Here is a 241,101-nt window from a genome sequence, read left to right as displayed (position 1 = left end):
TCCAGTTGACTATCAGTAAAGGGTAAAGAGTGGTATTGCAATGGATTTGCTAAAAACAAAAAAGCATTCAATCTGCATTAATCTACCCTGAGACCTTCATGCTATGTATAGGTGATGCCTTCCAACCACTGACCCACCTCCAAACCATCCTGCATCCCAATGACTTTAACAGAAGTAGAAGGCAAACAGTAGCTTCCAGAATCAGGCCCTACAAGCCTGTAAGGGTGCTTTTAGCAAATCCATTACTGACACATCCATAATTCTGGCTTAGGCCCCATTCCTGCAAAAGACATACTGATGGGCATATATTTGTTCACGAGTCGTCTCATTGACTTCATTTGAACTGCTTACATAGGTCACACACATGCACAAATCTTTGCAGGATTGAGCTCCTAATGAAGTTCTTTGCCATATCAAAACAGCAAAGTTAACATCACTATATACAATAATAAAAAATGCTACCTAGCTGCAAGAATGTTGAGTTACACTTGCTGTCAGCACCTGTCTTTTTGCCTTTAAAACTTTTATATTGCGTAAACATAGTTTCAAGTATTTGATTTAAGTTTATGGTAAATTCAAGATTTCCTACATGGAAATATTAAAAAAAAAAAAAAAAAAAAAAAAAAGAACCTGTTGAGGAGTAAGAGTTTAAAAATTATCTTCAAAGTTTAGTATTTCTGTTTTACCTAAAGCATAACTAGAGAAACAGCAAATTTAGGCCTGGATCATACTACATCTGCATGGACAGAACCCCAGGTCCTTGCAAAGACCCATTGACTTCAGTGGGACTTCAGTGAAGGGATCGTGCTGCATGAATGCAATTACAGGATCCGGGCCTGACATTATGCAAAATTTACAAGTATATTTTTACCCAGACATATTGATAAGAGATTTCTTAATTTACACCATTGTGAGTGCTTCATCCTTTTATGCCCTAATGCCTACACAGATTTACAGGTTCTACAGAGCTGGCACAGATTCTAGTGCTTGAAGTTGAGTGTTTGTCTGCAGCCAAAGTCTTCGTCAGGATAGGACCTAAGTCCTTAGAGAAAGGGCCCGAGTGTTCTTTTCTATGTAGAAAGCACCTAACACATTCTTGGTGCTATTGGAAAATAAAATAAAATAAAGTTACTAAGGAGTTTGCACATTAAGCCTAAACATACCATTTCACCGTGTTAGTCCAGTTAGACTTTGTCATTGTAGCACCTGCATGGATTCTTGAAGATTACATTTTATCCCGGAGGGGGACGGGGGAGAGAATTGCGTGTTTGACCACTCTGTTCAGTGCTAGGATATTAGTCAAACAAGGCAAAAGTGCAAATAAGACACTGTACCTGGCATTTTACAAAAGTCAGTGTTTTGTCTGAGTGTTTGTAAACCCCCACAAGTCCCGGAAGACCTCCCAGAAAGAGCCCAGCATGAATCATCCCTCTCACTCATGCCCACTAGCCAGCCCTTCTTCTCACACAAAGGGGTAGTTGAAAGGAGAGGGAGGAGTGTTGCTTGCCTTCCAAACCCCCCACCTGTGCACACCTCTCTGACCCCCACCAAAACTATGTGCTGGACACAGCAGGTTTTTCATATAGAAAATCTAATCCTGCAGGTGAAAATTGAAGGCCAAACCCTACACTCTTAAAATAAAAAGCATTCAGAAGAGGACTGGCAACTCAGGAAACTCCTCAAGGTTCCTTGGAATGCTTCCCTCAGATATATGGGAATTCCTGGATAAGACAAGAGGCACAGCCTCTGGGCACCACACCTGGTGGTTTTCAGGGAAAGAAAAGCTTCAACTAACTGGATCTCATCTCTTGGGCAGCGATCACTAACCTTGATCTTCTAATGACTGATGGAGTCCAAATGTCACAGATTGGAGAGTTTCCGTAGGTGCAGAGGGGAGAGAAGAGAATGTTGCAGATTCAGTGTCCTCTCTGTGTCCTCCAGACCTAGGTCTACCAGCTTCTGCTCCCCTCTGACCATATTAACAGGGGGGAATATGTAGCTCCATGCCTAAATGTCACTGTCAAATTGTTTAGGCCCAGTATGTATGGTTTATGAATGAGAGCTCGTTGTTGTTGGTTTTTTTAAAAGACTGATATGAATAGAAATGTTTTAATTAATTACTCTTTACATTTAATTAAAACCATTTTTTAAGTCAAAATTTCTCCTGCAGTGATGGAAACCCAAACACAATAGCATTGTGCTGGGGAATGAGAAGGAGAGAATGAAACTGACTATACACAGAATATGAAATTGACCAGGCTGGTTCCACTGTAAGCAGATTGAAATACAAAAGGTAAGAAAAATCAGAAAAGCATGAAGAGTGCTTTTGATTTTTAAATTCTAATAACTGAGGATGTTATTAGTAAAACAGGTAAGCACCTTTAAAAAAAAAAAAAAAAAAACCCAGGGCCAGAACCTCAGGTACCTTGCAGGCACTTTGCACTTTGTTGGTGATAAAATTTGGCCTTAAACATGGTTTGAACAGCCCAGAAAGGATCATCCCGGTGCATGGATGATTCTGCAGTGAAAGCCAGGCAGTGTACTTGTGGCCATGTCGGTCCCAGGATATTACAGAGACAAGGTGGGGGAGGTCATCTCTTTTACTGTGGCTTTCACCAACATAAGTTGGTCCAACAAAAGATATTACCTCATCCACTTTGTCTCTCTAATGCTAGAGTACGACATATATCCTCCTGCTATTGCCATAGCAGAGAAGGGTGATGTAATTGCAGAAAAGGAGGCACAGGTAGGACACATCATCGCTACACCATGTTGAGCCTAGGCTGCATTTTTGGACCCCTGTGTTTGTTAAAGGTCAGTATAAGTTAGAGAAGTCTAAGAGCTTTTCAAACACACTGAAATGGGAAAGGTCTGAAAACAGTATAAATGGTGACTTGGGTGTGTTTCAGCCATACCCAAAGATCTGCCCCAGGATTTTTATAATTACCATGCTCTTTTGACACTATGATATCACTATATTAGAATATAAAGTAAACGCCACTAATAAAATTTACAGATAGACTAACCTGCTCTTTTAAATAATAAAGAAACAAATTTCTCACTCTCTCCCAACCTAAACTGCATTGGGCCTGATCGCATTCCTAATGAATTAAATGCTATTTACTTCATTCAGAGCAGGATTGGGCCCTCTCAATGGATCAGATCCTCTGGTCTGGCCAAGTTGCTCTCAACATAGGACCCAGAGGGAGGAAAAGGTGACCTTAAGCTACCTATGCTGCCTCTGAATTCTTGAACCGATCTTTGTCCCAGACCCCATGAGCAAATTACAGCAGCCAGAGGGCTAATGTAAGCTGACTGCCCATAGCCAGATGCTGAAGGCTTAGGTTGCTAAAAAGGTCACACAAGTATCCCACCTTTCCCCCCAACCCCTTTGAGATGCTGCCTGCCCCTTCTCTCTGTCCTCCTGGCTGACCAAAATGCCAGACTCCTGCCTACAAGTAGCAAATGTAGAGTTGCCAATGGTGAGGAATGGCAACTCAGTAACCTCACACCTTCTTGTCAGCTGTCTGAAATGGACCACTCTCATTACCACTTCAAAAGTTATCTTTCCTCCCTTGGTATCCTGCTGTTAAGTGAATTGTCTCGTTAGACTGACCTCACACTTGGTAAGGCAACTCCAAACCTTTCATGTATTTATACCTGCTCCTGTATTTTCCACTTCATGCATCTGATGAAGTGGGTTCTAGCCCATGAAAGCTTATGCCCAAATAAATTTGTTAGTCTCTAAGGTGCCACAAGGACTCCTCGTTGTTTTAGTCTGTGAAAGAAGCTTATTGGAACATCTCTAGGGGTGATATATTAGTTGTAATTAGTTTCTTAATGTATTAGGCTTAGACTTGCGTGTTTTTGCTTTATTTTGCTTGGTGACTTAATTTGTTCTGTCTGTTATTACTTTAAACGACTTAAATCCTACTTTTTATACTTAATAAAATCACTTTTGTTTATTAATAAACCCAGAGTAAGTGATTAATACCTGGGGGCGCAAACAGCTGTGCATCTCTCTCTATCAGTGTTATAGAGGGTGGACAATTTATGAGTTTACCCTGTATAAACTTTATACAGAGTAAAACGGATTTATTTGGGGTTCAGGCTCCCAGAAAGGCTGAACACTGGGCGCTGGGAAAGTCCCTGTTAACTGAGAAGCCCCTGGGCTGACTGAATCTCAGTTTCAGTGAACTGCAGATAGGTGTGGCCCAACCTCTGGGTCTGTGCTGGAGCTGACTGGAGTGTCTAACTCAGCAAGGCAGGAGTGGAGGGGCTCCTCTTTTGGCAGGAGGGTTGTTCTCAGTGGTATTCCTGCTCATCAAGTGACAGTCTCAAGGGAAGTCTCTGTGACCGAATCCATCACAACTGTAAATGGCCTCTAGGAGGTGTCCCACAATGCCCATCCTGACCACTCTGGTCAGTAGTTCAAACTCCACTGCCCTGCACCCAAGTACACTCCCCCTTTAAAGGCCCAGGAATTTTTGAAATTCCACTTTCTGTTTGCTTGATGTGGACAGTTCACATCGCATCTTCCCAGCTGACCATGGAGGCTCCACACAGCAAACGCTGTCCCGCTTGGAGCACACCAGAGTTGCTGGATCTGCTGGCACAGTGGGGAGAGGAGGCTGGGCAGTCCCAGCTCCACTCCAGCTGTAGGAACTTCGATACCTATGGTCAGATTTCTCATAGCTTGTTGGATAAGGGCTATGAATGGAACAGGCAGCCGTGCCATGCAAAGATAAAGGAGCTGAGGCAGGCATACCAGAAGGGAGGTGTGATGGGACAGCCCTGCCCCGCACTAGCCCCAGCGGCATCAGATCAGTAGCTCAGAGGAAGTCCCGCCCCGTTCGTACTGGGCATGCTCCAAGTGCTTTGGGAGTATAAAAGGAGGGAATTCAGTTCAGTCTGGGCTGGTGGCCACAGAGGAAAGACCTAACTGGGAAGCGCATGCGGAGGACCAGCCAACACTCTGAAGCTGCTGGAAACGGAGGCTTCTACAGGCCGGAATGAACTCCTACTGCAGGAGGAACCAGGGGAGGCAACGGACCCGGAGACCCACGGAGAACCTTGGGATTTGTGGGAGACCCCAACTCCCAAGCCGGTAGGAAGCGACCTGGGGGGAGTGATGGACTGGTACCTTGCCCCAGTGAACCTCAGTGTGTTTTGGTAGGACACTCCTGCTGAGCCAGTGGTAAGGTCCTACTGCCCTGCAATGAGGGCTACTTCTATGGACTCTGGCCATTAGGCAGTGCTGCCCTGTAACCAGGGGCAGTTCTATGAACTCTGGCCACTAGGCTGTCCTGCCTTGCAATGAGGGCTACTTCTATGAATTTTGGCCACTAGGCTGTGCTGCCCTGTAACGAGGGGTGTAAACGCTCACAGGAGGCAAACCATCACTCTGATGCTGTGCTGAAGACCTGCTGCTTCTATAAGGACCTGGACACCATCCTTGGTAGCAACCCTACCTCCACCACCAAGAGCCCCATGGATACTTTGGCGGGGCTGGACCCCGAGGACAAAGTCGTGGACAAGGAGGTTGAGTTGGAGGACGATGTGGAGCACACAGCAGGGTCATCTGGTGGCACAGCAAGTCAGGACCTCTTCTCCTCTCCGGAGGGGTCTAGCCAGTCTCAGTAGTCCTTCTCCGGCGCTCATGATGCAGGAGAGGAGAGCCCTGATAAGTGATCTTTTTGAGTTGCTGCTGCTCAGTTATATGAGGTAGAGCTGTCCCTTTGCTCTGTATAGTCTAGAAGTGAGTAAAGGGATAGAAATATACAATACTAGCTGTGTTTGAGTGTGTTCCACATTCCCCTGTGCAGCTTAGCAGTGTGGCAAAACAGCGTGTTAATGCACACCAAGATTTCACGGAAATCCTCTAGGGAGATCTCTAAGAAACTTTCTGGAGGTACTTGCCAATCCTCTACTGAAGGTTCCTTGGCAGAGCTGCTTTGTTCCTTCCCCCATTGTAGGAAACTTTCCCACGCCATTTGGCAATCACTTGTGCAGGGACCAAAGCGGCACACAGACGAGCAGCATAGGACCAGGTCTGAAGCCGCATGCATGCAGTAGATGCACCCTTGCATCCTTGCTTACTCTCATGAGTGAGATACCCGCTTCAATGAATCCCCCTTTGGAAAATGATGGCAGAATTTATAATATTGTCCCTAGTCGCTTGCACCAATCCCTTTAAAAAAACCATCTACACTCTTTGCCCCATCTTAAATGCCCAACCCCCACCTGGGTCAAACTGACCATGTTTAGAGCGGTCACCGAGGTGTGTGCTTGCCAAGGGACAGTGAGAAAGTGGTTGCTATGTTAAAAGGTATATTTTACTGTAATGATTCAATGCTGTGCATGAACTAACAATCATGCTTCTGTGTATGGTTTCTTGTGCTTCTGTTGATGTGGCCTTCAGGGCCCCTACACATAGGTGGAGTGCCTCTGTCAGATAAGGAAGAGACCAAAGTGTAGCAAGGAGGTCATTTTCTGAGAGGTGCTGCAATTCTCAGAGGCTAAAAAAAGAAACCCTGAAGGAAAAATTTAAAATAGAAAGGCAGGACAGAAAGGTAAATGAGTAGTGCATTGTAAAGGGCCAGGAGAGGACGATTAAAGTGATGGAAGAGCAAACAAAGGCATTGAAGTCCCTAATCATGCTCCAGGCAGAACACATGCATGCTTACCCCCACCCCACTCCCTGCAGCTGATACAGAACTGCTTTCCATGCCCTCCCCAAACTCCTCCCACACATTCCCTGCAACTTCCTAGAACCATCTCGGTACCCCGTTCACTGCCCCCCTTCAGACAGCTTGCAAAATGATAGCTGGACTTACACACAGCTATGAGAGCCTACAGTGCCCTGGACTCTTATCTCCCTTCCCACCAAGCCTCTTGTGTGTGTTAATTGGTATTTAATAAAAACAAATGCTCTGAAAGATAACCAATCTTTGTCTCCTATACATGGTGGTTGCTGCTGGTAGTAATACATAGTGACAGTTTGATCATTTGCTGATTACAAATCCTGGTCAGGTATCATCACAATTTTTATGCAAGGTGGCAAGTTAACAAAGCATGGCAGAGTGCTATATAGAAGACACACATTACTGGTGCTCTTTATCAAAATGTTGCCTCAAAGCCTCCCTGATTTGAATACCCCGCCATTGTGCCCCTCTAATAGCCCTGGTATCTGGCTGTTCAAATCAAGCGCCAGGCTGCACTCTACCCCAGGAGAAACTTTTCATCCTTAGCCTGACAAATATTATGGAGTGGACACCAGGCTGCTATGACCACAGGAATATTTCCCTCATTTAGGTCTAACCTGCCATAAAGGCATCACTAGTGCACTTCTAATCTGCTAAAGTCACATTCCATGGTCATTCTGCACCTGCTCAGCCTGTTGTAAAGCAGCTCCTTGCTGCTGTGTAAGGCTTCATGAGCCATGGGAGTAAGGGGTACACTGGGTCTCCCAGGATCACTCTGAGCATTTAAGCATCCCCCACTGGAATCTTCTGGTCTGGTAAGAAAGTCCCTGCTTGCAGCTTTCTGTACAGGCCAGTTTTCCGAAGATGCATGCGTCATGCACTTTCCTGGACCACCCTGTGTTGATGTCAGTGAAATGCCCATGGTGATTCATAAGGGCCTGCATAACATAGAGAAGTACCCCTTTCTATTGATACACTCCGTTGCAAGATGGTCTGGGGCCAACATTGGAATATGTGTGCCATCTATTGACCCGCCGCAGTTAAGGAATCCCATTGCCACAAAGCCATCCACTATTCACACTCATTGCCAAGAGTCAGTCTTTCATAGCAGGATGTGATTAATGGTCTGGCACATTTGCGTTAATGCAGCCCAAACAGTTGACTTCCCAACTCAAAACTGATTCGCAACCAGCCAGTAGCAATCTGGAGTCACCAGTTTCCACACAGCAATCGCCACACTCTTTTCCACTGAGAAGGCTGCTCTCATTTTGGTGTCCTTACGCTGCAGTCCTGAGGTAAGCTCCGCACACAATTTCCGCATCCAAAAGTTCTGCAGCCACTTCTCGTCATCCCAGACCTGCATAATGATGCAATCCCACCACTCAGTGCTTGTTTCCCAAACCCAAAAGTGGCGGTCCATCATATGCAGCTGCTCCGTGAGTGCCAAAAGTAATCTGGTGGTGTTTCTTTTCACCACACACCGCAAGTCAGGCAGCTCTGATTCCTGTTCAGATTGGGAGCTTATGATATACTGCATGACCATCCGTGATGTGTTCATAACAGTGACCACAACAGTAGAGAGCAGTCTCATCAGACAGAGATGGCAGGTGCACAGTAAACACAGGCGTTGAAAAATGCCGCAAAATGCAGTTGGAAGCCCATGGAATGCTGGGATGGAAAGAACTGCATCATGGGATGTTGAGCCCACACCTATGATGTGGGGCGGTGGAATGGGTCGCAGCACAACACCTAGCTGCAGAAAGCGGCGAGCAACACAGTGGGATAACTACCCACAGTGCACTGCTCTCACTGTCGATGCTAGAGCACCAAATGGGGACGTGCTCTGCCTATAGAAGGAGCGTAGCGTGAACATGCACAAGCGATGTAATTATACTGGTTTTTGATTGTCAGCTTAATTTATATTGACAAAACTCTGTAGTGTAGACAAAGCCAAGACCTCTGCATTCATTGTGAAGGCACAGTACTGTTCCATATGAAATTCACTTTCCGTTTTCAGCCTAATATCAGAACACACACCGCTTTCTCAAAACAAATCCTTGCCACTTGAGGACCCCCCCCCCCCACAAGCCCTGGAGAAGGGGGCATACTAGGGTTGGGGCTGGGGACAGGAGGGTATGTTGGGGTGGGGCTACAGCATACAGCACTTTGGAAATTCTGAGCAGTGCTGCAACCTGTAGACTAGCCTGGGAAGACTGTCCTAACTTAAACAGGCCCCACACGCCTCTCTGAATCACAGCTGAGGTTGTTCCAACCCAGGATCAAGAGGACACAAAAGTGACTTAAAGCTACCTTAGCACTCACTCTTACCCCCTCCCTGGGCTGTGAATTCTATGCTGTGCCTCTTGGAGGCACAACACGGAATCTCACCTTTGTCATGGGTGATGATGCAAGAGCTAGAAAGAGCCCAGCTTTCTTTTGAGCCCTGTCTACACTATAACTTTTAACCAGTTGGTGACATAGGTGGCTCTAACCATGTTTTGTGCCTACACATAATATGGCAAATGTGCAATTAATAAATGTGGCAGTTACCCCACAGCTACCCTTGCTAGTAGCCTAAGCTGGCAGATGGTTGTCTTCCTATAACCAGGGTGCAATGCTGTTATACTGTAGTGCACTTGCAGTGCATCATGTCCATGAATGGCTTGGCCAGTCTTCCTTCCTGCCAGACTCCCCGGAGTGTGCTGTCCCCATGCTGCTGGTCTCGTGCTGCACACACATCCTCTATCTCATGCAAAGGCACTATGGGATACCCACCCAGAGTGTCCCAGATCATGTTTAGGCACCATGGTAGATGTGGAGGCACAGACTGGCTGGGACACAGTTGTGCCACTGAAAAAAGCTGCTCCAGACACATAACTCAACCATGATGGTTGTCATTGGTTCACATATGGATTGTGAACTGGTTACAAGAATATAGTTGTAAATACAGTACAACCAGCGGGCCGAAGGGCAGGTCTTAGAGCCCAAGATTGGCAATTTAAAAAATTACAGCTCAGTTGAGTTTATTTGATATAGAAGTCATTGAGAGACAATAAGGACCCAATCCAATTCCAAACAACACCAATGGTATTGTTTCCATTGACTTCAATGGGAGTGATACAGTGAGCTAAACATGTAACCCCACAATGTCATTTTTACAGTCACAAGTCAGAGTAAAGTTGCACTTTAAATCCTCAGTTCTACAAAGATTTATACATGTGCTTAACTTTATGCACTATCAGTAGTCTTAGTGAGTTCAGAAGTCTTTGCAGACTAAGTGAGAAATTATAAAGAGTGAAATTAAAACTACCGGTACAGTAAATGTTAGAGACAAATTAACGCTAGTACATTGAGCTAAAAGAAATGTAAACAGTTAAGAGCTAACTTTAATTTTTAGAACGCTTCCATGGTACTGTTTCCATCCTTGGGTTTCAAGTAACATTTGTTTATTTCAGGGGGAGCTGAGGGAGAGGGTTGTTTCTGGAGCAGAGTACTGTATTTTAGAAGTAACTGTAAAAATGAGGAGGTAGTTATCAGTACAACCCATTTAAAAAAAAAGCTGTAATTAACAATCCTTTTGAACAAAAAAGCTATTGCTGCTGAAGGAAACCAAGAGTGAAAGCAATGCTAGGTAAGGATTTTAAAAATTAATACTCAGCCTTACTGTTTTAAATTCTCTTTAAATTTGTATAGTCTTTGGGTGCACTAAGTGTCAGCAAGAATGTCTGCAGCCATCAGTGTGCAATGTATAAGGTAACAGCAATACACCCGGCAATAGTAATATATCCTTAAATGAAACAGCATTAATCACCCTTGGACAGATGTTTGACACAATGTAATGCCCCAGATATTCAGGTTTTGTTAGGGATTTTTTGTCATCAAAATACTGCAGAAGAGTCCAGGACATTTTCATTTTGTGATGCAAGGCAGATTATTTTAGCTGTAACTGAGCTGGGAGGGACTGACATTTGCCCTTCCTTCACCTTTTTTTTTTTTTTTTTTTTTTTGGGCCTTGTTATTATTTACCAAATGGTCTTTTGGTATGGTTTATCTATCCTGGGCAATTTGCTTTGTCAAAGCCAAATATTAGGGACAGCTTGCCATTCCACTTTGGTAAGATTTTTCAGTATAACCTTCAGTAATTAACTTTGGAACCAATGCATTATTTTACTTTCTAAAACATGGCGTATCCTGCTCATCGTTTAAACATTTTGAACAAAGAAATTGGATCTACAGACAATCACTGCTGGTACAAGACACAGATAGTCACAATTTCAAGAACTGATTTTATCTTTTTGGTATTGTTAGTTGCTTGACTCTTAAATAGTGATATAGGATTCACTGTACAATCCTTATTCCTCTTGGTGAGTATTTCTGCCCATGGATAGTCCAACTGAAGTCAATGGTCCACATGCTTATCTGGTGTAAACTGGCATAGCTCCTTTTACTTCAGCTGAGAATCTGGAGCAATGGGTTTGCTCGACAAGTGCTCACCACCAACAGTAAGGATTTCACATCAGGCCTGTAATAATTTTTAATATTCCTGTAACACGAATATGTAGCTTACTCTGCACTGAGTTTGATTAACTTGAAGATTAAAGAAACAGAAAAATGCCAAAGGGACAGAAGAGTAGAAGGACAGTGCAGATGACTTTCAAACTGCATTTGAAAAATTCCCCACTTATTGGATCCACCGCTATGTTGTTTCTCCTCTCCTGAGCCCAAACAGACATCTTTGTTTGGACTATGTGAAAAAAAAATTGATAAGATTGATAAGATGCAGCTGCATACATGGGGAGAAAGCTCAATACTAATTAAGGCCCATTCAGAAAAGTACTGAAGTTAATGGGGCTTAAACATTTGTTTTCAAGCTTTTCTGAGTAGGAATGTTTTCCTGAATCAGGTCCTAAATTTGTAGCTAGGGTGCTATGCAGTTTTTTCCACAAAACTCTGCCAAATGCAGTGAAGTCCTGCCCTTCAACCATCCTGTTATTCTAATCCTTGTTTTCTCCAGGAAAATAACTTTGATTTGTGCTAAAGTATGGTTTGGCAATATCAATATATATCCACTAAGGATGAAGGTGATGCCACCAAACTAATTTTCCCTTGTGACTTGAACCAAGATTTGTGGCCAGATTCTCTGCTGGCATGATACCACTGAAGTCAATAAACGTTGACGTTTAAATGGACCTACATCTGCTGAGGTGAAAAACTTGTGAAAAAGTAAAATGAAATAAAATAAGTGCTGCCTTGGTTTTCTTCCATCTCTCTTAAAAAGTAGCATGAAAACATGTTTTTATTCTATTGCTAATTTAATGGAGGCCTTGCTAGCTGAAATCATGGCCCCTTTAATAAAGACCAGTTACCTTTTTAGACAAGAGTTCCAACACTTTGTAACAGTTAGTCACTTTCTGTTCTCTCACCGCCAATATAACCTAGGACGGAAATGCCCTTTCCCCAGTATAATTTTTTTCAGAGGATGAAATTTTAAACTGGCAAGATAACCAAGATGGTATTTACATAATAATAAACCTTTTTCTGCATCAAACTGTCATTTTAACACGTTCAAGAGGATAAGGTTGCAGCTTGATAGATACAGTCTGCATAATTGTAATATTATTTAGATAGTATATAGCTCTTTTCATCTGAGGATCTCAAAGGGATTTAGGCTTTGTCTACACTGGCACTTTGTCGGCAAAACTTTGGTTGTTCAGGGGTGTTGCCCCTCTCGTCCCCCCGCTCCCCCCAAACGACAAAAGTTTTGCCGACGAAAAGCACTGGTGTGAACAGCGCTTTGTCGGCAGGAGCAGCTTGTGGGCATGGGAAGTTTTTTGTCAGCAGGAGAGCTCTCTCCTGCTGACAAACAGCAGCTACACTGAATCCCTTTTAGCGACACAGCTGTAGCGGCACAGCCATGTCGCTAAAAGCCTTAGAGAAAAAGATCAGTATCCTTATCCCAGTTTTATAGACAGTGGAAACTGATATGCAGATAGGCTGGAGGCAACATCTTTAAGAATGGTCACTGATTTTGGGTGCCTAACTTGGGACCCATAGGGCCTGATTTTTTTCAGAGGAGCTTAGCACCTGCAGGCCAATTGACTTCAATTACATTTTTTTCAATGCTCACCACTGTGAAAAACCAGGCCAATAGTACCTCACTTTGAACACCCAAAACCAGTGGCTACCATTGAAAATTTGGGGTTAAGTGATTCTGTAGCACCCCAGTCTTCTGAAACCCACTCTAGTGCCCTACCAAATGGATCATCTGCTGTGTTTTAGCTAAAGCACAGAATTATCTAGGCAAATATAAAGTAAAAATGGATCTTTTTATACTTTCGTGAAACATGTCAAGTATTCCTGTGCGCATGGTGATTTTTATGGTCAGAGGAGAGAAGAGAGTGTGGTGGCTAGAGCAGGAAGCCATGTCTACTGGCTTTTGTTTCCAGCTCCCCCATTGAGTTGCTGTGTGATGTTGAGCAAATCACTTAACTTTGCCCCACTTAATTGAACACATTAGTTCTTACCTGCTTCAGAGGGGTGTTGTGGTAATGAATGAATGTTTAGAGAGTGCACTGAGATCTTTGGGAGAAAGGTGCTATGACAGTTATAATATTAATTTCTAGACACAAGGTTAAAAAGACAAAGGTGTGAAACTGGTGAAAGGAAAAAGATGATGTGTAGGGACAGAGGTTTAATCCTGCTGCACACAACTTATTTGGAAATGTTATTTAAGTGACCCTGGGTCATTCACAATCCATTTGAAAATGAGCCAAAGAAGAATGTTGGTTTTTTTCTGATTTGCCCAATTTGTTGAGGTGAGTCAGCCACTAATGGACATAACAAAAAGTGTCCATTAAAAAAATACCAACATTCAGTAGAACAGCAACTCCATTCATAAGCTTACTTGTCGTCATGGAATATGATAAGGTAGGCCTGTCACCTCGCTCATGTTATTCTTGTTTGGAATCCTGCAAAAAGCTCTGTCCAGCTGGGGTTCAGCAGAGCCACAGATAAAGGCTCTGAAGCCTTCTACCTGTGGGAGGGAGGGGGAAGAAAACACTTTATCTGTAATAGAGAACATGGATGAAAATGGCTTAGTGAACAAAGCAGCACTACCCTGTCACATCTGGGAACCCTGGTTAAAAAAAATCCAATTAGTTCTAACTGTAGTTACTACAGTGGTCCTAAATCAGCCCCTTGAGGACAATTGCATCAGATAAGCACATCACGCAATTACTCCGAACATTCTCTCTGAGGTCTGCCACAGATGACAGTCTTCTTCCAAGAGAGATAGGTGCCCATTAGCAGAGAGTCAGAACTCAACTAAGTGCCTCTCTTGTTCCCAGAGAAGGGGTGCTGGCAAGGAATGGAGTCGCATGCTAATGGTGATGTATTGAACTTTCCCTTCTGTGCAAAAGAGACCACTGTTTCCACTGCTCTACAATCTAACATCTAAAAACTCCTGGCAGATATTCTTTCACTGTAAAGACACTTGGGTAGGGCCCTCAGCATTAAGCCCTGCAAGTGCTGTAGTTCACGAAGTGCAAATCACACCATATCAGGCTAGCAGGATTCTCCTGCTGCTTCACCTTATGAGATGTTGGAACCCAGTAGGGATCTGCAGGTTAATTAAGACCAATTTACTAGGGCTGGAGTAGTTCCTTAGACTCCATCCTGGAATTAAGGAAGGCAGAAGTAGCCCTCTGGGGAGAGGAAGGCAGTGTCTGTGGAAAAGGAATCTTAGGTACCGTGAAATCTAGGGAGTAGGCTGAGGGTTTATGCAACTTTGTTGAACTATGCCGTTCATTAACAAAACCAAACCTCAGAAGGGGGGGTTCTTTTTTACTCTGTACAACAAGCGTGTGATTTGTTGAAGGTCAGTGGTGACTCTGGTAACTAACATACAAAACCAATTTAAAAAACGCTACACCATCCTGCTGGACATCTATGTAAGTGACTTCATGGTGCTGTGCATTTAGGACTTGATCCACAAAGGGGACTTAGACTCAGTGTTGCAACACTTAATATTGAGGCACTCTGCTGCCTGGTGTAGGGTTACCATATTTCAACAATCAAAAAAGAGGATGGGAGAAACCCAGCCCTAGCCCCACCCCCATCCTGCCCTAGCCCCGCCCCTGCCCCTTCCACTCCCTCCCACTTCCCGCCCCCCTCAGAACCTCCAACCCTCCCCCCGCTCCTTGTCCCCTGACTGCCCCATCCTGGGACCCCTGTCCCTAACTGCCCCCCAGGACTCCACCCCCTACCTAAGCCTCCCTGCTCCTTGTCCCCTGACTGCCCCAACCTTTATCCACACCCCCACCCCCAGACAGACCCCCGGGACTCCCACTCCCCACCCCCGACAGCCCCCTCCCCCCCAGAACTCCTGACCCATCTAAACCCCTCTGCTCCATGTCCCCTGACTGCTCCGATCCCTCTCCCCATCACTGCCCCCTCCTGGGACCCCTGCTCCTAACTACCCTTCAGAATCCCACCCCCTACCTATGCCTCCCTATTCCTTGTCCTCTAACTGCCTGAGACCCTACCCCCTACCTGTACCCTGACTGCCCAAAACCTTATCCACACCCCCACACAGACCCCCCCGTGAACTCCCGACCCATCCAACCCTGCTCCCTGTCTCTTGACTGCCCCCTCCAGAACCTCCTTGCCCCTTCTCCGACCTCCTGACCCCCTTACTGTGCCGCTCAGAACAGCATGTCAGGCTCCACCACAGAGCACACAGCCCGGTCCCCGCCCTCGCAGAGTGCTGCTGAGTGGTGCACTGGGCAGCGGGGAGCAGGGGGTGGAGCTCCAGACTGCCGGAGTCCCGCTGCAAACGTCCGGCGATCTGCGAATGCAGGGAGGGGGAGGGAGAGAGCGAGAGGAGGGGAGTGATCTCAAGTTGCAGGGGAGAGGAGGGGGAAGCGGAGGAGGGGCTCTGGCTGCTGGAGCCCCGTGTGAGTGGCACGATCCGGCCGGCTGCCCTGTCAGCCGCGCGTGTCTGCATGGGGGGAAATCTGGACATTTACAAATTCCCCCCAGACACTATTTTTAACTCAGAAAAGCCGGACATGTCCGGGGGAATCCGGACGAATGGTAACCCTAGCCTGGTGAAACCCACAGCTCCGAGTTAGCACACAGGCTCCCTACAGGATGCACAGGGAGAGTTAGACACCTAAGAATTAGATCCACAGAAGCCAGCATGCTGAGCAGGGAGACGCCTAAGGAAGCCAATAGAAACAACCCAAGTGAGGCATGTGGCCTAAGCTCCACCCCTTTCCTGGAGTTGGGTGCCTAAGCCAGGTCAGCCCTTTCTCATACAATATAGCAGTGGGGGTACACTCCCTTCTACTGTACAGCCTGGTGGTGAAAGTACTCACCACCAAGGAGGTGGCAGACCTGGGTTCAACACCTCACTATACCTGATTCAGAGTTGGGAGTTGAACACTAGTCTCCTAGTTCCTAAGAGAGTGCCCTAACCATTGGTCTGTAGGGGGAGCACTAACAACACTCCTTCCTCTTTCTCCATTTTGTACAGAGCCTGATCTGGCTGGCAGGCTCTGAGCACACCTACCAGACAGGCCCCACAGGTCAGATAGGTGATGAAAGCCCAGCCTGAGGATCCCCTAGGGCTTAGGTGTGAGTTAGGTGCTGAGCTGCTTGGTAGGGCCAGGACTTAGGTGTCTGTGTGCACACCAACTGGCAGAAAATAGAGGCCTAGAGAGCTTTACCCTAAACTTAGATGCCTTGGGAATTTAGGCACCTACGGGGTTAGGCGGTGGTTTTAAGGATATGAATTTTGGGTTTAGGCACCAAAAGTGGCAGTTAGGCACCTAAATCCCTTTGTGGACCTAGCCTTCAGTTGTGTCTAGGTTTGTCATTTTAGGCTCTGAATGGGATTGGGCAAGTCACAACACTTTTAGAAAAATATGCTATTAGATGTAGAAGTTTGATTTAGACCTGCCACCCTTTATGAAATCTCAAGTCACACACAAATCAGAATTGCTTGTAAGCTCCTGTAACAATGAAAACCCCAGCACTGTTGTCCTTGCTAGAATTAAAAACCACTTTTTTTTTCTTTTAGCATTCCTGATAGAAGTGATGGGCAGCAAAAGGAGTGTTGTCCAATTTCACCAGAGACAACATATAGGTACTTACAATATTTCATATCAAATGCATAGTGACAAGCAGCTGATTACCGTTTTAGATTATTTCCTGGGGACCCACAGAGCTCTCATCTCAGTTTGCTGTCTGTAGTGGATTCAGTACAGTCACCTACTGGGCATTTGGTATAGTTGTAACACAAGGTTAAGAAAATCACAATGAGGCTAGAGATTGGGTATTTTGGGAAATAATCTCATGGCAGCTTCAGAGTTCTGATTATGTGCATCCACCTCCATCCATGATGTTTTCTTGTGCTGAAAGCTCCTTTGTTAACTACAAATTAGACTTGATTCTTAAAGAATCCTACAGGACAGAGATTAAGGGCCAGATGCGGGCGTTCAGCTAATAGGATGTAGCATAGGGTCAAGCAAATTTAGCATAATACTCACTGTGCACTATTCCTCTCCTGGAGCCACTGAGCCTAGTCCATGCTGGTTGCTTCCGTAAGCCAAAATCAATCATGTATCAGAAAAAAGCAACAGAGGGTCCTGTGGCACCTTTGAGACTAACAGAAGTATTGGGAGCATAAGCTTTCGTGGGTAAGAACCTCACTTCTTCAGATAAGAAGTGAGGTTCTTACCCACGAAAGCTTATGCTCCCAATACTTCTGTTAGTCTCAAAGGTGCCACAGGACCCTCTGTTGCTTTTTACAGATTCAGACTAACACGGCTACCCCTCTGATACATGTATCAGAAATGACTCAGAGGAATAGAAATCCCATATTCTCCATTCATGGAACAAGGTGACAGGACAGTGTACAAGGGAACAGGAAAGTGACTTATTCTCCAGGTTCAGGTAAAGAGGCAGCTCTCTCTGGTACCATTGCCCTCCGGGTACTGCTGTAGACAGAAACCCAGTGTACAAGTCAAGAAAAGCCAGCCACTAGTATATTTCCTACAGGGATAAACATCAGAGACTGGAAAATAGTCATCCTATATTAATAGGCTTTTGAGCTATGCACATGAAATGAACATCCTGGTCATGTCTGGGAATGGTTTCAGCTGGGCCTGGAATCAGCTATTTTTTTGCTTGCTTTCTCAAAAGAGAATCATCAGTATTGCCAACCCCAAGTATTCACAAATCATGATCCAAGCCCCCCCAAAATCATAAGGTGAAAAATATTGCAGTTCTTATTTCTTTTGTGGGTTCTGAGCCTGTGCAGAGTCACGTTATCAAGGTTTTCTCCACCACAACCACAAAGGCTAGAAACTTTTTTATAAAATGAGATGGAGATTCTAATAAAGCCCTAGTTGCCAGAGTCATTGGCTTAGTAAATGTCACCAAATGTCACCGGACAACTAAAATCATGAGAGTTAGCAATGTTAATATATGTAGCTATCTTTTGGATTAATTTCAGCCTTTGGAGAGACATCAGTTCCCTTTCCGTTTCTCTCCAACCCATAATCAGAAAGATCAGAGCTGCAGAATATGAATCTAGTTTGGAGTCTATGAAAATACAAACTAATGGTGAGACTGCGGTACTTGGGCACATCAATCATTTCTATGGCAACAGACTATGATACAACAATAACATATAGAACCAAGCAGCAGAAGCTGGATTGTATGAGGGAGCCCATTTATACAGTACAAGTATTTTGCTTTTACTACCACAAGCAGCCAATGAAAAGGAATAAAGACAATTATAGGCAAAAATACATGGATTTTCGTTTAAATGATCACAGGTTTTAGTTTACCCTAATAGAAAAATCTTTTAAATACAACAGTGAACAAACACCTTGCTATGTTCTTCTCTGGGTATTTGTAGATTCTTATTTCTACTACACAAAAGACTGTATATCTATCTATCTATACATACATACATAATCAAAGTTTATTCCTTGCAGATAGCACAGATGGTGGTAAGCACATGGGAGTACAATATCAGTGTCGCTGGGTCTAGTGCGGGTCGGGACTGCCTCATCACACCATGATATCAATCATTAATACCAAATTGTGGTAGTAGCAATTTCAAAACTAAATATTATGATGTAATTAATATTATAAACCTATAACTGAGCGCTTAACAGTTCCGATCCTGTACCTTCTACCCATACAGCAATCCTAATGCCTTTGAAGGCAGGCAAGATCATGCCCAGAAAGGATTGATTTATTTTGGATATTTTGTTTTGGGGGTTTTTTGGGCGTGGTGGGGAGGAGGAACTTTTCCAGAAACAATTTAAAAATAAAGGATGCTATTGGAAAGGGAAGTCTATGCTACAACCTTCCTTAAATGCTACTTTTCTGTGGTGTTCCGAAGAAATTGAGCCGTCTGTACCTACCCTTCTATCAGGAGACCATACTGAAATACTGTTACAAGTATTTTATACATTTTGCCTTTTGTTTGGTTTTGTTGTTTGTTTTGTGTTTTCACTTTTAAAGTAAATTTAGCATTGATAAGCAGTGGATGACAGCCATGTAGACTGAAGTCCTCTCTTCACAAAGCAGCGTGGGCAGCGGTAATGCAAGCAGACAGGAAGTGGTAATTGCTCTGTAAAGATTCTGCAAACCTGACCCAGAGGAAGAATAATTCGTTCTTATGCCCATTTAAACTGTCTGTCTACTTAGGGGCCAAATAGTACTGACCGTGATTTTTATGATTTGGACACCTCCGAGAAACTGGATGAAACCAACTCACATAGAAGTCACCATACAGTTGTCAGATATACACATGTTTAACTTTTATTGGGAAAAAATGTATAGCTAACAGTGGCAGCAGGTTTGTATAATTTTTGGTGGTGCCCAGAACAGGTCCAAGTCTTCCCCTCCTCCCCACCTGCCTTGTAAGCGGATACATATCTTTTTAAATAATGTAAAAATGGACTGGAAATAGCGTCGAACAGTTTCCCTATATTGCACAATATCACGATTGTAAGAAACAAATATTTAACTAAGAATATCAACTTTATTAATACTCTTTTGAATACGGAAACAACCAAGCACTCTTGGATCAATAACCCTCAAAAGCAAATACTTCATAAAATTAAAACAAAATTTTGTTTTTTTGCGATATTCTTCAGGAGGCAGCAAACAGTATTTTCAATGGAATTTAAAAGAATAACAGGGGGAACATTTTTCTGTTGTGTCTTAAGGGTTTGTTTTTATAAAACTAATTTTTAGATAAAGTGAAGTTGTCACCTTACTAAGGGCTTGTCCACACTGGGTTTCACACTGAGATAAACTGTGCCAGCACAAGTTAACTGGGCATGGATTGTCTGTGCTAGGGGCTTGCACAAATGAAGCTATGTTGGTGTAAAATAACCCAATGCAGACAAGGCCTACAAGTCAGACAGTCTAGCACCCACAGCCATAGGTGCCAACTTCTCCTGGTGCCGGTGGGTGTTCGACTCCATCCCTGCCCCCATTCCAACCCTTCCACAAAGTCCCTCACCCCAAACTCTGCCCCTCCATGCCCTATTGGACTCCTTCCCCAAATCGCCGGCCCAGCCCCGCCTCTTCCCTGCTTCCTCCCCTGAGCACACTGTATTCCCGCTCTTCCCCCTCCTCCCTCCCACAACTTGTTACACCGTGAAACAGCTGTTTCGCGCCAGCAAGCACTGGGAGGAGAAGCGGGGACTGGGTGCTCACAGGAAAATAGGCGGAGGTGAGGTGAGTTAGGGGGGCAGGGAGCTTGGCTGCTGGTGGGTGCAGAGCACCCACCAATTTTTCCCTGTAGGTGCTCCAGCCCCAGAGCACCCATGGAGTCAGTGCCTATGCCCACAGCAATGCACCCCTAAGAACCACTTATAAAGAACAAAGGAAAGAAATGCCAACTCCTAAGCAAAGAATGGGGCCAGGGATGAGGGGTTCACGGTGCAGGAGGGGGCTCAGGGCTGGGACAGAGGGTTGGGGTGCAGGGGGTGAGGGCTCTGGCTGGGGGTGCAGGCTCTGGGTGGGGCTGTGGATGAGGGGTTTGGGTGTGGGAGGGGCTCAGAGCTAGGGCAGAAGGTGGGGTGTGGGGTGAGGGAGGTGGGGTGGGGGTGAGGGCTGCGGGGTGGGGCCAGGAATTAGGGGCTCATGGTACAGGAGGGAGCTCATGGCTGGGGCAGAGATTTGGGGTCGGGGGCGGTAAGGCCTCTTGCTGGGGGTGCGGGCTCTGGGGTGGGGCTGGGCCGGGGATGAGGAGTTCAAACTTTGGGGTGCAGCAGGCAGGCTGACCCGGGGCTGGGGCCAGAGAGGAGGACCTCCCTCCAGTCCTCTCCCCACTGGCAGCACTGAGCTCTGGGGGAGGGCCCCCTTCCCCTCCCCTCCCCTCCCCTCCGGCACGACACTTACCTAAGCCCCAGGTTGCTAATCAGGAGGTCTCAGAGTCGCCTGCCGGGGTGGGGCTGCCATGCCGCTGCACCTCCTCCCCTCCTTCCTCTGCAGGCACAGCAGTTGGAGACACTTGGGGGAGGCGCATGGAGGCAGCAGGTGGGGTTAGGGGACATTCTGGGGGGCGCATGCAGAGGTGGCAGGTGGGGCCAGAAGGGAGACCCAGCCCTGAACATTGGTGGAGCTGGGCCCCTGGGGCCCTGAATTTGCTGGAGCACGGGCACCACGGGCCCATACAACTCACCATCCCTGACAGCTAGATATGAATATTCTTAATTTTGATACAAAATGGTCTACTGCAAGAGGACCTACATAGTCACACACTGAAGTATGAAGTTTTGCTTTACATTTATATACACAAATACTATTAGACTAGATCTTCAGGGATGGTATTATGTCATGTACATTTCTACTACTGTAAAACACTATGTATGTTTACAGTGCTATATAATCATCCAGTGCCAGGCAATGCAATGTAATAGCTGTATATGTTTTCCAGGAAGTCTCTCTCATTTCAGTCTCCATACCTCTGGCCAGGAGGACTCAGGTAATGAAAATGAACATGCGTCAGTCCATACTGCTTTGGATAGTTATCGAGCAGAACCCGTCATCAGTATGGACGCATGTCCCCTATATGACTCTTTAGTGCATCTGGCATGTAAATATCTTGTGACGCTGGCTATAACAGTGCCATGAGAATGCCTGTTCTCACTTTCAGGTGACGTAAACAAGATGCGGGCAGCATTATCTCCTGCAAATGTAAACAAATGTGTTTGTTTGAGCAATTTGCTGAACAAGAAGTAGGACTGAATGGGCTTGTAGGTTCTAAAGTTTTACATTGTTTTATTCTTGAGTGCAGTTTTTTTGTACATAATTCTACATTTGTAAATTCAACTTTCATGATAAAGAGTACTACAGTACTTGTATTAAGTGAATTGAAAAATACTATTTCTTGTTTTTTTAAGTGCAAATACTTGTAATAAAAATAAATATAAAGTGAGCACTGTACACTTTGTATTTATGTTGTAATTGAAATCAATATATTTGAAAATGTAGAAAATGTCCAAAAATATTTAAATAAATGGCATTCTATTATTGTTTAACAGTGCGATTAATCACGATTAATTTTTTTAATCACATGATTAATCACGATTATTTTATTAATCACTTGACAGCCCTATTAGTTACTTACCCAAAGTTATTCATTGCGCCTATCTCTGGCTCCAGTTTAGTTACAAGGTTATATATATAAATGAAATAAAACCAGTTCCGCTATAATATTAACAGGCAGGCCCGTAAATCACATGAGCCTCTTACAATATCTTCCAGTCTCAGCTGGCCCCTCCAATTAACGTCCCAGTCCCCAGAAACAAGTTGGGAGAACAGATGAATCTTGCAATGTGGTTCTGGTGAATCCAGGAAGGAAACAAATTGTAGAGCCAAGGATCCTCTATTGAGAGCATCTTTCCACCAGCCCCTTCCAGTTATACCAAGGGTTGGCTGAGCTTGAGAGCCTCAGATGATCTCAGCTGTTGTGATAATGCGAAAGGGAGAAAGATGATCTCTCAGATATTACTAACATGGGAGCTGATATGTAAATGTGATAATGTGTTGCTTGTATGCTAATAACTATGCTAATCCCCATATTAAAAATCTGAGCATGCCCACTGTGAACTAGCTCTTTGCTGCCTTGCACCTTGCATACCTGTACAAAGTGGGGGTAAAACTCATTCACAGAAGTGGTAATATTTTACACCCACTTTGTACACATATAAACAACTACACAAAGTTGCAAGGCAGGGGCGAGTCAGGCCCCTTGTTCAGAATGGGCATGTTCAGAAGTTTAACACAGGGATTAGCACAACTACTCCCTTCCAAGCATTACACTTTTACATAGCTACTCCCATATTGGTAACAAGGTCATAGGAAATGGTGAATCATGTTTCCGGGAACCTGAGCAGACTGTCTGAACAAGGTGCTTATGCAATTAATAGAAGTACTGTATCTGCCACTTATTCGGTAAAGAAACTTTTCTAACTTATTTAGAGATCAAAACTAACTTTAACTGGCCCACTCTTGCTTGGTACTGGTATTTTCAAGCCAGGCATTGTGGTTTTTTATTTTCTAGAAAACTTGTTTTAGACAGAAAGCTAACTTTAGTAGAAACAATGGTGTTTTGTCAATTAAGAAACAAAAAAATTATAACTAATCAATGCCAGTCTTTGCAGAGTTTTCCTAACAAAAAAACTGTCCATATATGAGATGCTGGGAAAAGGCCCTTGGATAGACAAATTACCCCCAAAAGAATGGAGTTTGATCTAGAAAAGAAGACTAGCAACCTCATACTGTAGATACTGTTTCAATGGTATCTCATACCAGTCAGTTTAAAAAATAGAGAGATTGAATGGGCATAAATGTTGGAGAAATCATGGTGAAAGAGGAGACTTTATGCATACATGGTGGACATGTCCAGACATGTCTTGGGATGCAATCTGTAACCAAATATCACAAATCATTAGATATTTATTACCAGATGAGCCTTTAGGAATCCTCCGGGGCCTTCCTAGTAGAAATTGTCACACAAAAGGCAATGAAGAATTAATCTCGCTTCTGCTAGGAGCTGCTTGGCTATTGGTAGCCTCCCACTGGAAAAAAGAAAAATAGCCCAACCACAGAGGAATAGTTCAAAAAATATGGGCAGTTGTGGTTATGGAAAAATTACCACATTAATTACATATCCAGAAAAATAGACAGCGGACAGATAAATACTTAGAGCCCTGCAAATCTGCGGATATCCGCTTTATAGCCATGGACCATGTTTGTAGATTGCGGGTCAGATGCGAATACAACCGCAGGGTTGAATAGATGCTTAGATATTTGGTTACCTTTATTAACTAGTCAGATAAAGTACATTCACCTGCAAAAAACCCAGTGTACCTGTCCATTTTTTTTTTTAACATTTGATAGATATGGCTGGCTGTTAAATATGTAGATATTTCACTCAATTTAATACAATCACTAGACATGACAAAGGGGTTGTAATGATGCTCTCTCTGTAACATAACACTGTTAAATAGAAAGATCTGATGACTATATTCTTCTTTAAACAAAAGCTAATTGTTGTAATGATTGTTTTGGTTCTGATAGTTACATGGCAAGGATTTGTAAACTTATTAAAACTTCCTAAATAAATACATAGAAAAAAAGTAGCAGTAGGAGTTGTTCTGTGCCTTTTCTCCAGCCAAAGTGACTCCGGTGTGGTTTGCTGAACATTACATGAAGTGTCTCTAAAAGTTTCATCACTAGGACTTTAACTATTCCCACTAGTGGCTTGCAGCTGAAAACAAACTCTATTATGTATGCATAATACAACTGAAGATACAAGTCTGCTTTGAGACATAGCAAAAACAACTTAGTGATTAATGTGAATGTTGTGTTCCTGGTGACAAGCTAAGAATTTTCTCCACTCCAAATTAGTTACAGGCCAAATCCTGTCCTCTAGCAAGGCTCCCACTAGACGCAAAGAGCATTTTGGCAGACCAGGAATTGGGTAAAGACTGCAGGATCTCGACATATGAAGACTACAGCTTTACTAAAACACATCCATAGAGTTACAGTGTATTCTGCATATGAAAGGGTTTACACTACATTACTAAGTACCTTGAGGTGAATAAAAATTCCAACAAATTGTAATGTTTACAAAGGCATCATATGTTGAAAGAATAAAAAAATCAGAGTGGAAGATGGACATGTGTAAAGATTTCATTGCTTGGAACTAGTTATTTCAAAGATGCTGCTTGTGGCACTTTATGGCTATTTACTAGATTACTATAAGAGGGCCAAGTTCTCTACTTCATTATTCTACTGAAGTCAGTGGAGTTAGAAAATTTGCCCCCAAGTTTTTAGTTTGCATGTGTGACCTGGTGTGTCTCGGGCCGCCTGCCCTGCAAATCCCAAGGGCAGGGCAGGCTGCAAAAGGGATAGCAGATACTCCCAACACTGACGGGTAACACTGAAGTTAATCTCCCCAACCAGTCACAAACTACTTCTGATCCATCAAGAAGCAAAAAAGAAAGAAATCACATAGCCCCTTCCTGGCTCCCAGTCAGCACCTAGGTCCAGTACAGTGAAAAGTATGTAAAAAACTCTGCTCACATATACAAAATGTTCTTCTGACCCCAAAGGGCCAGCCACGTTACGTTACCGGGTCAGTATAGGTTTGGATCTTACCAAAATACCACGCTGCCAGCCAATCCTTTAGTGCCTAAAACTAAAGGTTTATGATAAAGAAAAAAGAATGAACAAGAAGAGAGATATTAAATGGTAAAGCGGTCACATACATACAAAGACTTCAAAGTCCATATATCAGGCTCTTCGCAGTATTGGTGAGTTTGCTGGCTTGAAAGTCCCTCTGGAACACATCCACAGCTTGGATGGGTCATTTAGTCCTTTGTTCAGAAGGAATTTTTAGAAGTTACTCCAGATCTAAGAAGCAGGATTGAAGACAAGAAGCAGGACTGAAGACAAAATGGTCCTTTTGTTATGTGTCTGGTACTTCCTTTGTTTCAAACACAAACTCATAGCACATGGCATTGGAAGTCCTTAGAGTTCTCTCCATAGGCATGCCCCTGCATGCCTTGCTGAGTCATAAGATGTATTACCGGTCCTTTCAATGGGTTCATTGTAGAGTTGGTGTCCCTTGATGGGTCATCAAGCAGGCCTACTGTTGATGCCAACCTGTCTGGAGGTGTCAACCAGAAACACAGCACAAGTTTGGAAATACAGATCTACCATACATATTGATAACTCACAATACGAAGGTGATACAAACATATGAACAAGATCATCATATTTGGCAAATTATGACTTTTTGCAGATACCTCACATGGCATATCTGGCACAATTCATTGCAATTTTATAATAATGGTATCAACAATATCATAAAGTGTCTCCCATGTTCCATACAGCGTCACAGCATGTTTATTCTCAAGTGAATGAAAAGAAAAAAGACTCAACATCTCCTCTCCTCCCACCAAAAATCAAACCAAACACAAATAAAAAGCAATTGTGATCTGCACTTCTGAGGTGTGACACATTTCCTCTAGAATTACAAAATAATCCTATATTTTCATTACAAGATACATTGATATGTGAAGCTAACACACCTAATGACAGAGGAACGGCTGCCAGCAAGCAGGTGTGAGCTAGCTTTCCTAAGACCAGGCCCTTATCCAACTGGGTGGAGACAAAGAAAAGGAAAGATCTTTTCACTCAGCTATATCATTGTAGGGTGAGTCAAGGGAGTCACACTCCTACTTTGTGCATTGAACTCATGGAGTAGGTAGGTACAGTCATGCTCCCACTAACTTCAGCTCCAATCTTTCAGGCTGCTAGCTGTCCCCTTCCCCTTCATCTCCCCAGTGCAGGAAAGCAATTTATGCCTGTCCCTTACATAGCTATTCCCTCTCCCTGCATCCTCTTCCTTTCACACACAGCAGGGTGTTGCAGTTCAGCTCTATCATCCCATTTTTTTCCTTTGGACACTTGGCCGCCAGTGCCATTGGCACCAATGGAACAAATTCTGCCCTCAAACGTGCACACACAGCTCCCACTGGCTTCAGAGGAATTTGCAAAGGAATAACCAAGAAGAGTTTTGCTAAAAGGAATCTAAGGGTACGTCTATACTTACCTCCGGGTTCGGCGGTAAGCAGTCGATCTTCTGGGATCAATTTATCGCATCTTATCTAGACGCGATAAATCGATCCCGGAAGTGCTTGCCGTCGACGCCGGTACTACTGCTCCATGAGAGGAGTAAGCGGAGTCAACGGGGGAGCCTGCCTGCCGCATGTGGACCCACAGTAAGGACCTTGTAGTTCGAACTAAGGTACTTCGACTTCAGCTACATTATTCACGTAGCTGAAGTTGCATATCTTAGTTCGAACTGGGGGGTTAGTGTGGACCAGCCCTAAGAACCACATCTTAATAGAGTAAAGGTAATGAAAATGCAACACCAGCTCTGTGAACGGTAGTAGTGAATATTTTTACAAAAAAGAATTCTACCTCATAAATAGAGCTGATTGAAGAGTAAACAAAAACCTGGTTCATTAACATTTTTGTGATGAAAGTATTGAATTCAGCTCATGATTATTTGTGTGAGACTATATTATTGATTATTTGTGAATAGTCAAATAACTGCTACATATTTCTGTAAATGTTCACAAATCCTGAGTTATGAATTCAGCGTGAATTATGTGCCTGAAAAGGCATACAAGAAGCAAATTTATCATTCCTTATCTTTCTAGTATAAGTTGTAGTCCTCCGATGAGGGAGCAGAAGCCATGCCATACTTAGGTGATCAAGTACTCAGTGTGAATAGCTAGTAGTGAAATTAAACATTTCACACACAACCCATAATCTGAGTATTTGAAACATTGAAAGAAAATTAGGATTGTTTGTGAACATTTCACTAACTCAGAAATGGGCTAAATTAATAATGAATATTTTTAACTATTACTTTCGCCAGGTCTACCCAGAAAGTAAAACAACAAAATATTTAACATGTTTGGAAAATTACTGTTGCTGATAGATGCAACACAAAGGAAAAAAGTCATTTGTTGTATAGTCCAGAGGTTGAAATTAGCAAATTCTCATTTTCCTACCCAATCATAGAACTTAAAGAGGGGAAGCACCTTTTATATCAACCATCTCCTTCTGTCAAGGAAGGTTTGTTCCTATAGAACATTTAGTGGATTGATCTTTAAAAGTACAAGCAATGGGACTTTCACCACTTCTCTGGGAGACTATTCCATGGCCTAACAGATCTCCCTGTCAGGAAACTTCATCAGGGGAGCAATATGTTTCACTTTTATCCCTAAACTAAAATCTGAGTAATTGGCCATCAGGAACAGTTCAAAACTTTCTTAGCTGGCTGTGGTATGTTTCAGGACTGGCTGAGCCACGATACACAAAGATTTCCAATCACCTCTTAATGCCGAGCTTTAGTGTGATACAATGCATGTGTGAAACATGAAGCTTCTAGTACCCACTGTCAGAAGGTTCTAAAGTACCACAGTCCAATCCACAATGATACAACATAAGGACCCACTTAGCTTACTCAGGTGGGTCAATGACTATCTGTAGCTCTTAAGAATGGAGGTGGGTCCAAATCAACACCCTGAATCCAAGCATCCAAGAAGTTTTGGGGACATTTGGATCAAGATTCAGCAATGAACTTTTTGACTGATCCTAAGGGCCCCATCTAACTTCACTGATTTCAGTGGGAGTCTTTCCCTTTACTTTAAGAGTAGTTGTATCAGGCCCTGTATGTGGAATGGACTGGACCCAAACTCCAGATCTGAACACCTGCAAGCTTATGGAATACTTAGCTTCTGATCTGAACTTTGCAGCTTGGACTTATCTCTAAGCGAGAATCTTCCCCTACCTACAGTGTATTTAAGAGAAATTCTCTGTAATGAGATTAGTGCATCTGAAGCCAAAAGCTGACCTTCCACTAACACCTAGGAATGATTTTCAATAATCTAGAATACAGGGTGCATTCTGATTATATAAATATTGTATGCAGTGATGTGATTAATGATAATGATGCATGAGGAAATGTTTGCCATGGGCTTTGGCCAAAAAGGTCTGAGTAAGATCATGCATATTTTTAGCTAAACTGAAGAAGCTGATGTGAAATGGAAATCATATAAAAATCATAGAATCATAGAATATCAGGGTTGGAAGGGACCTCAGGAGGTCATCTAGTCCAACCCCCTGCTCAAAGCAGGACCAATTCCCAATTAAATCATCCTAGCCAGGGCTTTGTCAAGCCTGACCTTAAAAACCTCTAAGGAAGGAGATTCCACCACCTCCCTAGGTAACCCGTTCCAGTGCTTCACCACCCTCCTAGTGAAAAAGTTTTTCCTAATATCCAACCTAAACCTCCCCCACTGCAACTTGAGACCATTACTCCTTGTTCTGTGGAAATGAGCTAAAAGAAAACAAATCTTATCAAGAAGAGAGACAAGTTCTGCTTCCTGAAGAACAATTATTAATGATGTAAGCCTGAAGATTTTGGTCCAGATCCTGCACTGCAACTGGTGACTGCAGAAGGCAGCTCAGAGAGTGTGTGTGTGTGTGGGGGGGAGGATCAGTACAAAAATGGATTTAAGCCTGATTCTGGGTCTCTCCACGCACCAGGCAAGTCCCCAGCAGCCAACAAACATAAGGGAAGTTCCAGAGAAAGAGAATTCAAGCCATGCCTCCATTTCTCCAGCCACGTACCCTGCACTGATGGCCAAGGATGGGGATGCAGGAGCTGCTATAGCAGCTCCACCTGGCACAAGGATCCCCTGACAAAGGGAGACTGCTCTAGTGGCCAGGTTACATAGTTTAAGGCAGTGTTTTTCAAAGTGTGGGTCACAACCCAGTACTGGGTCGTGGCATGTAAGGCACTGGGTCGCTCTGGTCAGCACCGCCGACCGGGACGTTAAAAGTCCCATCAGCGGTGCTGCCCAGCTACCTGTTCCGACACCGTGCTGTGTCCCGGAAGCGGCCAGCAGCTGGTCCGGCTTCTAGGCAAGGGGGCCACAGGTCTCCACGCACTTCCCCTGCCCAAGCACTGGCTTCGCACTCCTATTGGCCAGGAACTTGCCAATGGGAGCTGGGGGGTGGTGCCTGAGGGCCTCCGCCTAGGAGCCTGCCTCTGCACCCCAGCTGCGCTGCTGACCGGGAGCTGCTAGAGGTAAATCTGCCCCCCAACCCCGCCCCCCAATCCCCTGCCTCATCCCTGAGCCCCCCCAAACCCAGAACCCCTTCCTGCACCCCAAACCCGTCATTCCCAGCCCCACCCCAGAGCCTGCACCCCCAGCCCAGAGACCTGACCCCCTCCTGCACCCCAACCCCCTGCCCCAGCCCAGAGCCCCCTCCCACACCCAGAAGCCCTCATTCCCAGCCCAACCCTGCAGCCCTCACCCCCACACCCCCAATCCTCTGGCTCAGCCCTGAGCCCCTCCCACACCCCAAACTCATCATCTCCAGCTCTGTTGGGTCGCAGGCATCAATAATTTTCTTCAACTGGGTCCCCAGAAAAAAAGTTTGAAAACCACTGGTTTAAGGTAGCTTCACACTGAAAGTGGCTTCCTAATACAGGGCAGGATCTGGACCTTTCTGTTCCTGTTGCAAAGTAAATAGTAGTGGGGTGTCACAGCTGTGTGCCTTACCCAGTATCAAGACACAGCCACTGATTCACATTCCCCTCAAAGATGGTCTTTCGTAGGCTGGTAAAGTGATTTGACCTTCTAGCCAAGTCAGTAAGAAGCCTCCAGAGCAAGAGAGAAGAATGCAACAGCCCTCAGGCCCTCACCAAGCACAACAGTCCTTCTTCCAGAGTTTACCTGGGCTTCTCCACTTGGTCGGAATCCTTCCTCCCACCCTTTGTGGAAGTCCCAGACTGGGGCCTCTAAACATGTGCTACTACTGAATCTGCCACCACCACACCAATACTTTGTTAGGCCTTTTCTTTCTTTAGCGTCATCCCTCTCTAGTGTCCTTCTACATCCTGCCCGCATACAGTCCTCTTCCACAGTCTCTCTTGAGCCAAGAGTTTCTCCAGTTCTCTTTGTGTAGAGCTCCTAACCAGGTCTGGTCTCTTCTTGTGCTACAGCAGAGACACTTACAAACACATCCTGCTCGCCTCAGTCTACTGTTTGTATAAGCCACAAACAGTTTATTTAAATCTTGCTATCACATGACACCACCCTCATCCCTGATCCTTTTAGAGACTACAGCTCCTGTCTTTTAAAGGCCAGACTTCAAATTAGGATGGGCTAGGCCCAAGCGTGCCCTTAAAGGGACAGCTCATCCTGTGACATGGGGGAGACCAAATCATTTTATGATGAAATCTATTTAAAACACCCTCCAAAACAGTGGTTCTCAAACTTTTGTACCCCTTTCACATAGCAAGCCTCTGAGTGTGACCTCCCTTATAAATTAAAAACACTTTTAAATATATTTAACGCCATTATAAATGCTGGAGGCAAAATGGGATTTGGGGTGGAGGCTGACAGCTCGCGACCCCCAGTAATAACCTCGTGACCCCCTGGGGGGTCCCAACCGCCAGATTGAGAACCCCTGCTCCAAAGAGACTTCTGTTTATCTTCCTTGTTTATGCATCTGCACAAGGCCAGGTCACACAGTCTGGCTCTAAGTGACTAGTCCAAAGTTGTACAGTGAGTCAGCAGCAGAGCCGGTAATAGAACTCAAGAGTCCTGACTTTCAGATCTTACCGTAATCACGAGAAGACAACAGACTTTGCTTTCCCCACGCTTTCTCCAGCAACATCTTAATGAGTAATAAGGGTACAAAAATATCTACCATAATTATGATTTTTCCATTGAAATTCTTGATAGAGTAGCATTGCTGCAGATTTATGAGCCTCTGTCTGGATTTTTTCCAATTTCTCGTCTGAAATGCCATCTGTAATTCCTTTCCCCTTTATCCCCCATTTTTACTTCAATAACATTTCACCAGTTGAATTCTGTAGCTTTTATTATTCATAGTGTGAGCAAACTGAATGCAACTTTTGCAGGTGAAAAACTAATTTTGCTGCAAAAGAAATAAATAATAATAATAATAATATTTTTGCTGTGAAACCAAAGAATTTCTCGATTCTGCCCAAAGGAAAGTGAAAGTTTATTGCAAAGACTAGTGCTGAGTGACAGAAAAGTCAGCATTTCATAGGAATTCAGAAACAATGCTCAGGAAAATCCTTTCCAACCCCAAATTGGTCATTTGCACAATTCAATGTCCAGTATTTTTATTCATTCTTTAGTAACGATGGGTCAAATTCATCCTCTTGCAGAGGGGTGGTATAAGACTGTTTACAACGAGACCAATAGGGGAGCTGAGGTCAGAGGCGTCATGCAGTAAGGCTGCCACACCCGCTGCTTGTCTCCATGCCAGCTCCAAATAGGCCAATGTGCTCACTACGCACAGTGTGCAGAGGGCAGCAATTGATACGCTAGCCTTTAGAAATACTTGAGAGAGAGAGATTAGGTAGCATAGATAGAATGGTATTTAGCATTGATAGAAGTATAGCCCCACAGCGTACCCATTGGTTCAGGGATTGGATTCTGTTCCCCATTCCTGCTTGTTCTCTGCACAAAGCCAAATTATACAGGTTCTGTAATGTAAGAGGTGAATTTCACTTTATATGTCAAGCCATGCAGTCCTTGTTCATTCCTTACTCTAAGTTCCCATTAATTTTGGACTTGCAGGATTTGGCCCATTCGACCAGCAAGCCATACATTTGTTTATTCATAGATTCATAGATTCTAGGACTGGAAGGGACCTCGAGAGGTCATCGAGTCCAGTCCCCTGCCCGCATGGCAGGACCAAATACTGCCTAGACCATCCCTAGTAGACATTTATCTAACCTACCCTTAAATATCTCCAGAGACGGAGATTCCACAACCTCCCTAGGCAATTTATGTATAACAGAAACTGATGTCTAGGTAGAGATATGAGGTGATCACTTTTGAATTAATTTTCCTTGATACCAAAATCTTTTCTAAGTTCTGTTGTCGTAAGGCATTACAGTTAAAGACATTCTCAAATGTTTTATATTACATGGCAGTTTTATCTTTTAATTATGGCAACCTTAAACAGCCCCACAAAGATACAATCTTTTCAATTTGCAGCAGAAGATCTGATTGCATGAATGACAGTATCTCTTTTGGAATCTTTTTATTCATTTGACTAGAGAGCATGAATTATATAAATGCATTTCTTTTAAATAATGCAATGGTGATAGAAGTAATACAGATCTTGTAATGAACTCATCTAGAAAATCTTATTTATAATAACTATCAGACCAACTATGCTGTTTTACGGTCACAGGAGAAGATATTCCAGCATCCTGCAGGGATATTTCTTCTAGTGAACCTCTTGGGAAGAACTAACAAGTGAGACTGAGGTCATAACTCCCAGACTCCGGAAACACTGTCTTTGAAGATGATATTATAGTAGTATAATCATAATACCACTTGGTTACAACCTTAGGGTAACATTTTTACGCTAGTATTTGCATAGAAGCAAACCCTTAATATAATTGTTTTAAAGAGTATGCTCTCTGATCCACTATGTTTAAGTCACAAAAGTATGTTGGGTGAGCTATGATTCATTGCCCACTTCACATTGCATTTTGGAAGAGTTATGCTTCTGTTGGTGCTCTACTTTATTTTATTGGTACAGTTGAAATCTGGCCTGAAAGTGTCTAATATGATGTGCTAGTTAGTACATTTTCTCCAGTATGACTCATTGTCATAATGAGCTTACTAAATTCAATGTGATCATTGTTTGCCGTTGCTCCACGTCAGCAGGCATTGCACAGACCTTAGCATTATCTCTTCCTAGCTTTTAGACCACTGACTGGGGCAAGTAATTCTCTCTTCTCTCCTGCCTCATCTGTGGGGCACAGTAGCAAGGGGAGCTAATTCCAGCCAGGCTGCACTCCACCAGCCCCACCAGAAGCAGTAGGGAAACCTGAATACCCTTAAAGGGCTGGCTCCCAGCTCCTCCAGCCATTCACCCCTCCTCCCGCTGCTGGATTCATGGCACCAGCTCTGCTGCTCTACAGGGAAGCTGCCGTAAGCCTAAGCCCTGCTCTTCCAGCCTTCACCACCATCTTCTGGCCAGGAGGACATTTTACAGCTGTAACTCTCACATACTACTCAATAGTAAGTGTGATCTCCCTTTCCCTTTCCCCTCCCCTAAAAGAGGTAAGGGCAGCAGTGGCATCATGACAACAGACATTTTAGTTCAAGGGAATGGATGTCTGATGCCATTGAGACCCCCATTTTCTGGGTTTTGACCCTACTTAATATTATTGTTGCTATTATTATTTCCATTGTTGTTTTGCCACCATGCTTCCAACACGATCATCACTCCTAGGGCAGACTATGCAAGCTCCACCCATTCTTGAGAATCAGCCAGGTCAAAGTGCCAAAAGGTTATCCATCAGACCTGCCTTTCCCATGGTATTTGATAAACTGAACAACCTTTCCTCCACTCAGAGCGTCTCAAGACACAACTCACTATTTCACTTATCACAGTTCAAATTGGGAAGAACAGTCCAAGGAGACAGCAGAGCAGACAAAGAAATTGGACACTAGACATTTAGAAAGTGAATAAGGAAGTGTTATTTACTCCTTCACATAACACAAGAACTAAAGGTCACTCAATAAAATTAATGGGCAGCATTACAAACGAACGAAAGGAAGTATTTTTTCACACAGCGCACAGTCAACCTGTGGAACTCTTTGCCAGAGAATGTTGTTAAGTCCAAAGTATAACAAGGTTAAAAAAAGAACTACATAAGTTCATGGAGGATAGGTCCATCAATGACTATTAACCAGGATGGGCAGGGATGGTGTCCCTAGCCTCTGTTTGCCAGAAGCTGGGAGTGGACAACAGGGGATGGATCACTTGGTGATTACCTGTTCTGTTCATTCCCTCTGAAGCATCTGGCATTGGCCACTGTCAGAAGACAGGTTACTGGGCTGGAAGGACCATTGGTCTGACTCTGTATGGCCATTCTTTTGTTCTTATATTCTTATGACTAAGCCATTGCAAAGGACCATTTCCGAGACGTGAGCCCAAAGGAGGTAGCAAAATGCTAGTTGAACTAAAACTGATGCTGATCAATGGAAGATCTATCACCAACCAACAATACACAACCTCATAAGCAACAAAGCACCCAATAAAGCTTGCATCACCAGGATCTGTCTGGATGACCCCAGGAGCCCAGTGCTAGCACATCTTGTCCCCCACTCTCCAGGATACTTGGCCCATCACATACCAGACAGACAAGAAGGCAGGCAGCACTGCATTCATCTTCTCTTCACACAGGCATGACAAGTTCATTTGAATTCATTCACCTGACAATAGAAACCAGAACCAATGCTAACATAGATTTAATGCATATTTACAGATCACATGAAACTAAAGGATTCATAAAGGAGCTCTATGATACCTTGCTGGTGATGGTAGTGAAGTACCTCAGACTTGTCCTGAGAAAGTTCAACATTTATATTGACAAGACCACAGATGCAAAAGCCCCAAAACTCATCTCCTCACTTGCCTCCTTAGGACTTCCGTTGGTCATCTCTGGTCCAACACACACAGCCAGTCACATCCTGGACCTGATCTTCTGTTTAGGTGACAATATTAAGGACAAAACAAAACAGCCATTGTCTTGAAGAGCTATCACCTAATTAAGGCAGTGGTCAGAGATGTCCCAGCTCCCAGACAACAAGAAAGACCCCGACTCTGATTCAGCTATGACAGTTAAACTCTCTCAAATCCAAAGCATGTTGTAAGACAACAGACTCCACCCACAGGACAAGAAGTTGAGAATCATTGTATGCTAACCTTGACCACTGACACACTGACCCCCAAGAGGCTTCTTCCTCCCAATTGCTTGAATAGATCTTCTTGGTTTGATGCCTTTCAGATGAAGAAAGAGTCAGAGAGTCAAAAATTCAAGCACAGATGGTAAAAAATGAAGGCTGAAACAGAGCAATTGAAACAAAGAATTATCCCAAGCTTACGCTGAGGCTGTATTATAAGCCAAGAGAACCTTCCTATCAGCCTCCATTGAAGCTGCCAAATCTGTGCCCTAAGGAGCCACCCAGGACAGTAAACCATTTCATCATTTCTGAGTGCCTACTGCCCACAGCAGAACCCAGCACCAAGTACAGTAAAGAATTATCATTCTACTTCATGTAAAAGATTGTGCATGTTTGGGAAGGCCCTCAAACAGATTCGATCTGTTCCTCCTATCCTGGCCATAAAACAGATTACCTGCATTCCCAGACTTCAGCACATTCATTCTTCAAGAAGTATTGGACACCCTAAAGAAGTCTTGACCCATGGCCTGTGAATCTGACTCAGGCTTTTCATGGCTGGTAAAAAAGAGTCATGAGTAGAGCTGGGCAAATTTTTTTTGAAGACTAGTAAATTTGCCAAAAACTGCATTTTTGGGAGGGGGGCACCAAAACTATTTGTGAATTTCAGTTGAATTGGGTCAATACTTTCAGCTGAAAAGAAAACTGGAAAAAATGTCAAAAATGTCAAAATAAATTTTTTTCAGGTTTTTTAAATTTTTGAAACGAACTGTTCTGACATTTCAAATTGCAATGAAATGTCATTTCAAGATCATATTTGAAATGTTTTGTTTAACCGAACACATTTTTTAAGATTTTTGTTTTGGTGACAAATCCAAAAAAAGTCATTTTGAAATTAATCAATTTTTTAATTTCTTTTTCAGTTTGGCCACTATGACTCTAAAAGCATCCCAATACAAGAGGGCAAGGATCCGGTAGTGAATTTCAACTGGCCTGACCAGTTCAGTGTACCCCAGGGGCCACCGCTTCCCGCAGCTCCCATTGGCCAGGAACAGTGAACCGCAGCCACTGGGAGCTGCGAGCGGCCGTACCTGCAGACGCTCAGCTAAACAAAGCATCTCGCAGCCCGCCAGGGGCTTACCCTGAACAAGCTGCGAACCAAATTTGGGAACCCCTGGTGTACCCCAATTTTTAATGTCATAAATTGTATCTGATATGTGTCCTGTAAGGTATCACTGGAAAACTAAAAACCCACTGCTCACTAATATTCTTGCTTGGTGTCTGTACAGTAAATGTCCAAGGGACCATACAAATGTGAAGGAAATGTGGAACTAAAAATGTGTTTTTCAGACATGTCTGGGGAATGGGTAAACAGGATTCTCCCAGGCAAAGGACAAGCTGATGCTTCCTACCAAGTGTCATCAGAGTCGATTGGCAATCTCATATCAAATGGCCATTCATTTGCATCAGACTAGGCAGGAAAAAATCTATTTGCATTACAGCAAACAGCAGCAGGGGAAGAAACCAGCATGGGACTTCCTTCCCCACCAGACTCCATGTATCCTTCCTCACAGCTAAAATGAACTTTATTTTGAGGGATAACCTTTAAAAGGGTCACGGAACTACAAAAGAGAGGGGCAAAGAACCACAACTTATCTTTCACCTAAGAAGACAAAGGAACTGAGCACTTTGGACTTTGTGGGAGATCCTGACCAAAGGGGTGGTCAGCCATCTTGCCGGAAGAAAGTTTGATCAGAATCTTACTTGAACCAAGACTGCAGATTCATTAAATCTTAGCCCCTAGAAAGCATTTCTTACTTTTATTTGCTTGTAACCACTTCTAACTTTATCCCTTAAACTTGAACTCACTTAAAATCCTATCTCCTTTTTTTATTGAACTTGTTTTACTTTTAATCTAAACCAACCCAGTGCTGTGTCTGAATTGAAGTGATTGTTAACGCCAGTTAATGGGGAAAGCTTTTGGGTATTGACTCTTTAAAGGAGCAAACAAGTCTTATTATTCCTCTGAATGGTCCAGGAAAGGACTGCACATTTCAGAGTCCAGGGTTTTGGGAAAATTCAGGCCTGAGAGTGTGTTGGGATCACTTGGCTAATAATAACCAGCACTAGTGGTTGGGGTGTAACAAGCAGGCTGCAGGAATCAGTTGCTGAACCAGAGCTGTCTAACACACAGACATTCAGTGCATGCTTGTCTGCAAGCTGTTGGCATCCAGGCTGTGAGCCAAGCAGCAGAGCATTTAAGGCACTCAAGGTTACAAGGGAGGTGATGACACAATGCCTTACTTGTCCGTACTGCACCCCAGAACATAGCAGTCACTGAACCAAAAAATCAATTATTCACTCAGTTCTAGTCATGAGCAATTGGTGCTATTTGTGACCAAAACAGCAAAAGCCTCATTTGGGAAATGAATGTTCCCTTCCCTCCTTCAAATATGCAACACTCCAATCAACCCTGAAGAAACACCCCCTGGATATATCCGTTCTAGCTACTGCCCAGTATCACACCTTCCATTCCTGAGCAAACTCACAGAAAAGCTAACCAAAGGCCAACTACAAGTTCATCTAATTCAAGATGGTTCCTTGGCCCAGCACAATCCTGATTTAGGCTAGGACATGGGACAGAAACAGCTTTAATGCCACTGGTGGATAATCTCCAGCTGTCAGTGGAGAGAGGGACAAGATCTATTCTCATCCTCCTGGAACCCTGTGGAGCATTCAGTATTGTTGAGAGGTGGCAGGGGTTCAAGGGCATGCACAAGTTACTCCTGGGGGAATTCTGCACCAAAAAAAAATAAAAGTTCCACGTACAATATTTTAAAATTCTGCAAAATTCTGCAAATTCTATTTGTCAAAAATAACACTACAGAATCACGCCAGTTATAGTTATTTTTGTAATTTATTTCAAAATGCCCATCAGCAAGTATGTCTGTAACAATACAGTCACAAAAATTCCCCCAGGAGTAGAGAGTTAAAAAAATCCCTATGACATCCCAGTTCCTGTTTCTCTGCTCCCTCCTCCCCCCAGCCCAGCCAGGGGGCCAGACATCCATACCCCACCCCAGAGCCCAGCCATGTGCCCCCCCAGCCAATACACCCAAATCCCTTACCCCCCATAGACCAGCTGCACACACCCCCACCCCAAGCTCAGACCCCCACCACCCTTCAGAGCCCAAGGATCCAGAAGGAGAAACAGCCTGATGCTCAGTCCCACACTTGTGTGGAATTTCCTGCACATTGTCGCCTCCTTTCCTCAGAATATGCTGGGAACTGCAGTTGCCGGGATCCCTGTAGCTCCCTCCCCATCCCTCTGGCAGGGGCTTCTATGTGCAAGGTGGGCTCTGCCGTGTCCAGTGTCCCCTAGTGGTGGCCAGTAGCACTGCAGTCCATCTCTGCGGGGGAAAGCAAATTCTGCACAAAAGGCATTAATTTCTGCAAAATTCTGCATTGCGCAGTGGTGCAGAATTCCCCCAGGAGTAAGAAGTAGTGATTGGAAACTGTACCTTTGCCACTAGACCCCTCTTTTGTGGATTCCCACAACAATCAATTCTCTCACTGGTCCTGTTCAACACTTCCCTGCAGCCATTAGGTGAACGGGTCAGAAGACACAGACTCAAGTGACAGCACTACGCAGCTGACAAACAGCCCTGCTTAACCTTCACCACATACGACCACAGCCCTACTACCAAGATGTCCTTGTGCTTGGATGAGATCAACTCATGAATGTAGAACAGCTGAACCAAGCAAGACAGAGGTGATGCTGGTGGGCAGAGGAAAGTACTTTGAAAAGTTTGCAGCCATGGGGAAGTCTCCTTTGGTTGATACACCCACCCACCATTGGTCAATTCAGTCTGTAGTTTAAAAGTGGTCCTGGGCTCCTTGCTGATGTTAAGCTCTCACGTAGCAGCATCTGCAAGTAACACTTTCTATCATACCCAGATGGTGAGGGGACTCCATCCCATCCTGGCAGATCAGAACCTTGCCTCAGTTATTCATGCCCTCAGCACTTCCCATCTGGACTACAACAATGCAATATATCTCGGCCTGAATCCATCAGCCCTTAGGAAACTTCAGTTAGTATAGAACACTACAGCAGGTCTCCTCAGCAACACCGGTTACTTCAAGCACATTAAACCTGCCCTCTGCTTCCTGCACTAGCTTCTCATAGAATACCGAATATGTTTAAGGTCTAGATCTTTATCTTCCCTTAATGGGCCCAGGGTATCTAAAAGATTGCCTATATCTCTAGAATGAAGAGCATGATTGACAACTTCCCTCCGCAGGCACAATGGAACTTTCTACAATAAGGGTAAAGCTCATCTGTGAGGAAGATAGAACTTTCTCAGGGGCCCATCTGAGGCTGTGGAATGAACTCCCCCAGGGACTAAGGACCATCCCAAACCTCACTACCTTCTGCTCCAAGTGCAAGGCACACCTCTTCAACCTGCCTTCTGTAACATAAATACACAGCAGTGTGTAAATTTAAAACAAACAAAAAAATAAAGCTCTATCAAAACAAACCACTGCACTGCATACACAATTGTTCCCCTGGGGAGAGAATGAGAGAACAAACCACACATGACAGATGCTAGTCACATCACTTAATGCACTTCTGGAAGATGCTCAAATGTAAAGATGGTGAGTGTGGCATAAGAATCTATATAGAATAGAATAGAGTGCACAGATGGTGTGTTGGCAGGCTGTGTTACCTGCAGACTTTTATGGTTGTGCTTGTCATTGTATTATTTCCCATGAGCTTGACTTAAAACAGGGTGCTTGAAATTATATTACCACAGGACATACATTGTGATAACCCACGTAGTTTAATTTTCTCCTGGAGGCCCTTGCATCTCTTCTAGAAACACTATTATTTATTTGTTCTTTTACATCCCCTGCACTGGTCCTGCACTGGTCGAGCCTTCCTTCTAGCTCAGGAGAGCTGGACATGACTACTATGGTGTTCAGTAATCGCTCTGGGCTCAACATGCATGAAAAAAATCCTGTTTATTCAGTGATGCAGTTCCAATTGCCTCTGCCCTCTGCAGATATGTCTATTCTGCAGCTAAGCTCCTGTAGCTGGCCTGTGCCAGCCAACTCAGGCTCATGGGGCTCTGGCTGCAGGGTGGGAGGATCCAGAGCTTGGGCTCCAGTCCAAGCCCGGAAGTCTACACTGCAATGAAACAGCCCTGCAGCCAAGCCCCATGAGCCAGAGTTGGCTGGCACAGGTCTGCCGCAGATGCCTCGTTGCAGTATAGACATAGTTTGTATGACAGATCATGGACTTCTGCAGGGCCCTTCCCACAGACATCCTGTCTGGGAACTAAACCTCTTAATTGTATACTTCACAATACCACATCTACCTTTTCAGTCAAAACATCATAACCATAACAAATAATATTTATTTAACACACAATTCCAAAAATTAATAACCAACCCACTAACAATGTTCAATTAATTTGTCAGGTGCATGGCACTGTAGCTTGGACTTGTGGGTCTCCCTTTAACTCTCAGTTCCGCTATTGCCAGAAGGTGGTTAGTCCATTTGTTCTGACAATGTTATGCCCTGGGGTTTGGCTGTCTGTTGTGATCAGGGTGGATTAATTTAAATCAAAGTGGTTTAAATCACCAATTTTTAATCATGATTTAAATCAGCAAGTAAGAAATCTTGATTTTAATAATTGATTTTAATCATGTTTTGCATTTGTACTTCAGTTATTTTTCTAAAGCAAGGTTTAATGGTAGCCCTTAAAAAATAGATGATGTTTTGCAATTAAACAGAGCCTTTGTACTAAATTTGGTACTTCTTTTTGCTAACGAGGAGGATACATTATATGTACACAAATTTATTTAAGCAATTATGTATCTTAATTTACATTTATTCAGATTCTTAATTTGTACTTTTATGTTAGAAAATGGTGACTAATGCATTTCTTATTTACAAGCTGATTAATTTTTTTATTTGTGATCTGTGTCAAGCTCTGTTTGGATAGAAATACAAGTTCAATTAAAATGCACAAAAGCAGCCCTTAAATTTTGTTTGAATTAAATAAAACTACCTCTAATGTGCTGGATACATAGGGGAAAACAAGGTTATCTAAAACTATTTTGCATTTAAAATTAACTTATGTATTAAACAAAGGAAGTATTATTTGTAATTAGAGAATTGAACAGATTTGTTTCTAATCACCGTGTCCTTCAAGATTTTAGAACTAGTAGATTCCATCCTCTTGCACTAATTTTTATTCATAGATTAAGAGGAAAACAAGTTTTCCTGCTTTTTCAGCTCTCAGCCGGTTTTTTATCTTGGATGAATTAGCCACTGAACCAAACTAGTTCAATAAACTGAAATGAAGAAAATCTTCTTTCTGCACCTGCAGAAGAGGCTATGGCTGTCAAAGGCTGGTTTAGCACGTCAACTAACTCTGATTCCAAGGGCTTAGCCAGTGACTTCCTCAAGTTCAGTGGTCTGACCTTCTTCAAAACTTGGCAGCAAACATGTACTGCTTAATATTTTTTTTTAATTTAATGTTTTAATAGATTATAATAAGTTTAGGCTTTGACATAGGTTGCGAATTTCCAACTTAGTTTTAAATAGGTGTATTTTTAAAAAACAAACTGTATTTAAATTTAAAAACGATGATTTACATAAAAAATGCAATTTAAATTAAAACAATCTGATTGATTGATTGATTGATTGATTTAAATAATCAGCTTTGAACAACCCTGGTTGTGGTTGTTGCCTAACTGAGTCCTTCTGAGGCAAAATGGCAAATTCATCTCCCCTTATCTCCCTCACTTCTGGAAACTGGAGATTCTGTCACCTATTCTTCCTCACTACATGTCCTTCTGGGCTGACAAGATTGTAAGAATAATGAAGTAAATAAATAACAATGTCTATTTCTTCTATAGCATTTTTCATCAGTAGATCTCTAAGTGCTTCATAATTTTTGAATATATTTATCCTCACAATATCCCTATGAGGTAGGGAAGCATTGTTTCCCCCATTTTACATATGGGGAATTAAAGCACATAGAGGCTCTGTGACTTGCTCAAGGTCACACAAGAAGTTTATGGCAGACCAGGGAATTGAGCCTAGGGGTCTTTCACCTCCTCAGCAAGTGCCTTAACTACTAGACCTTTCCTCCCCTCAGCTGATACCAGTGCTGTTTGCAGCCATTGATTTATATCTACACTGGAGCAGGAGGTGTAATTTCCACCTTGGGCAGGCATACCTGCAGTAGCTTTGATTTAGCTAGCACATTAAAAATAGCAGTATAGCAGTGGTGGAACTAGCTAGCTGCCCCGTGTATGCTCCCTCTGAAACCTTAGGTATGTACTTGAGCAGCAAGCCCAGCCCCGCTGCTCATGCTGCCACGGCTACACCTCTATTTTTAGTATGCTTGATCAAAGTGGGCAGGGTAGGTCTACCAGAGTTGGAAATTACACCTCCAGCTCTGCTGTAGACATACCCAGAGATGCATACTGTGTCATGTTCATGAAGTGGTGACACCTCCCAGGGTCCCAAATCATATTGCTTTTTTTGTTTAGCTTTATCTGTCTTTTTATATTTCTGTGAATCCCCAGTTCCTCTGACCTCAACTTCTCCCATGACAGTTCTTCTAGTTCTCTCTTTTCTGTTAAACAAAATGTCTGTATGTGACAAACCATGTTTTATTGGTGTGGTTCTGTAATTTAACAGTGCTAAGTACAGATCAATGTTTTACTCTGTAGCCTTTTTCAGTAGTCACCTTATTATTTTAACACCATTTTCCAACCACCGGTTGTGTTATCTCAAAGGGGAGCCGAGATAACTCTCAATGTGTGAAGTGGTGTAGGTATCAGATAGAAACAAGCCCCTTTTTCTCAAAATAGCAGATTCGCCCTCTGCCGTATCTATCACCAGTGGACTGGTGCAGCTCTCCTCCCCTCTCCCCTCGTATGGTGCAAAATAAATATAACTGACAAGAGATAAGGTTCAAAACAAACAGGTAAATTATTAGGGGATAGAATTACACAGGTAGGGAAGGGGTAAATGTAAATGACTCATAGCTATATAACAAACAAACCCAGTGACGCAGCAGCTCTTCCCTGCGAGCGTGATGCTCAGGCCCAAGAACAAAACTAAACCCACCCTGGCATTCAAGAAATATGACCCCCAACTTAGAAACCCTAATTGCTTTCTCAGTCAATTCCCAGCACTTCAGTGGCGGCGGTGAAGTCCAGGACCTCTACTCCATAGGTAATTGAAACCCTTGGAGGAAGAACACTGGAGAGTCCCTCGATAGATGTCAGGACAGAAGAGCGGACCAGGAACCCTCTGGATGGTGACGTTCTCCAGGTGCAGGACAGGTAGGATGATTACGTGTCGTCTTCTTTTCTTTTCACTCCGGGAACGAAGGGTGTTCTTTGCTGATGCACAAGTGCCACGAAGACCCAAAACCGCGCACACAGTCGCTATGATGGACTGCCCCATGATCCTGTGATCACAGTTCTTCTAGAGAATCTATGGCGGGAAAACATGGTACGATCCATAGAAAGGCGGGAAACAGTCTGAGGTGATGGAACCTTGGGGATCGTCCAGTGGCGGGAAAAACCCGTTCAAACCAGTTTTATTCAGACCATGCTGACAGTGTACAGAAGATGGAATCACAAGATCACAGTTTTCAGACTCCATCTTGGATTGCCACAGTGTCCTTAAAATCACTGATCATTGGGTCTGATACCCACACATAATTTAATAAACCATGTGTAATGAACCAGAGAATAATACAACAGTCCATACCCAACAGTTGGATTGGAGATAATCTGGGTGTGATGTTGGCGGACCTAGTGCCAGTTCATGCCAAGACCTCTAGGCCTCACTGAACACTGGCAAATGCATAGTGGGAAACCAGCTGGCTCACCTGTGTGTTAGTACTGGTAAAATAGATGTTAACATTATAAAAATGTGTTTAGACATTATGAAATCCTTGGAGAGGTTGGGATCTTGTTTGAAGGCCAGAAGAGGGGGTTTGGGAAAGATTTCTTTTACACCCCGCTCCCCAATCTCTCCAACCTCTTCATCAGAAGGAAGCTTCCCACAGACCAGGACACACCAACTCAAAGTGGCACCAGACCCTGCCAGAACAACAGATGAGAAAACCTGAAGCCATATGTCCACTGCTATAATGATCAACACCCCTTGCAACACACCTTTCAAGATCCAAGGGTCCTACACATGCCTATCACAACCTGTGGTGTACCTCATCCAGTGCAGGAAATGCCCCAATAGCAACTATGTGGGTGAAACCAGACAATCACTATGCTCTTGAATGAACTCACACAGGAAAATGATAAAAGACAAAAACACCCTATCACCTGTGGGTGAACACTTTTCACAAAGCGATCACTCTATGGCTGACCTAGCAGTCCTCTTCCTCAAAGGAAACCTGCACAACACTGTCAAAAGACGGAAATGTATTAAGGTGGGTTGAAAACAGGGCTTTCGGTACCCTCTGATGGACTACAATAAATATCTAAAGTAAGTACATGGCTTGTGTCTTGTGGTTTCTTCTTAGCTGAATAAGAAAGGTGTTCTCTACAGTCTACCAAGCCCATAATTCACAGTCACTGGAAGAGTGATGAGGTAAGATGAATCTTCCAAATCTTTTATGAAGCTCTCTTTCTACAGTAGCCGCTGCATTGGACGAATTATATTCATGAGTAAGGTATGTTATCTAAAGTATGGGAGGGAAAATGAAGAACTATGGAGGTGCCCTGACACCCCATGCCCCCATTCCAAAACATACAATATATATTTACATAAACCAAGATATCTTGGTTTATTCTAATACTTTGGATTTCAGTTGAGTTCAGTTGCATGAGATGGGTTCATATCAGCTACAGAAATTCAGCCATAACTTGTGTGACTTTGGCAGACATGAGTCCAATGAATGGTGACACTTCCTGCCACCACCTTTTCACTGGAACTAAAGCTTTATTGCACAGTCATTGTGATGTAATGACCTTTACTTTCTGCTGCTGAGGGCTCTTCTTGATGTGCTATATTGATGGGACCTCAACTAAATTTAACCCCATGTTTAATCAGGAGGTATCATTATCTCACTGGTCATAGGCAGTGCATGTAGCAACATATTAATCTTGCATTAGATTGATGGGTATTATAATTTTTAGAAAAGCCATTGCTGCCTAACTCTTGTGTACAACACTGTCTGCCTCTGCTGTCTCCGTGTATCATTTATGATATAAAATATTTCTTTCTAAGCTGTGGTCTTTGTTCAAAACAGAGCTGCGAGAAGTAGGATCACTACATTTTGCTCTTTTAGACTTCTGAATCAGTGAAGCACAAGGATATTTGATTTGAGTATTTTTACAATGCCTTTGCTCACCCCTCATGTAAATATCCAAATAACTTGTGAAATTTACAGATATGGAGAAACGTGGGAACTAATAATAGGATGTGCATTCATGGCTTTAGTGGACCTGCCTCCTGTTACCATGGAGGAAAATCTTTACCAATATAAACAAAAAATGCAGGCGCAGGAACTACTTCTTGCTGTGGCCCGAAATAGTGCTTGTTTTTTTTAATCCGCTTATTACACAGTGAGTCCCCTCTTTTAGAGAATCAACCAAAACTTTTGGAAAGAAGTTAATCCAACCAAGCAAAGCTGTTCCTACCTCACTTTGGCTTTATGACCAATTCTCAGAGCCCCTCTCAAAGGAAGCAGGGGTAAAAGTGAGTTTTCGTGATTGCATGGAGGGTACAAGGGCACTCATTTGTATATTGCAAAGGATGTCCTATGACTTTGGACCAGACTTGTGGCTAAGAGCTATAGCAATGGCAAATGGCATACCCTCTTTCAGGGGCACCAGAACAGAGGGGTCAGGAGGCCATGGCCCCATCACTTTTAAAAATGGGAGGACTATGTCCTCCCACTTTTTACCAGCCATACGGATGAGTGACGGGGGGAGGGAGGAAGAGGGCGGAGCAGGTGGGGGACTGGGTCTTGGGGGGGGGAAGAGGCAGCGTGGGGGCAGGGCCTTGGGGGAAGAGGCGGTGTGAGGGTGGGGCCTTGGAGGAAGAGGAACAAAGGACTAAAGAAACAATGTAATAAATCAGTACAAAAGTTGAAATACAATGAATAACTGCTTATGCTTAATAAAGATTTTTTACATGTATACATCTGAGTCAAGTCGCTGGTGCTTTTTTATTTGAATGTCCAAGTGAACCTGGGAACAAATTATATTGTTACATGGAGTGAAAATATGCATTTTCTTTATTCATTATACATGACTCTTGCAGTAAATTCTTTTCTTAAGACTTCTTCCCCCTTAGTTCTGTACTTTCTTCACCAGTGATGTCCCAGGAAAGGTCCTATTCACATGAAAAGATGTAGTCAGCACTTTGATAGTGGTGCCTAAATTAAGTGGCTAGATTTTGTAGCAGCTCCCATTGAACACACTGAGAACAATCAAAACTGCTGGGTGCTGGGTACTTCCAAAAATGGTCATAAGGAACTGATCTAAAGTCTACTGAAGTCAATGGAAAAACACTCATTAATTTCATTGTGCTTTGGATCAGACCTCCTAAGTGATGAGTTCTATAAGACAGCCCTAAGCTAATAGATATCTTCGCTATCACAGAGCATTAGAAAGCATTATAGATAGTTATATTGGGCAGCTGTATTTTCTTTGCAGTATGAACAATAGTTTCTTTGATAAGGCCAAAAGTAAAGGTGACAATGGGAACTCACACCTATTGTGCCAAGCAAATACCATTAAGCTATATCATCTGACTCATAAATGCTGCTGTGATAGAGATACATACACAAAGTGTTTTTTCTCCAGACTATAAAGTTAGGACCTAAACCACACAGAGCTTAAAATTTAAAATCCCTTGAGACCTCCAAATGCTTTTTTCATTGTCAAATGATAAAACAAACGTTGGAACTTGTGAAGGCTGTGCAGACTAGTTCTGATTTAGTGCTTGCATTACATTGCCAAATGAATTCTGCCCCTGAACAAAACTTCCCTGGTCTTTTATGCCATACTGTTCCAAGTGTACGTGTTAGAGACTTGACCAGGGCCTTAACATTTGTGTTAAGGTGCAGAAAATGCCTATGTGGCCCCCATATCCTAAGTAAGTCTACCTGTTTTTAACAAAATAAAGGTAGTTGCATCACACAGACTAAAAAGAAGAACAGGAGTACTTGTGGCACCTTAGAGACTAACAAATTTATTAGAGCATAAGCTTTCGTGGACTACAGCCCACTTCTTCGGATGCATCCGAAGAAGTGGGCTGTAGTCCACGAAAGCTTATGCTCTAATAAATTTGTTAGTCTCTAAGGTGCCACAAGTACTCCTGTTCTTCTTTTTGCGGATACAGACTAACACGGCTGTTACTCTGAAACAGACTAAAAAAGTCTTCATTTATTTATGTATTTGTTGATGTATTAGAAGCACTTATCTATGGCTTTAGGTGCTTTTACATCATTACAATATACAAAAGAAAAGGATTAAAAACCACAAAATGCATAGCAAACCACCCAACAAAAAAACATCCAGACTAGAGCATTACTTATAATCATTGTAATAATAATTTTTAAAAATCCTTTGGGTTAAAAATATAAAGCCTGTTGGATATTATGGAAGCACTACATTCTGGAAAGCTGTAATATAGTTTATTCTTTTTCTAAGTAAATGTATTGCTTATTATGCAACACTAGTAAAAATGAATTGAAGTCTAAAAATAACAGGTACAAAATATTTAATTTAGTAAAATAATTAGACTCCAGCAATAATTTTCTAAAGAAAGAGTTTGCTGAAAAACTTCAACATACTAGAAGTACCACGTAATAAAGTGCTTGTGCAATTAGTAATTAATCACTTTTACCAGTGACCTTTATTACTTATGAGAACAAATAAAAAAACTGCTTTAGTTTCTCTATGCCTACACTCCAAGTCAGGGGTATGATTCCCCTATTCATGTATACATACTTGTGCTAACTTGCATCGCGCTAGCGCAAGTATAAATATCAATGGAGCCACAGTAGCATGTGTAGCAGCTGAGTTGTGCCAAGTACATACTCAGCCATTTCCGGTGGATTCGTACTCTGCATGGCTCAGCTGTGCCTCCGCTGCCGCTATCAGTGCTACTGCGGCTACCCTGCCTTTTATACTTACACTAGCTTGATGAGAGCTAGCGCAAGTATGAGTACATGAATAGGGGAATCAGACCCCTGGCTTGGAGTGTAGACAATAATGGTAACACCCATTGTTTCATGTTCTCTGTGTATATATATATATCTTCCTACTGTATTTTTCCGCTGCATGCATCTGATGAAGTGGGTTTTAGCCCACGAAAGCTTATGCTCAAATAAATTTGTTAGTCTCTAAGGTGCCACAAGTACTCCTGTTCTTTTTGCCAGTTTTTTGAATCTTCCCTCATAGGTCATGTTTTCTAGACCTTTAATCATTTTTGTTGCTCTTCTCTGGACTTTCTCCAATTTCTCTACATCTTTCCTGAAATATGGCACCCAGAACTGGACACAATACTCCAGTTGAGGCCTAGTCAGCATGGAGCATGTAAATAAATAAATATATAAATACACTAAATCCTCAATAAGTAGTAGATACAGAGAAAACACCATAATGGATTTAAAAGCAATGCCACTTTTACCTCTGTGAGATTGATGAAATAACACTTGAAGGCCCAATTCTCAGGTACATCTGAGCTGCTCAGACCTGTCAGAATCAGTGCAGGACCTGAGGGGATGGGATCAAAGGTGGTTTTATACCAGCTTTACATCCCCTTCCCTAATGCTGTGTTTAGTTGGGGTCTCCAGCACAATTTAGAGTGGCTTGAGAGCTGCTCTAATTTGAGGCTGTTGGCAGCTGAGCACAAGTGGCTATTCTGGCATCCAGGGATATACAGAACACAGTGGCCCTGCAGCCATACTCTCTACATGCCCCCCTGGGCTGGGAGCAGCAAGCAAGGGGGGGCATAGAGACAACTGTGTCAGCTGTATGCCACGTAGGGATTCCCTCAGATTAGGGGACTCTTTCGCTGGCCAAAGAAATAAGCTATATATCCCCTTTCCACTGACAAGGCAGCACAAAGGGTCAGAGAGAAAAGTCTAGCCAGAAATATTGAGATATATAGCTTCAATTCTTATTCAAAGCAGCAGTGAGGTTTGGAACTGGGTATCTCCTTTGTTCAAGGGGCTAAGGCATTAGTTAATATTCTGTGCATTGCTAAATCCTCCTTGTTGGTCACACTGGTTTTTCATGTATATCTTTTGAACACTAGGGTGAGCATTTTGCCCCAGTTAAGTACAAGCAAGTCTCGCTCACTTGGGTGGCAGAGGCATAGCATGGTGACTCAAAGTTCTGGGTACACTTGGACCATCACTGTCACTGACATGAGAATATACCCCACATATACTACATTTGTGTATACTCTACAGCAGTGTTTCCCAAACTTGGGATGCCGCTTTTGTAGGGAAAGCCCCTGGTGGGCCGGGCCGGTTTGTTTACCTGCCCCGTCCGCAGGTCCAGCTGATCGCAGCTCCCACTGGCCGCGATTTGCCGCTGCGGGCCAATGGGATCTGCTGGAAGCGGCGGCCAGTATGTCCCTCAGCCAGTGCCGCTTCCTGAAGCTCCCATTGGCCTGGAGCAGCGAACCGCGGACAGTGGGAGCCACGATTGGCCGGACCTGTGGATGCGGCAGGTAAACAAACCGGCCTGGCCCGCCAGGGGCTGGCTTTCCCTACACAAGCGGCGTCCCACGTTTAGGAAATACTGCTCTACAGTTCTGTTGGAATTACTTACAACATCAACCACCACAAAATATTCAATATGAAGTTTCTATATTATCAGGTTGCATATTCAGGCCCTGAGCCTGCAAGTTATTCTGACTTGCTCCATTGACTTCTGGGAGTTCCACATGGATGCAGGGGTCCAGGCAGGTTCTCACTGCAGGGTCTTAGCTCCGATTTTTTTTGTTCTGTTTACAAATTGTTCTTGAACCAATCCTGATTTTCAAAAAAGTGTTCTTTATTTGTAAACATTCGCCAAATAGCTTATGTAAAAGAATTCAACCTCTGGGCTGTTTTCAAACTATTCATTTAAACTATTTGCTATTTATAATATGTGATTAGACACTTAGCTAGCACAATTGGCTTCAATGAGACTACTTGCATGAGTAAAGGCTGGAGTTGAGTGAATAGTGGAAAAATATGTCCCATAAATAATTATATGAATATGAAAGTGAACTCTTGATTTAACTGTGGTTGTAATCCTTTCATATTTATTTTCTATGAATATTCAAGTACTTGATCCTGATACTGGTCTGAGAGCATTCCCATGTGGCACACTCCTGAAAAACAAAGATTTAATTCAGATGCTCAGATATTCACCAAAAGGGAATTCTGAATTGTATATTTCATTATAAAATTTGTAATGGGTGGCATAGTGGTTATACATAAGTCAAATGTATGATTCCCCAAATGGATAAAGCACAGCACAATTTGTCAATATTACAATCAACTGTACTGTTCAAAATTCACACTATTCCTTAGTTACATAGGCTGCAGTTACGTATAAGTTACAGTTATATATGTGATGTAAATTACAATTACCTAAGTTATTATGTAAGTTACAGCCCAAGTTGTAAATTGTAGATTGGACTTCAAAATTCACAATTCAAATGGTCTACAAGAACTATTCACTGGAGAAATTTATTCATAATTTTGAATAACCAATATACTTGAAAGTTTCACAGTCTTTTGACAGATAATTCCAGGTGAAATCTGTCATATAAATAAATTCTAGTAAGATCAGTTCATGTGAGTACAGGTTGCAGGATTGAGCATCAAGTGGAATCTTGGACATTTTGCAGAATACAGTTGCTTATTTATTAAGCAGCAATTCACTCAGAAAGCACAGTATATTGGTACTTTATAATATTCCCGGACTGTGGCCCTTAACTTCTGGATTTAATCTAAAGTATTGTATTTGAGCAGTAACGCCCAAAACAATTTGGGACCAGGTTGCTTAAAAGACAGCTTCTCTCCCTAGGCAATAGTCTTGTAACTGCAATCAGTGGGGTATTTGAACTAGCCATACAGTAGTTTAAAACTGAGAGAGAGAGCTCGTAGCAAAGCACTTTCTGCTTTCCAAAGCCCGGTGGTTATTAGGTCATGCTACACAGACCTCTCCCTTTCATGAAGTGATGGGTAAAGGGCTGTGGGTAGTTAAAAACAGGCCAGATATAGGCTATTTATCATATAGATGAGAGGCTAGCAGTGGATATGCTGTTGAGAGGAGGCTGGTTGAGGTCTGGATGTAGGGGATCAGAAATCTGCACTGTGGAAGCAATATGCTTGTGGTGACTTGTGCAAGAAGCATAGCAACCTTGTCTGTGGCTAGCCAGAGTGTCTCTACCTTACGCAGTGATTTTCAAACTTTTTGAGCTGAGACCCCCACTTTGAGTTACAATTTTTGGACATGACCCCCCCTGAAACCAGACAAAAATATTCACATGCAAATGTATGCTTGATAGCCTAAACCTAACAGAGACTTTAACATAGTTTCAAATACACAGATACTTAATGCGAAGGGTGTGCCTGTTTCTCTGTGGACAGTTTATCAATTTGCGGGGAGATTTTTGAAACCGACACTCTGAGCTTGTCCTCCACTTCCAGTCTCAAACGGTACTTTGTCTTTAGCACAGCCAGCACAGAGAATCCAGTCCCACATAAATAAGATGAACCAACTGGTAAAAGAGCTTTGATTGCAATCTAATTGCCTTCTTTCAGGTGCTGCGTGGCCCAATGGCCAGATTCAGTATAATGGCCCTCTTCATTATGGCTGTTTGGCCTGGTGGCCGGTCAGGGAAGTGGGCTGCTACCTAAGGGCGGGGGGCAGGTGGGGCAGCTGGATAGGGGGATCCAGGCCCTCCCTGCTCCACTGGGTCCCAGCTCAGCGCCCTGACAGTGGCAAGTATGCACGCCACAGGGTCAGTGGGGAATCCACTCGAAACACACTGACCCCGCTCGGTACAATGCCTAGTCCCCCTGAGCTACTTCCTACCCTGTCCATGGTGTAGTGGTCCTGGTATCTCCAAAGTCTGTAAGCTCCTTAGCCTGTGCGCCTCTCAGCAGCTCCATCACAACTTGGGAGCCTGCAGGAGCTTGGTCGTTCACCAGGGTCTTGGTGTCTCTGGCTTCTGCCATCTGGGGCCTCAGCAGTTCCCGCTCTGGAGCCTGCAGCAGGTGTCCTCCCTCCTCATCAGTCAGCCCCGATTGAGTTGGGCTGCTTCCTTTTATACCTGGTCTCCAGCTGAAGCGTGCCCAGCAAGGCAGAGGGGCCATGGCCTCATCAGCCCAAAGAGTAGAGTTAACCCTTGCAGTACCAGTGCTGGGCGAGCTTCTCCTGAATGTTATTTGAGAGATGGGACAAGGTCACTGCCTCAGCTACAAAAGGTTGGATAATCCAGACATTCAGGATGCATTTCCTTTGGGAAAATATTTATCCAAACTGGCTCTGAGAGAAGTCAAGTGATTCTTGATTGGCTTCACAACACTCAATAGTTCAGATTCTGTTTCATCAATATCATCAGTTAAGAACAGGAATGGAATGCTTAAACCAGCTTTATTCTTTGTTTTCCAGAGCTCTAGCTTTCTCTTGAATGCCGATAGCTTGTTGTGAAGGTCAAAAATAGTACATTCCGCTCCTTGCAATGAGACACTTAGAGAATTCAATTTGTCAAAAATATCAGCAAGGTAAGCCAAAAGCACAACACAGCAGGGATCACAGTGTGTCTGCGTTGCTGAAATTCAAATCCAATAGGAAAAGTCAAACTTAATTTCTCAGTTCATAAATGTGTTGCAATACTTTCCCCGGGATAGCCACCTGATTTCCGTGCGAAACAACAAAGCATCGTGCTCCGATCCCATTTCTGCGCAAACGATTGCAAAGAGATGTGCCTTTGTGGGCTGCATCTTGATAAAATTCATGATTTTAATAGCAGAACTCAGAACATCAGTAAGTTCTCGATCCATGTTTCGAGTTGCAAGGGCTTTATTGTGTATCATACAATGAGTCCACGATATATGTGGAGTAATTTCAAACACTTTGGCTTTCTAGCCTGCCCTACCTCTAGATATAGAAGGGGCTCCATCTGTGCAGATTCCGATGCAGGCTTTCCACTTCAAGTTGTGAGAAGTTAGGAAGTCATTTAAAATGTTAGAGAGTTCGAATCCAGTTGCCTACATCTTAATTGGCTTGCAGAACAAAAAATCTTCCAATATTGATGTTTTGTGAGAGTACTGAACACAAGCAATTAAATGAGCTGCTTTTGATATATCTGTCACTTCATCCAACTGGATTACAAATAAACTGGACTGCAATCGAGAGATCAGCTGTGCCTTGATATTTTCTGACATGTCAGAGATTTGGTGGCTGACTGTGTTGTCTGACAGTGGGATCATTTTTAACTTCTCTGACGCACTGTCACCAAGCATCGTCCCGCAAATGTCAGTTGCAGCTGGGAGAATCAGTTTTTCCCCAGTTGTGTAAGACTTCATTCTTGGCAATGTGTTATGGAACTTGCTATGATGTGCTTATCATACCGCATTTTTCATTGTGTTTTTTTATTAGTTTCTTGTAGCTTTTGTTAAAAAAAAAATCTCTGTTCTCTCCTACCAGATCACCATGTTTTGTTTCTAAATGGCATCTTAATTTTGTTGGCTTCAGGCTATTGTTTGCTTAAGTTACTGATTGAAGCCTAATTTCTTCATTAACTGCAATGGAAGTGAAACCAAAAATCCAAATATGCTTCATAATATTTTTTTGTTGTTGAAGATTTTTTCTCTGTATTAGCTTTAGCCATTTGAGATTCTGGCTTCCATTTTGGAACACTACCATCTTTTGGCAATATGTAACAACCCATTTTTCACCATACAATGATATGAAAAAATATCAAACTCACCAGCAGAATAACCACTGCACAACTGCTTGTTGTAAGGACAGCATATGATACTGAACTGGAAGGTGGGAAAGGTAGTTGTTGCTATAGAAACGAAGGGCTGGTGGTGGGGCTCCCACTGTCAGCCCTGGCAGCTAAATGTGAGGCTCTGGCTTTCAGCCCCAGTGCAGCTGGAACTGCAACTGTCAGCCCGGGGTGGGGGTGGGGCTCCTGCTGTCAGCCCCGGGTGACTGGCAGCCCCCCAGAATGTTTCCCAATGCCCATCCGGGGGTGGGGGACGCTCCCCACACTTTGAAAATCTCTGATCTAAAGGAACATACTTAACTCCAGAAAATCTGTGCTCAGGGAAACTTCAGAGCTGTATTTCCTTTGGGGCAGTTGTTTTCTGCTTTTATAAAATTCTCTTAGATGGACTTTACATTAAACATTTTTCTAGCCAGTCCCTGACCTCATTCCTTCCCCCACAATTAATAGCTTCACTCCACAAACAACCCTGACGCATAAGGGACAGTCAAAGATGGTTTGCAGGTGGTCGCCTACTCAGGCACAGAAACTAATGTCAGGGCTGCTGTTTTATTCACCAGCCTCTGAGATCAAACAGAGAACCTCAGAGTGACTCATCACCGCTTTTTTATAGAGTTTACTCAGTTATTATTTAATAAGTGTAGCATACAAAAGTATTGCACAGTTATAGCCTAAGTAACACATTTATTCAGCTTATAGCACAGTCACCAATGACAGATGATCATCTGTTCCTATTTAACGTAAAGATAACCCAACTACGCATTCAGCATCATAAGCAGCACAAAAAGAAAGAATGAGTTTAAGCACAATAAATAGCATTTAGATTTGGAGAAACAAATTTGGCATCCTGTGCCAAGAACAAGTGAACAGGTTGTGTCATCCATCCTATAAGCATTATATCAGTCTCTGCTGGACAGATAGGCAGCTAAGCCCAGATCCTCAAAAGGTTCCTGGTATGGGCACAGAGGTGTTACCTCAACGGGGAGCCAAGGTAACTCTAAATGTATAATGATGTAGATATCGAGATGTAAAACAAACCCCTTTTACTCAGAAGAGCAGACCCGCCTCTGCCGTGTCTGTCACTGGTGGACTGGTGTACAGGTCTCCCTCCCTCTTCCCTATGTGTAGTGCAAATAATAAAAACTGGCAATAGGTAAAGGTAAAAACAACAGGTAAGTGTATTGGGGGGATAAATTTACAAATCAGGGAAGGGGTAATTGTGAATAAACAGTAACTAGATAAACAATACAAAACAGTGAAACAGCAGCTTTAAAACAGCAGCATGAAGCTCAGGCCCAAAATACAAATCACCCTGGCAATAACACATATAAACCCCCAACTGAGAAAACTCTATTTATCTCACTATATTGTCAGCACGTCTGTGGCGGCGGTGAAGTCCAGGACCTACACTCATTGGGTAATTGGAACCCACAGAGGAGGAGCACTGGAGAGTCCCTCGATGTCTCAGGGTGGAAGAAGCGGACCGAAACCCTCTTGTGATGTTGTATCCAGGAATAGGAGCAGATAAGATGGAATGTTTCTTCCCTTTCTCTTCACCTCAGGAATGGTGGTGCCCTTCAACGATGCACTGGTGCTGTGAAGACCTGAACCGTGCACGCACAGTCACTGGGATGGACTGTGCCACTTGTCAGTGAGTTCAGACCCTTTATGCCTTTAATGGCAGGAAAATATGGTACAGTCCCAGCAAAGGCGGGAAACAGTCTGAGGTAAAATTGTCCTTGGAGTTGCCAGTGGCGGGAAAAAACAGTTGGATCCAGTTATGACTGGGCCATGATAACAGTAAACAACAAGATGGCGGTCACAAGATGGCAGCTCAAAATCCATCTCGGATTGCTGCTATACATTTACAAACTACTTATTGGATTTAATAAATACATATTTTAACAGACTATAACACTATAACAAAAGATACCCAACAGAGGTCCCAGGACCATATATAATCCTTGATGTAAGTTCATAGGTCTCGCCACCAGAAGCTCCTCAAGATCAAATTCTGGGTCTTGAATTGGCCAAAATGGCACGCAAGTGGTGAATCATGGAATAGTTTCAATAACTGAAGACTAGGTTGACTCTCTGGAACATAAAGACAATTCTTGAGACAGAGGAGGCCATTCTGTAGTCAGTACTCATTGAAGGTCTGGTGGATCTGGGTTGCAAATGTGTCATCAGGGAGCAGGGTGTGCATGGAGGACATCAGATTGCTGATGATTTTCCCATTGACAAAGTTGGATGCCTTGAGCATGAAAGCAGAGGGCGCTTTGCCAGTTTTGAGATATTCATCTTTACGGGATAGGGCATCTGCCTTCCCATTTCTTGGTCCTGGGCAATAGGTTACAATAAAAGTCAAAGCAAGTGAAGAGGGACCAGTGGATCTTATCTTGGTTAAGGTGTCTAACAGTCAATAGGTATTCCAGGTTCTTACAGTCTGTTAGGACTTAGGGAATTTGGCTCCATCTGGAAGGTGGCATTGCACCTGGAAAGCTGCATTGATAGCCAATAGCTACTTATCACAAATATCATAATGTTTCTCCAGTGGTGTTAGCTTCTGAGAATATAAAGCACAGGAGTGGAGTAGGCTGTGAGAGCCTGCATATTGAGATAATACTGCAAAGTGCAGTACTGAAAATATGGCAAAGTTCAAGGCATTGGCCTCAATCATCAATGTTGTACTGGCATCTTGGTGAATCAGTTTAGGTGCCAAGGTAAATGTCCTTTTCAGTTGATCAAAGGCTGACTGAGCCTCTATGGACTGGGCCCCCTTTTGCAGGAGCGTCATTATAGGTGCAGCCAGTCTAGAGAATCCTTTAATAAATCGCCTGTAGAAACTGGGGAATCCCAGGAATCTCTGCACTCTGCATACATCCTTGGGTGCAGCCCAGTCAGATATTGTTGCCACCTTATGTAGGTTCATGGTGAGTCCCTCAGGCAAGCCAATATATCTCAAGAATTTCATGGTATCTTTCTTGAACTTGCACTTCTTAAGCTTTGTGTGGAGGTAGTTTTGGCAGAATGTCTCCAAGACAGTGCATACATGATGATTGTGGAGGCCCTGACTTTCAGCAAAAATGAGGATGTTGTCCAGGTAAATGACAAATTGTCATTTATGTAATGACACTTATGGAATTCTGGAAGGTCACAGGGTTGTTTCACAACCCAAGCGGAATGACCAAACACTTGAGGGGACCATACCTGGGAGGCAGTCTTTCATTCATCTACTTCCCAGATCCTCACCAGGTTATAAGCTCTGTGGAGGTCCAACTTTGTTAAGACCTTGGCAGAGTGGAATCTTTCGAACAGCTCATTAATAAGCAGTAAGAGATACTGGTTTCAGATTGCAATCTTGTTCATCATTTGGTAGTCACACAAGGCTGAAGGAAGCCATCTTTTTCTGCCACAAAGAAGATTGTGGCCCCCACTCAGGACGTGGAGGAGTGCATGAATCCTTTTGGCAGGTTTTCATCTAGATAGTTCCAGAGTGCCTGTAGTTCAGGTTCAGAGAAAGAGTAAATGTGTCCAAGGGAATCTCTGTTACTGGCTGGAGGTCAATGGAGCATACATAGCTGCAATGGGGCGATAAGAAGTCAGCTTTCTTTTTGTTGAACATGTTGACATAAAGTTGCTATTTAACAGGAATCCCTGCAGCTGCTGGGGATGTTGTGGGGGCTGCAAATGTCACATCTGAATCCTCTCTTTATATCTCTGAATTCTTTGGAGGACCAAGTAAGCCACAAAGTTGCTGGTCCTGGATTGGTTCTCAGAAAACAGGATTGTGGGCAAGACAGGGAGTCAAAGTGTATCAGCACTTGTCGGAGAGAAGGCTTTGGATTCTTTGACCATGGGATGGTGTTCCAAGAAGGAGGAGTGCTAGGCAGAGACAGGCTCCACCTAACGAAGAGAGGGAAGAGCATCTCGCAAGCAGGCTGGCTAACCTAGTGAGGAGGGCTTTAAACTAAGTTCACTGGGGGAAGGAGACCAAAGCCCTGAGGTAAGTGGGGAAGTGGGATACCAGGAGAAAGCACAAGCAGGAGAGCACAAGAGGGGAGGACTCCTGCTTCATACTGAGAAAGCAGGACGATCAGCGAGTTATCTTAAGTACCTCTACACAAATGCAAGACGCTCAGAGCTCCGGTATGAAACTGCAGAAAAACCTGAGAGTCTCTGGATTAACTTTAGAAGTGTGAGCAACAAGGGTGATGTCATGGTGGGAGTCTGCTATAGACCACCAGACCAGGGGGATGAAGTGGACGAGGCTTTCTTCCGGCAACTAGCAGAAGTTACTAGATCACAAGCCCTGGTTCTCATGGGAGACTTCAATCACCCTGATATCTGCTGGGAGAGCAATACAGTGGTGCACAGACAACCCAGGAAGTTTTTGGAAAGTGTAGGGGACAATTTCCTAGTGCAAATGCTGGAGGAACCAACTAGGGGCAGAGCTTTTCTTGACCTGCCGCTCACAAACAGGGAAGAATCAGTAGGGGAATCAAAAGTGGATGGGAACCTGTGAGGCAGTGACCATGAGATAGTCGAGTTCAGGATCCTGACACAAGGAAGAAAGGAGAGCAGCAGAATACGGACCCTAGACTTCAGAAAAGCAGACTTTGACTCCCTCAGGGAACTGATGGGCAGGATCCCCTGGAAGAATAACATGAGGGGAAAAGGAGTCCAGAAGAGCTGGCTGTATTTTAAAGAATCCTTATTGAGGTTGCAGGAACAAACCATCCCGATGTGTAGAAAGAATAGTAAATATGGCAGGCAACCAGCTTGGCTTAACAGTGAAATCCTTGCTGATCTTAAACACAAAAAAGAAGTAGAAGATTGGACAAATGACCAGGGAGGAGTATAAAAATATTGCTCAGGCATGCAAGAATGAAATCAGGAAGGCCGAATCACACTTGGAGTTGCAGCTAGCAAGAGATGTTAAGAGTAACAAGAAGGATTTCTTCAGGTATGTTAGCAATAAGAAGAAGGTCAAGGAAAGTATGGGCCCCTTACTGAATGAGGGAGGCAACCTAGTGACAGAGGATGTGGAAAAAGCTAATGTACTCAATGCTTTTTTTGCCTCTGTCTTCACGAACAAGGTCAGCTCCCAGGCTACTGCACAGGGCAGCAAAGCATGGGGAGGAGGTGACCAGCCCTCTGTGGAGAAAAAGGTGGTTCAGGACTATTTAGAAAAGCTGGACGAGCACAAGATATGATCATGTATATCATTAATATTGCCACTGTTAGACAATTGCAACAAATCTTCTCAAGCCAAGATCTGTAAAATAATGGTGGACACTTTCCTTCAATCACATACAAGGGTAAAACAATTGATTGTCCATCTAGTTGAACTTTCACCTGGAGTATTCATTTTGGAACCAACTTTTCTCTTGTATAAGTCTTCAAAACTGTAGAGTTTTCTTCCAGGGGAACTTGTGACGAAGTCTGGTGATAAGGAGATGCAGAAATCAGTGAGATGGCAGCTCCAGTATCAAGCTCCATTCTTGCAGGAACTCCTTCAATCAAGGGTGTGACCCAGAAGCCATCTCTGATTCCAGCTTCCAATAACACATGTAGTGCTAGGTCTTGATCATTGTCACTAAAGCTTCTGTCTTTTTCCCCAGTATGAATTCCCAACTTCTGTCTTTTCTTAGGTTCAGTCTTCATAGATGTCTTCTTGAATGGATAATTACTCTGTGTTGCCGATTGTTGAACTGTGCAACAGGTCATGGTGATGTGTCCTTTTTTTCTGGCACTTTCTGCAAATGATCTAGTGTGCCCAGCAATCCTTCTCAGCATGTGTCATTTGAGCACAACAGTGACATGGAAATTACTTACATTCCTGTGGTCCTTTGTCTCACCAATTCAGGAGGTGAACTTCTCGGTTGACATTAAAGTCCGGAGAATCCTTCTCTGTGGTCTCCATGGCAATTGTTATTTCCATATCCTTCTTGAATGGATGTGCTGATACAGTTAGTAACTTTTTCTGGATCCAGTCATTTCCTAATGCAGAGATAAATTGGTCACAGAGTGCATCACTTAATCTTTGTCTGAACTGATAATGCTTTGACAACTTCCTTAGAGCAGCAACAAACTATGCTATTGATTCTCCATTTCCCTGATGTCACCATAGAACTGATATCATTTTGCTATCATCGATGGAGTAGGAGAAAAATGTTCCTGCATTGCTACAGTAATTGCAGCATACAGTAACTCCCCACTTAAAATCCTCTTGCTTAACGTTGTTTTGATTTTATGTCCCTGCTCCATTACAGAACATGCTCCGTTTAAAGTTGTGCAATGCTCCGCTGTAACATCGTTTGGCTGCCTGCTTTGTCCACAGCTGGCAGCCCCCCTATCAGCTCCCCTACACCCATCCCCAGCACCTCCCGCCTGCCAGCAGACCACACAGATCAGCGCCTTTCCCCTGCTCCCCCCGCCTCCTGCCCACGGCAATCAGCTGGTTTGCGGCATTCAGAAGGGAGTGGGGAAAAGTGAGGACTTTGCGTGCGGGCTCTCCCCCCCTCCCCTGCCTCCTGAACACCGCAAACCAGCTGATTGCCTCAGGCAGGAGGCATGGGAGGGAGGGGGAGGAGTGAGGATGCAGTGTGCGGAGTAAAGGGGAGAATGTCAGGGGGGAGGGAGAAGAGGCGGGTTAAGGCTGGCTTGCAAATCCTGAGGGATGACGATCCTGACAGGGAACACAGCTCCAAAGTGATTAGGGGAGTTGGTCATCTAATGACTTGCTATAAAGAAATTTACCAAGAAAAAAAAAGGAAAGCAAAACAACAATCTCTAGATGTGTTTTTTCAAGTTCACAAAGTTCCGCAAGAACAGCAAGAGGAGCAGCCGGACAATCCACCCTCTTCCACTCTCTGACTCCACCACCTCCACCAAGTTTCATACTCAGCAGTGATAACTGTAGTATTAAACTGTTCCTTTAAAATTGTTTAAAACTTATACCTCTATTAAATTGCTTGTTTAAAATGTATATAATGCCTTTTGTCTGGTAAAAAAAAATTCCCTGTAACCTAACCCTCCTCCCCCCCCCCCCCATTTACATTAATTCTTATGGGGAAATTGGATTCGCTTAACATCATTTTGCTTAAAGTCGCATTTTTCAGGAAAATAACTACAACTTTAAGTGAGGAGTTACTGTACGTGGCAGTTCCAGGCACTGTTGGAGACAATAGGTCACACAGCAGACCGTATGCCTTTGAATCCATCCCAGTCAGCAAGTTTGAAACTCTTTGTCCATCTGGAATGGAATTGCAACCTTCAAATTGCTTAATGTTTGAAGTACACCACCCATGGTTTGCAGCTTTCACCAACCTCACCAAAAGTCCACAAAAGTTGCCATTTCTCTGCTCTTTTGTGGGATTTCACACCTCTTGGACATCTTCTCAGCCACAAGGAAATTTTTTTTCTTTTTTTTTTTTTAGACTGTGCGCTATCTGCACCGGATTTCCCTCTGCTGGCTGTCTGTGTCTACACTGCAGAATGCTTCCTTTGGCTGCACTTGGGCTCCCTCTGCTGGCTATAAACCCTCAGTGTAGACTACAGGCTGTTTGCCTGCTTGTACATGGTTGCTTGCTTCCCCCCTCGCTGTTTTGTTTGGACAGCTGTGGCAGTTACTGCAGAACTATTATCCTTTGTTCTATCTTTATTTGTCTACTTCCCCCTCTTTAGCTAGCTGGATCACTGTCATAGCAGCAGTTTGTCACCTTGTGCCTCTAGATGATTCCCCCCACTCTTTTTTATTATTATTATTATTATATATATACTTTTTCTTCCCCTTGTCTAGGCAAATAGTAACAGTGGACATCGTGGGACAGCACATTATTGCCAATATGTTATATCTGGACACAGCAGAGAAGGAGATAGACACAGACACACAGAGAGCTGATAGAAATGCAGCTGTCAGAAAATGGAGACTTTACTGTTCTGGCAGCAAAACTGAAACCAGTACAAAAGTGAGGCTTTGCACTGAGGAGGGGAAGTGCTCAAACATTTAAAGGGACAGGACATCACCCTAGGGACCCTACTAACAGCAGCTCCATACCACTTACTTCAATTTGTTACAGCTTATTCTCTTGGCCTCTTCCTACCTGGCCTCTTTACCCATTATCTCAGGGTTAAAGTTCTCAGGTCCTCTCTCTCCCAGCTTAAGCCAATGTAGCCAGCAACAAACTCTGGCTATCCCTCAAGCTCCTTTGGCCAGAGATATCCTTTCCCCTCAAGTCCCAGCCAAAACTGACTTGCTAATACTAAAGCCCTGAAACACCTTTTATCTGAGCCTGCTGGACTCTGATGGGATGCTTCTGTGAAGCTTCTCTAAAGAGGCCTGGAGGACCTATCTTTGCTGCTCCTTTCCTAGGGTGGGGTGTAATAGTGTGATAAATGAATGGGGGGGGGGGATAGCTCCCTTTTATGGACACACAGCCAGCCAGTAGCTATGAACTCCCTCTTAGTAGCTGTTCTCTAATGGCTTTACCTGTAAAGGGTTAAAAAGTCTCACTGCTATGCATAGGTAAAAGGAAGTAAGTGGGCACCTGGCCAAAAGAGCCAGTGGGAAGACTAGAATTTTTAAAAATTGAAATAAGACTCCCCTTTTGTCTCTCTGTTGTTCTGGGGAGAGGCAGACAGGGAGCAGTTATGCTGTGAAAAGCTTGGGCCAGGTATGAAAAATCATTAGTATCATACCTAGAAACTACTCATCTAAAACCTCAGATATGTAAGTAGATCAGGAAATGTCTAGGAAGACACAATCCCTTTTATTTCTTTATGGCTTGTTGATTCCTCTGTGCTCACCCCAGGTGCTTTTGTTTTGCTTGTAACCTTTAAGCTGGACCTCAAGAGAGCTATTCTTGATGCTTAATCCTTGTAGTTTTTTTTTAAATCTAGCAAAAGCCTAAATTCCCAGATGTATTTTCTTCTTTTTTTATTAATAAAATTTACCTTTTGTAAGAACAGAATTGGATTTTTGTGTCTTAAGAGGTTTGTACACATGTTGTTTAATTAGCTGGTGGCAACAGCTGATTTCCTTTTTTTTTCTTTCTCAGCTCTTTCCCCGGGAGGAAGAGGGGGGTGAAAGGGCTTGAGGGTACCCCACAGGAAGGAATTCCCAAGTGTGCCTTCCTGGGTTCTCAAAGGGGTTTTGCACTTGGGTGGTGGCAGCATCTACCAATCCAAGGTCAGAGAAAAGCTGTAACCTTGGGAGTTTAATACAAGCCTGGAGTGGCAAGTATTAATTTTTAGTCCTTGTGGGCCCCCACCTTCTGCACTCAAAGTGCCAGAGTGCGGAACCAGCCTTGACAAATAGGAATATGGGTCCCCGCACAGGAAGCCGCAAAGGTCTGATACACCCTGTTACAGGCTCCCACTATCTCCATCAGGGATATTGGCCTTTGGGGAATACATGATCACTGCATCAGCTCTAGTTCTCTTATTTTTGTGTTGGGGCTGCTTAAACTGTCTGAGCTCGGGACATGTGCAATCATGCCAAGTGACTGGAGCAGGAGTCATGTCTAGTGGTTAGAACAGGAGTCAGTAGCTAGGAATAGGAGCTCAGGGTCAGATGCCAGAGCAGAGGGTCAGAGCCAGAGTCAGGAATTGGAGCCAAGGGTCAGAGCTGGGTTACCTGGAGTGAGGCAAGGCAAGGGCAAGGCTGAGTGCAAGGCAGGACCAGGGTTATTGCAGCCAAGGGTGAATGCTTTGAGCAGCCACTGAACTGCTGCTGCTGCTGTGATTAAGAGCTAATCTCCTGACACTTCCAACAGTCTGGCAGTGTAGCCATTTAGGTAGCCTACCACAGGCCAGCTAAACTTCTTATATTGCCCAGAGACTAGCTCTGCTGCAGGCTCTGCTTCCAGACAAATTTGAGAGGGGCAATAGTTGGAGAGACTAGCATGAGATATTAGATGCTTGCTCAAGACACAATCACTTATTTAAGAGAAGTTGGTACTTTGCACCCCCCTGGAGGAGATAGTCATTTCTAGTATAGCCCCTACAACTCCCTATGGCTTCATATCTGTAGGAGCCCTGCTTCATTAACACTGATTCAGCAATCTATCCCTATTCAGCAAAGCACTTAAGCTAAACACATAAAAAAGTTAAATGCATACTTAAGTGCTTTGCTGAACTGAGATGGACTTAAGCATATGCTAAAATGTATTGCTGTACTTGGCCTTGATGCACAAAAGTGTGCATTAGTCCCTCATCATTTGCCATAAAAGCCCTTGCCTGACCGAATAAGTTGCATACAACACTCGGTGTGCCTCTTGTGTACAACAGTGTTCTACTCCTATCTACCAGACAGAGGCCCTAAAGAGCTTTGAACATGTCAAAACACTATGTTCATGGTGAAGGTGATTGCAGTTCTGTTTTGTTTTTGCTGCTGCTTCAGGTGTTGTGACACAAAGAAATATAATCTTGTATTTTCTCAGAACTATCAGGTTGATTTATTTCAAACTGAGTATTGCAATCTAGCTAGTATCTTCAAGATCTCTGTTCACAGTAAACTGATCAGATTGAGATAACAGCTGATCACTTGGCACCATTAAAATATCAAAGGGAAAAAACAGTCATTTATACATATGCTACTGCACCACCCCGCTACACCCTGGTAGGTCATATAGTGGAAATATGGAAAACAACAAAAAATTAGTGAATGAATTATTTCTTGAAGCAGCATCTTTACCTTTCTCAAACAAGACTTTTGCTCAAACACTGCCTAAACCCTGTAGTTTGTCATTTTAAAGACCTAATTGTATACTGTTCCAGACTAAGTTTCTTACCTCTTACCCATCATTAGGGCCCTACCAAATTCAAGGCCATGAAAAACGCGTCACGGACTGTGAAATCTGGTCTCCCACCATGAAATCTGGTCTTGTGTGATTTTACCCTATACTATACAGATTTCACGGGGGAGACCAGCGTTTCTCAAATTGGGGGTCCTGACCCAAAAGGAAGTTGCAGGGGAGTCGCAATGTTATTTTAGGGGGGGTCACAGTATTGCCACCCTTACTTCTGCACTGCCTTCAGCTGAGGCCGGAGAGCAGCAGCTGGTGGCCAGAGAGCGGCAGCTGGTGCCGGCGCCCAGCTCTGAAGGTGGAGCCCTGCCAGCAGCAGTGCAGAAGTAAGGGTAGCAATACCATACCATGCCACCCTTACTTCTGTGCTGCTGCCTTCAGAGCTGGTGGCCAGAGAGTGGCAGCTGCTGACTGAGGGCCCAGCTCTGCAGGCAACAGCAGAGAAGTAAGGGTAGCAATACCATACCATGTCATCCTTACTTCTGCGCTGCTTCTGGTGGCAGCTCTGCCTTCAGAACTGGGCTCCCGGCCAGCAGCCGCTGCTCTCCAGCTGTCCAGCTCTGAAGGCAGCACCAATGACAGCAGCAGCGCAGAAGTAAGGGTAGCAGTACCGTAACCCCACCTACAATACCTTGTGACACCCCCCCCACACACAACTCCTTTTTGGGTCAGGACCCCTACAATTACAGCACTGTGAAATTTCAGCTTTAACTAGCTGAAATAATGAAATTCATTATTTTTAAAATCCTATGACTGTGAAATTGACCAAAATGGACTGAATTTGGTAGGGCTCTGCCCATCATCACCAATTTCCCTCCACAGGAAAATAGATCAAGCAACTATCTCATAGAAAAAATTGTATTTTACTGCATTAAGTCAGTTCCACTACTGCTACCAATGGTGGAAACAGCAATGGAGACAAGATGCAAGTGCTTTGAGGACCATATAATCTTGCACTCTTCAGAATCTGTGCCTTGTCCATACTACCACTTCTGCTGTTGGTAACACTGGTGCAGAAAAATGTTTCCCCAATTGTAGATATACCCATAAGGGTGCCAATACAGTCCTGCTTGACAGTTAGGGGGATGGTAACTGAAGAAGCACCTGGCTGAAACTAGGAAGCAATTATGTGCAAAATAAACTATTTAAGGTAATTTTTGACCCTTTTATGACCTCAAGGTTTGATTCAAATTTGTTCTAGCTACAGGTGAAGGTTGGAGGAAAGGAGTTTGTTTGGGGTTTTTTAATCAATTCAACCATACCTAATTTTAGGTCATAAATTAGTCTTGATTCAAGGGCAGATATTTTCCCTTAAAATGTGTCCAGAGGAGTTTCATTTAACATAAAGAGGATATCCACAACAGCAATAAAGTAGCCTGATGTCTTTCAAATTATGGCAGAATATGGAGCTATGGTACTGTCTTTATAATCATTATGGCCGCAGTCCTGCCATTGGAACTGTAGGGACAGACCCTGGAATCCATGGCGCCACAAAGCTCTGTTTGATTAAGCTGAAGGATCAGATCTTAAGTTTACAATCAAACTCCTTTAACCATTTGGATACTGAAATTGGTTTTGTCTGAAAATTGCCAGGATTATTCTGAAGGATAAGGAGAAATTTTCTGAAAAGTGGAAGAAAATTGATAAAAGAATTTGAGTTTCAAACTTGTAACAAGGCACTAAGCCTTAGGGCACATGTACACATCCTCCTGTCAGGAAGCTGGACATCTCTGTGACAGTGGGTACTATTTCTTACACCTGTTAAATCATGTATCCAGGCCGAGTGCTTTTGGGTGGGGTCCACTGACTCCCTGAACAACTTTTCACAGTAGTGGATTCTTTTGGGGAATTCTCTGCTCAATTTTCCCTTTCTGGTTCCCTTGTTTTTAACCTTTGATGCAAGCTTGTTCCTGTTTGATTTTTGTTGCTCCAAGGAGGTCAATTAGTCTCCACGTTTTTGTGACCCCTTCCCTTTGAAGGGGGAGGTTGTTGTTTTCCCAGTGGAATTAGTTCATCTTGGGGACTCCACCTACTTCATGGCATTTTAGATAGGCCGAGTGTGCCTGTCACAGGCCTTGGTCCCTTCAAAACTGCAAGCTGTAGTCACAATAGATGTAAGCATAGGACCCACAGGATATAGGCTGCCTGTTTCTTAAGGGGCAGTCAACAGGAGAGATCCAGGGTCAGGAAAAGACTTTTCTATAGTAGCCAAGATTCAAGAAAGGCTACAAGCGGGGGGAAAGATGTGTCCTTTCCACTACCAGCTTGCAGAATGCAGGGAAGTCTATTTATTAACAATTTTATATTACTTTGAGCCTTTTGCATTTTTTATTTAATAAAATCTGCCCTGAGAAGAGCAAGGTGGAACTGACTGCAGCATTTAGGCTTATTTTGGACCATCGCAGCTAGTGAATCTGCCCACTAACTTACAAGACCACTAAATAACTGGCCTGATTTGAAATATTGACTTGTCTAACCTTTTTGGTGTTGCTGTAGCCCTTCATACTTCTCACATAGCTAAATCTCCTTGGAGACTCATATGCAGTCTACACTGGGAAAAACAGTTGTCAGGGCTAAGCTGTGGGTGGCCTGTGTGCATGGGTTAATTATCAAGTTACGGTCAGGAGATGAGTAGCAGAGTTGGGGTTGAGCTGGGTCAGGAAGTCAGGGTCAACCACTGACTTGCAGACAAAAGCCAAGTAATGACGTCGGGGTCAAGATGCCAGGAAGTCTGAGTCAAGCACTGAGTTCCAGATAGGAGGCAAGTAGCGGAGTCAGGGTCAAACTGAGCACTGGAGCCGGAGTTTGTGGTTCACAGCAAGGCAAGGTCTGGAGTATAAGCAAGCAGGAAGTCTGCGTTGTAACTCAGACATCTCCTTGTGGTGGCTTCTTGGTTTATATCCCGGTATGGGCAATCAGTGCGATGTGTAGGACTCTCGACTCAAGCCCTGATGGGCGGAACTTCCTGTAGTGTCTAGCATCACAGAATCCCCCAGCAGAAACCTGGCTTGGGCTTCTTGTGGCAACACTGAAGCGGTGGCCTGGAACTTCCTGGTTCTAGTCTTGCAGGTTGTTACATAAGGCTGTTATTAAACAGAGTTATTAATGACTGTTGTACCTAATTGCACTGGTTACTGTGTGTGTACATGAGCCTGTGTTTTAAGAGACAGTTTTCAAGGATGGGCCTGAATCCCACATTGAGAACTGTGTGGATGAAGGGGCCTGCGGATGAGGTTCTCAATACAGTACTAGGGTTCTACAGATTAAAAGCAATGTATATTATACATTATGGCTTGTGTGCTGTCCCCTTAAGTGCAGGCTGGAATGTAGGAATATAAAATGGAATAAAAAACCACGTCTACCTTCAAGCTGTCTTTTTTGACTTTTCCCCCCTTTTTAATTTATTTGTCTAAAGCAATGTTTTTCAACCTTTTTTCATTTGCGGACCCCTAAAAAATTTCAAATGGAGATGCGGCCCCCTTCAGACCTCTGAGACATAATCTGTGGACCCTCAGGGGTCCGCAGACCACAGGTTGTAAACCACTGGTCTAAAGACAAGTTTGTTTTGATCCTCTTGTCATGATAAATAAAACAAATCTGTCTGTGTCAAACCTTTCTGCTAGGGTATCAACAGTTAATTAACATTAAGAAGCCATGGCAGTTTCTGAGAGGCAGAATTCTGATGTAATTTAGTTCTGTCCACTAGGAAGCTTTTAGATGCTCCGACCATATATAATTTATTATTGTCAGTCATGTGGTAATAAAACTCATTTTGCATAATGAATGCTTGCAATGGAAAAGTGCTTAAAGGGTTTCAGTGGAGCAGACAGTCTTTTCATCTGTCTATATCAAAGAGAAATTAAAAAATTATGGGAGTTTAAGGCATCCTTATATAAAACCCTGTAAGTAATGCTTTAAAATGCCCACAAAAATGTATTCAAAGAGTGCTTACGTTATCCAAATGTACTGCTGCATAATAGCTGCTTTATGCCTTTACCCAACATCTTTGCATGTAATTATTTACATGTAATTAGTTTTCCTACATGCAATTCATACAGAAGTCAGATCTGGGAATGTTTTGTTGAGTTCCAGGAAAGACCCTATTAAGGGTCAGAAATTTCACCCGGTTTATGTTGCTGGGTACCTTAGACTTTGATCCTGCCAGACACTTATGTACATGCTTAACTTTAAGCATGAGTAGTGCCACTGAAATCAAAGAATCTTTCTGCACAGTTCCAGTTGCAGGATTGGGGCCAGGATTATGATGATGAAAAAGAAACTATTGTTAGCCATACTGTTGACAATATTGTAGATGTCAGGATGTCATTTTATTGCTGTTATGAGCATTTTGTTTATTAGAAGTGAAAAATAACTAGGACTGCTTGTGAACTAAGGTACTACTCAGTGTAAGTAAAGATGTCCTTTATATTTTCAAAAGTTCTTTAAGAGGCTCTGGGCAATCTTTTGTGCATCTCATTGTTTTGGTACTAAGTGTCTCCAATTATAGACTTAATCTGTTTCACTGAAAATCAACCTCAAACATCCAATCCTGACTTTATTTGTGCAGGATTGGGCCCCGTTTGTACCCAATGAAGGCAAAGATGGAAGTCACAAGCAAAACTTTCTTTGTCAGTGAGCCCAGGATTGGGCATAAAGGAGAAATAGCAAACTTTTTTTATTTTTTAAAGTAAAGGCACAGAACCTGCTCCCTGCTGGTGCCTGTTTGAGCAGTGATGGAAATCAGGGGATGCAGGGAGTCAGGTTTGCGGATTAAGGGGAAGTGAAGCCAGGAGCCATGATTTCAAGAAAGCGAGGCTGGCTGGCGGACTTTGCTGTTTCTCTCTCAGGCTGGAGACAGGAAAGCTGCGAGGCTTTCCCCGGGAGAGGAGAGGAGAGGAGGCGGGAGGGACAGCGGGCTGGGTGTGCAGCAAGTGGCGCTGGTTTGCTGGGCGTTACACTCCGCCCCCGGAGAGGGGGTAAGGCTGGGGTGCTGCTGCGCGAGACAATCTCTACTGCGGGGAAGGGGCTGCGATCCCGCTCCGTGCGTGTCTCTTCCCGCCTGGCAGCATTTTCATGGGCCCCCTGTCGCCCCCGGGCTCCTTAGCAGCAGGCACCAAGCCCAGCCCGCCCCGGCCCCGCCTCCCTCCTCCCTCCTCCCTCCTCCGCGGGCTTCGCGCGTTGAGCCGCCTTCGCCCGCCCCGCGCTCTGGAACCGGCTTCTAAAGTAAACAGCGCCCCGGCGGTAGCGGCCCCTGCCCGGCTCCGCAGCGCCCCCCGGCGGCCCCGGGCTTGCAGAGGATGGCGGAGGGCGCGGAAGCTGCCCCGAACAGCAGCAGCAGCCGCTTGTACCAATCCATCACCCAGTGGTGGGTGCCGGCGCCGGCCTCCGCCCTGGCGGGGAGGGAGCCTCCCTTTCCCCGCTGCATGGACTGACCCTCGGGGTGGTTTGCAAAAGGAGCCATACCTGGGCTTTAGCAGCCCCAGAGCCAGGGCGGCAGATGCCAAGAACTGCTCTGGCACCTCCAGGCATGGGGCAGAAAGGGCATTATACTGGCCACTGCTCTGGGACCTCCATGGCATGGAGATGAGGTGCTGCTTTGGTACCCTGGTACCTGCTTTGGTACACAGCTGCTGGGCTATTTGTGATGAGATGTGGCCACCACTTTGCACAAGGTAGTAGGTGACAGGCCATCATGCTGTTTTGACGCTTGCAGAATGTAGGGGTGAGCACACCATGTGCCACTTGGGTACCCAGAGTAGGCGCTGCGTTGCAGGGGGGGGAGGATATTATGTAGTTTAGTTTAATTCTTGCTCCTTGGTATAACTTCATAAGATACAAATCTTGACCGTTATGGGGGTCCTATATGCACAAGTTATGGAAACTGTTCCAGTAGGGCATACATTGTATAGTGCCAAACAATAGCTCTGATACAGAAACTGCCGATATCGCTGACCACCCAGTCTCCCCGCTTAATACTGCCACGTGTGGCCACAGAGCTGTGCCTCAGTGTCATCTATTTTAAATGATGATGCATGGAAGGTGTAATGATGGTTAAAGAGGACAATCCTCTGGTTCTTAGTTGCAAGCTTTTAAAATGCTGTATGAATGGTAACAGGACTATACAGCCAATGCATGTTGGCATGTAGAGTGCAGTAACAAATTGTGAGTCAGCACCAGTATTTTCTTGAGGTTACATTGGCTAAAATGATGGTTGTGGCAAATGTGGGCTGTTGGTGTGAGTTCTTGTGTGATGGGATAAAGTGTCATAATCATTTTTCACATGCGTCTGACGAAGTGGGTATTCACCCACAAAAGCTTATGCTCCAATACTTCTGTTGGTCTATAAGGTGCCACAGGACTCTTTGTCGCTTTTTACAAATCCAGACTAACACGGCTACCCCTCTGATATTTTTCACTGGGCTGTCCTGATTTCCATGCATTCATCTGTCCTGTGTTATTCAACACCCACTTGGCAGAATGCTTTGTGTGTGATAGTGGTAGTTTGTTTAAAAACTGGGAAGGGACGGTGATGTAATACAGCCGTGAGACACATTGCACGACATGTTAATATTGTAACAGCTACTTGTCAAGAAAATAAATTTAGAAAAAGTTAAAATCCCCAATGGTCTGGGGTATCCTCTCCTAGAAAAATTAGTTTCCTTTTTATTTTCCTTCTTCACCATTTTTTGGCATTTGGTACCTATTATGTAGAGCTGTCTTTCATTTTTGGCAGAACAGTATTATCCAGTGTATGACACTGTATAGAGCAGAAAACCTTCTGGCATTGCCTTTCTGACTTTCCAAGACACATCGCATCCACCATCTTTGATTCTAGGCTGTGGACTGTAATATCTTTGATAACTTTGTTTAAAACAACAATAGAGCACATTCAAGGATTTTAAATTGACACCATCTACTGATCTTAATTCTGTATATGCCCCCTTTATGATAATATATGAACACCTCACAATCTTTTAATATTTTTATTCTCACAATATACCTGTGAGGTAGAGAAATACTATTATTTCTATTTGACAGATGGGGAACTGAGACACAGAGAGGCTACGTGACTTGTCTAAGGTCACACAGGAAGTCTGTGGCAGAGCAGGGAATTGACTACAGGTCACATGAGTCCTAAGCTAGCTCCTAACCACTCACTGACTGTCCTTTCTCCTCAGTGAGCTTGTAGATCACCATCTTTATGTGATAAGTTTATAAAAGTTTGAGTTTTATTTTCTGTTTGGGATGTTGACAATAAAAAAACACAAGATTTTAGTCCAAAAGTAGTCTAATACTGGGCATGAAGGCTGGTATAATGGACTGGTGGACCTAGCTGCGAAGGAAAGGATCACCAGGGCCGACTTTTGGGGTGGGCTGTCTGGGCCCCTGCCCAGGGCGGCCCGCCAAAGAGGGCAACATGCGCAGGGTTTGGATTCCCACCTGACCTGCTGAGGGCCAGCTGGGCTGATGGAGGCGGCAGTCAGGTGAGCGGCAGAGCTGGAGGGTGGGGAGAGACCTGAGCTGCAAGGGGTAGTTGACTGACCAGCTGTGGGAGCCAGGTGACCAGGTGACTCCTCTGGAGCAGGGGTTCCCCTCCTTCCCCCTGCTCATGTGCAGCCACTGCTGTTCCTGCCCCCCTTCCACCCAGCCACCTCTGGCCACTCCGGACTGGGAGCGTCTTTCTGTCTGCTGGGGTGGGGAGACTGATGCTGGGGTGTCCCCCTCACCCATGCACCCGATTTCCATTGAGCTGGGGTGACGGGACAGGGGGAATCTGTGTATGTGCTGCTGCCTCTCTGGATCTGGAGCTGCTGGCGGCTGCTTGTGTCTGAACACAAGCCTTCAGGCTCCTGACCCTGTGTGCTTTCTTAAAGAGCCAGCACACTCATACACTCAGGCACACACACATTCACCTCAACCCAACACACACTGTCTCTCTCTCTCACACACACACACACTCTCTCTCTCTCTCCTTCCCCTTCCTCCCGCCCCCCCCCCCAACACACACAACACCAGGGCTCCCTGCATTCAGGTCACTTCCCCACCTGGGCTATGCTGAGGCATCAGTAGCTGCTGCTCTCCTGCCCTCTCCTTATGCAGCCCAGGGGGTGCATGGGGCAGAGGAGCAGCAGTCCAGTGGGGGAACGAGCAGCAATGCCAGCTGCTTTGTGTATCCAGGTGGGTCAGTTTCCCCACGTGGGTGCAGGAGGGGGATGCAGGGGTTAGGGGCTCCGGAGGGAGGTGCAGGGGGTAGGAGTGAAGGGGGCACAGTGAAAGGGTTGGGGCACAGGAAAGGGGTGTAGGGGTTGGGGTGCAGGGGGCATAGTGCAGGGATTAAGGGTGCAGGAGGGGAGTGCAGGGGTTGGGGCACAGGAGGGGGCAGGTATTGGGGCACCGGAGGGGAATGCAAGGGTTGGAATGAGGGGGCACACACAGTGCAGGGGTTAGGGGCACAGGAGGGGAGGGCAGGGGTTGGGGTGAAGGTGGCACAGTGCAGGGGTTGGGGGGAAGGGAGGGTGGAAAGACCATGGGGGACCATGGGCAATGGGGGGGCAGGGGCACCAAAACACAAGTTTGTCCAGGGTGCCATTTTCCCTAAGGCCGGCCCTGAGGATCACATACAATGGGCAGCAAACCCTGGAAAAATATGAGTCCATTGGGGACAGTTTCCTAAAACTGGTCATCTAAACAGCTCTGCAGGAGACCTGGTTGAAAGATGGGAGATAAATCGACACCCTCCCCCCTCTCATCTTTGTCTCTTTTCTCCCCCGCCACCCTTTTCTTGCTTGATTTTGATTTCCTTAGTTTTTGTTTGTTTGTTTAGATATGTGCCACAAAAATCCATGTGCTAGAAATATTGTGGTTAATACATGGAAATCCAAGCATTGCATTTTTTCTTAGTCTTTTCTCTTTTCTGATGCATAGTACTTCTGTACTTCTTTTATATGTTGGCATCTAGAATATGTTTGATATGTTTGAAGAAAAAAGATTTAAAAAAATAACTAAAAACAAAAGTAGTCTAATACTATGTCAATAAATAGTTAAATGCACAGGCAAAGCTATTGGATAAAAACATTATTGAAGTACAAAACTTGCATTCTCGTCTCCTAGAAAACTGACTAAAACCCTAAAGAAATTGATCTCTGTTGTAATTCAATGGATTCCAGCAGTGTTATACCTGGGATGAATTTGGATCCAGATTTAATACCTCAGGGAAGAATGATCAATTCTTAAGCGTTTTCTGATGGTTCTTTACCCAGGAGAAGGGAGGATTTCTGGCTGCTGGAGGCAAGGTTTAGTCAGGACTCTTCACTAGACCGAATACTATTTCCTCACCCCCATGATGGGAACACCCCATTATCTCAGCTTGCCCTCTGCCTGTGTTCACTACCTTGATGCTGGTTTCTCATCCCTGCCTCTAGCTGTGAAGCAATTCATTCACAACAGGCAGTCAAGCTGGAGATGGTGAGAAACTGGCAGGAAGCCCAGAGCAGTTGTGTGCAGGGAGGTGAGGCCAAGCAGTACTCTCAGGTGGTGGGCTGACAATCTGAGGTTGTAGGATTGTTTGGTGGATGGGTTCGTAGGCTGCAAACAGGTGAGACGTAGGGAGGTAGGCCTGGGGGGGGTCTCTTTAAAAGGGAAAGAGCAGAAGTGGGGACACATTCTGGGGAGGAAACGAGAGGAGGCACAAGTAAGAAGCTGAGTTGAAACAGATCCAGTCCCTCACATTAGAATACTCAGAAGTAATGTTCTTTCTCAGTTATATCAAATTGTTGGAATCCTAACCCATTAGGATAAAAGATAAAGCAGAAAGATAAATGTTAGCCAGCCTGAAATCAGGTTGTTAATAAAAACAGCCAATGCTATTTTAAAACCTGTACTTCACAGATAAGCTAGTGCTTATAAGTCTGTTTTCTAAAGCAGTTTGAATGTCAGTAAAGGTACTATGAGTAACTGACACTCTGCTAAAATAATTAAATCGACATAAATTATTTGGCATAACAGAAATAAAGTCGCTGTAATAGAACATTTTCATATGATCCATGAGTCATGCTTTGAAAATTAATCTTCTCCCTGTCTCAACATTTATTTCCCACAAATGCGTCAGTTTTGCTTCAGTATTTGTGCTATTGGAAGTATTATTCTTAGACAGCCTGGATGCCATTGGCATTATTTCTTAATTAAACTGTATTTTTCTGGTGGTGATAATAACTTAGGCTAACAAGAAAAGAAGAACAGGAGTACTTGTGGCACCTTAGAGACTAACACGGCTGCTAACAAGAAACTACATTCAAAATCTTCCTCATCTTACTCACACAAGTAGTTTACTTTAATGTGACCACTCAGGCGAGTAAGGTGAGTGGGATTTGGCCCAAGAACGAGCATTTAAGCCAGGGTTCGGCAACCTTTGCCACGCGGCCCGTCAGGGAAATCCGCTGGCGGGCCAGGACAGTTTGTTTACCTGCAGGTTCGGCCAATCGCAGCTCCCGCTGGCTGTGGTTCGCCGTTCCAGGCCAATGGGGGCTGCGGGAAGCGGCATTGTCCGAGGGATGTGCTGGCCGCCGAACCTGCGGACGCTGCAGGTAAACAAACCGTCCCGGCCCACCAGCAGATTTCCCTGATGGGCCGCGTGCAAAAGGTTGCCGATCCCTGATTTAAGCACATCAAGAGCAGTCTGGATATCAGCAGTGATACTGAGTAGTAATATCAGACTAATTTCTGCTCTCTTCTATACTTGTGCTAAAATCAGTGGGATTTCACAGGTGTGAATGAGAGTAGAATTTGGCCCTTTGTATTCTGGTAAGGTCTAACTTTTGTAACACCCTGTTATACAGCATCTTTTAAAAATGAAAACAAATGCTTAATTAATATATTACATTTGGTTGTGGAGCCTTTTATATTTGCATTATACATTAGAAGATCACAGTAGTTTCCCATTTTAGAGATACTAATATTTTTCCATGTCAGCTTTAACTTTGATGTCAGTTTTAACTATGATGCTATTAAACTATAGTATAAAACAAAAACCGGATCGTATCTGATAGGTTTGTTGCTCTGTGGAGTATATTCTCACAACCTCTTGATACATAGGAACTGACAGGTCTTCCAATGGGAATTCAAAGGAACCTGAGAACAGTCTCTAATGCACATATGTGAGGATGTACCATTTTCTTTATATGTTCCATTCTATATGCATCCGAAGAAGTGGGCTGTAGTCCACGAAAGCTTATGCTCTAATAAATTTGTTAGTCTCTAAGGTGCCACAAGTACTCCTGTTCTTCTTTTCACTTAGAAGTAGTAGATGTGATTCTGATCTCACTCTGTTGTAGATTAGGAGTAACTATGGAAGTCAGCAGAGTTGTACCAGTGTAAACCTGGAGTGATATCAGAATCAGGCCAATAACTTTTAACATTCTAATCTTGACATAAATTGATATACATTTTGTACCATTTTGTTTTAAAGGATAGCGGATAATTTCTATGTTTGTGAAGGATACAGCATACCTCGTTGTCTACTTTATGAAATGTATATAGAGAATTGCACTCAGAATGCTCAGACTCAAGTAAATCCAGCTACATTTGGAAAGGTACAAAGCACATTGCTTTTATAGCATATATGGGGCTTAAGATAATGGGCTGAGACCTTGTGTAAATTCATAAAGAGACACTTACTTGTACAAGGTTTGATCATGTTGCAAACTAAGGGAACTTAATTTACAGACAAGGATAAGTAGTTATGCAATACGATACCTTCAATGTAGAATGCTGGGAGAGATTTTGTTTGAAAGCTGCTATCCTATCTCTTGGTATAATATTCTCTTTGGCTCGCTTGGGGAATTTTATCTGCATTATTTTCTCTCTGAGGTCAGGTCTACATTCAAAACTTTTGCTGGTATTGTAATGTTGATTAGAGATGTGATTTTTTTAAAATGACATTTCTATACCTGCAAAAGCTCTAGACACATCATAGATGAAATTATACCAGCAAAAAAGTCCTTTTGCTAGGACATCTTATTTTATTCTTCAAACTGGCATAAGAGTTAAATTGTGTATACAACAGGAAGGTTTGCCAGTATAGGTATAGCTATACTAACAAACCTCTCAGGTGTAGACTGAAAACTTTGTATTTCATGTAAACAATTAGCACTATATTTTTTTATCCAAGTTTTGATGCTGGAAAGCATCCTGGTCTTCATGTTGTTTATCAGAATTTTTTTTTTTTAATTTACTTATGAAGATTTTGCTCAACACACAGAATGTGTGTGTGTTTATAGAATCATCCAAGCAAAGCAAGATGCAGGAGTAAAAAAAGTCCTTTAGACAGTGTCACTCTTCTAATAGTCTGGAGTTTTCATAGCCAACAGGGGAATTATCTTTTAAGACCCTAATCATTCGTCCTAACAAACAGATGCATTCCTGCTTAACTTTATTCATGTGATTAAAGAAAAAATAACATTTTTGACTATCGTTACTCTACACATTTTTTGCTCAAAATTTCCCACTATTGCTACCACTGGTGCAACTCCACTGGTATTCAAGCTGTTAGGCCTTGTCTGCACATTAACTTGTCGCTGTTTAATTAGAAGTATTTTTTTTAAATCGGTTTAGTTTAGTTGTATACATTGTATGTAGCTATTCTTATTTCAGTTTCAGAGTAGTTTATTGTTGTTTCACAGGATTAAGCTAAATCAAAATAAGCAATTCTTAAACTAAAATATGGCACACAAACTTGCACTGGTTTAATTAAATGGGTTTTAAAAGACACATTTTGTTAAACTGGTGCAAATTGGTGTGTAGACAAATCAAGGGATGAAATCCTTGTCTTATTGAAGTGAATGGGAATTTTATCATTGACATCATTGCAAGGATTTCACCCCAAGACCTTTAGGGTAGGTCTATGGTGGAATAAAAGACCTGTGGCATGGCTGCTGAGCTGGCCCAGGTCAGCTGACTTGAGCTCATAGGACTCAGACTGTGGGGCTAAAAATTGCTGTGTAGACATTTGGGCTTCGGACGAAGCCTGGGTTCTGGGACCCTCCCCACTTATGGGGTCCCAGAACTCCGGCTCCAGCCCATGCCTGAATGTGTACACAGCAGTTTTACAGCCCCACAGCCCAAGCCCCATGATTCCGAGTCAGATGACCTGGGCCAGCTGTGGGTGTTTAATTGCTGTATAGATAAAGCTCCTTTATTTTTACTACTGTGTCATCTAACTCAGTTTAGATCAAATAGAGGTTACACAGTGGTAAAAATGCTGGCAGACACTGCCAACCTGGTTGCATTAGAACTACCATCATTACTACCAATGTGGGAGCTGCATCTTAGGGCAACTGAGCAAAAAAGGCTAGTGTAGACAAGGCCTTTGACACCAAACAACTTCATACCTGATTCATTTTGTTCCTATCCTGCATAACAAAGACTCCCAAGGTTTATCTAGAGTAGATGCATTGTGTATTTGATAATCTGTTCCTGTTCTAAAGAGGAAAAGTAGCATGAGCTCTCTTGTTTTGTCTGTAGCTTTATAAGATTGCTCATACTCATGTTGTGTGTGTAATAATAACAATTTGGATTATTACACTTACAGTATTATTACTTGGTGCTAATCTTGAGAGGTGCTGAATGATTTCAATTCACATTTCCTTCAATATGAACAAAGAGGATACTCAGCAACTTGATGAACTTGATAAAAAAATTGATAAGTCAAACCCGATCCTGCAAACATTAGTTACGTGAGAAGGCTAACTGAAGTAATTGGGGCTCCTTGTGTGAGTAAGAACTACTTGACTGAGTAAGGCTTGCCAGACTGGGCTTCATATTGGCAACATATTGGTGATGCACACCAGCTAATTCAGCAATTACTATTTGAGTGTTATTGGGAGAACAGGTATCACAGCAGTTTGTGTGTGTGTGGGGGGGGTGATGCAGTAGTGGAAACAATTAGAGGAAACCAAATCAGATAAATCTTTATATGTTAGTATGACTTGCCCAGATAACTCTTATCTTTTGTGTTTTTTAGCTTGTTCGCTTAGTTTTCCCAGATCTGGGGACCAGAAGGCTGGGCACAAGGGGAAGTGCCAGGTATTATTTATTTATTTTATTTATTGCTTTATTTAAAAATGTTAATTACACTCTTTTGGGGGGGAAGGAACAGAAATAACTGTATCCTCAGCTCTGTTAACTTGAGACACTGCTCTACCCCAGCTGAAGTTCTTGTTGAATGTCTGTAATAAATCACAAGAACAGCTCTATTGTGATTGATGGTGTTACCAGTAAACTAAAATAGGATTAATTTAATGAAAGTCACCATATCCAAGCTGGTTTATAGCGTATGAATTCAAGATAATTTTAATTTTCAAAACTTAAAAAACACTATTTAAAATACTCTGGTGCTTTTGAAGCACCGGCTTGTGTTGGGGGGATGCAGAAGCTCACTACCCTAGTAAGGTGATCCAGAGGCATTGTGTCTGAGGGATTCATGTGATCAGGTTAAGCCCAAGGACTCTTATTTTGACCAGCCCTATGCAAGAGGCCCTAAAGGTAGGGAGTCTTTTCTGTCCCTGCACACCCATTGAGTGGCCCTTCACAATCTGGCTCATAATGGAATTGCTATAAACTGTTACTGCAGTGGTCCCCAACGCGGTGCCCATGGTGCCATGGCGCCCACCGGGGCATCTATGTGTGCCCGCATACTGGCTGGCGGACGAGCATCCGCTGAAATGCCGCTGACAAGCAATGCCATCCAGAGGTGTTGCTGCTGAAATGCCGCTGATTTTGGCGGCGACACCTATTGACGTTGCTGCTTCTTGGCGGCATTTCGGCGGATGCTCGTCCACTGCCACGGTACTCGGTGGCTCGTCGTCTGGCGCCTGCCAGACGAAAAAGGTTGGGGACCACTGTGTTACTGGCTCCCTGATGGATTTCCCCCTGCCACACACCCATACAGAGCATGAAGAGAATTGAGTCCCATTGATTTTTAATCCATTGATTTAATGTCCAAATTCATAACCACTGAACAGAAGAAAAAAAAGATTTTTAAGGCCTTCACGTATGCCAATTGCATGAGCGTTTTGCTTAATGAAGATGAAAGGACTGCAATTAAAATACTGATTCTGAGAGTGGCATATGTTTACTTTGATCTTCTCACAAATCTTCTGCATCAGCCTGGCCCCATCACTTTCAATTACTGCGGTGCCATTCTCACATTAGATTTTTGACTGATACACATGGCTGATGCTAGAGAAAACTAGGTCCTTTACACCAGCATAGGATCAGCTCAGTGAAGCTCTGAAATACACCTACACACCCAGTCTGACACATCCCCTAACCTGGGATTAGGGGTGGCTGGTACACAAACTGCTACACTGGGTTTATGCCATGCACTCAAATCGGGGGGACCGGATAATTTCTGCCACAGAATATTGAAGGAACTGGCACAGAGGATTACTATTATTGCACCAAGGATTTTTAAGAAATCTATCTATTTGGGGGTAGTACCATATGATTAGAGAATAGCTAACATCATACCTATTTTTAATAAAGGAGAAAAAATGTGATCTGGGCAATTTTAGTCTGACCTCATTGGTATGCAAGATTTTAGAACAAATTGTGAAGGGAAGAATAATGAAATTCGTAGAGGTAAATGGTAAAGGGAGTGCAATGCAACATGGATTTACCAAAGAAAGATCATGCCAGAGTAACCTGATTTCCTTCTTTGAGAAAATAATGTATTTTTTTTAAGGGGGGGGGGAGGAAAATGCAGCAGGTTAATTATTAGTTAAATTAGGCATGATGTGGCTCAGTACAAACATAGTAAGGTGGATAAGGAATTGGCTAAACTGGAGATGGCATTGCGTTGTGCTGAAAAGTGAATTATTGGACTGGAGGGAAGTTACCCATGGAGTTCCTCAAGGATCAGTCTTGGAACCAATCTTATCCAATATTTTTATTAAATACGAAAAGTAGGAGTGTGCTAGTGAAATTTGCTGATTATACTAAGTTGGGAGGCAGCATCAATTCACAGGAGGATTGGAACATACAGGAAAATCTAGATGATCTTGAAGACTCAAATAACAGAAATGGGATGAAATTCAATAGTACCAAGTGCGTACACTTAAGGTTTAATAATAAGAATTTCTGCTATAAGCTGGGAGCTTTTAGTTGGAATCAGCAGAGGAAGAGAAAGACCTGGGTCTGTGGGTTGATCACAGGATGACAATGAGCCACCAATGTCATGCAGCTGTAAAAAAGGCAAATGGAAAATGTGATCCTAGGATGAATTAGGCAAGGCCTTTCCAGTAGAGATAGAGAAGTATTAATGCCATTGCACAAGGTGCTGGTAAGACCTCACTTGGAATATTGTGTACAATTCTGGTCACTCATGTTCAAGAAAGATTAATTTAATCTGGAACAGGTGCAGAGAAGAGCTACTAGGATGATAGGGGAATGGAGGATCTATTTTATGAGAGTAGACTGGATGAGCTCAGCTTGTTTAGCAAAAAGAAGGCTGAGGGAGGATATGATTGCTCTCTATAAATACATCTGGAGATTAAATACTAGGGAGGGTGAAAAGCTATTTAAGCTAAAGGACAATGTTGGCATTAGAACAAACTGGCCATGAACAAACACTAACAATGCCTGCATCTGTAATTTTCACTCCATGCATCTGAAGAAGAGGGTTTTTTACCCACGAAAGCTTATGCCCAAATAAACCTGTTAGTCTTTAAGGTGTCACCAGACATCCTCGTTTTTTTTATGCTCAGAATTGGGCCCACTAAGTATTGTTTACTGACCAATATGTATAAGGCAAAAAGCCAGTGAGGAAATAGCACTTCAGAAGCTGTACAGTGGCATGACAGCAGTGGGAACAGTGGTTCCACACCACCCCAGTATCAACAAGAAGTGCCAGGGCTCAGTGGAGGATTTAAAAAAACAAGAGATTGAATTCCTCAGGTAGCAACTGGACAAGAGGTATCCTTAACTGGAAGTGGTTTTAATCTGCCATGGCTGGAGAACGAAGGCCAGATCCTCAGTTGGTATAAATTAGTGTAACTCCACTGAAGTAGCTTCTTTGACTTCAATGAGGATCCTGCCCTAGACTCTGTGCATCTGCTGCATTGGTTGACTGCACTCCCACACTGCTCTAGGGTTGATAGTTTTTTAAAAACTAACAAACATTTTATTATTAAATTACCACGCTATTTTAAAAAGTGATTGTAAAGTTATTTTTAAAAAAAAGTTTATCAAAATTATGTGCTTATCAAATATTAGATTTAAATAAGATTTAAACAATTTTTAAAATAAATAGTTTTCCATCTATTGTTTTCTTATTTCAAAAGAATTACGAGCTGCTTGAAGAATATAGATGTGAGTTCAGTGATGATTTGGTCCTGCAAACTGTATACTTGTCAGTCCATCACATTTTGTATTTTTTTAGGTATCACTACGATGGAATACATATCAAGAAGAGCTCTTCCTTCTATGCTCATTATTGCTATCTTCTGGCTGAAAAAAAAAATCACAGGTTTGGTTTTAAATGTTCTTAATGATAAAAGGTGCATTAATACAATTTTCTTTAAAAGCTACTTCATTGCCTACTGAAAATTGATAACAGAATTGCATTTTCCTATAATAATGCAATCTAATTAAATGTTGTCATTAATACCAAGGCTCCCTTTTAAAAAAGTGGCAGTTGCACACCTAATTGAACACAAAATCACACTTCCATGCACTTGACATTTTCAACAGATGGCTCTTAAGTGCAGGAAATCTATGACAAAACTAAAATAAGAGCTTAAAAATGCTGAGAAACTAAATAAGAGAAAAATATAAGTGGTCAGCACCAGTGGTGTGAACACTTATTTAATCATGCTAGTGCATCTTGATTGCTAAGCCTCACAATTTAAGCAATGTATTTGCACTTATAGTAATGGGGATTTATTTAAATGTATTCTATTTGCAGTTCTTTGTTTTCTGTTTCTTACCATTCAAATTAATGAAGGATAGTCTTTACTTTGAAAAGGCCTACTTTGTTTTGGTTTCCTTTATATTACAGTTTTAGAGAGTTAAAAAGACAGCCACAAAAAGGGTGCAACTGTGAGAAAATACATACAACAAAAGAGAAATTAAACGTGAAAAATAAAACAGTCTAAAAATATGGTACCATGTAAGTCACTTCTGCAGAGTCTTGTCTATGGGCAAAGGGCTTGATCCTGCCCCACTGAAGTCAATGGAAGTTTTGCCATCGACTGCAGTAGGAGCACGATCCGATCCACAGTTCTCTACCATAAGTAGTCCTGAGTACTCATGGCAGTAAGCACTATGGCCTAGTCTTCACTTACCGGCTGGTCCGGCGGCACGCCATCGATGTTCTGGGATCGATTTATCGCGTCTGGTTAAGACGCGATAAATCGATCCCGGATCGATCCCGGAAGTGCTCACAGTCAGCGCCGGTACTCCAGCTCGCCGAGAGGAGTACGCAGCATCGACGGGGGGAGACTTCCTGCCACGTCTGGACCGCGGTAAGTTCGGACTAAGGTACTTCGAATTCAGCTACGTTATTAACGTAGCTGAATTTGCGTACCTTAGTCCGATTTGGGGACTTAGTGGGGACCAGGCCTTAGCCTGCTATTATTTCCAGGATCAGGCCAATAGTTTAAATAAGCAACTGTCGGGCTGATTCTCCACTGACTTGCACTTTCATGCCTGTGCAAAGTGGATGTAAAAGGCTACGAAATCAAAGTTCACTCTTTAACAGTATTTGCACCCATTTCTCATTCACTTGCTACAGGAGGGGTAGGATGTCCCAGCAGATAGGGTGCTAGGCTGTGACTAAAGAGACTAAGGTCTGGTCTATACTACCCGCCTGAATCGGCAGGTAGAAATCGACCTCTCGGGGATCGATTTATCGCGTCCCATCGGGACGCGACAATCGATCCCCGAATCGGCGCTCTAACTCCACCAGCGGAGGTGGTAGTAAGCGCCGCCGACAAAAAGCGGCAGAAGTCGATTTTTCCGCCGTCCTCACAACGGGGTAAGTCGGCTGCAATACGTCGAATTCAGCTACGCTATTCACGTAGCTGAATTTGCGTATCTTAAATCGACTCCCCGCTGTAGTGTAGATGTACCCTAATTCTCTGCTCCTCCACTGTCTTCCTGGATAACCTCGGGCAAATGGCTATTTAGGGTATGTTTACACTGCAAAAAAAACAACAACCCTGCGGTGTGAGTCCAGGTCAACTGACTGGGCCTTGTGCTCCGGGGCTAAAAATAGCCATGTAGATATTTGGGCTCAGGCCAGAGCCTGGGCTCTGAAATCCGCGGAAGGGATGGTCTCAGAGCATAGACTCCAGCCCGAGCCTAAATGTCTACATGGCTATATATCCCTGCAGCACAGTTTACCCAAGCTCTGAGACTCACTGCCGTGGGTTTCTTTTCTTTTTCTTTGGTTGCTGTTTGCAGTACAGATGTACCTATAGTCTCTCTGTGCCTTCACCCCTCATCTGTAAAATGGGGATAATATCACTTCCCTACCTCACAGGGGTTGTGAGGATAAATACATTAATGACTGTGAGGCGCTCAGATACTATGGTAATGGGAGCCATATACATCCTTATGATACTATAAATGACTATATGAGATGCAAGGGAATGGAAAATTAGACCCCATCACTTTGACCGTGCACCCTGTTACACAAGTTTTACAGCAGTGTAACCGTACTGAAGTGAATGGAGTGATGCTGGCATAAAACTGGTGAAATGGGGTGGAGGATCAGGCTCTGTAGCTGATCAACTAACAAATACTTATTCGGAGAATAAACAAATTGTTCTTAGAGAGTCCCAAATTCAAATAGTATCCATAGCTACCTATAGACATGGGTTTAGAACAGCCATCATGGGGAGCTCGCCTCCTGGTTCCTGTCTAGGAATGTGGCAAATAAGTGCCTCAGTCTGCAGCTCCCTTGTGCTCCAGGAAAAGAAGTAACAGTTCTAGTCACTGTACTCCTTAGCTCTTTCCTGCTGAAGAAACCACATCCAACTGGCACTGCCTCCGTTGCTGGGCTTGGCTTAGCCACAGGGGGCGCTGCTGTGTAACAGCGCCAGAAGCACCTGCTCCAGCAACGTTTGTCTCTGGCTTCCCTGCAGTTTGTCCCTCGCCCCTAAAACAAACAGCTGAGATTGGACCTCAAGACCTGCAGATCTAGGTGTTCTGCTGGAGGCTACCTGTTGGAAACTTTGTGTGACTACAGTGACTGTGGGGCCCCCTCTTCCCTTTTTCATCTCCCTGCCAAGGATATGCTTAGCCCCTGAAAAACAGTCTCTCCTTTGGTCACCCTGATGATCAAGAGACATGCCCCAGAAAGAGAGCTGCTATCAAAATGACAATGTAGCAACCTCTTTCCAGTTTCAAGAGAGATATTTTGAGATTTTATAAATCTAAATAAATAAAATAAACTCCTCTTCCTGGTTATAACAAAGAGAAATACAACAGTGTGATCATGTTTGTTCTAATAGTATTAACACACTTTCACAGGCCTCCCCATTGAGTCCATTACTTTCTGAAAATCACCGTCATCTTACATATGGGGTCTAATTAAAGCTGATAAAAAAATGGTAAAATATTTCACTGTAAAAAAAAAAAAATTACATCAACATTTTCAAAAAATCCAAAAATTCCAACAATTTTTATAGCTATTTGTAACCCCCAAACCCTCCAAAAACCATCATGAACATTTCATCATTTTTAAATAATTTTAAATATTTTGGGCAAAATATATAATAAAAATATCAAAATATGAAAGACTGGAGTTGGAGATTTCCAAAATCTGGTGTGATTAATTAATACATTAATGTAGAAGAAGATCTTAACATTTTCTTCTAAATACTGGAAATTAATCTTGTATCTGCTACGGAATCTAATCTTAATGCTCTTTATAGAAAACTGTTTATATTGCTCCTCCAACTGGAAGGAGTCTAAGGGTATGTCTACACTACGAGAGTACTTCGATTGTACTTAAATCGAATATGTGGAATCGATATTACAAAGTCAAATGTGTGTATCCACACTAAGGACAGTAATTCGACTTTATGAGTCCACACTAACGGGGCAAGCGTCGACATTGGAAGTGGTGCACTGTGGGCAGCTATCCCACAGTTCCCGCAGTCCCCGCTGCCCATTGGAATTCTGGGTCGAGCCCCCAATGCCTGCTGGGGAAAAAAATGTGTCGAGGGTGGTTTTGGGTAACTGTCGTCATCCAACCGTCACTCCCGCCCTCCCTCCCTGAAAACGCCAGCGGGCAATCAGTTCGCGCACTTTTCTGGTGAGTGACAGAGCGGATGCCACAGCACTGCAAGCATGGAGCCCGCTGCGACCATCGCTGCAGTTATGGCCATTGTCAACACCTCGCACCTTATCATCCACCTTTTCCAGAGGCAGATGCTGAGAAATCGGGCGAGGAGGCTACGGCAGCGCGGTGAGGACATGAAGTCTGAGAGTGGCACAGACCTCTCACAAAGCACGGGACCCCGCGCCGTGAACATCATGGTGGCAATGGGTCATGTTGATGCTGTGGAACGGCGATTCTGGGCCGGGGAAACAAGCACGGAGTGGTGGGACCGCATAGTGCTGCAGGTCTGGGATGAATCACAGTGGCTGCGAAACTTTCGTATGCGGAAGGGAACTTTCCTGGAATTTTGTGAGTTGCTGTCCCCTGCCCTGAAGCGCAAGGACACCCGGATGCGAGCAGCCCTGACTGTCCAGAAGCGAGTGGCCATAGCCCTCTGGAAGCTTGCAACGCCAGACAGCTACCGGTCAGTCGCGAATCACTTTGGCGTCGGCAAATCTACCGTGGGGGTTGCTGTGATGCAAGTAGCCAACGCAATCGTTGAGCTACTGCTGTCAAAGGTAGTGACCCTTGGAAACGTCCAGGTCATCATAGATGTCTTCGCCGCGATGGGATTCCCAAACTGCGGTGGGGCTATAGATGGAACTCACATCCCTATCCTGGGACCGGACCACCAGGCCAGCCAGTACATTAACCGAAAGGGCTACTTTTCAATGGTGCTGCAAGCACTGGTGGACCATAGGGGACGTTTTACAAACATCAACGTAGGATGGCCAGGCAAGGTTCATGACGCTCGTGTTTTCAGGAACTCTGGTCTGTTTAGACGGCTGCAGGAAGGTATTTACTTCCTGGACCAGAAAATAACTGTTGGGGATGTGGAGATGCCTGTAGTGATCCTCGGGGACCCAGCCTACCCGCTAATGCCCTGGCTCATGAAGCCCCATACAGGCGCCCTGGACACTGAAAAAGAACTCTTCAACTACTGTCTGAGCAAGTGCAGAATAGTGGTGGAGTGTGCTTTTGGACATCTCAAGGGGAGATGGAGAAGCTTACTGACTCGCTCTGATCTCAGCGAAATCAATATCCCCATTGTTATTGCAGCTTGCTGTGTGCTCCACAATTTCTGTGAGAGCAAGGGGGAGACCTTTATGGCGGGGTGGGAGGTTGAGGCAAATAGCCTGGCTGCTGATTACGCCCAGCCAGACAGCTGTGTGATTAGAAGAGCCCAGCGGGATGCGCTGTGCATCCGGGAGGCTTTGAAAGCTAGGTTCCTCAGTGAGCAGGGTAACCTGTGACTATTAAGTTTGTTTAAAGAGAAGCTGAACCTGCCCCCATTTCTTTACCCACTTACTGTTAACTATACTCTCCAGCTACATACCCCGTTCACCCCGTGTCCCCCCTTCCAACACACGTTTAAAAATAAAATAAATGGAACTTTGATAATGAACACCGTTTTCTTTATAACGGATTTCGCAGTAAAGTGTTGAAACTGGGATGCAGACTGTGGTGGGGAGTGGGCGTAGTGATGGACAGAACGCTTCTAAACTCGAGGAATGACAGGCTCCTGCTCCTAGAGTGGTCCGCAGTGGTGGACTGGTTGTTTCAACGGAGCCTGCCACCCCTCCTTTTCGGGACTCTGTGTGTGGGGGCTATGTGACTTTGTGGCGGGGGAGGACAGTTACAGAACCCCTGCTGCGTGGCTCTGTGATCCAGGATAAGGACCGCTGCATAAGATCTCTATCCGCCCTCCCCCGCCACAAAGTCACATGCCCCCCCCCGAACATGAAAACCACCTCCCAGACTGACCAGGGTGCCTAGTGACTGCAATGTGTGTGTGACCTTCTGCTGAACCTGCCCCCGTGTCTGCACCCTGGTAAAGATGACTGTCCTCTCCAATTACCAACCCCCTTCAAACACACTCTCCCCTAAAAGAACATGATGGAAACAGTAATTAACAGAAACGTATCTTTTATTAGCAACTACACTGTTAGGGGATGAAACTGGGACGGGGGCTTGGGTGAGGCAGGAAGGAAAGAACTTATCAAATTTTTGGGAATGAGAGCCTTCTGGTACTTGAGCGGTCTTCAGGGGTGGAGTGACAGTTTTCACGGCCCCTGCCGCCCCTCCTTCTTGGGACTTTGGGTGAGGGGGGGTATGGGAGTTTGTGGCGGGGGAGGGCAGTTAGAGATAGACTGCAGCGGGGCTCTGTCCTCCTGCCTACAGTCCTGCAGAACATCCACAAGGCGCCGGAGCGTGTCTGTTTGCTCCCTTATTAGTCCAAGCAGCGTTTGAGTCGCCTGCTGGTCTTCCTGCCGCCACCTCTCCTCCCGTTCGCTGTGTGCTCGCTGGTATTGCGACATGTTCTCCCTCCACTGGGTCTGCTGGGCCGCATCGGCTTGGGAGCAGCCCATAAGTTCTGAAAACATGTCGTCCCGTGTCCTTTTCTTTCTCCGCCTAATCTGCGCCAGCCTCTGCGAGGGGGATGCCAGGGTAGGTCGGGAGACAGTCGCAGCTGTGGGATGGGAAAAAGGGAGTGAATTCCTCACAAAGATAATTTTTTGTGAACAATGAACATAGTCTTTCTCTGTGAAGAAGACCATGCACAGCACCTATCACATGCGCACTCAGGACAAGGTTGAATCTTCGGCCTTCGCATTCAGTGCCTGGGGTCTTGCAGTGGAGATCAGACAAGCGGGGCAGGACAGCGGAATTCGGGTAGCAGGCTGACATGGTAAGCCGTAGACTTTTGGCTGCTTTAAATTTAAATTATAGCAGTGCCCTCCTTTCACGTTCAAAACAATGCTCCTAGCGTTGGCCAGTTCTTGTTGCCGGCAATCCGGCAAGCATGAACTCTGCCCCTATCCAACCCCCTCGCGGCTGTCCCCGGGAAAGATCCCTGTATGCTGCCCTTCTCCCGCCTCCACCGCGTGGCTGTAAACCGCCGGTGACAGTTCTGTAAAGGAACAGGCAAGCAGTCCCAATAGTAACATTCCCCTAATTCTAAGCAGGTCACCATGAGCGACATCACTCTGCTGAGAATTTCTGAGACCGAGAAAGAACGCATGCTGCGTGAAAGCCAGCAAAAACCAGGGCCGTATGCCGCCATGCTCTGCAAGGCAATGATCCCAGAGTATTTGATGATAGCCTGGCGAGGAAAAGTTTCCTACCACAGAGGACACAATAAGGCCGCTCTCCCCAGGAACCTCATGCAAAGACTTTCCAATTACCTCCAGGAGAGCTTCATGGAGATGTCCCATGAGGATTTCAGCTCTATCCCCGGACATATAGACTTTCTTTTCCAGTAGCTGCACTGGCAAGGACTAAAAAGTAGAGCGCCTAGGGCAAAGTAATCATGATAAACTGGACATTGTTAGATTCTTTTGCAGTAGTTGCACTGCCAAGGACTAAAACGTTAAGCGCCTAGGGCAAACAAATCATGAAAAACCCATTGTTAATATTCCTGTTCTGTTCAAAATAAATGTTTACATGTTTAAAACACTTACCGACTGATCCTTCCCCTGATTCAGGGTCCGGGTTAACACCTGGGGACAGTCGGTAGGGGATCTGTGAGGGTGATGAAGAGATCCTGGCTGTCTGGGAAATCAGCGTTGTAAGCGCTGTCGACTGCCTCCTCCTCCTCCTCACCTTCCTCATCTTCCCCGTCAGCTAACATCTCCGAGGAAGCGGCCATCGACAATATCCCATCCTCAGAGTCCATGGTCAGTGGTGGGGTAGTGGTGGCGGCCGCACCTAGAATGGAATGCAGTGCCTCGTAGAAACGGCATGTCTGGGGCTGGGATCTGGAGCGTCCGTTTGACTCTTTGGTCTTCTGGTACGCTTGTCTCAGCTCCTTGATTTTCACGTGGCACTGCGTTGCATCCTGGCTGTATCCTCTCTCTGTCATGGCTTTTGAGATCTTCTCGTAGATCTTTGCATTCCGTCTTTTCGATCGCAGCTCCAAAAGCACGGACTCATCGCCCCACACAGCGATCAGATCCAAGACTTCCCGATCAGTCCATGCTGGGGCCCTCTTTCTATTCTTTCTATACACCTCTGCTGGAGAACTCTGCATCGTTGCCAGTGCTGCTGAGCTCGCCACGATGTCCAAACAGGAAATGAGATTCAAACTGCCCAGACAGGAAAAGGAATTCAAATTTTCCCGGGGCTTTTCCTGTGTGGCTGGTCAGAGCATCTGAGCTCGGACTGCTGTCCAGAGCGTCAACAGAGTGGTGCACTGTGGGATAGTTCCCGGAGCCATTAGCATCGATTTCCATCCACACCTACCCTAATTTGACATGGCCATGTCGAATTTAGTGCTACTCCCCTCGTTGGGGAGGAGTACAGAAATCAAATTTAAGAGACCTCTATGTCGAACTAAATAGCTTCGTTGTGTGGACGGGTGCAGGGTTAATTCGATTTAACGCTGCTAAATTTGACATAACCTCCTAGTGTAGACCAGGCCCAAGAGAGGCCTCTGAAAAGGCTCTATTTCACCTGCCTCCCTCCTCTTCCTCCTTTCCCCTCAGTCTTCCTCTGTCACTTTTCTTCCCCTCTTTCAGGCCTATGGTATTGTCCCTTCCCCACAATTTCTTTCCCATTTCAACTGCAGTTTCCCCCCAATTCCCTCCAAAAACACATTAACAAGAATGAATAAATATCAGATAATCTTGTTGTTACTCATCCTCCCCTTCCTCTACCCACTTCCTTTTCTTTCTTTCCTTTTCACTTGCATCTTGACCTTATTTAGATGGTAAGTGCATTAGGACAGGAACTTGTCTCATTCTCTGTCCTGTGTGATGCCTATCACACTTTTGGGTACTGGGTAAATAAAAATAATGTTTGCTAACAGTAGAGGCACATATATGTTAATTTTTCCATGGCAGAGATCAGACGGTGTTTACACTTAATTATCTTTGAGCTTTCATCTGGCTGTTGAGCAGAGGGAGAGTGCTGCCACTTGTCTGTTTCTAGGCAGCAGCAGCTCTCACACTCGCATGTTGCCTGACTGGCCCTAATGAAGGGGGGCAGCACAAGAACAAGTACGCTATGCCAGCCAGCCTATTGAGCGAGAGCACGGCTGATATGTGTTGCCATAGTAGCAGCAGCACAAGATACAGCTGGCCACCTTCTCAGAGCAGGAACTGAAAATACTCTTCTTTTTTTTACATATTTTAGAAATCTGCAAAATTAACAAAATAAATGACAGGAAATACTTCTAGTTCTAAGTTTCTTCATTTCTTCACTCACCAACTTAAAAAGCTCTGGATTCTGGGATGGTGTTGGCGTGAAGACATTAAGCATATTATTGAACATACATAGTGTTAAGGTCGTGGCCCATAATGGTCATTGATCAACAATTTCATTTTTCCAGCGGAACGGAGCTTTCATGGCAGATCATAGTGGCAGAGGGAGCAGTGATCTCTCAAGTGGCTAGATCCAGTCCCATGGATGGTTTTAAATATCAGGACAGAGACCTTGAATTGGCCTCTGTTCTTAATGAGAAGCCAATGCAGACAGCAGGGCAATGGGATAATGTGTTTTCAGTGAGTTGTGTTTTTAAGGCCTGTTCTACACTGAAAAGTTGATTCAACATTCTTATATCAGGCAGGATTTTGAAAAAAGAGTGCTTCTGTCAACTTAGGGTCTGTCTATACTTAAACCACTACAGTAGTGGGGGTATGCACATGTCTTCCAGGGGGTACATCAGCTCATCTAGATATTTGCCTAGTTTTACAATAGGCTACATAAAAAGCACTAGCGCAGTCAGTACAAACTAAAATTTCGTACAATGACTTTATACTGCTCTATGAACTATGCACTGAAATGTAAGTACAATATTTATATCCCAATTGATTTATTTTGTAATTATATGGTGAGCATGAGAAAGTAAGCAATTTAGCACTAATAGTGTGCTGTGACACTTTTGTATTTTTATGTCTGATTTTGTAAGCAAGTCGTTTTTTAACTGAGGTATAACTTGGGGGTACGCAAGACAAATTAGACTCCTGGAAGTGGTCTGGAAAGATTGAGCTCCACCCACTGCACTACAGTGGCACAGCTGCAGCTGCTGCTCTACCGCTTCAGTGTACACTACCTAGGCCGATGGGAGGGGTCTCCTCTTGGCGTAGGTAATCCACTTCCTCAAGAGATGGTAGCTAGGTCAATGGAAGAATTCCTCTGTTGATCTAATGCTGTCTACTCCAGGGGTTATGGTGGCATAGCTATGTCTCTCAAGTAGAGTTGCCAATCCAGGATTGTCCTGGAGGTTCCAGGAATTAAAGATTAATCTTTAATTAAAGATTGCCATGTGATGAAATCTCCAGGAATATGTCCAACCAAAATTGGCAACCCTACTTTAGGGGTGTGGATTTTTCATATGCCTAAGAGACTTAGATATTCTGATGTAAGTTCCCAGTGTAGACCATCCCTCAGATAACTTTGTTCGGGGAGGAGTTTTCCTAACCTGACAGAAAAACTCTTCCATTAAAGTAGGCTGCAGCTACACTACGGGGCTATGCTGGCACAACTGTGATGACATACTAAATTGGTATAGTCTCTGTAGAGACTAACATGCCCTAAGTAGATATGCTACTGCATTTTCCGTGGTTGAGTTATTTCAGGGTGGGTGGCTTTCTCCCTACACACAATGAGTTGCAGTACGCAAGTCTTGAGGTCACAAATGCATGGATCACCATCATGAGGTCTGTGTCTGGTTGGACAGTCCTAACGCAGCTTCTGGCCAGCCGTAAGTGGAAGTGTACTTTTTACACAACCATGGCTATGCTCCAAAAACACTGAGGAGTCCAAAAGGACCCAAAGCTATGAAAGTTCTTGAAAATGCTTCCCTCTTCCTGTCAGTATTACATCTCTCTTGCCTGTGAGCAGCTTCAGCCAGCCAACCACAGAGAGAGCTGGGATATGGTGTTGTTTACAGCGGATGTAAAACAGGTAGAGCTGCATATTTTCTGCACATTCCTGGAATTTCAATCTATGTTGTCAAACAAGCTTCCTCAATTTATTCATATAAATGTTGAGTAGGATGGACTAGGGCTGAGCCTTGTGGGACACCTCAGATGCATTACAAAGCTGAAGATCTAGTTCCCACTCTGAACAATTTACAATCTAAATTGACCATAAAGGGGGGAGGAAGGGATGGGATGTACAATCAAAGGGCTGGTCTACACTGGAAGGGGGGGCTCGATGTAAGATACGCAACTTCAGCTATGGGAATAGCGTAGCTGAAGTCGACTTATCTTATTTCGACTTACCTCCCGTCCTCACAGCGTGGCATCGACAGCCGCGGCTCCCCCGTCGACTCCGCTACCGCCGCTCGCCCTGGTGGAGTTCCGGAGTTGACGGGATGCGTTTGGGGATCGATATATCGCGTCTAGATCAATTATTACCCGCCAATTCGGCGGGTAGTCCGGACGTACCCAAAGTGCTCAAGGTGATAAAATGGGCCCCTTTCATTATTTACATGTTTGTAGTTCTTTTGTGTGTTTGTTTCAATGGAGTTGCATCCACTAATGTGAAATAATGAATTTGGCACAAGAAGTTGAAAAAATCTAATCACCCACCTTTGCATTTTAAAATGGACTTTTTGTTGATTTTATTTGCATAATGATTTTTTAATTAAGATCTGAGAGATCAACCCATTTAGAAAATCAATGAATAAACTAAAAGTCATGGGATAGAGTGGCAAGAGGGAGAGTTTTTTTTTTTTTTTATTACACAAACGGTTGTGTCAGTCCCAGTCTGATAACCTAGCTAGTTAGAGATCATTTTCATACTAAAGACCTAAGAAGCCAACAGTTTTTAAAATTGGCTTTATATGTTATGTGTATTCCACCACAGTGGGGATGGTTCCAGTTCTGAGGATGCAGCAAATTATGAGAGCAGTGGCTACAGAAAAGGAACGGTGAGTATCAAATAAAGTGGATTTACTATAAAACAGAGAGATCAGTAACGGTTTAATGACCTAAAACTGTCACACGTTATATCTTAGTGAAATGCAGCCTGCCCAGAATACCCTTTAAAGTAGTATGTCTCTGTACATAGGCACATTAGCTGGTTACTTTTTTTTTTTTTTTTTTTTGCTTACTTACTGGTTAAATATTTTTTGTCACCTCACTGTCTGCCCAAATCATTAGCTAGGCTTAGTGTGGAAGCTGTGGCTAACAGAGCCCAGGTTTGTGTCTATCGGTGTCAGTAGGACATGGCCTTCGCGGTGCAGGCCCACACTTACAGACTCATTTTCACGAAACGTCGGGCTGCTGAGCCAGTCAGTACGGTTCAATGAGGCTGTATTGGCATGACAAGAATTCAAGTATTGCCAAAGGATTAAAAAAAAAAAAAAAAAAAGACCCTTTCCACCATTAGGGTCTGATGTGAAGCTCACCTGCTAGTGCAGATGTTTTTGAAATAACACTGCTGGGAGTTGTCTTGACATTGGAATTCTTGGTAGCCTGCCAACAGGATGTGACCAATAGGAGAACCCTGATTAAACTGAGGGAAAGGAGGAGTGTGGATGTCTCTCTTATTTTTGTAGAGCACTCGGATATGGCAATGAGTGTATTACAAGTGTATGCAATGATAATAGATGAAAAACGTGCAGACACAGGACAATATTATATCCAGTGACCTCAGTAGCAGAGCCAGCTATACTTAAGATTATTTAGAATGTCATGATTATGAAATTTTGTGTTAGTATGTCTATACTATAGTGTAAGCCCTGTGCAAGGCTAACCCCACTTGTGTTGACACTGCAATTGAGCTAACCCAGGCTAGGGCCCTGGACCCTATAGGGCTGGAAGGCCCAAGCTCAAGTCAAGCCGGGACCCAGGGTCCAAACCCTATTGCTTTGCAGTGTAGCTACAGCCCCGCTTGACTCAGGTCCAAAAGTATCCTACAGTTCCATGTGACAGCTTCCTTAGTCCTCTGTATCCCAACAATCTGCAACCCACTCTACTGAAAACGGAAGCCCTCACCCTAACTCCCTTGGCAAATGGCAGCAGCTCAGGTCGGCATTAACCCATTCTGTTCTGATCACCGAGCTGTAAGCCCGCTATCACAGAACCTCCTGGGTTTGCAATTGAGAGTGAACCTATCAAGCCTTTTGCAAAGCGAGCTGCTTCCTGGTAATGTGCAGGGTGGGCAGTAAAGTTTTCTCACAGTGCGCTATAGTCCTAGGGTAGAGCAGACACATTTGGGTGAGGTGGGAGCGGTAGGGACTCTGGGATATGGTTACTTTTACTTGGGTATGCACATTACAACGTGAACCCCAGAGTCCTAGGTTTCAGCATGGGTTAGAAAAGTCTTAACTAAGGGCTGGTCCACACTAACCCCCCACTTCGAACTAAGATACGCAACTTCAACTACGTGAATAACGTAGCTGAAGTCGAAGTATCTTAGTTCGAACTTACCTTGGGTCCACACGTGGCAGGCAGGCTCCCCCGTCAACTCCGCGTACTCCTCTCGCGGAGCAGGAGTACCGGCGTCAACGGCGAGAACTTCCAGGATCAATCCGGGATCGATTGCTTACCGCCAGACCTGGAGGTAAGTATAAACGTACCCATAGAATTTAAATACAGTGTAGATGCTCAAGCCCAGGGTTCCTAACACAGGTCAGCTGACTCGAGTCCCACTAACCCTGGATTTACATCGCAGTGTAGACATACCCATAGAAAAGGTACTTAGGATATACATATCACTAAATACATTCTGTGAAAATAAATGTATATTCTTTAGGCTCTGGATTTCTAGCCAGCCCATTGCTGTTCCTTTTACACACCCCTACCTTCCAGTGAATAGGTGAGGTGTCACAGTTCCAGGTTTAGCTGCCTCTAGTCATCATCTATCTATGGGTGGCAACCTGCATTCCTTGCCCCCCAGACCAGAGTTTTAGGGTTGCAATTCCCTTACAATCCACTGTACTTACCCCAGCAGTCTGAGATTAGTGCAGTGCCTGCTCTGCTCTCTCCCAGGGCTCTGATAGAGTACCAGCGATCAGCCAACTTTCACAGAGCACAGTATATTTATTTAGGAGAAAAGCATTACAGAGAAAATGTATCATAAATGAATAAACAGTCTACATACATGCCAAGCTTACCAGGCATCACCCATCTTCTACATGTAGACCCTTCCAGCAGGGTTTTGCCCTCTTGGTTAAAATGTCATGTCTGTTCATGGATTGAGTGAGGAATCATGTCCTGTCCTCCCCCGCCCCCCGTTCTCCCCCCTCCCCTTGTCCCGTCCCTGGCCACCCCAGTCTGCTCAGGGCTCAGGCTGCTTCCTCATCCAATTCTCCATTCTTTGCCTGCTGGGTCTCTTGAAGCTGGTCAAAACTTGCATATGCAATTCCCCCCAGGGGGTGTTACTTCTGCATAGTTGTTTATGTATGCATTAATTACCCCCTCAGCTTCTCCCCAGCTCCAAAACATGCACTGCCATGCTCAGTCATTAGCAAGGAAGTTTATTTCCTTAACAGAGATAGCAAACAAACAGAAAACAGTCTTTTAACTCAATCCTTGGCCCCAGGCTTCAGGGTCACCCTTCCCAGGGGTCTCTGGCACTCTACTCCTGGCAGCTTCCCAGGTTCAACCAGCTCTGCTCTCCTTTTGGAGCAACAGCCCCAGAGATGCTTCCCACAGCCCCTGGCCCCTTGCACCAGGGACCCACCTCAGGAGCTAACTCCACTTCAGTGTGGGCCTCCCCTCCCTAGGGCACAACCTGTCTCAATCAATCTCCCCTAGTTCCCCCCCAGCAACCCTTTATACACTCAGGGATAGCCCAGCCCTCTTTAACTGGCTGGACTGGGTTTACCTGTTCTGGTCCAGGGGAGCTGGGCTTAGTCTATCTACAGGAGCCAGCTATCCTGTGATACCCTCCAGTGATTCAGATTCCTGCAGGAAGGTCTGTGATCCTCCCCCATGGAGCCAGAATTGAATCCCCTTGCTCACAGAGCTATATATAGAATTTATAGATATAATAATCTATGAAGAACCCATGTGCATATAATAACCGGAATATCTCAATAAAATATTCTTTGAAGCTTCTGCACTATGACACTCCTTGGGGATATCCAAGGTTGTGAGGCACCTCACTGCCACCAGGCCTTAGCATGAAGCAGTTTTGTGTTTGCCTGCTGTGGATCAGCTCCCTGAAACCAATAGCCTCTGGCATCACAAGCACTTCCTACCTTCCAGGCCTCCAAGGGCCTTGCTCACTCTCTGCAGGGAGTGACAGCCACCACCAACATGCTTCCTCCAAGCGTTCCCTGCAGTGTCCAGTCCTTTGCCCACTGAACACGCACACAATTACCAGGCCAGCTGTTTCCAAAGGAACAGTACGCACCAGCTTTAAAGATTCAACATAGAATCATCACTTTGCCTAACACCAGCATTTAGATGTATTTATAGTGAAAACAAGAATAAGTTTATTATTAAAGAATAAAGATTCTATACACTTATAGACTGTAAGATCAGAAAGGACCATCATGATCATCTAGTCTGACCTCCTGCACATTGCAGGCTGCAGAACCTCACCCACCCACTCTTGTAATACTCTGGCTGAGTTACTTAAGTCCTCAAATCATGATTTAAAGACTTCAAGTTACAGAGAATCCACCATTGACTCTAATTTAAGTCTGCAAGTGACCCAGGCCCCATGCTGCAGAGGAAGGTAAAAAAACCACAAGGTCTCTGCCAATCTGATCTGGGGAAAAATTCCTTCACAACCCGGAATATGGTGAACAATTAGATCCTGAGCATATAGGCAGACCCACTAGCCAGACTCCTGGCAAAGAATTCTCCTTAGTAACTCAGAGTCCTCCCTGTCTTGTGTCCCCTCTCTGGCCAGTGGGAATGTTTGCTACTAGCAGTCGCAGATGGGCCATATGCCACTGTAGGCAACCTCATCATACCATCCCCTTCATAAACTTATCAAGCTCAGTCTTGAAACAAGTTAGATTTTTTGCCCCAACTGCTCCCCTTAGAAGGCTGTTCTAGAACTTCACTCCTCTGATGTTTAGAAACTTTCATCTAATTTCAAGCCTAAACTTGTTGATGGCCAGTTTATATCCATTTGTTCTTGTGTCAGTTTTGGTGCTCAACTTTAACTCCTCTCCCTCCCTGGTATTTATCCCTCCACTGTATTTTAGAGAGTAATCATATATCCCCTCAGCTTTCATTTGGTTCGGCTAAACAAGCCAAGCTCCTTGAGTCTCCACTCATAAGGCAGGTTTTCCATTCCTCTGAGCTTCCGAGTAGCCCTTCTCTGCACTAGTTTGAATTAGTCTTTCTTAAACATGGGAGACCAGAATTGCATGCAGTATTCCAGATTAGGTCTCACTAGTGTCTTGTATAATGGTACATCTCTAACCCAATATAATGTGACCCGATATAACATGAATTCAGATATATCGCGGTAAAGCAGCACTCCGAGGGAGCGGGGCTGCGCACTCCGTTGGATCAAAGCAAGTTCGATATAACCCGGTTTCACCTATAACGCTGTAAGATTTTTTGGCTCCCGAGGACAGCGTTATATCGGGGTAGAGGTGTATTAACACTTCCTTGTCTCTTCCGGAAATACCTCACCTGATGCATCCTAGGACTCATTAGCCTTTTTCACAGCTGCATCACATTGGCAGATCATAGTCATCCTGAGATCAACCAATATGCACAGGTCTTTCTCCTGCTGTCACTTCCAACTGATACATCCCCAGCCTATAGCAAACATTTTTGTTGATAGGCCCTATTACTCATGGGGGAATTCTGCATCACTGCACACAGGACCATCCCTAGCCATTTTGGTGCGCTACGCAGCTCCCCCACAGGGGGGCTGTTTGGGGCCCCAGGCCTCCAAGGGCGGGGGGCTGGCCCCAGGCCTCCGCCGTGAGGGACTGGGGGGTGGGAGGGAAACCGCCCCTCAGCACGAGCCAGCGGAGCGGGCTGGGGCCGGGTCACTCCTCTTCCTGCCGCCCGGTGAGTGCAGGGCAGCCAGGCCTGACCCCGCACTCATGGGGCGGCGGGAAGTGGAGTGACCCGGCCCAGCCCGCTCTGCTCCTGGGGAATCTCTGGTAGCTTTCTTCCCTAAAGTGATTTTGACACAAACAGTCACTGTCTTATCCATTCCAACACTTCTAATTTCTTCACAGTCTACCTCATTGTTAATATACAATGCTACTCCACCACCTTTACCTTTATTTCTGTCTTTCCTGTACAGCCCATACCCTTCAGTACACGTACTCCAATCTTTACTATTCCATCATGTTTCTGTTATCCCTATAATATCTGGTTTCACTTTCTGCACCAGTAGTTCTAGTTCATCCATTTTGTTACCCAGGCTCCTTGCTTTGGTGTACAGACATCTTAGTAGTTTCTGTATTGCTTTGCCTAGATTCCTCACCTGTTTAGGTACAGTCATTATACTGTCAGTATCACCTACCTGACCTATCATTGGTATCGGCACTATCTTTCCTCTTGATGTCCATTACCCTACTTCTGTTGTTCCTTTCTCCATTGCTATATCCTTTCTTACTTGAGTTTCCTCCCATTCAGTATTACAATCAGTTGTGGAGCATACATGAACATCTCCCAACTGTCTCCCCCAGATACCTAGTTTGAAAGTTCTTTTGATCAGTTGTGCCAACCTCCATCCCAGAAGTCTGTTTCCCTCCCTACTCAGGTGGAGTCCATCCCATGAGAATAGTCCTCTGTTCACGAATGCTTTCCAGTGATCAAATATCCCAAAGCCCTCCTTATAGCAACACTGCCTGGCTATCATTGTAATGGTTGATCATCATATTGTTGTCTCACCTTCATTCTCCTCCTCTAGGGACAGGTAGAATCCCACTCAAGATCACCCGAGACTCCATTTCTTAAAGTGTCTTACCCAGCCTGGCATAATCTCTCTTGATGTGTTCCAGCAAGAATCTAGTGGTATCAGTTGTTTCCATGTGAAGGACAGTAGATTCTTCCCTGCTCTCATTAGGATTCTCTTCAGCCTGAGGTCCACATCCCATATTTTAGCTCCCAGCTGACAGCACACCCTTCCGTTTTCCAGATCATCTCCGGTGACAGACCTGTCTGTTCTTCTTAATAGGGAGTCCCCTATTGTTGTTGTGATTCTCTGGTATTCCTCGTTCTGCTCTTTCTGGCTTCAAGTCCTCTTATTTTTTGCTCTTCCTTGCAATCTTCTGCGAGTTGTCCCCTATCCTTCTGGGGCTCCAAAACCTGGCAATCTGCATTTACTGTTCCCTCTTCTTGTAGGACTAGCCACTCTTCTCTTCTTCCTTGCCCTCCCACCTTCTGTTGCAGCCTGCTGTGCTCTTCATTGTACAACTCAGCAAACCTGTTTCTGAGCTCAATTTCTGCTTCACTAGCTGATCTTTTCCTCTGCCTGGTTCTCATAGTCCCATGCTTTCACTGCCACTTTCCTCATCCAGCAGTCTACCCTCACAGTTCTCCAATTCAGCTTGCAACTGTGAATCTTGAATTTTCCCTTCAACCTCCTCTTGCCTTCCCTTCATTCTCTGCTCGAATTCCAGTTAAAACTCAACCATTGTTTTTGTCTGTGTCTCCAAACCTTAGCTCTTCTCTTCCATCAGCTTTATCGGGTGGTCCTTCATACAAGCAAAGCACTTTTTGGGTACCCTCTCCAGGATAATGTACATCACACAGCTTACACATTCCAGTCATCTTCATTGTCTCTTCCATTTCTTGGGTCACTACCACTGCTGCCTCTGTCACTATCATAGCCTTTCTTCCTAAGCTTCTATCAAGGAAAACAAAAAAAACAAACCCAACCAAAAAAACACCACAAACCCCCCTCCCCCCCCCAAAAAAAAACCACACCACACAAAATAAAAAGAACAGCACTTACTACCTTGCCCAAACTTCTACTCCCCTGTTTTCAGCTCTGTTTGCTGGCTTCTGTGCGTTTGCTTCTATGCTCGTGGCTGGCTGCTTGGCTGCCTTTATAGGCCCCCTAATCAGGGCTCTGCTGTGGTCAAATGCTCTGCTTCTTTCACAGCACACTGCCATCTACAAGCCTCTTTAAACTGAGAACAAAAAACAAAACAGCAAGCAAAAAGCAAACAAGCAAACAAACTCTCAAGAACTGGATTTAGGGGCAGGCGACCAGGGCAAACTCCTGAGGTGCTGGGCTCAGGGGCCAGGACAGGTATTCAAAGATTTAACAAATGGGGGGAGGATGGGGGGTACTGAAGACGATCCTCACCTGAGGTGCCATTTGGTCTCAGGCCGGCCCTGGGGCCTGGCTCTCTTCTCCTCTAACAGATTGCCACTCAAAATCCCTTATTTTCAGCTATTTGCTGACTCCTATGCTGCTGCTCAAGTAGTAATGAGTAAGAATATTGGAAATAAATGGTTACATATCCAACAAAATCATAAACTTTCTAGAGACTAAACTTTAATAGGTTACTCTCTTGTCCAAAGAAGCTTATTTCACCCAAAGTTCTCCTCAGTGTTTTCAACCAAGCCTGCTTGAGACCCCTTTTTCATAAAGCAAAATCATTGTCCTTTTATTTCCTCAGTGAAGGGTGTCCCCCTGTAATGATCTTCAGTCGTGGGGAGCGTTGCCTAGTAGTCAGGGACTTAGGCCCTTCGACCTGCAAAGAGGGTTTTGTTAGGGGAGTCCAGGCCCTGCCACTCCAGCACAGGGCCCTCTGAGGGCAATAAAAGGGTCTGACACCCATGAGCGCTTTAAGACTGCCCTCCCTGGACCACTCCCTGCCACCCCACTATTGTCCAATGTTTGGTGTCTCTACAGGAAAGCATGAAGGGGGTCAGCTCACCACTTGGCACCCCTTCGCAGCCAGGCGTGGCATGGTGACTCTCTTCCTCTCTTCTCATGCCTGGGCCTCTGGCCAGGTCAGTTCCAAGTCTCACCCCTTCAGGGATAGTCTATAAACCAAATACAGGGAATCAACACAAACCAATGGGGTTAGTAATAGGTGAGGGGGGAAATGCCTCCCTCTCAGGGTCTATCAGAAGCCGGTCCTCTCTTGTCTCAGGGAGGGACCTTCAGGCAGCTGTGGATGGGAGAGATCCTGCCTTCCCTCAGTCCTTTCTTCAGATGCTGCAAGGTGATGAAGGTCCTTTTTCTTCCCTGGCCTGCCTCCAAGTGAGCTGTTCTGCTCCCTTTTAATTTCTCCTCCAGTCTGTGAATCTCTTGCAGGTGTGGCAGGGCAGGGCTGGTTGATTCCAGAGCAGCTCCTTAACCCCTTGTTGTCCAGTGCAAGACTTGTGTATCCCATCACACTCCCCATATATACTCCAGAAAACCTGTGATCTGTACCACCAGACTCTCTCTCCCCACTGCTGTTTTTCTCTTCTTGTCAATTTCTTTCTCACGTCCCCACAATCCTTCATTTGCATTTAGTTCAGACTGGTGATGGGAGACCCATTGTGAATGAGACAATATTCAATTTACATGTAAACAGATGGGTATACATCTCTTGTCTGAAAGAAAACCTGTTTTTTCACCTTTGCTGGTGACCACTATTTTTATCTAGACTTTAAGAACATATTTTCAGCTCCTTACGTGATTTGTACGTATACAATTCACAAAATTATTGATGACCAGTGTGACACTGGCTTTTATTTGAGACCTTACATGACACTCTTTTGTGAGCTAGAATGTACATGTCAGGTCCCAGTGATCTCTGTAACCCTTCTGCACCTCCTTGCTGGTTGGCATTAAGAGGTTCCTGAGTTCCATGCACTTCTAAGGTCTCACATCTGTCACAATAGGTATTGGGACAAGCATTCCCATGAAGAAATAAATGAGTTGCTTTGACAATACTGTTTATCTAACATATAAACACACTGAGGCCCAGATTTTTAAAGGTACGTAGATGTTACTTTGCTCAATGTCACAATGCCTAACTGGTTTAGGAGCCCAAGTCTCATTTTCAAAAGGAATTTAGGCACTGGGAAATCTAAATCCTATTGACTGTTGAAGGGATTCAGGCTCTTAAATCAGTTAGGTGTTGTGATGCTGAGCACAGCAATGCCTAAATACCTTTATAAATCTGGGCCTGAGTGCCTTTAATATAATGTGAAATGTTAGTAAGATAAGTGTGTTCTTCTTTTCTTAACATTTTATTGTTTAAATTTAAAAATCTAACAGAGTGATTGTTTAAAAAAGTAAGCCTTTAAATTATTTCCAGTCCGGTATCAATTTGCAGACAGAGAAAGACAAATTTGGATCCCCTTTGCCTGAATTCAAGAGATTTTCTTCTTGGGAGCAAGAGTTAGGAAAGACACACTCATATAAAATAGTAAGTTTAGCCATTCAGTAATCAAGAAAATTAGCGCTTGGCCTGTGTGATTGTTTTGCAGACTCTTTTTTGTTTGCATTCTCTAGGTTGCATTGCTTGCTGATGAGTATTGTAACTATTGTCAAGATGTTTTACAGAACTTGAGGAACAATGAACTTGACAGGGTATGCCATTGTTTTAACAACATATCTGTAAATATGAGTATTAGTGATTTATTTAGATGACAAAAACTGATTGCAATGACAAAATTATTTCCATTAAGTTCACTTTCTTTATGTCAGGTGATGATTATTTATATGCAAAATGAGCACTCAGTTAAATCATTCTGGAATACTTTATTAACATAACATACTTACGTGTTCCAAAGGCCAAATTAGAGACCCAACTATTTAGGTGCCTAACTCCCATTGAATTTAAAATGAGTTTGAATTTAAATACTTTGCAAAGGGCAGATGTTGACTTCTGAAAGAGGAAAAAATGCTTGGTGGATCTCAGAACACTATAAGGAGAACAAGACTTCTACCAAACTTTGCCTTAGTTTTTGGCTGATTTGTGTTTAAACATGGGTTGGTTGTGGGGGTGATTTACAGAACTGTTCTTGAGAAAGGCATAGTTCATATTCAGCCAGTTATCCCCATATCTGGGGCCATATTTACGTTACTGCTTCTTTTCTTCTTTTTTCTTCAATTTCCTTTTAAGGTTTAACTGGCTCCCCAGGCTGCTCTAACCTGGGCCTGAACTAGACTAGGATGGAGCCAGGAAGAGAACCAAGGAACCACTATTGGCTCCATCAGAGCTCCTCTCTCTGCTGCAGTGAGGAGTGTTGTGTTGTTTGCATTCAATTTAGCGTTCCACAAGTGCAAATGTAATGAAAATTAACCAAGGAATTTGTGCAATAGGTGGAAGACCTTATCATGTCATTCTGGAAGTCTTTGCAGCCTGAAACAATAATGCTTATGTCACTGCCAGATATATGCCAACTCTTTAAATGCTATGATAGACAGCTGTTCAAGGTACTGTAGACACAGATTTGTTTATTGCAATTATTTTGCTATCCATTCACATCTTTTCAATAATTCTATTTGAGACAGAATCACAGTTGTTTATTATGTATCTGTACCCAGAAATACCACCTGAATCTTAAGTCTGTTCTTTGTACTCTATGTTGAAACTCTATGCCTGAGATTTTTGGATGAGCCCATTGGAGTTTGACACCCAATTCTCACTGAATTTTCATAGGCTCCTTTAAAAGATCCAGCCTACATCAGTGGAATTTGCTTTTATGACCTTGGGCTATTTTAACATGAGGTTGGATGTGACTGATGAAGAATGAACATTGGATTGCTGACATTTTTAAAAAACACCAAACCTATGTTGTTCCTTTGACAGCAGTATATACTTTTAGTGAAACTTTCATATTGAAACATATAGTTCTTCATTCATAAGAATTTACCTTTTACCTGAAACTGGCCATCATAATAATGTTTGATAACTAATTAAAGAAATGATATTTAGGCTTCTATAGTTAGCATCTGTTCCTACTGCCATTAAAATCAATGGGAGTTTTGCCATTGACTTTAGTGGAAGTAGGAACAGGCCCCTAGTATTATGCAGATTTAGACCATAAATACAATTTTGTTTTATGATTCTAGAAGCATCTGTAGCAAGCCAAAAATAATGTAGTTTCCCTATGAACCTCTGTTTTAGGAAATGGAGAGCATTCTGCTTGATGACTTCCTGAAAGATGTCTCTATACAATATTTGAAGTCAGTCAGATTGTTCAGTAAAAAAGTTAAACTCTGGCTGCTTACTGTTTTAGAAGATTTTCCATTCTTACTACGAATGTCCAAAATCAAAGGTATACATCAATAATAGAGAAATTATAAGTGGATGGATAGATGGATGGATAGAAATTGTTCAAAACTTTATAACAAATCTATTTTTAAGCTCCACCTACAGTGCAAAGAAGACTGTTACTAAACCATTTTTAAAATATGATTTTAAAAACTTTCAGGTGGCATGATTTTGATACCTGTGAGGACTGGGATTAATTTGGTTACAACCAAAAATAAGTAGTCTCAAACAATTTGTAAAAACAGTTTTAACCAAATTATGTCCAGTCAATGCTAAACCATGCTAAGTAAGAGTGTTTATAAAACTTTTTGTAAAACCTGTGCCTGGGCATGGTCTCTTTGGCAGTGTCGATGATTATGAATAATGTGCAGAGACGGTAGATCATAGTTAGAAATAGCTGAAACTGACAGCAAGGTCTATCTTAAAGTTATAGTACATCACCAGCATTTTGGTAAACAAACTAAATTACTGAGTGCAACTTTACAAACAACAGATAAATAGTGATACCATTTTGTAAGCTGTAACAAACTTCCAAGTTCTTATTCATTTATGAAATTATTATATGCAGGGTTGGTAGCATCATCTATTATTAAGGTTGCACAACACTTCCCATTATGAGATCCTGTTTTCAGTTTCTTATAACTTTGCTAAACTTTAAAAATTTGGGTTGAAATTTTCCATGCTCCAACTGAATTTTCTTGGAAAATTTCAGGGGGAACAGTTCAGTCATTTATGAGAACGAGGCTAGGAGAAAATATGTTGTTTTGCCCATGTTAAAAAATCTGAAGCATTTTCTTTCTTTATTGTATTATTATTAATTATAATTATCAGTCATCATCATCATCATCAACATCATAGCACCTGGGAGCCCAGACATGTACCAGAGCCCCATTGTGCTAGGTGCTGTACAAACACGGAACAGAAAGACAGTCTCTGCCCCAAAGAGCTTGCAATCTAAGACCAGAGACAACAGATGGATACAGACAGACAGATGAGACAGTACAAGGAAACAACCAGTATGATAGGCAGTGGTCTCAGCACACTGGCAGCCTAACTGTTGTCAATTTTTTGTAGGCCGCACAGCAAAGTACAGTTTTAAGGAGGATTTTGAAGGTGGATAATGAGGTCGCTTTGTGGATGTTTACAGGGAACTTCTCCGAAGCATGAAGGGCAGCATGGCAGAAAGCATATAGGTGTTTGTTTGAAAATTTTAAGAAGTGGGTGATGATGGCTGACATCATGGGCTAATCAGAGTTGGGAGTCAACTTTTCATTACTGAATGAGAGATGTTAGGTAGGGTGGAGATAGATCATCAAGGGCCTTGAAAGTGAAGAGAAATGGTGTATGTTTGATATGATAGCGGAGAGGGAGCCAGTGAAGGGATGCAAAGAGAGGGGTGACATAGTCAAAGCCTAGGAGAATTATCTTTGCAGCAGCATTCTGAATGAATAGCAACAGGGCAAGGGCCAGGGAAGATGATGTTGCAGTAATTGAGATGCAAGATGATGAGAGCTTGGACATGAGTTTTAGTTGTGTGGATGGATAGGAAAGGCTGCATCTTAGAGGTGTTATGCAGAAAGAATCTGCAAGACTTAGACATAGCATGGATGTGAGGACCTAGGAAGAGGTCTGAGTTGAAGATAACACCCAGGTTACTGGACTGAGTGGCAGAGAAGATGGTCGTGTTGCCAGTGATTGAGAAAGGAGATAGTGGGAAGGGTTTGGGTGGAGGATTAGAAGCTCTTTTTTGCCATGTTGAGCTTGATGGCTGATGACTAGACATCCACAAGACAATGTCTGAGAGACAGGCTGAGATTTTAGTTTGGACAGAAGGAGACATGTCTGGAGTAGAGAGGTAGATCTCTGAAATACTCTAGCGCCCTCATCATGCCTTGAAATTTGATCAAGAGGGAGGAGGAGGCTTTGTCTCAGGGATGTGCCTTATGCTCTCCCTGTGAAAATCTGCCCAAATTTCGCCAAGTTATGATCTTGGAAAAATTTCAGTTTGCACATGCTTACTAGACTTGCAAGAGATTATCAGCTAAAATCTCTGAAGATTCCATACTCACTGAGCATGCTCCATCCCCTCACAGCTCCTAGTAGGGTGACCAAATGTCCCAATTTTATAGGGACAGACCCGATATTCAGGGCTTTTTTATATATAGGCACCTATTACTCTCCCACCCCGTCTCAATTTTTCACACTTTCTATATGGTCACCCTAGCTCCTAATGCTGCCACACTGCACATATGCCATCCCTACAGAAAAACTGAGCGTGCTCCAGACCAGGGCTACTGGGGTGAAGATAGACTTTCACTGTAATGGCTGCTCCTGGCTGCTGTAGGCTGGGGTGAGGGCTGGCACCAGAACGGAGAGCAAGGAACCTGTCTCTCCTGTACTCTCATGACCCTCCCTGATGGCAGCCAGGGAGTGTGGAGGAGGAAGCCATTTGCTTCAAATACAGAGGGGATAAAAAACAGATGATAGGGAGAGAGAAAGGGGTAGATTGGATTAAGGAGTCTGCTGAGACTGGAACTGTATGGAGGAGAGAACTGTAACTGGGAGCTGGAGGGGAAGACTGGGACTGGCAGCCAGTGAGGGAAATGGATTTGGCAGAACTGGGAGCCACTTGATTATGGTGGGGGAACACGGAGATCCAGTGAGGGGATTGGGGTAGACTGGGACTGGCTGCACTAGGAGACTGGGACAATGAAGCAGTGAGGGGTAAACAGAGAAGGGAAGGGGAGACAGATCTGACAAGGAGATCAGTTGCGAGGGGGAAACTGGTATGGGCTGGACAAAGAGACTGGAACAAGGAGACAGGGAGTGGGTGAGGGAGACTGAGATTGAATGAGGAGCCTAGAATGGGAGACTAGGACTGGGCACCAGTGGTTGGGTGGTAAGAGACAAATCAGATGAAGGAGCCAGGAGGTGGGAACTGGGATTGGTTGGGCAAGGAGACTGACACTGGGCTGAGAAACCTGAAGAATACAGACTGAAACTGGCAAGTAGAAAGGGACTGAAGGGTTAAGTTAGGGGAAAATAATCAGAAGAGACTGTACCCACTGACTAGAGCACATTCCTTGCCGGAAACTGTAACGGAATCCAAGAATGGGATTCTCTCTCTGCTTCTGCCACAGAGTTTGTATGTATTGCTAAACAAGTCACTTAAACCAAACTTTTCAGAGGTAGTTGTCATAGTTTCAAGGTAACTGCACCTGTATTTACCTTCCATGGTCCCTCGAGGGCACTCATTTAAAGGTTTACAGCTCCAAGTTGTCACCTCTCCTGGGTGGACACCCATGTCTCACTCCCTTCTGACAGGGGTTTTTTAGGCTGCACTGCTCCCTGATCTACACTGTGACATCCCTAGCAAGCCAGTCTGCCTGAAAGAAAGTGCCTGTGCTTTGCTTTCTCTCTGAGGGCTATGACCAGTGTATTGACAGCAGTTACAAGTTACCACACATCTCCTTCTAAGCAAGCACATGTATTCTTAAGGTAAAAGCATTACTGAGAAAGAATATAAAAACAATAAAAGAAACTACACACATGCTAAAAAGTGTATCAGACGTCACCCCCAACTCCAACACAGGGTTTTGGTAGGTGTCAGTCTTTCAAACCCCACAGCTGGCTTTCCCTTTGGTTACAAGTTCATTTCAGTCTTTAGATCAGGAACAGAACCACGGCCCCGGGTCACTTTAAGCTCAGGCTGTTTATCCCAAAGTTCTTTTTTTGTCTGTTGGTCTCTGGAGAACCTAGTCTGAAGTAAAATATGTGCACCTCACCAGGAGAGGAACCTCTTTGAAGGTGTTATAATTTGAGTGATTTGCCTTAATTCTCCCTACTATTTTCACTTTCTGGACAAACTGTGGTAACCCTCCCCACATGGGGTGCGTTCAATCCCTGGCCCACAATGATACATAAACCATTCACACACTTAATACAATATGGTCTCCCAAAGATATTGCAAGCAATTCCCATATCTATCAGTGGGCACTAATTGGCTGTTCCTCCCTTTCTGAGTGCCCACTTTGAGACCCCAAGGCCTGATTTGTGCTAAGCACTGACAGCTGTAACTAAAGACAATGGGAGCTTAAATATATAAAGTCCTATATAACGCTAAGTACTCTGAAAAATCAGGACCTAAGTGTCTCAAATTGGGCACCCCATATTAGTGGATATTTTTGACCTTAATGTCTCTGTGCCTCAGTTCCCATTTGTAAAATGAGGATGATAATGACTATCTGTGTTATCATAGCACTTAGGCCTCAGTCATGGACCAAGACCCCATTGTGCTAGATGCTGTACAACCACAGAATAGTTAATATCTGCTCATTAATTGAGCACCATCCATCCTGTGCAGTGAATGAGGCAGGGGTCCTGTGGAAAAAATAGTGTGGGATCATCTAATTAAAGACTGTATTGTAATGCATAAGCACCAGGGGGTCAAATTAAAGTTTCAAAGGCAATCTTAATTCTGCCCTTACATAATGTTATGTAAGACTTTGCAACCTTAATAATGTTCTTTTAACATAGTCTTTTGTGGGTAATATGTTAGATTGGGCCTTATTCAGAAATAAACATAGCCTTCTGGCCTGCATAAACCCCAGGAAGCCATGAATCCTAATCAGAGAAAAGATTGTCCATGTGGAATCTTCTGTAACTTATTTTATAGTTACACCGGCTCTCCCTGCACCTAAGTATAAAATATAAACAATATTTTATCCTTAAGATCCCAGGGCAGGAACAATGCTTTCCAAGTGTTGCACGGTGTCTACATTGTGAGTGCTACTGGAAACAAATAAAATACCAGCTCTTAGTCATTATGCTTCATGACTGTGGAAGCAGGAAGGCGAAGGTTTCAGTTTTTAAATCAAAATTGAAAAGATTTATAATTGTTGTTGTTTTAATTGATCTGAAATTGTAATATAACAGCATAGGGCTGCAAGTAAAAAACAAAAAGTATAACGGGTGGGAAATCTTGGGGGTTTTCTCCTCTTTGTCATGAGTCTATTGATTTTAGGAATAGTTTTAATCAGTGCAGCTATTGTCTGCTAACTGCAAGCTTTAGAATGATAGGGCTGAATCCTACAAGATGCTGAGTACCTCAACTGTCTTTGAAGTCAAGGCACAAAATACCTTGCGGGATTAAGCACTCAGCCTTTCACATTGCTCCCTCAGGGGCCCATTTTCTAAATTATAATAAAGTCTGTCTTCATTAATGTGCTTTAGAATTTAAAATGCCAATGATAAGAAACACCTGCCTCTTCCTCCTTAACAGAAGTTACTGTGTTTGTAAAAAGACTAAGAAGAAAGACGTATCTTTCTAATATGGCAAAGGTATGTTTTATGTGCTTTTTAAAACCTGAACCCATAAAGCACAAGGCTTGAACACCTCCCATGTAATAAGCCTGACCTAATTTTTGGTTATGTATTTTACACACTCTTTTTGTAATATAACAACAAAACATTTCTTTATGTTTCTGCTTTGCTACAAGCCATGATTGGGGGACAAATCATGTCTCCTAGGTCCACACACGGAGAGCACTCTCTTTTGCACTGTTCACCTCTCTGGATCCTGCAGAAGCCTCTCAAATAAAGTCAGGATCCATGCTGGGGGAATCAGTGGAGACTAGCCAAATTTGTACAGGATGGTGGATGCACATTGTCCTCCCTCAAATCCCAGGAGATGATACAGCCTGGACTTGTTACATAATAGGTTACATTTAGTATTCCCCCTACCCCCATTTCAGGGTGCTGAAGCCATCATGCCTGGGGCAATCCCTGTACCACAGCTGTAATGAAGGCACACTAGCAGGGAGTTGAGGAGGAGGAGTTCAAGCTAGAGTTCCAACTGTTTCAGAGACACAAGGCCTTTGCATGGGTCCCTGGGGATCAGTCAGGTGTGGAGACAAGCCTATGCCCTTTTCCACTGGGGTAGGCCATCCTCACCACTCCATCCCCAATAGGACAATCAGCAAGGATCTCTGCAAGCTTGCTTTCATTCATCTTTCCTCCTCAGGGTCACCTTCGATGGGTTTTGTCACAGGAGGGATGAGCTTGGTCTAAAACTGGAAATATAAGACAGTGTGTGTCTCCCACTTCTTGTTGGCCCCACAGTGCTATTCTTCCTAAATAAAATGACCAGAAAAACTTCAGCAAGGAGTTGGCTTTTTAACCCCATAACTAGTGTGTTGTATATTTTATAACAAATTGTATTTATTTATGGCTAGATTACAAGGTGGGCTGCACTTCTCTCCCCTCCTTTGCATGAGCTACCTTTACCTTGGGTCTAGATGTGCAGGGATAAAGAGTACTGCACATTTGCTTACTCTACCCCAAGCAGATAGGCAAGGAGTGGGCAGGGAGGAGGAGAGAAATGAGTGGTGTGTTGGCTCCACCCCTCCAATATGCGGACCAACAAAGGTGAGCCAAAATACCAGTGGTAATTACTACCCACCTCTTCACCCTGCCCCCACCCCTCCAGCGCAAGGGGAGTCAGAGCTGCCTCTACCTAAGTCTGGCTTTTCATTTAATTTATTTAAAACCATATCAGCAGCAAAATAAAAAAGACAATTTAAAAAGCTAAAAATAGATCAAACATTTTTTAAAAACCAAATTGCTCCCTTCCACACACACCGGGCCTGTCCTGTGAGGGGACAAGCATCCTCAACTCCCACTGACTGCAGCATGCCTTTAGGGTGCTCAATACCTCATAAGGTCAGGCCCACACATCCCTAATCACTATTTCTTATGCACCTTAGAGAACGACCTGCAAGACTCAGGGTGCCTACAACTCCCGTTAATTCAAAATTTGTTTATTTAGATTTACTGGGCTTGTTTTGTCACTGTGTTTTAGTTCTCTGATACTCAGCTGCCCACTCCCTGCACAAATTAAAGTTACTGGGGATCAGCTTTAACTTACACCAATGAGCTTTATTCCAGATGAAATTCACCCTATGCCAGGGGAATTCTCCAGTGGCAGTCTCCGGCAGCTTTAGATTCCATCTAGCACCATCTAGAATCTGGGTAACTGTACATTGCCCTTATACCCTAAATATATTATGGGCCTGATTCTCATTTACACTAAGGGTACGTCTACACTACCCGCCGGATCAGCGGGTAGTGATCGATCTGTCGGGGATCAATTTATCGTGTCTAGTGTAGACGCGATAAATTGATCCCCGATCGCTCTGCCATCGACTCCTGTACTCCACCACGGCGCGAGGCGGAAGTGGAGTAGACGGGGGAGTGGCAGCAGTCGACCCCGTGCCGTGAGGACACGAGGTAAGTGATTCTAAGTCGATCTAAGATACGTTGACTTCAGCTACGCTATTCTCATAGCTGAAGTTGCGTATCTTAGGTCGATCCCCACCCCCAGTATAGACGAGGCCTAAGACCTCTTTTTACCACTCACATGTGTAAGGCCCCTTTAAACTACCAGAGCAGTATACAGAGGCCTTAGTGTAAATGAGAATGTGTTTTAAAAACACATATTTGAACAACTGAAATATGAAATAAGTCTTTAAAATAAACTTCCAGAAAACCTTCCTTCATCAAGATGGCCTCTATTACAGCTTCCATTAGAGACTGTTTCATGTTCAGATTTGATGGCTTCTGGTGAACCAAGTCAGGAAGCAAATGCCTGTCAAGGATCCTTCATTGGATTGTTCTACTAGATCCCTCATTGGGACTTCAGGCCCTTCCTGGTTTTACTACAGGACTGATAGCCTGAACACCTCAAATAATCATTGTTTTCCTGTGAGAAACACATAGGTATCTCATAGGGAGCTAGGTGGTCACTCAGGTAGATAGGACCCAAACCACATGGAGCTTTATAGGTCAAAAGCAAACCCTCCTGCACTCAAAGTACACCTTGAACTTTACCCAGAAATAAATTGGCAGCCAGTGCAGGTCACTGTGCTCCTAATGAGAAATACCATTGAATGACTGTGCTGCTGCATTCTGCGTCAACTGCAGTTTCTGAATGGTATAAACGTATAGCTCCACATAGAGTGCTTTGCAATAATCTAACCACCTGGTGACAAAGCATGGGTAACCTCAGCAAGGTCAGTATCTGAAAGAGAATGATGTAACCTCTCTGCCATGTGCAGATGATAAGAAGCACACTTGACATCTGCTGATACTGGGACACCCAGAAATAATTGGGGATGTAATAAAATGGGCATACCCCTTAAAAGAGGAGTGTGGATATAACTTCTGCCATTTCCTCTGGTTGCTTCCTACTTTCTGTAAGCATTATCTAGGTGTTGTCAGGGTTGGCTTTTAGTCAGCAAGCCCTCACTCATAGTCCAACACAATAAATTGTTGCACTGCACCAATATGGCCTAAAGAAATGGAAATATGGATCTGGGTGTCATACTGAGGATGCCACACCCATATTTTGTCACTAATGTTCAGAGTCACAGTCTCTTGTTTTTTAGCAGCTGCTGTTAGAAGCCTGGGGTCTTCTTATTTCCTGATGATAGAAAAAAGCAGGGGTGTTTTGTAAGTTGGGTGTTTCTAGTTTATTTCTTGTGAGCCTGGAAACTCCCAGTGAAACAGGGAGAAGAAGGGGGTAATATTTAATCCTGCCCCAAAACTGTTTTGCAAGATGAACTGCATTAAACTAAAATGAATGAGGACTGGAGTGTTATTGATATTGCAGTCAAATGGGGTGAATAATGAAAAAAACAGGTTAGAATTATATTTTCAAATAAATGAGCCTATTGTACTCCACTGCTGTTTGTGCTGTCATTCATTATTCACAAATATCCAGTTGATCGCTGGGTTTTTGTGCAAATGTTTGTGAATCCTGAAAGTTTTCTGAATTTTAGCACAAATGATTATTCATCTGGAAGTCCATACCAGAGGTGCATTATTCATCATCCATTATTCTCTCTTCATTATTTTCCCACTTTAAAAGTTTCATTAGGGAAGCCAAAATAATACCATGTGATAAAGGTAACCAGTCACAACCTATGAATAGTAAATAGGTGAAGTGAACAGTTCATAAACAATCTACAAGCTGAAAATGTATTGCTGAAAGTATTGGGAGAATACGTGTGAATGAGGAATACTTTGAATAAATCAGAATCACTTCACAAATGATTCACAAAGAAAAGGTATTCAGTCTCAACTAATACTATTTTAACAAATAATTCAACCAATTTTACATTTCAGATCTCAAAGATAGGGCTGTTATATTTTCTGAGCAGAATGTGAAAAACTGCCTGTGAATTTAATTGAGACACACACATCAATGTCCGTTGCCATTGAGGAAAAGTTAGTCCTGATACACCTTTTCATTCTTCGGTCTTTATAAGACTACAATATTCTTTGATATAAGAGCAACAGGCTCACATACTGAAAAGTCACCAGGCCAGTTTATTTTATATTGGTCAATATTGTCTGCTCCACCTTGCTCAAGAATACAGAATATAGTTGAGAAGTAGATCATCAATTGCTGAACATTCTGTGAGGAAAATTTGAAATGTGCCTAACTAGTGCTTTGGGGACTAGACTGTTTGTATAATGACATTAAACTCCGTGTTCTATCTTAACCCTGAACAAGGGGTATTTTTTGACAGAGAAGAGTTTAACAAAATTAAAGGTACTTCCTTTTTTTTCTTTATCTATAGACAATGAGAATAGTCTTGAACAACAACAGCAGAGTTACTGTTTTAAAATCAGACTTGAATGCCATCATCAACCAGGGAATTGTGGACATTCCTGGAAACCCCTTGCAAAAGAAGTTTAGAAATATGGATGAAATGGAAAGTGACATGGAACTCAAATGTAATATTTTTATATCTTTTCTATTCATTGAAGCACTTGGCTCACATGTTATTTAAGCTTTAGCATTTCCCCGTGTTCGTTTATTCATGATCTGTCCTAAGTGGAAGCGTAGTCTTGCTATAACACTAATTATTGGAACAGGTCCAGTAAAATTGAGATTGGTGCATATAACATTATCCTCTAAGCATTAAAGGATAAGAATGATAAGCTTTCAGTTCTGGTTCTGTCTTACAGCTTTCTGTAGCAGCAGCAGCATTTTTATGTCATTATAACAATGTACTTTGAGCAAAATGTTGACAAATGAGTATATCTATGTTTTATTGTTAATAAAAAAAGAATGGAGAATTACATTTTGCATGATCCTGTGTTATTAACCAAATCACATTACATTATTTTCAAATGGACAGATTTGAATATTGTACAATGAACAGGACAAAGGTTATTGACCTTGCAATCTGTGTCTTTATACTATGTCATTTATAAACAACAAAATGCAATGTTTATATGGAGCAATGACATAATACATTTACCATTGTAATGAATAATGATAGGACTATAATGACAAGTTTAATTCTTAGAGTAATGGCTGCCATTTAAATTTATTAGTGAGAGATGGGCAACTTGGTCTACTGGACTGAACATATGACTGGAAAAGAAAATCTTGAGTTTTGTTCCTGGTTCTGTCCCTGACTTGCTATGTGAATTTGGATATTTAATCTCTCTGTGATTCTTTTTCCTAGTTCACAGAGTATTTGTGAGAACTAATTAGATTATGCTTATATAATGCTTTAAAAATCCAAAACACTTTATACATGCAAAGTATTATTGCTACTAGAATTAGTGAGTACCTTATTTTTACAGAAGTGGATTTATTGATTGTCCTTGAACCTTCTTGAAGGAAGAAGACACAGGGACAAATTCTACTCTCAGTTGTACTGGTATAAACCTAAAGTCTTTACTTTTGTTACAGAATAATATTGACTTTGGTGTAGATCACTATATAGCATTTGGCTTATAGTGTGTTAATTTTCAAACATTTTGCTTTTGCCACATCTGAACTGAGTTTGGGCAATGGTGGCTAAATTTTTAGTTTCTCAGGAAAATTTTCAGAAACTCCTTTTATCATTTGAAAGCAATTGTCTCCACATCAGCAGGTGAAAAAGACAGCTTTGTGAATCAAGTGAAAACTTAAATTAATAATCTGATAGTGTTTACAAACTCAGTCCCTCCATTCTCCTTTCACATTTGAAATAACCTCTACTCTTAGAGGGCCAAAATTTGCCACCCTTACTCATGGTGAGTAGTCATGTATTACAGTGATGGAAAAGGACACGAACCTGAATAGAATGGAATTAATTTCAGAGTTAGGTGCCACCCCGCATTAATGGGGGTGTCAATATCTGGTCCAAAATCTATTAATATGTTATGAGCAGTTGTTTAATGTGTTTTTTTTTTTACATTACTGCTAAAGAGAAGTGTAAACCAAATGCTGCAAGCAATGCATATTCCTTTTAAATTTTATAGGCTTGAATAACTTGATTTCCTTGCTGGATACTTCCACAGATGTTAGGGTTTTCCTGAACTGCATGTCTTCAAATCTTCAGGCTTTTGTCATTCAGGTACAAAATTAACTCATTATTTAAAAAAGAAAAAAACAATCATAAGAACGGCCCTACCGGGTCAGACCAAAGGTCTATCTAGCCCAGTATCCTGTCTTCTGACAGTGGCCAGTGCCAGGTGCCCCGGAGGGAATGAACAGAACAGGTAATCATCAAGTGATCCATCCCCTGTCACTCATTCCCAGTTTCTGGCAAAATCACACCATTTATCATATGTTTGTCTTTCATGTTACAATCAAGTTAGTTGTTATCCTGCTTGTCAGTAGTTTGCAGCAGTGGTATTGCATACCAATACTCAGACTAGAGTATCAAGATTACATAAATTATGTCCAAGAAGAAAGTAATTGTTAGATAAAAATTCCATCTTTCCATGCATCCTGTATAACCACACAGCTGGGAATGCAAGTATCTGGTCTAACTTCATATCCATGACACATTACCTTCCTTTATAACCTAAAACCTATAAGAAAAGGCAGATAAGACTGAGAACTGTGCTTCATGATTTAGGAGATGCTAAAATCTGAGCAGCTGGTAGAAAAGGGGCTTTTCCTACTGAAATAGCTGTGCCTATGGAAATAGATGTAACTATCTTAATACTGTGCATACTTCTTCCCCTGCCTCACCAGCCTTTCAATATTTCCTCCAATGGTAGATCAGAATTATCAGTAGCTGCAGTGGTGCTGGTAGTTTGGGCTAGATGGGATAATCATGTAAATTTAAATGGAGTTATTTACTTTCTTTTTTTTCCTTGGAAGGAGCAGAGGAAGCTGTACTCCCTGTTAATTATTCCGTGTTAGTTCCTGTTGTGATTTTTTAAAAGTAATAATAGTACTTTGAACTTCTATAGCATCTTCCCTCAGAGGATCTCAGACTGCTTGTACTGTTTTTATTTCTGTATACAAATTGCTTGTGAAGTCTTCAGTACTACATGTACATTCTTTATTTGACCTTATCATGAGTCAAGTCATTGTCTATTTACAGCCAAGCAAGAATAAAGAAGAGTTTAGAAAATTAGCAGCTAACTTCCAACTGAGATGGAACTTCCTCTTAACTGCAGTAAGCAAGGCAATGACACTGTGCCATACTGACAGTTTTGGTAAGTCAGAGCTCTTTTCATGCTCCGTGCTGCAATGAACACGGGCCCAGATCTTTGTTCCCTTTGTGTCAGAAAAGTCAGTTCCAATCTCTCATTGGCATTGACTCCTAAACCTCCAGCAGGCCCGTACTTTCAGGACACTTCAAGGTCTGGTCTTCTCAGTTGCCTTCAGGCACAAGGGCAAGATGAAGAAGAGAAGCACTGAGAGATCTTTAACTATTCTCTTGACTTGCTATCCAGATCGGATGTTTGCTTCAGGAGGGCAATTCTGCAATTCTTGTTTAATTAAAACTCCTTAGCCCATCCTCCTGGGGATTGCACCGACAACTACACTTCTACAAGTGGAAATATGCAGAGACCATCTCAAAGAAGAAAAAATGGTTACCTGCCTTATTCATAGATTTTTTTTAAGGACAGAAGGGACTACTGTGATCACCCAGTCTGACTATCTGCGTAACACATCGCCACACACTTCCCTGAATTAATTTCTGCTTCGAGTCGAATAGCTGTGATTGAACTAGAGTATATCTTTTAGAAAAACATCCAATCTTGATTTAGAAATTTCCAGTCATGGAGAATCCACCACAACACTTGGTAAATTGTTCCAGTGGTTAATTACACTCACTTAAAAATTTGCACCTTATTTCTAGTCTGAATTTGTGTAGCTTCAACTTCCAGTCATTGGATTTTGTTATAGCTTTGCCTGCTAGATAGAAGAGCCCTCTGTTATCAGATTTCTGTTTCCCACATAGGTACTTCTGACCAGGGATCAGCAATCTTTGGCCTGTGCCGCTTCCCGCAGCCCCTATTGGCCTAGGACGGCAAACCATGGCCAGTGGGAGCCGCGATCGGCCAAATCTGCAAACACGGCGGGTAAACAAACCGGCCCGGCCTGCCAGGGTGCTTACCCTAGCGGGCCGCGGGCCAAAGGTTGCCGATCCCTGCTCTAGACTGTGATCTAATAATCTTTTAATCTTCTGTTTGTTAAGCTAAATAGATTGAGTCTCTCACAATAAGGCATGTTTTCCAATCCTTTAATCATTCTTGTGGCCCCTTGAAGTGGGGACACCAAAAGTGGACACTAATCCAGGAGCAGTTGCACCAGTGCCAAATACAGAGGTAATATAACATCCCTACTCCTCCTTGATATTCCCCTGTTTATACATACAAGGATCACATTAGCTCTTCTGGCCACAGCATTGCACAGGGAACTGAAGTTCAGCTGATTATCCACTATGACCCCCAAGTTTTTCAGAGTCATTGCTTCCCAGGATAACGTCCTCTGTCCTGTAAGTGAGGGCTACATTTTTTGTTCCTAGAGCATAATCCAATAAGAGCAGAGGCAGTTTTTCAATTAAAAATTAACAAGTTCCTAGGCATAGCACCTTGATTGAAGATCCTTCCTAGTTTATGCCCATGTAAAGTGTTCATTCCTTGTTAAGATTATTATTAATTGCTTGTTTAGTGCCAATAATGTGCTTGGTGTGGAGCAAGACACGGAAGAAGACTTGGTCTTTGCTGAGTGGGGTTTACAATCCAATGAAATCAATGAAGGTTTTTCCATGGGCTTCAATGGGCTTTGGTGCAGGCTCCAAGTTAGGCTTTTCAGCTTCACTCATACAGTTATATTGATTGAGCCTCAAACTATATGCAGTCAGTAGGATTTTTTGTTTGGGGAGGGCTGGAATTATTAATCAGTGTGAGCAAGGCAACAGATGATGGGACGTTGTTAAGCCTTGCAAAAGAAGGAAGATGGACAACCACACTGTCCCATATTGTTAAAATAAGGGGGATCCCCTTTAGTCCATGTTTAAAATCTGTACTTAGGGCATATTTTGCCTGCATGTTGGTGAGCAGGCACACATAGTTCAAGATTTCTTATTCGCTGAGTACTATACTCCAAATCCTATTAATATAACGACACCATGTGGTTTACAAAGGAAGATGTACCTGGTTAGGTAGAGTATTTATATGAAACTCTAAAAGTGATGATGTTGCAAGTGATTTTTGTTGTTGTTTAAACCTAGGCTCCTGGCATTTGTTTAATTTGCTACTTTTGGAATATGTTATTCACATTCTCCAATCCCATATAGAGGAGGAAGGAGATGGAACTCTCTCAGATATGCAGCAAAACGATTCACCTACCCAGCTAGTTCATGAACCTGCTCACCTTTGGGACAATTTTTCTGCTGAGCAGTTTCGAGCCGGAGCCCCAGAGCCAACTCGGGTAACTCTGACACAGAGCCAGAGTGATGTTAATCTAAACAGCATTATTCTCAGGGTCCTGAGCTGTCTGGTAGACTCAGCCACAGGCAACAAGGTAAAAGTAACAATACATTTGTTTAACAATAAAATAGAATTAATTTTCAAAACCCAACTGTGTGCGGATGTGTATTGAACGTCTAAGAGTAATATAAATAATATTGTACATATGTAAGAGTTTTCAGATTTTTTCTTCATATACTGGCAGCATACATCTTAAATCTTTCTAGAAAGCAGCAGCCAATGGAACTGGACACATGTTAATTGCACTAAGATTCAGACCTAATGTTATATTATAAGGAGTTGTATCCTGACCCCACTCCAGTTCCTTTGCTGCCAACCTTATCTCCCAAGATTTACCACCTTATACATGTCTTCAGTGACAAGAGTGGAAAGGTACTGGATTGGGGTCAGGGCTACTGCTTCTTTAGGTCAGCACATTCAGTGCCACAAGTGAGCATCGGCATGGCCTCAGAGTGACATCAGAACCTGAATTCTGTTAGCTTCAGCAGAACACCACACAACCCAGGTATCCCATCTCTACTAGCAGCCAGTGGTGTTATGCAACCCCACTCATCTGCTCAGCTCCATTATGCTTCCCACCTTCAACCTCCCGATCCTTACCTTCTCCCTCCACTTTGTCCTTCTCCTTCCCTATGCCTTTCCCCTAAACCACTCTACTCTCCATTTTTCTGCCTTCTCCCCCTCTATTCCTCCTTTCACATTCCTCCCTCATCCCTCTCTCATCACCCCAACTCTACTACTCAAAAAATAAATCACTTTAGAATGCAGGTTTTGGTATCACTGGACCAGGAGAAACAAGGTCTATAAAGATGCTGCTGGTGCTGTGTTCCCTACTGCGATTGTTGCAGAAACTACAAGAGAGCTGGAGCTTTTGGTGCTCCACCCCAAGAAGGCCGTAAGGAGGAGTCAACTGATAATGGGGAGCCGCATAGTGGTGGGTAATGCTGGCACCTTGTGTCTCTGGGACAGCCAGATTTCTTGACATAACCTTGTCTTCTCCTTGTCTTCACGAAACTCCTCCGTCTCTCCTGTCTGTCCAAGGTGCTGCTGCCAAAATCACCTCCCTCTCTCATCCCTTCAACAATATCACCCCCTCTGTGGGTCACTTGCCTGGTTTCCTGTTCCTCTGTATATCAAGGGTAAATTTCTTACCTTTGCACACAAACCCCTACCTTATGCAGCCTCTGCAAATATCTCTAAGCTGGTCTCATTCTGCCTTTCCCTTCTTCCCCTCTGCTCTGCCAACACCATTCTCTCACAGGCATCTCTATGCTTTCTTCCAAGCAGCCTGTTATGCTTGGAAAACCTGTTTGTCACACTTCCACCCTCATCTTCTTGAAGTCATTGCTGAAAACACAGTTCTTCTGTGAAGCCTACAAGAAATGAGAGGGAGGATTAGGAATAATAGTCATAAATAAAAACCCTTGAATCAGAACCATCAATATGTGTCTATGTCTTACTGAGTAACTCTGTAATATTATTATCACCCTTGTCCTTCCTCCTCCCTCCCATCTCTATCTGTTTATGACCCTCACTGAATGTAAACTACAATTTTTGGCATAGGGACCATGTTTTTACTTGCTATTTTGAAAGGCACAGCACAGTTCTGAATACGTAAACATCATCATTAATAATAATCATCTGGAGAATGGGTAAATATCAAGTTGTTTATTACAGAGCTTGCACTGTCTTTCCCTCAGCATGAGTAATGTTCATTCATCCATAAAACCCCAGCCTACACACTCTGTGCTTTCTCTGGTTACCTGTTACCAAATTAAAATCCCATTCAGCTGCACACCTGCAGGAGGATTATCTGCAGAGCACTGTGCTGTAGTCAATTCTACACCTACATTACATATAATACACTGTAAATCACAGGAAAGAGAACTAGGTTTCTTATAACCTCAATGGACAACAATGGCAAATAAGCAAATCAAATGCTTTGATTTGTTAAATGGATAGAAAAAATAAGGAAATAATTAACTGCATTATAGAAATCAATGGTGTGTCCTCATGTCAAATACTCTATCAAAAATGATATAAATGTGTTAATTAAAATGATTAGAGGCAGGGTAAATCCCTAGCCCCAAAGAAGGCAATGGTAAGAGTCCTATTGACTTTAACAAAACCAAGATTTCACCCTAACTAGGTATGCTACAGGAGCAAAGATTGAAAGGACCGGGGTTCTTTATTTTGAAAAAGAGAAGAATAAGAGGGGATATGACAGGGTATATACAATTATATATTATTATACTGAAGGCTAGTCTGGTGATTCTGTTAAACATATCCCACTTTATGAGGAGACTTAATTAAATGAAAAGGTAAAAAATTTGGGGGCACAATCCTGCAAGCACCTATGGATATGAATAATCTCACTGAATTCAACAACACTAATCATGTGCATAAAGTTATTCAGAGGCATAATAATATCTAATTCTTATATAGTGCTTTGCATCAGTACAGCTCAAAGCACTTCACTGTCTATATTGTAACTATTTTTACATCACACCTGTGAGGCAGGAAAATACTATTATCCCTATTTTACAGATGGGAGAACTGAGGCACAGAGAGGATAAGTGACTTGCCCAGGGTCACACAGGAAGGCTGTGGCAGAGCAGGGGCTCATTCCTGGGTCTCCCATGCCCTAGGCTAGTGCCCTAATCACTGGATCATCCTTCTTCTAAACATAAGTGTTTGCAAGAGCAGACCCTTGAAACAGATAACAGAAAAGACATTTTATTCAATAGCAGGAGGATCAGGTATATAATCTCTCCACAATGATAATATTTACACTTCCATGTTTTATTTGCAGCTCATCCAGGTCATGTTGGAAGACAAAGCTACTAAAAGTTCAGTTAAACTAAATCTTCCAGTTGGAAAGGAAGCACTTGTTACTCTGAAAGATGGACAGAGATTTATTATTCGCACCTGTGATTCACCGCAGAGTTGCACTAGCATTTGTTCCAGGGAAATCCAAACAGACTTATAAGAATTGTTTACAAGGGATTTATTGTACTTACCTGTATGCTTAATATAAATTTAAGAAAATGTTTTATTTTTCTGTGAAATTAAAGGGCTTTTTTCTGTAAATACTAGCTACAGAACTGTGTTAAAGTATTATTTATTAATTATTATTATTTATTTAAAGTTTTCATGTATTTAACTGTTTGGTTTATTTGAGTAAATATATAAGAAATCCTAACATGGAATGTACCTGCCTGCTTGGTTTTTGTTCTTCTCTGTATCTAATAGCTCTGTCATCAATAATGTTAAAGACCTACCTGAAACCACAATGCCAAAGACAGTCAACAGGAACTATGGAATGGACTATTAACCCCATCAAAATTCTTCTTTGTGTCTACAATATGGACGCCAGAGTTCAGGCTGCTATTTTGTCTTTGACCTATCCTATTATGCTTGGTATCTCAATTTATACAGAGCTCAGCTCTAATCTCAGATCCATAGATATGCGTTGCCATGAATCTTGGAAAAATTCCTGCTGAATGTCCCATTTCTGCAGAATACTGTGGAGTCAGTATCTCACATACAATGTTATTAGTTAAGACGGAATAGGTCCTATAATATGTAATTGATTTTCCCATATGTCCAACACAAAATTGTCTCAATTTGCTGTCTGACCACAACACAAGCAGAATTATACAGAAAATATTGGAAATAAATGTGTAGAAAATTTGTGGTATTCTACAGGATACTAAATTTATATCACAGCAGCATTTGCTTTGGGAGACTGACTAGCTGTGGTGTGGGCAACACTTGGGAATTAGCTTTTTCAAATAGTTTTAAGAAGCATTAGTACAGGAAGTTGATCCCACCATGTAGAATGTAATTCACTATTGCAAGAAATTGGGAGGCCGTGGAAGGCTTCTTGGTTGGAGCTCCCCTGACATTCCCTCTTTCTTAGGGTTACCATATTTTCATTTTAAAAAAGGAGGACACTCCACGGGGCCCCGGCCCCGCCCCAACTCCGCCCCCTTCCCCAAAGTCCCCGCCCAACTCTGCCCCCTCCCCTGAACGCTCCGCCCCCTGCTCCTCCCCGTCCCCTGCTTCCCGCGAATCAAATGTTTGCGGGAAGCCTGACACAGGGAGGCAGCAGGTAAGCTGGGGCTGGGGCTTGGGCTGGGGCTGGGCGCGGCCCAGGCCAAGAGGCTCTGGCCCCGGCATCTCCCTCCCAGCTCGGCTTGGGCCCTGGGGTGCTGGCCCCCGGCCCAACACCCCTGGCCAAGCACCCCTGGCCGAGCACCACCGGCCCCGGCCCCCGACCGAGCACCGCCGGCCAAGCTCCCGGCCCCACACCGCCGGCCCCGGCCGAGCACCCCCGGCTCCGCACTCCTGGCCCCGGCCCAGCACCACCGGGCCCTCCCTATTTTCCCGGACATGTCCGGCTTTTGGGATTTCCCCCCGGACGGGGATTTAAGGCCCAAAAAGCCGGACATGTCTGGGAAAATCTGGACGTATGGTAACCCTACTCTTTCTGCTTTTGGAAATCCTCACTTATCTTTCATATGCCTCCAAGTGGTTCTCAGCCCAGCCATTGGGAGGGAACTCAGAAGTGAGGAGGACAGTCCGGATAGCCTGACAAAGGGTCAAGTTGGGGTTATTTGCTAGAGAAAAACGGTAAGGGTTCATTCTGTTGTGGGGATGAGATTAAAAGTCTGGAGATCTTACATATGTTGGGGAAAGAAGGGGATTGAGGGTCAGAAAAGCAAGCCTTTGTGCCATTGTTTAAGAATATCTCCTATTTTCACCACTTTTGCAGGTGTGCTTGTAAATGAAGATGAAATATTGCAGATCTGGGAGTCTGTGATAAATAGCACCACATCCCTTACATGAAAAATACTTAACAGTTCAAGTGATTTCAGTTCATTTTTATTTATAAAAGTTCATATTTAAGATTAGAAATGCCACGTATTCTCACAAGGCAGTTCATCATGTAATGGAACAGGAGATCTAACTTAAGACCTGAACTGGGACATCCACTCTTCAGAACTGTAAGAGACTAGGACCTATAAAATGTATCTGAGTCTCCAATTAAAGGAAAAGTCTCTGATGAAAATTACACCTCTTTGCCCAACCTTAAATTCGCCCCTTTTAATAATTTGCACAAATATAATGAAAAGTTAATAACACATTACTAAGAGATAGTAAAATTTCATTTCCTTAGCAAAGAGTCTACTTCCATTGTGCTATAATGCTAACAGATAGTACACAATTACTTTAAAAAATAAAGTACAAATGTTGAGCTCCAATCCTGCACAGATTTATGCCTGTACTTAATAGGACTAATAGTGTATAAAGTTAAACACGTGCTTAATCTTTGCAGGATCAGGGTCTGAGTTGGTAAACATACCAATTAACAAGGGATACATAAACAAATCTAAAAAGGTAGGACAATTTCTACACTGATCTACACCTTGTAAAATTCCACTAAATCAGTGAGATTACCTGGGATGTAAATCAATGGGAAATTTGGCCTCATGCATTCATCCATTCCATAATCCCAAAGAAAACATTTTACTTTTTTTCATAAAAATATCTTATTATTCAGTTAACCTATAGTATCAGAAAATGTGTGTGGAGTTCTAACAAACATTACTGCACGATGGGACTAAATTAGTTTATAAATCTGTAGTCCAGATTAAATCTATAGAATATTATTTCTTTTGCAACTATCCAATAAATCAATTTAGATCATAGCGGGGGGTGGGGAGGGGAATAGTGTACGGTGAAGGGGAAGAAGAGAGGATAGTAAATGGAAAAGGTATATTTGGCATGACTGAAGTGGCTGCATCCTTTAGCTTGTCATTGCCAGACTTTTGACGGAGAAAAAATATTTTGTGGAAATTATAATACATTTCTTGTATGTTCAGTAGACGCTGTTGATACATACTTTCAAGTTGAATTCTTTTCTAGCCAAATTCTTTTGTTTAGCGATATTGCCTAAGCTTTTGTTTCAGGTGGCAGGGTTGACTTTCTATGCAGGGAGATTATACAGGCTGTTGATGCTTTAGCAAGAGTGTAAACTCAATCTAATCCATCTCTGAGCCAGCTTTCACCACAGGAGGGTGCTGCTATCATTCCAAAGGTTCAGGCTTTGCAAGGTTCAGTGTGGATCTTAGCGTGGAGTGTTTATTACAAAATGTCTGTGTGCTGCTGTCAAATACAGCTGAGGAAAAGGATTACACCAATATGCTGGCTTTCCTGGGTTCTGTGGTGCAGTGTGATGCTGTCTCCTGCTTGGGGTTATGTGATAGTCAACTCGGTTTCGTGGTCAGTTACCAATGAGGTGGAGGAAGAACTGGATAGCGCCTCAAACGAGGAGGCTCTCCCTGCGCTTCTGGAAGACACGACTAGCATCTGGAAGCAGAGCTATCCAGCCTCTGTTTACAAAGAAGATGGGGAAATGAGGTCAAGGCCAGTGGCTGGGAGATCCAAGCAAATCTCTTCTCCTTCTAGGATGTTTTCCTACAGGAGAGAGAGTGTCAAAGGGACAGACAGCATTACTCCTCAGGAGCAGGCAATCAGAACTGCCCGTTTCCTGACCCATTATAACAGCTGGGGCTTCTTGGCTACCGAGTCTACCCAGGAAAAGGTACCGTAAGTCACATCCTCTGCTAGACATTGACAATTCTCTTTGAATACTGGACTTATTTACCCACTAACAGCGGGAGAGGGCTTGCACATTGCTTGCTTGTATTTTACTGTTCTGTAAAAGGCAGTAAATAATCTGTTTTGAAAAAGCATTTAGTATATAAATTACACAAATTCTTTACTAGCATTAGCAATGTATTATAATGCAAAACTACAAAACAGCATCCCAGCACTGTTGTGGAGAACAATATTTACTGTCTTATAATCAACCACGTACTGATGTCAGCTACAAAATATGCAGATAATAAAAGCTGTCAGTAATATTATTTAATCAGCCTGTAAAAATACAGTGCTGGTGCCACATATTTATGCAACATTCCCAGCTTTGCTTCTCTGCAAAAGAGTTCTAGGAATAGAAATCATGCTTACAGTACAATAGAAGAGAGATGCTAAAGAACAGCACCTCCTGGCAAAATGCAGAAAAAGAAGAGAAAAACATTGGGCTAGATCCTCTGTTGAGGCCAAGGAGCACACATCACACAGCTCACGGAAGGATGCCTTTGTGTTCTCCCAATCCTGGGCTGGCTGTGTGTCCAGCATAATATAGAGCAGCCTAAAGCCTGCTATAACTAATGCTGGCTGTCAACAGCCCCAAAGGGCTGATACAGTAGCCAGGGATCCGCAGGATATAAGGGGTATGCCAGCTGCGCTCCTTTTGCTTGTGGTATACTCTCTACTAGGGGTGGGGGTGGAAGCTGCAGCACTGGCTCTAAGCCACTTGAAGGTATGTCTGTATGCGGGTCAATGGCGTAGCCACAGATGGGCCTGGGTGAGCTGCAGGCCACCCACTTAGCATATGGTCTCACCCAAATATGGCTCCCTCTGCCCATGTCGGGCCAGCTCCATGGGGCTCTGGGACCAGAGCCCAACTCCTGCCCATGTCGGGCTGGCTCCATGGGGCTCAGGGAGCCTCTGCCCATGTTGGGGCAGTTCAATGCAAAGTTCAAGTACAGTAAATTTATATTGGTATTTTTTTTTTATAGTGCATCCTATTGGGCAAATGGACAATTTTTTAAAAGACTTAGTCAGTCAAAAACAAAGCCGTGCCTGTAAGGAAATGTGTGGGTGGAATATTGCCTGTCCGTAATAATTTGCAGCCCCCCCAAACTTATGTTCCTAGCTACAGCACTGATAGGGGTGATCCTACCTTGACCATCTGTTCCCACTTCAGGACCACTTTGTCAGTGGTGTGATGCTGAGCAGCTGGCACACCGTGCAGAATTTGGGTCATTATTTTTCCAGCTGTAAAATACTCTTTTTTAAAAAGATGGTTTTGAATTGTGCATAGCTTTCAATAATACTGATACACAGGAAAAGTGAGTTTAACATTAATTCTCTTGTTAAAATGTCCACGAATTAGGGATTAATTTTTTTAGTTACATTAAAAAAAAAGAAAGTAAAAGTTAGCACCCAGTAAAACTTCTGGAAAGATTTAGTAAAGAAGCAGATGCCTGGCAGTTTGTGAAATGCAAAGCACCAGAAGCTAGAAAAAAATATTAATAAAATATTCCGAGTTGTACATCTGAAGTCTCTAATTCCATCTCAGGGTATGCTATTAAATCATATGATCTTAGCTGTTATGGTTTATTCTCTCATCAGAAACCTTTGATGGAATTACAATCTTACTAAAATGTGTGCAGTTTGCTGTCCATAATTATAATACATAAGTAATACCGAAAAATGGATTCATAATAAAACTTGTAATTCACGGGTGTGATGTCTTTGCTGTGAATTTTGAGTTATGTGGCCTAGACTCACAGTTCCTTTTTGAATGTGAACTGTAAAGTTAACCGTGTATGAAAGACTCAAACTTAAGTGATTGAAATTTCTAATGTTATTGACAGCTTCTATATACTGTATAAACCTTAATAAGATTGCTTGGTTTCCTAGATATGTGTCTTCATAAAAAATACCCCTTCTCATTTGCAGTATAGATTGTATATAAACGTTAAAAGTGTATAAACATCATAAAATGGAAAGCATGTGATCCAGGTTAGTATCACCCATGAAATTACCTGAAGATATATTAAAAACAAACAAACAACAAACAATACAAGGTCTAGATCTGCTACTGTGATTTCTGATGGGATGAGAGACGTGATACAATTATTACATGTTATAGAGAAAATTATCCTTTGTCATTCCTAGGCAATAGAGCTACAAACACAAGGTCTCCTTTCCAAAAGTGGGTGGAAATTTTTGCCCATCCACTGTGCACGTGCAAGTCAGGGGAAAGGAGAGCCAACTTTTGAAAAACTGGCACAGTAGGGCCTGCTCCTGTGCCCATGCATGTCAATGGAAGTTTTGCTACTGACTGGGGATTAGATGGCTTAGAGGCCCCATCCATGCTGAGTTGTCTGGAACTGCGTTTAAATTCAGTTCTAGCTAAAATAGTTTCTTCTATAGTTTGGCCAGCCAGTGTGGCCACATTTCAAAGCAAGGTTAAAACCTCAGTGCAGAGGGGGCCAACATCAGAATTAATCAAATTCTGAATTGGAATACAAATCCTTTTAGATTCCTGAGAAAAGATATCAGTGCCATCTGGGGCAGATGCTTTCATGATCGCTTTTTAATGCAGACATGTTTTTGTACTTGCTAGCTTCTTTTAAATGGTTGGCAATGTAAAGAAAAGGAGTTCTCCATATCACCATCAGGGATGGGGGGAAGGGGAGAGAGATTTGTTACCACAGAAGTATGATACGTAAATCTAATTTAGAAAACAGTGGGGTCTAGTGGTGAGAATGGAAACTGGGAACCAGAACAGGTTCTATTCCGATTTCTGCTACTGACCTTGGGTAAGTCCCCATCTTTGTGTACAATGTATAAGTGCAAAGTTTTAAAGCATTGATTGTCTGGATTTTCTCAGATCCAAGGTGTACCATTTGGGAATTGTTTACTAGTCAGTGATGGGCCCATCAATAACAGCACTGGAATACCTTTCTTTTATGTGACTTCAAAGGACAACACTGTGACAGATCTCATGAAGAACTCTGTGGCTTCTCTGACATTGCCAGAGGCAGAAGGAGATTTCTGCAGGTACCAGCAGTTTGTCTTTCTGACAGCAGTCAATGAAAACAAATTGATTTCTGATAGCATTTACATTTCTGTGTTGTGAGTACATTATGTGAAATGTAACCAATACTTTTGGTTAAACTGAAGCAATACAGGCAGAGGCATGGTCTAAGCATAGGAACAGGAGGCAAGAAATCCTGGATTCCAAACACTGCTTTGACAAACACCCATTCTGGCTTTGGACAATATTTTAGGCCACCCATTTAAAAAAGTGACCTCCAGTTTTGGGTATCTGCGTTTTTGTGTTCCTAATGTTAGATGCTTAGGTCTGATCCAAAGCCTAATGAAGTCAGTGGATCCTTACACCCTGATTCTTACATCTGACATGAAGGGGGAACAATGGTGGCTTTATGCCACCCTTTCAGCTTCCCACTTCTGGGGCTGGATGGAGGTTATTTTGGCCCCCAGCACAAGCTAGAATCTCCACAGGTTTGTTTTATATTATAGGAGAAATGCCTCAGCACAATCTCTTAAAGGAAAACTGAAATATGAAGTATATTCTAACACACCTCTACTCCTATATAACACTGTCCTCGGGAGCTAAAAAATCTAACCGCATTATAGGTGAAACCGCATTATATCGAACTTGCTTTGATCTGCCGGAGTGCGCAGCCCCGCCCCCCCGGAGCACTGCTTTACTGCGTTATATCCGAATTCATGTTATATCGGGTGGCATTATATCGGGGTAGAGGTGTATCTACATCTAATTACAGAGAGTAAGAGATATAGAACCAGTGTGCAACACCACTGACTTCAATGGCATTACAGCTATCGGTACTTTCAGAGGGTATGAATTGGTCTAGTATCATTAAAAATGTTTCATTGTCTTAAATACAACATCTTCACAGTCAAAGAGGAGGCTTTCATCTTGATGGTTCGATGGAGGTTAAGATACAGAAAATGTTGCTCACCCTTTGAAAGCATAAGAAAGTCAGGAGAATTGTAAAGTCGCTGTAAGGATGGTTCTATCCTTTCTTTAAAACATTTGATTAATATTTTTAAAATTAATTATTTTTAAATTGTACGTATCGGAATCAAACCTTTTTCAAAGGAATAACAAATTGTATCATTTTCACTCTCCCAACCTTCTCATGCATTTAAATGATAAGCTGAATATCTTCACCAAGAGTTTTAAAACTTGATGACTAAAGTTAGGCTTCTTTGTCATAACACTTAAATAAGTGGCCTCATTTTCAGAGACACTGGACATCCAGAAGCTCCCTTTGATGGCAATGAGAGCTGCTGGTGATCAGCAATTCAAAAAAGCAGGCCACCAATTTAGGTGCTTAAATATGGAAATAGGACCCTAACTTTGAGTGACCATTTTTGAAAATCTTGGTTTTATGTACAGCTGACCTCAGACTTAACCACCTGCTTGGGACTTATCAGTCCATAGGCAGCAGTCAGAAAGACTATTGCCAGTTTATAGAAATACTGAAAAACCTTTGAAACTTCATGTTTACTACATACTTATTTAGTAACTATTAGTTATTTGAGGTACTAAAACTCACCTCTGCCATTTTCCTTTTAATGCTGATCCTCCAGAAGCTGCTCTCACTTATGACCAAGGCCAGAGCCGTCCCTTGAGTAGGGCGAATCAGGGCGACTGCTCCGGGCCTCGCGTTTTGGGGGGCCCCGTGGGCCGGTGCGATTGGCTGGGGGGGGATCAGCCCCGGAAGATGAATCCGTCACTTCCACCCCAGGCCCCGTACCGCCCTAGGGACAGCCCTGACCAAGGCACTATATATTCTGCTGCCAGCAGAAGTGAAATTCTAAAACAGGTGTCTGTAGAACTTTGGTGCTAAATTCTGTGGCAAACTTAAAGTTTGGTGTTAACTGCAAGTAAATTAAAATGTAGATGTTGCTATTGCATTCAGTATGAACATAAATATTCGAATCACTGTGACATTCCTTGCATTATTTATATGGATATTACGTTCAGTTTATTTTACATTATTTCTGAAGTTACCCATTTGCACAGATTTAGTATTAACAACGCAAAACTGCACTGGACAAGTTGTGAGAGGAAATGGGAAAGTTTGGAAGCTGATGAGTCACCATTGGGGTTTTTAGTCCTAGGAATGCGTGAAAAGATTTCTACAGGCTTTTGCACCTAGGAAGCGGTTGGGAATTTAGGCAGTGGGAGAAGATAACTCTTTCCTTTCCCTTCCCTCTGTGAGCAGGGTCAAAGGTATTTTAACTTTTGGGGTAGAAAAGCAACCCTTGACAGCAGCCAACTGTCACCGCCACCTCCATATCTGCAACTGCATCCCCTGAGTGATAAGTACATAGATGTTTGGATAACCTGACTGGCAGTGAAAAAGCTATCAATTGCTGGTATTTAAATTGTTTTTGTTCGGTGTCAAAGTCATTCCCCAATGGAGATGACCAAGACCGTACACGTCTATGCAAGCTGTTGCTTAGGACAGTCTTCAAATGCACGAATATACCACTGCACTGGTTTACATTCAGTTCATGTTTCTAAAGTTCTCCACATCCCTAAGAGCTAGACATTAAAATAAGTAATAGTTTGGATACTGCTGCACAGATCTGCCTCTGGGGGTAGCTTCAGGGGCCAATTTCAGAACCAAGAATCACAGGATACCTGGGGCCTTCCTTGCTGTCTGTGCAATGTGCTCTCCTGTGTCCTCCAGTACTAACTCTAGTATTGACAGTGCTGTTGGTGACACTCTCATACCATAGGCCCTTCTGAACTGGCATTGCAAGTGCTTCTGCTGTGTGTATGTAGGAGATATAAGGACAGTGCTGTGTAAACAGCAGAACAGTATCAGTGCAGCCAGTGGCGGATTAATGATTTTGCCGCCCCTAAGCCCTGAAATAATTGCCGCCCCACCCGGCACTGGCCCCGCCCCAACTCCACCCTTTTCCCGCCCCCATTCCAACCCCTTCCCCAAATCCCCGCCCTGGCCCCACCTCTTCCCCCAGCGTGCCACGTTCCCCCTCCTCTCCCCTCTCTCCCTGCTCTGCGAAACAGCTGTTTCGCAGCGCAAGCGCTGGGAGGGAGGAGAGAGAAACAGGACGCGGCGGCGCACTCGCGGAGGAGGCAAGTTGGAGATGGGGAGCTTCTCCATGGGTGCTCAAATTTGCCGCCCCTGCAAATTTGCCGCCCTAGGCCTAGGGCTTGTCGGCCTAGGTGATAATACACTGCTGAGTGCAGCAGAAATGTCTCAATGACCTCAAAGCACCTAGCACTATCCCCAAAGTTAGTATCATCAGAAGGTTAGGGCCTACATTTCTCAGTGCAAGGTTTTAAATGGGTGGATTGTTTTATATGCAGGTTGTTTTCTTCCTTGCTACCCATTCTCCATCTCAGAGGCAAGATCTACTAGCCCAACATAGCCTACAATGTCTGTCAGCTCAGTGTTTCTCTCCACTGCTAGTGAAATAGTGAGATGAATAGCTATTTCTTGCATAAGAAAGTTCCATTGTATGAGTTTTTAATATACGGTACCTTGCACAGAAGTTGTCTTGATCAAGGGTATCATTCATTTTAGAACTGAAGAACCATTATACAAAATAGCTAAACAAATAGTGGATTCCATGAGAAAGGTTGTACCCAGTATGCGAGCAACGAATTTGGTCCTGTATCTTGTCTGCATGCAGAATTCTATTAGAGTATATACATACTCCAAGTTATAAAAACGAAAGAAAACTTGAAAGCAATCAAAACTCTTAGGAACAGTTGGCACCCTGCTAAGGAATACTTCTGAGTTATTTTACACAAAATAAATCTCTGGCTTTAGAAACAATACACAGTTGGCATTTTAATAGACTTTTTATAACTAACAAGTATCAGGTGATGTGTGTTCACATGTCAGACTGGTATCCAATCTATTGATTGGACAGTCTTATGCCTATTCAGTTGGAAAGCGAATTTGAAAAACCCAAACTTAAACTAATAACAGAAACAAAACTTCTAGTCATGCAAGAAGGAGGGAAATGGCACCATCCTAGTAGGGGCTAATAGCAGTATATTATGATATTGTGATTATAATCTTGATTCCTCATCACTGATCAAAAGATTTCCACTTCCCAGAAGGATACAGGGGGCATTGATTTTAGAGCACTCCCTGATGCCCAGTCCATGAAATAGCATTAACAAGTATCTTCAGAGGATGCCAGTTGAAGGGTAGGTATTATTCTGAAGAGGGGCTGTAAGTGGGAAAAAGAGGGACGAAAAATTAAATGGCAAAAGGCCATTCCTGGAATAAATTGGTATATAATAGCTCACTCTCCAGAAAAGGAGAAAGGGCCCAATCCTGTTCCCACAGCATTCAGTGGGAGCAGGATTAGGCCTTAGATTAAGAAGCAAAAAACAAACCCAAAATACCATTGTTTTACATTAAGACTGACACATGAGCTGCTTAGAGCATTTCTTTTAGCAAAGTACCAGGCCTCACTATTGCCCTGATCCTGCAAACACTTAAGCATGTGAATAGTCTCACAGAAGTCAAGTTAAGCACATGCAAAGTTGTGTCCAGGGGCAGGGCCAAATACTGACCTCCTAAAGTAGTAGTAGTTATAGGCAGGAGTGCCACCAGCTTTTCTGCCATCCTAGGCGGCGGAAGGTCCTGCCCCGAAATGCCACCCCCCACAGAGGAGGCGGAAGGTTCCGCTGCCGAAATACCGCCGCTGTCACCGCCCCCCAAATTGTAGCACCCTAGGCGACTGCCTAGGTCGCCTAATGGGTTGTGCCGGCCCTGGTTACAGGGCCGGTGCAAGGATATTTTGCGCCCTAGGTGAAACTTCCACGTTGCGCCCCCCCCCCCCACCAATGTCCAGCCCCCACTTTCCTACGGCCAAGTTCCCCCCAGGGGCCCACATGTTCACAAAGTGCAGGGGGAATGGGGGGGGGCTGCAAAGAGGGGGGTCGTATGGGGGCTCTTCCAGGGGGTGGAAGGTGGCAGAAAGGGGGGTGCATGGGATTGTTGCAGGGGGTGGAGGTGGCCAAGAGGTGGAGGGGGCAGGGGTATAGTGGCAGGAAAGAGATTGCACAGAGGCAAAAGGGGCTCGTTGCAGGGGGTGCAGTGGCAGGGAGGGAGTGGCACAAGGGAGAAGTGGGCAGGAGGGGGTTGTTGCAAGGGGCTGGCAGGCAGGGGTGTGTCTGTGCCTGGGGTTGTTGCAGGAGGGTGAAGGTGGCACAGAGGGGTTTGCACAAGGGAGGAGTGGGCAGAAGGGAGATGGCAGGTAGAGGGGGTGGTCCTGAGGTTGATGCAGGGGTGAAGATGACCGTGGCTGGCTGGGGGGGGAGGTGTTGCTGGGTGGAGGTTGCCCAGAGGCAAAAGTGGCAGGACAGGGTGGGTTGTTGGGGCGAGGGGTGCACAGGGGAGAAGGTATCTGGTCGGTGGGTGTTGGAGGGAGTGGCGCTGGCTGGGGGAGGGGTGCCCAGGTTGCTCCCACATACACCATTCCCCAGGCCAGGGACTGGACCTGCCCACCTCCCGGCGCTCTGGGGGCCCGTGCGGCTCCCTGCGACCTGGCTAGGTACCTTGCAAGTGGAGTAGACACCCAGCTTCTCCGCCTGAAGAGCAGAGCGCAGCTGCGCCTTCTTCCCCACGCCTCGGACCGAGCTGGGCTCCCTGCTGCCCTTGGGGCTCTCAGTGGCGGCACAGGCAGCCAGTGGCCCCGCGCCCAAGCCTGCTGCCACCGCCGCTGAGAGCCCCGGGAGCGGCGGAGAGCCCATCTCAGCCTGCAGCGTGGGGAAGAAGACACAGCTGGTAGCGCTAGACCCTCCCCTTCCCCGCTCGGCCACCGGCTGCTCCCCCTGGGGGAGGGACTGGCCGCGCCGCGGGCAGCCCCTCTGGAGCCAGGAGGCGGGGAGCAGCAGCAGCCTTGTGCTCCACTTTTTAAAAAAATGTTTGGGGCACCGCTTTTTGGCACCCCCCAACCACTTGGCACCCTAGGCAGCCGCCTAGTCTGCCTAGTGGTTGCACCGGCCCTGAGTAGTTGCAGAACTTCCTATCATAGACTGACTTCCACACTGGAAAAAAAAAGTGAAAAGAACATTCTGACAAAAAGCAGTCTTCTAGGTCAGTCATGGTTTTTGTTTTCGTTTTACTGTTAGGTCAGATGCTGGTGTTTTGAACAAACCTTCTGTTTGATCCACATAATCCTGTATTTGTGAGGTTACAGTCTGTTAACATGAAAAGGAATGGAATGCCACAAATTCAGCATTACACCTTCAGGCAAACCCTGATTTCGGTCTAAATATCTGACAATTAGTAAATACAGTAAGACAAGCTATAAAAGCTAATTGAAAGGCAAATGAGTTTGCTAGAGATGGGCCTGCACAGAAACCTCACCCCTGAACTTTGTAGAAGTTTAGATTCAGATCCCAATTTTGTGACACAGGAACATCTTTGCCTCTCTAGTATTTATGTTGTCCCTCTTTAGTCACATTCAGGATAAACATTTCAGTAACTGTTACTCCAAAATCCATATTTAAAGATCCATCCAGCAAACACATAACTACTAAATTAGAAAGTTAAATATGAAACCTATGATCATCACCACGCAGCACACACAATATAGCTCTAAATTATTGTTTTCTTTTTTTCTTTACATTTAACCAACCAATTGTAGAAAATTCCAGTCTAGTACACCAAGGTCTGTTTCTTTCTCTGTGTTTACTGAAACTACCTAATGCTGTGATCCTCTTTTCAGGGTGTTGACTGTTACCATAAAATTGGCTATAGCTGTGCCATACAACATTCACTGCTTAATCATGTAATTCATAAGACCGTAAGAATGACAATACTGGGTCAAACCAATGGTCCATCTAACTCAGTATCCTATCTTCTGGCAGTGGCTGGTACCAGATACTTCAGAGGGAATGAACAGAACCCGGCAATTATCAAGTGATTCATCCCCTGTCAGCTTCTGGTAGTCAGAGGTTTAGGGACATTCAGAGCATGGGGTTGTGTTCTTGACCATCTTTCTTAATGGCCATTGATGGACCTATCCCCCATTAACTTATCTAATTCTTTTTGAACCCAGTTATACTGTTGGCCTTCACAACATCCCCTGGCAATGAGTTCCACAGGTTGACTGTACAGTGTGTGTGAAGAAATACTTCCTTATGTTTGTTTTAACTCTGCTGCCTATTAATTTCATTGGAAGACCCCTGGTTCTTGTGCTATGTGAAAGGGAAAATAATACTTCTCTATTCACTTTCTCTGCACCATTCATGGTCTTATAGACCTCTATCATATTCCCCTTTAGTCATCTCTTTTCTAAAATAAACACTTCCAGTCTTTCTAATCTTTCCTCATATGGAAGCTATTCTACACTTTAATCATTTTTGTTGCTCTTCTCTGTACTTTTTCTAATTCTAATATATCTTTTTTGAGATGGGGAAATCAGAACTGCACACAGTATTCAAGGTGTAGGCGTTTCATAGATTTATTTAGTGACATGATGATATTTTCTGTCTTGTTATCGATCCCTTTCCTAATGGTTCCTAACATTCTATTAGCTTTCTTGACTGCTACTGCACATTGAGTGGGTGTTTTCAGAGAACTATCCGAAATGACTCCAAGATTTCTTTCTTGAGTGGGAACAGCTAATTTAGACCCCATCATTTTGTATGTGTAGTTGGGATTGTTGTCCAGTGTGCATAACTTTGCATTTATCAGCATTAAATTTCATCTGTCATTTTCTTGACCAGTCACCCCGTTTTGTGAGATCTCTGTAACTCTTCACAGTCAGCTTTGGATTTACAAAATTACTCAAGATAGTTATCATCTGAAAACTTTGCCACCTCGTTGCTTACCCCGTTTTCCAGATAATTTATTAATATCTTGAACAATATAGATCCTTAGAGACCCACTATTTACCTCTTTCCACTGTGAAAACTGACCATTTATTCCTATTTATTTATTTATCTTTTAACCAGTAACTGGTCCATGAGAGGACCTTTCATCTTATTCCATGACTGCTTGCTTTGTTTAAGAGTCTTTGGTGAGGGACCTTGTCAAAGCTTTTCTGAAAATTCAAGTACACTGTCACCCCGTCCACATGTTTGTTGAAACCCTCAAAGAATTATTGATGAGGTATAATTTCCCTTTACAAAAGCCATGTTGACTCTTCTTCAACATATTGTGTTCATCTATGTGTCTGATAATTCTGTTCTTTACTGTAGTTTCAGCCAATTTGCCTGGTACTGAAGTTAGGCTTCCTGAACTATAATTGCCAGGATCGCCTCTGGAGTTTTTTTTACAAAATTGGCATTACATTAGCTATCCTCCAGTCATCTGGTACAGAGGCTGATTTAAACAATAGGTTACATACCACAATTAGTAGTTCAGTCATAGAAATTTGCTATTTATATGACCAAAGACAGTCAAGCACACCAAGAGCACTTAAATTGAAAGAAAAAACAGTCTAGGGAGGAAGTTCTTCTAGGAACTGTGGGGTGATCTACACCAAACTAAAATGGGCATGCGACCAAACACAGAAATCAATTCTATACAAAAATGCCATTTTTTCATTCTTTTCTTTAACCTCGGGACTTTCTTTTGATTTAAAATGGAAGACTCTACATCCAAAAATAAAGATGCCCTTTTAACTCTCTTTGAAGGAAGAATGAGAAAGAACGTTCTTTTTTGTCCAAATCAGGGGGAAGGCAGGGCAATAGTGCCCTGCGGTATCAAGCTGACGGCCAGCAGCAGCTTTTCAGATTATGAATTTTGCTTTCAATAGAGATTTTGTCCGAGGTTCATACCACACAGATTAGTAATGCTAATACATACTTTCTATTTCAGATCCTTCAGGGTTGAATTATGATGGCATATATAAGGCACATAACGTGCGCTTTTCTAAATATAAAATCAAAGTGCTTTGTGTTTTAATACACAACCATGATAATTATTTGATAGCATAACATTTCCTTCTGTAGACTTAAGAAAATAAATTCCTAAGGTGTAGAACAGTGGTTCTCAAACTAGGGCCGCCGCTTGTGCAGAGAAAGCCCCTGGCAGGCCAGGCTGGTTTGTTTCCCTGCCGTGTCCGCAGGTTTGGCCGATCGCGGCTCCCACGGGCCGTGGTTCGCCGCTCCTGGCCAATAGGGGCTGCGGGAAGCCACGGCCAGCACATCCCTCAGCTGAGTGGGCTTTCCCTGAACAAGCGGCGGCCTTAGTTTGAGAACCAATGGTGTAGAATATATTTCCAGCGTAGAAATTAACCCTGTGATCCTCACCTCAATGATGGGCTGTTGGAGCCAAGTGGAAATGACTAATGATGCTAAAAGGAATCTTAAACAGCCCCTAGATTTGCATTTGTGGGAGCAAGAGACAGAACATTATCAGTGGAGGCAGGGCCCTCAACTTTGGAATTTACTCCTAACAAAAGCTCTGTTTTGTGGGGTGTTAATGTAGCCATACCACTCTGAATTATAGTTTTGTCAGATCTGGACCTGGCTAATTTTTGGATGGGAATTCTCCAATGAAAACTCAGGAGGTGACTGCAGTAACTAGTGTTGGGTGTACTCTTGTGCAAGTAAATATTTTAATAAGTGGGTGACACTCTTTACTCTGAGTCATTTTTGAACCATGACCCAACATGGGTGGAAATAGAATGGAGTGCAATGGGTGGACATTGAAAATATTTGTTGTGTGCACCTCAGAGCATTGTGTAATTCCTAGAGATATTTCATCAGTATATGGTTTTTGCCATTAGATGATCAAAAGTGACAGCTTCTTTTAGGGCTTAAAGCAGATAGTATGGTTCTTTTCTGTAGGTCTGGAATGAAGTGAATGCTTTTGTATGCAGCTCTCTCCAGGACTGATCCCACATGCTTAACATAAACAACCGGCTGACCAGAATCAAGTGTTGAATGCATGGTTTGTCCCCCCGGAGCAGAAAAATTGGGTAAATCAATTCTTTCCTCTCCTCAAACCTGATGAATAATTGAGATAACCTCTCTAAAACAATGTGCACATCAGCGCTAATGTAGCTCTAATAAAATGCATAAGCTTTTGTCTGATTCCCATTAAGTCTGGCTTTGTTTAATCTCTTTAGCAAGGTGTGTATCTTTTTATGTAAATGGTATCCATCTTGATTCCTTTGTCTCCTTTCCCAAATATGATCTTATGATGCTTTGGGGTTCAACCCAGGCCATTAAGAGATTGTGTCACCACCTGCCCGGCAACTCTGGATGCCTTCAATGTTGTGCTGCTGTGGCTCACAGCCCTGATACCAAGAGCCCTCATTCAAGCATGTAGGTCGCAACCTGGCTTCCACTGCCCAGTTATTTTGGAGGGTGACTGAAAACCGCCCTCAGTCCCAAACTTCTGCCAATGTGACAATCTGCTGAAGTTCCCAGACTTGTGAGATACTGTGTAACCCCTCTCAGCCTCAGCAAGTGAGAATTTGGCTGTTAAGATGGGGACCACTCCCTGACACATCATTTTGTCTGCCTGCCCAGCAACTTTTCAGGACTCTACCCATTCCAGCCTTGCCTCTCAGGTAACAAACTCTGAGCCCCAACTCCCGAATTCCCCAGAAACGTCTCCCTGCAGCGTCCAGCCCTCTTACTGAACACTCACAGAAGTTACTAAGTTTGTTGCTCCTTTAAAGAGAAAATACACTGCAATTCATTAATTTAATGGAGGTTGGAAAAACACTCTTATTTCAATCACAGCACTGATTTGGTTTATAGTAAAAGGAAAACAATTTTATCAAACAAAAAGTCATAGGTTTAAGAGATACCAAGTATAAGGAATAAAATCAGAAATGGTTACAAACAAATAAAAGTAAAAATACACCTCTAAGACTAAAACTTAATTCCAGCAAGTTACAATCTTTGCCTAAGCAGGTTTCTCACCCATATTCAGTTCTGAGAGACTTCAACACCCTTGGTTGAAGGATCCAATGTTCTGTGATTTGAAGAGCTCTGACCCTTTTAATTCCTCCCCAGTGACAGATAACTAAGAGGTTCTCTCCCTTTCTTTTTATAGTCCAGTAACGCTTTGAATTGTATTCTTTGAAAAGTAAGCTCAGAGAAAGCTTCTCTCACTTGCTGGGGTGTTGATGCCAAGCTGTCTTCCCAAAGTTCACTGAACTTGCTTCAAGGGGCAGGAAGGCTTCCTGAGGGTGCAGTCTCCATCCCCCATTTATTCATATGTAAGTAGGACTTCCACTGTTTTGATTCAACACTACTTCATTTACATTGGAGACAGGTAGATAGCTGCCTTCCCTCCTCTCTGGGAGCAAATCTGTTTCTCACTGTGTCTGGTCACAGATTGTAAAGCAGGGGTTCTTAACTTTTTTCTTTCTAAGGCCCCCCAGCATGCTATAAAAACTCCATGGCCCAGCTGTGCCACAACAACTGTTTTAATGCATATAAAAGCCAGGGCAAGCAATAGGGGGTAACGAGTAGGGCAATTGTCTGCGGCCCCATGCTCCAGGGGCCCCCGCAAAGTTAAGTTACTTAGGCTTTGGCTTCAGCCCTGGGTGGCGGGGCTCAGGGTCCCAGGGGTTCAGCCCTGGGCGACAGGGCTTCACCTTGCTGCCCGGGGCCCCAGTGAGTCTAATGCCAGCCCTGCTTGGTGGCCCCCCTGAAACCTGCTTGTGGCCTCCCGCAGGGGGCTCTGGACCCCTAGTTGAGAACTGCTGCTATAAAGCATATCAATGTGCATCCATAATTCCTCATATTGTATTAATGCCTACATTTCACAATTATATTAATCAGCAATGTGTCACAGGCTTTCATAAAAGACCTTACTTGATATGCTTTTATAATGCAGTAATATTGTATACAATCAGTTGATTCAATTGCTCATCAGTTGCGGTTCAGACCCCCACTGTTTATAGTTAAGAAGCTATCTCCCCCACTTGCTAGTTTGATGGCTTTGTTTACCTTTTATGTAAATGTAGCTTCATTGTCTCTGCCTGATGACACAGGCTGGTCAGACAAGCAAATACACATTCCTTTCTCGAGGGCAAACTGGGCTTATGCATTGCTTGCCAAACACATTTTAAGACCATAATTCTGGTGCATATTTATAACTCTTTGTACACATCCCATAAATACATCATGCTAGAATTTTAATTATCAGTGAGTTATTAGTTTTTAATTATATATTATATACCACCTTTTGAGTATATATCATGAAAACAGCGTGTTAGGTGTAATGAGTATGCCAGGCCTGACAAGTTACTGAAATAGCACAGCGAATCACCAATGGCCCTCCGTGTCACAAACATAGACCTACTTTTACCTTCCCACTCAGTTTTGTGCCACAACAAAGCTAAGATGGATCTGAGGAGTGAGGACTGAATGTGCATGTTTTTATATAGAATGCAAAAAATCATTACTAAATGTATAACTATATATCCCACTGACATGAATGAGGAGTTTATTAATGAAGAGAGGCCACTGGCTCACTTCGTATATCCCTCTATTTCTGGGCAGCAAGTCCCAAATTTACATCAGCTATACCAATCACACACTGAAAACACAAGACTTGTCCGCATTACAGACAGAACTGTGTTAGCTACAACTTTAGTGCTTGTACATGGGTTTAGAAAGAGAAAAAAAGCACATTGTAAGGGGAATACTATCCCAAAGAAAATGCAAAAGTAGATTTTTTTCAGAACATTAAGCCTTTTGTTAGATAAAATACCAATGTCAATGAAAGACTAGGATACAAAGTTCACTGTTATGGAACGGAAAAACATGATAAAAGCCATGCCAAAATATAACAACATAGTTTACCAAGTTCAGATGTGTCACTATCCTTTTCTAGTATTTTGTCCAATTTAATCTTCACACAACATTTGCTTGCTGATTTGCCAGCAAAACAAACTGCGCCCCCTACACTGAATATTTAAATATACAAACTACAGTTTGAACAAACCATTCCAAAGACTAATAGACTTTTAATCACATGTGCAAATAATGTAACACCCCCAACCAGTGAGACAAAAACATAGTGAAATCTGCAAACAAAGGAAAAAGCCAAGGACAAAGTACATGCTCAAACATTCTAGATATTGAGGTACGTATCTCTTGGTGTAGGCCGGTACTGAAAATTAACAGATATAATTATTTGATCTTTTAATGTACACATTTCTCTTTTATCCTAAAAGAGTTAGGAGGACAGATCTAACATGCTCTCTGATAGCTCTTGATTATAACTCACATAGTCAAATCAAATCTCCCACCGCCATCCGTCCCATGAAATCTAACTTTCCAACAAGAAACAATATCATTTTATATTTCCTTCTACCTGTAAGTAACTTGCAACAAATAACTAAGATATACCAAACAAATGCACTTGCAAACTAATTTGCTTTTATCCACTGTGCAATTGTTTTACTCCTGTTTCAAATACCTGATGGGCATGTAATAAAGAAATAGTCAGTTGCATGCAGGTGGAAACAGGATTATTAATTGAACTGAATTTCTACAGGTACAGATTTTGCTTGTTAAAAATTTCTTTCACTTATTTTTAAAACTAATCTAATTAAATAGATAAATAAGACAACGCTAATGCAAGCTTGAGGTTAAACACAGAAAGTCAGAGGGCTAAACTAATCTCAGTTGCGCAGTGTAATTTGGGAGTAACTCCACTGACTTCAGTGGACTTACACTGGTATAACTGAATTCAGAATCTAGTCAGGGGACTGCAGATTTTCAGGTGCTCAGAGTAACACTAATTCCTTAGTCTGTACTAAAAAATGTTGCTGGAAAATTTCTAGATCGTCATTTTTTAAAATAAACCAATGTTAAATAAAAGATTTGAGCTGGACCCTAGCCCCAACTCTGGTCTCTCCCTCTTTCCCCCACTGAATGTAGAAGGTGGGAGGAGGCATGACCAAAGTACACATTGATCGCAGTCAGCATAAGAGCTCCTTGGGAACCCTGAGGCTGCTCTAAGCTTCTGGGGATGGTAGAAAACCATCTTGGGGGTAAGAGAACCAGATATTGCACCTTTACAGCTCATGCTGTCAGCTGTGCCCAGTGCTTATTGGGCAGAGCTGAGTATCAGCCCATTCTATTTTCTGGCATATTTATGTTCTTGGGCCTATGTATAAAAGCAGACACTTTATCCAGTAGGCTATCCAGTTTTTTATTACCATCTGTGGGGAATTTGCAGGTGTTACATTAGCTGCAGGAACACTTATTTCCATGCAACAGAAACATACTGAGAATTATAAGGAAAAAAGTAATGGCAAATTGCATATTCCAGTCAGGGTCCGGGCTAACAAGTTCAAGTTAAGATCTAGGAGTAAAACTGCACGCAGATCAGGCTTCATTTACTGCAGTTTCCTTCGTTAGGTTAAAACACTTGAGAACAACAACTGCAATGTGAGTCTCTGGGCCTGACTAAGCTGTTGTGTAGGATCCAACACTGTGAAGTGCTGATCAATTTCAACTGCTGTTGAAACTAATGGAAGTTGAGGCCACTCAGCTTCTCATGCAATTAGGCCCTCACAATGGTTTCATTAGGAGTTTGCTAGCAGTGGAGTTACTCCTCATTTATACCAATGTAACAGAGAGCCAAGATGGTCAAGGATGCAACCCCATGCTCTGGGTGTCCCTAAACTTCAAACTGCTACAATCTGGGACTGGATGACAGGGAACGGATCCCTCAAAATTGCCCTGTTCTGTTAATTCCAACTGAAGCATCTGGCACTGGCCACTGTCAGAGACAAGACACTGGGTTAGGTGGACTATTGGTGTGATCCAGTATGGCTGTTCTTATGTTCTTAGAATCAGCCCCATAGCTACACTTGTGATTTATTTTAAATGTCATTACAGTACAGGCAGAGCTGGAGAGCAGTCAAGAGCCCCCTAATTTGAATGAACTAGAAATGTAACAGAGAATCAGAGTTCTCCTTTTAAAAATAGTGAGACTCTAGCTCTTTTCCTTGTGCAGAGAGCCGTGAAAACATGAAGTGATGTAAACCAGTCAGTAGAGTAGAAACAAACAAGCAGGTGTGTCTACAGCAGAAGGCTACAAGGAAGGGGACTAAAGTTACATACACATTCATTTTTGTAATCGATCAGGTTTCGGGTGTATGCTAACCATTTCACTAACCCTCCTCAAAATCCTGTGCCTAGTGGTGTGATAAGGGTAGACAAGAATCAGTGACATTTTTGAGATGCTTGGGTGGGGCACCTTAAAATTGTTTTGTAGATCTACACAAAAATTCTAAGTCTGGTTCTGTGCATGGATGGTTAATCCTAATTTTTGTTGCTACAGAATGACATCTATAAAAGTTAAACAGAAAATCAGTTTACAACATAAAAGATTAGAACAATTACAATCTGAATACATAGAAGACATCATCTACTAATTAATTATTTTAAAAAGCATGGTTAGAAAATAGACGAATCTCTGTTTTGCTTCAAACTTTGGGCCTGATCCTGTAATCCTTGTTCATGTGAGTACTCCTCACCCACGTGAACAGTCCCATGGAATATCACTACTCATATGAGTAAAGGTTTGCAGAAGCAAGCCCTGGGCTTAGAATATTACAGCTGCTAAATATGTGAGCACGAGCTCATATTCACCCAGAGCATGCTAAATATTTAGCCAATATGAATAGCTTCTTAAAAACCTCTGCTGTAGAAAACAATCTATTATACATGATTACTTTTCTCTGTGTGCAGAAAAAATATAATTGATCCTGAGGATCCAAGATGTGCCAGACTGACTCTCACAGGACAGATGGTCATGGTACCACCAGAGGAAATGGAATTTGCCAAACAAGCAATGTTTTCTAGGTCTGTATGTGATACTTATGTAATATAGTAATACCTATAATTTTGAGATGAATAAATTGTGAGTGAGATGGGCAGTTGGGATTGAAGATCCCAGGAGTAGCAGGCCTGCTCTTTACTTACTAGGCTGCTTAGTAAATTATCCAAGCCTTTAGGACTATCTTGGTACTCTTGGGACAGTCAGATATGTCATCCAGATAAATAGTGATCAACATGCATTTTGATAGAACCTGCTGTATATAATTCTAGGATTTACGAAAGTATTAAGAGTGATTCCCTTACCACCAGTATGTGTGTCATATCTGAGGTTTCTGTGACTAGCACTTTTGGCTTTTCCTCCCTTCCACAAAACAAGATTGTGCCATTTATGCACAGTCCATAGAAAGCGGCAGTGATAAACTGTACTGCCCCTAAGGGAGATCCAGGAGGCAGCCTGAATGTCTCAGAGTGCTTCCAGGTGTCGCCACACTTGCTACTTACACACCTTTGTGGGCTGCAGCTTAATATCTTCCATGTAGCTAGCCAGGTGTGATGGTTAGTGGTTAGGGGGACAGAATTATGGCCCATCTCTTCCCTCACCCCCTTTGAGGTGCCATGCACTCTCACAGGACTAGGAAATAATCCTGATGTTCCCCAAAGCACAAGGACTGCAATTCTTCCAGGCCTTTAAGTGAGCCAAGCAAGGGGATGAAGGCACCTTGGCCCAGATCCACAGAGGTGCTTAGGTGCCTGAACCTCAGATTTAGGTGCCCAAGTCCCAGTTTTTGGCTTCACTGTAATCCATAAAACCCCCACTCAGCTTCCGCCTAACTCTGTAGGCACCTAAATTCACTGGGGGCATAAAGTTTCTATTGTGAAAGTTATTTAGGTGCCTAAGTTTCTGCCTCTGGGCATGCATACTGCTGCCTTACTCTAGGCATCTGTACAGCTACATTTCATCTAAGCCCCAGTGCAATCCACCAAGCAGGGGAAAATAGGCAGTGAACATCAATCTTGCCTGCAGGGCCCAATCTGGTAGGCATACTCAGAGGTCACCTACTGGATCAGTCCCCTTCAAAATCTTGCAGTGAGATGGTCGTGCCACCACCACCTTGCAACTTTTAGCCCAGTGGTTAGGGCACTCTCCTGAACGGTGGGAGATCTCTGTTCAAATCTTTTCCTCTCCATCAGACAGAGGAGGGAATTGAACTCCAGCCTTCCATATCCCAGGTGACTGTTTTAACCAATGAGCTAGAACAGGGGTGGGCAAACTACGGCCCATGGGCCGGAGTCGTTTTAAGCCAGCCTGCGAGCTACTGCTGGGGAACAGGATCTGGGGCTTACCCTGCTCCGGTGCTCCAGCCGGGGCGCTGGGCTGGGGGCCACACCACGTGGCTCAGCCCCGCTCCAGTTGCTCCATGCAGTTCCCGGAAGCCGCGGCATGGCTCCGCTCTGGCTCCTAAGTGCTCCAATGGGAGCTGCAGGGGCAGTGCCTGCAGATGGGGCAGCGTGCAGAGCTGCCTGGCCCTGCCTCCACATAGGAGCCAAAGAAGGTTCAGGCCACTGCTTCCGGGAGTTGCTTGAGGTAAGCACCACTCAGAGCCTGCACTCCTGAGCCTCTCTCCACGCACCAACCCCCTGCCCCAGCCCTGATCCCCCGCCTGCTCTCCAAACCCTTTGATCCTGGCACAGAGCACTCTCCTGCACCTCAAACCTCTCATTCCTAGCCCCACCCCAGAGCCCACACCCCCCGCCAGAACCTGCCCCCCTTCCCGCACCCCTGATCCCCCTCCCGCCCTCCGAACCCCTCGGTCCCAGCCCAGATCACCCTCCTACACCCCAAACGTCTCATCCCCAGCCCCACCCCAACCAAATCCCTCACCCCCTCTTGCTCCCCAACCCCAATTTTGTGAGCATTCATGGCCCGCCATACAATTTCTATTCCCCAATGTGGCCCTCAGGCCAAAAAGTTTGCCCACCCCTGAGCTAGAAGTTATAAGGTAGGCAGCACTACCCTCTCCATCTTCTTCCCATTGTGTGTGGAGTCAGGTGCCTGCCTAAGGGTAGGTCTACACTTACCTCCGGGTCAGGCGGTAAGCAATCGATCTTCTGGGATCGATTTATCGCGTCTTGTCTAGACGCGATAAATCGATCCTGGATCGATCCCGGAAGTGCTCGCCGTCGACGCCGGTACTCCAGCTCGGCGAGAGGAGTACGCAGCATCGACGGGGGAGCTTGCCTGCTGCGTCTGGACCCGCGGTAAGTTCGAACTAAGGTACTTTGAATTCAGCTACGTTATTCACGTAGCTGAATTTGCGTACCTTAGTTCGAAGTGGGGGGTTAGTGTGGACCAGGCCTAACTCATCCTCACATGAAGTGGTTTAGCTGCCTGACTCTAGGAAAGGGTTCCAAGCTGTGGCCTAGAAACAGAAATAGGCAGGTGATGAACTCTGTGAGAAGGGCAGGGCTTGGGACACATCCCTCTCATCAGAATCTCCCATTGGCTAATTGAGGCAACTCCCTGACCAGGCTGCTGCTTTTGTGGATTGCATTCTTAGGCACCTTTCTCGCCCCATTTGTTGTATAGTTGGCCTAGGCCCTAACCCAAGCTTTGTGGACCCCATTGTTGTTCCAATGATTCTCTAGGTGCATAAAAGTGAGTTACTGCAACGCTACACATTGCAACACCCAAGTCCCTTTGTGGATGCAGGCCCTTGTGCCCTCTGCCAGCACTTTCCACCTGTTTAAGGGCTGGGCAAAATCTGCCTTTTAATGATGGGCCTCTCAGGTACCCTTGCTGCATTTTTATTTGCTGCCACATGTAGGTTTGGAGCAAGGTTCATTGCAAGTGAAAGTGAGCATAGGTCAATGATGTTGCCTGGTACAGCCCAGATTTTACTCAGGTAAACTGTTCTAGTTGCCCAAGAAAGTTAGCAACTACTGCATTGAAGAAAGAAGTCCACTGGATGTGCATTTTGGCAAACCTTTTTGGAATTCTTTGTCTTTTCAGGCACCCAGTTATGAGGAAGTGGCCTCGTAACTACGAATGGTTCTTTATGAAAATGAACATTGAGCACATCTGGCTTCAGAACTGGTATGGAGGAGTTTCCACCATTGCAGTGGAAGAGTATTTCAAAGCAGTTCCAAGTAAAGAGTGATTGGGTTTGAAATATAAATCTTGAGTTTTCATATTTGCTTTCCAAAAACTTCTTCCAACACCATGTTGTTGGATGGGTATTTTACAGTGATTTTTTTCAAAAGCATTCAGAATGGCCCCATCTTTTTTACTTGGATCAAATGCTAATAAACCAATATGGATCTTTATATTAAAAATGATATGTGGATGGTAAATCCTACACTGGAACACACAATCTTGGCATTTCAGATAGGATCTATACTTCCTGAATGCTACTTAAAAATGTTTTGGATCTGCCTGTTTTGATTTTTAGTGTCATCCACCCATGTGACACTTACAATATATGCTAAATATGGCATTCTGATTTACAGAAAAACTAATTACCCATACAAAAAATAAATGACTGCTGTATATTGTGGAAGTATTATTGTTACTTGCTATCTTGTTTTGTAGGTGTTCTAAGCAAATATCCCTAGCTGCAACTATAAAAAGATGTTTAAGTTTGTGTTTATACTTTTAATGAAGAGATCCTCATTTTGGAATTTATGTTTTAGTCAGTCACACCCTTTTCCAAATTATCCAGTTAAATATTTTGCTTGGAAATTGAGGAGAAGGAGTGGTGGACCTTGCTGGCTATTGCAGTGGCAAAGTACAAGCAGCTCAAACAAAATAAATTCAGTACACAGTGTCTTTTACCAGCACAAGGATGATTAAACATGTTAAAGGGTCAAACAAGAAATCAGACCCACCACAGGATAATCCCAATACACTTATCAACATTCTTTTTAAAAAATGTAGTCTCTACTAAACCTGTTTTAGATTATGGGACCAGAGAAATATTGAGTTACTTGCTGGCCTAAGGTCCTGTGTTTTTCACATCCTGTCTCTCCCCTCATTTTCATTAACCTATTCCTGAGATAGACTTTCATAGCCAGTCCCTGGTTCTCCCCAGTGGTGGAGCCAGCCCTTGAATCCTGTTCCCTAGGTAGGTTTAAAAGGGAGTCTCCCTGACATTGTCTTTGCAAGGGAAGCCTGGAATAATTAGTAGCATTTTCAGTTCAAAGACCAAGCAAAAAATTTCCATTCTCCCTTTGCAAAACTTCACTGCAAAGCATATGTTGGACTGGCAACTTTTTCCTGCAGGGCCAAGTGAGGCTGCTTTATCAGTTCTTAGCCACTGCTTACTTTATGATATACCACTAAGGTTGTTCTACACCACCTGACCTAGAATATCTTACTAAAAAGGGTCTGATGGCTTAAGTGGCTACTTAGCTACACAGCTTGTAAGGAATGTGTGTCTATTACTTACCATTAAATTATACAACAGCTCTTACTGTAACACTGTGAGAGCTAGACACTGTAAGAGCTTTGTGTGCCTGTAATGGAAGTACAGGTCTTTTGATACCTCCTAGTGCAGTGGTGGGCAACCTGCGGCCCGTCAGGGTAATCTGCTGGCGGGCTACAAGACAGTTTGTTTACATTGGCACGGCTGCCTGCAGTGGTCGTGGTTTGCCGTTCCCGGCCAATGGGAGCTGAGAGAAGCAGCGGCCAGCCCGTCCCTGTGGCCCGCGCTGCTTCCCAAAGCTCCCATTGGCTGGGAACGGCAAACTGTGGCCACTGAAAGCTGTGGGTGGCCATGCCTGCGGACGGTCAATGGAAACAAACTGTCTCATGGCCCGCCAGCGGATTACCCTGATGGGCTGCGTGTGGCCTGCGGGCCTCAGGTTGCCCACCACTGCCCTAGTGGAAACCTCAAAAGCCCTGATACTGCACACCCCAGTGCACTCCTTAGGGGAAAAAAACTAGGTAAATCAGCTAAGAACCTGGGCTTTTCTGCATTAATGCCCATCCAGAGTTCAGAGGCAGTTGAGGGGTATATGACCAACTAGAAGCTAGTTAAGTGCAGCTGAGCCTACATAGGTTCAATGCATTAAAAGAGGGTGTTATTCTCAGGCTATATCTAAACTAAGGGCTTGTCTTCACTGTGGGGGGAGATCAATGCTGCTGCAATTGATGCAGCAGGTGTTGATTTAGCGGGTCTAGTGAAGACCCACTAAATCGATGGCAGAACGCTTTCCGGTCAACCCCAGTACTCCACCTCTCCAAGAAGAGTAAGGGAAGTCGACTGGAGAGTGTCTCCTGTTGACACAACGCAGTGAAGACACCGGGGTAAGTTGACCTAAGTTACATTAACTTCAGCTACGTGAATAACGTAGCTGGAGTAGCGTAACTTAGATCGACTTACACCAGTAGTGAAGATAAGCCCTAAGAAATTTTAGGAAAATTTACCACTGATGCTGGCAATACTGAGAGCCTACTGCAGACAAGCTGATGGCAGTCACTGTCATTATAACAACCATGCTGATTACACTTCCTACAAGTCTAAATGAAGGTTAAAAGGAGGGCAGCAGTAACTTGTCTACACTATGGTCCCACTGTTGCTAATGCTTGGACAGCTAAACCAGCGCTAGTAACCGGGGGAAAAATTCAGAAAATATCCCTGCTGTAGACAGGGTCTCAGAGGGGATAAAGATATGGAGGTCAAGTCATACAGACTAGGCTGTAATTGACTAGAAGGCTACTGACTGCACTCTGACTCCACTAAGAAGAGATACAAAACACAAAAGATCACTTAGTGATGCTCTGAGCCACATTATCATATTATGTTTAAACAGATTTTTATCTGTGTTGATGCAGAAATATGCCAAGGCAGCTTTGCCCACATGAAGCCTTTTGCCAAATATCTCCCTCTTGCTACCACCAATTCAGATCCACCAGCACTAGCAGTGTTAATTTAATTTAAACAAAGAGCGGGTAGCCACTATCTGTACCATGTCATGTAGATCTGCTTTGAGCAGAATTGGATTACATGGTGCTTAAAATACCATGAGCCACCCAGGCCTCTCAACTCTGGGGCCCCCATTGTTGACATCACTATTGGAGCTGTGTAGGAATGGTGGAAAATCTAGGGGGAAAAGCCTGGGTAGACATCTTGCTAGAATATTCTTTTCTGTCCTCTTTCTCTTTTTCAGCATGTTTACTGATTGTACAGATATTTTGCAGAGGGAACTGTGGTGCCTGCACTAGTGGAGGAAATACCCTGCATAGCTGTTTTTCCCTTGCACTTTTTTCCTACAAGTTTGCCCAATCTGCAACCCACTTTGCTCTGTGGAATTTAGGAACACAGGAGTTGGTCCTACACAGATGCATGGAATGCTATTAACTGAAGCTTTCCCACATTCTTGTTATTTTTACATTGGGATCTCTGTTCGTTTTGGGTCTGATCCTAAGCCCATTGAGGTTAATGGGAGCTTTTTCATTGATTTCAATAGGCACAGGTCTGATTCAATAAGGGGATCTCTAAAGGTTTGCACAAATAGTGACTTGTAACTGTAATTACACATTTTTTTGCCCCAGTTTACCTTTATACCCAGAGATCCCGGAAAAAGTTCACACAAAAAGCAAATTAGACTTTCCCAAGTTTAATGTCTAGGCACACTGAGGAGGGGAAGAAAAATAAAAATTTTAGGCATTAATAATTACTCATTCTTTCCTCTACATACTTTTCTACTGGCCTGATGACAGTAGAGTCCACAATTCTTCTCTCTCCTGTCAATTAATACTCTAGTCTTTGAAGAGCTAAGGAGTTTTACCCAACACATTTTAGGTTCTTGTCAAACCCTCGGGGCATGAGACATCCAGGGAGAAAATCTTGAAACAGCAGTGAGGACTTAAGATGTCAAAGGAGGCTTCTTAAACAGATATGTCATCTTAATCAAAAGTCTCGCTTCCACACCACAAAAGCCTCTGAAAGGCTACAGAAGCCCATCACAAACCTGCCCAAGTAGCTTTGAAGTGACTTCTCTGAAAAAAGGGTTTTGGGAATGGCGGGGTGGGGGCGGAGGTTGTTTGTTTAATTGGGCCTTAAATTATTAGCTACAAACTATCTAAAAAATATATTAATTGCCAAATTTCTCAATTTATATCAATCATCATGTGGTATGAGTTAAGTGAATAGAGTTTATTAAACTTTTAACCCAAATATTATTGTAAAGATTCTATAATAGATTCAAATTTCCCTCAGGCTATTGGTTATGACTATGGGGTCTGATCTATGGATAGCAATAGTAAATCAATAGTAAAACTCCCTTTTATTTCATTCTGATCTTAAGGATTTGATCCTTAGTATTTATAAAGTATTGCAACTTACCAACATGCAATTTATTTTCATGTATTCTGTACATGTATTCTGTACTTCAGTAAGAATCACATTTTAGTTTAATTATTTTGCAGCTTAATATTCATTAAATATTCTCATTTCAGAAAAGCCTTGTTGTGCAATCTTTCTTTAGTTAAATCTTCACTTGTGGTTCTGTAATAGTCCATTTATTTGTGTTTATTTATGACTGTGTGTTAGCTGGAAAAAAGAAAATGAAGTTATGAATTTTGACTTCTGATGAACAATGTTACAATCCTTGACTAATCTGTACCAAGGTAATGCATGTACAGTATTAAGCACAGCTAGTTTTAACTGCTGTTCTTATTTAACCAAAGAATGCTTCATTTCTAAAGTAATTTTCATCATTTACTTGTCTGTACTGTTTATGGATGTGTATTGCACTTTACAATGTATTTTGACTTGTAAAGATAATGAATGTTGTTAACAAATTATCCATCAAGCATTAAATGCAAATAAATAGCAAAAGGGAAGTTGCCGTTTGAATATTTTGATGTCTGTAATATGTTTTTAACAGGAATGAACAAAAGGAAGCTTGGTTGACAGCCTTTACAATTTCTATCTTATCTAACTACTGTTTTTCTCAGTCTTGCACAATCTTCCTGGTGGAAAGAAGGCCATCTTTGTTCCTTTAAAGTGACTCTGGGAATTGACAGTCAGATCTTCAGATGTTTAGGGAGGAAGGAGAGGGATACACTGGGAAAACATGCACTTTTCTCTCCCCTCCCCCCCATCCATTCCTCTCTGTATTTGCTTTAATCTCAATGTAACACAGCATCCGATAGCCATACCTCATTCTTAACACAGCTCACCACTCACTCGTATACATGAAGATATCAGGCAAGTGACTAGACATTGGTTTCAATCTTGTGTGAATTAACAATACTATGGAACTTCATTTCAATGCCATTTCTTCCCCTTCCCCTTGCTCTCCCTAATTCTCATCTCCATCTTGTTCTTACTGACTACTCTCTGGCCAAGGCCCATCATTCTTCTCCTCTTCCTCTCCCACATTATTACTGTATCTACTTTCACCAACCTCTAAGCTAGCCAGCCTTCCCCCTCCAGAGTTCCTGTGCCCTATCCAATAAATTAATTTGACTCACAGCCTTTAGCTCCTATTTACTCCTCACAATCATTGAAATCCAATCCATCTCTCTATCTCCAGCCCAATCTCTTTCCTTGTGTCCATAACTGGCCTCTTCCCTTCCAACACTGTGGCAACAGTGTTGGGCTCCTTTCCTATCCATCTAATCAGTCAGCACTTTCTCCTCCCATTCCACCACCCTACATTCTTAAAACTGCATGCCCTGCAGCTGTTGTGTACAGTTCCCTTCATGTTACTGACTTCAATGCCAATTCATTCCTCCTCTCATCTTAATCTCCTACTCGCATCTGTGGTAACTTTAATTTCCATGTTGATGTCCACTGGCTGCTTTTAATCGCCTTTCCATAACCTCCTTATTTGATCTTCACTTTTGGACTGACTCAATGCACCATCTTGGTCACCTCTCTCAATCAAGTTTTTATCAAACACTGCTCTTTTGTTCACTCTGAATTCCCTCTTGTCACTTGCTGTCCTTCAACATTGCTCACTTTCTGTCTGCCTCTATTCTGTCACTAACTCCATTCATCATCTCCAACTTATTGCCCTCTGACTTCTCTGTTGCTCTTCCCCCCCCTTCTTTCAACTCAATGATCTCTACATTTAACTCTCTTGGGTCTCTGCAGCTCTTGACTCCTTTTATCCCCCACCCCACCCTTGGCAATACTTTATATATTCCTTTAATTCTCAATCTTGGTTGTCCTCCTGATTTTGCTACTTTGATCTTTTTCTTGAAATGCTGAGTGCCTTTGGAGAGAGTCCTAAAACTACATCGCTAAGAAGTTTTAGAGAGTGCTCGAACTATACTGGCTTCCTCTACTCCAGTGGTTCTCAACCAGGGGTATGTTTACCACTGGCGGTACACAGAGGTCTTCCAGAGGGTACATCAACTTATCTAGGTATTTGCCTAGTTTTACAATAGGCTACATAAAAAGCCACTAGCGCAGTCAGTATAAACTAAAATTTCATACAGACAGTGATGTGACGGGTTGGATCACAGAAACCCCCTTGGGAGCTGCCACCCGATGTGCAAAGACTACCCCTGCTTCTGTTTTCCCTGCCAGCTCAGGACTCCAGCACCCTGTCTTGCTGAGCCAGACACTCCCGTCTGGCTCCAGACACAGACCCAGGGTCTGAATCTCCTGTCCCAAAGCTGCAGGTTTACCTGAAGACAGCTCACAGAAGTGCGCTTGTCTTTAGCACTCAGATGCTCAACTCCCAATGGGGTCTAAACCCAAATAAATCTGTTTTACCCTGCATAAAGCTTATGTAGGGCAAACTCATAAATTGTTCGCCCTCTATAACACTGATAGAGAGAAATGCACAGTTGTTTGCTCCCCCAGGTATTAATACATACTCTGAGTGAATTACTAAATAGAAAGTGATTTTATTAAATACAGACAGTAGGATTTAAGTGGTTCAAAGTAGTAACAGACAGAACAAAGTAAGTCACCAAGCAAAACAAAATAAAATGCGCAAATCTATGCCTAATCAAACTGAATACAGATAATCTCATCCTCAGAGATGCTTCAGTAAGTTTTTTTCTCAGACTGGACTTCTTCCAGGCCTGGGCACAATTCTTTCCCCTGGTACAGCTCTTGTTGCAGCTCAGGTGGTAGCTAGGGGATTCTTCATGATGGCTCCTCTCTCTCTCTCTTCTCTTCCCCCCTTTATATATCTTTTGCATAAGGCGGGAACTCTTTGTCTCTCTGGGTTTCCACCCCCCCTCACTGGAAAAGCTCCAGGTTAAAGATGGATTCCAGTTCAGGTGACATGATCACATGTCACTGCAAGACTTCATTACTCACTTGCCAGCACACACATATACAGGAAGACTCACAGGTAAATACAGCCATCTGCAGACAGTGGGAGTCATCAAGATTCCAAACCATCATTAATGGTCCACACTTTACACAATTACAATAGGCCCTCAGAGTTACATTTTATATTTCTAGTTTTAGATACAAGAGTGGTACATTTATACAAATCAGATGATCATACTCAGTAGATTATAAGCTTTGTAATGATACCTTACAAGAGACCTTTTGCATGAAGCATATCCCAGTTACGTTACATTCACTTATTTCCGTATTTTCTCTAAAACTATCTCAGTTACATTATATTGACTTATTATCAAGTTTTTATAAAACTATATAGACTGCACAACGTCACAAGTGACTTGTTTATACTGCTTTATATACAGTACACTGAAATGTAAGTGCAATATTTATATTTCAATTGATTTATTTCATAATTATATGGTGAAAGTGAGCAATTTTTCAATAACAGTGTGCTGTGACACTTCTGTATATTTATGTATGATTTTGTAAGCAAGTAGTTTTTAAGTGAAGTGTAACTTAGGGGTACGTAAGACAAATCAAACTCCTGAAAGGGATGCAGGAGTCTGGATAGGTTGCGAGACACTGCTATACTCCACTTTTAAAGAGTGGTTGGATTGGGGAATTTTTACTTTAAAAATGACCCTGGAATGGAATTTTAAACATATCAACCTTCATGCAGACAGGGAAAATAGCTGTTCTGCTGGTATAAACAGGGTCAACAGTGCTCAAGGCTTGGAACACTTCTACAAGGTGTTATGATCACTACTGGTTCAATCAGCTTAGTGGAAAAAAGGAGAAGCCTTGTTTGATAACATATCAGATGTAATATGATCATACCACAAAACGCACTTTTTCTAAAAGAAAATGATGGTGACTGAAAGCATTAAAAAGTGATAGAAAGAGTAGTTGGGAAAACACGCAGATTACTTGGGCACTAAAAACAGCAAAATCATTAAATCCTTGATATAAATTTTATTTTGTATAGCTCAAGCTTTCCATACAACTAAAACAATATATAAAACTGTTATCTTTATTTTTGTCTTAGGCTCTTCTCTTTTTGTTCACTTTTCTTTTTATAATTCAGTGTTTTCCAGTCTACAGGTTTTCCCTCAGACTAATATCTATAACAGTGGTTCTCAACCTTTTTGGGCTCAGGACCCATTTGTAAATGTTTATGGCCTGTCATGACCCAGTAAATAATAGTCTGAGGGTGGAGGCCCTGTGGTGGTTTCGGTCAGGTCCTGCCTGGCATTCACCTGACAGTGGCATCTCCTGTGCTGTGGGACTGGCTGGGCTGGGTTTGGCTCTCCGTTCTGGGCACTGCAACCTCCGAGGTTTCAGCACCCCTGGGGTTTGGCCCCGCCCCCCTGACTTGACCAAATGCGTGTGAGTGGAGTTGTGACCTGGCTCATGGGGTTGCAGTGCCACTCAGTCAAATTTGGCCTAGCCAGGGTCACATTATCATGATGACTGGGCCAAACCTGAATGGTGCTAGGATCCCAGACGTTGCAGCGCCTGGAGCAGGTAGGCGAGCCCAGCCAGTTCTTTGTGACAGAAGCCACAGGAGCCGCCGCCCGACCCTTTGAAACATTCTGGTGACCCAATTTTGGGTCCTGACCCAGGGACTGAGAAATCCTGGTCTACAATTTGTTCATCCCTTTTAAAGGGAACACTTCCTGGACACTACAGTGCAAATAAGTGATGGTCACATAAATACCACCCTATACCGGAAACCTACTGGCCGCTATACTTACCTACATGCCTCCAGCTTCCATCCAGGATACATCACACGATCCATTGTCTACAGTCAAGCCCTAAGATACAACCGAATTTGCTCCAGTCCCTATAAGATCTTTATCAAGCATTCTTAAAATGATAATACCCACCTGGGGAAGTGAGGAAACAGATTGACAGAGCACGACGGGGACCCAGAAGTCACCTACTACAGGGCAGGCCCAACAAGGAAAATAACAGAACACCATTGGCCATCACATACAGCCCCCAGCTAAAACCTCTCCAGCATATCAACGATCTACAACCTATCCTGGAAAATGATCCTTCACTCTCACAGACCTTCAGAGGCAGGTCAGTCCTTGCTTACAGACAGCCCCACAACCTGAAGCAAATACTCACCAGCAACTACACACCACAACAAAGAAACACTAACCTAGGAACCAATCCCTGTAACAAACCCTGTTGCCTACTCTGTCCCCATATCTATCTACTCTAGTGACACCATCAGAGGACCCAACATCATCATCCACACCATCAGGGGCTCATTCACCTGCACATCTACTAATGTGATATATGCCATCATGTGCCTGCAATGCCCCTCTGCCATGTACATTGGCCAAACCAGACAGTCTCTACATAAAAGAATAAATGGACACAAATCAGACATCAGGAATGGTAACATACAAAAGCCAGTAGGAGAACATTTCAATCTCCCGTGATGTTTAAAAACAGATTAAAAGTAGCCATCCTTCAACAACAAAAAACTTCAAAAACAGACTTCAAAGAAAAACAGCAGAACTACAATTCATTTGCAAATTTAATACCATCAATTTGAACTTGAATAGGGTCTGTGAGTGGTGGGCTCACTACAAAAGCAATTTTCCCTCTCTTAGTATTGACACCGCCTCATCAGTTATTGGGAATGGACCACATCCACCCTGACTGAATTGGCCTTGTTAACACTGGTTCTCCACTTGTAAGGTAACTCCCTTCTGTTCATGTGTCAGTATATTTATGCCTGCATCTGTAACTCTCAGTCCATTGATCTGAACAAGTGGGGTTATCTACCCATTAAAGCTTATGCCCAAATAAATTTGTTAGTTTTTAAGGTGACACTGGACTCCTCAGCCGTTTTAAGGGTTTATTTGAGTTCTCTTTATCTTTAGTGATTTTGCTCTTCTCCTTGTCATGCTCTATTTTTGCCCATCCTCTCTATCTCTACCTGGCTTTTGACCCTTCATTCACCCTCCCTTCCTCTCATCCATTTCCCTCCTTCCCATCCTCCTCTGGGGATGACCCCTACAATGCAGGTGAGGAGTGTTTTGGAGCGTGCAGTGACTGACTAACTTGTGTGTCACTGACCAAACGTGGGCGAGCCAGCAGCCAGGCCTTCAATTAGTCACATCCTCTTGCTGGCATTAAAAAACAAACACAGACATCCAAGTGATCCTCCTCCTCCGGGCCTCTTCTGCGTTGGCCTTTCCAGGCCACGACCTACACCACTGAGCACTGAGGGGCGGGGAATGTCTTTCCTCCAAAGACCCTGCAAACGCGTCAGGGCAGGTGCCCGGATTCACTTTGATCATTTTCAGGGGGCCCCCCTCAGCTGAGCACGTGCCTCCGCGTGAGCGGCCGGATCGGGGCCTCACGCGCTCACAATAAGGACTCTCCCGCAAGCCGGGAAGCGGCGGCTCCTGGAGCACGCTCAGGGTCGCGAGCCGTTCAGACTCCCCCACCCCCACCCCGTGTTCTCCGGGCCAACGGTCGGGGGAGGAAGGAGCGGGCCGGGGTCAGGGGACATTAACTCTTCCGGTGCCGCCTCGAGGGCTCCCTCCCCCCGCTCGGCCCCGGCGCGCGCACAGGGCGGGTCTGTGGGCGGCAGCGGTTTGCGCAGGAGCCGCACGCAGGGCTCACCGCGGGGCACCCCCTCACTTGGGAGCTCGCCAGTCGGCCCCGCCAAGCGGGAGGAGCCGGCTCAGCTGCGCTCGGGCCGCAACTCCCCCTAGGGCGGGGAGGGCGCCCGTTACCTGCGCCGCGGCCTGGCCGGGGAAGTGGGCGGCGCCCCTCCGCCGCTCATTCTGCCCGCGGACCCGGAGGAGACAGGCGACGCAGACGGCCCAGGTCTCCCCGCTGGCCGCGGCCGTGCCATGCTGTGCCGTGCCCGCCTGACGCTGGTGGCGGCGGCGCTGCTGGCGCTGGGGGCCCCGCGCGGCGGCGGCGCCCGGCTCCTGGAGTGGTACACGGCGTGGGTGAGCACCGCCTACACCGAGCCGCTCAGCAACCGCACGGTGCGGGGCAGCGCCGAGAGCGGCCGCTACGGGGACAGCTCCCCCAAGGAGAGCGCGCAGGGCCTGGTGGGCATCCCCCGCGGCGCCTCCGCCCGCCACATGGACGGCTGCGCCTCGGACACCGACTACGATGTGCCTCTGCCGCCGGGGAGCCGCGGGCCGCCCGGCGGGGAGCCGCCGCCGCCCTGGATCGCGCTGGTGGCCCGCGGGGGCTGCACCTTCAAGGACAAAGTCACCAACGCGGCCCGGAAGCGGGCGGTGGCCGTGGTGATCTACAACGAGCCCCGCTTCGGCAACGCCACCGTCTCCATGTCCCACCTCGGTGAGTGGGGCCGCAGCCGGGGCGTTGAGTCGCGGTGCCTGGGGTCTCGGCAGAGGGCGGGGCCCGGGGGGAGGGGGCTCTAGGAAGAGGGTCCGGTGGGACAGGAGGACACTGGGGGGGGGAGGGATAGCTCAGTGGTTTGAGCATTGGCCTGCTAAACCCAGGGTTGTGAGTTCAATCCTTGAGGGGGCCACTTGGGGATCTGGGGCAAAATCAGTACTTGGTCCTGCTAGTGAAGGCAGGGGGCTGGACTCGATGACCTTTCAAGGTCCCTTCCAGTTCTAGGAGATGGGATATCTCCATTATTTTTTTTTTTTTTTTTTTTTTAAGTGGGGAGTGAGGGGTTTTGGGGGTGGAGCGGGGAGGCGAGGGTGTGTCTGGGTTCAGCATTCCCCGGTTTTGTGCTTCTAGCCAGTCTAGTCAGTGGCTCACACTGGTGACACGGTGCTTTTCGGGGGAAAGGGAAAAGGGGAACACCGTGAAGAGCCCTTACAAAGGACGTGTAGGGCTTGTTTCCTGTCACTACATAGAATTTTTCACTTGACCAGAGCTTTTACACCGAGTCTCTAGGAAGGGACGTAGAAACTATCAAGAAGTGTTGCAATGAACCTATTGATCAACTGCCCCAGGTCTTTCTGTGGTGAGTCTCACAGTAGTATCTTGACAAGTTTCAGAGTAACAGCCGTGTTAGTCTGTATCCGCAAAAAGAAGAACAGGAGTACTTGTGGCACCTTAGAGACTAACAAATTTATTAGAGCATAAGCTTTCGTGCAGCCCACTTCTTCGGAAGAAGTGGGCTGTAGTCCACGAAAGCTTATGCTCTAATAAATTTGTTAGTCTCTAAGGTGCCACAAGTACTCCTGTTCTTCTTTTTACAGTAGTATCTGAACACATAATACATAAGAAGTTAATATGTTGCTCTTTAACTACAGGCTGAACAAAATTGTACAGGAGACCACAGGGATATGTAAAAATGGCCACTTAAGACAGGGAATTACCTATTGGATGAGTCTTCAGTGCAGGCTTTATTGTAGTACTTACCACTTCATCGTCAAAGTACACATTATAGTCCTCACACCTCTCTGAAGTAAGGTAAGAAAAGTGATGTATAGAGGGATCAAATTGACTTGTCTAAGCGTGCCTAGCTATCTGTAGCCTACAGCAGGTGTCTGTGACTATGCCAAGGTAAGAGCTCAGGTGTTCTGGCTCCACACAGTCTGCTGATTTTTTTTGTGTGTGTGAAAGCATTACCTGCTTGAGAACTTAAAAAAATGGGTAGGGTGAGTGGTGTGTGTGTGGGTTTTTCTTTTTTGTTTTGTTTTGTTTTTTTAACTATTAAGTAGGTTTAAAGGCATAGGAGGAGACCTTCAGGGCAGGATATAAGGAGTAAGAAATCAAAGCATAGTGGGGGGGAAAAACCCTGTCGCAGATATCCGCAGACCTGCCACTGTGTAGTAATCTTACTAGTATCCAGGCAATCTTTCAAGAGGATTTTAAATAAATTTTAGTCGTTTTTTTTTTTTAAAAAACGAGTTTTCTTTTCCTCTAGTAAAATTTGCTGAAAGTCAACTTCGGAGTACCGTTGGCTCAAAGTATATTTGAGACCCTGAAAGGAAGCAAGTCCCTCTTGAAATAAGTGAGTGGCACCATCCTGCAAGTTGGAATTATGATTAACTAGTACAATTAAGCTGCTTTGTAAGGCTAGGTCTACACTAGCACTTTTGCGGGTAAAATCTTCTGTTTGTCAGAGGTGTGGAACCCCTCTCCCCCCAACAACAGATGTTTTACTGACAAAAGTGCCAGTGTAGACAGCACTGTGTCGACGGGAGGCGCTCTCTTGCCGACATAGCTACTATTGTTTGTTCGGGGTGGTTTAATTATGCCAATACGGAGAGCTCTCTCCCACTGGCATAAAAGCGGCTATGTGGGAGACCTTACAATCGCATAGCTGCAGCAGTAAACATACCCTAAGACTACGTCTGTGTTGCACACTTTACAGCAGTGCGTTTATGCCGCTGCAGCCTTGCCGTTGTAAGGTGCACAGTGTAACTGCTCTTTGTCGCTGGGAGAGAGCTCTCCCGGCGACAAAATAAAACCAACACCAATGAGGGGCACTAGCTTTGTTGCTGGGAGCACACCTCCTGCCAATGAATTGCTATCCACACTGGTGCTTTTCATCATTAAAATTTTTGTCACTCGGGGGTGTTTTTTCACAACTCTGACAAAAATGTTACCTACAAACATGCTATTGTAGATATAGCCTAGGTGTCAGCTTGGGCTTCCTGGGTTGGGTTAATAACTCTCTCACAACCCTCATATTAGGCCTCCCTGTTTCTTGTTTTACTTCCCTGTGCCCGCATCAGAAGGATTCGTGTTTCTCAGGTTAGGTCTACACTACAAACTTTTCTTGGTACACCTCTACCCCAATATAATGCTGTCCTCGGGAGCCAAAAAATCTTACCGTGTTATAGGTGAAACTGCGTTATATAGAACTTGCTTTGATCCGCTGGAGTGCGCAGCCCCGCCCCCCTGGAGCACTGCTTTACCGTGTTATATCTGAATTCGTGTTATATCAGGTCGCATTATATTGGGGTAGAGGTGTATTGTTGATTGGGGTATGAAGAGACTTGATTCATGACCAACATAGCTGTGCTGGCAAAAGCCCTTAGTGTAGACAGGGTATACTGGCAAAACTGCATTTTTGCTGGTATAGCTTATTTCATTAGAAGAAGGGGTAGACAGTGAACAAGAGGACATATTGAATATACTTTCCTGTTTAAGATTTGCATACATGTGGTTCTGAGCTATACACATCTAGGTTAAATGTGCATCTGGATTGGGATCCGAGCTACGGGTGGTACTTCCTTGGCTCTCTAGTACTAAGCTACACAGAATACATTAAAAAGTGCTTAACACGGATTGATAAACAGTGCTGATAAGTAACAAGATATTATAAAAAGAGAAATTTTCATCTGTTGGATTACAAATAAGTAAAAGTATTTAATTTTAGTTGAGTGGCTGTGCAGATGAAATTGTTCTCTATAGCTGGTAATGGTCTTTGGCTTGGTTTACAGATGGAAATTGTTTCTGATTTCTCTCTTCCCCTCCCCCCCCCCCCCCTTAACTAATTACTTGTTTTTATCCTCATAATGGCTAGAGTGGTGGGTATTCTGTGACTTAAAAAAAGGCCAACTGACATTAAGATCTAAATATTCTGGAGGGAGAGTATTATTCCATTGGAAGAGGCTCAAGCCTTAAAAACCTTTTAAAGATTTTTGATGAGGCTATTTGTATCTTTGAAATGAATTCTCAGTTTTCAGTATTTCTTTGTCCACTTCTGATTGTAGGTTCCTCAGGGCAGAGACATGTCTTGCTGGTTTGTAAAGCTCCATGTACAGAAATGGCAGTGTAATAATTTCTTAACATGGATGAGAGTACAGTCCTCTTAGGTTTGTGAGAGAACCCTGATGCTTTCAGCATTATCCTGTCCAAGGGTTGCCTCTAAAGGATTTAAAAATACTGGAGTCAGAAAATGTGGTCTTCTCTTGATGGATAATGAAGGGGTAGGTTGAATTGCTAGTTTAACACAATTGAAATACCCTATTAAGATGCAGGCTAACACATTTGAAGCTGCAGTATGTTGTAGCTTAGGAGGAAGCCTTGGTGACATGACCAGCTAACACCACTTCAAACACAATAGCCTACATTTTAATGGGGTTTTGCAATTGTGACATTAACACAATTGGAAAAAACATATTTTTGCCCATCAAAACATATCTTCATGGGGAGGAAGTAGTCTTGAATAAGCAGTCTGGAATGTATAAGGAAGCCCATGATGTTGATCCCAGCTTTAAAGCCTGAAGTCAATAGTTTCATGAGTAGGGTGGGTTGAAATCATTCCCTACACTACCCCATGTATCAAGCTGGCTTCTTGTAGTTCTATTCCTTGTCTCCGAACTGGGAGGAGGAGAAAATCAGGCAGGGAAATATAATTCTTTGAGGAACCATAATAGTTTTAGCATACAGGGAAATAGGGGATGATACAAATGGCACTCTTGTCTCCCAGGTCACCTGAAAGTTGCACCTGTGGGTCTCCAGAACATTGTTAGCAAGTGAGCCCCCTTTCTTTGTTAGGTGCAATTTATTTACTTTAGAAAGATGTTGCGACAGACACCTCTGACAAAGGTCTAAGAGTGTGCTGTTTTCGATAAACTGAAATAAATCCCCAGGAAGGGGGAAATTTTGGTTTTGTTTACAGTAAGTCCCATGCATGTCTTCTATTTGTCTGGCCTGCCACAGTGCGCTGATTTAAAAAAAAAAAGCACTTATAACTTCAAGTAACTCTCTCATGAAGATAGACTCTTGACTTGAAAAGGCCTTAGGTATTTCCACAGCAAACTCTGACAGATACCATTTAAAAAGACTTGAAATTCCTGTTGGTCCCATCCCAGAGTTGGATGGGATCTGGCTTGAGTACTTTGGGATCTGGCTTGAAACTGTTTATTACATGTGGCAAAATGATCCAGCTCTTTTGTTCAATCTTCAGCTACTACTATAGAGTTATGAACTAACAAATGGATACTTATGAATGCATTTTAGTACTTTAAATAGAGACTTTAAATAGAGCCTGATAAATTGTATTGATCTTATTTGCTAAATGAATCTTAAGATCAGCATCCCATTATATTCTGTGGAATGAAGCATGCAGGGCCTCAATAGATATACACGTACTAGAAATAGTTGAAATAAAATATAAGTTCTTATTTTCTTTGTGAAATTTTCAAATGCAATAATATATAATGTAAGCTGTTTTAGTAATTAAACTTGCTTTGTCAAAGTAATTCTGCTTTGTTTTCAGAATTTTAAGCATTTTCCATTAATGTTGTCCACCTCTTACATTTTAACTTTTAAAGGATTGAATTGCGTTCAGATAATAAACTGGAGTAAGTGTGCATTCTGTTGACTTTTTCCCCCCCTTTTCTCCAACAGGAACGGGGAATACAGTGGTAATTATGGTTGGATATCCAAAAGGGATAGAAATTTTGGAACCAGTACGCAGAGGGATTCCAGTAAAAATGACTATTGGTGTTGGCACAAGACATGTGCAAGAATATATCAGTGGACAGTCAGTTGTGTTTGTAGCCATCGCTTTTATCACCATGATGATTATATCACTAGCCTGGCTCATATTTTACTATATACAACGTTTTCTATATACTGGGTCACAATTTGGAAGCCAGGTAATTGCAGATGGTGATAATGATTTTAAAAAGTAACCTTATTAAAAGTTTTTAAAGTTTTTCTCTCTTACATGTAAAATCCTGTAAAATTCTTTCTGTGTCCGATACTAATTTTATTGAAATGTTGTTTAGCACCATATTTTCTTGTCTATGACAGGCCATGGATACTGCTTAGAATGAATACATTTTTAAATGAATTCACTTATAAGCAGCATGTTAATTGACATCTCAAGCCTATTTAGCTTTAATAACTAGATTTTTATCTGAAATATCTGCCTCCTACCAGATCAAGTTTAATTTAGAATTGGGCAACAATTTTAGTGAAACTTGGTACAGAGCAATGTTTGATGACTAGTGTTCACTGGGTGAGATGTATTATTTCTCTTCCTTCCTTCCAATTAAAACTGTAACTTAGGGAATTGCTTCCTCCTTCTTTTCCAATCTTCAGCTAGAGAGCTCTGTTGAGTAAAGTTTAATGGAGAGAGTCACTGGGCCAACTACTAATGGGCTGAGGGGTGAAAACATTCCTATAAACCTAAAACGTTGTATTGTAAAGCTTTACAAAAGCTGACCCTGAAGCTGGCATTGTGATTGTAGTTCAGCCCCAATCCTCTGGTGGGTCACAACCTGCAAATTGATTGCAGGGGGGAAGCCTAGTGAGTTGCAGCAAATTACCTGGGCCATTAGGACCCAGTAAGAGTGCTGGAGGGAGGGAGAGGAGCAGTTCATTCCCTCCAGTTGCTGCTGCTGCTGCAGCTACTTCCTGTGCCTCTTTACAATCCCTCTGCTTTTCAAGAGCAGTTCCTCTGTACTCACTGCTCCAAATTAACGGAGATTTGGCCCCAGGATGAACCACAGAGGGCTGTGTAGTCAACTTTACGTCTTTTTAGGACGGGCTGTTCTAAACTTCTGGACCTGATTACTGGGGAGAGAGTAGGTGATCAGTAGCCCCATCGGTATCTCACACTTTTTTTATTTATTTTTTTTTAATTTTTTATTGAGACACCCTCAAAATGGATAGGAAATCAACTTAGGAGTGAAAAAATCCAGGCTTTGGGATGTGGGACAACTTCAGCCATTTTGTGGGCTGCAGATTTTAAAAAAAGTTAATCATTAGTCTAGTGGACTGCATACGGGGATGAGATTCAGAAGCTACCCAGTTAAAAATCTGCCTTTGCTACTGACTTACATGGCCTGGAGGGGAGGCAATCAATCAATAACATGCTTTCCCAGTCAGTAAAATGAATACAGTACCTCAGAGGTATTCTAAGAAGCAAAGGTTTTTTTACAATGCATTGAAAATGAAGCCCTGTGTAAGGATTAGGTGTTAATGATAAAAATGTTTCCTGGAACTTCATATTTCCAGTCCAGAACAAATCGGCGGGGGGGATACTTTCATATCCGTATGTTCAAATTGCTAATAGTTGACAAATCTAGCTTTATGAAACAGATTGAGTATAACATAATAGTTGGATAGATTAGAAAGATGATTTTTAACATATGTAATAGGGTGCCCCAAGATGATGATGATATGGGAAATGTCATTTCCCATATATGTAAATATGCCTAAGAATGTGATCCTACAGACTTTACTTATGGAGTAGTCTTCAGTCAGACAAGTTGTCCTATTCTCAAGTAGGATTACTTGTTTAAGGGTTACAGGATCAGGCTCTAAAACTGAGAACACTATTACAGGCTGTCTTTTGGAATCACTAATTTGGTAGAGTTGGGAAACAAACAAAAAAAACATTTGCAGTTGGAAGCACGGTTACTATTCAGTGACAAAATCTGATAAAATTGATTAGAAAAAGTGTATAAAAAGTTATATTGACTGGTCTATCTTCACTGTTCAAAATTAGTATTGTGTAAATGGTGACTATTAAGTTGTGGTTTTTGGGGGGGGGGGGGAGGCCTGAAGTGGTGTTGGTATCTTATGCCCTGATGCTGCATTTTGGTTCATGTGGAACTCCATTGGGTTTCTGAATAGGCATGAAGTTACATCTGCATGGATCCAAATGCAGGATTGAGATCACCCTTAAGAATTTTTTACTTTAATGAACATTTAACTATACAGTGTCCTCTTAAATTGAAGTCCTTTCCTCAAGCCATTCATGTTACAATAAAGGGCATATGTTTGCATTTGCAGTGGAAAAGAAAATTTGAGACCCAGACTGAGCAGAATAACATTTTTCCATACTTCAGATGGATTATAGATTCTTTATTTTAATCCTCGTTCTATAGCAAGAGGGGCTATTTAAGATGTAACTGCTCCTCCCTCTCCATGCCCTCCTGTTTTACATGTAGTTGTAACTTTGCAGGGAATATGTAGCAGGTTAAATTGATTTGGAGAATTGTGCAATTGATGTGGTTTCTTAAACATTTTCTCAGGTTAAATGAAATACATTCTCTGATGATCATTGTCTGTCAGACCTCTTGGCAAGATAACAGGGAAGATTATCAGTATGCTGCAGATACCTAGCTGTGTCTCTCCACTTCCTTTTGACTATCCAATATGCACCACCAGTATATTTGCTTATTGGATTAACTGTGGTCCTGTTATGTGTCTCCTTCTTCCTCTCTACACTGGTTGCCTATAAAGTGGGGAATTGATTTTGTCCTTGTCTCCACATGTATCTGCACTCTGACAATACGCAATTCTTATGCATCTCACCAGTGTTTATATCGATAGATGATTGTGTATTTGCTGTAGTGCCCCATACAATGTGGAACTCCCTCCTCTTTAATGTGCATTGGTGGGTGGAAGGCTTTATAAACTTACTACAGTGACAAAAGGTGGGAATTTCCTGAATGTATTCAAAGGTTTTGTAAACTATACTGAATACTCTAGTACAGGGGTCGGCAACTTCTGGTACATGGCTCGCCAGGGTAAGCACCCTGGTAGGCCGGGCCAGTTTGTTTACCTGCCGCATCGACATGTTCGGCCGATCGTGGCTCCCACTGGCCGTGGTTTGCCACTCCAGGCCAATGGGGGCTGTGGAAAGCCATGGCCAGCACATCTCTTGACCTGCGCCGCTTCCTGCAGCCCCCATTGGCCTGGGGCGGCGAACCGTGGCCAGTGGGAGCCGCAATCGGCAGAACCTGTCGACGCGGCAGGTAAACAAACTGGCCCGGCCCGCTAGGGTGCTTACCCTGGCGAGCCGTGTGCCAGAGGTTGCCAACCCCTGCTCTAGTATTTAAAGTTTTTCATAATTTGGTACTCTTTCACTGAACTTGTGTAACATTATTTAAACATTCTCTCACCACTTTAAGGGCCACAGAAAAGAAACCAAGAAAGTGATCAACCAGCTTCAGTTGCATACTGTTAAGCATGGAGACAAGGTAATTTAGTAACTTAAACTGTTTTGTTTGGTCAGAATGGTCTTTGCAAGCTTACTTCATTGTATTTATGATTTCAAAAATAAAAATGATTTTAACTCCTGTTGGGCTGTCTATAAATTAGAGTGCATGACTGTCTTCTTTTTATTAACCTGTTTTTCTCTGTCTCTAGAAAGCAAGTTGAAAAATCAAATCCTCATTACTACCTCTAAAGGAAAGGCAGATTTATAACTTAGAGTAGTATTAAGTTGTACAAGACATCACAAGACCAAATTAGAGGGTTTCTTATTTCTCTCAATTACTGTAGGTGGATCGTATCTTTATAATAAAAAGACTGTAATGAAAACATGAAGGCCAGTATTTAACATCTAACAAAGATACATTTACCAGCATAGGATCTTGGCTAGCGCCAAATGTTAACATTACAATTGAATTGTGCAATATTTCCCATGATCTGTTGATTACACAATTCCATATATTACAAATCTGTTAGTCTTTACTGTTTTCTTTTTATGATTCTAGAATAGGAAGAAATGCATAAAAATTGTGATTAATCCTTTAAAGAATGTCTCATTCCCAAAGATGTTTACATATTTCTAATCATTACTTCATGGACAGAGAAAAGCTTATTTAAAATGTATATATTAACAAAGCTTGACAGATCTTCACTCCTAGACTTTCTCTACTTCCCATGTGGGCTTACTTTGTGAGACTATAGGCAGATTATTTGCAAAGACAGGTTAAATTTAATATAACTTACTGGAGCAGGTGTACTTCTGTGAAATGAGTTATCTAGAAGTAGTGTCTTATGTTGTCTGGACAGATGTACATTTTGTTTTCCTTTGGTCCAGTCATCACAATCACAACAGTTTTCCTTCTGTTCTTTATTGTTGTTAAAGCTGATTCCCCATTCTGGCACTTGGAGCACAGAAGGTGGGGGCCTGCAAGGATTTGTAAAAATGAATACTTGCCACTCCAGGCTTGTATTAAACGGCCAAGATTACAGCTTTTTTCTGACCTTGGCTTGGTAAACGCTATTACCACCCAAATGCAAAACCCCTTTTTGGAACCCCGGAAGGCGCACTTGGGAATGCCTTTCTGTGGGGTACACTCATGCCCTTTCACTCCCCCTCCGGGGAAGAGCTGAGAAAGAAAACAAAGGAAATTAGCTGTTGCCACCAGCTAATTAAACAACATATGCACAAACCTCTTAGGACACCAAAAATCCAATCTTGTTCTTTAAAAAAGGTAAATTTTATTAAAAACAAAAAAGAAAGAAAATACATCTGGAACTCAAGCTTTTGCAAGATTTTAAAAGAGCAATTCTAAAAATTAAGCATTCAAACTAGCTTTTGGGGGGTTCAGTTTAAAGGTTTCAAGCAAACAAAAGCATCTGGGGTTAGCACAGGAGTTCACTAGCTTAAAAAGTAAACAGAAATAAAACTAATCGCGTCTTTCTAAACATTCCTGATCTACTTACACATTTGGGGTTCCAAATAAGTAGTTCTAGATCATAGCTAGGCTTAAGATCATACCTAGGCTTAAAGCTTCTCATAGCATAACTGCTCCCTGTTTCCCCCCTCTCCCAGAGAACTACAACAGAGAGAAAGGGGAAGTTTCTTCCCCCATTTTAAAAAGTTCTAGCCTTCCCATTGGCTCTTTTGGTCAGGTGCCCACTCCCTTTCCTTTACCTGGGGGACTTTAACCCTTTACAGGTAAAGCAAGCAGAGAACAGCCACCAAGAGGAACTCCACAGCCAACTGGCTGGGCATCCACAAAAGGAGCTTAACATCCACCCCCTTCATCCATCACAATTGTAACAAATAATGTAGGGCTTTTTGTGTTAAAGTAGTAGTGTAGCAACATTCAAAGTTGAAGCACTTTAAAAACACATGCATGTTTACAGTTGTGTGGATCTTTTCTGAGCAGATTGGGGGATTATTGTGAAATGGACACTTATTTATGTGCTACATATGCCATGGTTGGCATCTGCCCCTGCGTTCAGTGAAAAATACTGCAGTAGTAAATGTATTTTATCAATTTAACTTTAAATGTACAGACTGGCAACTAAATAAAAAGTTACTTGTAACATTTCTATATTAAAATGACTTACATACAATGTATACAATAGAAATTATGGACCTGATCCTCCAATCTTACTCACATTACTAACTCATGTAAGCATTTGCAGTAATGGACATCCATATTTTTTAGTAACCTACAGATATGAAAGACTTGCATTGTATTTTTATGCTAGGACCCTATTTGGATATCCTTCATATATTTGCTTTAGTATACAACTCAGTTAAAATTACTTTGTATACCATGTAATCAATTATCTTCATACTTAAGTTTTCCTTCACATTTTATATTGCAACTGTAACTACAAAAGGGGCAAGACATGTCAGAATACATGGAGGACTCTCTCAAAAAGTGTTTATTGCATGAGTAATTGCACACTGTACTCTGACTACAGTGCAGTGGTTCTCAACCTGTGGCCCAGTCAGGCCCATACAAATAGTATATATATTATGTGGATGCAGCCCACGCAACACACAGCTGCATATGCGGCTCACAATGGTAAATAGGTTAAGAACCACTGATCTATAGTCTCAGGCTAATGAGCATTCAATATACTCTTTTCTCAGGATTGAATGAGCGAGAGGTTAGAGAGAGAGATTTTAAGAATCTTGTTAAGCTGTTTCATTTGGAGTATGAGGGAGGATTCTTTCCTCTCCAGTCCTTAGATTTTCTGTGCAAGCCTGTTTACCAGGGCACTGTGAGAGGAGAAGACTGAAGAAGCAGGATGAGGCACCATTCAACCCTATAAGAGTATGTTGAATGCTCATTCGCTCTTGAGACTGTAGATTTGGGAGTTAAATGAGTTTCTGTTGCCATATCTTTCATACTTACCATGTGAAATCTCATACATCTGGAGATGGCTAGCTTTATTTATTATAATTTTTAGTTTACTAAAATGCTTAATTGCACCCCATTAAAAACACCAATGTTCAGAGAAGTAAGTCACCCAAAAAGTGCTTGGATTGACATGTGATATATCTAGGTTTAGATTGTATCAGACCACCTTTCGGTAGAGTATTTCTCCACCTTTTGGTAGTGTATTTCTAATTGAATTAAATAAGAGAAAATTGCTTCGTATTTGAGACATTTTAAAGCATTCTGTTCAAATGATTATACTACATGACTCATAATGCTTGTTATAGTCACGATCTTTTTAATGTCATGGTCTACCTGTACATTTAAATGTTTTTTCTTTAGGGTTTAGATGTTGATGCAGAAAATTGTGCTGTGTGCATTGAAAACTATAAACTGAAAGATATTGTCCGAATTCTTCCATGCAAGTAAGTTTGATTGCCTTTTAAAATCTATTTTTACCATACTTTCAATAAGAAATATTTAATGAGGTTCCTAGAAACCTAAGCCATTTCTGGAGCGTTGGGGTTGTAAAGCTATACAGTCCTTTGAAGTTGTGCCATCTAGCCCCTAATATATGCAAGGGCATGAAAAGATGGTATTTCATAGATGTGGTGGGGAATTCAGACTCTTGAATGTTATAAACTTGTTAATTAAAATATTACAATATGTATAAATTATATAGCGTATATACTCGATCATAAGCCGGTTCATTTCTAAGCCGACCTCCTCTCTCCCTCCCCCCCCTCCCCCCCAGATGGATAAGTAAAATGGAAAACTTTTATAACCCGTTCATAAGCCGACCCTATAATTCAGGAGTCAGCAGCAAACTTTGGCTCCCGGGCCATCAGGATAAGCTGCTGGGGGGCTGAGATATTTGTTTACCTCAAGTGTCCGCAGGCACAAAGGTAAACAAAGTGTCCCAGTGCACCAGCTGCTTACCCTGACGGGCTGGGACAGCAACTGGTGAGGAAATTTTTTTGGGGGGAGAAGCTGGGAGTCGGGAGTAATCCCTGTGACTACCCCCCACATGACACCTCCCCCCCCCGCCCTCCAGCCCACATGACCCCACCCCTAGCCCACACTTTCCCCTTCCCATCCCTTCCCACTTTATCTGGGGAGGGCCGGGGAGGATGTTTCTGACCAGGCGGGGCGGCCAGAAGCAGAGAGACTCTGGCCCTGCCTCTTCCCTTTTGGCTCTGCTGCCTCTCCTTGCTCCCTCTCTTTGGGGGGGGGGAGGCTGCTATGTCCCACTTCCCCCTACCCGTTCATAAGCCGACCCCCTTCTCTGGTGCTTCCCTTTTTTACTAAAAAAATTTGGCTTATGAACGAGTATATACAGTATGTGACTATTACTAGATTTGTGGGAACATTTTTTGTAGTGAGAAACCTTTCTCCTCAGTTAAAGAAAATTAGATGTATAATTAGAAATGACAGACATAATCTTGAAAAATTCTCAGTACAAAAGAGAATTTGTAAACTAACATTTCCACTTCTATTTGGGTTTTAGTGTGTTTGAAATATAAAACATTGATTCCTTATTTGTATTAATGTTTTTGATCAGTCCTGAAATGGTCATTTCTCTAAAAATGTCTGTAATCAGATGTCTTGGTTATGTGACAATGAAGAACAATTAGCCCTTGCTTGGTAAAATATTGTACTTTAATCAGAACAGTTAAAGATGAGATCTAAACTTTGTGCATAGTTGTTGCTATGTATTACCAAATATTTCTTTGAGTAGTATATATTCTGTATTGTCTGTCTAGTACTATTTTTTTATAGTAACCTTTAAATCTGACATTACTTTTCCTTTTTAATCACTTAGGAGATTCTTTAAAGAAAGGTTCTACCTATATATTCTGCCAGTATACTTGTCCATTGCCTTCCAACTTTGGCACATAGGTTAATATATTGAATAACTACTTAGATTAAAAAGGTATCTAATAACCTCAAGATGGACATACTAGAAAATGAATAGGTTGTCTGAAAGAATAAGTCACCGTTTAAAAAAATTAAAACCACATATACTTTGTTTTTTCTTCAGGCATATCTTTCATAGGACTTGCATTGACCCCTGGCTGTTGGACCACAGAACTTGTCCAATGTGTAAACTAGATGTCATCAAAGCTCTGGGATATTGGGTGAGTTACAGATTTATCTAGTTAAAACTACACTGCAGACATTCAAAACAGGAAGCGACACTGCACATCAACCTGTTAATCTGGAGAAACAACTGCTCTGAATTTTTATCTCCTGTGTGTGTATATATAGATACCACAGTGATGGCTGTGGTACAAGAACCCAAATGAGAAATCTGTAATGATTTATAATACTCATCCTTAATATTACACTTAACAAAATGCTAGCTATCTTGTAGTACCTTTCTGAGGTAGGAAAAGTTTCATTCTTTGAGTGTTTGTATATGTCCTTCACACTGTAGGGAAGGGAGGTGTGCACCAGTGCCAGAGTTTTCCCTAGAGGTACCCACAAGGATAACCTTGCCTACACCTGAGCGCTGCGAGGTTATAAAGCCACCCCTACCCTTCAGTTCCTTCTTACTGTCAGTGATCCGAGTGTTTTGTGTGCCCTGTGAACAAAAAACTTCTCAGTTTTTTGTTTCGATCTAATGGTATTGCTTTTTTAATCACGTGATGCTTAATTTTCCATTTTATTTCTTTTATTTTTATTTCAAATTTAGTTCCTAGCTGCATTGCAATGTTTTGCTGTCAAAGCGGTAGTGCCTCCTGAAAAGTTGACAGGACACATGATCAGAGCATAGTTGATCTCAGCAGCCTTTGTAGCACATGACGATTACGAACATTTATAGGTTGGCAACGTGGCCTTCTCTTCAAAAATTCCCCAAGCATTGTGCACTATCCATTGCTTCAAGGAAGGATGCAAATGTGGGAAAAGTAGTCACACGGCTCTCCCTTCAGATGAGACTGAGCCCCACTGCGTGGGGTAACAACTTCGGAGTTACCTACAGTGTAATGGACATATCCAAGCACTTGAAGAAAAAATAGTTGTTTTTTTTTTATTGTATTTTGAGATGTGTTGCATTTGTCCATTACACGACCCACCACTGCCTTCCCCAATACATCGGAGTCTGCCATCAGCTTCCATTGTGAAGGAACTGAAGGCGGCAGGGTGGCTTTACTCTTTGTAGCCTCACTTCCAATCATATGGAGTTTTGGTGTGGGTGGGGCCACCCCATAGGTACTTCTAGGGAAAACTCAGACATCGGTGCATGGGACGCCACACACCAGCAGTGTAACGGACATATGCAACGCATCTTGAACAACAGTTATCAAAAAGTAAGTAACTGTTTTTATCCCCATTTTACAGAGGGGGAGGAAACTGAGGAAGAGAAGTGCAGCTGTAGGCAAGTCACAGTTGTAGAAACCAATTTCATGCTTCAGTTTACAGGGACCTCAAGTGCCCTTTTGCTTTTTGAGTCCTTGAAACTTTTCAGGTAGCCGGAAAAATTAGTTGACTGGGTCTGTATGCTCCCAGATATGCTGAGTAAGAATTTGGTCTCTCTAGCTGAATCAGTGTTCACTAAAACCTTCCTGAAAATTTTTAGCAATAGTTGGGTTAATTAGTAGAAATGATGTGCTTTCATTTTTCTGACAGTGCCAGTAAAGAGGGATGAAGAAATATGTGGTAGGTTACTCAATCACTGTTGAGAAGTAGTCTTGAGAAACTGTGCCTTCAGTCCCACTAATAGGATGTGGATATCTATGTACAACTCCTCTCGAGATCTCAATAAATAGGGGCACTTACCATAAGAATAAAGTGGTGTGTTTAGAATGGTGTCTGGAATCTTCTTTTCATAAAGTGCCTGCATATTTTTATTTTTATTTTTATTTTTTTTAACTTACAAACAAAAGAATACTGTTTGGAATGGTTGGAGACTTTACAATATACTTCATCTGATGCACTAATTATGTCTTGTCAAAGTTGTAAGAAAAGTAGTAGAACCCTAGATCTGCTCGTCTACATGATTTCATTATGCAAAACGAGGCAATGGTTGTACCATGTGGCCTAAAGATTCAGTCGTTGCAGAGACTGGTCTGGAAGCTACGTTAAGCCTCTAATAACCTAGTTTAAGTTTTGTTTTCATACTATCCATATAGTTGAAGCCCATAACTCTACTTAATGATGGAAATTAGCAGAAAATCATGTATTTTATCTGAAAAATGGGTTTTTGTGATTATTAGAGTATCTGAGTTCCCTGAGTTCCCATTTTTGGGATGGATATTGATACTCTACCCATGACCAGCCCAACATATAATTTCTCTCCGGTTGATCAGACACGTCTCTTCATTGCTTGACAAAGGTGAATGTAGGAAACGTGTCAGTTGCAAATCCCAATTTATTAAGGTATTCACAATGGATAGTTAGTTACACATCACAAGTTCAAACCCCAGTCAAGTTGATAATGTGGAAAGTTACAATCTGACTTTAAATGGTTGCCTATGTGGTGATCAGTCCATTTTAAGTAGATGAGCATTCTCATTACAGAAATAATTTCAACATGTTGTATCTTCTGCAGAGATTGAATTAATAACTACAGAGAACTGAACTATTCATAAATCTAAAAACTTTAACTTCCATTGCCTGTTGTGTGCTTTTTTTTGTAAATGTAGGACTTCGGTCCCCAAGGTGACTGTTCCAGCCTTAAATTCACTTGATAAAAAGGAACCCCAATTGACAAGTTAAAAACTTCCTGATGTAGTAGAGTCTTGCTAACTTACACTATTGACTGAGTCACCCATTGTGAATTATTGATTTTCGAAACTAGCATGTGCACAAATATTGGGGGGAGGGATCCAAACAACTCACAATATATTTTGTTCACTTCTGTTGAAAAATGTGGCTTAGTTTTTAATTTGATACTTGAAAATATACTTATTATCTTTAATACTGTGCAAAGATTTTTAAATTGATGGGCATCCTAGAAATACCTTGGATGTCTTAGGGATGAGGGACTCACTATAAAGCACTATACTAAGGTTTGCTGAGGAGTAGGGAAACTACTATTGTTTGTATGTTACAAAATGGGCAGAATAGCTAAATTGTTATAGTTTACTTGCACATATACAAGTAAACTCTGAAATCATGTTAATGACTGCTGCTTTTTGAATATCAGTTTAATTTTAAAATAAAACTCTGTAGCTATTTCTCTCATTCATTATAGGTGTTGGTAGTGATGCATATAGTTAAGGTTGCTGAATACTTTCCATTAAGGTCTCCATTTTCAGTTGCTTATCACTTTGCCAGAAATAGCTGTTTGTTTGGGCTGAAATTTTCCATGCCAGATGACTGCCTCAGCCAAACCTTTTTATCCCTTCTTCTCACCCCTCCTCCCCCTGTCCAAAAAAAAAAAAAAAGCTCATTTCTGAGAAGGTGATTAGAGGAAAATGTATCTTGCCTCTGCTGACTTTTTTTAATAACTGTTGCATTGAGACTTTAGCAGCTTCGTGCTTTGGGAGCAGGGACTTGAAATTTGGCTGGGGGGTTGGTGTTAAGGATGCACCTTGTGCTGTCCCTCTGAATATCCACCCAAATTTGCCCAAGTTATAAGTGCTTGAAAAATTGCAGTTGTCCATGGTCAGTGGTTTGTTAGCAGCCAGCGGTGGCATTCTCCAGAGATCTCCTATATAATGACCATGTTGCATCTCTCTCGGCTCCTAGTATGAACCAGATTGGGATGACCATTCCCACAGAGGGATTTAGCATGCTCCATTCCAGGGCTACTGGGGCTGGACAGGAATTTTACCTTCAGTTGCTCCCCCCAATTACTGTGGGCCACTCCGGTGCCAGACACCAAAACTGAGAGACAATCTCAGTTGTGCTCTCAGTGCTTCCGCTGGTGCCCAGGCAGCATGGAGGAGGAGGAAGCAGACTGATTTGATTAGAAAGGGGAAACAGTAGATTGGTATTGATGGGAGCTGAGGAGGGTGGATAGGAGAAGAGGAAGATAGGGAACAGGCAGAGAAAGGGCTCTGACCACTAACATAGAAGAGTGGTGCTGTAGAAGTATACTATACTCCCTCCCAGAACCTGAAATTGAACCAAGGATTCCCAGGTCTCAATATTCCTTTGTGTTTAGCAAGTAGCTGTGAATGCCACTGGCAAATGTCTCTTCCCCTCTAATGGCTGTAACACACAGAGGATAATGGCCTACCACTATTACCAGTTTTGTTAGCTCAAATAGTAGAGGTCTCTTTTGTGAGTATAAAGTTCCCAGTCCTGATGTGAGGGACAGTATGATTCCATATGATATAATTTGTTTTAGTGCACTTTTCTTTTTTAAATCTTTGGAAATTACTTCCTACAAAACTACATTAAGAGAATGTTAAGGTTGCAAAGTCAAGCGCTCAGAAGTTAGTAAATGCCAGAATTAAGGGGACTTGTGAAACCTTATTTCACCTCCCCCTTGTGTGTGTATTATGTATGATACAGTCTTTAATTATGTGATAGTGCTATCTTTTCCCCCACAGGATGGAGAGTGCTCAAGGGTTGGGTAGTAAAGAAGGCTGTCTGTAGGTCCCCTGCCTCATTTGTTGCAGAGGTTGGAAGGTGTGAAGTGAATAAATCAGGGAGCTACAGGAAAAGAGAAGATGGCTTTGTAGACAGTTGAATGCCATCCTAGAGAACTGGATTTTATCCCTGCCTCTGCAACAGAGTTCTTGTGTGATGGTAGGCAATCATAAATCAAACTCTTAACAGTATAATAGCTTCCCTTAGGGGCATACTGCAATGTCTTTGCAGCACTCCTATCTCCTGGTCCAGGAACTAATGGCCAAGATACTTTTGGGCATGGTAATGCAGCACATTGCTGGATCCATATGGTCTAGGCAAGCCTGTTCTAAATTGCTGTGACAAGATCACAACTATGATGAGAGGAACCTGTGTAAGACTCAAGAATGATTTGCAGAAGGCAGGCTGAAAAATCTTTTATAAAATATAAATCAACTCTTGTATTAGGAAGGGCAAATAGCTTTCCTTAATATGTAAAGGGTAATCAAAGAAACTTTTACTTTTGCAGAGTCATTAGAAACTTGTTTTTCTGATGTCTAAATAATTGCTTACTGAATATTTTGTCTACTTCTGAAGGGTGAACCTGAAGATGCACTTGAAGTTGCAATACCTGAATCGATAAGTGGCAGTGTATCAGTAGGAAGTTTGAGTATTGCTTTACAAGAAGATGATAGAAATGAAGTAAGCGATTTGTCAGCTTCCTCAACTAATGAATCTGTGTTACAGTGTAACAGTTTAAAAGAGGATGCAGGTGAAACCACAGCATTGCTTGGTAAGTACAATGTAATGTGTTTCAAATCAATGTGTAATCTATATAATAAAATTCCAGGATTGTCACTCTAAAACCTAGAATGTTTGAATCAGTGTGATGTGATGGAAACAGTTACAAGCATGGTTGAAGCTCTTTTTGTTTAGAATATCACCAGATTCAGTATCAGTGAGATTTGTGGTTTAACATCCAATATTTAAGTTCAGCCAATTTTCCTTTACAAATTACACCCATGTGACAGCATGGGCTTTCAGTTAGTCAAACATGTATCTGTGCCAAGAGTCCTAGACCATAGTGATATCATTATCCCTCAACCAATCACCACTCTTACTCTACAGCTAATTGTATGCAACAATTTATTGGTTGTATGAGAGAGGCTGCATAGATAGTGGATTACTTGGCCCAGTGGTCACAGTTTAACCCATACACAGATCATCACAACTTTCCCAGAACAACACCCCTATTCACCTACCTTCACTCATATTTACCATAAAACCAGGTCTTCGCTAATCATTTGGATAATCCTTTAATTTTATTAATTGGAACTTTAGAATGAAAACTCTTCATTCTTGAGTTTACTTCGGAAATCTCAATACTGTGGTGTTTGAGGTGATGGCTTTAGTGAGTAGTACTGTTTTCTGCCACCTGGATGATTGGGAATCAAATTACTTCTGGCTGAAATCATGCCAGCCTTGGAAAATTGAACTTAATCAAAGAATGATCGACATCCCCCCTTGCTCAGCTGCTGGCGGAGGCGTGGACGTGGACAGGCAGCTCTGCATGCTGCCTCCGCCTAGAGCGCTGGCTTTGCAGCTCCCGTTGGCTGGGAGCTGCGGAGGCAGTGCACAGTGCTGCCTGGCCATGCCTCTGCCTAGCAGCTGGGTGAGGGGGATGTCACCACTTCCAGGGAGCCCCGCAGGTGAGCGCTGCCCAGAGCCCAATAGGGACAGTCTTCAAATGTTTGTCACTGGGCTTCAGGACATTCTAGATTAATTGAGGTGGTGGATGTACATACCACTTACGTAATGCTCTTTGATTCTCTCCAAATGAGACTGAGGCAGCACTGGAAGTCTCAGATCTACACATCATGCCCCAACCCTCTACACATCCAATAGGGACAGTCTTCAAATGTTTGTCACTGGGCTTCAGGACATTCTAGATTAATTGAGGTTATGGGACTGGTGCATTTTTTACAAGATCTAGCCTTGGCCCTGCATTTAGCAGAGGAGAGCAGTGTGTTTAGCAAATAGTCTCAACAGGGACAGTTCTCAGATTCACAGGTGGTCCCTGAAAGATCAGGTAGTTCAAGACCTCTTTTCCCATTGAGGTTGGTCCAACATAGATCCTTTTGCAACAGGAATCAACAAAGTGTCCTCTTCTGTTCTAGAGAAGGGAGGCAGAGTCTGTCCATTTCAGATGCCTGCCTTCTACATTGAGGAAAGGGCCTCCTGTATGATTTCCCCTCCCTCCCTCCCTCCCCCCCAATGATTCAGAAAGTGGTGAAAAAGGTTCTTCAGGACAGGGCTAAAATGATATTAATTGATTGCCCTAGCTCGGCTGTGACATCAATGGAACATAGACCTGCTTCAGCTCTCAGATTGTACATGTCTTCAGCTCTCTTGTCACAGCAAGAAGGCAGTATCCTTCATCCAGATCTTCAGTTTCTTCATTTGACAGCCTGGGCTTTCAGACTTCGACTAGTCTTGAGCAGTTACATTCCTCATTGATACAGAGCATACTGCTTAATTTTAGAAAACTGTATTAGAAAGTGTTACTATTTAAAATTGTCTAGATTTGTTGCTTGGATGTGAGGAAAATCTGCTTCTCCAGTGGCAGCTTCCATACCCTATATTCTGGAATATTTACTGTACTTAAATCCGAGTAGTTGTCTAATTCTTTAAAAGTACACCTAATGGCTATTTCAGCTTACATTTTGGTCAATAGTAGATCACCAATTGTACATGATTCTGCTAAAAGATTCATGAAGGGGTTTCCTAACGTGTCCTTCCATATTGATATCTTAATCTGGATTTATCTATGCGTATGAGATCACCCTTGAACCTCTTGAGGGAGTGTTCTTTTATTTATCAAAGTGATCTTCATTATTGCTGTAACGCAGCCAGAACGGTCAGTGCATTGTGTGCCCTGCTGGCTGTCCTGCCACTTAAGATTTTTTAGAGAAGGTGATTCTTAGATCTGATCCCCAGGTTTTTACCAAAAATAGTGTTTGAGTTTCATATGTCAGACAATTGGTTTACCTTTGTCTTCCCCTCTCCAGCCTAATGCTAATAAAGGGGGAGTCTCCATTATATGTTTTAAATGCCAGAAGAGGTCTTGCATATTATCTGGATAGAAGGAAGAGTTTTAGGGAGTCTGGTTTGTTTAATCATATGGGTCATAGTATATCTGCTCAGACTATTTCCAGCTGGGTTATACAGTGCATCCTTCAGTGTTAGAAACCAACTGAAGTTCCTGTGCCTTGTGTGGTATGTTCTTATTCGTCTAGAGCTGTAGCAGCATCTTTGATTTGTCTTAAGCAGGTTCCAATTAGGGAAATTTGCAAGGCTGCTAACCTTAAAAGTAAGTGCGCGCACACACTAAACATTGTGCTCTGGATCTAGCTTCTAGAGTGGATGCTATATTTGGCAGATCGGTTTACAATCATTAGGGCTCTATGCTTGTCGTGGAGGTTGCAGAAGTCAGATTCCATGACTTCCTTCAACCTCCGTGACTTCTGCAGTGGTCAGTGTAGCTGATCCCAGGGCTGCTCAAGCGGCCCTGGAGACAGCCACAGCGGCCACTGCTGGAGCAGCTCTACAGCCAGCCAGCCACACCAGCCGCTGCTGGGGCAGCCCCAGCCCCAGGGCCAGCCGCACTGGTCACTGCTCTGGCAACCCCGGGCAGCTGGCCCTGAGGACTGCCTGAGCAGTGGTCCCGGGGGCGGCCAGAGCAGCCACAGGTCGGCGGCTCCTGGCAGCAGTCCCAGGGTAGCCGGAACAGCGGCTAGCCCTGGGGCTACCCCCCCAGGCACTCATCAGTGCACATGTTTTCCTTCCCTTATGCCATCTCTCAACAGGCTAGAGATGATGCCAATTTTGGTCAAACTGTTCTGCAGTCAGTGGGTCCATGAACTCCAATCCCTCCACTTATTCAGCTGCTTGGGAGTCACCTAGAGTGGAGTGCATATGTGAGATCAAACAAAAAAATTTACTAACCTTCCATAACTATTCTTCGAAATGTTACACATGTCCATTCCATAACCTGCCCTTCTACATCGGAGTTCTCTGGAAACAAGGAACTGAGGGGGCTGGGCACTTTATATTGGTGCTACAGGCATCGAGCTGCCACAACGGATATCACCGAGGAAAAATTTCCAGCAACTGCTTGGAGCGTGCACACCCTAGAGTGAAATGGACATGTACAACACATCTTGAAGAACAACAGTTACAGAAGGTTAGTAACTGTTCGTTTTTTCCTGCGCACTTCCCCCATCTCAGTTCTGTTATGGTCTCTGAGTTACTGGTGGAAGGAACTGAGGTGGTAGAAGGCGCAGTGACACCTCCCTGTATTTTGCCCCAAATCAGAATGCTCAAAAACACTGAGGGGAGATGAGGAGGGGTGCACATGCTCCCCTAATGGGCACTGCTTGAAGAAGGTTCTACCATTGGGTTCCACCAGGTGGCGCAACATCCATAAATGCGACTATGCAGTCATCTCAAAGAATTCTGGTTACAAGTAACCTTCATTTCCTGTGCACTATTTTGCTTTGCCATTGAAATCAAAGGGAATATTGCATGACTGACTGTAGAACTTGTCTCCAAGTTGTTTCTCTGTGGGATAGCATCAGTAAATGTAATAATAGCTCACCACGTTAATATTTAAATAACTGATTTAACAAATTGATTTACATTTTGTAACTCCCAATTTTTAGACATGGATGGCAGTGATAGTCGGCATGGAGAACATCTGTCTAATGGAAATTCCCACTGAAAAACTTCATGGAAGACTGATTAGACTGCTTAAAGAACTTTTTATTTAATTAGTATGAACTTTTGCCTAGTTGATGGAAAAATAACAATGTAATTTATTTTATCTTGAGAACTTTTCTAGTTCATGTTCCAAAAGGGCTAATAACTAAGAATTTTGTATAAAGAGGATTTTTTAAAACTAGTCTGTCTGATCCTATGAAAGATGCAATACCTCTGTTGATATAAGAATTATTACAATGTCAGTGTGTTCCAGAGGGCTGTAACAAAGATGTAGACTAGGATGAGAGAACAGAATATAAAAAGTTTAATGGATAAATGTTGGTTACCCTGTGTTTACGTTTAGCATGTACATAAAGCTGAAAGCATTTACAACACTACATTTTATTAAACCGTACTTTAAAAAAACAAATTAAATTTTGCTGTAACTGGAGCTGGATGTTTAAGAAGCATGCAAATAGATTGTGAAAATATCAAATAATTTCTTTGATATTACATGGCATCTTCCACTCCTCCCACCACTGGATGAAAAATAATTGATGGTTCTTATCATTGGTTCTTAGTGTTTTCCAACTCAGAGCTGAGTACTTAAATTTTTCCATCTCGTTAACTTCTACCAGTAACAGTTGACTTCAGTGTCTTTGCGGGATAGTCTTAACATGTTGAGCATGTTGACTTACCTAGCATTCATGTCAGTTACTTCCCTCTCAATGTTTAAATCAGTAAAACTGAGTAGAAAAGGGCTATTATGGCTAGGGAATTTATTTCTGTTTTAGACTTTCCTGATTTCCCTCTTGCCCCCATTTCCATGTGCACAAGTTGGGATCCCTTCTTAAGATCTTTTTATGAAGCTAGGGGTCTTTGCTTTTATCCCATAGCCAAAAGGAATTTCCTAGTTTATTTCCCATTATGACTTTGACTGGGGTTGTCATTAGTTTTTTCCTTTGCTAGATTAGCAGTATTGTGCCTTTATAGTTGGTTGTTTTTTTTTTTTTAAAGCACTTATTATTAAACCCGAAGCATCAGAGATGAAATACCAACCCTGCTTCTTTTTGACCTCCTGTTCAGATAGTTACATACGATAGATAGTATAAGGAAATGCTAAATTGTTTTGTAAAGAACTATGTATATTTACAGTACTGTATACATTTTAATAGTGTTGAATTCTTAGGCTTTTAGTACTGTCATGTTACAAATGAATGTATATGATACATTCCTCAGACTTTTTGTAAGGTTGCTTAAAACAGTGTCTTTTGCCAGACATTTGTTGAAGTGCACTTTGTTTCTAAAACAATGTGTATTTGGAGTGTTTTTAAGAACATGAAAATATGCAATCGTTTTCTACTTTGTATTGTGCTTCAATTGGAGCAGTAATTTTATTTTAGAATGAATTTTCCAGAAATGAAGGGGTCTTCAACTGGGAAAAAAATTGAGCATTTACTTTACCAAACAGTTTATCAAATATTTGTCTTTCCAAAATATTCTTAGTAGTGATAACTTCTTAAGATCTGCCTCCTTTTTTTCCCAGTAGGAGTGCCCCCGATTAGATTTCATGGAATAATTGTCAGGGCATAGTTCTCTCATTTCACCAGCAGGTGCAACTTTTGTGATGCCTCTATCTGATGAGAAGCACACGGGGAACTGGAATATTTAATAACTGACATCCCCATCTCCAAACAATGCATAGGAACCAGTATGCCTCCAAAGCAAGTTCATCTCTACTTCCAGGACTGCCTTTTTAATTTACTCTTTAATATAGCAACTGAGTCTTCTCCCTCTTCCTTAACACAAAAGTTGAACATTCTTAGTGGATAAATGTCAAGAGGGTCACAACTCCAGCTCGTCAGTCAGGAGCCTGTAGGAAGTTATCAGAGACATTGGGAGGTTGCAGATATCAGCAAGACATGGAATCCACATTGGAGGGAGCATTGTGGTGAGTAGTACAACTTCTATATAAGTAAGATCCCTACTTGAATTGTGGGATGATTGTCCAATAATTGCGGCTGAGTGGCAGACAAGAAGCAGAAAATCACAGAAAAGTAATAATGGACCTCTTTCAATTGTGGTAATTTGGAAAATCCAGAGAAGACCTATTTAAGAAAAAATTTGCTGGTACAATATAAGCAAGAACTACTAATTTTTTTGATAATCAGACTTTTTGCTGCTTTTTATATTACAATTATTAATGTGCAAGGCTGACAGCAGGAGCCCTTTGGGCAGCTGGGATCCGCCACTGTCTGTCAGCCGCACAGCTGAGAAAATTTAGATGGAAATGTAGTATTGTGGGATCTGCAATATCCCAAATTGAGTAGGGCCTTATATATAAACCATTAAAAAGTGAAAAGGAATGAATAGATTAAGTCTGCTTACTTCAAGAACAGAATGTAAGATTGGAGAGAAACGTGGCACAGAAAGTTAAAGAATCTAAAAATTTACTTATAAAATTTTTAGAGGAAGATTTATAAAGCTCTTTCTCAGCATAGAAATTGAATTGGCTAAGCATGGTGCTCCAGACTATCCCTGGCTCAGTTTCCTCTAATGTGTCATCAGTAAGTTCAATGAGGCCTAATGAAAATACAAGCAAAGCTTCATCACAGAGTCTTAGCTGGGAAATGGTCAGTCTTAGTTTATCCGTTTCAACCTGGATCCAGTGCTTCCTTCCATCCAGGCCCTGTTCAAGCAGGGTTCTCTCAGCACAGATCTCTTCCCTGGAATCAGGCCTTTTGCCACTATCTGAGGAGAATCCTTTCCCAGAGCCAAGGGTCTGCAGAGATATGTCAACTGCAGCTCTTCTCTGGGGCACTGTGTAGTTCCTGACAAGCTGGGCTTCCTGCCACTGTTTGGGAGTTCCTTGTCCCTAGGAGCACACCTTCTAGACATCTTGCTCTGGTGAGCTCTCCTTGGAGCATATTTCCTCAGGAGCTTCCTGTTTCTAGAACACTCCACCCCACCCCACAGCTGAACCCTGGTAATCCTTCATCAGGCTAATTAGCTACCAACCAGCCATCTTCGATTTAATTATGTCCTGGTGGGTGTGGGTTGACTTCTCTTACAGGAGCCTGTCTCAGATAAGATGGCCCTGACTCCCCTTCAAGGGCCAGCCAACCACTGACAAGCAGTTTCAAAATATTAAGTTTGACTGGTTTAGAAGAAGTGTTATTGTCTTGTAGACCATGGACCTGGTAACAAGGATTCCTGGCGTATGTCTTTAGCTCCGCCACTGACTTTTTGAAACCATGGCCAAGTCACTTGCAGACAGATTTTCAGAAATGTCCATAAATTTTGTGCAACCCAATATTTGAGTGCCCAACTTGATGCCTTGTTGTTCAGAGGTGCTGAGAATCCATAGCTTCTGTGGGAATAGTTATGGTATCCCTCATAGCTGCTTAAATGTATATAAACTGATTCAGGATTTATAGTAATTCTGATTATCAATAACTATTAATATCATACGATGCAATCATAAGGTATCCTCCTCTTTTGATATGCCAAGCTTTGTAAGGATTTCTGTGTTGCTGAGGAATGATGACAATAAAAGGCCGAATTGCAGTGTCTCCATAAGCAGTTTGCTCTCTTTGGAAGCACAATGACAAAGTCTCCTGAAGCGAACTCTTAGTCTGACCTCAGTAACCGCTTTTCTAGAGATAGGTGGAGAAACACAGGTGGTGGAAGAAACTGTCTCTGGACTTCATATGGTAGCAAAAGACTGTCAGAAACCTCCTGAAATACATTATTTCCCTTGTCCTAAGTCAATAACCAGTCTAGTGTTACTATATAAAGGGACCTCTGGATCAGTGGCTTTCAACCTGTCGTTTGCGGACCCAGGGGTCAGTAGACTAAAATTTCCAAAGGAGTCCACCCCTCCATTTGAAATCTTAAGGGTTTGCAAATGAGAAGTTGAAAGCCACTGCTCTACGTACATGGGCTAAGCTGTTTTAGAATTAACTGAGGTAGATACGGATAACTGAGACAGATCTTGCCTATCCAGAACATAGGAATTGCCATATTGGATGAGACTGATAGAAGATGAGAGAGAAAATGTTGTGCCAATATTTAAAAAGGGTAAATGAGAACCTGGGAAATTATAGGCAGGTTAGCCTGACATCCGTCCCAGACAACATCGGGGAAATGCTGGTATGGGACACAATCAGTAAAGAATGTAAAGGTGGCAGTGTAACTAATGCCAATCAACATTTTTTTATGGAAAACAGGGTTTAAGACCACTTGGTATCTTTTGATGAGATTCCAGATTTGCTTGATAAAGATAACTGAGAAAATATACTTAGTCTTCTGTAAGGCATTTGACTTAATCCTGTATGACTTACAGATTTTTTAAAAAAAGTACTATTCAAACTCAACGGCTCATATTACATGAATTAAAAATTAGTTAACTGAAAATGGAAAAAAAATAGAATAGTCACCCAATTGGACTGTTTTTAATAAGATCCCACAGGAGTCCGTTCACTGTCCAGTGATGTTAAGTATCTTTCAGTGATCATGAAGAAAATATAAAATCATTATTGGTAAAATTTTCAGGTGACACAAATTGGTGGAGTGGTAACCAGCCATTATACAGATGCCCTGGATCACATGGTAAGATGTGCTTATTTGAATGTTTTTAATACAGCCATATGCAACATACATCTAGGAACAAATAATGTATGTTACACTTAAAAGATTTGATTATATCCTTGAAAGTAATGACTCCTGGAAAAGATTTGTGGAAACAAGGTAGATAGTCACCTGAACATGAGTTTCCACTGTGATGTTGTACCTAAAAGGGTAAACATAATCCTTGGGCATATAAACAGATTGATAGATTCCAAGGCCAGAATGGATCATTATCATCTAGTCTGAGCTTCTGTATAACACAGGCTACAGAACTTCCAAGGTAATTCCTGTCTTTTAGAAAAACAAGTAGGAGTGGGGAGGTGGTATAGCCTCTGTATCTGGCATTAGTGAGAATTATTAGGATACTGTGTCCAGTTCTGGTGTCAACACTGCAAAAAGGATGCTGACAAATTGGAAAGCCTTCAGAAAAGAGCTATAAAAAGATCTAAGGTCTGGAAAACCACGCCTTTTAAATTGAGCTTCCTTAGTCTTAGTATATTTAGTTTATCCAAGAGACGGTTGAGATAAATTGATCATGGTCTACAAGTACCTACACGGGGGAGTCACGACTGGTTATGTTTCTAAAAGGTATGCTGTAGTTCTGTTAGAAGTTATGGATTTGATGAAGTTCTTTATCCTGTGTGAAGCAGGAAGTCAGACTAGAATGATACTAGTCTATTCTGGCTTTACTTTAGGAATCCATTATCCCAGTATCTTGTCACCAATAGTAGCCAATATTATATGCTTGAGAGAAGGTACCAAAAACCCTGCAATAGTTATGGGATAACCTGCCACCTGGGAAAGTTTCTTGTTAACCCACCAAAGGCTAGAGGTTGTATAAAACCTTGCACCATGAAGATTTTAGATCTCTTTCACACCCCTTTTCTTTTTTAACTTACTATTATAATTCTAGCATCTTTATACATATCAAATCCCATTTTTAATCCTTCTAACCTCTTGGCCTCTATTATATTGTAGCAGAGTTACATAAGCTAATTGTGTGGTGTGAAAGTTCGTTTATCTGACCTCCCACCAGTTTACTGTGACTTCTTTGCCTCACTTTCTCCATCTGTAAAATGGAACAATTGTGCCTTGTAGGGGTGTTAAGACTGTTTAGAAAGCAGTGTTAGTGATTTTTATATTATGGCTGCAGTCAGATGCTTTGCCATTTCTGGTTAGGATGGTTATATAATCCCAAAGCAGGCTTCTTTGCCCTAGAGGAGGGTTTTGATAAGTTTACTATTAACAATGCCAGCAATTTTGAGACTATATGTACAATAAATTAAGGCTGACATATTCAGTTTGTGGAACCTAATCCCAAATGTGGTACCGGCTGCAAAGAACAATAAATGTGCTCTACTGTCAGCACTTTAGAACCACTCCACAGCATTTGGTAAAATTGGGAAATTGTGCTCCAGAAAGCTCCAAGTAATAGGAGTGCTGCAGATCATAAGGGCAGTGACTTCATTGTGGAGATTAAAGAAAATCCAAGTTACCAGAGTTGGGACGTTGTGTATAGCTTTCATCAGTGATTTTCAACATCATGTGCTATTTAATGCAGAACTACTTCTTGGTGGAAGACATGAGGTTATCCAATAGGGGAGCATCAGATCAGCCCTTCTGCCCCTGGGGAACAGAGTGAGCAACTGGAGTTTAACTTGGGAGAAAATGACAGTGCTCCTAGTAGATTTAACCTAGCAGTATGATGGAATTTGGCAGGTGCTGCCTTACAGATGAGAAATGTGGCCGGCAGCTGAATGAACAAGTGCTATTTTCCATTGTCTGACTTCAGCCAAAACTAGCAGTCTCTTCCCTTTCATCAGTTCTACAACTTCCAACGCTGCACCAAAATAACAAATTCTAAATTACATTCTTCATAGGACTCTCTTCTTTGTGCTATTTACTGAATATTCTTTTCTCTTTCATACAGGTGACATGGTGTGATGATCTGGAACTGGAAATATAAAAGATGCACATAAGTCAAGTTAATGTTTTCATGTATTCAAATTGGATACTGAACTCTAACTTGCCATGACCTGAGATTGTTTAAAGTAGGATGTCTTTGTGATTGCTTGCATGTATCTGTGTAAGGGAATTCATCACCAGGAAACTTAACAAGTCCACCTATACTCTAATTGGACAGGGATCTAATTTAGTAGGTATATCAACTATACTGTATTCCATCCACAATTTGGAATTACTGAATATATTTGTCTAAAACTAGAACTCCTACTGTATTTCATTAATTCAGTAAGTAGTCATAAGAGCTTTAGTTTTTTTCCTAAAGCCCTAAGTCAAACTTAATTCAGTTAAGTTTGATGTTTCTGGTGAAAGACGATCTGCAAGTAATTGCTCCTTGAACTTGCTCATTGAGCTACCATTAATATTTGAACACTTCTTGTTCTTTCAGTCACCACGTGCGATCATCTGGTGTTTAAAATGAACACATTAAAAACTTAACAGGGAAATATGTATTACAGCTTTGACCCCACTGGTGGGACTTTGCCTTTGGCAACTACAGAGGCAGCTTTGGGATTGCGTTGGTCTAATGCTTAGGCAACATTTAATCCACAGAAATAATTTATTCAAACTTGATTGGTGTTGAGCAAAACCAGAATGAGTAAACTACTACTCACAATCAAACTGTTTGACTTTGATAATGGCAACCCTAGTGCTAACTCTTTAATAAACTTGGTTGCATTGATTGGATTCAGCACATTAAACTTTTTTCATTGTATACGTTAAACTATTTAAGAAAATGTTGAATTAAAGAAATCAATGTTATGTATTGTGAATTTAAAAAGTTATTGGTTTAAAAAAAAAAACTAAAATCCCATAAGTTGTATGGGCCTATTAAATGTAATGGTATTAGAAAACTTGACTGCTTTCTTACCTTATTATTGTACCAGCTAGCTTTTCATTTGCTTCAACTGCAACTGGATCTTCATCTTCTTTCCTAAAGATGTTAGAGTTTCAACATTGAATGCAATACTGGAAAAACTTGCATTTTTTTTACCCGTTGGTAGGAACACAGATGTGGTGTACTAGTCTTTCATCCTTAAATCTGGGTTCAGATCCTAGCTGAGAGTTACAGGACACTCCCCTCCCCAAAAGAACAAGCCAGATACAAGTCCTATATGGCCTCTCCTGCATAGCTGTGCTCCCCCCCCCCCCCCTTCCTCCTTTGCTCTGGGGCAGGAAATCCTTCTGAAGCTAGGTGGGAGCAGGGACTAGTATAGCAAGGTTGCTCTAGTCAGCTTGAGAGGGATGCATTAAAACTTTGAGGAAGCTTTCATGATTTCTGTCTGGGGATTGGTCCTGCTTTGAGCAGGGGGTTGGACTAGATGACTTCCTGAGGTCCCTTCTGACCCTGATATTCTATAATTCTATGCCTGTAATCCTTGCAATTAAAAAAAAAATCAGATTGGGAGGTCCTCTTAATAAACTTTGCATTTACCTTGCTTTGCCTGTGATGTGGGTAGCCATTTCTGAGATGGTGCATACAGAAGGACCTTTAGTGTAATGGCAGCTGAATTCACAAAAACTCCTTTTCAAATGTAATAGGCTTCTAACCCTCCCCTTACTGACATGGCATATTACTAGAGAGAACTATCTACCATGTGCAATTTAAGCAACCCTGTTTGTTTAAGCTACAAATGTTAACCTCATGCCTACAGTAGCTGAAAAGCACTAGCCTATAATCAGGGCCCTGTGTACTCTGCAGCACATTTTTGCATTATTAAGTCAAAGCCTACAGCAATGTTAATTTATTCTATTACCATAGACTATCCCTCATTCTCACACAGATACGGCTAAGGTTCTGAGTTGAAAATCTCTAATGTAAAATTCACCAGACCATTATAAGCTCTTCTGTTATGCTCTCTGCAGGCTGAGGTTGTCCAGGCAGCCCAGCACAAACCCCTGGTACTTGGGGAAGGAGAAGTAAGTTCATCAGTTTCAGTAGCTCAGCTCCCTGGCTGACCTGCTGAGTCACCTATACTTCTGTTCCCTTTGTGCCCTGCTTGCAGCTGGACTTCAGCTTTGGCTCCAGGGAACAGTGGCAAGCAAGCACTGTAGTTTAACTTTTTGTTGTGGGGAGAGGAAAAAGATGGGGAGCAACAGGCAGGTAGCAGAAGAGAGACACAAAATAAAATGCCAGGTGTGAGGCTGCAGCACAGTAGGGAATGTCACATCAGAAATCCTGATAGTATCCAGTTTTGATGCTTCACATATTGAACTATTTCAGTAAGGAGAGTGTTTCTGGGATTCCATGTGGCAAATTCATAGTAACATTTTACACACCTGTTCAATATTTAAATGTATAGTATTAAATCCTCAGTCATGGTTCATGCAGTGATCCCCATGCATCCACAAATGGTAACAATTATGTCAGCTATTTACATCTTCAGCCACACCCACTTTTTTGTATTTTTATGCATGGGGCTGTCACTGTCTGATTGTCCCCCAGATTCAGAAGTTTCAAAAGCACTGTCCAGTAGGCAGGGTCATGCATGGACTCCTGTCCTCATGCCCCCTCGCCAAAGGGCATAAAGCAATAGAAGGAACTTGAGGGGGTGACTAGTCACACTAACTGCCTTTTAACCTAGTCAGAACTGCACAGTATCCTCCTTAGCCAGTTTTCCTGTGTAAGTTAGTTTCCTTGTTTCAACTGTTAGCCTGTTTTTAAAAAGTGGTTTTAGTTTAGAATTGAAGTAGTTTCCACTCTTTGCCAGATCCATATTTGTTAAGTACATTGTTAGAGATTTCCCCCTCTAAGACGGACATAACCTGTTTTGATTATGAGCAGCATTTAGTCCATCCAAATGCACTATGTGCTGCAGGAGTTTTTAAAAGCACACCCACACTTGAGAGAACAGACAGAGGCCAACATTGGGGGGGTCCTCTGGATCATTAATTAGAACCCCACCATCAGTGCCTCAGACTGGAGGTAACCAGTCTCTTTACCCTCTATCAGGTACTGTTCAAGTTCTCAGGCTCATCTGTTGGAGCAGTCAGTTACTCCTGCTGCCCATTGAATTAAGCAATGCTGTGATAGATCAGTTGCCAGGAAGCAGTCACCTTCCCCAGTACCATAAAAAAGAGAAGAGAATCCCCTGGATCAGAGGAGCTGCTGAAAGCAACACCAAGCAAGTCACCAAGGAGTACAGTACCACATCTTAAGGAATTGTTAAACTCCCTCAGCACAGGCTTTTAGGGTTCCCATAGGACCAGTCTGTGGCACTGCCATACACTCTAACACTGGAACTCTTAGAACCTGCTTCTTCAGTCCTGACTCTGTGTCAGAGATCAGACTCTGCAGTACCAAGAGCACCTCCTTCTGTAGCCTTTTGCTACAAGTGCACTGAACACTGCAGCACTCTCCTTCAGGGAAGCACTTGAACTACAGTCTCTTTCCTTGGATTATATGCCACTCTCAGGATATCCCAGGGAGCCAGTCATGAAAATTTTGCTGGACTCCCATATCCATGGATATGATAGTTTTTCACAAATGCTAGCTCAGCCTTCAGACTATCCTCCTTTCTCAGGTAAAGGGTCACATTGAATAACTATTCTAGGATGCATGCAGTGTAGTTGTAGCCATATCCATCCCAAAATCTTAAAGAGAATTCTTGACTACCTCTTCATGATCACTTTAAAGATTAAAAGGGGAGTGATTACATTAAAAAAAAATTACATTTCTAGGGAAAATATGCTAAAGCTCTACAGCAGTGGTTCCCAAACTGGGGTTCACAAAATGTTCCAGGGGGTTCTCGGGGGGGAAAAAAATCCCTAATGGTGGACAGAGCTGTCCCTAAGGACCCCAGGCAGCATGGGGCCAGCAGCCCGGAGCTCCTGAACTTCCAAGAGCTAAGCCGATGTACATGGCAGAGGGGCATTGTAGGGGACAGAGTAGGCAACGAAGTTTGCTACAGGGATTGGTTCCTGGGTTGGTGTTTCTGTGGTGTGGTGTGTAGTTGCTGGTGAGTATTTGCTTCAGGTTGGGGGGTTGTCTGTAAGCGAGGACTGGCCTGCCTCCCAAGGTCTGTAAGTGAAGGATCATTTTCCAGGATAGGTTGTAGATCGTGGATAATGCGCTGGAGAGGTTTTAGCTGGGGGCTGTAGGTGATGGCCAGTGGTGTTCTGTTATTGTCCTTGTTGGGCCTGTCCTGTAGTAGGTGATTTCTGGGTACCCATCTTGCTCTGTCAAGCTGTTTCCTCACTTCCCCAGGTGGGTATTGTAGTTTTACGAACCCAGGAACCAATCCCTGTAGCAAACCTCGTTGCCTACTCTGTCCCCATATCTACTCTGGCGACACCATCAGAGGATCCAACCACATCAGCCACACCATCAGGGGCTCATTCACCTGCACATCCACTAATGTTATATATGCCATCATGTGCCAGCAATGCCCCTCTGCCATGTACATTGGCCAAACCGGACAGTCCCTCTGCAAAAGAATAAATGAACACAAATCGGATATCAGGAATGGTAACATACAAAAGCCAGTAAGTGAACACTTCAATCTCCCTGGATATTCTATTACAGATTTAAAAGTCACTGTCATTGAACAAAAAACTTCGGAAACAGACTTCAAAGAGAAACAGCAGAACTAACATTCATTTGCAAATTTAACACCATTAATTTGGGCTTGAATAGGGACTGGGAGTGGCTGGCTCATTACAGAAGCAGCTTTTCCTCTCCTGGAATTGACATCTCCTCATCTACTATTGGGAGTGGACTACATCCACCCTGATTGAATTGGCCCTGTCAACACTGGTTCTCCACTTGCGAAGTAATGCCCTGCTCTCCATGTGTCAGTATATAATGCCCGCATCTGTAACTTTCACTCTATGCATCCGAAGAAGTGAGGTTTTTACTCACGAAAGCTTGTGCCCAAATAAATCTGTTAGTCTTTAAGGTGCCACCAGGCTCCTTGTTTTTGTAGATACAGATTAACACAGCTACCCCCTGATACTCAATAATAAATAGTGTGTAATAAGCATGTCATAAAAACAAGTTGTGTATTTCCAAGATCACTGCTTTTATAATTTATACTCAGGTAAAGGAGAAAATCCCTGGAAGTATTCATTTTTAGGAGGGGGTTCACGAGACACAACATTTTCATGAAAGGGGTTCACAGGTTGTTAAAGTTTGGAAACTACTGCTCTACAGGTACCATGAGATTATAACAAAATTGGCATGATGGAATTTGGAGTGATGACATTCCCTCAGTTTCAGTTGGCAGCAGCAATTTAAGCTTGCTGAGCATGATTTGAAACCAGTCACTGAACATTCTCATCCTCTGTCTTTCCCTCTCCAAACTTATTTTGCTTGGACAACGGCATCACATAATTGTCCAGTAAAATTTAAGTCCCTTGGAAGGGAACAATGTTTGCACTTTAGGAGATTCTTCCATTAAGGATTAATGTTCCTCAGGCTTAATAGTCAAGACAAAATATGGGGTTGTCCAGTGTCAAAAGTCAAAACAAATTCAAGGTTTTTCTAGTATCAGAAAAGCAATATTTATTGCCTTGCTTTATGCATAAAATGCTATTTATACAGTATTAAACCAAGCAATCCACTGATTTAAGTTTAAAATTTATACACAAAAAAGTAATGATACAGAACATTCAGCTGACCGCTGTTTCGCCAAATTTTGAAAGGGTCTTATTTTGAAGCTTTTGCCTCTGAAGGATTTTCCCCAGTATCCAGTGTCTTCAGCAATCTGAAAAGGCCAGCTGCTTCTCGTATCCGACTGAACTCAATACAAAATGCCTGCACTTCTATAAACAAGTCCTGTACATTAATAATTTTGTTCCGGATCAAAGATTGGAGAAAGACACAAACGAGACGTACCAGGCGATTCTGAAACAGAAAAGGTCTGGCTTTAATATCTGAAAATATGCCCAAGCAATTCTACTAGAGTCTGACCCTTTGTACTGGTATTTTGTGACAATTCAACAGGAATTAGTTACATCAGTTAACCTACCTTTTCACTTAAGGATTTATACAATCTGCATTTAGCCCTTTATTTTCCCCCGTTTGCTGCCCTATAGTAATGATAAATGTTAAGGATAGGGAGCTGGACATGCTCTTCAATCCTGCATGAGATTTTTTTTTACTGATTGTAGGAACTAGGTCCTATCACTGTACACTTGCTTTATATGTAGGTGGCATGGCTATCTCTAGGGCAAAAACTTACATCCTAATACAATATTTCCACAATAGAGTGACTCAAGAGGATATTAAATATATGTACTGAGCATTAAAGGTAACTTAGTCATTACTTTTAGGAAAAAGAGCCCATTTTAAGAGTAATGTTTCCTAAAAGAAATTATTGCAGAATAGTTTATCCTCATGCTAGATGATGTAGAATGTTGTGGATTTTTCCAGACTGGGAGGAATTTTAAAAAGCTGGGAGCCATGCCAAACTCAAGGCAAGAAAGTTAGAAATACAGGGTGCTGCCTCACTTTGCAAAGGATTTAGAAATGCCACACACTAGCCCTTAGAGCCAGATTGTTTCCATTTCAAGTTCATTCTTTTTTGCACAGCATCTCCTTAGAAACAGAATGCCATCTGTTTGTTTTGGTTACTGTGGGCACTTCCTTTACAGCACTGAAAAGTGCAGGAGATTCTGGAGTTTTTCTCTGATGACAAAGCACATAGCTATGCAGAAATAAAGTTAGAAGTGGAAGGATCTGGAAGCTTGAGGACAAGGAGAAGAGGCAAAACATCTAATATGTGGATGGAGAGAAGGGTACCAAGTGAGAAATCTGAACCTCTCTGACACCATATATAGACCTGAATAATGTAAGGGAAGCACTGTACAATTACTTTGCTACTAAATGCATGAAGTACTTTGCAGAAAATTAAGACCACTATCTGTGCCCCTATGAAAATGCTGAAGGAAGAACCCCTACTCCATCATATGCTTATTAAACATCAGAATTTCATTAAAGCGGTATTTTGCTTCTTGAAGCCACAACTTGTAAAGAGGGAATATGTGAATTCCCAGTGTAGTCACCTTATTAAATCTCAGTACCTGAATATGCCTCATCTTGACTTTTAACCAAGTCATTCTCAAATACCCACCTGCATGTATTTATCCTTAATCTGTTCACAGGTAGAGATGCAATTGGAGATATAAAGGTGAATAAATTCAGGAGGGAGATCAACTGCTGTAGTAAGCCTGTTAAACATAAAACAAGCTGATTAATGTACAGATAAACTAGCAAGTTAATCATCCATAGTACCATTAAACAATGGACAAATACAGTTAATCTCATAATTCAAATGCGTCTGATTCATTGACAATCCACCGTTATGTCTCAGGGAGTTGTCAAAAGCCCACAACTCCAAACATTTTAGTTATGTCCAATAAGTGTGTTGCACTAGCCAGACACCAACATCAAAAGGCAAATTATTTTTACATCAAGTGCAATACAGAAATTGGTTTTATTTAAGGTTACTCTCTAGATGTCTGCATGCAGGAGGCCTATGTCAAAAGCACCCATGTGATCTTTACTCCCTGTCTAATAAGCAGATACCCTACAGAAGCTAATGATGGGCACTGCTTCCAGAGCAACAGAAACTCTCAAGTTGCTTATTTGAGTAGATATTGAGCTTATCTGAGTGACAATTTCATACTGTAGCAAGCATCAAATGCAACTGTGTATATCAGCATCAGATATCAAGTATAGAAACGAGCATTTCTTCTAAAGTACACAACTGGAATAGCATGATTTTGTGCTTCATAATATTAGTTTGCCTTAGTTTTTTTCAGGGTTCTAAATTTAGAAGTCATGGGAATTAGAACATTATTAATATCTGGATTTCAAAATAAGTGCAAAAGAGTTCAAATGACGAAACATGTTAATCACACTATTGGTGTGAAGAACCAGAAGTGTCTCACCAAAGAAAGAGCTAGAGAACATTTTTTTTAAAATACCAAAAAGCAAGAGAGCTTGTGCTTTCAGAATAGTGCTATAGACAAAATATCTTCAATCACCCAATACATGTACTATACTAATGGATCATTAAGGTGTACAACTGCCATCTGACTTTTGTTTCAAGTTGTTTGAATACTCACATACAAAGAGAGGCAATACAACTTATGAATGATCTTACATCAGATTTGAAGTATACCAGTTAGATGCCAGCTCTGCAAGATGCTCCAGCTTGCACTAGACTGCTATGCAACCAACATGGAACTTTGCTGGATCACAAAGGTTTTGGCTTTTTAATGAAGTGGTTAGGAAGACTGAAGCATGTAGGTCAGCAAGTGTCTTATCATAAGACTTTGCAAGTGTTTTTTATATCCCACAGGACATTTACTTTACCTGATCTCCCTCACCTCAAACTGCCCTTTTGGCACTGCCAAACATTTTAAATTCTATGAAAAACTCCTGGCCTGTATCTTTCGTGGAGAGGACCCTGCCTGCATCAGAACTGATGTGATTTTCACTGTGTAGAGGAGACCAGAATGCCTGTGATCTTCTGTGGTTATACTAGACAGGAGCGGGAACCATTTACCTACTGCCATTCCATCCTAAAGCAGAGCGGAGACCCCAGCAGCTTGATGGCTACTATAAGCTCAAAGTGGGTGGAGCTGTCAACTCAGCAGTTTAGGGAAGACTTGGTGCTTATACTGTGCACTGAGGCAGGATTCATCAACATAGCAGAAATGGAACCACAAGTTTAACAACTTGAATAGTAATAGGTAATTTCTTCAGCCTCTTGTGAATAGTTGGAAGACCGAGAGATGGGGAAGAAGTTCCAACTGCTTCTCACTTAGCTTGTAGTCTCTGGGAAACTTTCAGGTTAAATACTTTAAACATTTTACTCAGGAGACTAATGCAGATCAATGTTAGCAGTTTTGCTTTTTTAAACATCAAGAAAAGCAGTCTGCAGTGCTGAAGTGGGGACAGGAAGGTAGAAAACTACAGGGTTTGGCATGTGGGAAAGAAGAATTAGGTTTCTCCTTCAAAAATAGTTGCTTAATGGGTGAACATACAAGCAAGCTACATGTCACTACAGGAACATTTAATCATGGGTATGAAACCCAACTGGCCAATTAGAATAGATCTGGAAGTCAATATCCAAGCCTATTATAATAAAACTTCTCAGAACATACTTATCTTGTCCCAACTAAGCGAATTTGAGTGCATCTCTGATGCCAGAAGGGGGGGGGGGGGGTAAGTCAGCTGTATTATAGGTGGGGTTGGTAGCACTTCACAGTAAGGTAGCACTACACTTCCCATTAAGACCCTGTTTTCAGTTGCTTATAACTTTGTCAAACTTTAATATCTGTGCTGAAATTTTACATGCTGGATGTCTACACCTCAGCTTGATTATTTTTTTAAATGTTAACCAAAATAATTCAGCCATTTCAAAGAATAAGACAAGAGAAAAATAAGTTTTGCCCATGTTAAAATATTCTGAAGCACTCTCCTGCCCCCATGCTTTGGAACAGGGACTTGAAATTATGGCAGGGGGTGGCCTTCATGTCAGTCAAACACTCAAGTTAGAAAGAACAGGAGTACTTTTGGCACCTTAGAGACTAACAAATTTATTTGAGCATAAGCTTTCGTGGGCTACAGCCCACTTCATCGGATGCATAGAATGGAACATATAATAAGAGTGTACACACACACACGATGCCATACCAGCTCTAAGAGGCTAATTAATTAAGATGACCTATTATCAGCAGGAAAAAACTTTTGTAGTGAAAGTACCTGAATTAAGGTTGCCTGTGCAGTCTTAATTTGGCTCCCTTGTGTGTATGCATTGTGACACAGTATTTTTTCCACAAGACCTCTAGTTCATTTAGTGCACAGGATGGATGATGCTCACTAAGTGAGCAGAGCAGCTACTCAATATTTTGTTTTATATTCATTGTTCACTATGTGGCCCTTGGGCCTTAAGTCTTATTTACTGCATACTATTCAAACCCTGCTCTGAATGCTCAGCACTTCTGCAAATCAAGTCAGGCACCCAGAAAATGAGGAACACACACTTAGTGATCACATGCGAAGTGTTTGGTTCAAGTGACTTGTGTAACATCACACAAGAACTCTGGCAGAGACAGAATACAATTCTCCAACTGCCTTAACCATGAGGTCATCCTCTCTCTTCACTACACACCTTCCAAGTTGGGCAACAAAGGAGGCAGAGTTCTAGATAGTCTGCTTCACTACACAACCCTGATTCAAACCCAGAGCAAGTACATCCTGTGCACTGAAGGCGGTGGGGTCCTGTGGAAAAATTGTATGTGATCATGTAAATAAAGACTATCAATGTACAGGCATAAGGGGAGTGAATGAAAGCTGCACAGACAAGTTTTATTCTGGCATTTTTCAACTCGCAAGTGTGACTGCAATTTAAATGTTTTTTAATCTAGTTTGTGTGTAATGTAAATAAAAGCAAAGAAATGCCCCAGTTCTGTTGTACCCATTGTACGCAATGGATCTTTTGCTCTAGAAGTTTACGGCATCCCTAAGAGTAGCATTATACAGAGGCATCAAAATCCATTTCGGTCAGCATCTTTAAGTAGACTCTTTTAAAAGTAACACATGATCTAGCAGAACCTTCTGTTAAAGAATCACTGCACTGATTCCAGATGTAGGGCTTTTCCCTCTATGGCAGGTGGCACTGCTTTCCAGCTGACTGAATGAACAAGAACTGCGTGTTTCTTGCTGCTCCTGTTCATTCTGCCTGCTGCAAAACAGGAGAGATAACATGAGAGGTGTTTGACGAGAGAGAAAGTGAGCAACAAGGAAACGAGATCGTAAGTTTACCCTGGCAGAAGCAGTACTTCCTCAGTGTCACGCTAGTAGTGGTTTTGGTATTAAAATGCTCCCAGATTGTATTTCCATAAACTCTAGGCAAAAACGACAATCTCACCCTTCACATGTGCTGGACGCCCTTCCCGCAGCCCCCACTGGCCAGTGGGAGCGGTGATCGGCCAAACCTGTGCACACGGCAGGTAAACAAAGCAGCCCGGCTCGCCAGGGGCTTTCCCTGACATGCCGTGGGCCAAAGGTTGCTGATCCCTGTACTATACCATTCTCTCACTAGAAGGGAAAACCTATAATGGCAGCAGGTCATAAAAGAGACCCAGTTTGGGAATAAGAACCATTCAAGAAATATATGTTTGCTGATGATGTTTTAAAGAAAGTCACACCAGTGAACTGGTGGAAGTCACTTAAGCACTTGGATTCAGAGACTGCTGAAGTGATAATCTCACTTTTAACAGCAGTAGTTTCTTCTGCCACTGTAGAAAGAATATTTTCTTCCTTTGGACTAATTCATTCCAAATTGAGAAACTGATTGGGACCTGAAAAAGCAGGATAGCTTGTTTTTCTTTTCCAGATTATGAACTGGAAAATGAAGGTGAAGACAACCGAGTTAGCTGCAAAAGCCAATATTTTAAGTTTCTCATGTTGACCTGGCTGACATAGTCAATTTAATTTGTTTTTTTTTTTTTAACAAATTTTTAACTAAAATAGTTAAATACAATTTTAACAAAACAAACCTGATTTTAAAAAACTTGAATGTTTAACTTAATTTAAAAAATTCATGCTTGTTTTGTTAAAATATTATATGTTTGCTGTTGAAGAAAAAAATCCAGAATATATAACATTGTTGTTTTAGTTAAATAAAACAATTTAAATGTCTGTTTGGTGATGTTCTCCTAATACCGCATGGCAAGAAAATCCTTCAAATATTAATGATTAACCTCTTGAATTGGAAATCGTCATTGGGAGGTGAACTTCATAAATATCTGCTTCAATTACCTTTGGTAAATGAAATAACCAAACAATCATTCATTTTCAGATGTAGCTGTAAAACTAATCTGAAAAGTTTTCAAAATAAATCACTTTAAAAATGTATAGTGTGTGCCTTCTAAAAATGAAACCTACATCTATCTCTGAGTTGTGAAGAATATGTATTAAGGTTATAACAACCAACATGAATGCACTTTTATGTAGAAATCTATGATTAAATCGAGTCTTCCTGACTAGTGATTTAAATCAAATCCACCCTGAAAAATGACATTGAAATCTGTCTCCAATTTCAATATCAAAGGTGAATCTGAGATTGCCATTAACCCAATATAACTACACTTTTATATTAAGAGGTGGGATATAAATGTGAATTTCAAAAAGAAGCAAGATTTCAAGATTTGCCCTATTTCATTTGCAGAACAAAATGGTGGACACAAGACGCATATCACACAGGCAAAACCACTACTACAGACAGCCTTGTTTTAAAATACACTTCTACCTCGATAGAATGCTGTCCTTGGGAGCCAAAAAAACAGTGCCTCTCATTTTAGTGGCATTTCATGCAGAAGTGTTTATTACATTTGTTTGAATTAATTAGCAGTATTACACCTTTCATATAAACAAACCAATAACAGGGATTAAACTAACTTGACATACAAGCAGTTTTGAGTGATAGAGTTCAGAGTTCTTTTGGCAAGAGGCCAGGTAATTCAAAGCTACTTCACTGCATTTTAGTGAGTCTGCTTATATAGTATAAATTGGTATATTTAGTCAGATGAGTTCAGCACTTTTCCAGCCAATGATCATGTCCTGTGGTAAAAGAGCATAGAGGAGTCTTCTCTGTCCCTTTCTTGCTTTAATGTGTCTTATTTGTGCACAAGGACCATCTTTTTCAGGCCAAAACCTATTTCAATGAAATTTGACAGCTATTTCCTTAACTCCTGCCAACTTTGGTAGCCTTTAGGGGCATAGTGGAACAAGCTACTTTTCAAATCTGACTATACCACTACGCATAAAGCCAAGATCAGTAAAACTCATCAGGTACTCCCTGTGAAACATTCTGCTTTCATTTTTTTTTTATAAAAACAACACTGATCAGAGCACTCCAGTGCAAGAACTCACAAAGATAAGTTTAGATTTAAGATGACAAGAAACACTTACCGATTTACAACTTCCATTGAATGTAAAGACATGTCCATGTTGACCAGGACAGAAAAATACTCTGTTATCTGACTGGACTGCATTAGTTTAAGCAACATTTCTATAGCAACTAGAGGATTATTTTCCACCAGGTCAGGCAGTTTGGCAGGAGTGAGGCCAATGTGGTAAACAAGCTTGGGGTCCTTTTCTAATTCTCCAAGAAGCTATAAAAAAAAAACATCAGCATATTAAATTTGAATTAAACTGTACCTGTTTGATCACAACAAGAGCAGGTGAACTAGAAACCCAATCTGGATTGTATTATCACTTAGTTTAATAAAAGATGTTCTGCCTTGTGCAGAAATTCCAGTGATATTAACAGCCACTCAAAGTTTCCTACAATCATCAACAAGTTATGCATTTTTTTTTTACAAAAATGTTGTAGCCTGCAAAACAAAAGCAATAATCCATCTAAATTACACAAAAGGAGAATTCTAGCCACTTGGATTTAAGTATTTCTTCTTATACATATTTTGTTTTCTTCTAATATTTCAGTTTCTGATCAAGGGGAAGTGTGCACAGAAAAGCCTTTAAAAGAAGCTAGGGTTTTGAAGCTCATGGCACTTAGTAGCCTTGTATGTTGTGGAAAAATTTAAAACCACATAATCCAAGTTTCATTTCTTTCTCTTGCTCTAGCTCTTTCATTGAACTGGCAAATGCACTGTTGAACTGAGCTGACCAACAACTTTGATAAGTTATCCTAGACAGAAAGATAGTTGTACTAGAACATCTCCCTTCTTATACAGTACAATGATAAGACTAAGGCCCATTGAAGTCAGTAGTAACACTAACTTCAGCCAGACAAGATCAGGCCCTTAGCATTTCTAAATAACCATCTTATTAAAAGCCTCTGCCAAACCTGAAACAGCATTACTACAACAAGGTTATCCTAGCAAGGAAATACTGTTGCTAGTTACTAGTCACATTTTGCATTTGTTCAGCTAATGAAGGTGTGTGTAGAAACAGCAGATAGACAAGTTTTAAAAAAGACTTTCCTTATCTGACCATACACAAGCCAAGACTCTGGAATTTTGGTATTGAGACAAGACAACTCAAACAATATTGAGATTTCCTAAATTTGGAGACAGTTTTAAGCAAGTCCACTCCTTGGCAGGACAAATCTTCAAACTTCTGGAGTGCCCACAGACAGATTAGTGCTCTACACAGGAGTTTAGAGAGTTTAAATCTTTTAGTGGCACTTCCATCTTAGCACCTCAGGCTACTGTTTGTTTGGAGTCCCATCATCCTGCTTCACTGGGTCTGCTATGTGACTATTTCAATTTTATGTAATATAATTAGGCTTGGAAGGATTAGAATTTTGTATCTGTATATGTTGATTTCACCATATATACACCGATGCAAAATATTTCCATCAACGATAACTGAAATGTACAGATAGGCCAAGTAAGAACAATGCTGCTTGAAAACTTAAGAGTTTGATTTAAGGATATTTACTTTGTATATTTTGACATGTGATGTTGACAATTCGTGTTTTAATGGCTATGAAGCTTTAACTTTTTGAATCTCAACATTTACTGTCATTAAATAATTACTGTCTCACCCCTGACCCCAAATGTTCACAAATACAGGAAATTATAAATTGATAAACATTTAAAAAATGCTTAAGTAAATATTGATATTATCCACTGAAATTATTTAAAAAAATTGAATTCTACCAACCCTAAATATAATGAGATGAAAATTATTTATGTCATTTAATTTGACCCTAGTTTTCTAAAATGTATGAAATATAAAACATGCATAGGAAAGATTAGAAGGGAGGGCAGCTGGCACATAGGACCCACCTGTGTTTGCTGTGGAGATGACAAAGGACTTTTGAAAGCCTTAGCCATGATGCGTTTGATCTCCACTCCAGTGCTGTTTTTAACACACATTGACTTATCCCACTGAATTGCATGATCTGGCTCTATTGGGTTTAGCCAAGCCAGCTCATCCTCACAAATATGGAGTGGAGGTGGTGGCCGGATAAACTCTGGTCGAAAGTGACCTGAAAGACAATGTTGTAAAGATTTCTTTCAAAGGAAAATTGAAGAGGTGAAGTACTTTTTGTATTACTCAATGAAAATTCATTTTAAATTTAGAAGGCTACTATATTGTATATTTAATATAAGGGTGACAATAGCAGTCTGATGAGTGGTCCTCTCTCCCTCCCACAACTGTAATACTTTTCAATGTACAGTCAGATTAATTTTTGGAGTTTTGTACTATGACGTATGAGCTTGGTCACATACAATTCAATCTAGAGAAAAGTAGCTCAACACATCACTTATGTCAATCCTTAAGTAACTGTCCCAAAGATTACAGAAATTTAAGAGTAAACAAAGATGCACATACTTTCTATAGGTGGTTTTGGTCCACTCACTAAAGCTTCAGTGATCTGTGAGGCAACAGAGCTGTCAAAACCAGAATTTGAGGAATCTGGGTCAGGATCGCTGAGAATGCTGGGGAAGCTAGCTTTGCTCTGTGTTGGCAACTCAGACTGACGCTCTGAAAAAAAGTTCAGGCCACGATATTAAAGCATACAACCAAAATACAGATGTCAAGAATACTAAAAGTAGCGGGAGACAATCTGAGCTTTAGAACAGCACTGGTTTAAAGAGACAGTGTCAACATGAAATCTAGTTCAGATTTGTAAACGGTGGGCCATGGAGCACTTGCTGGTGGTGTGCAAGGAGTTGATTGGTCAGTCACATGGTGTTGGCTCTCCTCCTTTCCACTTCCTAAAACTGCATTATATAGCTAAAAATACTAACACTTTCCCAGTATTACTTTTCCATGTAAACAGCAATTGTTGTAACTATCACAAGGGTTTACATAATTGCAAATGGCAGCAATGCGGTGATTGACTGTGAATGGGAGAGAACATAAGCTATCTGTGAGAATCCTCTAGGACAGTGGTTCTCAAGTGGGTCTACAGTCCCCTGCGGGGCCAAGAGCTGGTTTTAGGAGGCCATGCCCTGCGAGGCAGGAGCCCCGGCATCCTAGGATTACCACATGTCCAGGTTTTCCCCGGACATAGCCTCTTTTGATTCTCCACTGTCTGTCCGAGCAGGTTTTTCAAATCAGGGCTATATCCGGGCTTTTGCAGAGCATAGGTAGCTCGGAAAGAGCTGTCTCTGCACCTCACTGGTTCCTTCCCTTCCAGCTGATTGGGCAGGATCTGGCAGCTGCGAGGGACCAAACAGCTTCATAATGCAGCATGTCAGCCTCACACTGCAGATCCTGAACCCCTTCTCCAAGGAGCAGCTCCAGTTGGGGCTGCATTTCACAGCAGGTGAGCTGGTGGGAAGGGCAGAAAGAGGACGGGCTGAGGCTGTTTCCAGGGGGGAAGCTATGTGCAGCTGCTGGAGGTGAGAGATAGGCTGCACCAAGTGCCGAGGAAGGGAGTGTAGAGGTCAGGGTAGAAGGGACACAGGAGAGTTAGGAGACTCCCCCTTCCAGCGCCCCCTCTGCCTCTGCCCTCTGGCAGTGTCCTTTTTTAGGGAACCTGAAACATGATAGCCCTACATGGGGCCAAAGCCCTGAGCCCTGGCGCCCCGCAGGGCCCTGAAGTTTTTATAGCATGGGGGAGAAGAGATTTCAGAAATAAAATGGTTGAGAACCTCTCCTCTAGGACGTGACCTAGTCTGTGGAAAGTGTCAGAACCCCTGATCTAGTCAGTTTCAAAAAATGAGTTCGAAGTAGTTTTTCATGCACTATTCTTGCCACACTTGTCCCCATGCCAATTGTGCGTTTACAGTCACATTTCTCCCTCCCTCTTAACGCTTCCCCCACTGTTGTGTGAAGACCCACACAAACATAGGCATTGAGACTCAACAATAATGGGGGCCATAAGAAAATCTAAATCAGAGGTAAAAGATTTTTCAGTGTGGACTGTTTTTAGTGATGTTGCATAGACTAACTACCCTCCCCCATTTGTTGTCAACATCCCAGTAGCAACTATTGCAATTGCTTACATCGAAAAAATATATTAGGAGTCTAATACAAATTAAAATTTATGCAGCTGGAAGTGAGCCAGCAGCATGGGACATCCAGCACTATCTGGACTACGACTGTAACCAAGAATTGTTCAGAGGTGGACAATGCCCCTAAAAAGGCCAAATTATACAGCATAGGAAACATTACATACTACTAAATCCAGTAGATATTCTTTGTTACTGCAAAGCTGGTTATAGAGAAAGGAAAATAAGTTTTAAAATTATGGATACATTCTGAGAAATCATAACATGGCTTCTGTCATAGGAGTGCTCAAACAAGCTGAGGACTGGGAGTGGCTGACCCTTTATTCCTAATCCTAAATTTCAGGCTCCAACTCTCTGTACCACTGTCAGAAAGAATGTCTTTACCTTCTGTCACCCTGAACAGTTCATTTTAAAATAGGTCAACCTTACTGCATGAAAGTCAGTAGCTGATTAACAGATGCCAGCCCTAGAGCATTCTAACAGAGTCCATCTGCAAGGGGAAGTCTAAGTATGTGCTTATCTAGTCATTCAGGGAGTAAATAGCATGCTCCTCAATGGATTCAGCCTCTGATAATTTGAAGCTTGACATCTTGGTCCCATAACTAATACAGCTCTTGTTTTGGGCCCAGCAGTCACTGAAGAGACACCATCCTGAAATTAAACTACTGCTTCATTTTCTGTGTAACTGAGCTTGTATATTGCCTCTACCTACACTGAAGCTATTTATACTTTCTCCTTTATTTAGAACCTGGTGAGTACTCATAGCTTTTCTCCGTAGAAATGTTCTTCATGCTAGATATGGTCCCCTAATTATCTAGTGTTCAAAATTTTAACTGAACCCACTCTCAAAAACAGACTCAATGTTAGATAACAGAACTCTCTTCCACAGATAATGATAGCCTGCTGAGTCCAAAGGTTTTTTCTAGGTGTATTTCCTATGGCTGGCAAGGGAACAAAGATGTACCTTTTCCATCAAAGCAAAGGAATAAGCAGAAGTTATTTTTTGCAAAGTATCTGGTGGTTTTCTGTTTTATTTTATCTGAATATTGACTCACTGAATTAACTTGGTAGGATATTTTTCCTTCAAGGATATATATTATATACTTGATTACTTTCTTAGCAGTTTCCCAAGAAAAGGTACTTGATTGCAAAAAATAAAAATCCAATTTAATCAATTTTCAGAATGCTTCTACTGGTTTATAAACTGGTTAGAACTCCAGTATACAATCCTAAAAAGAATATTTTTCGGAATATTCTTGACCAACTCCTGCACATTACAATTAATCCAACAGGCTAAATGTCACATCTAAAAGATGAGCACTGTATATACTCGTTCATAAGCCGAATATTTTTGGTAAAAAAATAACGCATCAAAGGGCGGGGTCAGCTTATAAACGTGTCTACACCAAAATTTGATGATTTTAAGCTCTATGGAATCATTAAATTGAATATCTAATACATTGTCGTTCTGTTTACCTGGAGCATCTGCAGGCACGGAGCCCCTCAGCTCCCTGTAGCTGCAGTTCGCCATTCCCAGCCAATGGGAGCTGTGGGAAGTGGCACGCCATTTCCCGCAGCTCCCATTGTCTGGGAACGGCAAACCGCGGACACTGGGAGCTGAGGGGCTCCGTGCCTGCAGATGCTCCAAGTAAACAAAACGTCCCAACCCGCCAGCAGCTTACCCTGACAGGCCGGGAGCCAAAGTTTGCCAACCCCAGAAATATAGGGCTGGCTTATGAAAGGGTCATACAGTTTTTGCTACTTTTACCTAACCATCCTGGGGGGTCGGCTTATAAATGAACGGGCTAACGAATGAGTATATACGGTAGATATCATTTCGGTTTGGTGGCACTGTGGTGTGAAACTTAAGGTCATAGCTAGTCAATAGTTGCTAGTAAATTATAGGTTTGATTTGGACCCCAGTATTCCCAGAGAATAAAATTCCATCAGATATTATTATGAGATCTACAACAGGTTTAGGCCCCAGTCTTGCAATTCAGTGCACACATGAAGACTCTTGGGCTTGAAAGGAGCCTCAAATGAACTCAGTGAAGCTTCATGTGATCACTGCAGTCTGCCCACATACAGAAGGTTACAGGATCAAGCCAGATTGATTCTTTGGGATTAAAGAAAGCAAAAGCTGTATTTAAAGCAGAATCCTTAATAAAAGAGCTAAAGATTAATTTGTTTATGGGAAGAGCATAAGCACCTTAACCCAAGCCACTTAAAGTAAAAAAAGCTATTCAAAGGCAAGCAGTTGTTGCAGATCTATTGTGGTACTACATTTTTTCCTCTTCTGTAAATTGCAGGAAGCTTCCTTTGATTCCTAACGGAAGGTGCTGAAATGTATTGGAAAAAGCAGCTTTGACTACAAGCCAATTACCCTTAACCAACGTAGTCTTCTGTCAGGCTAACCGTATCGAATAAAGGCAGTATTTTGCCAGAAAACTTCCTTTTTCCACCAGCATCAGAAAATGACGTTTTTTGGCAGGATAATGATCCAAACAGGCAGAAGTACAACTAAAGAAACAGAAGCAAATAGGGCAAATTTTGCAAAAACATTCTGCAAATCAGCAGGTTGAAGTTAATACTGATCAAACAAAAAAAATCTAAAGCCCTCATGAAACTGTATTTCTGCCCTTTAAAAAAAGCAATTACAGCTGCAAGTCAAATTGTTCACATTTAAATTCTGAGTGTTACTTAGGATATTACGCAGACCTAAGTAAGATCAGATATTAAAGGACAGAATACATTAGTTGTCTTTCCCATATGTAATTTAACGTTCAAGATAGTTATCCTGACAGAATGCTTTAAATTTTTTTGAATAGGAGTAATTCTTTGTGAGGTACATTCTAGAACAAATTTGTCCCTAAAATGAATCCAGGGATATTCTGAATAGGAAAACACCTTTACAAAAGCCATCAAGATTTACAACCCTTACAGGACAAGATCAGCCATGAAACAGGGACAAATATAAACAAAGATCTCAATAGTTTTTAAGTTTAAGCATTTTTGTTTCACTCTTTTTATATTTTATGGACTACTCAGTTAACTTCTTTTCTACATCTTCTATTACTGGGAAAAATATGGCCTTGAAACAAGCTATTTTATAAATGGAGAAGCCAGTCAAAAAGGTGATTTGTAGGTGTCAAGACTGCAGCAAGAGGAGTTGCCTTCATATGAGGCACAGACAATGGCAGGCATTTATTCCAAGAAACAAATCTTGTCTCTCTCACTAACAGAAGTTGGTTCAATAAAAGATATTACCTCAGTCACATTGTCTCTCTCATGAGCATGTCAGATCAAAGATAGCCTAAGGTCTCTATGTAGTCAAATTAGTTATGTATGTGATTTACTGTATAATTTTGTTGTATCCACTACATATAGAATAAGCATTGCACATTCAGCTACTTATTTTTAAAAGTAACCAATATAAATGAATTTGTTCCATTTTCAAAAATACTACTGGCTTTGTATTTTGGAGACAAGACAAACCAAAATGAATGGAACTTCCAGCAAAAACAGGAAATGTAGTAATTTTGGGTTCTTAATTTAACACCATTCAAAAGGGACCTGATTTTCAGAGGGCAGGTACACAGCTCTTGTGAAAAATCAGACCCCTTCAATGCTTTGTAATTTGGGCAACCAAAGTGTCAAGTCATTTTTGAAAGTTTAAGTCAAAGAATACAGAATTCACAAAAATGCTCAGAAAGATTCAAAGAGGGAGACACCAGACTAAGGCAGGAAAACTCAGGCAATAGGTTGAATATCACACTAATATTTGTCTAATTATCCCAAGATTAGGTATTAAAAAGTTAGTTCTCAAACAATGAGAAAAAAAACAGTTTTGAATCCATAACCAATGGTTATCAAATCCTTATAAGGCCACACTTGGATTTTTGGTGCTCCAAACAGGCCCCCATTCACTATATCCATCTTTCCTACTGTTTTAATCAGTAGCTCCAAAAGTGACCTACTAAAAGATGACTCACAACCACCACCTTTTTCTCTCTTTCTCCTGCCAAGTGGTCTAAAAGCATCACTTTTACTAGATACAGTCAGCCAAATTAGCCACCTTCCCAATATGGAGGCAATACTTAGGAAGTAACAAAAACCTAAATCATCTCAGATTTATAAAAACTACCAAAAATTCAGTTATAACACCTGGTCTTGCCAAAAGATATAACTGAAGAAAGCGGCATAATGGCTGCCTGATAGTAAGTTATCCTGTGTTTCTGAAATTGGAAATCCTGCACAAGATACAAGGGAATAAAATTTAAGAATGAAAACTGCCAACAGAACAAAAGACATTTTTCAGATGGAAAGCCTTTTCCTAGATTGTAAAAAAGTGTCTTCACAGCCTCAAAGAGGAAAATTCCATGTATAAAACTTGCTTTTTAGCCAAATATAAGGCAGTTAAAAATGCCCTGTGCTTAAAGTTCCTACAGTCTAGAATTATAGCTCAACTCATTTTACACTTAAAAAGAAATATCTCACTTTCACTATTATCTCAAGGAAAAGCTGTCAGGATATACCTAAAATGGTTTGTTATTTCTTACCTGCTAGTGCTAGCTGAAGTCCACTTATATCTACTGACTGGGCCATATTTCCTATATCCATTAAGGCAATCTGTCGAGGAGTCTTCTTGAAGAGTTCTCTAGGAGGAGCCAACATCAGTTGAGAAAGGAAGAATTTTTCTGGTGGAGTTATGGGAGGTAAGAAACCTGAGAAAAACAATTTTCCTCACTTGTTATACAGTTGCAATTAATACTTTGCACTTTCTACTATGAAGGAGCGATGTCTACTAAACAAACTATGGCACAAATATTAAAATGTATGAATTAGGCCAACAAAAAGAATATTCAGTTGTGTTAATATTTTAAATTAAATCCACGCCTCTGCAGCATTTAAATATGAGCTATACAGAATAATTTTGCTTAAACTGTCTCATGAACTAAACCTAAGGTTTCTTTGGTTTTAACTATTAAATAGTTTTAGACTTACTTCAACAACCCTATGTCTCCATTTTTGGGTTGAATGCTAGGTCACAGCATACCATAAGGGCCAAGGAAGCCATCTAAAATTAGTTTAATATTATAATTAATAAAACCTAGTTCTTCAGCTGTTACCAATATTTGGTCATTCATATTAGTAAAACATAAGCTCTTAAACTGAAATTGCATCTATGAGACCTAGGTAGTCATATCAAGCTCTGTTACACTTTGGGGAATAGTTTGCATTTGGGTGCTCCAGCAAAGAAAGGCAATTTGATTAAAACTAGGCAAATACAAGGAAAGCTGAACCCTTCTGTAAGAGAACACTGAATACAAACAGGCCATCAGGAAAGGAAGAGAAGAGAAAAATTCGCCAGAAGTAGTAAACAGCTCCCAACCCTTCCCCACACAACTTTTTAAATTTGGTTTTGAATGTCAAGCAGTCTTGATGCATCGTTTTGTTTTCTAATTTAGACCAATGATCAATTATTAACAAATAACTGGCACATTGCTAGTCACAGCCCTAATATTCATTGTAGTTTGTGGTGAACAAGTTGTTATTAACTTTACAAATTATTCAAAGTGAAAAACTTTTAGAATCCAGTTTACCTGTCACTATTTATAGTTTGATTTTCATTTCAAAGCCAAGAAATACAAATCACATCAGTTTCTCTTTCAGGTTCTTAATGCTGCTGAGTTTGGGCTTCATACACTGCAGGGAATGTTTATTTCAAAACAACTTTGTTAAAATTATGGAAACATTTCTATTAGTCTTGAATGTTTATAAACAAAGTTCTATGGATCTTTATTTTTGGGCCATGTAAAACTGACAGTATCCCTTTAAGACTGAGCAGAAGTTGCCTGTTTTTAGAAGTTTATAGCTATCAAAAGTGTTAAACAAGATCTCCATTTTTTGTTAAAGCAGAATTTATAATACTTTGTAAGTTTTGAATTTTGTACTTTAGCCATTTTAGTTTTCAATGTAAATAAAATTTAAACTTGGCACATCCATACATCTTAGTAAGCACTATAGTAACTTTAATAGACTTTAAAATTTGAACTTTTCAAATTAAGTTATAAATATTTTAGACTCATTTTGCAGCATGTTATAAATACTCCTTACTGAAATATATACCAAAGGACAATATTTCAAGTAGTCACATCAAAGATAATCATTCTAATAGCCATCAGTGTGAATCCACAGAATTTTACTTTCAGCTGAGGGGAAGTTCGGATTTGAAAATCACTTGGATTTAAATTAGTGGAATATAGCATAGTATATAAACTCTCTAGAGCAGTGCTTGTAAAGTTCAACACCCTTTACCCACATTCTAAACTGTCACCAACAGGGCTTGGAGAATATTGCCCCCCCCCTAAAAAAAGTTTGCTTTAATATTTAAATGTTCAAACAAGTTGACTGTGCTTTCAATAAATAGTCTAGAAAATATTAATGAAGTGAAAGTTTTGCTGAAAAAGCAAGTTTTAAACTATTAAAACTCAGAAAGAATCCAGAATTCATTTGTATTTGTTCCAGAAATCAGAGGCTAAAAATAACATCCAATCAGAGATGAAACATTTAACATGTGACCAAGGGGTACAAATGGCTCAGGTTTTGAACACTCACAATGAGCTGTTTGCAAACAAGCTATAATCCAACAATCTAAAGAAGTTACTTGGCAAAAAAAAAAAAAAACAAAAACAAAAAAATCCCTGCTTGTTTTTAAGTTAAAAATACAAGGAACTTGTTTTGTTTTCTAAAAAGCTTGACTGGGTGCTCCCTCAGCTCTCTAATGCAGGAAAGTAGTGTGGAGCGCAGAATCTTTCACAAAAGATTCTGTTCTTTCCAGCGTTTGTCTGGAATTTAAGGTTTTTTTTACAGTGTGATTAAATTAGAAGTTAATCAAATGACACTGCCTCTCCAAATTCCCTTTCCTTCAGTTCCTCTGGTTTCAGCACCTTATATTAATCCCTCCAGTTCTTCAAAGCAAACCCTGATCATTCTCATATCAAACGCTTATTTTTAAGTGACTCAGGCCTTCTTTAATCACAAAACAGCAACCCCCACCCCCCTTTTCTTTGTAGGGCAATTTCAAAGACAAAATATTTAAACACACCTCTCAACAGGGGTCATGTGTCACTCAGTACTCACCACTCTGATTCCCAGTTTGGGGGGCACTAAATTAAAGAAGTGAGGCTTTCCTGTCCCTTGCCCCCCATAAAAATAAGTATCTGGAGCAGAGGGTCCCCTTTTGGCCCTGGATCACACAGAGAGGGACCTATTCCAGGGATTCATTTGTACTGAGAACAGGAAAACCTCACTTCTTGCAAATTCCCTCAGGCACAAACAGCCTCTTACCTGGCTTCAAACAATCAAGATCTCTCCAGGTTGGGGAACAGAGTTAAGCATGCCTGTCTCTCTTCAGTTTATCTGTTATGTATATTAGTTACCTTAATCTGAATCCTTCTGATTTTGGAGGGGTAATTTATCCGTATGCACAGCTTCTCGGTTTTCATGGCTTTAATCTAATGCCCCCAAAACTGAGAGCCAGAGTGATGTGCACTGCCAATTGAATGGGGAAGTGCATGACCGCTGTTGAGATGCGCTTTTAACCAGGTTTTCTGAACTACACTGCAAAGGAAAAAGGTGGATGGTGTTTTATAATGTGTAAAAAAGGCCCGAAAGGATTGTTTTGAAGTGTTTGACATGAGAATAATCCGGGTTTCTTTTGCTACTTGCTAGAGGGCAATTTAGATGAGTGAAGAGCTAAGGGGACAGGCGCTGGAACCAGAGGAACTGAAGGAAAGGGAGTGGACTTTGCTGAATAAAGATGTAACTTAACCTCCTGAAAACTTGTGTGAAAAATGCAGCCCTCTCCCCCGCACACAGGGCCTAGAGAAGGGGGCTGGGGCAGGCTCCGGCCCAGTGGACACAAGGTGAAGCATCGCTCCGAGCGGAGCCTCCTTCCAGGCCCCCGTTTGTCTCCCCCGAAAGACTCGGGCCCGATCTCTGCTGAGCGCCCACAGCCCGGGAGCCACTTCAGCGGCGCCCCCACCCCGCGGGGACCGGGCCTCGCAGCGCCGTGCCGGCCGGCCGCCGAGAAGCGGAGCCGGTCTCTCAGCGGAAGCCCCCGCGCCCCGGGCGGTACCTGACAGCGGCGGCCGCTCGGCCTCGTCGCCTCGCTCGGGCGCGGGGTTGAGCAGGTGGGCGAAGATGGCGGCGAAGGGGTTGGCGGCCAGCGGCTCGGTGCGGTACATCTCCCAGAGCAGGTAGAGCGCGGTGAGGCGCTGCGGGGGGCTGGGCAGCAGGTCGGGCTGCTGCAGCAGCAGCACCAGCACCGAGCCCAGGCGGAAGTGCTCGGCCTTGCCGAAGTAGTGGTGGAAGGCGCTGGACAGGCCCTCGAAGGTGCTGCCGCCCGCCTCCTCCGACACGATGCTCAGCAGGCTGGAGAGCTCCTTGGGCGACAGGCTCATCCTGCCCGCCGGGGCCGCCGCGCCGCCCGCCTCCCCGCCGGCGCCGGGGGCCCCCGCCTCCGCTCCCACCAGAGTGCAGGGCGCCGGGCTACCCCCGCCCCCTGGCATCCAGCTCCCCGCGCGAGCGCGCGCGCGCGTGCACACCCCGGCGGGCCGGCTCCGCACCGCCTCCCCCCACCCCGCCGAGCTTGTCGGGCCGCTGCTGCCGTAAAGCTGCGCGCCGGCTCCGGTATGGCGCGTTTACGACACTGTCGCTCAACAGACCATAGGGTGCTGGTTGTTGTTGTTGTTGTAGGAGGAGGGAGGGAGCTGTCGCGGCTGGGGATTGGCCGGCGGCTGCCCCAACGGGAGCCGGAGTGAGGCAAAGGATTGGCTGCCGCCACCGTAAAGTGGCGCTCCGGCGTGTTTAACTTTGCGACACTATCGTTCAACAACCCAGGTGGTTGTGTAGGGGGAGGCGGAAGGGAGCTACGGCAGCAGGGGATCGGCCGGCGGCTGCCCCCGGGGGAGGCAAGGCCTTGCTCGCTGCTAACGGGGACGGGGCTGGGGGCTCCGCCCAGGGAGGTGGGGCCGCCCCAGTGCGGGAGGCGGGACATGTGCGGGCTTCTCCCGCCTAAGAGCGCAGCCCTGGGCCGCCACCGCCCGGCCGCCACCGCAGCGGGCTGGGCCGCCCAGGCTCGGGGTGTGTCTTACACGGCAGTATATGGGCCGCTGCCTGGTGCGCCCGAGCTACGTGAATCCGCGAATACGCCCTCGTCGTGCTAGCGGGCCCGGCCGAGCGCCAGCCTCGCTTTACAAATAACTCGGGAACAGGAACCCGGAGTCCTGCGCTTGCTTATTAGACCACAGGCTTTCCTGAGGCTTCAGAAGCTCTCCTCAGGCAGATGCCCATTGCAGACTAAACAGTGTCATTGGCAATTTGGCTTGATAACGCTTGAGCAATCTATTTGACTGGCAGTGTCGTGTTAGTAATTTAAAAGGAATTCTACTTGTATTGCCATAATCAGATCATGATAGGCGCGGATTAGATTGATTTATTAACAATAGGTAAAGCTAAAGAAAAAGCTCAATGATTTGAGTGTAGAAGTTGCTTTTCTTTCCTTGCTAAAATGGTCAGTGATCTTGTTTGCAACCACACTTTAAAATAGAGAAGAACAACGGAACAGAAATATCCCAGGACCAGCGAACCCCAAATACATTTTGTAAGGGAGGAGGTAGCAGAGAGAGCGGGACAGGGAAAGAGACAGAGAAAGAAGAGTTATAGCAAATTGTTTGATTTGCTATAGAGATTGTATTTTAGGTTCTTTCAGCAACCAGGCTAAATAGCTAAAAAAAAAAAAAAAAAAGTAACTCCCTACCCAGGTGTGGTTGGTTGTTTTGTTTTGTTTGTTTTTTACATCACCTGCCTTATTTTCAAGAACAGGCTGGGGAGGGGTGAGATCCACGCTACGGCCAAAAATGAAATTAAAGCACTGCCAGATTTTATTATTCTCATGAGTCTTTCCTCCTTAAATATAAATTCCTTTCCTTGATAGTTTAAGTGTTCCATCCCATTTGGGATGTTTTTATATAGTAACACTCATGGAAGGAGAAAATGTAGTCAATCTGGGTCTATTCACACATCTTTCTAGCGATCATACCTAGTAATGATTTTTTCCCCCTAAAAAAAGGAAGCCTTTCTCTAAAAAAGGCTTTTTTCACTACAACTAGGCACGTCAGAAAACCATGAATGAGACAACTATAGCAGAAACAGATTTTTTTTTTAAACTATCTGTAATTCCTTGTAATGAGAAATATAGACATATTGGTATAGCATCAGTACTACAGGCAATACCACAAGCCTTACTGGATAACCATACAAGAATAAATCTTGAGTTAGTAGTTAGTTTTTAAAGATGCCAGCTTGAACATTTGTTCATAGCTCCAGGCCCAACCATTATAGTACAGCAGCTGCATAAGTGTGCTGAAAACTGGTTGACTTCAAAACATGAACATGTCTACACAGAGAGGTATTATTGAGCCAATTGTCTGCTGTATATTCTAATGAAAGTTCTCCTTTTCAACCAATATCAGAAGTCGACATAGAAAGGCATGCTAAAGTTCATGTAGCTCTACATACTCACCTTCTACAGCATAGGAGATGCCTTCATTAGTGCTGAAATCCTGGCCCCACTGGACTTCTACTGCTTCCACCCAAAAGCAATTTAATTTAGGTCCTGATCGGTGCAGATCCAGTTGTGGGATCAGAGGCTTACAGGCTAAATTAATGTTGACCGTGAACCTGAAATTCACTTGTCAAGAATCTTACAAATAAAACTGTTTGCATAAATGTTCAGAAAAAGCAAATAAAAAGGATGGTGAGTATGGTTGAAGCACCCAAATTGTTTGTGAATCATTTTTCTATTTATCTGCCTAACTATTCTATAGCAAGGAAAACAGTTTTTCCTATTTCTTACTCACAAAACTGGGTAGCCTTCAGGAAGGATTTTCCCCCCTGAGATATGACAAAGTGCAAAATTTCAAGGATTGTTTTAATAAGTATCAACTAAGTCAATGGGAAAAAAGTTATTGACTATCAGTTACTATCATGAGATGCCCAATTTCTGCAGCAAATCTTGAACTCCTTATTTATTCCTTAAACTAGCAAAGAAGTTTTGTCTGCACAAGGACTCTGTAAAAACAATATCTGTAGTTGAAAATTCCATTTATATATTTTGGTGCCTACCTGAACATGACTGTAACCACCACATATTTTAACATACAGATTTTGGTATCCTAGGAAGTTCTTGTTTTGTACCCCAGCTCAGAACTCAGGATTAGATGCAGATGGTTCTTTGGAGACTGTTTTTGATGTATAAATCCCATTCTAAGGCAGATAATTCTTCAAAAAATTTACCCTGAATGTAATCTTCATCCTTCCTTCTATAGTTAAGGAGAAAATGTTAACCTTAGTATAGTAACTCTACTGAAGTAAATGGAGTTACACCTTGCTTACACCACAATTGATGTTGGTCCATAATGTTTTGTTTAAAATATGATGAATTTGAAAAAAGTTATCTCAACTACATTAAGGGTGGTATGTCCAGACAAGAGATCAGAATAAGTAAGGAGAATACATAGATCCTGGACATATGCACAATAGTTTAGCTCACAAGGAAATTTTGCTTTTTTAAGAACAATTGTTGCCATCCCATTCTCTGTAGCAGAAAGAGAATTTTATTTTTTCAATTTTTTATATTTTGTTTAAATGTTAAATCACAAAGTTCTGATTATTTATGTGCTATTTCAGACAGAAGAAGCAATTTACACTGTCTGAATTTGGGCCCTAGATTATCACAAATGATGTCACTTTTCAGCAAGATGGTGGTCACCAGGAAGAAGCTCAGAAATATTAATTTTTAAACTTGCTTTTAGGACTTAATGTGATTCTTCTCTGGAAGGAAAATAAAATGTGAATGGTATTTTTAGATACATTACTTAGCATTGTGGAGCAGTGATATTATAGATCAAACAAAGGGAAGATGACAAGAGCCGCAAGCCCATTTGTAAAAGTATCTTTTAAAATGTTTTATTACTTTGTTTTCCTCAGCAGTTGGCTCAACTCCACTGACACGCTGCTTCCCTCACACAGTCCTTTTTTGTTAATTTGATAAGGTTTTCTACACACCCAGTGAATACTTTGCTGGACATTCTTTCCAAATCCCTCTAAAGTTTTCCATTTGATTCTTTATTGCCTTTTAAGTATGCTGCACATCCTCAGAATGTCTCATTTTTCCCAACTTCCATTTATGTTAGAAGCTTTTAAAATACATTTTAATGATGCATAAGAGGCTGAGCAGTATGATGAGCCTAATAGCATGCTATTGATTTTCATTTGAAACAGACATTGCTAAATGGCTATTGACATTTTCAAATGTGTATATTTAATGTGGTTTGAAGACAAGGCAAATACAATGATCCTTTTCTACTAAAATTAGATACAAATTAATTAGTTGCAGTAAGCTACCTTAAAAGTCTGTCTTTTTCAGTGTCTTCAAAACAGCAGTGTTAGTAATAACCGCTGGTGCAGGGAGTAGAATAAAAAAAACACAGGACTAATGTGTCCACACACAGCTTCCACTTATCTGCAAGTCATGGTCTTAAGAATTCAGCCACAGGCGTTGCTTGTGGAGAATATACTGTGTTAGATACAGTGAAGTGGTTCTCAAACAGTGGTTCGGGACCCCAAAGTGGGTCAGGTCCCCATTTTAATGGGGTCGCCAGGGCTGACTTTAGACCTGCTGGAGCCCAGGGCTGAAGCCAAAGCCTGAGCCCCATTGCCTGGGGCAGCAGGGCTCAGACTTCGGCTTCAGTCTTGGGTGGCGGAGCTTTGGCCCTCCCACCTCGGGTGGTGGGACTTGGGCTTTGCTCCCCCCACCCCGGGTCATGTAATAATTTTTGTTGTCAGAAGAGGGTTGCTGTGCATTGAGAACTGCTGATATAAACTGCAAATCACAGTGCAACATCCCAATTGCTATATGGATACCTTTTGGGCATGGCACAGCCAAGCACAGAATAGAAAATAAAGCAGGAGGTCATTTGTTCATAATTCAGACTCAGTGGGCAGACTAGAAAGGAAAACAAATAAGTGTAAAACAGGCACACATGCCAACATGAGGTATTAAAAAAATTAAAAAATGGCAAATCCACAGCAATCCCTGATTGCCAAACAACTAGGTAGTTTTGCCCTATGAAATGTTCCATGTTCAGGGAGGTTTGAAGTCAATTCCATAAGAAAACTGAAGCATTTGTAATTTTCACTAAGTATATGTGAAAGTGAAATGAATTATATTAAAGAAATAGAATGAATTAAAGAATGCTGTATGTGCCTTTAAGTAGAAGTGAGAAATGTCGCAATCCAGGTGCCAGGAAGGCAGACATTAAGGTAGAATAAGTGCTGTACTTAAGGTCGATTGGTGAAGCATTAGCCTTAGATCGATAAGAGTTAGTAGGGAAGCAGGATATGCATATTGTGCCTCAGGTATTTTTTGCTGTTTTACTCTCTTTGTCCCTTTGTTTAGTTTGTTCCCTTTTACCTGTATGAATAAGATTGTTTGGGTCTGGTGTGGGGCTCACATTACCTAAATGTATTAGCAGAGCGCTGTGCTAATAAACAGAGTGGTCTTGACAAAATTGTGAGTCCTGATTCTAACTTTGACATATACCATTTGTGTAGATGCCAAAAAGTAACATTAACACTAGTGTCATCTAGGTGCACCAAGTGATACCTCACTGCTGCATCCCTTGAGTATTAACTAGGGAACTTTATTCTAGGGCTGTTACATCCTTTTTCCTGGACTAGTCAACCACATGTAGATGCAAGCCCATTTTGCACCAAACACAAACAACCCCATCCAACTTGGCCATTCTTCTTTTAGTTTGCATACTGCCTCTTGAGTGCGTGTAATAGCTATTATCTGTACAGCAATTTAAATGTGTATCACACTATACAGACAAAAAGGAGGCACAGTTCCTGCTTCAAGAAGTTTATAGTCTAGGTTAGATCGGACATAATACAATAAAGGGAGAGGTAACAGGCAAGGGAGTGAGGATAGGAGGAAGACTTACACAACATAAGGTCTTGAATTTACTAGTTTTTACAATATCCATATTGATTTGTAACCACATTAACTAGCCAGGGTCAGCTGACAAGTAATGACTCAGACTGCATAGCAATAAAGAATAACCAGACAGGACATTAACTGTTGATCTGGTTTTTATTTTTGTTAATAGGAAAATAATCATTTCCCTGGGGTGGTTTAAGTGAGATACACCCAGATGATCCTGGCAAGTGAATAGTGCCACATGCTGCAGAGGAAAGTGAAAACCCCCAAGATCCCTGACATTTGTTACTGAGTCCAAAATACCAGAGAATACTTAAGCTTTGATCGCAGCTTTTAATACCACCCCTAAATCCTTTCTGATGGCTGGCCTCTGTTTTTGGGATCCTGACAGAAGTGAGCTCTAGGATAAAATTTTTAAAACCATATAAGGCCTTGGCTACACTCGAGAATTCACAGCGCTGTTGCGGCAGCACTGTGAAGCGTGAGTGTAGTTGCACCGCCAGCGCTGCGAGAGAGCTCTCGCAGCGCTGTATGTACTCCACCTCTCTGAGGGGAATAGCTAGCAGCGCTGCGAGCGAGCGTGCAGCGCTGCAAGCTCTGATTACACTGGCGCTTTACAGCGCTGCACTCGCTGTGCTCGGGGGGGTGGCGTTTTCACACCCCTGAGTGCAGCAAGTTGCAGCGCTGTACAGCACCAGTGTAGCCAAGACCTAAGGCCTGGATGATCCACAAAGACCTGTAGGCATTGCAACGCTGAATGTGGCAACACTTAACTTTTAGGTTTCAGAGTAGCAGCCGTGTTAGTCTGTATCCGCAAAAAGAAGAACAGGAGTACTTGTGGCACCTTAGAGACTAACAAATTTATTAGAGCATAAGCTTTCGTGGACTACAGCCCACTTCTTCGGATGCATATAGAATGGAACATATATGTTCCATTCTATATGCATCCGAAGAAGTGGGCTGTAGTCCACGAAAGCTTATGCTCTAATAAATTTGTTAGTCTCTAAGGTGCCACAAGTACTCCTGTTCTTCTTTTTGGGGAGAGATAAGCACCTAAGAATAGGCTCCACAAAAGCCAACATGCTGGGCAGTTCCCTGTCTATACTAGCCCATGGGAGATGCTGACAAGAGGGTTATAAACCCCACCCCATCACAGAGTTCAACTCCTTAATCCAGGCTGCAGGGAGGTGCCTATCTCTGATTACAATCCATGACTGAGAACCTCTCCCCTGGAATCAGGTGTTTTATGCACCTGAGCCATTTCTTGCTAGAATGAGTTAGCGCCACACAAAATGTCCAGGTGGGAAGAGGCATCCCTTTAGCCTAGTGATTAGAGGTTTTCATCTGGGCTGTAAGAGACCCTAATTCAATTCCCCCCTCTGCCTAATGAGGAGGAAGAATTTGAACAGGGGCTCACACACACCCCTTACGTGAGTTCTCTAGCCACAGGTTTTGGGTAATTGTGGTGTGGGGCTCCCTGAATCTTTATTGTTGACATCTTCTACTTGAATTAAATAATTACATATTAATTGGGTCAGAAAAGAGTGTGAATTACATTGTTGTCCAACAGTTAGGGGACTCAGCTGGGAGCCTGTTTCAATGCCTGTTGAAATTCCTATCAGGCAAAGGGAGAATTGGAGCAGTGTCTCCTGTATCTTGGGTGAATACCCTAACCACTGGGCTAAAATGGAAGCATCCTCTGGCTACCTTGTGTGGAGCTACGCAGGTGCCCTGCTTTCATATGGGTATAAATAATGAGTAATGCTATTGAAGTCAATGGAGTTACACTAATATAACACCTGTGTGAGTGGCTACTCACCCCTTGTATTAGTGGAAAAGGAAGGAGCTACTGCTATCTCTTCTTCAGACTAAGTAGTTCTGGGGTAGTAGAGGAAACTCCAAACAAGCATTCTTTCTTTGAGTCTGAACGAAGAGACATTAGGAAATTTTTTATGCAGAAACCATCAAGGTATGGGTCAACAAGCCTGTGCTGTCTATTCTCAGCCCTTCTGCTAGGAGGAATGGCGGGTGAGGGGGACACACCACAAAATATCATGAAAACTATAGTGTCCTTTCTGCTCTGAGGTAAAGTGTAGAAAACAGAATGCTGTTATGCATTGAAGAAGTGGGAGAAAAAAGAATTATAGGTAAATATTATTAATATTTATCCATTTCACATTCACACTAGAAATTATTACCAGCATAAAACAAAAGTGACTATCTGTGACTTGATATCTCCCACTAAAAAGAGGGGAAGATAACCAATAGTTCCACACTTTGCTTTAACAGGTAACTTAGAGGCCTACAGAATAAAAATTGGAAGCTATATTTCCTTCTGAGGATCCACCACTTTGTCTCACAAATCCTTTCAGAATATTTGTTTATGCATGTATTTATAAATAGCTGGGATGGGATGGGAGAGGAAGTGAGCTTTGAAGAGAGAATGGGTTTTGAGCAGGGACTTGAAGGAAGAGAGGGAGATGTGTGGCTTATGGAACCCCTAGATCATTCTGGGCATAAATGACTGCCTAAGAATCAGCACAGAGGCTTTTATACCACTGGAAAATGGTCAGTGAATGGATTGTTAGTACAAATGGCCTTTTAACCAACTTTCTATCTACCGTTAACCTGATCAGTGTACTGGATGCTCTTTTACACCACCACAGAATCATACCAATCTTTCTGTAAAGTGTGGATTCTATATTTTGGGCCAAATTCTGCACGCACATTGATGTCAGTGGACTTGCACAGGTTCAACTGGGCAACAGAGGAATTGCCATACTGAATCAAATTGATTTCAATGTCTGGTCTCTGACAGTGACCATCACTAGATGCTTCAGAGGAGTGTGCCAGAAACCCCACAGTGGACAGATGTGGGATAATCTGCTCCTCGGGAAGGTCTCATCTTGACTGAGACTGTCTTAACCCTGGAGACATATGAGATTTTATATCCTTTCAACAACTCTGTTTTTAGTAGTAACTGTTATAACACTGGTGTGATGGGGTGTCTGCCGCATACTGGCAGAAAAGGGATTAAAAGCAGCCCTAGGGAGGCTGTGCAGGAGGCATCCAATCACAGATGACTTATAAGAGCAGCCAATCGGGGCCAGGCTGGCCCATATAAGAAGGGCTGCAGAAGAGAGCAGGGGCAGTCACTCCCTGGAGCTTGAGAAGGACTCTCTGCCTTGCAGGCAGAGGGCAGTAAGTACCCTGGGCAGAGCAGTGCTGCCAGGGCCGGCTCTGGCTTTTTTGCCGCCCCAGGAAAAAAAGTCTCCCGGCGCCCTCCCCGGCCCTGCTCTCACCCTGGCCGGCCGGAGCGCCGGGGGGAGGGCGGCAAGCCCGCCTGCGGCCCCGCTCTCCCCGGGTGAGTGCCGCCCCAAGCACGTGCTTGGAGGGCTGGTGCCTGGAGCCGGCCCTGAGTGCTGCAGGCAGATACCCAGGGAGCTAAAGACAGCTTCTGGCAGGTTGCAGGGATCTGCAGACAGAGGCCCTGACACCAGGGCAAGTAGGGTGCTGGAGCCACTGAAGGGAGTAGCTGGACCATGAACAGCAGATACACCCCCTGTCCCCCCCCAGAAGGGGGGGAAACAGGGTGTGGCGCAACCAGAGGGTAGTGTTACTGAAGAGGATGCTATGGTCCTGGCAGTGATGTGGATCTAGGAATAAAGGTGAAAGCAGGTGAGATGCCACCAGAAGAGCGTGCAGCACTAATTCCCCAGACAGCTAACAGGAGGTGCCACAGTGGTGATATGTACCTTATCACATGTGGATATTCTTGTTATCCATAAAAAATGTCCAATCGCTCTCTGAATCTTGTAATGCTCTGGGCCTCAATTCTATCCTGTGGCAACAAGTGCCACACAGTTTAATTACATGTTTTGTGAAAATGAATGTCCTTTTATCAGTTTTGAATTTACTCCTTCCAATTTCATTGAATGGGAAGAATTTGCACATTCTTTGTTTTAGTTCTAGTTACACCTCACAAATTAAGGGCAAGGTTACACTACAAAATTAGGTCAATTTAAGTTAAGTTGACGTACAGCCACTACAGTAATTAAATTGAGTTGGCATGTCCACACTAGCTCCTTCTGTTGGGAATGTCGATCCTCACTAGGAGTGCTTGCACCACTTTAATTGTCAGTGTGGGGCGTAGTGAGGCACTGATACCCAGAACCCTACCAGACTGATACCTGGAACCCCACTGCCCAAGGTTGATAGCCAGAACCCTGATGCCCAGGGCCGACATCTGGAGCTCTGCAGCCCCAAGGGCTGATACCTGGAACAGTCAACGCAGTGTCTATATAGACACTGTTGGCCCTAACTACCTAGACCTAAGCATTATGCCTCTTGCAGAGGTGGAGTTATTAAGTTGGTGTAGTGGGTGACTTACATAGGTGGGAGCAACATTGCAGTGTAGATGCGTACAAAATTATGTTGATGTAAGCTGCCTAACTCTGTAGTGTAGACGAGGCCTAACAGGGAGTGAAGTTAGAAGTTTCACATCCTAAATAAACTTCTGATTGTGGTAAGCTGGGAGTGTAGGCTTAAGGTCAAGAAACAGACAATAGTTCATACTGTGGGAATAAGCAAAGGGGAATTTGTCATTGTAGTTGTGTTCAACTAAAAGCGTTGCGTTCACTTACTTCCCTTTTGCATTGTCCTTTTGCTTCCCCAGGCAACCTACTGTAGACTTCTTTCAGTGACACTTATTATTTCTAATACCGTTGTGTTTACAGCTCCCAACAAACAATTGTGCTTGGTATCAGCAAATATGTTAAGAGACAGTCCTGGCCCTGAAGAGCTTAAGTTCTAAACAAGCAAGAAAAAGAGAGAGATACTTAGGAACATACAAATGGCCATACTGGGTCAGACCAATGGTCCATCAAGCTTAGTCTCCTGTCTTCTGACAGTGGCCAGTGACAGATGCTTCAGAGGGAATGAACAGAACAGGGCAATTATCAAGTGATCCTTCCCCTGTCATCCACTCCCAGCTCCGGCAGTCAGAGGTTTAGAGACATCCAGAGCATAAAGTGGCCTCCCTGTACCCTCTTTGCTAATAGCCATCGATGGACCTATCCTCCATGAACTTATCTACTTTTTTTCAAACCCAGTTATTTTAGCCTTCACAATGTTCTCTGGCAACAAATTCCACAGGTTGACTGTGTTGTGTGAAGTACTGGCTTATGTTGCTGCTTATTAATTTTGTTGGGCAACCCATGGTTCTAGTGTAATGTGAAGGGGTAAATAACACTTCCCTATTCACTTTCTCTACCCCATTCATGATTTTGTAGACCCCCTTAGTCCATATCCCCTGTAGTCTTCTCTTTTCTAAAATGAACAATCCCAGTCTTTTTAATCTCTCCTAATTTTTGTTGTGTTTCTCTATAGCTTTTCCAATTCTAATGTCTTTATTGAGATGGAGTGACCAGAACTGCAAGCAGAATTCAAGGGCTGGGAGTACCATGGATTTTATATAGTAGCATTATGATATTTTCTGTCATCTTGGCTATTCCTTTCTTAGCAGTTCCTTCTAACATTGTTAGCTTTTTTGACTGCTGCTACACATTGAGCAGATATTTTCAGAGGACTATCCTTCATGACTCCAAAATACAATGCACATGCATCCGAAGAAGTGGGCTGTAGTCCACGAAAGCTTATGCTCTAATAAATTTGTTAGTCTCTAAGGTGCCACAAGTACTCCTGTTCTTCTTTTTGCGCATACAGACTAACACGGCTGTTACTCTGAAAAAAGAAGATTGGGAACAGAGAGGTGTTATGTGACTTGCCCAATGTTACACTGGAAATCTGAGTCAGCTAGGAATTTAAGGTTGTGTACCAGCATTAGTATCCACCTCTTGTGGGCATCCCCTTTTCTCCGGACGATATACCTACAATCAGTCTTTTCCAGGGCAGCACCCGCCTCTCACAGGCAGCCCCCTTTGGTTGTGAGCCTGCTTTTTGTTTTATTTCTTGTATCAGGGTGGCACCCACCTCTCACAAGCACCCCCCCCCCACCTGATGGTTTTTAGGATGGTCTTCGGCAACTCAGCCCTCTGGCCAAGCCGCATAGACTGTCTCTTCTTCTGGGATATACAGTACAACTTCTTTCTCAGTTCTGGTATGGGGCAATAGCTCTACGGCTTCTCCCAGAGACACTGCCTTCTCGGGGCCTATCTCAGTACCAGTGCTTCTATATCCTGGGAAATTTCCCAAAATCTAGGAATTTGTGAGTAAAATGTTTTAAATGAAAATTCCCAGTTTCTCCAAGTTGAAACATTTTACTCACAAATTCCCAGGTTTTGGGAAATTTCCCAGGATATAGAAGCACTGTAAAAAACTTTCTGGGAATTTTTCACCAGATTTGGGAAATTTTTAGCAGTAGGTTGGGAAAAGTTGGCATCACGATATAGAAGCACTGCTCAGGCCAGGTTCTGGACTCAGTCCCCTAGGCTCACCCTGCCCAAACTGACCTTTTCATGGTCCTGCGGCTACTCTGTCCAGCCAGGCAGGCAACTCGTCTTTGGCAGCCTTCCCTGGGATCAGGTCTGTGTGGTGAACTCTCTGCAGTGAGCTGTCTGTGGCCTGCTGCTCATCTAGACAGCCAAGCACCCAGTCCTCCCTTATCAAGCTCCACAAAACAACTGAAGGCTCAATCTACTCTGCTGCTTGCCTTTTATCTGGCCCTTCTGACCCCTTATTGGTCGCTCCAGCAGCCCCTCTGATTGACCACTCTTCTGAAGCCATTCTAGGCTGCCTGGAGGACTTTTTGCTGCTCTATTCTGGGCAGGGTGATACAGGGCCATGAGGCCTCCAGCAGGGGGCCTCCGGAACTAGTCCACCCTGCCACAGGTTGGTCTTCTGAGTCATAGTCCAATGTCTTAACCACAGGACCATTCTTTGTGCAAAAGGACAGCATATCCCAATAAGCTCCTCAATTTACTTTCCCAATTTATGTACATTGAGGTAAATCACACAACTACAGTTGTTATCAATTCCACTGTACAGATCAGTTGGCAAAATGATCCAGGAGCAGAGTAGCTAACACCTTTTCCCTGTCTGAAAACAAAGTGTGTTAGATTGACTACATCCCAAATTTCCACTGGCCACCGAAGTCTTGAAGTTATTTCCACTTTCACAATAAATGCCAAAATTAAGGGTCAAGTTTGATGACCGTCATCTACATATGATACATCAACTGGGAACTATTTTAGGATAGTTTGATATTATGGGGATGTTTCTGGACACACAGGATCTACAGTATCACTTTGTTGCTATTGGCATGATGATTGTCAGTAAAGAAGAACATCTAATATAACACTTATTTGCCAAACAATTATAAATGTTGTGTAACTAAAACTGTAACATGAAGGCATAAACTCGCATACACTCCACAGTAAATATCAACGTTGTAAAAAAAACAACCACCACATCATTGTGAAATGTTGATATTGTATCAGAAAATTGTGTTCTCAGTAAAAAGCTATATAGTTTGTTCATTCAAATTGGTTGTGGTCAGAGTATTAGTGGTCTGAATATTTAAATTTTCTAATATTACAACTTTATCAACAAAGGGAGACAGCTACTTTTTTACATGTGAAAAGTTACAGAGGTGCAAAAACAGCCTAATCTTTAAAAAGTAAAAACAGTAATACTTTCCAGTTTTGAAGTGCTTTACAACCATTAAATTAACCTTCACATCTGACTTATAGATCAGTTTCAAGTAGTATCCCCATTTTACAGATGAGGAAACTGAGGCACTGGCTTAAGTCCAGAGTTTTCAAAAGTGTGCACTGATTTTTGGTGTGTGTGTGTGCTGACGTTGATACCTTGAGCCAGACTTTCAATGGTACCAAGTATCCACAATTGCCATTGACTTGATTTTGAACTGAGTGCTGAGCACTTCTGGAAAATTAGGTCCAAGTTGTCAAAATTAGCAGGCACATCTGAAAATGTGGGCTGTGTTGACTTGTTGTGTCTGATGTGTTAGAAGTGCCCTATTCCTGAAAGAAATGGATAATTATAAACCTTCAAAGCCTTTCAGTTTTGTGTCACCATTGCAGAATGGCAAGAATGGAAACAAGTTTTTCTAGATTTAAGATAGCTACAGTAAAGTACAAAGGGAAAAAAGAGATGTCCAAGTAAACACACTTATCTGTGCAATTGGAATGGGAAGCAGAGCACATTTCCAAATCTTTCGACAAGCTCTCTACTAGAGACACAGATGGTTATGAGGCATTTCTGCAAAAGGCAGAGACTTAAATTAGACTGCTGCCAGACAGAAAGAAATCAAGCAATGCTAGCATACAGAAAAGCATGGGGGTATAGTAATTGTCAGATCGAAGCTGAAAGGTAAGTACAGTACTCATCAAAGAGAGCTGCAATCACAAGCATAAGCAGAGTGATTACTGGCTAGCAAAAATGGCCATATGCTGAAAGTGTAAAAAGAGAGGCCATTGAGCTAGAGTTTGTCCTATCAAATCAATGAAAGAAGTAATAACAGAAACTGTCTCATGGAGATCCCTGGAGTGTGAGAATTACTCAAAGCCTGCTTGGAAAATCATCTAAAAGGAGAGCCACACAAATATTAGTTTTAACACTGATTCAGGTGCTAACATTTCTGTGATATCAGTATTGATTTATGATACAGTTTTGCCATTCTGGCTACTTCTGTCCACCAGTTCTATTTTGCAATCCCCAGGTGGTGTGCCACAATGCAAAGGACAGTTTATTGAACAAGTGGAATGAAAGGGCAAGCCATACATTTTCCATATTGTTGTGGTCTGCAGTGACAACATGGATGTGAATCAGATGAATTCTAATGCTGTTCAGAGTATAAAGATTGCACTGAAACCCAATGTAGAGTTCTATTGTGTACTGAGTATTACTCACAGAATATCTGCTCCACAGCTGCCAAAAGGCAGGCAGGACTAGAAAGAATAGAAAGCAATGGTGTTGGTGTGAGAATTCATGAACAGCGGAGGGGTGTGCACTCCTACTGTTTCTGTCATGGGAAAAAAAAAAAGGGGGGGGGGAGATACAGCTGTATGTTGATCATCTATATTTAAAACCAACAATTCTGAGAAAAAAGTATATTTAGCATGCACTTGTAAACATCCTTCCAAAGCTGGATAGGAGGTGTGTTCAAGCCTACTTGCTTCTAAAGGGTTGTGAAAATTCCCAGTAGAAGAATAGTGCCAAATTTGGCCATGATTTTGCAAGTTCCTCTGCACAGGCATACCCAGAACCCTTGACCTGAGCGGCTTTCAGGATTGGGAACATAATAGCTTGAGTGGACCAACAATATTTCATGTATTTTCCATTTTGCATTTGTAACATGCCTGACATTTTTCACTGAGAAAAGGGCTCAGCTATTACAAGACTCTAAGAGGGAGTTACTGTCTGTATGGACGACATTCCGGTGTGTGGATGTTCAGAGGAAGAACACAATAAGCACCTAGAGGAAATCTCTAAAACAATAAGAACTTCTGGTCTGAAACGCAAGGCGTGGTGGGGGAGAAAACTGTGCCAAACTACTTCCACTTTTTAGGGCATGAGATTAGTCAAGATGGACTGCATCCAGATCCAGAAAAAGACAGCCATCTTAGAAATGCAGTCTCAATAATCTATGCAAAGCAACAAATCAGGGGCAAAATAAACAATCTTGGGAAACATTTTTTTTACAGAATCACCTAATTATTGATGAGCCACTGACAGACTCTTTGAGCTTGAAAGTTGAATGAACATGGAATTTGAATAAGGAATTAGCCTTGAAGGAAGTAGAAACTAGCATTGAGGGCTCCATTATGAGCTTTCTTTCATATTGCATAGCAAATAATTATGTGCATGGATGCCAGTAGCTACAGTGCAGGGAATGTGTTACTGCAACAGTAAGGTTTCCTATTAAAGCCATTACCTTCCTCTTTGAAAACATTACTACTGCACAGGCACATGCAAATAGAAAAATGTCAGGCCTGTCCCTCAACTTATGAAAGCTCTTATTTCTTTACTTTTTTCACCTAGTCACAGATGCCAAAATTTGTAGCTTTAAATCTGCTTCTGCCACCATTCCTCATATTTAGTAGGACTTACTCATGTGAGAAAGTCTATTGATGTAAAGCTAGCGCACCATGAGTAAGGGTGGCAGCATTAGGTCCTAAGGGAATAAGCATTTTGCAATCTGTAACTAGATGAAAAGATATTTTATTTTTAGAGTTAATGTAGAGGGTAAGAACCAGTGGAGTACACCAGCAGTAGTCAAAAAAATCTACTTCTCCAAGCTCCTATGTTATTGAGATTAACAAAGGAAATTTCAGAAAGAATAGAAGATGCCTGTAACTTGTTACAAATTCCTTAAAGGGTGTAGATGAGACTTTGCAGATGGACTCTTTAATTCCTAATAAGAAACCAAACTTTTAAATTAACACAGACAAATAACAAAACACTCCCCTCTCTTCCCTCCCTGCACCCCCAAAACCCCAACAGATTATTGGAATTCTATTTCTAATTTGGGGATGGACTCTAATCTCGTATTGCACCAGTACAACTTCAGTGCATTACTCCTATGTAACCAACATCAGAATCAGGCATCCAAGAGGAGTGTATGTAGTAGTAGAATAGTATATTGTGTTTTTCCTGCTAGAACCAGTTCATTCACCAGAGTGTCTTGGACAGTGGTCAGTGCCTTCCCCTAAAATGCACATAATGTGAGGGGAGAGGGAGAAAGACAGACTGTCTTCCTGTCCCTAGCAGAGGGACACCTTGAAACTTGATAGTCCTTTTTGTTTTAAGAAGGTTGTATGTGAACCAGTGACGTTTGGTTGCCACTGGCCTAAAGAGAGATTTTTGGGCAGAGTGCTGGCTGAAAGTGAGTTGGAACTATGATGAACAAATAAACTTTGTCCAATTATTTGACACCTTCTATGTTAAGGGAAACAAGACTTTATGCACATTCTTGGTAAATAAACAGGATTGCACTAAAGAAATACCTGACTCCATCAGCAAGGTCTCTCCCTAACGGAAACAACTTGCGATGTAGGGATATTAAAGAAGGTACTAACAGTGATTCCCACAAGTGACAGTGACCCCCTCATAATTTGTCCCCCACACTTTCAAATCCAACAGTTTCACCAAGTACAAAAATCTTTTGGGTCTTCTGTTAAAACTTGTAAGCTACTGTCTGTAGAAACCATTGATTATATCTATCCTGTGAAAGATACTTTACTACTATGTAAAACTTACAAACAAGTTAACTGACTTTGTTCTTGAAGTAATTGATACAATGCAAACAAACACTATAAGCCGTTAAGTGACTTTCACTTCATTCAATGGCTCCTAGGACAGACCCCCACCCTCTGTGATTAAAGGGCCGGGAGTCTCAAATGAATTAGCACACACCCTGAAAGTGGTGGAGACAGTAAATTAAAATATGGTTAAGATATGGAATGTATGCTGATGAATGCTTGATATACATGAATGGTTAGGGAGGTGCCAGCCTAGAAAAGGAGTATCCATCGGCTGAAGAATGTGTCAAGTAGGACCACCAGACAACCCCCTGAGGGTAAACTGGGATCCACCCCATCACCTGGAAGGATGAGAAACACAAACTTTGGACAGTGTGGAGCCACCAGAAATGTGCCACTTTGGACAGGAATGTGCCATCTGCTGATTGAGTCAGCAACAGCAGGATGAAACAGTTCCCATAGACTAACATAGGAATTAATTCCTATAAGAATGAACTCTAAAGACTGATGACTTTGAGTCTCTGGTTCTGCTGCCAGCCTCCAGGAGCATCAGGTGCACCTGACACGGACTCGGCTCCATCCTCATGACCAAGATACCTGGCCAGTAACTTGGCATGAGCAACTGCTAGGCTGGTAACTATAACACCTATACAGAACTTGAATGAATGATTGTGTGAATGAATCTCTCTATATATGTATGTGTGTGTATATAAGAAATAAGTAGTCAAACAACGTTGTTTACTTTTATCTTTTGTTTTATCAGTATATTTACAATAAATGTGGCATCTTTGCCTTATCCCTCTTAATAAGATCCTGCTGGTTTTTATTTTATAGGTATAACAGCAAGGTCCCGAATACTGGCTACCTGTTTGAGTCAAAAGGGGTAACAAATTATACTTTTTGTCCTTGTTCTTTATAAAGTAATTGTTAATCAGAATCACTAAACAAAACCACTAAGGGCATGGCTACACTTGCAAGTTAGAGCGCATTAAACAGCCCCAGGAGCCCTAACTCCCGACCCGTCCACACTGGCAAGGCACTTAGAGCGTCTGGACTCTGCAGCTGGAGCGCTCCTGGTAATCCACCTCCATGAGAAGCATAACGCTTGTTGCGCCTCGGCTGACATGCCCCAGAGTCAATGTGAACGAGGTGTTGCATTACTGCACTTTGATTGGCCTCCGCAAATGTCCCATAATTCCCTTAAGTCAAGTGGCCACTCTTGTCATTGTTTTGGAATCAGCGGTAGGAATGCAGATAGCCCCTTTCAAAGCTCAATTTTTGACAGCCGGCATGCTTATCTGCTCCGGGACAAAGCAAGCCATTAGTGTGGAATGTTGCATGCTGTGAGTGTGTGAGAGAGAGAGGTGGGGGGGAGAGAATTTAATTTACAAGACAGCATGCTGATACACTCTCAGCACCCCAAAAACCCACTCTCTCTCCCCCCACATACACACAACATACTCCCTGTCACACTCCATTCCACCCCCCGCATTTGAAAAACACGTTGCAGCCACTTGAACACTGGGATACTTATCACAATGCACTGCTCTTTGTGGTGTTGCAAGAGCTGCTAACGTGGCCATGCCAGTGCGCTTACAGCTGAGAGTCTAAACACACGGCAGCGTTTTCCCTGTTGCGGTGTCCGAAGGGTAGTTTAACTCCCAGCGCTCTACAACTGCAAGTATAGCCATGTCCTAAGATTTATTACAGATATTTGAATTTGTTAGTTCACTGGGGCAGGAGTGAATGTTACAAATATGTACTTTGCTGTTAACTGCCATTTGCGATCTAGTCAGACATGACAATTTTACTCCTGAGAGTATTCGGTGTCAAAAATTTAAAAATTCTGCACACAATATTTTAAAAGTCTGCAAAAGTGTGCAAATTTTATTTGTCAGTAAATAAATGCAGAGGTTCCAACATGACATTGGGGAGCACAGGTCACAGGCTCATGGAAATGGGAGATCACTGTGCAGCTTCCCCCTCGGGACACAGACTCAGTGGTGAGGCTGCACCCATCCCTGAGTGCAAGGACTGGGCCTGCCCCCAAAACACCCCAGGGCCTCTGTGTTAGGTGCACCAGGTGTGGGCAGGCAGGCTCAGCAAGACAGGATCCAAGTGTGGAGGGGCTCAGTGTGGAGGGGATCCAGGTGTGGGTTGAGAGGGTTCTGTGTGGGGCAATCTGGGTGTGGGTGGCTCAGTGGGGGAACCAAGTGCGGGGGGGATCTGGATGCACAGGGGCTTATTAGAGGGTTCTGGGTGCAACAGTAATGGGACTCTGCAGTGGGGTCCAGGGGAAGGTAGTTGGGGCTCAGTGGGGGGGGGTGTGTGGGAGGGGATACAGCTCATCGGGGGTGGGGGCCTGTGTGTGTGTGGGTTCAGTATACAATGTGCCTCAATATACAATGCCACATCCCAAGCATATTCAGGGCCACTCCTTTTTGAAAATGTCCATGAAGCTCTTTGCTAACCCTGGATGCTCCTATGTAGACTAAACTGCAAATTCAATATCTTGTGCTATTTGTTAATACTGTATTTAAATCTAGAAATATCAGTGATCATAAATAACCTATACCCATTTTCAGAAGGCATATTACGGATGGAAGGAACCCAGAAACCTTATTTTCTTTCAGTCTATTCCTTCCCGATAAAGGGCTTCCTGGCTTGACTTGTCCTGTTCTTTTACAGAATTTATGAGAGAACACCTGCAAAGTTTATATCTTCAGAGACCTCAGGCAGGTACTATGGCTGGATCACCATTTCCCCCTCTTTGTTTACCTGTACATATCACCAATGCAAGACTGTAGGTGAGATTCCTAAGAAAGATTTTTAGACTATTAAAATCTTGGTTGCTGGAAATAACCAGTAAATAACTGGGGTGGTGGTGGTGGGGGGAAATCCCTCCAGTATCACCTTGCTTTAGTTGTTGACTATGGTCAGCTGATTGCCAGAGGTGGCTGCATTTTGTTCCTTGAGTGCTTTGGACTGAAAGGTGTTGTAAAAATGTATTTTTCTTCTTGCAACCATTATTTAGCCTTACTCAGAGTCAGTCCACTCAACATGCAACTCTGCTCCTAGAAAAATTTTGTTCTTCCACTTTGAAAAGGAACCAGACTATTATTTTCAATTTACCTGGAATATTTATTACATTATGTATCACCATAGCCCTTTGTTTTATTATATTATCCTTGAGACAAGGTAGCTGAGGTAATCTCTCTTACTGGACCAACTTGTATTAGTGAAAGGAACAAGCTTTCAAGCTTAGAATGAACTCTTCTTTAGGTTTTTGATTGGTTTTCAGTTGTCTGATCCTCCACAGCCATTTATTAATGGTGTTTTGTGTTAGTCTCCTTCCACTGATTCCATATGCCAGAAAAGCAGCAAATTGCATGTCTTTTGATGATATGATTTTTAACCAACTTTGATGAGGTTAAAAAGCCTGAGACTTTGAAGGAGTACTGTTGATTAGGCTCAACCAGAGGCAAGTCTCAAGGAATAATCAATAATGGCATGTGAGCATGATATGTGATACTAAAATAGAAGGAAGGTTATTGTACTCTAGCCTTGCTCTCTTTCTAGTCCTAGGAAAAGGTTTCCTCATGGGACAGAAATCTCATTTTAAAGATCAACAACTCAATCAGTCTTCTTTTCAAGTACTTTTCAAATCAATTTTCACTGAAGGCAAGGTTGAGTGTAAAAAAAAAATAGCAATGAGTGTCAAATCAGAACAAAAGAAGGAATAAACATACATAAATCTAGCCACAATCAGCAGTTATTTAATTTTAAAAGAGACTGACTTCTCTTCCAAACTGTTTTATGAAGGGAAAAACCACCATCCTGCTCACTACTACTTCAAATCATACTCTAGAATACCCATGTTCTGACTGAGCGTTTTAAATAACCTCTTCTCATTCAATAATTAATATTTTAAAAGACATTATTGTTCCTCCATCCCTCATCTGTTCCCTTTAATATTTCAGTTAGTGGTACATTCACTTTTCCTTCTGCTTGCCATTCTGTAGTATGAAAACAAAATTCTGGTACTTGTGTAGATCATGCACATACTGTGTGGAAAACAAAGTTGAACAAACTATAGTTAGCTTGCAGTGTTTGGCCTAATAAACTACACCGCTACCTCAATATAACGCGACCTGATATAACACAAATTCGGATATAACGCGGTAAAGCAGTGCTCGGGGGTGGGGGCTGCGCACTCCGGTGGATCAAAGCAAGTTCAATATAAAGCGGTTTCACCTATAACGCGGTAAGTTTTTTTGGCTCCGGAGGACAGCGTTATATCGAGGTAGAGGTGTATTTAATTGGTACCTAAAAAGCAATCAAAACAGTCACCTTCAGGTATTCCAAATGCCAGTTATCATTGGCCATGCCACATACCTGGCTGCGAGTTGTTAGAATTTTCAGAATTCAGAATACATATAACATCTTGTGCATTGCAAACAAAGGGCCAAATCCTTTGTTTATTAATCAAAATTCTCCATTAATAGGGAAATTTGCCCAATTTAGCAGTACATGATTTGGTCCACAGTGATTGAGTCTAGAGAGGGAGAGAGATTCTGACCTCAGTTACGCCAGTGATTATAATGGAATTACTTCAGATTTACTATTATTTGTGATCAGAATCTGACCAAGAGAGAGAACTCTGGACATGGAATTAGACTAGCGATTCTCAAACTGTGGGTCGGGACCCCAAAGTGGTCATGACCCTGTTTTAATGGGGTCACCAGGGCTTACTTTGACTTGCTGTGGCCAGGGGCCAAAGCCCAAGCCCAAGTACTTCAGCCCTGGGCAGCAGGGCTCACGTTACAGACCCCCTGCCTGGGGCTGAAGCCCTTGGGCTTTGGCTTTGGCCCCCACAGCCTGAGGAGTGTTGGGGCTTGCTTGAGCAGGCTCAGGCTTCAGTCCCTCCTCCTGGGGTCCTGTAGTAATTTTTGTTGTCAGAAGGGGGATGCGGTGCAATGAAGTTTTAGAACCCCTGATTTAGGCATTCATATTTCAGTGGTCATCAGGATTACCAATGTAAAATAATACCAGGCAGGATTTACAGTAGTAGTGCTTGTTTTTCCAAATCCCTTCTTCAAAACTATTTAAAATGACAATGGGGCATGCATGCCTATCCCACTCCATTTTCTGAACAAAAATTAGTGAAGATCTGCCTCATCTGCTGTTTCTGCCTATAGACTCCCAGGTTTGTGCCCTTCAGCTGGGGAAACTCCAGCAAGTTACTGTTTTGGGGTTTTTTTGTTTGAACTTCTGATGCCGGTGGATTTCACAAAAGCAGAAGAGACTTAGATTGTAAGCTATTTGGGGCAACTTTTTGATCTGCTTATATAGCACCTTGCACAGTGGGGCCCTAGTCCTTGAGTAGGGTCTCCTAGGCATTACAGGAATACAAATAATAAATAATGTGTGTGAGTGTTGAGAAACAATCCTAGCCCTAAGCCATTTGGGTCATGTTCAGCCAGTCCCTGACATTTCTCATACTTTAGAGGATTAAGTAATAAGTAAGATGTTGATTCTGCAAACATTTACACAGGTACATATCTTTAAGCATGTGAATAGTTCCACTGATTTAAAAGTTAAGTAGGTTCTTAGGGCCTGAGCCTGCAAATCCTTAAGCCAGGAGGTTTGCACAGTTGGGATCCAGAAAACATTTGGAATCCCTTTGCTTCCCCCCACCCCCTTTTTTGACTTTTTAATATGAAAATGACTAGGCTCAATATGGATATATAACATGAACATTATTTATCTATGGATGTTGCTACAGAGTGACTTTAAAATGGGAAGGAAGTTGCAGATAGCTCATATCTGAATTGATGCAAATATATGCCAAAAATGTGCAATGCACTGTGTGTGAGTGCCAGAGGATGGTGGCAGGTACGGTATGCTAATACCCTGGCACGTTTAGGAATGTTGACCAGGGTTGATTTGTGATGCCGAGAGACAGCTGTTTGTGCTTCTGAACATCTCTCACCAGGGAACAGCAGTACAGTATTTAATATATAATAGGACCTTGCCTTCTCCAAGGGGCAAAAAAGGGAGGCCTGTCCCGGAATGTGCAGGCAGGGGTGCTGGAACAATATGTATAATGGGGGTGCTCAGAGCCATTGAACCAAACTGTAAACCCTATATATGATGGAAACCACTTCAAGCCAGGGGGTGTAACAGCACCCCCAATTCCAACACTTATGTGTGCACAGGCCCATCTCTCTGAGGGAGAATAGGAGAACCCTGCTTCTTCTTCGAGTGATTGTTCACGTCCATTACACATTAGGTGTGCGCGCGCTGCGTGCACGGACGTCGGAAACTTTTTCCCTCAGCGGCTCCCGTCGGGCTGGCAGGGCCCCCCCTTCCCGCCAGAGCGGCGCCCCGCTCTAGCGTATATATATCCCTGCAGGCCCGACCCCCCCTCAGTTCCTTCTTACCGTACCTGCCCTTCGGCCTGGCAACGGCCCCACGAGTGTTCACGAAATGCATGTCCATGGTGGCAGCTTTTCTTCGGAAGAGACGGATGCGCGTGTACCCGTACTTGGACGACTGGCTCCTCGCGGGCAGGTTGGAGGCCAAGGTCCGCTCCCACATGACGCTGGCTCTACAGGTGTTCTGCAAGCTCGGCCTACTGGTCAATGTGCCCAAGTCCTCACTGATCCCCACGCAGAGACTGGACTTCATAGGAGCAGTCCTGGACTCAGTGGTGGCGCGGGCAAGTCTTCCAGTGTCACGGTTCTGGGCCATTCAAAGAGTCGTAGGCTCTGTCCAACAATTTCCCACAACTACGGCCAGGTGCTGCATGCAACTCTTGGGGCACATGGCGGCCTGCACACATGTAGTCAGACATGCTGGCCTAAGACTCAGGCCATTACAGTTGTGGCTGGCCCAAACGTATCGCCCCAACAGAGACCCTTTAGACCTGATGGTGACAATCCCGGCTCGGGTGTTGAACTCCCTCCACTGGTGGCTCAATCAGCAGCAGGTTTGCGAGGGGGTCCCCTTCGCTGCCCCGCAACCCACTCTGACGTTAGTAACAGATGCGTCGGACCTGGGTTGGGGGGCGCACCTGGGGGACCTGCAGACCCAGGACTTATGGTCCAGGGAAGAAAAGTTGCTTCACATCAATCTGAAGGAGCTAAGGGCGGTTCACCTCACCTGTCAGACGTTTCACGCTACCATAGAAGGCCACAGCGTGTCAGTTCTGACGGACAACACTACCGCCATGTTCTACATAAACAAGCAGGGCGGGTCCCGATCCTCTCCCCTCTGTCACGAGGCGCTCCGCCTATGGGACTTCTGTATAGCCCATTCAGTCCACCTAATCGCAACGTATCTCCCAGGGGTCCAAAACAGGTCAGCCGGTCCTACCACATGCACGAACGGGCGTTGAGACGGGACGTCCTGCATTCGATCTTCCAGAGGTGGGGGTTTCCCCTGGTGGATCTCTTCGCCACCAAGGACAACAGCCAATGTCCTCAGTTTTGTTCTTACCAGAACCTCAGCCCAGGCTCGTTGGCAGATGCCGTTGCGATTCTGTGGGGCGGGAGCCTGAGGTATGCCTTTCCTCCATTCCCGCTCATCCACAAGGTCCTCCTCAAGACCCGCAGGGACAAGGCGGCAGTCATCCTCATCGCCCCGGCATGGCCACGCCAGCATTGGTTCACGACCCTGCTGGAACTGTCCATAACCGCCCCGATTGCCCTCCCCCTCCATCGCGACCTCATCACACAGGACCTGGGTCGCCTACTCCACTCGAACCTACCGTTGCTACATCTCATGGCGTGGTATTTCTCTGGCTAAACGATACGGAGCACAGGTGCTCTCACCAGGTCCAGCGAATTCTCCTTGGTAGTAGGAAGCCCCCCACAAGAGCGACCTACCTTTCCAAATGGAGGAGGTTCTCCCACTGGTGTGAGCCTCATCACATGCAGCCTCTGCGGGCCTCGGTCCCGTCAATTCTGGACTACTTGCTGGACCTCAAACGTCAAGGGCTTGCCCCGCCTCAATTAAAGTGCATCTGGCTGCCATATCGGCATTCCATCCTGGGGAGTTGGGAGTTTCGGTGTTCTCCAACCCCACAGTAGCCCGATTCCTCAAGGGACTGGAAAGGGTGTTTCCCTATTCACGCCCGCCGATCCCTGCGTGGAATCTCAACCTGGTCCTAATTAAACTCATGGGGCCACCCTTTGAACCCCTAGCCTCTTGCTCCTTCATGCATCTCTCATGGAAGGTACGTTTCTTGTGGCCATCACATCGGCCAGGAGGGTATCGGAACTGAGAGCCCTCACTTCGGAACCTCCTTATACAGTTTTTCATAAGGATAAGGTGCAATTGAGGCCACACCCTAAATTCCTTCCAAAGGTGGTCACGCATTTTCACATGGGCCAAGACATTTGTCTACCGGTGTTCTTCCCTAAGCCCCATACGGACCCAAGCCACCGCAACCTGCATTCCCTCGATGTCCGTAGGGCCTTGGCATTTTATCTAGAGCGGACCAGGCCATTCCGCAAATCAACTCAACTGTTTATTGCCATTGCGG

At 42.8% G+C, this 241,101-nt stretch overlaps 5 protein-coding genes and 1 non-coding gene across 7 annotated transcripts; 4 read left to right on the top strand and 2 right to left on the bottom strand.

Annotated features, from left to right (window-relative positions):
* Positions 1–70,719: 70,719 nt before the first annotated feature.
* On the top strand, positions 70,720–123,770 carry RFX8 (regulatory factor X8). Its single transcript, XM_054009920.1, has 15 exons — positions 70,720–70,787; positions 76,887–77,010; positions 79,440–79,501; positions 82,857–82,943; positions 94,617–94,680; positions 103,954–104,064; positions 104,151–104,228; positions 104,964–105,077; positions 105,772–105,922; positions 111,200–111,258; positions 115,560–115,716; positions 117,241–117,335; positions 118,317–118,431; positions 120,459–120,751; positions 123,530–123,770. Exons 1-15 carry the CDS (start codon positions 70,720–70,722, stop codon positions 123,704–123,706), a joined length of 1,755 nt encoding a protein of 584 aa, XP_053865895.1. The 3' UTR covers positions 123,707–123,770.
* LOC128826578 (alpha-protein kinase 1-like) lies at positions 88,743–90,765 on the bottom strand. The gene is made up of 2 exons (XM_054009932.1): positions 90,266–90,765; positions 88,743–89,274 (listed from the first exon to the last, which is right to left on the bottom strand). Exons 1-2 carry the CDS (start codon positions 90,414–90,416, stop codon positions 88,868–88,870), a joined length of 558 nt encoding a protein of 185 aa, XP_053865907.1. The 5' UTR covers positions 90,417–90,765; the 3' UTR covers positions 88,743–88,867.
* A 3,104-nt stretch (positions 123,771–126,874) lies between the features above and the next one.
* Positions 126,875–154,028, top strand: CREG2 (cellular repressor of E1A stimulated genes 2). Its single transcript, XM_054009911.1, has 4 exons — positions 126,875–127,327; positions 130,253–130,422; positions 146,099–146,212; positions 149,199–154,028. The coding sequence occupies exons 1-4, from the start codon at positions 126,875–126,877 to the stop codon at positions 149,344–149,346; spliced, it is 885 nt and encodes a 294-aa protein (XP_053865886.1). The 3' UTR covers positions 149,347–154,028.
* Positions 154,029–160,099: 6,071 nt separating this feature from the next.
* RNF149 (ring finger protein 149) lies at positions 160,100–191,154 on the top strand. Of its 2 annotated transcripts, XM_054009889.1 has the most exons (9): positions 160,104–160,851; positions 165,841–166,091; positions 169,362–169,430; positions 172,707–172,789; positions 174,406–174,502; positions 179,484–179,679; positions 183,608–185,595; positions 188,199–188,255; positions 190,204–191,154. In XM_054009889.1, the coding sequence occupies exons 1-7, from the start codon at positions 160,389–160,391 to the stop codon at positions 183,664–183,666; spliced, it is 1,218 nt and encodes a 405-aa protein (XP_053865864.1). In that variant the 5' UTR covers positions 160,104–160,388; the 3' UTR covers positions 183,667–185,595; positions 188,199–188,255; positions 190,204–191,154. The 2 variants fall into 2 exon arrangements, with proteins under 2 accessions (XP_053865873.1, XP_053865864.1); XM_054009898.1 differs by lacking the exons at positions 183,608–185,595; positions 188,199–188,255; positions 190,204–191,154 and adding an exon at positions 181,229–183,599 and having other exon boundaries at positions 160,100–160,851.
* Positions 187,177–187,290, top strand: LOC128830692 (small nucleolar RNA SNORD89). Its single transcript, XR_008443651.1, has one exon. It is a non-coding gene; the product is annotated as a small nucleolar RNA SNORD89 (small nucleolar RNA).
* A 4,618-nt stretch (positions 191,155–195,772) lies between the features above and the next one.
* Positions 195,773–215,867, bottom strand: CNOT11 (CCR4-NOT transcription complex subunit 11). Its single transcript, XM_054009876.1, has 7 exons — positions 215,386–215,867; positions 211,805–211,969; positions 205,618–205,770; positions 205,068–205,270; positions 203,224–203,426; positions 197,369–197,465; positions 195,773–196,140 (listed from the first exon to the last, which is right to left on the bottom strand). Exons 1-7 carry the CDS (start codon positions 215,816–215,818, stop codon positions 195,943–195,945), a joined length of 1,452 nt encoding a protein of 483 aa, XP_053865851.1. The 5' UTR covers positions 215,819–215,867; the 3' UTR covers positions 195,773–195,942.
* Between the last annotated feature and the right edge of the window lie 25,234 nt (positions 215,868–241,101).

The sequence above is a fragment of the Malaclemys terrapin genome, chromosome 1 (assembly GCF_027887155.1).
Source record: "Malaclemys terrapin pileata isolate rMalTer1 chromosome 1, rMalTer1.hap1, whole genome shotgun sequence".
NCBI lineage: Eukaryota > Metazoa > Chordata > Testudines > Emydidae > Malaclemys > Malaclemys terrapin.
The sequence above is the reverse complement of the archived record's forward strand: the minus strand, read 5'-3'. Positions and strand labels throughout refer to the sequence as shown.

What these genes read in the sequence shown, in the direction of transcription:
- RFX8 (XM_054009920.1), top strand. Translation starts at nt 70,720, where the DNA reads ATGGCGGAGGGCGCGGAAGCTGCCCCGAACAGCAGCAGCAGCCGCTTG. An exon ending in AGACACACTCATATAAAATA is followed by an intron (nt 104,065 to 104,150) that starts GTAAGTTTAGCC and finishes TGCATTCTCTAG; the next exon opens with GTTGCATTGCTTGCTGATGA. An exon ending in ATCTTTCTAATATGGCAAAG is followed by an intron (nt 111,259 to 115,559) that starts GTATGTTTTATG and finishes CTTTATCTATAG; the next exon opens with ACAATGAGAATAGTCTTGAA.
- LOC128826578 (XM_054009932.1), bottom strand. Translation starts at nt 90,416, where the DNA reads ATGAGGAAGGTGAGGAGGAGGAGGAGGCAGTCGACAGCGCTTACAACG. An exon ending in ATCAGGGGAAGGATCAGTCG is followed by an intron (nt 89,275 to 90,265) that starts GTAAGTGTTTTA and finishes CCCATCCCACAG; the next exon opens with CTGCGACTGTCTCCCGACCT.
- CREG2 (XM_054009911.1), top strand. Translation starts at nt 126,875, where the DNA reads ATGTCTGTGTGCTGCTGTCAAATACAGCTGAGGAAAAGGATTACACCA. An exon ending in CCGAGTCTACCCAGGAAAAG is followed by an intron (nt 127,328 to 130,252) that starts GTACCGTAAGTC and finishes GGATTTTCTCAG; the next exon opens with ATCCAAGGTGTACCATTTGG. An exon ending in AAACAAGCAATGTTTTCTAG is followed by an intron (nt 146,213 to 149,198) that starts GTCTGTATGTGA and finishes TTGTCTTTTCAG; the next exon opens with GCACCCAGTTATGAGGAAGT.
- RNF149 (XM_054009889.1), top strand. Translation starts at nt 160,389, where the DNA reads ATGCTGTGCCGTGCCCGCCTGACGCTGGTGGCGGCGGCGCTGCTGGCG. An exon ending in CTGTTAAGCATGGAGACAAG is followed by an intron (nt 169,431 to 172,706) that starts GTAATTTAGTAA and finishes TTTTTTCTTTAG; the next exon opens with GGTTTAGATGTTGATGCAGA. An exon ending in TCAAAGCTCTGGGATATTGG is followed by an intron (nt 174,503 to 179,483) that starts GTGAGTTACAGA and finishes CTACTTCTGAAG; the next exon opens with GGTGAACCTGAAGATGCACT.
- CNOT11 (XM_054009876.1), bottom strand. Translation starts at nt 215,818, where the DNA reads ATGCCAGGGGGCGGGGGTAGCCCGGCGCCCTGCACTCTGGTGGGAGCG. An exon ending in CGAGCGGCCGCCGCTGTCAG is followed by an intron (nt 211,970 to 215,385) that starts GTACCGCCCGGG and finishes TGTTTTTCTCAG; the next exon opens with GTTTCTTACCTCCCATAACT. An exon ending in TTAAGGATAAATACATGCAG is followed by an intron (nt 196,141 to 197,368) that starts GTGGGTATTTGA and finishes TTTCTGTTTCAG; the next exon opens with AATCGCCTGGTACGTCTCGT.